This window comes from Myotis myotis, unplaced genomic scaffold (genome assembly GCF_014108235.1).
Source record: "Myotis myotis isolate mMyoMyo1 unplaced genomic scaffold, mMyoMyo1.p scaffold_m19_p_1, whole genome shotgun sequence".
NCBI lineage: Eukaryota > Metazoa > Chordata > Mammalia > Chiroptera > Vespertilionidae > Myotis > Myotis myotis.
Genome location: NW_023416313.1, coordinates 76,136,361 through 76,424,718, shown reverse-complemented (window position 1 = coordinate 76,424,718; position 288,358 = coordinate 76,136,361). Strand labels below are relative to the sequence as shown.

Genomic DNA, 288,358 nt, shown 5'->3' with positions numbered 1-288,358 from the left:
TTATATTAACACTCAGAAGAGAGGTCATAAAACAATGCAGCATATTTATTAGGGAAAAAGATGGAAGGGAGGCAGATGAATGTACTGGGGAAGAACCATTAGCAAAGTGATGAATTAAGGTTCTGTTTGCATTTCCATGGTGATGGATCATCATTTCTTAGCTAAGTAATCCCCAAGCCTTGATTATAGCTATCAGCATATAAAAATATCATGTGAGCCTCAAAGGTGTAATGTTCAATGTGCTTATGGAAACTCAAGCATATTATCATTCACTGAAGTACTGAGGTCTCCAAAAGAACGAAGAAGAGGTTAGTTTAAACAAATAGAGTTCTCAAGAAAGGTAATATTTTATGAATAGGCCCCTTCTTATTTTCTACTCCCACAGATCTGCTTCTCTTATTCAAGTTTGTAAATCAGGCGAGCTCCCCTCTGGCAGTTTTAAAAGTGCAGAAAGAAGTACAGAGAGTTGAGTTAAGCATAAATGATGATGACAAGGCAACCGATAATAATGACAACCACCAGGAGTCTATGTGATGGTAATCTTAGGGTCATCTTTACTGGCCACAGGATACCCAGATATAACAGTATTCTGGGTGTGTGTTTGTGAGGGTCTTTCTGGATGAGATTAGGATTTGAATGATGAATTCAGTAGATTGGTCTCACCAATGTGGGCGGGCTTCATCCCATCTATTGAGGACCTGAATAGAAGAAAAAGCAAAGGAAAATGGAATTTGTCCTTTTCTTCCCACTTCACTGAGTGGGACATCTCATCTCACTTAACGTCTCAGCTCATCTTCTCCAGCCCTTGGACCAAGGGCTCTTTCGGAATCAGACTGAACTGCACCACCAGCTTTCCTGGGTCTCCGTTTGCAGGCGGCAGATGTTCGGACTTCTCTGCCTCCATAGTTGTGTGATCCACTTCCTCATAATAAATCTCCTGTCAGCAGCCGAGAAAGATGCGCTGAGCCTGAGGACACGAGCAAGCCACTGAACCACTGAACCAACATAAGAAATGCCTTCCTAGAATTTACGTCTTGTTAGAAATAAGTATCCTAAAACTTTAGGTCACTTTGAGAAGAATATTCTTTACCTATATTTGAAAACATCCTAACACATATATATAACAGGTATGTGGCTTTTTCTAAAACTCAGGTTTATAGATTGGAGTAAATTTGTGTACAGTTTCTCTATAGTTGAAAATTACAGAATCATTAGACATGAAAGTTTAGAGCTGAATGGACCTCAGAGCTCATTTTATACATGAGACAACTAAGGAGGCGAGGAGAAATTACTTACTATTTCTCGTTTTTGCATCTGTCTCACTGACCCAGGTAATCAGGACTACCCCAGGCGGATCGCAAATGCTGAACCAAAAGGGGTCAGACAAGTCCCCACAATTTGGTGAATATCACTGAGCAGAGTTCCATAGCAGCCATTCTGTGCTGTTCTTTCTCTCCTTTCCTTCTCTGCTGACAATGTGCCTGCACACACACACACGCACGCACGCACGCACACACACATACTTTCTAGACATTAGCCACATCTGTAATTCAGGTCATTCTTCAAGCTTCTGTGGGAATTGAGGAAATAAGAAAACACCAACTGTGCCTTTTACTGGCCTAAGGCTGTACATATGAAAAGTTATTTGGCCTAATTCTCTGCTACATGAGCTAAAAGGAGTCATGGCCCGGGAACTGCAGGAATAATTACAGTAATCACAATATTGATGTGACATTTTTAAATCACAAATATACATATACATTTTTAAAATTTTTCACTCAAAAAACACCTTACAATGCAAGCAAAAATATATTACTTTTGGCAATTCAGACATTTAAAAACAAAACAAAACTGGGGCTCAAATTGCTGAGGACCCAGACGAACTCACACCAAGCCTGGTCTTCCAGTTTGCAGGTGGCCGCCTCTCCACTCCCTCACAAGAGTATAACTACTTATTTTTTAAAAAGCCTAACAACACTCTTCAGCTGGAACTAAATAATGCTGGAAGCAATCTCAGCTTTCTCCCTGGAAGCCAATCAAGGGAAACTCCAGTCTCTTTCCACGCCTGGAAGGTGATGCTATTCAGGGTCCCCAGCTACCATCACTAGTGAGCAACAAAGCCAGCTAGGAGTCAATATAATTTGTCTCCCTTTAACCTAAATGCTCCCATAAACAATACATATTAATGTTCTACTCCAGGGATCCTCAAACTATGGCCCACGGGCCACATGCAAATACAAATATTGTATTTGTTCCCGTTTTGTTTTTTTACTTCAAAATAAGATATGTGTAGTGTGCATAGGAATTTGTTCATAGGTTTTTTTTAAACTATAGCCTGGCCCTCCAACGGTCTGAGGGACAGTGAACTGGCCCCCTGTTTAAAAAGTTTGAGGACTCCTGATCTACTCCCTAAGCTAGATGCCTGTGAAGTGGCTCATTATCATGGAAATGCTTCATGTGTTTCAATCAGCCACATCAAAGTCTGAGCGATGAGGCTCCAGAGAAGGAATCTTGGATGCAGGAAGAAGATGGAATGAATGCTTTAGGAAAGGAATGTTATTTCTTTGAGTTTAATTTTGTTTATTAGGCAAGTGCACTTAAGGCACAAGAGAGATGTTTATTGCCAGTAACAATAATAAAAAATGGCTACACATTGTATTATTATACTTACATTAAGTGTCTAGAATAGACAAAGCCATAGAGGTAGAAAGTAGGTTAGTGGTTGCCAGGGCATGAGAGGAGGGAAGAATTGGAAGTGACTGCTAATGGACGTGGGTTTCTTTCTGGGAGATGGAAATTTTCCGGAATTAGATAGTGGTGGTGATTGTACAACACGGTGAACACACTAAAACACACTTTAGTGTACACTTAAAATGTGAAAATATAAAAACTGTACGCTTTAAAATGGTGAATTTTATGTTATATAATTTTATATCAATAAAGAGGATAGCAAATAAAAAAAAGAAAGATCTTCCTCATTATCACCAAATAGCCTTCATATCCATCTAAACTAAGCCAAGAAGGGATTCAGCCTTAAGCAGACAGCTATTCAGAAGTTGCAGGTTTTAGCCTCTCATCTTTCTGAAATAACAATTACCCAACAGGGGTCCATATCCTTCTTATTTATTTACTTTATTATTTCTACAATGCTGCCCCATGTAGCATCTTCTCTCCCATTTTTTTCCTGAGGATAATTCTTATGCGTTATAAGCGTAGAGGACAGCACATGGTGGGTATTCAATAAATGTCACCAATCAGGAATAAATGTCACTAGTCAAGAATAATTATGAAGGAAAAACGAGAGAACAGAAACCTTGACTTCTGGACAAGATAGGAGAAAAGAGATGTTTGCTTCTTTTTGTTGTGCATTCATATCTTTTAAAGATGCAAATGAACCATCACCTGTTTGTTAAGAGTCCTCTATTCATGTTCAAAACTCTCCTCAAGTGTTATTGTCCCCCTCACAGGTTTGGCTTATTGGATAGAGCATTGGCCTGCAGACTGAAGGGCCCCGGGTTCAATTCAAGCCAAGGGCACATGCCCTGGTTGCATGCTCCATCCCCAGTAGGGGGCATGCAAGAAGCAGCCAAACAATAATTCTCTCTCATCATTGATGTTTCTATCTCTTTCTCCCTCTCCCTTCATCTCTAAAATCAATAAAGAAATATATTTAAAAGAAAAGAGTAATTATTTAACTAGAGGCCTGGTGCACAAAATTCATGCACAGGTAGGGTCCCCAGGCCTGGCTGGCAATCAGGGCTGATCGGGGCCTTCCTTCATTCTGTGCTGCTCCCTGGTTGTCAGCACATGCCATAGTGAGCAGTCGAACTCCCGTGAGGACAATTTGCATATTAGCCTTTTATTATATAGGATGGGTATAGACCAGCCGTGGGCAAACTACTGCCTGCAGGCTGGATCTGGCCCGTTTGAAATGAATAAAACTATTGAAAAAAAAAGACCGTACCCTTTTATGTAATAATGTTTACTTTGAATTTATATTAGTTCACACAAACACTCCATCCATGCTTTTGTTCCGGCCCTCCGGTCCAGTTTAAGAACCCATTGTGGCCCTTGAGTCAAAAAGTTTGCCCACCCCTGGTGTAGACTGTGAGTTTTACAAGATGAAAGGCTTATAGAGATGGATGGTGGTGATGGTTCCACAATATTACAAAAGTGTTTCATACCACTAAACTCTGCACTTAAAAATGACTAAGATAGTAAATTTTATGTTATGTGTATTTTGCCACAATAAGAAAAAATTTATAAGAAAAAACTGCCTCCCAAACTTTCAGTTACACAAGATAAATAAGATCCATAAATCTGATATCTAACATTATGACAATACAATATTGTACTGTGTACTTGAAATATGTCAAGAGAGTAGACCTTAAGTGTTCTTACCACACAGCCACAAATGGTAACTACGTGAGGTAATGGGTATATTAATTTGCTTGACAGTGGTGACTGTTTCATCATGTGTACACATATTAAAATATCACTTTGTACACTTTAAATATATACAATTTTTAATTGTCAGCTATACCTCAATTAGGTTAGAAAAATAATTTTTAAAAATGTTGCTGCCCTGGCCAGTGTGTCTTAGTTGGTTGGAGTGTCATCCTGTACACCAAAAGGTGGCATGTTCAATTCCCAGTCAGGCCACATACTCAGGTTTTGGGTTTAATACCAGCTTGGGGCACATTTGAGAAGCACCCAATTGATATCTCTCTCTCTCTTTCTCTCTCTCTCTCTCTCTCTCTCTCTCTCTTTCTCCCCCCTCCCCGTCTCTCTCTGTTCCTCTCTCTAAAATCAATTAAAAAAATAAAGTAAATTTAAAAAGTTACCTTAGACCAAGGCTGATGCTGGGAAAGTGTCAGGACCTCCTCACCCCACATTCCCCAATTCCTGACTGCAGATATTCTCTCTTCAGTCAGGGCTATTCTGCTGGGAGTGGCCCTGAAGGAGGTGAGGGAGGAGTAGATGTCAGGGAAGGAGCCTGGGGCTCTAAAGAGAGCTGTGCCACCAGGGGCCTGACCTGCTGCCAGGCGGTTCAGAGCCCAGAAGACAGAACTATCCATGTGGCCCACTATCTGCCTGAGGCTGTGTAGTAAGTGTTTCCCTCCACGTCCTGCGTGGTTCAGGGTTCGGGTCTGGAAGAGGAGTCGCACAACAAATGAAAAAGAAAAGACAGGAGATAATTTGGGAATATTGGGGGACCAGAAGGCAAGTCCAACTCAAGAGGAAGGACTTCCACTGTGCTCAGGCCTCACCAAGCTTTTTATAGTGAGAGGTAACCAAGGTAGTGGTTACCAAAGTTACACTTTTCTTGTGAGTTTCACTTGTTTTTGTTCTCGTGAGTTTCACTTGTTTACACCATGGTTATACTTCCTGCACTTCCTCAGCCCATTAGATTCCCAGATTAAGATCTAGGGAGTGTTATAAGGTCAAGCCTAATTATGCTAAGAGGACTGTGCCCTCTAAGCTAGGACTTGTTTGTGACTTTGCCAGCAGGTCAGTCCGAGGCTTAACCCTATATCAGTTTCCCACAAGGCTGGTCCTACCCACCACCTCAGAAGAAGAGGTGGTTTCAGGTTCTGGAAGGCACATCCCTGTCACTCCCTGCTCCCAGCACCCACTGCAGCCACGGAAGACGGTCTCTGTCTCTCTTTCCCGCGCAGGCAACATGACTCATCTCTACTTCCATGTTTGCATGACCTGAACAAACCATTTTAAATTTCCTAACCTTAGTTTCTTGTTCTACCAAATGGGTCTAACCATATTATCTCAGAAGACCACGTATCAGATAAATGACATGCACCCTCCTACGCATTCCTGCAAAGTGCAGTATCCTCCTGGAAGGCAAACATAGCTCCTGGCTCAAAATTGGAAAGGAGATGGGAGTCAAGCCTGAACGGGAGTTTGGGAATAGTTAGGCTTGCTCCCATGTTTATGCCCCCTTAAGACTGTGCTTTCCTTAACATGCAGTAAGTTGGCAAATATTCATTTACTGTTCATATTCCCCAGTAGACTGTAAAACTTATTTGGTGCCATGGCATTCCTTGTCACTATTCCATTCCTGGGACAAAGTGCTCAGTAAATGTTTCCTAGTTGGTTGACTGGCTCATCTTATGGAAATCTGGTACATTTCCATAGTTCCCAACAGGCTCCTGTACAGCCTCAACCAGCACTTTGTGTAGAAACCTCTAAATAAGGAGTCAGATCATCTAAGTCCTGCTTCTCTGGGAAGCTGCACTATATTTCCTGTCTCAGTTTCCTAATTTGTAAAATGAAAGAGTTAAACTAGGTGGCCTGGGACAACTCTTTCAGGTCCACCTTTGAAAGCCATACACTTCTGATTCTTTGCTGGGTTCTGCAATCCTTTCAAAACTGCTCATTTCTCCTTAGTTAATCTGGAGCATTTTCATAGGCTGCACTTGCCTAACTGCGGTAAAACTCAAGACAACAGGACAGAGTTTTAGTAAAGAAAGGGTGATTTAGATATTCCCACAGAAAAAAACAAACTGAGCTAGCAAATTTACTAGAGTTTTCTGTTGGCAGAAAGAAGCAATAATGACAGTGATTTCTCATATTCCCAAAATAAAGAGATGAGGGAATGTGGACACATAAAATTAACTATCACAGATTGCATGTTTGTGTCCCCCCACGGGGCCTTTGGGAGGTGACCAGGTCATGAAGGCGGAGCCTTCATGATGAGATCAGTGCCCTTATAAAAAGATACTTGAGAAAACTGGCTTCTTGTTCTGCCATCTGCAATATGAGGACATGAAGACAACCATTTGTAAATGAGGAAGAGAGCCTTCACCAAGAACTCAGCCCCATTGGCACTCTGGTCCCAGACTTTCCAGCCTCCAGAACTGTAAGAAATAAATGTTTGTTGTTTGAGCCACCAGTCAATGGTACTTGTTATAACCTGAGCTGACTAAGACAATGAGTAAGGTTTTTATAACTGTTAGAGTTGGCACAGTAAACTCTCCGTCACAGAAAGTAATTAATAAAGTTAAGATAATGCTATTGCTTCAACAAATAACCCCCTACATTTCAGTGGCTCAGCATAAAGGAAGTTTCTTTTTTGCCTGATGCTGGTGTGCCTGGTCAGCTAGTCCTTTCTTCCATGTGGTGACTAGGATGCCAGGCTTCTGCATCTTGCTGCACTGGCCTCTAGAGCTCTACCTATATTCCAACAGAGAGAAGGGAAAGGTGGAGAAAATGCAAGTGCTTTTTAAAGGTATTAGTTCCGTGCACATCCACTAACAAGAGCTTGACATGGCTACATATGTCTGGATGCAAGAGAGGCTGGGAAATGTAGGGAACATAGTCCTGGCTGGGAGGCCCCCTGCCAATGGCATCTCCAAGGAAGAGAAGAACAGCTTACCATCTCTGCCTCCTCAGATGCCATAGAGGTCCTTCCACATTGAGTAAGAAGCTGAGCTACATGAACTCTATGTTTCCTTCCAACTCTGAGATTTCATCTCACTAATCCATAGATAGATGATTAGTACCAAATGAAAACACTGTTTTTCTCTACCAACCGAGCACTTCTGACACCGAATGTCACACCAACCAGTTCTCCAACTCTTCAAACACCAACTGGGTGTCCTACCATTTAATTAGGACACTAACTACCCAGGTTAAGGGTAGTCCCACAAGAATACCCCCCGACTTAAGATGCCAGTTTTAAGTCCCAGTCTCCTGTACTTGTGTTTGAATAAGTTAGGAGTTCCCATGACTCCCTCCTTGTGCTTGATAATTTGATAGAAAGGCTCACAGAGCTCAGGGAAATGCTTACTTATGTCTCCTAGTTTATTACAAAAGATACAACTCAGGAGCAACTAAATGGAAGAGATGCAGAGGGCAATGTATGGGGGAGAGGATGGATTTTCCATGCCCTCTCTTATGTGCCAGCACCTCCATGCATTCACCAACTTGGAAGCTCTCTGACCCCATAATTTATGGATTTTTATGGGACTTCACCTGTAGACATGATCAGTTATTAACTTAACCTCCAGCTCCTCTCCCCTTCTTGGAGGATAGGGGATAGATCTGACATTCCAGTTTCTAATCATGGCTTCCTTTTTCTGGTGGCCCATCCCTATTCTTACACTATCCAGGAGCCCACCCAGTATCTTCTCATTAAAACAAAACACACTCACCTGGCCAACATGGCTCAGTGGTTAAACATCAACCTGTGAATTAGGAGGTCATGATTTGATCCTAGTCAGGGCACATGCCTGGGATCCGGGCTCAATCCCCAGTAGGTTGCTACCTAGAAAATTCCAAGAGATTTAGAAGCTCTCTTTCAGGAACCAGGGGCAGAGGCCAAATACATATTTCTTATTATGGCACAAATACTTTATCTATGACTCCTTTTGTCAAGAAATAAAAAAAAAAACAAAGAACGTATATGCATATATGCATAACCCATGGACACAGACAGTATGGTGAAGGCCTACAGGAAGTTGGGTGCAGGATGTGGGGGGAGGGTGGGTCAGTGGGGGAAAAGGAGGACATCTGTAATACTTTCAACAATAAAGATGAATTATAAATAAATAAATAAACTTGAGAGCTATTACATGGAAGCTTACTTTCTAGAAGGGAAAGCTAGATAAATACAAGCAAGTGAAGTGGGAGGTATAAAATGCAATGGGAATTCTGGGAATAATGAGGTCATTTGAAAAGTTTTCACTGGAGTAAAATTTTCAGGGATGGGCCTTGAAAGAAGGGTGATAGTTCAACAGATGGAGATGAGGGGAAGGTCTTCAGGGCAAAATAACCAGCAAGCATATGGCACCAAAGAATCCTACTTGCAATTACTTTTTTTATGAGCCTGTAATAAGATATTTTCTTAGTATAAGTGAATAAATGTGTTAATCAATATCACTATAGAAAACACTCAATGAATGGAAGCTACTAGTAGCTATAGGTGTAGAGATATTTAAAATAAAGGATATTATGGATCTGCTTGTTTATTTTACAATGTAATTGTAGTTTGGGGTCGTCAAGCTCTCTTAAATTCCCTTGATATTCAGAGAGACCACATTCAGAGATCTTGCAGTTTTGATATGTTAACAAGAAAATAAAAAAGTAAATTTTCTCCAAAATAATATTAACAGAGCCACTGCCTAACTTGAATTACTGAGAGAATCACCTCAATTCTTGGGCTAGTTTTGCTACGGTAGACTGGACACCATGTCTTAGCACAGGTCACTTGGCCTTTATATACCTCGTTTATCCCCTTGATAAATGGAAATAATATCCAACACTGTCCATGACAGAATGAGATAATGTCTGGAAAGTATATTGTACTCCTTGCCAGAGCCAGCCCATCCCCAGCCCCAGAAAGTCACAAGTATCAGTCCTGTCTGAGTTCATTGGTACAGGTTAGATCTGAAAGAAAGCTTCTCAGAGATTTTCTTACTGAATTTGCCTTGTGTGAGCCCAAAGTTTCCACCTGAATTTTATAAATTGATTCACCCTATAAAGTGGTGCGAATTCGGAGTCCTTGGTTCATACTTATCTCATTTTGGTCTTCCCATAATAGCTCAGGGGCTTTAAATCATCAGCTGATCTTGACAATTAAGGATGAGCAACAAATTTCAGAACAAAATAGGTCCAGAGACATGGAAGCATGGAACAGACTGACATATCTCCGAGGGGAGGGGAGGAGGAGATAAGAAGAGATTAACCAAAACTCATAACATATATGTATAACCAATGGACACAGGCAATAATGTGCTGAAGGTCTGGGATAGGGAAGGGGCAGGAAGGAGGGGGATAAAGGGAGGAAAGAATTGGGGGACATTTGTAATACTGTCAACAATAAAATAAAATTATTTTTAAAAGCCTTGGAAAGTCTACTCTAAAAGATGCCACTAGGAGTTAGAATTAATGTTCATTTTCAGGTGAAACCAGGATATTCAGTGTCACTCAAAGAATTGACAAGAATTAAATCTGACAGAGTTGAAACTCATTATATGAAAATAATTTTAATATGAAGAGGCTAGAATATTTTTTAATTGAATCGGACCTCGAAATTTCTAGAATCTAACCGGTTCAGTGTTCCTCTGATTTTTAGAGGGTGGGGGAAGGAACATAGGGCCTCATTTTCTGTTTCAATCCATGATTATTTGAAATATGGAATGAACTAAAAAGATATGTGGTCTAAAGAGTGAAGGAGAAAATAAAAGCCGAAATAGAGTCTATTTCATAATTAAGTAATAAAGGGCCTTAGCTGATTTGGCTCAGTGGATAGAGCATCAGCCTGCAGACTGCAGGGTCCCAGGTATGATTCTGGTCAAGGGCATGTACCTCAGTTACAGGCTCCTCCCTGGCCCAGGCCCTGGTCAGGGCACATGCAGGAAGCAACCAATCAATATGTTTCTCTCACACTGACGTTTCTCTCTGTTTTTCCCTTTCTCTTCCACTTTCTAAAAGACCAATAGAAAATATCCTTGGGTGAGGATTAACAAAACAAAGCAAAACAAAACAAAACAAAACAAATAAAATAAGTATAAGTGAGGTGGTGGACCCCAGGTGAAAATTAGGAGTAAGAGACGGAGATATTCCCTGAAGAATTAGTAAGGGAGAATGTGTAAACATAGTACCTACTGTTGTGCCCAGATTTCAAGATTCCCAAGAACCCCCACAGGGAGCCAGCGAGTCCGATGCAAAAGCAAAGAGTCATTCATTTCAAACCTAGGTTTGGCTCCCCTGCCACACTCACCGATGCAACGGTAAGCTCCAGTGGCCGAGAGAGAGAGAGAGAGAGAGAGAGAGAGAGAGAGAGAGAGAGGCCTGATGGGATTGTGGGTTTTATAGTAAGGGCAGGGGAGGGGACTGTGGGCCCCGCCGATTGGCCAGGCACGAGTCGGGTCTTGTTACACAGGATGTGGTCATCTCTCTGGCGTGCACGTCCCTTGATTGTCATTGGTTAGTTTAAAGAAATCCTGGGCGTGGCCAGCAGGGGCCTGGGCTTCCGGGAAGAAGGCACTCTCCTGAGCACATGGTGGCCGCCCCCAAAATGGAGGACCCAGGGCAAGATGGAGGGCACAGTCCTCGCCCCCCCAAGGGCGAGCTGAGCCCAGGCTCCAGGGGCCAGTCCGGTTGCTGGGGGTCCAGCAGATTGACCAGTTCCAGCCCAGACAGGAAGTCCACGTCCTCCGTCTCGTTCCCGGGGGCACTGGCGATCGCCTCCTCCTCCATCTCCTCGAGCGAGGGCACGCGCCCCACCCCGCCGCCACTGCTGCTGCTGCGTGGGTCCGGTCCGGGGGCGGCAGGCGGGTGGCAGCCTGCGCCGGGCTCCCACCGTGGGCTGGGGAGTCGGTGCCCGAGGCCGCCAGCAGCGTGGTCAGGCCCCGCGATGACTCGCCCTTTCACCTACTCCACAGTTCTGTTTGTGAAGATAAAAGAAGAGTATGTGTGTGAAACTCTTAGCACAGTACACAGTTAGCCCTCAGTAAATTCCAGGCTTTATTAATATTGCCAATATCCAGAGAAAAGCACTTACGCTTACTCTTCTCTCTGCCCCTAAAAGCTCACACGTGTGTGATGTAAGGAAGGTGAAGGGGCAGGAGGGGCATATTGGAAAAGAAGTTAATTATATATGTACATGCATGCACATATGTATGCACACACATACAGATCTGTGTGTGTTTAAAAGGAAAATAAATGTATCAAAAGAAGTATGTGAAGACCTGCTTACAGAAATATTGCTGTCAGCTCTCTTCAGTCCAGGTCAATACCAGATGGCAAAATTCTAACTCATTTCACCCACCTTAATTTTCTTCAAACTTTGAACTGTATGGAATTACCTTTCATTCCCAATCCCCAAAACTGCATGTGGATGCTGCCCAACTGTTTACTTCTAAATTAGATCTGGTCACATTACATGGTAGAAAGCGTCATTGGTCTCAATGACCATGTGAGACTAGGGGCTGGTCCATAAATGGGTCTTTCCTAGTGATTGCTGTCAAGGCTAGGGGGATGCTGGGAAGAGTTCCTCAAGCCCTAAAGCAAGGGACAGAAAGGAGAATGCATTCATCTGTGTTCACCTGTCTATTGATGTGTCATACATACGGACCTCTGTAGTTAGAATAAGACAGTAAATACAGATTGTTAACGGATAATAAAATTGAATGAATGCATGCATGCGTGCATGAATGAATGAATAAATCCTCGTAGTAAGGTTTAGTTGTGTGGTGGGAGTGGGAGTAGTGGTAATGGTTGCTATTGGCCTAGGAGTTAGAATATCTAGATTTTAGACCTCTCTCTGATATAGACAATGCATTTTCCAGCCATGTGTAACTGAGTTTGGGGCTCAGTTTCTTTATTTGGAAAATATAGGGGTTAGATGAGCTCATATTTCTTTGAGCTCCATCATCCTGTCTCTCCCTTCCTTGCAGAGTGATTCGGTTCTCAGTTACCATCAGTACAATAAGAACAGCTCTTCTGTAAGGAAATTTAGGAGTCTTTCAGGATTCAAGCATTCTCCCACATAGTTTGGATGTCCCATAAATACAGAAAATGACCTCCATTCTTGCAAAAAGATACTTTGAGGAAGCTGCCTCTGAAAACAAAGATGAATTCAAATGCCTTAGGCAACAACATAAATTTCAACCTTAAAAGGAAGAGTCTACAACTAAGAATGATAATAATACACTGTTCATAGACTTGTGTACACATCTGCTCTTCCTGATGGGCCCCACATGTCTCCTCAGAGGATGCCATCCTCCACCTAGTCAGTATGATTCTTTCTCAGGAACTACATACATCAGGGGAAAGTCTACAAAGGGTTCATTGTGGGAGTCTTTTCCAGAGTATGCTTTCATAGAAACCATCTAAGATCTACCAGTGGAGTGTGTGTGTCCAAAGTTCATCGCCTCTTATCTCTTCTATGAAGGTTGAGTTGAAAGTTGCATGGTGAGGCGGTTGGGAAGACCTATACTACTCTTTCAACACAAACCAGCCTACTTAAGTGTCTTACCCTCTGCATGTGTCAAACCCAGAGCAGGAAGGAAATGGAGGGAAATGATGGAGACACCAAGTAACAGGCAAGAGTTTCTAATGGGCACTGGTGGGGTTGCCATGTTAGCAAGACAGTAGTTTCTAGAAGGAGAAAGATATGATTTGCAAGAGAGAAGAAGAAAAGAATCTCTTAAATTCAGGAACTAAAAATAATAAAAGAGATGATAAACTACCCAAGTCCCTGTAGAAAGACAGTTTGGTGAAGTGGTTAAAATCCAGGACTCTGAAGTTTCTATTAAGGTTCAAACATGGTTTAGCTGTGTGACCTTGGGCAAGGGACTTAACATATCCAGGTTACATCTTCTTATCTGTAAAGCAGAGGAAATAACAGTACCAATGGTATAGGGATGCCTTAAGGATCACAGGAGATAAAATGGTCACAGCATTTATCACAATTACTAACACCCATAAATCCTCAATCAATGTAAGGGATTATACTTTATATAAATCAGTCAAGGGCATAGTACAGAACCATCTTTAACATGATAGCCTTATTTTTTGTGGGAAACTACATATTTTCTTGATTATTGACTGTGATTGTTATACTTTCGAAACCCAAGATCAGGACAAGTGGTTTCTGAAGTTCAGAGCACTTTTGGGACAATGGAACAGAGTATTTTAAATTAACACTACTCAAAAAATTCAGAACATATGGCACTGTAATGTTTATTCTTGTTGAATTCTCCCTGTAAAGAACATCGAGCACTAAGGATTTAACAGCAAATGAATTATTCACAATCACATGAAAATATATAGACTGAGAAACTGTCTTGCATTGAACGCCATCAATGCCTTAAATTTAACAAGCAGAGTCAACCTCCTCTGAACAGATTTGAATTTTATTTGTGTTACCTGCTCAATAAAGGGCAAAGATCCCAGGAGTGTAACTTGAGTCAGGGGTTTATTGTGACTAAATTAATAATGTAATCACTCCAGAATGGGTGGCCCATGATAACGCAACTCCCAGAACTCCAGGCCATGTCTAGTGTTTGGAGAGGTGGCAGACCTTACTGCACCTTGCCTTCTAACTCTGATGATGATGGTTCTGATTCTCACATGTTCTAACTACATGGGAAACAGTCTTTCAAGAGAAACATAACCATCCACACCTTACAAATGTACAAAGTTTTCACTGAGGTTTAATATTATTCTAAAAATATATATGTATTTTTAACTGTCGGTTTGGGAAGTTTTCTTTGCAGTGACATAAAGAGACTGAGCTCCTTCCCCACATAAGTACACTTTGCAGATTTCTGAACACAATAATTGAGTGTCAAGTTCTAAATAAATACTGAAACTAATTTCCACACAGGGAAATCTACTTGAAATAAGTAACCAGGATAGAGAAGGGAGTGAAGGGACCCCATTTCTCAATGTCAATACAATGCATACAAATGGACCACATTGCTTGGTTGTTAGCATTGCTGACAGAAAGAGCTATTTCCAAAGAATATGTACAGCTTCTGTAGCCCAAATCAAGTGGAATAAAATCTGAATAAAAAGCAAATAATAGCAAGGACAAGTCATTGAAGACTTCTTAAAGAAGAACCAAGTGGTGGATACTACGTAAAGAACATTTTTTTAATTAAAGTTTTACATATGTCTCCTTTTTCCCTGATTGACCTCCCCCTGGCCATTCCCACCCCGGAGGACAAGGCCCCACAACTTCAGTGTCCCTGCACAACGGTTATGCTAATATGCATGTATACAAGTCCTTTGGTTGTTCTCTAAAAGGTCCCCTCCACCTCCCCTGCCATTTGTCTCTGGATCTACTATTGTTCCTCGGTTTATATTGTTCATTATATTCCACATATGAGTGAGATCATGTGATATTTATCTTTCTCTAACTGGCTTATTTCGCTTAGCATAATGGTCTGCATGTCCAACCATGCTGTTACAAATGGTAAGAGTTCCTTCTTTCTTACAGCAGCATAGTATTCCATTGTGTAGATGTACCACAGTTATCTAATCCACTCATCTGTTGATGGGCACTTAGGCTGTTTCCAAATCTTAGCTATGGTGAATTGTGCTGCTATGAACATAGGGATGCATATATCCTTTCTGATTGGTGTTTCTGGTTTCTTGGGATATATTCCTAGAAGTGAGATCACTGGGTCAAATGGGAGTTCCATTTTTAACTTTTTGAGGAAACTCCATAGTATATTCCATAGTGGCTGCACCAGTCTGCATTCCCACCAACAGTGCACGAGGGTTCCCTTTTCTCCACGACCTTGCCAGCACTTGTCGTTTATTGATTTGTTGATGATAGCCATTCTGACAGGTGTGAGATGGTATCTCATTGTTGTTTTGATTTGTATCTCTTGGAAGATTAGTGACTTTGAGCATGTTTTCACATGTTTCTTGGCCTTCTGTATGTCCTCTTTTGAAAAGTGTCTATTTAGGTCCTTTGCATCTATTTCTGACACAGTCCCTGGGTGGTGATGTTTCTGTATTAGTTTCTGGGGCCAAATGGCCTCTCAACCCAGTCCCTCAGGCCTCCCTGGGGGTGTTTAGACTCTTCCTTTCCCTGCCACACTCAAGACTGGGTTGGAGGAACGGACTGTCCCAGAGCTGGTTTCCTACTCATCTCTTCCTATTCTGCTCCCCAGTTTCCACATAAACCACCTTCCCCTGCAGTCTCGGTGAGTGTTTTTGATTGAAAGATCCTATGCACTGGGTTTAGCAAGTAAAAGCAAGGAAGTTATAAAGACAAAGCAACTGTGCCGCATTGCATCTTTCTCCTCCCGGCACTGTGCGGCCAGTATAGAACTTCAGGCTGTCTTTCTGGACACAGCCTCCCATAGCTGTGGGTTTAGATCTAGAGTCCCCCACTGCCAGCAGTCCTGTGGACCCTCTTCCACTTTCCAGGGCTGCACTGAACCCAAGGGGTGCAGATTTGGTGCAGCGCAGTTTCCCTCTGAGATTCTAGTCCTGGCTGCGCATGTTTCTCCCTCCAGCCCAGATCCCAGATCCCACCTCTCTCCAGGCAATCTCTGACCTTTCCATCCATGGATAGCTGTGTTTAATTCACCAATTCCAGATGGATGTTATTTGATTCAGCTGTTCCTTCTATCTGCCCTGTGAGAAGGCATAGGACTCATTCGTGTATTCGGCCGCCGCCTTGTTTATCCCTGGACAAACTTTTTAGGCGCCCATGGCCAGGGAGGCTGGAGTGGGTTCACAGCTGAAGCAGCTGATCCCTGGGTGTTGTGGCTATTGGGTCCTGGGAGGTATTGAGGTCTCCCCCGGTGAAAGTAAGGCTGGGCTTCCTATCACAACCGCTCTCCCCTTCAGGATGGTGCGATCTCTGCGGCAGAGATGGCCGCTACGGGAGAGATTTCAGCAGTAGTAGAGGCTGCCCGGCCAGGGGAGCCTGGTCCACCAATCCCCTACAGTCCCGTGGAATATAACTGTCCCTCATTCACAAATATGCACTCCCCACACGTCCTCACACTCTCCTTTCGCTATTTCATTCACTCTCACTGTCTTGCTGACTGCAGTCCCGTCGGCCTTCATCTTGGATCTCTCTGTAAAGCACATTTTATCATGCTTACATCCTATATGTTGCATTCTAGTCATCAGCTGTGGCATTTGATTCCACACTAGTGTCAGTCAGATAATTGGTACTAGAACACAGTAGGACACAGGAACTTCAGCGTTCTACAACTCCATGCTTCTGTGTCCTCCTATGGAAGATGAGAATCTTATTAGCAGGCCCCTTCAGAGGATTTTTGTTGGAACTAAATGAGCTGATCTAGAACAGTGCCTGTCACACCATGAGTTCTCCCAACACTGTTAGCTGTTGTTTGGTGATCATGGTTCTGGTTCCCATCTTTGTTGTTATTCTCTACCCATTCAGACCAGTGTCTTCAGGGAGCTTGTGAGAACCACAACCAGAGAGGTTCCCAAACTTTAGGATTTCACTAAAAATTTACATTTTGAATGTTATCATAGGATTGACTACTTTATATTTTGGTCAAATAAAGACATTTAAAACAAAACCCCATTACCTAACAGGACAGAAGAACTTCATCTGGGAATAAAGAGCATTGCCTTAGACTGAATGGATTTAGCTTTATGGAAACCATGTATTTCCTTTTCTTGTTTTGCTGAAGATCAGTGAAAATTCATTGTGAGCTGCCAGAGACTCACAGTCCAATACTTAGGAACTACTGTCCTATATACTAGAATCCCACACAAACAGGCACTGAGGTGACACAAATTAGGCAGATTTGAAAATAAGCATAGATTAAGCCTAATGTTGCCTATTTGTGTGTTTTTCTAAAAAAATGTTTCATATTATAAAATAATTTTATGTTCTAGGGTCATTAACCTCAGAATTTTCACTATTTGCTAACATTGAGAAAGTAGTCCCAAAGACATTCATAAAGATGAGAAAAGATAAGAGCTAGGAGTGACCCGGCAGCTAACCAGAATCTAAGTCATCTCTGGTTTTTATTTTTCTGGTAACTGCCTATTTGTATTATTTGTTGTTGCTTCTCTTAAATGAGTCAAGTCGTATAGGGCTTCAGGGAACATTCTTGGGCCACCTCATCAATGCAACTGTTAATCCGTCTGCCCTACTTAAGCCACATGCAGCCCTTGAGGTGCTATGCCCAAAGCAAAACCATCACAACTACAACAAAGAAAAATATGCATGAGACAAAAAAAAGGGAAGGAAATAGAAAGAAATGTTGCTGGTGGGACTAGGAATGATTTTTCTTTTTCTTTATAAAAACAAAACACATCAACTTCCAAATTGTTTCTAAATGCATGGGTCAGTCAGGATGGGTTTGCAATGAGGCAGTCTGGGTTTGTCACTTCTCACTTTTCAACCTTGAAGAGCTCATTTAGACTTTCTGAGTCTCAGATTCCTTATGTAAAAAATTGAGAAGAATAATGATACCTATATTGCCAAGTATATACATAAAATGTTTAGACCAGCATCTAGCACCTAGTGTCTATTTAGTAAATTATACCTCTCATTGGACACACAATTTCATTTTGTATAATAGCTAAGGCTCTTTCATTTCTTCAAGGCCAACTTGATGTAGACTGTACTAGCACATTTAAGTAAATTAAAACCACATTGATGAATTAGGGTTATCATGATAATAAATTGCAACATGACACAGGAATGCCTCCTAAGAACTACATCCTTGACAGCATGCATTCAGCACACACAGGTTGATAAAGAAACCCTGCTACTATCAGGGAGTCACAGAGTTTAGTTAGGAATTCACACTGGTTTAGCTGGACTCTGATGTTGGTAGCCTCTCCAAAATGGCTTTGAAAGTCTCCTTGATTTACCTTCAGGATCTCTACTGTGAAAATTATTGCTTCCCACCATTGGAAAACAGTAATCCAGATTGTCAGATACTATCATTTCTGAAATGAGCCCACATTTTTCTTGGTTGAGCTTGAGAAATTTCTGGGTTGGAAACTTATCATAAGTGTCACCAATATCCCTTATTGCCTTCAAGCAAAATTGGTAGGCTGAAAAGGTGGGGTATATTACCAAGGATCCCTAGAGTGGAGTGTTAGAGGAGACTGGCCAAGAGTCTTGCTAAGTCTTACCATGAACTTTGTTTGTTGCTAGAAATCAGCCCTGTTGAAATACTATGGCTCACCTCAACAGCTTCATCCAGACTTAGAAATACACTTGCACAAAGTGCTGGCAGGAATCCTGAACTCTGCTCTGGCTATGCCTACTTCTTGTTTGTATATACCATGAGTCTTTCCTAACTGTGGATTTGCATTTGTGACTGAGCAAAAGTACTCATGCCCAACAACTTCCCATGTGCAAATAGGGCCTATAGAGCTTTGCCCCTGGGATCTAGGAAAAGGCAGCAGAAATAGTACCATTAGAAATAACTCTTTTAGAACCATCTGACACTGTTCAGCTGCCTCCCACGAGGACACCATCAAGGACATGAAACAAACAAGGATTATTTTTTCTCTGGCCACTGCCACTGCTGAGGTAGAAGAACCTGACATGTGTATACCCACTTGAAAACACTTCATAATTTGTGTAATTAAAGAATCTGCTTCTTAAATTGTTACGGTGTCTCCAGCCAAGCCACTTCCTCTGACAATATTGTTATGATTTTACATAACCTTCCCCTGTCACAGAAGAGTTGTTGGAATTTCAGTACAAGCACCAGTGGGTGTAAAACAGAAAAAGAATTACCGAGCTCCATCTCCACTCCAAGCTTCAGCACCTTGAGAAAAGAGCTCATTAGCAAGCGGAGAGGAAAATCCAGTTTCCAACATGCAGCCTATCTGCTGCAAAAGTTGACAGCATTTCACAAATGCTGAAATCCTGATGGTAACAAAATGGCCAAGAGACACCTTGGTCTCATGCTCATCCTGAATTTCTGAAGCTGCTACATGAGTATTGGCCTTTCAAAATAATGACAGGAGCAGCCACTTTCTACACGAGAGACGGTTGTGTCTAATAAACTCAGTCTTTACCCTGTCCTAGGGAAGAGTTTAGTTGTATTACTATTTTTTTCTGGCAGGATAAAGGAATATAGCTTTTCCTTGTTTCTATAACATAAAGTCCCCATTGGATTTTAGGAGAATTATTTGTTCACAAAGAGAAAGGACAGATTGGAAACAATTTTTTATTTTTCCTTTTTGGTCAACAGTATCTTCTACCAGTTTTGCAAGCAAAAGCAAAAGCTGATACAGTGTGGTGGTGAAGACAGGGGTTTTACAGAAATAGTCTAGGTTTGAAGCTCTACCTCAATAATTGCATCTCATATGGCAAATGTTTAACTATTCTGTACCTCCCTTTTCAAAAGTATAAAATTAGTACGTAGTGAACCTGACTGATGAAGTTGTTGTGAAGATTCAATGAGTATGTACAGCACCTAAGACATGACAAGCACTCCATAAATAGTAGCTTTTATTACTGCCCTATATAATAAAAGGGTAATATACAAATTGACCCTAACAGTGGAATGACCGGTCTCTATGACGTGCACTGACCACCAGGGGGCAGACGCTTAATGCAGGAGCTGATCTCTGGTGGTCAGTGCACTTCCATAGGGGGAGCTCCACTCAGTCAGAAGTTAGCTCATGGCTGGCTAGTGCAGTGGCCGTAGCGGAATCCTCTCCTGCCTCTGAGACAGCGCTAAGGATGTCTGACTAACGGGCCTAAGCTGACAGTTGGACATCCCCTGAGGGCTCCCAGGCTGCCAGAGGGATGTCTGAATGCCAGCTTAGGCCTAATCCCCAGGGAGCAGGCCTAAGCCAGCAGGTAGGCATCCCCCGAGGGGTCCAGGACTGCGAGAGGGTGCAGGACAGGCTGAGGGACACCACCCTCAGTGCACTATTTTTTGTGTACCAGGCCTCTAGTTATATTTATAATAGCTTCCATTTTCCGTGGTGCAACAGTGGCTTCTTGAAGAAATCTCTATTGTTGTTTTTTGGTTTTTTTAAATATATTTTATTGATTTTTTACAGAGAGGAAGGGAGACGGATAGAGAGTTAGAAACATTGGTGAGAGAGAAACATCAATCAGCTGTCTCCTGCACACTCCCTACTGGGTATGTGCCCGCAACCAAGGTACATGCCCTTGACCAGAATTGAACCTGGGACCCCTGAGTCCGTAGGCTGACGCTCTATCCACTGAGCCAAACCAGTCAGGGCGAAATCTCTGGTTTTTCTAATTTCTATGGTGGGTCTTCTCACCCAGCACCTACCTCTAATAGAGCAGCAACCTGGGGTGTCCTATGGAGCCTCCTAACAAAACTGCAAGTCTAGGATGTTCTGCAGGAAGCACTTCTCCAGAAATTTTTCTGGGACTTTCATTTGTCTTGGTTGAGATACCTAGAGAAGCAAATCTTTGTGATGCAATTAGTGTCAAATCGTTGGGGAAATAGGTAGTGTTTCAACAAAAAAAAAAGTAACACTAACAATAATGATAATTAGAGCTCCCATCATGGAAAACCTTCTCTATAGCAGGTTCTTCCCTACAGGAGGTATTGTGCCTATACTGTCACTAATCCTTACAATAATATTGCAACATTCATATGCTAATCCTCATTGTACAAATGTGGAAACAGATTCACAGAGGTAAAGGAATTTTCTTTTGTAGGGACATTATGGGATACAAACAAGATTTGAATGTGCCTAATTTGAAAGCCGTGTTCTTCTGTTCTACCACATTGGTGGGAGTCAATCAGGCATCTCATGTTGAATTGCACTGCAGTAGCAAACAACACTCATATCTCAGTGGCTTGCAGTCACCAAGGCTTATTTCTCACTCACATTGTGTCAGCTGTGGGTTGGCTCTGGCTCTGCTCTGTGTCCTCTTTATTCCAGAACCCAGTTGGAATAGTCGATGTGCCACTCTCTTGGCAGAGAGAAAATACCAGTGGTGGAATCCCATGATAAACCTTAAGGCTTTTGTTCTATCACGCTCACGTTATTAGCCAAAGCAAATCATATGGACAAACTGATGTGAATGGATGTGAGCAATATCAAAGAAGGCCTTGCAGGAATGGGCTTGGTAGAGAGGGTAGTGAGTGATTTTAACAAATAATATAGTCTCACACAAAGAGTCTTTCAGGAGGAAAGATCTATGTGTACAACTTCAGGAAGATGCATAGAGTTGTCAGGAACAATGAGAAGCCCAATCTGTCAGGTTTAAAATGTACATACAAAAGTTAGATAGCATTTGAAACTTTATGCTAAACCCACATTGTGAAGACCTCGGAATGCTAAGCCAAGGAGGGCGCCCTTTATTCAACAGCAGGGAGAAACAGCCAACCAGCAATTCAACATAAAAGGTGATTTCAGGTGCCAATGGCACAGCCAGGACACACTTTGACATATTTCAAAGAACTGTGTTTCATTTTGAGAAGAGACAAAGGTAGGTGTTATGCACAATAGCAATAAAACATATGTTTTAACTCATTCACAGGCTTCCCATTTGATCCTCCTACACATGTGTAGAGTTCTGTGGTAGATTAGATTGCTTTCAATGCCTCGCTTCCTCCCTGTTTCAAAATTAAATGTATGTGAGCTTTTCCATGTGACTCTGTAGCAACTCCCATTGTGGGAGATACAAACTTCCCTCATCTTTGATGTTGGCCTTGGCTCTAGGAATGGCTTTGACTGTTGGAATGTGGGCATAAATGGCTGTGTGCTGCTTCCAAGCTGAGGCCATAAGAAGCAGTGTGTGATTTCCTCTGCTCTCTTACATTCCTATTATCCATCAAGAGGAAAGCACGTCAAATAGCTTCTGCGCCTTCACTGGTACCCCAATATGAGGCACATGCTAAAGATCTGGACTCAACATACAACCCAGGGCCAAACCCAGCTGAGATTTGTCTAACCCTAGCCCACCCACAGACTGTGATGGAGAAAAATATTTGTTTCTGGGTTGTTTGTTATGTAGCATTATTGCACTGATAGCTATCTATAAAGAGGTCCATTTTACAGATGAAGATAAACAAATACAGAGGACCTAGGTCTTCTTTTCTCAAGGTTATGTTCTTCTCAATAGACCATCGTATTCTCGGTTAGATAGTAGAGATCTGAAGATATGAGGTACATTATTCATGTAGAATGAGGGGCCCAAAGTCTAAAATGAAGAAGAAATGCAGTCAGCCTGGGAAAAAGTGGGGCTAACCTGGATCAAGATGAACAAAAGCCACAAACATGATGGGGAAGATGTCATTTTGAGGGCACATTTATTCTTTCTTCATTCATTCATTCTTTTGACAAATATTTATGAAGCAATTATGTACTAAGTAACCCCTTCTCTTATATAATTTACAGTCTAGTGCAATAATCAAACTCTTCAACCAATCAAGGTATAATTATAAATTAAGTATTTTAAAAGAAAATGACACTGTGTAATGAAAATATATCATAGAGGAATCTGATCTGATCTTGGTGGGCTGGGAAGTGGCATCAAGGAAGGCCTCTCTGGGGGAGTGCCCTTTGAGCTAAGATCTGAAGGATGCATATAGACTAACTATGTAAAGAAAGCTGAAGCCCTAACCGGTTTGGCTCAGTGGATAGAGTATCGGCCTGTGGCCTGAAAAGTCCCAGGTTCGATTCCGGTCAAGGGCATGTACCTTGGTTGCGGGCACATCCCCAGTAGGGGGAGCACAGGAGGCATTTGATCAATGTTTCTCTCTCATTGATGTTTCTGACTCTCTATCCTTCTCCCTTCCTCTCTGTAAAAATAATCAATAAAATATGTTTTAAGAAAGAAAGAAAGAAAGGAAGGAAGGAAGGAAGGAAGGAAGGAAGGAAGGAAGGAAGGAAGAAAGAAAGAAAGAAAGAAAGAAAGAAAGAAAGAAAGAAAGAAAGAAAGAAAGAAAGAAAGAAAGGAAGGAAGGAAGGAAGGAAGAAAGCTGAAGGTAAATGTCCCACACAGTAAGGATAGCATATGCAAAGACCCTGTGGCAGCAGGAGCTTGGGACATTCAGGAAAGTGAAAATAAAGTCAGCTAGAATGTAATAAACCATGGGAACTGGGGCTGGGGAGGCCTTATTGGCCAAGGCTCTTGGCCTCTTCCTTCATTCATTAGAAAACATTGGAAGATTTTCAGTGGGGCAAGAAGTCTTTTATCAATATTTAATTTCCTAGGTGGAGAAAAGTATTACCTTCTAGGTCAGCCAACTTTGTAAGAACTGGTGAATTTATTATTAAAAATAGGCCGCAAGGATAATGTCTGGTGAAAACAGCCAGGCAGGTAGTATTGAAATTGTCAAAGTGGCCATCACCAACATGAGGTAACAAGTTGGTGTAGTAGGCTGTATTCCTCACATAGCTTTGTGGACAAGCAAGGATTTAAAAGATCTTTTTGAATGAGGCCACAATTTAGATGATTTCATTACTTGCCTGATGGAACTCCACGCCTTCCTTTGCCCAGTGGATCACACTGTGCCTCAAATAGTGCCCCTGTGAGGAGTTAATTTTTGTAATGGGATCACACACCTGCTGTCCCTTCTGGTCATCCATTTAGCTCCCTGAGAATACAGAAAAGAATCTCTGCTACCAGTCTGATATTGAAAATTCCTTGATGGCTAGTCTAAAATTAGGCTTCTATTCCTCCCTCACTCCAAACACACCCCTTCTCTGATCCTTGATTTGCTATAACAAAGGTTGGAAAGTTACAGAAGAAGATACTCTCATTCTTTCAGCACCAACAGCTGGACTCTTTCATGAATTTATGTATTTGTAGGATAAGATAATCACTTTCCGTAACCTTCAAAGTAGCTATTCCAGGACATTAATTGCTACCATTTTATATGCCTCAAAATGGTACAATTGACAGTGACACGCATTAATTTTATTGCTGTGTCAGATTTTATTCCATTTGATCCTATGCAGCAGGCTTCACATATGGCTATCATGTGTCTGTAACACGTTAGCGTCCTCATTACTAACACCATCTCCATTAGCACATCATCCTCAGCATGTACAGAAGAATTGAGAATTTACACTAACTTAAAGTCCCTGCTCCCAAGGCTCAGTCTTGCCATAAGCAGAGAAACAAGTGTACATGCACACATCTTTTTTTTAAATTAAAAATGAAATGATGAATAATTACAAGGGTGAGTTTAAAATTAACTTATTTCCTGCTCAAACCATCATGTTTTTACTCAGCTTAGTTGGCTGCTGATATAGCAGTTTTGAGGGTTTTAAGCTGTTGGCTGACAGTACCCCAGACAGACTACATAGCCATGCAAAGTTTACAAATAAGCCAGCAGACTCTTCTTTAAATGGGTTTTTCACGTTTATTTCTTCCTTTGGATTTGGCACTAGAATGACTTTGCCATGAGAGGTAGTTCATATCAGACTTTCTCCAGCAACAATAGTTCACTCCTATAGAGTTATCACACCCAAACTTCAGTTGAAGGTGAGGGACTGAAAGAAAACTTTGCTGACTAATAAGTAAAATTTCGATCTGTGTCAGGGTAGCAGATGGTGTCACTGTAGGCAAAACCTCCTCTCTCTGATCAGTCATCTGTGTAAACATACAGAAAGTGGTGACAGACAGTTATGCACAATTTGCAGATGGAGAAAATCAAGGAGAGAGTTCAGTAGTATGTTTAAAGTCTCACATTGACAGAGGTAATGATAGGCTTGCAATCTAGGAGTCTGGGCACAAAATGCATTTCTTAATGGATTAAATTCTCTGAGCTTTAATTTCTTCATCTCTAAAATAAAAGCAGTAACATTGAACCTAATAGTAACTGTACAAGAAATAATGATGTGATTTGATAAAGGACTCATCACAGTGTAAGCAATGAATACATGTTAAATCTCTCCCTTTAGTGATAGAAAACATTCAATACCACATGTCTCCCAGAACAGGTGTACTCTGAAGAGATGTTGCTTGCTTCAATTACACCAACTTTGAAAAAGAAGTCAAATTGCCAGATTTCAAGGAAGAAGTATTTTTGAAGAGTCATCAAGCTTGCAAAAAGGAGAAATAAAGTAGTAACAATGTTTATGTGAGCACGACATTCTTTCAGAAACGCTTGGCCAGGTGTTGTTGGGATTAAATAATCCAAGTAGAAAATAAGAACATGAACATAATTAAAACACATTTGATTTCACACCAAATATTCCAAATCAAATTAAAGGAGAGAGCGGTATGAATGAGTATTTCTAAATTCCATGGAAGGAATTACTCCCATAGGTATTTATAAATGTACAGTGTTAGGATTGCATGATTTCCTAGAATATTATGTAAAATATAAAAAACACACACATTTTTGTATGCATTTTCTAGAGACACGATCCTTGTACATACATTTCATCAGAATCTCAGGACAAAGACCCCCCAAAGTTCAGAATCACTGACTTAAACCAATCCTATCCTTTAGCCCTAGTTCATTCCTATTAGTGATTCACATATCACTCTCTTCCTAGCTGTAATACTCTCCACAGACTGACAGAAATTTGGTGGTCCCACCCTTTGTTCTTCTGGTCCTTCTAGGATGCTCTTGACGTGAAGAATCAACGGCAGTGGGAAAAAGAAATTAAAATCAAGAAATGTTAAGCTGGTAGAATTTTAATAAATAAAGCACTGAGACTGGAACTATTTTTTTTAATTTAAATTCTTTATTATTTACAGTGTTACTTATGTCTCCATTCTCCCCTATTGACCTCTCCCTGGATGCTCCCACCCCCCAGCACATGCCCTCACTCCCCTACTGTTTGTATCCATTGGTTATGCTTATATGCATGCATACAAGTCCTTTAGTTGATCTCTTACCCTCTCCCGCCCTCCTCTGCCTTCCCTCTGAAGTTTGGTGGTCTGTTTGATGCTTCTCTGTCTCTAAATCTATTTTTGTTCATTAGTTTATGTTGTTCATTATATTCCAAAAATTAGTAAAATCATGTGATATTTATCTTTCTCTGACTGGCTTATTTTGCTTAGCATAATGCTCTCTAGGTCCATCAATGCTGTTGTAAATGGTAAGAGTTCCTTCTTTCTTACAGCAACATAGTATTCCATTGTGTAGATGTACCACAGTTTTTTAATCCACTCATCTGCTGATGGGCACTTAGGCTGTTTCCAAATCTTAGCTATGGTAAATTGTGCTGCTATAAGCATAGCGGTGCATATATCCTTCCTGTTTGTTGTTTCTGATTTCTTGGGATATATCCTAGAAAAGGGATTACTGGGTCAAGTGGGAATTCCATTTTTTATTTCTTTATTGATTAAGGTATTACATATGTATCCTTATCTACCCATTGCTCCCTCACCCCCCCCCCCTCCCTGCCTCATGCTCTCACCCCTCTGTGTCTGTGTCCATTGATTATGATTATATACATGCATATAAGTCATTTGGTTGATCTCTCCACCTTACCCACACTCTCCCCTACCTTCCCTCTGAGGTTTGACGGTCTGTTCAATGCTTCACTGTCTCTGGATCTGTTTTTGTTCATCAATTTATGTTGTTCATTATATTCCACAAATGAGTGAGATCATGTGATATTTATCTTTCTCTGACTGGCTTATTTCACCTAGCATAATGCTCTTCAGGTACATCCATGCTGTTGCAAATGGTAGGAGTTCCTTCCTTTTTACAGCAGTGTAGTATTCCATTGTGTAGATGTACCACAGTTTTCTAATCCACTCATCTGCTGATGGGCACTTAGGCTGTTTCCAAATATTAGCTATTGTAAATTGTGCTGCTATAAACATAGGGGTGCATATATCCTTTCTGATTGGTGATTCTAGTTTCTTCGGATATATACCTGGGTCAAATGGGAGTTCCATTTTTAATTTTTTGAGGAAACTCCATACTGCTTTCCACAGTGCCTGCACCAGTCTGCATTTCCACCAGCAGTGAAGGATGGTTCCTTTTTCTCCACATCCTCTCCAGTACTTGTGGTTTGTTGATTTGTTGATGATAGCCATTCTGACAGATGTGAGATGGTACCTCATTGTTGTTTTGATTTGCATCTCTTGGATGATTAGTGACTTCGAGCATGTTTTCATATGTTTCTTGGCCTTCTGTATGTCCTCTTTTGAAAAGTGTCTATTTAGGCCCTTTGCCCATTTTTTTATTGGATTGTTTATCGTCTTTTTGTTAAGTTGTATGAGTTCCCTGTACATTTTTGAAATTAAACACTTATCGGATATAACACTGACAAATATGTTCTCTCATGCAGTGGGCTCTCTTGTTTTGTTGGTGGTTTCTTTTGCTGTTCAGAATCTTTTTATTTTGATGTAGTCCCATTTGTTTATTTTCTCTTTAGTTTCCATTGTCCTAAGAGCTGTATCGATAAAGATATTGCTACAACAGATGTCTGATATTTTGCTGCCTATGGATTCTTCTAAGATTTTTATGGTTTCCTATCTTTAAGTCTTTTATCCATTTTGAGTTTATTTTTGTGGATGGTTTAAGTTGGTGATATAGTTTCAATTTTTTTTGCATGTATCTGTCCAATTTTCCCAACACCATTTATTGAAGAGACTGGCTTAACTCAATTGTATGCTCCTGCCTCCTTTGTCAAATATTAATTGAGCATAATGGCTTGGGTTGATTTCTGGGTTCTCTGTTTTTTTTTCCATTGGTCTATATGTCTGTTCTTGTGCCAGCACCAGTCAGTTTTGAGAACAGTGGCTTTGTAATATAGCTTGATATCTGGTATTGTGATCCCTCCAACTTTGTTCTTCTTTCTAGGATTGCTGCAACTATTTGGGGTCTTTTTTTATTCCAGATGAATTGGTATGTTAATGAAGATTGCATTGAATCTATAGATTCCTTTGGGTGGTATGGACATGAGACAGGAACTATTTGTATAGATAGTCAGTTTTCACACAGATTTTATGGCCCTTCTCTGTAATACACTAGAATGTGACCTGCCAGGGCTGACTGACAGACCCTGAACGACGGATGAACAGATTCCTCTGACACACATTTCTGTGAAAGAGAAGGCTAAGGGACTCTTTTACTTTAGAATTAAAAAGAAGTCCTGTTCACCTGCCTTCTTAGACTTTTACTGTCACAACAGCTTGAACTTATAATTTTTATAACCATTGACATGTATCACCCTTTGCATCTTCTGTCACTGAAAGTTAAAGTTGGAGCAAATCTAGGGGGTGGGGAATGTTGCTGTATCATGTGGGAATCCTTTACTCAGATTTCAATAAACACATGCCTGGAACAAAAAAAAAAAAAAAAAAAAAAGATTGTCACAACAGCTTGAACTAAAATGAACTATTAGATATAAGCAGTAGGGTAAGTATCTGTGATAAAGTACATGCTTCTACAAGTTCAGGTCTAAAAGACTAAACAGAGATTTTAGCAAAAACCCCAGGGGTTCGGACATGTTTGGAAAAGTCAGGTAGGGGTTGCCACCTTTGGTAAGGTCCCCCCAGAGGCCCCTGGCCTTTCAGAGACTCCTCCTTACAGATCTTCCAACCAAGTCCCATGCTTCCCAACAGTGACCCTTGGAAGAAATGTTATTATAAAAACTAACCATCAGAAGTTATCAAACTAATATGACCTCAAAAGAGCTCACAATTGGAGTTCAGCAGTGACTCTTCCATAACTTATCTTAACAGATGGACCAAGTCCAGCCTTGCCTCCATTTCCTCCCCCAGATAGTCAAGTGATGGGCCATGTGGTCTCTAGTGGCCCTATAATGGCCACCACAACTTATTGAGGGTCTATTTTGCTATATGCCAGACACGTAATCATATTGTCCCCAATCCTCACAGAGACTTTGCAAGTGGCATTGCTTTCCCACTCTTCAGTTATGGAATTCTATTAAATGATTTGTGTAGGGTACCATGTCCTAAATGCAGAACTTGGACTAGGACTTTAATCTGACCACTGCTTAAACATTTTATCCTCTATACCCACTGACTCTAAACTTAGAAAAAAATGATCTGAACAAGTACTCTCAAAGTGTGGTTATATACAGTATATATCTATATATATCTATATCTATATATCAATCTATATATATCTACATATATATCTATGTAGATAGATATAAACATATATATATATATCTATATAGAGATATATAGATATAGATATAGATATAGATATAGATATAGATATAGATATAGATATAGATATAGATATAGATATAGATATAGATATAGATATAGATATATATTGAGTGGCCAGATTATTATGACCACCTGACGTTTGTAGGCAAATTAGCTATAATTTCACGCTGAAGTTGCTAGTGGGCTAGACCATTATAAATAGGGAAGCAGGTTGTTTACCACAACAATGTAAGTGATTTTTTTCTGAAGATATGGGTAAACAACATGATTTAACAGCCTTTGAATGTGGGAGGTATATATTTATATATATTTATATATATACTAGAGGCCCGGTGCATGGAATTTGTGCACTGGAGGGGGGGAGGGTCCCTCAGCCCAGCCTGCACCCTCTCCCATCTGAGATCCCTTGGGGGATGTCCAACTGCTGGCCCACAGGGATTGGGCCTAAGCCAGCAGTTGGACATTCCTCTCACAAGCTGGGACTGCTGGCTCCTAACAGCTCGCCTGCCTGCCAGCCTGATCGCCCCTTAACCACTCCTCTGCCAGCCTGATCGATACCTAACTGCTCCTCTGCTGGCCCAATTGTCCCCAACTGCCCTCCCCTGCCAGCCCAATGGCCCCCAACTGCCCTCCCCTGCAGGCCCAGTCACCCCTAATTGTCCTCCCCTGCCGGTCACCCCTAATTGTCCTCCCCTGCCGGTCACCCCCACTGGCCTCCCCTGCTGACCCGGTCACCCCCAACTACCCTCCCTGCCAGCCTGATTGCCCTCCCCTGCTGGCCCATTTGCCCCCAAATGCCTTCCCCTGCAGGCCTGATCTTGCCCCCAACTGCCCTCCTCTGCCTGCCAATTTGGTTCTGATTGGTTGGTTTCTACGCCAGTCAGCATCAAAAGCTCCACCTCCTAGGCAGCCATTAGCTCCTCACCATTGACCCAGATTTGGTTCTGATTGGTCAGTTTCTATGCCAGTCAGAGTCAAAAGCTCTGCCTCCTAGGCAGCCATTGGCTCCTCACACTTCACCCAGATTTGGTTCTGATTGGTCAATTTCTATGCCAGTCAGCATCTCTGGGCCTATCAGCAGGGCCTGATCAGAAAGATGGGGCTGATTAGCAGTCCTGGTGGAGGCCTGGAGACAAATGGAGGTGTGGCTGCTGGCCAGGCCCGAAGCAAGAGAGGCAAGTCCTGATCAACAGCTGCCACAGAGGCTACAGATCAGACCCTGTTTCTCTCTTCAGGCCTCTCTCCGTACCTGATTCGCAGCCCCCTCAGCTGTCTGTGCTGGTTCACCGGCACCTGCAGCCACAGTAGTCAGCCTGGGTTGCCATGGCAACCCAGTGCTGACAGCAGGACTGACTTCTGGTTGGTGGAGCCTCTGGTCTTGTGGATGTGAAGGGCCCAGGATTTTTATATATTAGGATACTAGAGACCCAGCTCATGAAATCGTGTGGGTGGGGTCCCTAGGCCTAGCCTGAGATCAGGGCCATCTTCTACCCGTTCACTAGTCCCCAGGCTGAACACTGCCTCTGCCACTGCCAAGGTGAGTAGGTTGCAGGCGTGCCCCGCAGCTTCTGTCAGCGCCACAAGCCCCAGGAGCAGCGGCAGCAGCAGTGGCAGTGGCAGCAGTGGCGGTGGTGGCACCCACATGAGTGGTCCTGAGCGGGCAACGTGTTCCATCAGCGACCAGCCTGGTGCACTCTCATGGAGGTGAAGTCGCTGGCGCTCGCTTTCCCACTGGCCTGAGCCCCAGAGCAGCTGGGGATGAGCTGGGGATCCCAAGAGCCTGACAGCCAACCCAGTCCTACCACCACCCACCCTGGTTTCCCCATTCACTATTGCTGATCCATCGGAGCCTAAAGGCCTGGGGGAAAGGAGCAAGAGGTCAGCCGTTCAGCCCACTCGCCAATCCCCAGTCCTACCCAGCTGCTACCCACCCACTTCCCAGTCGCTTCCCATTCTCCTGTGCGGTGGAGATGAGGGAGAGACCAAGAAGTGGTCAATGCACCTCATGGCGACTGGCCAAGCGTCGTTCCGGTCATTGTGCTTATGGTCCCTGCCCTTTTATTATATAAGATATATATATATATATATATGGTCCCATGTAAATATATGTATTGGCATATAAATATCACGTATATCCCAAAATATATACAAATAGAAATTTGAAATTAATGAACTAAAATTTGAATAATGTGTTATATGTTGAAGGCATAAAAACAGTTATTGCTAATATATTAGAGAGCATAATGTGATTGAATAGATATCATTTTTTTTAAAGAATTTCATTGTGACTTAAGTTTGCATCTAAATTCAGACAGTTTCTCAACATGGTATTATTAATGGCTGTTGTAACTCAGGTGAAAGAAGCCATTGCTTGTGCCCGAAATAGTTGGTCTTCAGTCCCTTCCATCAAGCATACAAATCTTTGTTAACATTCAGCTAACAAATTTCTCTCTTTCCAGATGTTTTCACTTAATAATCAGAAGGTGTTACATTTTTGTATTTTTAACAAATGCATTCAAAATGTCCTGAAATTCTTTTGTTTACAATTTTGAACTGGCTAAATATTGTTTCTAAGTTTTTTAAGTATGAAAGTCTCTATAAGTGATTCATTTAAATCACTTTTCTCAAAAAAGTCACATAATAATAAAAACATTTCTGGGATTACTGGGATTTCCAAGTTCCGTTTTCAAAATGCTCTCTCCATAGCATGAGATTCTTTCAAAAAGCCCTTTTTTTTTCCCTACTGTGAAGTTAAGTTTACCACAACAGGATGGATTAAGTGCATTTATTACTGCTAGGTAGCATATTCTGACAGCCATTGTCATCATAGGAAAAGTCAATAATTTGGAGTTCTTGTCATTTTGCCAAAGGAAAAAAGGTGCAATTCATCTTTCTGTTTGTAGCTGCTTTAACACCTTACCACAAAATATGCAGCAAACATCATTCACCCCTTCTTTTTTTTCTTTATTGATTAAGGTATTACATATATGTCCTTATTCCCCCATTACCCCCACTCCCTCCACTCATCATTCCCTCACCCCCCTGGTGTCTATGTCTATTGCTTAGGCTTATATGCATGTGTACAAGTGCTTTGGTTGATCTCTCCCCTTTACTCCTATCCTCCCCTACTTTCCCTCTGAGGTTTGGCAGTCTGATCAATACTTCTCTGTCTCTGGATATATTTTTGTTCATCAGTTTATGTTGTTCATTATATTCCACAAATGAGTGAGATCATGTGATATTTATCTTTCAGTGACTGGCTTATTTCATGTAGCATAATGCTCTCCAGTTCCATCCATGCTGTTGCAAATGGTAAGAATTCCTTCTTTTTTATAGCAGCATTATTCCATTGTGTAGATGTACCACTGTTTTTTAATCCACTCATCTGCTGATGGACACCTAGGTTGTTTCCAAATCTTAGCTATTGTAAATTGTGCTGATATGAACATAGGGGTGCACATATTCTTTCTGATTGGTGTTTCTAGTTTCTTGGGATATATGCCTAGAAGTTGTCACCCCTTCTCTTTTCACAAATTATGTTAAATATTCTACTATTTAAGATGATGAAATGCATTAAAACCACTTACTGAGACACAGATAACTAATTATTACCCAGTATACGGAAAGCAAGCAAAGGAGGGACTGGACCCAGTAGAACTCTGAATTCAGGAGCAATAACTCAGAAACCATGACACCACATGACCATCTGACTTGAAGAGTAAATGTAAATTTGTACATTAAATATTAACCGGTTAATTTCTTTCCTATCTCATTTATAGAAATGGCATTAGAAATATTTTCTTTGCATGCGTTACTTTCTTATGCTCCCTATCTGTTTTGCCCACTGCCTTGGGAGAGCTCTCCTCTTCATAGTTGCTTTTCTGAGCCAGTAACCCGAGCCCTGCTGGCAGCTTCTGGCTCCTGTATGAAATTTTAGGTGCAAATCTAACTTAGAGAGCCTAACAAAATGGCACATAAAGATGTCTTTTAGATGAGGAGCACTTGGGGTACTATTAACTCCTAGTTAACCTGGGGTGCCCATGGGAAAGACAATAGCATTGCTTGGGTCACTCTGTCTCCTCTTCCTTCTTTACTGGTCTTTAATGTCACTACAAGTCCCCTGCCCCCATCTCAAGAACTCCAGTCAACACTGATCTCACCCTTTCTCTGGGCATCACATCTGTACCTTAGAGTTGGCATTTGATGATAGTATTCTCTCCTTACACCCTGAGACCTCTCTAGAGTCCAAGGATCATCACTCATGTGCTTAAAATTATAGCCAATAACATTCTGTGTAGAGGGGGTCTGACTCTGGCTTGCCACCCACTATGGTAATACTCTCCTCTGGATAAAGACCCTCTGGGTCCTTTTGTAGGCATGATGTCATCGCTGAGGGTTCCATTGTGCCTTCCCTTGAATGTATCAAGTGTGCAGTGATTATTTACAGCCAATCTCCTTTTAAAATGTACCTAATCCTATATAATAAAAGGTCAGAGGCGTCACAACCAGAACAACCAGAGACCAGACCACCATGGTCCCTCGCAGGGCTGGCCCCGCCCCCTGGCAAGCAGTTAAGGGTAATCAGGCAGGCAGGCAGGCAGAGTGGGTAGAGGTGATAAGGTAGGCAGACCAGCAGTTAGGGGTGATCAGGTAGGCAGGCAGGTGGTTAGGGGAGATCAGGTAGGCAGATAGCTCCTTGCCGGGCTGGCCCCACCTCCATGCAAGCAGTTACGGGCAATCAGGCAGGCAGGAAGAGTGGTTAGGGGTGATCAGGTAGGCACATAGCCCCTCACAGGGCTGGCTCTGTCCCCCAGCAAAGAAAGAGGGAAGCCCAGGCCAGCCAAGCCATCACACCCCAGCTTATTGCAGGCAGAGGGAGGCCACCAGTGGCGGGGGGGGGGGGGGCGGGGGACAGCACTGAATAGATGGCAAGCAGTAGCAGCAGCAGGGGTGGGGCCAGCTGCCTGCAGCCGGGGAAAGGATAACCTGATAAGCCCTGATCTCAAGCCAGGCCTAGGGACCCTACCCAAGGGGAACCAGATTGTGAGAGGGTGCAGGCTGGGCTGTGGGACCCCTCACCCCTGAAGTGCATGAATTTTCATGCACTGGGCCTCTAGTATTATAATAAGGATCATTTTATAAATCAAGAAGCAAAAACACCATGACAGCTTCTCAGAGGATGTCCAATAAAATTTTTGAAATTTCTGTCCCATTTTCAAAAGGTCAGAGTATAATATATAAGAATACAAGTGTTCCAATAAAGCACCAGCTGTGTAGAATGAATGCCTTTTTCTATACCCACTAAACTGTGATTCAGATAAAAGCAAAGGTCTCTTGAACTAATGAGTAGCTGTAAAAGTTAAAGATCCATGCAAGAATAATACATAGGTGCAGTTCAGAGAGTTCTGGAATTAAAGCTACACTAAACTGAACTTATGGCTTGCAAAAAGAGCTTTGAAGACTGATTTTCGCTGTTTACTCATAGAACAATAAGTGTTTATAAAAGCCTATTTCTAATCTTTCACTTTTTCCACTAAACTAAAATTCCTTCCATAAGGACAGCCCAGGATGCCCAGTGCAGAGAGCCTTTCAGCCCAGTACATGGACCCACAGAGCAACCAGTTCAGATCTGACAAGGGTTTTGATGTTTTAGAGCTTAAGATCAGATTTGAGAGAAATCGTAATCTTTCCCCCACCCCATTAATTCATCCTATATAATAAAAGCATAATACGCAAATCGACCTGACAAAGGAACAACCAGTCAGTGGGGGGCAGGGCTGGCGAGCAGGTGGCATGTACCAAGGTACATGCCAGCAGGCAGAGGGAAGGAATGGTGATTGGGGGGCAGCAACCAGCAGTGGCAGAGGGGTGATGCGGGGGGCTGGCACCATCCTCTGATCCCCTGTACTTGCCTCCCACAGAGGGAGACCAGGTGGTGGCAGTGGCGAGGTGATGGGCATGGTGCCGTCCCCTGATCGGCTGGTCTGGTTGTCTCCTACAGAGGGAGTCCAGACTGCAACTTAGGTCCACTCCCAATGGAAAGTGGGCCTAAGCCATCAGTAGGACATCCCCTGAGGACTCCTGGACTGTGAGCGGGTGCAGGCCTGGCTGAGGGACTTCCTCCCCCAGTGCACAAATTTTCGTGCACCAGGCCTCTAGTTTTGTAATAAAATACGTCCTTTTTATCCATTTTCTCACCTATAAAATGTAGTTATGTGCTGCCCCCATTTTTCCACACTTTTTCTTTTAATAATGACAAATAAATCTCTATGCTTCTTACTGACTATGCCCACTCATTCAACTACTTCCAATCTGTGGTCAGAAATATGTCCAAATGCATAAAAGACAGAGCGAAAAAGCAGTGTACTTTACACGTCTCATGTCTTCACGATTGCCAAGAATACAGACTCCTGTTTTACAGAAAACAACAAACAAACCAGGAACCATTTGTGTCAATGGTATGTTGCTTACAGTGTTTTCAAATCTAAAAATCAAAATAAATGAACAAGCAGAACAGAAACAGACTCATAGATACAGAGAGCATTTTGACAGTTGTCAGATGGAGGGGGTTGGGGGAATGGGTGAAAAAGGTGAAGGTATTTAGAAGTACAAATTAGTAGTTACAGTGTAGTCATGGGGATGTAAAGTACAACACAGGGAATATAGTCAATGATCCTATTTAATAAAAGGCTAACAAGCAAATTGTCCCCTCGACTGGGAGTTAGACCAGGAGTTCGACCAGGGGGCAGGGCTGGCTGGCCAACTACCCACGGTCCTTCCCCTCAGCCCGCCTACCCCTGATTGCCCCCACCCACCCTGATTGGGGTAGGCCAGCTAGAACCCACCCATGCATGAATTTGTGTACTGGCCTCTAGTATTCTAATAACTATGTATGCTGTCAGATGGGTATGAGATTTTTGGGGATGATTATTTAGTAAGTTTTATAATGTCTAACCATGGGAGTATATACCTGAAACTAATATAATATTCTATGTTAACATATAATTAAAAAATAAATAATAATTTTTAAAAAAGAAAGAAAAGAAATGGAGTGGAAAATTAGCTTCCAAATGCCAGTACAGTACAATTCTGGGGGAAGAAGGTAGTGGTTCCAGTGCCCTAGGGGCTGTACTTCCTGAAAATTCCCTATGGAAGATTTTTCTCAGGGTACAGATTATCGGGTGAGTTAAGCTATCATTGTTTTTAAAGTCACACATAGCACAATGAGCATTGGGAGCACTTCATTTAATGTTCATTCTCTTTCCATTATTTCTTTATCGAACTAATTACATGTAAATACATCTAGGGTAGAAATCTCACTTCCTAAAACTTAGAATTAAAAGTTAGGACCTTACTATTTGTTTAGCAGCTACACTTTTATAATATGTATAATAAGTGACCAGAATGACCAGAACAACCAGAACAACTGAATGACTGGTCGCTATGATACACACTGTAGCTGGCCAACCTCCTATGGCCCCTCCCCCCGGACAGCCGGCCCTGATCAGCCTCCATCGGGGCAGGCCGGCTGAACCCCATCTGTGCACAAATTTGTGCACCAGGCCTCTAGTATATATAATAAGAGAATTCTTGGAGGGTAAAACCCAAATGCTCTGTAACAGAACTAGGGACACTAAGAATAGTTATTGTATTGCAGGATTTTAGAGCTGAAAAGTAATCATCTAACTTAAACTCCTCATCCTGCAGAAGAGAGAACTGAAGTCCGGAAAGGTGATGAGTCATCCCCAAAGTCAACCACCAGCAATGGTCCCAAGACAGGGGCCCAATGTGACTGGGCCTGTGCCCTGCTCCCCTTGCTACCACGCTTTCTGGTAGGCTATGCACATAGACCTAAGTGATCTAAATTATGTCCGAAAGGCTTCCCATTACAAAGTGAATTCATAAATAAAAAATGATACTGAGGCTTTAGAAAAACTATTTTGTTGAACTCCTACACACACACACACACACACACACTATAGAAAGCAAATAGCGTCTTCTGCTTTTTATACTCATGAGTTTACTCTTCTATTTCACAATCCCACAGAACAATTTCTGGCTCCGGGCACATTTGACATAAATCCTGGAGCATGTAATTGACTCGGCGTGCTGCAGGGATCAGAGAACTCATGAGATAATGGACAGCTAGCCCACTAAGGGCATGTGACTCATGCATTTAATCTGCTGAGGAGGCTGTGGCACTGCGCAATCCGGGCTGCTAAATGAGATTCTTCTCCTCTTTCAAAGCCCTGCTCAGTGATGGTCCTTCCTTGGCGGTGATTTTTCCAACCACATTGTCATTTCACTATTATCCACTTCATGTCATATTAACATGAAGTGGGAGGTGAGGATGGATCTTTCTTAGTTACACCAAATTTCTTCTTATTTTGTACTTTGGGAAGACAGACTATTTCTGATCAGCATTCATCCACCCTCTAGTAATATACTTTAAAGTGACTTGCAGGTTTCTGACTGATATGCCGAGTTGTGCCATGGGAACTCAGGTCAATAATTAAAGAGTTCCCATGACTGGGGAACTTTGTTTGTCAAGTATGTGTGCTGGGTTGTGTGGTTACAGAAAGTAAGGCATCTTCCCTGATCTCTAGCACACACTCCTCATTGGGAGGGAAGCTGAATAGGCAGTTCTGGTGTGACAAGGGAGACACGAAGGTACTAGAGAAGCAGAGGGAGGGTGTCCAAGCCAGCTGGAGAAGTCCTTGAATCCTACCTGGGGGAGGTGACGTTGGAACTGTTATCTAATAGCTGGGCGGAGAGGAAGGCGGGGGGAACAGCTCATGCAGAGACACCGCCTGGATGCTTTTAACCTAGTGGTGGTCGACAAACTCATTAGTCAACAGAGCCAAGTATCAACAGGACAACGATTGAAATTTCTTTTGAGAGCCAAATTTTTTAAACTTAAACTATATAGGTAGGTACATTGTTATTAACTTAATTAGGGTACTCCTAAGGCTTAGGAAGAGCCACACTCAAGGGGCCAAAGAACCGCATGTGTCTCACGAGCCGCAGTTTGCCTACCACTGACTAGGGGATTACAAGTAGCTCTAATGGTGCTAGAGGGCAGGTAAGGGCTGGAAGTCCCAGGAAATGAGGCATGTCAGGTAAAAGGGGTGAACTACCCCTTTCTCCTCTGTAGTTTTCCTTCCTCAGCGCTCTTAGCTTCCAAATGCCAGAGACCACCCAATATGTGTAGTTTGGTTGCTGAATATAGATTCAGAATTTCTAGACATCTGTGCAATTCAGCTCCCATTCATTTAAGCTTTAGCCTCTCTAAGGATTGTGGGCAACTGTGACTGGTTTTCTGAATATGGGCCTCGGGCTCAAAGCTGGGAAATTCTTACAGTACAATCAGCTAAGCACAGAAGAGAACAGGAGAAGCATCCTTTTCCCATTAAATGAAGAAATTCGGGGGGGGGGGAGGTCTTATCCAATGTTTTTTAATAAAAAGTGATTTCCCATATCAAAGAAAGGGGAAAGGAAGAAAAGCTTTATATTTTTAATTGTTATTTCTTAAAACAGCTGAGCAAGTCAACATTATTTATGGGCTCATTTATGTGTTTTGTTTTTGGAACTCTAAATTCCAAAAAATAGAGCCTGTGTTAAACAGTTAAATGGGGAGAGAATTAAGCGAATAGTTTTCTGAGACTACTGGAATTTTTATATCCTTGGCTAGGGCCTGTCTGAAATGAACGGAAAATCCGGATGTCCTTTCTCTCTTTCTTCCTCCCTTCCTCCCTCCCTTCCTCCCTTTCTTTCTTCCTTTCTTTCTTTCTTTCTTTCTTTCTTTCTTTCTTTCTTTCTTTCTTTCTTTCTTGTAGTAAGTAATAGTCTTAGACCTTCTGAATAGAATATTTTAGTTAGATTAAAATGGATTAAGTCTCTGTATGGCTAATATAGGCCATAGAAAGAATAGATAATACTAGTCATAGGAATAACAGTGAATTATTTAGGTCGGTGTCTTTCCAGAACATACAACAAAAAATAACACAATATCTTAAAAATCTCTTTTTTTTTTTTTTTTTTGCTATGTGATTATGCCTCTTTTTTTTTTTTTTTTTTCTCCTCCGCTGGGTACTGCTCAGTGCCTAAATCTTGCTTACATTTTAGAGGCAGTAATTAAACCCTGGAAATTTCTGGAGCTGTTTTGCAGCGCTCTGAGTATGCTGTAAATCACCACTCTCGCCCCTGGGGGCTCCTTCCCAGAAGCTGTCAGAGGCAGCAACTCCATGTTTATGGGAGAGTCTCTCGACGCTTTATACTCATTGAGATAAAATTAAGTCAAAGAGCATTCAGTTAAAATGGCAGGGTAATTAAATGAGCTGTTCTCCGTCCCTCCATCTAAATGGCATCAAGACTTCGAACTGGGGCGATGAAAATGTGGGATCGTGTTCTTGCTGAGCAATTCCGGGGGATTGCAGGCATGAGTTTTCTAGCGAGGTCATGGCAGACTGGAGATTTACAATCTCTTCTGTATATACTCAAGAAATACACATGGGTTTAGAGGTTCCTACTTCAACCCCCAAAGTGGGTGGCACTCATGGAGCACCGGAGGGTTAACATGCAGCTCTGATACCTGACTGTAGCTGCAAGGCCGAGAGAGCAGATGTGGTTTGTGGCCTCTGGGAGTTTATGGACTAATAGGGAAACCAGTTCAACAAACAAGGGTACACTGAATAAAAGAGATATGTACAATAGGGGTAACGCTGGATACCTGGCTGTGTTATTAATTAGAAAACATCTGACACTGAAGTTGTGATGGCCAAGAGAGAGCATAGGAACTGTCTAGTCCAGAGGTCTGAGGTTTGTCATTGGGGCTCTGCTAGGAGTTTCCAACCATGTCCCTTCTGTGAGGTTGCCAAGAGAGGTTAATGCAACAGGTGGTAGCAAACCCTTCTCAGAGCACACTGGAACTATTTTATTTTTTTTAATATATTTTATTGATTTTTTACAGAGAGGAAGGGAGAGGGATAGAGAGCTAGAAACATTGGTGAGAGAGAAACATCAATCAGCTGCCTCTTGCACACCCCCTACTGGGGTTGTGCCCGCAACCAAGGTACATGCCCTTGACCGGAATCGAACCTGGGGCCCTTCAGTCCGCAGGCGGACACTCTATCCACTGAGCCAAACCAGTCAGGGCTGGAACTACTTTATTTTAATCAGTCAGTCCCCATTGTCAGCCCCAATTCCATCCCCACACATCTCTGTATATACCTATGCGGAGATTTCATCCATGTACTTGCCCAGTTGTATTACTCTGTGAGTGCATACATCATCCTCCGCTGATAGTTTTGCTGAAACTTAACAGGTGAACTGGCCTCCTTGCTCCTTGCACCTGCACTCACTCTTCTTCCATCAGTTCTCAGTATGAGCCACCCCATCTCTTGCATCCTAACCTTCTGCCTGGAGTCTGACTTCTCCCCCTGAATTATTCTGACCAGCAGCCTCCATGCCCTAAAGTGACCACATTCAGCATTCTTACCTGGGCAATTGTTCTGCTTTTCACTGACTTTGTTGTTAAAACATGGTGGTCGTTGAAAACCAGTATTTTTCATATTTTACACAATGTACAGTATAAGAGCATCATGGGTAGTAGATGTTTACAGAGTTAAATTTAAGAAATTAGTCCCTGATAAATTTCAGAATTGCCCTTTTTAGCATATTTCAGAAGTCTGTGCTTTACTATCATTTAATTTGTTTCTTCTATTCTTTTTTATAAGTTTTAATTCTGAACAATCAGCCAAAAATTTACCAAAGGCTCCCCCTCCGATTAATTTTCATGTACTTTGCATCCATTTAAGGTGAGTTTCCTGCTTTCATGCATTTTAAGCATTGCAAAGATTGAGAAGCAAGTAGACATCTATGGGATATCCTGACCGAATCCACTCTAGTTTGGTTGTTTTCTTATGAAACTCCCATCATTCTGCTCTCAATTGGTCTTTGCTTGGTAACTGGGTCTGCATTGATTGGAAGGCACAGGAAGTCTCCTTGGTTAAGTTCAAGTATTGATTTACTATCTGGGGTCTCCCTGATTCCAGTGCCTTTGTAACTGTTGCCTAGAACTACTTTAGAGGGAATATAAGAGAAACACATTTACTATCTCCTGGCATTTAATACTTCCCTGAGCTTTCGAAACTTGCTTCGAAAGGACAGCACCACCAGCTTGCCCTGGTCCTGTAAGTGCTGCCTCTGCTACAGTATTTCAGTCTCAGCGTCTTGCCTGTCTCCATCGTCCAAAAGCTTGGGCTGACATGCCTTCTCTGTAAAGGTTACGTGACTCGTTTTCATTAGAAAATAGGTAGCTGAAAAACAAAGGGTTCCAACTTCATATGAGGAGAAAATAAAAGTTCCACGAAGCTTCGTAGGAAACAGTCATGAGGATGGAATTGGCAACCCCAAGGCAAAACTAAACAAAGAAAGCCCACACCCAGTGCCTGATAAACCCAGGACACGCACACTTGCCATGCACATGGCGATTCTAGGTTACTCATGTGAATGAAATGAGATTTAGACATTTCCCTACAGATCTCTAATCAGACTTCCCACATTCATATTGATGTGAGTTTTCTCTCCTGTGTCCTCCTCTCTGTGTGGGAGAAGTTGATGACCAGTGAAATTGATAAGGTAAGGTCTTAGGAGACAGGGAGATGAGTAAGCTTTTAGAATAATCAGGAGTTGGCTAAAGACCTTGATCTTGCACTGAAAGTTGTTTTGTGAGAACTAATGTTAAACATTGAGATTCCAACTGCTCTTTAAAGCTGTAAACCCCCAAAGGGCAGCTCTGTGTGTTGTACTTACTACACCCCTCAAAATCCTGAGCTCCGGGTCTCATATGTAGAGATCACTCACCAAAGTATTGTTGAATAAAGAATGAATTAAATTATCATCACCATCAGTATTGGGTATCCATATCATATTCCACAGATAAATGCAAGACACGATCTTATTAAGATAACATCAAGATTGTAAAAATTTTTCTGGCAGAGCTACATTTTTCTATATCTTTAGGACTGAGATTACTATGTATAGTAATAAGCTGAAAGCAGATTAGAAAAATTCTCTGACATAAAGAAGTGTTAGCATTACAGCAAAAATGCAGGGTGTTCGGGAAAGTGCACAGACATTTTAAGCGATTTATGCCATTGGTTGCCAGAGCATTTTTATGATATTTCCTGATGGCACTTTATGCAAAAACTGAACTTTAAAGGAATTTTATAATTCACTGTAAACTTAATTTTGTGCATCGTTATTAACTGAGAAGTATGCAACTGTGATAACGTAGCTTGCAAACAGTAGCTATTGAGAGATTACACCAACTCTATTGTATTATGCAGTAGTTCTTTTGCATACTTCATTTCCTCAAGGGAAAAATATTGTAATTTGTAATTTCCATATTACCAGATTATCATGCACTCTCCCGTGATTACTCTTTCTATTTGCTTGGAATTTGTCAATTTCTGCACAATTTAATAAGACAATTTGACTTTCCAAACACCAGGAAAATCTTGGAGGGCTGCATTTCAATGGAAAATGGAAAAGCCTACAGTTCTTTCTCAGGATCACAAGCTTAGAATTTCCATTTGTTAAACCACCTTCCCATTCCATCTCCCTCCCCTCCAGTGAAGCTTAACTATTTGATTTCATCTTACAACAACACAATTTCTAAGGATATGATCTTAATACTATTTTAATGATGAAATAAGAAATGCTGGAGGTGCAGTTATTATAGGTTTGCTATATATTGTGACTGCGTTACAAATACACACAGACTTACATGGAGAGAAAATGCAGCAACTCTGTCACGAAGATTCAAAAACAATTTCCACAGCATTTAATATACAAACTGTATAAACAGTTTCAGAAATCACCAAGGTGAATAAATTCTCTTTGGCCTTTGCCTGCACATTGTCCACACTTAACAGTGTTCTCCCAGCTGCTTTGTAGCCCTGAAACCAAGATGGTCTAATACCATTACACTGCTCTCACATCAGCCCACTTAATTGTGCTCATCAAGTTGTTCCTCAAATAGGTTTTGCAATTATCTCATGTTGTGTCAATCATGGAAATCTGTTGGTTTAATTCTATCCAGTCAGCAAGTAGTTATTGAATGCCTACTTGGAGTTGGGTGCTGAAAATACCCTTTTCTGCCATATTCTGAGCTGCTGGCTTGTTGACTCCACTGAAGATTTTTTTTCCAGGCTCCTTCTTTAAAGTCTCAGTTTTTCAAACCAGAGAGCACAGGTCGATGGGGCTTTTGTTAGCTTTAATTTTTGCACCCATTAGGGTTGGCATTGAGCAATTTTCATGTGTTCATTACTATGTCTAGGCACTGTTCAGTTATAGCATATAATAAAAATTATAAATATACTAGAGGCCCGGTGCATGAAAATTCATGCACTGGAGGGGGGGGGTCCCTCAGCCTGGCCTGCCCCCTCTCACAGACTGGGAGCCCTCAGGGATGGAAGGCGACCTGGCATTCAGGGGAAGGCAACGCCTCCGTCACACCTCTGCTGCTGCCACTGGTTACCTGAGCCTCGGGTGGCCCTGGGTGGCTGGGGGGCTGAGGGGACTGGGGCACTCCAGAAGCAGGCGTGCCAGAGGGGCTGAGGGGACTGGGCACCGCCATCTTGTGGCTGTGGGCATCGCCATCTTTGAGGGTGTGGCAGCAATTAGCATATTCCCTCCTTATTGACTGTGGGCACCACCATCTTTGTGATGGTGTGAGGGTTAATTAGCATATTCCCTCTTTATTAGATAGGTTACACATTTAGAAGCAATCTATTTGATAGACTATATATACCAAAAGCATGATTTACTAAAATCCAGTGTTTTAAGAAGCACTTGGAAAACTCAAACATATTCAATTATGCTGGGTGTTGATTAAATGAAATTATAAATTATTTTTGGCAAAACAAATTATCAGTAAAGGTGATCATTGTAAAGTGAAAATGACACCCTACGTTTTTATTAGAATTACTAGTATATTGGGATAGAAGTCAGGAGATAATCCTCCATCTGATTTTCCATTAGAACGTGCATGCCTTCAGGACAAAGATTATGCCTTTTAATGTTTTAACCAAGAGAGCTCATGATATATTGTAAGCAGTTATAATATATTGAATAAATGATTAACATGTAAGTGGGGCTTTTTCAATCTAATTGGCCCTTCATATTCATGGGTTTTGCATCTGAGAATTCAACCAATCACAGATAGAAAACAGTATTTTTGCATTTCCAAATGCAGATTCTCAATTGAGGATCAAAAGTACTGTTTTCCATCTGCAGTTGGTTGAATCCACAGATGTAAAAGGTGACTGCAGAGTCAAAAGCTATACCGAGCTTTAGACTGCAGGAGGGGTGGATGCCCCTGGCCCCTGCATTGTGCAAGGGTCCCCTGTAGTGAGCATGAAGCTAAGCCCCGGGCTCTGGGTGGACGTGGAAGGACACATCCCTCAGACTTCATGCTTTATAGAGTCTTTGTCAGGACCGGATGATATACTAAATGTAAAGAATCTAGCACATGAGACCTGCTCCATAAATGTTAGTCCAATAACCCTCACCCTCCTTTACACCAGTCCTTGCTGCAAAGGACTCTATTGGTAGAACATGAGTTAAGCTGTTTTCTTAAGAGCTGCTGTTTTTAAGAACACTGATAAATGTGACTGTTGTAATATTTTTAGGCTAGAAAAGGCCACCTTGTATTGACTTCACCATATGCCTCCCAACAAGGTTGGATCATCCTAAAAATGGGGTAAAACATTGCTCTACAAAAGTGCCCCTCATCCATAGCTCTTGGAAGAGTGAGAACATTCTGGACATAGAGGAACTCCAGTTCTAATCCTGACTGATACTTAATATTTCTGTTTGTGGTAAGTTCCTTTTGAAACCTCATTTTCCACAGTTGTAAGAGTAAAAATAGTCCCACCTCAAAGAATTGTGATAATTCAATACTATAATTCATGTAAAGATCTCAGCTCATTTATTTCTTCATCAAATACTAATTCAGTAATACTTACTCTGTATCAGATTCTAAAGATAGAGCAGAAGAGAACAAGCAGCAAACTTACCTGTACTCGGGGAGCTTAGATTCTAGTGGGGGAGACAGAAAATAAATAAGTACAGTTTATAGTGGTACGAGTTCGGAAGGAAAGCAGAGAAGGGAAAGATGAAAAGTGAGAAAGGAAAATGAGATCAGACAGTGACTATCAAAGACCTGAGGGGGTAATGCCAGGCACAAGTAAATACATATTGATATTTTATTAGTACACGTTTTTGTTCCACTGCTCTGGGATTGGATACTGTGGCCAACACATCTTGGAGAAAACTGACATTAGACGATAACTTGGAGCAGGCATACCCTGCTCTTGTGATTAGATGTAATTGTTGTGTTTTTTTAATCCTCACCCAAGGATATGTTTTTGTTGATTTTTAGAGAGAGGAAGAGGGAGAGAGAGAGAGACATTGATTGCCTCCCAAACTCACTCTGACTGGGAATAGAGGCTTTCTGGTGTATGGAGCGACGCTCCAACCTATGGAGCCACCCTGCCAGAGTGACTTAATTGTTTCACATTAATTATTTAATGTGTTACTGGCTGCTGCTACTCCCTCCCCGTCTTTCCTTAGGCCCTTCTGATAATCACTTCAGAAGGCTCTTTTCTCAAAAACAACAAAACAAAACAAAACCAGAAAACCCCAAACATTATCCCCTCTGGGATGATCTTGAGCCACCAGAGGACCAACATTTGCTTTTGCATCTTTCGTAGGACCTGTCCCTGTGAAAGGACTACCTTGTTCTCACAATTGTTTCTCTTCAGATGCTAAGTGACATAAGAGGGTAGAATGTTCAGAGTGAAACACAGGAGCCCTTTGATCAAATGTGATTAGTATTGCTAATGGGATTTGCACAGCTTGCTCTGAGGAGAGAATGTTAGCTTGTCATAGAAGAGGACGTTCTAAATGACAGATTCCAGATAGAAATATTCAGCGTCAACATAGTTGGTTACTGAGTTAACACTACACCACTATCTGAGGGGTTGGGGGCACAGTTGAGTTGGTTGTCTTCAGTGGCCCAGTGGTTAAGACAAGAACAAGGATTCTCTCCCATCTCTCCCAGCCAAACAAAATACTGTAATTCCTGAGGCAAGAAATGATTTGATCTGAACTTTCTTTTTGCATCCTTTTCTCTCTTAAAGAAAAAATACTTTCCAAGCTTTTGATCACATCTCTCCCAGCTTTAGTCAATAACTGCTAACTGTCCACACTGTGGTCCCTTCATGAGGGTGAGATCAAGCTGTGTGTTCTTGGGCAAGTCCCTCAACTTGTTAAGGCCTCAGTTGCTTCTTCTGTGAAATGGGAACGAGGACTCCTAACCTGATAGGATGTGGGATTCTGTAATTGAGGATATTGTGACCTGAGGAAAGATTCAGTGGCACCAAGAACCAGTTCCCAAAGGGTTTCTTATATTTCTGTAGAGATGATGCTAACACATGGATGAAGAAAATACATGATGCAACCAGTTGCTAAGGGATGGGTGATTCTAATAAAATAGTTTAATATTATCTGAAACTCCGGGCAAGGTCTTTAACTTGTCTCTCCCCCCACCCCCAACCCCGCTACTCCACTCTAATTTTCCCGTGTTTCTTTCACTACTCTGCACTTCAGCAAGGCTCTTTACTGCCCTGGCCTGTGGTTCCTCTGTTCTTTCTAACCCTAACCCTAACCCTAACCCTAACCCTAACCCTAACCTTCAGTGCAGATCCCATCCAAATACCTAGAAATCTCCCCAAGAACTCTTGGCAACTTTGCTCTTCCTTTCTTGGTAACTTCCACCCCTTCTCAACCATCATATACTGATTTTTATGGTATTGATTCCTTTGCTCTTATTTAATGGCCTTAATTATGCATCCGGGAAAATATACGATTTAATTTCTATGATTTTTCCTGTTTCTGAATTTTTATAGAAGCAGAACATAAGGCATCTATTATTTGAGTGTAGCTTCTTTCACTCAATAGTATTATTCTTTTTTAATCCTCACCTGAGGATAGTTTTTCCATTGCTTTTTCAGAGAGAGTGGAAGAGAAGAAGAAAGGAGGAGAGAGAGAGAGAGAAACATCGATGTGAGAGAGACACATTGATTGGTTGCTCCCGCATGCACCCCAACAGGGAGTGAGGCACTAATGGCAACCCAGGTACGTGCTCTTGACCATGAAAGGAACCCAGGACCCTTTGGTGCATGAGCCAATGCTCTAACCATTGAGAAACACCAGGCGAGGCATCAATATTATTATTTTTAAATATTCATTCATACTTTTGCATATAGCTGTAGATATAATTGACCCATTTTCCTTATTCTATGGTATTCTTTTGTAGGAATATGCTCCGATTGATTGATCTGGTCTACTAATTAATGATGGGCTAGTTGGGCTATTATGAACAATGCTTCTATGAACATTCGTGTATGTGTATACTGGTGTCCATAACCATGCATTTCTGAGGACATATTTCTAACAGAGGGTTATCTTGTTCACTCTTTATAACAATCAAATGACATAGGTGCTAGTATCCCAAGTTTTCAAACAATGAAGCAGGAACCACAGATGTTAAGTCACTTGCCCGAGTTACACAATAGGTATTCAAATAGTCAGCCTGACTCCAGAGACCCCACCCATTGTGCAGGCACCGCCTCCCCCCACCATGTCACATGTCCATTCCCCACTAGACCAAGTCTCAGAATGAACAATTGTACTGAAGGAATCTTTTTATAGCTGGCACTAGCACAGTGCATTGCACAGAGTAGGATGCTTAACATGCTAATTGAATGAGTAACTGTTGTTTCATACACATAAGAAAATGTAGCAACGGCTATTTTCTTGTACTTTAGCTTTACAGAAAATCCACATTTTAAGGAGAATAGAAACAATACAGAACTAAATTATTTGCTATTTGTAAGCCCCCAAATGCCATGTTTTTAGAATTTATTACCAGATACTGTGGTCCAGACATCTTAGCTTTAGAAAAAAATAAACATTTTAAATACCAGAAAAACACTTAAGAAATAAGAGAACAAACAACACATGTAGTCACGAGCCACGGAATGCTGGAGCCTAAAGTTTATGTCTAAATTCTCCAAGGATCTGATCCAAAGTGAAGATCTCTAAAACTTATCACTCACATTTCTTCTATTTGATTGTAAATTCCTTGAACACAAGCAAGACTCATGTATTATTCTATCTCATTACACCTAATGAATAGTAGATGCTCAATTAATAAGCGAATCCCATCTCCAGCTCACAACATTTCTGTATTGGTACCTTTGTAGAAACTGGCACATCATATCAACTTAGTTTTGAATAGCACTTTAGATTTTGTCCTAATGTATTCACACTCTTTATGTGGAAGTTTCAAATCTGAGATTTATCTTTTGAAAGTGAACTGTTTAATCTCTTTGAGCCTTAGTGTTGTCTATCAAATGGGATCTAATGCTTAGTCATAGTGAAACTGTAAGGTAATTTATGTAAATTCTCACCACAGAACTTAGCACATCCTAGGTGTAAATCATTATAAGGTTTTATTCCCATTTTACAGGTGAAGAAATGGGGAAGTAGACCGGTTAATTTACCTGATGGAAGTCATAAAATTAGGAGCAGAACAAGTCTGAAAACTAGACTTCTATATCCTGATACGCAGCCTCTTCTTTCTGTTGGACTGAAATGATGAAACCAAGCTGTACCTGAGCCAGGGACCCTGGCCCCAAAGCAAACACATGCGTGCACAGACACATCCTTACATAGTGGCGTAATAGTGTGAGCACTCTCATTTTGACTTTGAACAGTTATGAGTAAGCCTTCGATTGAGTAAGAATTGACTCTGATGTGTTTTAGCTACTGTCAAAATTGATCAAAATTTGACTGTCTCAAAAAAAAGTGATCACAAATCTCCTCGGTAAATGTCTCACATTTGTGATCGAATGTGGCTGCCTCGCCACTAAGACGTTTGCAGAATGAGCAAGGCAGAGGTCCTGAACTCGTGTGTGGAATCTAGCTGTAGACATTTGCCTTAGCCATCATCCTCTTGAAAATGTTGTAATTTCTTGACAGTATTTAATAACTTGGAGATCTCACCTAAATATTTAGATTTCCGGTTCACCTTGGAAAATGAAAAGATGAAGCAATGCTTGGCCCCAGGGTTACTGACAGCCACTTGGAAGATAAGCCCTTCTCAGGAAGGTGAGCCCTCTCCTGTTCCCCTCCACCACCCCCACCAGCTCACTGCACCCATTAATGTTTCCTGGGTGACCCTGGAGGCATTTACATTTTCAGCCCCACTGTAAGGCCAGTAACAAGGTCTGGGAGCTGGTACAGCCATCTGAGAAGCATAAACCTCACTTCTCTGCTAGGTTCAGCCTGAACCCGTGTTGTACACGCACCAGCTCTGTTTTCAGTGCCTGGCCTCCCTCCCTCCTCGGGGCTTCTGCTCTCGTAAGAGCAGCTAGCACGGTGCTCTTCTTTTTCCTAATGGGCTCAACGTGGTGCATCTGCTTAGCAGGTCTGAAACGTTTTTTGGAGATGAATTAATGTTGTCTTAGGTTTCTCATAAGAAGAATTAGCTTGACATAAGCTTAAGTGTCTCATAAAATGTTTCCATTTCAGTGCATTCATATGGATTATTGGGACGGCACAGGTTAGCCTATTTTCATAGTAAGGATGCCCAGTCTGAAGTGAGTCAGTTGAAAGGTGCCACGTAGCACAAGTGTCAGTATTTCGACAGTGTGAGTACTTAATTATCTGTGCCAACAGAGGGGAGAGAATAGATCGCCGGTCAAATCCTGGCAGGTATGAGAGTTGTTAGTGTGCGGTATTGACCAAAACAGGCCCATTCTCACACTTACACCACTCCAGCCCCACACCTCTCAGCGAGGGATTTATGACAAGTCAGAGGGGATAATACGCAAAGCAGTTTTTTTCAATCCATGAGGTTTTACTAAGCGTTAAACTATGCAGAAGAGACATTTAGAAATGTCAACTATCTCAGCATTTTGGGAATTGTACCTAAAATGAACCCCATACCAATATGAATTTTCACATGGGCTAGAAATCTTATTTCTAAATAGCCCGAATAATGCAAACGTTAGCCTCATTTTCAGGACATACTCTAATACCACCTGCAGCTTAGAAGAAATTTTCTAGAAGAAAGGTAATATCTGAGACACTCTTAGTCAAGATGGCTCTGTAAGTTTAAACACAGTCATAACTCTGTTCTAAAACACAGACAATGACAGATAAAATAAGAAAATTGATGAGGCATGGCTGAACTAAAAAATAAAGTGAACACTGCTAGTAACCAGAAAAGGTACAGGAACACAAAGTGGTGAGTAGGCTGCAAACTTGCTGGGTCCTGAAGCAGGATCCAAACACCAGTCCTTGGTTGCTCTGTTATTGTGGAGTGAAGTGCTCCATGAGAGATGGGGCGGGAGTTAGGCTGAGAGCTTGAAGCTAAGGTCTGTGGAGGCCTTCTCCAACTGCGAAACAAGGCTGACCCCAGGAGGAACACATAGCTCAAACATGGGAAAGTGAAACAAGCTGACCATTGGCTCAGGGTGTGGGTGAGCAATAGCCCCAACATTGCCATGGGCTGGGAATGCTCCCTCCCTAACAGTATGAGACCTGGTTCTGTTCGTTGGTCTATGGATAGAAGATGCAAAACCAGTAATTGGATAAGCAGAAGAAGATAAATAAAGTACATACTTCCCATTCAAAATAAACCAAAATTCCAAAACCATAAAAATAATGTAATGCTAAAAATAAAAGGAGCAAAAGATTCAGGATGGAAATTCCTTTTGCTGAGTTCACTAGAGATTCTGGATAGAATATTGGCATATACAAATCAATAGAGTTCACAGGAATAGTGGACAAAATATACTAGAAAAAAGGGTAGCCAAAAATTATAAATTGTATAGGAAATATATTTAACAAAATATGTATAAGGCTTCCATGGAGAAAGATATCACAACTTTATTGAAGAAATTATAAAAGACATGAATAAAGAAAGATAATATCTTCTGGTTCGAAAAGTTCAACAGGACAAAAGAAGTCAATGCTCTCCAAATTTTCCCATAAATTTGATGTATTTCCAATCAATATCCTAATTGAGTTTTCTATGGAATTCAACAAGTTATGCCTAAAATGCATAATGAAGAACAATAGGTCAAAAATAGCCAAGACAATTTTGAAGAATAACATGGGGAGATTTCCCTTTCCAAATATCAAGGATTATTATGAAGCCACTAGAGGCCCAATGCATGAATTCATGCACCAGTAGGGTTCCCCGGCCTGGCCTGTGGGATCAGGCTGAAATTGGCTCTCCGACATCCCCGAGGGGTCCCAGATTGCAAGAGGGCACAGGCCAGGCCAAGAGACACCACCAGTGCACAATTGGAGAAGGGGAGGGATGTGGGACGTTGGCCAGTCGGGGCGGGGTTGAGGTGGCGGGAGGGCTCCAAGGCCTGTCTGGCCCATCTTGCTCAGTCCCAATTGGCCAGACCCCAGCAGCAAGCTATCTATCAGTCGGAGAGTCTGCCCCCTTGTAGTCAGTGCACGTCATAGCAACTGGTCAACCAGTTGACTGTCTGCCCCCTGGTGGTCAGTGTACGTCACAGTGAGTGGTTGAGAGGCCTTAGCATATCGTTAGCATATTATGCTTTGATTGGTTGAATGGCTGACCGGACACTTAGCATATCAGGTTTTTATTATATAGGATAATACTTAGTGTGGTAATGGTATAGGGATAGACAAACAGACCAATGAAACAGACTATGTAGCCAAACACAAACCCACACATATAGGCAAATGTGAAATGTGGCACAGGTGGGCTGAATGGCAGGTCACTGGGGAAAGGATAGATTCCTGGCAGTCAGAATAGGACAACTTAGCGGTCTCCTGCCATCCATTTCCATACTATTTCCATACCCATCCAGTTGGCGGTAATTAAAAACACTGGGGAGGATGTGAAGCAGGGGTGACTCCCATGGCAGGAGTGTAGCATTGAAAATACTGACCAAAAAATAGGTGTCCCCCCAAAAAATGTATACACACTTTGAATGATTATAAACTCAGTGTTTATTAACATAGAGTTCATTTGAAAAATGTAAAAGAATCTACAGAAATATTTTTTTATTTTTATTTTTTATATATTTTTATTGATTAAGATATTACATATGTGTCCTTATCCCCACGTTACCCCCCTACACCCCCCGCTCATGCCCTCACCCCCCCCCCCCCCGTTGTCTGTGTCCATTGGTTAGGCCTATATGCTTGCATATAAGTCCTTTCGTTGATCTTTCCCCCTTACCCCCACCCTCCCTACCTTCCCTCCAAGGCCCGACAGTCCAATCAATGCCTCTTTGTCTCTGGATCAGTCCTTGTTCATCAGTTTATGTTGTTCATTATATTCCACAAATGAGTGAGATCATGTGGTATTTATCCGCTCCAGTTCCATCCATGCTGTGGCAAATGGTAAGAGTTCCTTTTTCTTCTTCCTCTTCTTAAAGAATACCTTTCAGCATTTCATATAATACTGGTTTGGTGGTGATGAACTTCTTTAGCTTTTTCTTATCTGTGAAGCTCTTTATCTGACCTTCTATTCTGAATGATAGCTTTGCTGGATAAAGTAATCTTGGTTGTAGGTTCTTGGCATTCACCACTTTGAATATTTCTTGCCACTCTCTTCTGGCTTGCATGGTTTCTGTTGAGAAATCAGCTGACAGTCATATGGGTACTCCCTTGTAGGTAACTGACTGTCTTTCTCTTGCTGCTTTTAAGATTCTCTCTTTGTCTTTTGCCCTTGGCATTTTAATTATGATGTGTCTTGGTGTGGTCCTCTTTGGGTTCCTTTTGTTTGGGGTTCTCTGCACTTCCTGGACTTTTAAGTCTATTTCTTTGACCAGGTAGGGGAAGTTTTCTGTCATTATTTCTTCAAATAGGTTTTCAATATCTTGCCCTCTCTCTCCTTCTGGTACCCTTATAATTCTGATGTTGGTACGCTTGAAGCTGTCCCAGGGGCTCCTTACACTGTCTTCGTATTTTCGGAATCTTTTTTCTTTTTTCCTTTTCAGTTGGGTATTTTTTGTTTCTTTGTATTTCAAATCTTTGACTTGATTCTTGGGGTCCTCTTGTCTGCTGTTGGAGCTCTGTATATTATTCTTTATTTCAGTCAGTGTATGCTTAATTTCTAGTTGGTCTTTTTTCATATCCTCCAGGGTCTCACTAAATTTATCGGCGGTTTCCATAAAATTCTTGAAAAACCTTATAAATGTGGCCTTGAACTCTATATCCAGTCATTTGCTTTCCTCCATTTCTGTCATTTGTGACCTTTTTCTTTGTCTCCCCATTTTTTATCCTTCCCTGTGTTGGTAGAGTGGTTTTGTGTGCTAGGTGTCCTGTAGGGCCCAGTGGCTCAGCCTCCCCAGTTACCTGAGGTGGACACTCTTGGTGTACCCCCTTGTGGGCTTTGTGCACAGTCTTGTTGTAGTTATGCCTTGATTGTTGTAGGATCACTGGGAGGAATTGACCTCCAGGCCAATTGGCAGTGAGAATCAGCTGTGTCTGCAGTGGAAGAACTTCTGTGCTGATGACACCCTTCTGGGGCAAGACTTGCTTCAGTGGGGCTTTGGTGCTCACTGAGTCTGCACCCTGAGTGTGTCCCTTATGGATCTGAGGAGTTGTAATCTGGATGGTCCCCCTCTGACCACTGGGTACACTGGCTCTTGGATCTAAGGAGGTGCTAATTTAGCCTCTTCCTGAGGTTACCCAGCAGGAGCTACAAAGAGAACTGCAGATTCCCCTTCCTTTTTTGGAGTTTGGAGGTGCCCTGATGAGGCCCAGCTGTGAAGCAATGCAAGCTGCTGTGGGGCCTTGGGCCTTCTCTTGGAAGTTCTGGGTCTGTCTGGCCCAGCTGCAATTTGTTAGGTAATTTTCAGGTTGCAAAGGCCAGGGCATTCATATGCAAAATTCTCTGCCACAACCTGGGTGGGACGGGGTCTCAGGGAATCAAAGGGCGGAGCAAGCATCTATGGCTGGTCCTCAGCCCTGCCCTAAGGGGCCACGCGTCTCAGTGTCCGAATAATTGCTGCAAGCACCTCTGAGGGAAAGCCGCCATCAAGTTCAGAGTTCTGCCTGCTGCCAGGCAGTCCAGTTTCTCCCCGTATGAGTCCTGGGTCCCCAGAGACTTCCCGGAACCGGAGTTCAGAGCAGTCGGGAGCTTGTGACTCCCTCCTGATTCAAAAAGACAGCCACATCCTCAGGTGCCAGCCCCTTTCCTTGTGCACACGCGCGCAAGAGAGCCTTCGTACCTCTGCACTTTACTTCCGCAGCTCCTCTGGCTCTCAGTGTGTTTTTCTCTTTCCTTCTAGTTGTAGAATTTCCACTCAGCCAGCCTTCCTGTAGTTCTGGATGATGTCGGTTTTGTCTTTTTGTTGTATTTTTGAAGTGGTTGTGGGAGGCAGCAATTTCCCGGTGTTTACCTATGCCGCCATCTTAGTTTCTCTTCCTACAGAAATATTTTTTTTGTTAATGCTTATTTCAAACTGATGACCAGTCTGGTCCAGGCACTGCTGATAATGCAAAGCAATGGAATTGCAAACATCAGGAATCATTTTGTTTGTTATTTGTGTGCCTTCAATGTGATTGCTGCTGGTTTTGTACCATAAATTTTATCTTTTATGTATCCCCATAAAAAATGTTTGGTGTCACTTCAGGATACATTTTCTTTGTTCATAGTCTGACTTCACCCATTATTTCAAATCAGTGAAAATTAAGTGCTTTATCAGCTGTTAAAGTGTATATACACTTTTTGGGACATCCTATATATGTACATTCTAGAGAGATTGGAAAAAGTCAAACTGACTAACTTTTTAAAGAAAATATAAGAAATCATCTTATGTTTTCAGAGAAGAATTTTCTTAAACAAGAGAATAAAAGCAATAATCATAAAGATAGAGAATAATATATTGAAATAAATTAAAATTAAAACCTTTCTGAATTAAAAAGGACAAAATAAAGTAACAAGTCAAGAACAATGTAGAGCAGCGGTTCTCAACCTGTGGGTCGCGACCCCTTTGGGTGTCAAACGACCCTTTCACAGAAGCCGACAAGACCATCGGAAAACACATATATAATTAAATATTGTTTTGTGATTAATCACTATGCTTTAATTATGCTCAATTTGTAACAATGAAATTGGGGGTCACCACAGCATGAGGAACTGTATTAAAAGGTCATGGCATTAGGAAGGTTGAGAACCACTGATGTAGAGAAACACATTTGTAACACAAGCAATCGGGATTAATGTTAAGAAGTTACCTTTAAAAACCCTTCTAAATCAGAAAGAAAGATGGAAAAGAGGGAGAAAGAATCAGGATCTGTTCAGATTATGAGCAGGCAATTCACAAAGAAAACACAAATGGCCAATAAGCATGCAAAAAGATGGTAAACTTTACTAATGATTAGAGAAATGTAAATCAAAACTCTAGAGTTACTATTTCCACACTCATCAGACTGACAATAATGAAAAACTCTGCCAACTGTGGGCAAGGATGCGGAGCAGGGTCACTCCCACACACGCCTGGCAGGAGTGCAAACTGGAACCGCTGCCTAGGATGTCCCTGGCACAGCCAGGGCAACCCTCCTCAGGGACACTGCTTCCTGTGTGCATAAGAAGAACTAACTGCATGAAAATCTTCACGGCAACATTCTTTGAAATAGCGGAGAACTTAAAGATCTAACGGTATGAGAATGGACAAGTAAATCATGATGCACTCCATCAAATTTATGCAGCAGTAAAAATAATGAGGAACAAATACTAACATGCAAAAGTCTCATAAAAATAATATTAAGCAAAAACATAAGCAAATTGCAATATGGTGCAAGTAGCACAACACCTCACTAATATGTAGAAAACCCATAGAACAGTGTGTACATTATTATGATTATATGATGCCTAGAAATGGAACACATTCTAATCAGAATTGCTGTTATACCTGGGACAAGAGGGGAAGGAAGGAAAATCAGATCATAGATAAAGGGGGTTTCAGTGCTGTCTGTAAGATTTTATAAAATATATAAATCCAAAGTAAATATGGCAAAACAATATTTTCCAAAGCTGGGTGTAACATTTGTTATGCTGAATTACTTTAAAAATTGTTGAAACATTTAAAATAAAAACATTAGATATATAAAAACATGAACTCTGCCCCAGAGAACATTACAAAATAAGTTAGTGAAAAACTTTTACATGGTTTAAACAGCTTGACTTCAATATCGTGTTATAAATACATATGGAAATATGATAAAGTGGTAGTTGGTCATCATGAGTCAATTTAATAACTGTCTTTTATTTTTCCAAATTGTCTACAATGCACCAACATTATTTCAATAACCAGAAAGAATATTTGAAACTTGAATTTCCAACCCATGCCTTAAATTCTAAGAGGATTCCATGAGCAGCCCCAATGTCACCAGGCTGGTAGGTCTACAAGGCTCCAGGTGACGGCTGGATTTCACTGGAATATTTTGTCATTATTATGTATATGAAGCACAATAATGGCTGCCCCCTTGTCTCAGGCTAGTTCCCTGGAAAACAAGGTTACAAGCTGATTCTTTGGTGGTGGAATCCCAGGCTGAGGGAAGTTAGGCCTGGAAGGGGCAAGTCAATACAAAGCAGTTCATTAGAGAGCTGGCCGTGATCCACAAGAGCACAGGTAGCTGCTCAGACCAGGGGATGTCTCTGGACAGACTGTCCACTCCACCACACGGGGAAAGTCCATCTAGGCGAGATGGCCGAGGAGTTTATTTGCTGGCCACATCCTTGATCAGAGTTTGTCCAGGGGACATGAACTCCCTGGCACCTCCAAGTTCTGTCACCTGAAGCAGCCACATTCCACAGCCCAGCGCTTCATCAGAGTTCAGAAAGGATGGGAGGAATTGAAGCTTTGATGAGCCCAGTGCAATGGCTCTGAGTGCCAGGGTGCTCGTGGCTGCCTCCAGGGCAGGCATGAGATGGTGTGCGGGAGCCGGCCCTCACCTTAGGGGAGGCAAGACAGCGGAGGCGGTGGGAGATGAAGCAGCAGCCGCAGTGGCTAGGATATCCACAGAGGAGCTGCACAGCGGGGAAGGCCATGGATGCTGAGCCAATCTGGGGTGCGTTCATCGTCTCAACACTGAGTCCCTGTGTCACTCAGATGCACTCACACTCTCTGTGACATCCTGTCCTCACACGCTGAGAACAGATGCCCTCACCTTTTTCCCCAAGAGGGGAAGGAAGCACAAGTCAATGTCCCTGCAAACTGTATTCTGGGGGGAAGGGGTGCAGGGGGAAGCAGCCCTGATTTACATATGTATCCATTACATTTCCAACCGTCTGACTTCTTCAATGCCAGGACAAGGACATTCTGGAATTTCCGACTTGTTCACTGTGAGCCAACATCAGGGAACCATCCCAGGTAACCCGTAGACTGGCTCCAAGTTGTCCGGTACAAGAATATTGAATCCCAAGTCGTGGGTAAATGCCCAACTTCTCGAATTTCCCACATCGTCTTATATGCTGTCCGTTTGGTCTAAAAGCCTCAGCTACTCCCATGTAAGTTCCCCAGCTTCTGCAGGGGACATTAGCCACATCCTGTAATTCCCTCAGCGTGTGGACTGTCCTCCCAAGATTGGGGGTTGTAATTCCCAGCCCAGGCAGCCCTGAGACCAGTCTGGATGTTGTGGAAGCAATGAGGGGTGGGGACACACCTTGAAAATAATGTCATTTTGCAAAACATTTGCATCTGGTGAAGTGGTTCTATGGTGTTCAGACAAGGAAAGTTCTGGAAAAGTGTTTTACTGTTGTTATTTTGCTTTATTATACAGCCTTTAAAAGTCTTTGTTATCAAAAATCTTCATTACAAATAGAAATACAATAGTCATACGTACTCATGCATATAACCCTTGCCTGATTTGCTTCTAATGTATTTTGAGAAAATGAACAATTTGCTTCCCATTTTTGTCTGTCCTCTGAGGCTTTCTTTTTGTTGTTAAGGTTTTACTAAGAGAAATAGCTCCCATGGTTAAAAATGAAACAAAGATTCCTATATGCAGAACTTGTCAGCAGGGTCAAAGTATATTAAGAGGCTTGAGAGTGTCTGCAGTTGGGAGGAGAAGTTGTGCAGGATCCCTCTGCCTCCTTTCCCTAAGTGCCTCCTGCCCCCGTTCACCTTCCCGCTGTCTCTAGGCAGTTACCTGAGTCAGTATGGCAGAGTGGACAGGAGCACGACCCGCCTCCGAGAGCCCCCGCGACAGGGCGATGACAAAGGGACCTCTTCCCCTTCCAACGGAGACACCTGAGACTCACTCGCGACACTTAAGGGCAGTGATAAGTACAAATGTGGTTATTATCCTTCTCAGAGACATAAAGTAGCACTTGCACTAATGCACCAGGTAATCATAGAGCAACTGCAATCACTGAAAGCGGGGAAGCTAGAGGTGAGCATGCAGGATATAGAGTAATGTTTCAATGAAAAGAGCAAACACAGGCTCTTTGAGTAAAATGCTGCAGAGCTAGCAGGTGACCCTGAAAGTTTACATAGGATTTTGAGAGCCATGTTTATTAAAACTCTGTAACATATGTTTTAGCACAGAGCAAGAAAAAAAATTAATTCTAACACACACCTTAAAAATAATTAATAACCTTCAACGCAAAGACACAAACACCACCATAGAATTTATTTTCACTTTATTAACAATGTGGCTTACATTTTTTTTCAAGTAAAAAGGGCTTTTTTCATTAAGAATAAAAATTAAAATATAACTCTGATATAGATTTTCATTTATTTACATGAAAACATATATACAGAATACAATCTTACAACAAACCAACAACATGCTCTTTTGTCCTGCAAATCTCAAAAGCAAAAACCCCCAATTTTCCCTTTTATGCACTGAAACATACACAAGATAGATGACTCAAATTTCAACACAAACTCTTCAAACTGGAATGCAAAACAGGAAAAGGGCTTTCAACATTCACGACTAGGGACCATTTACGCTTCCAGATATCATGCTAGCTTTCATTTTGAACAACAAATGAGATCATTATTTTTTCTGCCACTTAAAAAATGTTGCCTCCAATTTCCCAATATAAGGTGATTTTCAGCCTGCCCCCAAACTTTCCTTTTTCCTCAATGCTGCTCTTTGGCGCATAGGAAACACCACTCTGCTTGGTTATGTGACAAGACTACGTATTTACCGGTACCAAATCCTGGCCATTTAAAACAAAAGCAGTAAGATAGAGAGTCTGCAGCTCAGGACACTGTAACTATTTATCATATAAACTAGAGGTGCTTTTAACCAAACCCCAGGTGTCAGCAATTACAATTTTTACATAAACGAAGTGGGAGAAAATAATCCAATTCGATTTTATCACATCATGTTTTGGATACTTGTAAACCAACTTTAGTGATAAGAGCTACAAAAATCAATGAACTGAAAGATTCAACCAAGTTAAAGGGATTCTAGAAATCCCTTAAAAAGAAAAGTAAAGTGAATAAATAAGAGAATCATTAAATTGTAACAGTTGCTAGTTAGTTATTGCACCAAAGAGACATGGGCAGTGTGCATCTCTCTCCAATGATCTCATCCTTAAAAACAACAGACACCTTCAGTTACTATTTTTCCCTTCAAATCATTGCACACGCGATCACAGCTTTCTAAAGACAGAATAGAGTACTTGGAACCTAGGTTTACCATCTTAACCAAAAAAAGCAACAACGATGTTCAAACCACAACAAAGATTTTAACACTCCTGTATTTATAGTTCTATATACAGAAATAAATATAAATGGGTGTTCTACAAAAGAAGTATGAAAACACCTAGTACTCCCAAAACGAAGGGAGAACAGCTCTTAGAAAGAGGTGTTTGGTATGAGATAAAAGGAAAAGCTCAGAACTTGCTTGATACAACACTCAAAATCCTAGGAGACAAATTAGGAAACGGAGACCAGTCTTCAAAGGCTGATCAACATCAACCTGCTGAAGATTGTAGTCAGGGTCAGAGGGGGCAGTGTTCAACGTCTGAGTCACTTTAATTTATCGAGAAACAAATCAAAGCAAACACAGGAAATCATCTTTCAAATATGATCAAATAAGGTAAAGCCACCTAACCAATAGCTGTACTGCTCAACCACCGTGAGTCAAACTTTGATCAAATGAACCTAATTTTAAAAGGAATGGATGAGTTCTTCAAGCTACACAACTCCATGGTGAAGGAAACTGGTCTTTGCCTGTTTTTTGTTTTGTTGTTTGTTTGTTTGTTTGTTTTTTGAAAAGCACAGTAAGTTCTGTTATGCCAGTCATACCCTGCTCTTGTTAGGTTTTTACGCCTATATTTTTGTGGAGAGTATTTTCCCAACACAGTACAAATGAAGTCAAGAAGTTAGAGGCTGAAACAAGCTCCCTTCGATTTCGAGTGGGATCGAGTGATGATGGACCTTTACCATTAAAGATGAGGTGGCATTTCTGCTTCTCAAGGTATACGCCTGCCCAGATTGGCAGTGTCTGCTGGCCCAGGGCACGGGAAACACGCGTCCCAGCCATTCCAAGAGGTAATGAGCGGCATGGTGTGTGCGGGGTCCGGAGACACAGAGGACAGGACTTTGGTCCCTCAGAGAGACAGAGGCGAGATCACAGTATCTGGAACGGACAAGGGAGGAGCATCGCTTGTAGGAGCGTTTTGAGTTAGGGGCTGTGGTGGTATTTGGGGGAGGAGGCGGTAACAGGTGTAACATCAGTATTTCCTGCCCTAACAGACACAGTTAACAGCACAGTAAAAGGCTCCTGGCAGTTGGCCCTGTTTCTAAGACAGAAGCTGGTGAGAGGTGGCTCGTACAGAGAAACCAACACCACCTTACGGTTCTGTAGCCCGGTTGCTACTGGCGTGAAGTTATACCCACCACCACGGAAATTCCCAGAGAACCCAAGTTCAGGAGGACATAACAACACTCGGAGCAAAAGCATCTTCTTGATCCTAAAACATTATCTTGGCTCCCAGAAGGGCCAGGAGGTGGCATGAGATCGCTTCAGGGTGATCACTCAGGGCTGGCCTTCTGCCTGTGGTGGCAGGCGTGTCCTCCTCACACACAAAGCAGAGTACAGAGGGAGACAGGGAGAGGAGAGTCTTGGGCACCGGGCCCTGCGGGGAGCAGGAAGCCCCCCCAGCAGTGGTGGCCAGCTCTTGTCCGGGCTGCCTGGCGGGAGCCTTCCAGCTCCTCTGGGTGGGTGGCTCCAGATACTCCCCCAGGAGATCTGCTTCAGTGCCCCGCCTCCTCCTGTGTGTCATCCTGGAGAGGGCATGAGAAGGCGACGTCCGTGCTGCAAGCACCTTGCTGGGTTTCGGCTGCTACATCCTTCCTTCCAGTTTCAAATGCAACAGAAAGAGCTGAGCTTGGAAAGGCCACAGTGAGAGACCATCAATGAGTCAGCACAGGGAGAATGCCAAGATCTTGAAATGGATACCCTTCCCAATTGTTGGACAGAGTTTAACTCCACAAGACCGAGCATTTAAGGCCAAAAGCAAGCGGCTGAGAAGGCAGGGGCGGGACATCGAGAGGGGGTCGGAACTTTCGCTTAGAAGAGAGAATGGACTGCAAGCCAAGCAAGAATCACCGCGGACACTTCCATCCTCACAACGGTGCTTAAGACAGGGGTCCTTCCGTCAGTGTTCCCCAGGCAAATGCATCTGCCACATGTTTGAACTGGACTGTAGAAATCGGCTACAGGGAGATGAAAATGTCTCAACTGCAAAATATTTGTTTTCCATTTTCATCTGGAACAGTGGCAGAATGTTAGTACAGTTTGGCATTAGTAATCAAACGTTCCCAAATCTGACAATCCCGCCTTAAAATGTAGCAGAAGTATGAGCAGCTAATAAGCCCCCTAACCCCCAGGCCCCTGCCATAGTATTCGTGGGATTGTTGAGACTCTGATCAAAGCGAAAAGATCAAGGTGATTACAGTGAAAAAGTAACTGAAGGTGTGCAGCCTCTGCCTTTGGTGTTCACTCCTGCACAACGTGAAGTTTAAAAAGGTATTTGGGCAACTACCGTAACAGAATAGAATAGTCCATCTGGGTTTGAATATATACATATTGGATCACTCAGGGGCATACACACATGAAGTGTTTGGTACAAACAACCAGCCATTCTCAGAGTCGAAGATCTTTCTTTACCAATTTAATAAACATTGCCCAAGGAATGTCCTAAGAACCTAAAGCCAGAGTGAGCTGCAGGATTGACAGAGTTAAAAGCTATGGGGACCTCCCCTTGTCCCCATTTACTCTGTTTCTCATTTTGGCCAGCCTGGACTCTTCCCTTAGCAGGAGCAGAATGGAGACAGGAGAACGTGTGCTCACTGCTCCAGTCCTAAGTGTCCCAACCTGTCACTTGGCAGGAATGAGGTGCAGAGTGATCACCACCCAAGATCACAGTTAGTAATTAGCCGCGCCAGGTAAAGACCAGGCCTGACTCAGGTCCAGTGCTCGCTCTGCCACAGGCGTTGGCCTATTGTAAACGAGTGGCCAGGGCCGAGCCTTGAGAATGGCCTTCAAAGAGATTCTGCTCAGGGCATGTAGCTGGTGTGTAAAAAGCTCCTCTCAAATCTCTCCCCACTCCTGCTGTCCGAAATTAATCTTTTTCTTCAATAAACAACTCAACATTTCCCAAGAGACTAAAGGAGTCCCTCCCAGATAGAGTCACACTTCCATTAGAACATGAGAGAGATCTGAGATCCCATAAAAGAACCTGCAAGTAGAGGTGTCCATTACTCAAGGAAAATGGTCTCATCGCCATGACACACCGCCTTCCTTCACCCCCCGAACTTCCTAAAAGGCACCTCTGACGGGCGAGCAGGTTAAGCCCATCTCTTTATAGCTATGTCCTGAAACATTGCCTACAGCTGTGTTTGAGAAATTAGTTGCCACCAAGATCCAACTTTGGTGACAGTCACATGTGTATCGGTACAAAAAAGCATCTATGAATGTGCCTGAGAATGAGTAGAGCAAAAAATACCAGCCAGGCAGCCTCCTCGGTCACATTGAAAAGACATCAACTGCACCATCAGGTGTTTTCAAAGAAACATGGGCCCTGGTTTAGGACCTTGTTCGAAGGCAGCCGCCTGCTTTGGGGTGGGAGAAAGGCGAGATGTGGCTATACAAAGAAGCTCTTCATATCCCGCAAGGTCTGACACAGAACTTTAATGTACACCCTCCAACGGCCACTTCCGTGGTCCTGGTGTGTGCTGTGAACACATGGAACTATGAAACAGGCTGGGGGGTGAAGGAGGTCCTTCGTGCTTCGCGCTTCCCGGTGACTACATGAACCATCTCACGTATCCAGGGAAAAATAAAAGTTCCAGTCCTGGACCCCGTCCCGAGACACTGTATCACCAAGACAACGGGCCACCTCCCCAGAGGGTGGAGTCAGTTGGCATACTGGGCGTAGAAAGCCACTTTAACTCTCTCGATCTGATGGCACAACTTGATGGCGGGCCCCAGCTTCAGCTCCATGCACTCCTGCACGGTAGGGAGAGTCAGCAGCAGCAGCGCCTGGCCGTCAATGTCCTGTTGGGAAATAAAGCCGGGTTAGAGCCCAGACACTGAGCACCGAGGGGACGAGGAGACGCCTTAGTCCCAGCAGCCTTCACCCCGGGGTTCAGGGCGGGAGGGGCTGCTCTCCTCTCCTCTCTTTCTGGAGAGCGAGGGCAGAGAGAGCAACTTGGCTGGATGGTTGTCTCATCTCTTGGTTACCACATCCTTTTTGCTAAAAGATAATCTGGCTATTCTGAAAGTCACATCTAGGCGGGCGGGGATGAAGCACTGTAACAAGTGAGCTGCTGCAGGAATTCTTCTCCCAAGCTCACTGCCCCTTGCAGGGGGAGACCCCGCACCCCCAGGCCCCGTCCTTCCTATGCTCTGCTGTGATGCAATCTGAGCACTAGAAAAGGGTTCTGTACTAAAGGTAAAAGCTCTTCACTAAGAGAAAAGGTCTTCCATTTCACCATCAGAATGGTGAGAAGATGCTAGAAAAATACACCAGCTACACAGCACAATTTTCCATTCAGGAAAACACAGGTGTTCACACACACACACACACACACACACACACCTACATCCACATACCTACATCACCCAGAAGGAAGGGCTACCTGTATTTTTTATCTTAATTAGTCCTTCTCCGCCTACACACAGGGGCCCCACAGTGACGATACTCATTAAATGTCGGTGATACTGCACCGGCTGCAGAAGGAAGGCTCACTGCAAAGCTTTAGGATCACACCACTGGATATTCCTGCCCCTTCCCCCAATTGGTTCTATAAGTAATCAGGTTGATTTATGTAGATGTTGTTTGACTGAGTAAGTGAGTGTAACTACCATCCCTCTTTCCATTCACCGGTACACTCTTCATACTCCAGAGGGAATACTGAGGCTCCAGGAGACTGTGGGCCCAAGGTCACAACAAAGGTCAGGGATGGAACGAGAGCATAAACCGACACTTAGCACACCAGACTTTCTGCCACAGGGGGAGCAGTGTGCCCAGGGCTGCCATAGCCACGGAGACTTAACTGTCATGCAACTGCATGCGTGAACTCAGACATCACCTGTCAGTGAATGTCACATAGGTGCTCATTTCTTAAACTAATGGTTTATTTAGCGGTCTTGAAAATATCTACAACAAAAAACCAAAATGAGTATGAATGTTAGCCTTAGGAAGACTAATGTTATAAAACTATGAGCAGGAGGCTTAACCATTAGCTTCAATGAAATTGACAGAACAGGATAGAACAGACCTGAACTTATATTAGAAAATGGAAGCTTTTCTTAAAGATGGAAATTGATGCCAAAAAGCTACCTAGTTAGAGACAGCATTGAAACTAGACTCACATTTTTGTGGTGTTAAACTTTGTAAGGAAATAGCTCAGCTGTTAACATCCACACTTAGTAATGATGGCCATCCTTGGGCATAGAAAAACAATTACAATTGAAAATCAGCCTTAACATGTAAATATAACTCTCTGTAGACAATTTCAGTAATGGTGGCTGCCACAGGCATGTAACACAGGTAAGTAGAGGATGTCATTCACTCAACAAGCATCTACTGAGAATCTACTAAGTGTGAGGCACACTCTGATAATCTCTGGGGGTATCACACTGATTGACCGCCCCCTTCCAGGAGACTCTACGCATCTCAAGGGAGGCAGACAAACAAGCCATTATGATGTAGAAAGATTAATGTATAGGCACAGAGCTACAGGTTCAAACTGAATGGACAACGGAACTGATCTTACAGGAGTCAGGGAGGCTACAGAGAGTAGGTGTTACGTAAGCTGAAACCTGAGGGAACAATGGGAATTATTAAGGAATCAAGGAATTAGTAAGAGATAATAATTCCCTCACTCAGAAACAGGGAAATACAAATTAGGCCCACAATGCAATTTAATTTTATAGCCACAAAAACCAAGGCCTAACAGTACTAAGTGTTGACACAGAAGTGTACTGGAAAGGGGACCCCTACACTACTAGCAGAAAGGCACACTGTGTATAAGAAAAAAATCAACTAAGAGCACAGGAAACACAAAATTCAGAGTAGCATTTATGGCCAGTGGAAATTAAGGGGACTGTGCCTGAAGTTTCTAAGAGGTCTCCGTTTTGAGGCCACAATTGGGGGTGGGGTAGTGGGGAAAGTCCATTCCCTGTGGCCTGAATTTTAAATGTGGGCAACCTGGATGGTTGGAATCAAGTGCACATTTTTGAACTTCCTTCTTCAGAGCAGTTAAACGCTTCTCGTGAATCTTGCGGTACCCACATGGCAGCCCCTGCACATCTGGGACTAACAGAACTGGGAGAAACCCAGTTGAATGTCATCTGCAGAGACGTTCACGTTCCTATTTGCAGGAAGATAGAGATTATGGGGCGAGGGTGGATTAAGGCTAAACCATCTGATTCATTACAGCGATCCTGCACACCAGCTTTTTATCTGGGCAAAACTGACAACTGGGCCTATACCTCAAGTGGGAGGAGTGGTTAAAGCGCAGGCTGTCTGCATTGAGCCTCAGGGCCTCTGCTGTCCTCAGGATTCTCACCTCATTCGCCATCTTCCATGATGATGTAAAACAGAACTCTAGGATGTTCTTATTTTGAGAAGAATACACTACCAAGAATAAAATCAGACCTCTGATTTCCAAACACCAAAGTGTCGTGCTGCCTGTTGAAAGCACTAGATTTAGCGACCTGACCATCGGGTTGTCACGGGTATGGGAGAGCAATGGTGGTAGCCACTGTGATCCAATGTGGTTGACCAACATGTCTAGCTCATGCTGCAGGCTGCGCATCACCAACATCCACTGCAGGGTCCCCACAGAGGAGAGGGAGGGGGAGGGAGGGGAATGGAGGCAAAGCTGGCAAAACTCACATGACCCTGCAAGGAGTCAAGGAATGCCGGGAGGAACCCCACCTGGCAGTTCCTCTCATATGCAGCTGTTGTTCTGGTTTGAAAAAAGGTTTTTTTCTTTCCGCTGATTTTGTAGTAACAGACCTCACAGTTAATTTAATTTTTACAAATGTACTTTCATATAATTCAGAACTGCTGGCAAATCACTTGTCATGTTCAACACAGAATTAGCACAAATGGACTACTAATTTTTAGAAAATGAAATGTAATAGAATTCACAACGTGAAAGTTATGCTTAGCACATGACAAAATTAACTTTATTTTTGTTTGATATAGAGGTCAGTATAGGACATGGCAGTTTCTTAATGGGAACATTCAAGTCTATTGAAGTAGAAAGAGGAGGGAATAGTCTAAAAGTGAACCTGTAAATTATCCTGAAAATTTTTATTAAAATAAATCACTAATTTGGTTCTTTGATTATTCTATGTCTCTCATTCATAAAAAGTGAATGAATAGGCAAAACTTTTTTGAGAGTTTGGTGTTTGTTTAGTTATAGATGTATAGGGTTTTACTGGTTAATATGCATTGTACAGCATGAAATTACAGCATATAGATTTTTTAAGCAGTTGCCATAATGTTTCAAAATTATAAGGCATGTACTCCAGTAATGGGAAGTTTATAATTTCTATAAATACTCCTGGTGATTACGATAGTCTCTGAGTTTACAAAATTCAGAGGAGCGAGCTGGCATAGCGATTACCATTCCATGCCCTGTGATTTTTTTCACATGCTGGTGAATAAAGACACTGGGCTCCTTCCAGTTCATCTAAAAATTCACACGGCACCTGGAGTGTTCCACTGGAGACCTCACCAATCACAGCCATGGCCTTTGGGCTCAAAGATGATAGAACAAATTAGTAAAAATTAGTCGTTAAAGGTCTGACTGAACAGGAAAGGACTCAAGTGCCCCTGTGCTTCAGGTAGCACAGCGGGGTAACAGCCTTCTATCGCGACAGGCAAAATGGCCTATAGTGAAATTTAACATTACAGCAATGAGGCTATTATCAATTAAAGTCCACCTATTTTTCTCTCTACACGAGAAATAAGCAGGTATGCAGGATCAAGCTTATAACTGGTGTGAGAAGAGCAACTGAAGGGAGGGCCCTGCCCATTGTTTGGCTCTAGAAGTGGCAACCTGCCGGGAATACTTCACGTCTTAGAAGCCTTAGCCTGGGAAGGCGAGGAACTTTCTGAGATGCTGTTATAAACAGGCCTTAGAAGCACTAAAGTAAAAAAGACTCATCATACGTAGCACTTGAATCTTTTTCCCAAATCAGCTTTGTTTTCACTTGCTTATTACTAGAAACTTGTAAAAGGAATCAACGCATGAGCCTGTTAACCTTTCACAGTGCAAATGGTCTCAAGCTCCACGGATAACCTGGTGTCTAAGGAAGCTTTTTCCTCCCTGTCTGCTTTTCAGTGTCACCCAGAAAGGAAATGCAGTCAGATAGCCAGGAGGCAACCATGCCCTCTCACCACCGATCATTCATTCATTCATTCATTCATTCAGGGTGCACTTATGGTTGTCTATACAAGATTCTTGTGGTCAATCGGAGACCTTTGAACATTAAAGCACTGCTCTCCCCTGGGAGAAGCTGGGAACCACAGTTATTTGCTTTGCACAATTCATTACCGCATTATGGTGAACTTGGGGGAAAAGCTGAGAAATTCACTGGGAGCATGGGAAATCAGAGGCCTTTCTTTTTTCTTCCTGATTTATTGCTTGAATTGCCCCTTTTCTGGACTATTGGTTTGTGTGATCTAAAAAAAGACTGGATAGACATATTTTTAATTTATTTTATGGGAAACTTTAAGAAAAATAGGCAGGGTCTTGAGAGACAGATATTTACATTGTGACACAATGCAAGACATTTTAGCAAATTAAGCAAACCCAGCAGAGCACGCACCACAGGCTTAAACTTGAACTTTTTGTATGAGGCCAGTGAGAAGTCTGCAAAGTGGCATGGGTTTACAGAGTACCAATTTGCTTGCATATTAATTTGAGGGAAAATATAAATAAAAACCATCCTTTCCTATGGCTCATCATGGCATATCTTACATTTTAACACGCTACAGTCACCTCATCTGCTAAATTTAAAACTCCTGTAAGGTATAGATTGCATCAATTGCTTGTGTATTTATCCATCATTAGCACAATACCCACCTAACATACTAGTACCATGGGCTTTAAAATACTTTCCCAAGCCAAAGGGAAGCAAGAAAGAAAACAGCGTTGAAAGCAGCATGAAGAAAAACAAAATGTATACAAAATTACTTCTGGGAAAATTGACTTGGCATATTTTTCCCTATTTCTCCCACTATACATAACGAAAAGCCCTGGATGTTATAAATAAACAAACTTAAGAGGAATTTGAAGGTGGAGAGAGGCAGACCAGCTAGGACTGTGGGGCCCAAGATATGACATGGTGGTGAGTGCTCTGGGCTTTCTTTGTTTGGCTCCTACGCCCAAGGCTTATTGCTAAAGAAGCTGGGAACCCAGAAATGCCAATGGGCACAGATGACCAGAGGCCCAACCGAGACCTGCTCCCTCTAGCCAGAGGACTGGGGAAGGGGTGGTCTAGGGAGACAAAGCCTTTCAGGCAACAACTGCTCCCCTGCAGGACAAAGCGGCCCCGCCACCATCACCAGCAGAGGTGGCACCAGGTCCCCAGAAGTGGGGTATCTAAGAAGGTCAAGTGGAGAGCCGAGACTCCCATGTCCACTTGGCCACAAAGAGTCCTCCAAGGAGGTGTTGGTGAAGACCATATGTGGATCTCAGACTTCTGCCTCCCCCCAACACAGAAGTAATGAAGAAGTGCCCCCTCCCCTACCAAAGCTGTGTCTCAGGAAGCCAGTTAAAACAGAGAGTTTAAATGAGACCCAGAGTCTCATGATAAAAACAGCAAATACACCACAGAACCACCGTACCTGTTCCTGAAAAATTTTGGCCAAGGGGGCGCAGTCTGTCAGTTTAATGAACCTCACCACGTCAGTCACTGTCCACTCTAATGGGTTGCTCTCCAGAATGAGCCTCTCCTCCTCCTCTTGCTTTGTTTCCTGCAGAGACGAGGGAAGCAGGAGGTCAGCTTATCCCTGCATGGTGGTTGGGGTCCCCTCTAACCCTTCCTGGACCCTGAGGGGACTCCCCCTAAAGTCTCTCGTAACTCTCAGGACAAGCCACAGACACTTTCTAGGGACTTTCTTAGCAACTCAGCTGGGTTGTGACTGCCTCCGATGATGTGTGTGCCTCTAGACTAGAGGGAAAATATCTTTTAAAGGCAGTGATAGTAGCTGCTGAATCCCACGTTCAGGAAAACTTGGGGCAGCTGATTGAATAGGAGAAATGAATGATAAGGGGCATCTGCAAATGTACACAAGACAGTGAGCTATTCCCCCATTTGTCTGGGGGACAATGGTGTCAGTGACCTGCTGGCTGACCATCTGGCACCCGTGGGCTTAGGGGAGACCCACCCGGCTGATTTACTATTTTATGGCAACACAGAGTACCCTATAAAGGGAAAGTCTAGTGTTCAATAGGACCTTGAGGACTTCTGTCTGTGCTCCTGAAAGAATTCTTGGTGGTTTTAAAGCCTTCCTTCAGAACTCCAATCTGATGTTCACTGACCCACTTGGTCAAGATATGAAATCACCAAGCCTTTTGCCCTAACTTAGAATTAGGCTGGAGCAGTGCTGGTGTCTTTAGCATTTTAAACAGGTGTCCCAAAGTCTAGGCCAGAAACTATGATGCATTTTCTTCTTCAACACTCTGCCCAGGCAAGCCAGGTCCAGGGCCCATGTGCTTTACCTGTGCTGTGTCCTTGTCCTGGCTGGATGCCGGGCCCTTGTCGCCGCCCTCGGCACAGGAGGCGGCCTGCACTTTTCGGCCCCGTCTCGTCCTTTCCACGGGCAGCCGGCGCTCGGGCTCGGAGCTGCTCCTCAGGGTGACGGCCCTTCGGGGCCTGGCAGAGGGGACCTCGGCCGAAGAGGTGTCTGTCTGGTCGTCCCGCAGCTCAGAGCCGGTTTCCTCGCTCCCTGTGTCATCGTCCACGGCATCCGCATCCTCCTCCTCGCTTTCCTGGGAAGGAGGGAAACACGGGAATGGAGTTACGTGAGAGGAGCCTTCGTGAACATGCGAGGCTGGGCTCTAACCCGAGCTCTTTCCCGTCCAGGTGGCTCCGTGCAAAGCACCTGGCGAAGCCTCTGAGGACTGATCTGCAGGTCCCAACCAGGGTCCCAGCGGCTGCCCTTCCCCAGCTGGAGCAGCTGACAGCCTAAATCTGTTTTCAGCAAATGAGGGGGAGGGTGCTGGTATCTCCTGTTTCCAACCATTCGGATCAGACTTCCACTGCGGCCATCGACTTGCCCGCCAGGCCCTGCGTCCCCGTGCAGGGCTGGAGGTGCTCCGGGTGAACATACCTCCCCCGAGCCTGCCGCAAAGTCCACGGTAGAAGACCTCCGTTTCTTCTGCACGAAAATGGATTTTCGCCGTTTCCTACGCCTGGCTGGCTTAGGGTGTCCACTTTCAATGCTGCTTTCCCCAATTGGGGGCTTAATGATCTTCTTTCTCTTTCCATAATAATAGGCTACAAGGAGAGAGAAAAGACAGAGAATTTAAAGTTTTTTTTAAAGGTTACACACATGTTCATACATGGACATAGAGTACAGGGGCAAAAAGGGGGTGGGGAGAGGATTCTTATGGTTTGTCCATGAGTGACTGTGTATGCAGAATGAAATGGGGAGATATGTATCATATAGGAAATTCACACTCTGAATCGTGTTTCAAGCATGTTCAGGTTCCTGACACACGAGTTGACAAATCTCATCTGGGCAGGGGTCCGCAGAGCACCGACAGCGCTTGTGGGTCCTGGTGACACCCTAGCAGCGGGCTGGAACCTGGGCCGGCAGAACAAACTCCCAGGTCACTGTGACGAGGGTGAGACACCCCTTGGGCTAGACATAACTGAGGGAGACACAGAGGAGCAGAAGCCAGGATCAGAGAGTTCTCAGAGCTCGCACTGTCCGCGGTGCAGAGTGAGACCAGAGCAGAGGCAGGACAGGGCCCAGGGAGCAACTCCAGAAGGCAGAGGTCACCAACTGACGGGGAGATGGAAGAGGCAAATGCCGAGGGAGGGGACATCTGGAGAGGACTTCCGGCCTGGGCCGTGGTAGCAACTCTCCCAGGCCGGGTGGAGAAGCAGAGTCAGGAACAGAGAAAGCGAAGAGTGCTCTGCACCCTCCAACTACTCCACTCAAGGGTCTGAAGAAAGTAGCATCAACAGGGGAGAAACAGATTGTGACAAGGATGTTGCCCGTGTAAAAAAGGGCGATGAAAGACTCGTTCTAATTGCTCAGTTAAAAACCAAGAAGTAGTTCTGGTGACTAGCCATTACCAATAACGTGTTTTATTGTGCCCTTCTTTCAGCCATACAGTTTTCCAAATCAACCAATGCCCTGACATGCATGTCAGTGTATACACCCTCGACTCTTCATCGCCAATGCCAACCAGTGACGTGCGTCCTGATTTTAATCACCCACCCCTTCCTTAGACCAAGCTGGAAAACACAGAAGCATTGGCCACAGCAGATCATAGAGAATTCTTCCATAGCAGTTCCTATGAAAAATAATTCAAAAGGTTATTTACTAGTAAGCCCAACCAGTGTGACTCAATGGTTGAGTGTTGACCTATGAACCAGGAGTTCATGGTTCAATTCCAAGTCAGGGCACATCCCCAGTGTGGGGTGTGCAGGAGGCAGACGATCAATGATTCTCTCTCATCGTTGATGTTTCTATCTCTCTCCTTCCCCCTTCCTCTCTGAAATTAATAAAAATATATGTTTTTTTAAAAAGGTTATTTAAAAAACCACACACATTAACTACTTGACCTCATATTTCAGGCCCAGGGACCAATGTTCTGTTCATTATTTGTACTCACTGTATTTGGTTTTGGTATGAATGGAGCAGTTTTCTGGGCAGTTTTCAGAAACCAGCACAGGACTGAACAAATTTGGACAGCACTCTAGCTTGGCACAGACCCGTCTGCAGAAGTCCGCTACTTGGTCAGAAGTTCGTACAATCTTGGCCACGGCCCTGTATGTTTTGCCTCTGTACCTAGAAGGAAGGAAGAAAAAGTTTTGGCAAGACTACAGAATTACTCAGACCTAGTTTGTACAGTGTCTCCTAAAGTACCCTTTTATTTTGTGACAATAAAGCAGGTTCTGTGTGATTTCCATGTCATTTGTTTTTATCATTCTTTATGTTCTCACACAAATATTTATAAGAAATGCCAGTGCTGACAGTGCTAAGAGAATCACCGCAGTAAAGATTTCCACTTAGCATATTCTCACTGTGGCTGGCATACGTTATTCACACCAATTCCAGATGCTTCCAGAATCTAGATACTGTAATTTGTTGCTCATCAATTTTGAGAAGAAAATGTTCTCCTGCCCAAGAAAAACCATATACAGTGAAATCACCAACATAAAACGAGGAACTAGATCTTCTGGAAAGCAGGTTGGGTTCTGCTTTAAAATAAGTCCTTCAGGCTTCCTCCAAACATAGGTGCCCCCCAAAACGTATACACACACTTTGAATGATTATAAAGGCAGCATTTATTAAAATACATTTCATTTTCAAAATTGAGCTGTCAGCTGTTTGGGGGGACACCCTGTTTTTATGGTAATTAATGATGTAAATAATGCCTGCTTGAAAGGATGAGCATTTGGAAATAGGTCTGAATCAGCTTTCAATATATTTTTTAAACTATCATTGGTATAAAATAATTATAAACTTTCCAGTTGGCAGCAGATCATAGGTCCTTACTTTTAGTTCACATTCACTGAACTTAGAGCCCACTGAAATGAGAACGCATCAAATTGAAATCTTGAACAAGAAATTATTTTCCAGAAAACTAGCAGGTGGGGGTGGCTCTGGCAGAGAGCAGGCATGGTTCTTGGAAAGCTAAGCGAATGCAGATTCGCTGCCCACTAGTGAGGTGACGGTGTGAGAGAACTCTTTGCCACCTGCTCTTTCACACACACACAGGTTCAGGTCCCCGACAACCCACCACACACCACAGGGACATGAGGCAACTCGTGCAATCGGGAGTGTAACATAAGGAGATCATTACCTTTGCAATTTGTGAATAAAACACTGAAGTTCAAAACATTAGGTCTGGTTCACTGAGAATACGGTGATGGAAATAAATGGATTTTGGTTTTTTTCTGTCCTTTTGAAGTCTAAATATTGTTCCCCTGAAATTCATTTTTTTAAAGTATCAACAACTAAAAAATTAAATTCTAAATTGGAAAAACTGTATGTTCATTCACTGGTCTTTCCTGCCCCAGTCCCTCTGTCCTTCTTGTCCTTCTGTCTTTGAAAGCCAAGCTGCACTTTCTGGGTATTAAGAACTTTGTGGACAAGATCATGCTTTAAGACCACAGCCTTGTCCGACTGCTGACTTTTCTAGGACCGCTATGGACCCTCGATATAGAAGCAAGTGTGCCCCGCCCTGAGGAGGGGTTTCCTGACCCACTCTGGGTGGTTCTTGCTCCTGCTTCCTTTGTGTTTCATAAACACAGCACAACTCTGAACACAGCATATCCTAATGATGGTGGAAATGGAGAATTAAAATACGGTTTTACTCGACATTTTCTCTTGTGATTTTTTTTCCACCACAATTTTAGTGTTCCTGGGGCTCTCTCTTCGAAAGAGCTCAATATAAAGATTCTTAAAGTCCCTATAAAATAGTAAAGTAACAGAAGGTAAGAAAGTGGAACTGTAAAATCAGGTCAAAATTCAAACTGTGGAAGTAGGGGACACAGACAGCTATTTCTGTTCCCAGACCGCGGATTCGCAAGCGGACACTTCCAAAAGCTCAGGAGAGGGTGTAGGAGAAAGGGAACAAGCGCCTGAGACACAGACAAAGGGTGGCCTTTTCTTCCTCTTCTGAAGGAGGATGATTCAGTGGAAGAGTGTCTCAGTACAACCCTTCATCGTTAGGAAAAAAACAATCTAAATTTATGAAAATAAAATTAGTCATTTTTAACTATATTTTTATTGTTGACACTATTGCAGATGTCCCCATTTTTCCCTCCTTTACCCACTTCCTTCCCCACCTTTCCTCCCACCCCCCTCACTCTGGCCATCAATACACAATTGTCTGCGTCTATGGATTACACATATACGAGTAGCCCTGCACATGAATCCATGCGCAAGTAGCTCTCTGCCACTTGCCTCACCTGGCCATCCGCCCACCGCCACTGGTAGCTCTCAGCTGCTTGTAGCCCACTGCCCTGCCCGCCTGGAGCTCTCCCCGCTGCGAGCTGGCTGCTATGCCTTCCTGTAGCTCTCTACCACTTGCAGATTGGTTGTGATATTATGGAGTAACAGATAATTAGCATATTTCTCTCTTATTATATAGGATGTTCTTTGGCTAATCCTTTACCTTATTTCATCTAGTCCACCCCTCCCATGTCCTCTCTGACAGTTGTCAGTCTGTTCCATGTATCCATGCTTCGGTTTCTATTTTGCTCATCAGCTTAGTTTGTTCATTAGATTCCACATATAAGTGAGATCATAAGGTATTTGTTTTTTACCTCCTAGCTTCTTCACTTAGTATGGTTTAAAGGTGAGGGACTCTTTCACACACACACCTCTTTCCTGTCCTTTGGAACAATTCTGTCTAAAAGCCATGGCAGTGGTGGTAAGGGTGGGGGGACTGGGCAAGGAAAGTGCCAGCTGGGGAAGGCAGGGTGGGATCCGCAGCGTCCTGGCCAGGGTGTGGACACTTGAGTGCTGCTGGGACCTCCCTTCCCTGAAGGATGTGCTGTCCTGGTTCGAGCAGTGCTGCTGGCCGGGAACCTCCAGATGTCGCCCCTTTCGGTTTGCCCCAGCTGCAAAGTTGCCTTCCCCCGGACAGCCTCCATGCAATGACTAATTGTGGCAGGAGCTAAAAGGCCTGGCCACCTGGGCCAGCTCTGGACAACCATGGAGGGCCATTCTAACACCACAGCTGCCCACAGGCTACAGATGGTCCCTCCCTCTGCCCAATCTGGTTTTTCTTCCTCTGCTTCCACAGGTGTTGGTCCCCAGGGTCCTCCTTAATTAAACCCAGCTGGAAGGATCTGCACCTGAGGCAGGTGAGGAGAGGGTATAGGGCAGCATTCCTAGCAGGCTGCTGTGTTCTGTGCAGGCTGCTGTGTTCTGAGGACATTTGCATCTGGGGGATAGCTGGCGTGCATTGGTGTGAAGGCCTGGCATTGAGAGTTGGCCCCTGAGTGGGGTGAGGGAAGAATGAAGTGAAAAGAGACTGGCACTACACCAGAGCCTGATCAAATAAACATAGAGAAGGTGGTGTGAGCCAGGTTGCCCATGTATATTGGGGAGACTGGGGCATCAGGCCAATGATTTACTACCAAATCGATCTGGAGAAAGAATAGTCCATTTGTATCTTGTAGTTGCAATATTTCTGTAATTCTGAGGTTTTTCAAAATAAACATTAAAAAAAACATAAAAATAAAATTTGTCTTATACAATGATTCAAACAACATTAAGCTTAATGTATATTTCCCACCAAATGCATATTTTTGAGCACTATTAGTACTGGGAGCATTTTCAGTTATGATCACAAATGTGGAAGAAAAACTGTTTGAAACATCCGAATCCAGACTGAAGCAATAATCGGGTTTTGAAATTGGTCGACAAATCAGGACAATTGTTCAAACAACTGTTTTATTAACAAAGCCTGTGAAACTTAGAGAGGTGCCGGCCTGGCCTACCAAGACATACAAGCAAACAGCAGCTCTAAGATTCTGCCCAATGGTTGAAGGAGACAGCTGCGTGTATACAATACTGTCATTTCTATTTTCTCAAGGACATTACACCACGTGATCATTATACAACCTTCCAGACAGAACGAATGGACAGGTGTCAGCAGCCCCACCTGACAGACGTAGATGTGGGAGGGCAGCTGGCACCTTCAGCAGCACTCAAGGCATCCAGGTGAAGCTGAAAGCTACAGTCCTCAGCTGCACTGCCTTTATTTTACCACAGGTGAAAATCAGAATCTGCTCTGTAGCTTTCCATTCCACTAAAGGTTTAAAAGCGGTATCCCAATGACATAACCTTGTAGGCAGGAACTGAACAGCTCAAAAGCCTGGGATAATGCCTTTCCCTTTAGCCTCTCATTGTGAACCTGGAGAGGAGAACACTGAGCCATGTAATGTATTAAATGGCCCAGCCAGGCTATTGTAAACACGTAAAGATAAGATTTTTTTCAAGTATTCAAGTTTTTTTGTTGTTTGTTTTTTGGTGGGTTTTTTCGGGGGGGGGGGGGGGGCGGATATTTAAAGAGACAAACAAGCTAGTACACAGCAGAAAACTCCCGGGCATTGTAAACAATTCCAGAGAGAAGGAGGGAAGGACAGAAGTAACAGGCTGCTGGGCTGGAACACAGGAGATGCTGAGGCGACACCCATCTCAGACGCACACTCTGAAACAGTCCAGGGAGCAGAGAACAACAGACGGACAGACGAGGGATAGCCTCCCTGGCTGCCAATGTGGGGACCCACTCAGAAGCCCAGGGCTGATATAAAGATTATTGTAAGACAAAGGCATGTGAGATTCCCCAGATGCAGAGAGCAGCTTTTTTGGAGCTTCCATTATCTGACTAAAAGCAGAAACTTTCGAGCAATGAAGACTGCCATAAATTCCCTCTGCGAGGCAGCTTCTAATCGCAGGAGAGAGACCAAGAGTAAACCTACCATAAATCCCCTCTCAGGAGTTTCATGGCCAAGACAGAAAGAAGGCTCGCACCGCATAAACACACATTATCACAAACTTCCTTATCGCCCATTTGCTCTTCTAAAAAAAACATCTGTCTTTCCTAAAGAAACCCACCTCTTCTTCCCCTAGAGGCCTCTTCTCCACCCTCCCTTTCCCCCACTAAGTTAGGGCCCATGCAGATATACATTGTGCCAAATCCTAAGTAGCACCCTGGGTTACTCAGCATGGGGCACTCCTGCCTGCATACATGCTGCACCTGTAAGTAAACTGTCTTTTCTCTGGCTAACCTGTCTTCTGTCAGTTTAATTTGCAGACTCCCAAGTACTGAATGTAAGAGGTAGAGAAAAGGTTTCTCCTCCATGACATCAATAAGGAAGCGTGAGTGGCCTTCCGATATCTTTGCACCAACCCAAGTAGGGACTTATTTCCACGTGTGCATGCACAAGGCAGGGTGGAGAAAGACAGTGAAGATGGAGGAAGAAGAGTGCTGGGAAAAATGGTCTCTTCTCCTTCAGTAAAGAGCTGAGAAAAACCACAGTGGATTTTGAGCCAAAAGAAATAGAGCAAAAAGACTGACGCTGGCCTGACAATCCCCAGAACCATCAGCACGGCCCACGTGGGATGCCCTCCAGTTGGCCTAAGTCATGTCATTCATCTTCAAATGACTCACATCAGGACCTTCTCACAAAATTTGGGTAGGCAGTGAGAGGGGTGTGGGAATGGTGAGCAAGGTTCCAGCTGTCCAGCGGAAACCACATCCTTGTTTATTAAAGAAAGAACTAAAGGGGGGAAAGGGGTAACCCCAATAACTCTGCAGAAATAGGGAAGCTTCACAACCTGTCAACAATGAGATTTGGCTCTGATTTCCTTCCAAACTTCAGGGGGCACACCACCCACACCAGGGTCAATACGCTGGCTCCCTCACTGGTTCTCAGACTTCTATACTCAACTCCTCAGAAACGTCTCTCTTCCTTCTTGATCCCTGCATTGCAAGTGCTGAGAGCTCTGTGCAATACATGGGGGAGGGGGGGGCATGGGGGTGAGAGAGGTGTTTATTTTAGGAAGACAACATCTGTGTTTGAACCAGCAACACCACACCCGTAATCAGATGAACTGGAGCCCACACACAGAAATTCAGCCTTCCTTCCACATACTGGTTCACCTGCCTGCTTCGTGTAATGTGTACAGTATACATTTTCAGAACAAGTTGCATACAACTAAGCAAGGTAAAAATTAACAAATGAGGAAACAAAATGTTTTTCAGCAAAAAGTCTCTGGGAATCCTTTTTCACATAATCTCCTTATAGGCAAATATTACATTTTACTGGTTCATAAAATATGGGCATGAATAAAAAGGCCCCGAAAAGTAAAATAAAAACACATACAAAATTAGTCACTGCTTATGAAAAACAAGAAACCAAAATCTTTTCAGTGAATCCGAGAATGACTCACCTAAAAAGTACAGATTTGACTAACTCCTCGCTTCTGCCTAGCTGATAATGAAGACTAATTCACTTGAAATTATATCAGGATATCTCCTCTTTAAGTTCTGAATAACTGTAAGAAATAACTGGGAAAACCTACTAAGCCTCCACCTGGCTTTTGTAAAGACGATCACAAACGCCATCCAAAGAAAAGCCCCCGCCCCCAAGCTTCTGTAACATATTGGAAAAAATATTTAAATGTCTCTAGATGCATAGAATTGGAAGTTTTTTTTATCCCCACTAAGGAAGAGCCTAAATTCCTCCTCCTGAAATTCAAAATAACGTAGGTCAATTAGTACACTTCAGTATCACCCAAAAGAATTTTCTCTGCCAGAACAGCTGGAACAAACTGCATCCGAGTCCACTGTTCCCTTGGCACTACCGCACCATACCAGTAGTTTGCCTTTCATATTAAAGACTCATAATATCATAGACTCCTTACACAGTGATCAAATGTTACCTTGATTTGTTTTACTATTAGGGTACGGTTATTGGACAAACAGAAAAATAAACACTGAGGAACAACCGCAGGTGACAGTGTTAGCTTTCCTTCTATGTACAAGTCAAACCTTTTCAACGGCACCTCCACCCTCTCAAGTAAATGGGTCTTTATTTACTCTTAGAACAGGGGTGAGGGGTGTCCGGCCCAAGGGCTGTATAAGGCCTGAGAAATCATTTGCTCTGGCCCTGCCAAAGCATTAAGGAGTTAATTAAATGTTTGGCCAAATATAACAGGCTAATTTTTAGGTTGATAATTGTGTATGGCCCAAGAATGATGTTATAGATAGCTAAATGGCCCTGGCAGAACAAAGGTTCCCACCCCTGCTTTAGAAGTAAAGCCCATTAGAAGCCCAGATGCTCAGTGACAGCATGCAGAAAGCCCTGTGGAGGGTCTGATGCCCGTTCTTCCCAAAAACATTCTTAGTGATGTTATAGTTTCCCGGACCACAACCAAGGTGGCTGGATGCCCTAATGCAGGTCTCTGGGCTGAGTTAATTTACTCATGACAGAGACCACATCAGCCTTTCAGCTCCCAGGGCAGAAGCCAGCTCTCTCTTCCCATTTGAACTAAAGAAATAACAAAGTTGTCAGGATCTAAAAAGTTATCATTTTACATCAGGAGGAAAGAGGTGGCTTGATACCCAGTGTGAGACAAAATGTTCCCGCTCCCTGAAAGTCTGTCATCATTAGCAGCTGCTGGGAGAGGCTGCTGTGATCCTGCACACTCGAACCCAGTTCACAGCCCTGCTCCCCAGCGCTGCTGTGTGAGATCTTGCTGAGGAACCCCCTGTCACATCAGATATAGCAGGCACTTCACCGCCTTTACACTATAGCCATGCCGTGTCTGTATTGATTGAATCAGGCTGGATTTAATAAAGGCTCTGATAGACGTGGTGATGGGAAAATGAGCGCAGATACTGCAAAATGAGTGCTCCTTTGTCACTTTGGTTTCTAGAGCAAGTTTCTGGCTTACTTAGGAGCAGGGAGATTTTAATAGAATGTAAGGGTTTTTAATTTTTATTTCTACTATTTGCATATCCATTAAGTGTATTTTGGATGTATTGAATGTTATAGGAAAGTTTAAAAATAAGAATTAACAAGGGTTTCTGTATAAATACTTACTCAGGTTTTCTGCCATCACTACTATGATGAACTGCCCTTGATTTTACTATTGCTGATGGTCATCCCCTTAAGTAAAGTAGGAATATATGGAATATTACATTGGGAAGAAACTTGTTTTCGTTTTTCCTTGGTTACACGTGAAGTTCATTTAAATATTTCTTGGGAAAGAAATGAAGGATGAGCTATGGTGCCACCTTTCATTCACATGCCACTTCATAGAAATAGTCTCCTATTTGCATATATATTCCCTTTAACTTTTGTGACTTGGCGGAGTATCTGTAGACCATGAGTAACTTTTGCTAAATCTAAAATTACAGAGATGTTCAAAACAGACACTAGAAAGTGCTGAGTGGGTAAATGACAAAAAGTGTTGAAGAACAATGCAGTATGTCAACATCTCTACTTAGTACCAGTGTAAGATAACTACAGGGGAAATAATTACTACTCATACACGTTATTTAATATCCCTCAACTTTCACTTTGGATAAGGTATGTGCTCTCTTTAAAGGAGGGCTTGTATACATGCTGGCCTTTGAAAAGTGGTTCACTCTTTCAAACAGCATCATTTCCCACATGTTACATCCAAACAATGTTAGTTCAGCTACACAAGAAGCTGACGAGTCAGATCTATTCTATTTGAAAAGTGTAACTGAATATTAAAAGGCCTCCCAGGACACCAAAGCAATTATTAAACAAAAATGTATCTGGAGAAAGGGATCTAAACAATTGAGATCAACCCTGTTGATCCATAGGTGCTCTCAGCTTCAGAACTCAAGAAACTGAAAGCAAAAACAGCACCTTTCCAATGAGCCTATTTCCAAATAAAGAAACAAATTGAGCAACTACATGTCAACCCGCAGCGCATTCACCAACACCAAACAGAGGTACTGGTTCTTTTTATCTTTTAAAACTATCAACTCTCAGCGTTAAAGAATGTTTGGATCTGGCTTAATGAAACTTTTTACAGTACTGAGTATTAAGAACTGCTAATGAATATGCATATTGATAAGGGATACTCTCTCTTTTATAAAAGTTTCCCCTTTTGGTCAAGTGATCTATTCGACCTGAGCACAGCATGTTTTAATTGTGAATGTTTAGCATACTAAGTATTAGTTAAGCAACTCTCCAGTTCAGCGGTGGTCCACAGACCACTGGTGGTCCGTGAGGTTTGAAAGGTTGGCGACCACTGCTCTAGTTCACTCGAGGAATCCTCAGGCTCAAGACAACTCCGTGCAGCAAATGCCAACAATCAGTGTCCAGCACACAGAACTGCAGAGCAACATTCCTTCTGCTGCCATTTCCCTGGGCTGTGTCCAAAAGAGGGATGGCAAGTTTCTGGCTCTGGCTGGGTAGCTCAGTTGGTGAGAGAATTGTCCCAATACACAGGTTTGTGGGTTCACTCTCTGGTCAGAGCACATACAAGAAGCAACCAATGAATGCGTAAATAAGTGGAACAAAAAAATGATGTCTCTTTCTTCTCTCTCTCCTATTCTTTCCTTTCCCTCTCTATAAATCAATAAATTAAAAAAAATTTAAAAAGAGGAACAAGTTTCAAAGGAGCAGGCCAAGTATTATTACAAAAACCCTTGTTTCCCAGAATTAAAAACACTTACTTTGCCTTCAGTGTCTCCTCCTGAAAATTCCAGTGTGGATCTTCCACCAGTTGTAATTCCCTCAATACCCTCCCAGGCTTGTAAGCTGCATTGATTATCATGCTAAGGACCTGTTGGGGAGAAAAATAAACAAAATGAACTTCAATTGTAGCCATTCTCACTGACACCAGGAGGCTCTGAAAACCCCCTGCTGACACCAGAAGCATTTGCTCTGCATCTCCATTCAATGAGGGGCTGGGGAGAAGGTCCATGGGGCATTCTGCAGGCTGATCTGTGGGATAAAAGGGTGGTAAACTCTAATCTCTCTGCTGACGAGAGGGGGTGGCACACTCTCACTAACATTCCTGGTTGCAGAAAAATTGAACTATTTCTTCCAATGTGTGTGTGTGTTCTGTGCTGTGGAGGCGGCTCTAGCTCCTGGTGACCCTATGAATGAGTGATGGCCACAATGTCTTGTCTCAGCTCGTGCAGACCCAAGCCTACAGCTTCCAAAGAGCCAATGGTTGTTATTCAGCAGTCACTCTTCAGTAGGACTGGCTACTGACAATTTCATTTTATTCTTAAAATAAATTTCAAAAGGCACCAATCAGAGGGGGACAACAGGTTCATGCCAACACTTCTGGATAGACTTCAGATGCAACAATTATGTGAAACTCACCTGATGCTGCCCCAATGTATGGATATTTCATACTAGGCCAATTCTCGCAGAGGGGGAGGTGTTTCAAAAGGAAGTTTGGAACACCCAAACACCATCTAACATCTTATTTCCTCAAATGACCCCTTCACTTCCAAGTCCCAAGTCAATAAAATGAGCATATTGTCACTGTCTACTATGACACCCCCAGACAGACCATACCCAGCCCTTCTAAACTCTCAACTGCATGCTCTGGGGAAATGGCATATCCCTGTTCATCTTGATGTGTTTTTCAAATGAAAAGACAAGGAATTTAGATCCCTTGGGGCCCTCACCTTTCCATAAGCAAATCTTCATTAACAATGAACATTTATAAGTTCTGGCATGTTTATGAGTTGCTGAAAGAACATGAAGGTGCAACGCTGTGTACAAAGACATGAGACCTATGGTTCAGTTCCATGCAATGCCCACCGTCAGGATCTGCCATGGACCAGGCCTGGGAGCACACGCAAGAACAGGCTACAGCACCTGCTGCTTCTGGAGTCTCCCCGAGTCCAGAAGAGCACAGGCCAGGCACTGAGCTCATTCTTCATGTTTCAGAGCAAAACAGCATCAGAAAAGTGATAAACATATCTGATCGAGATGGGACACTGGCATCACTGCCGAAGCACCTACTATGTGTTGGAGGAGCCCAGCCCAATACCAACGGGAAGGAAGGAGATGCAAGTATGTTAGAAGAATTTTCACGTTTCAGTTTTCATGTATCTGATGTGTTTCAGAATGTAACTGGCATGGTTTGTACCCTGATTTAATTCCAAAAGACAATAAAGCTTTCTCATATTAAAACTGGGGATTTGACCCTAAAACATTTTATACCATGCAGTCAGCATGGCAACTGTCTTTTCTTTCCTGGATTAGCATTTTCCAGGGCCCTGCGACTCCCCATAAAGAAAACGGGGTTCAGCCAAGGCACTACGAGGCCAGGACAAGGCAGAACAAGCAGCTTTGGTGTATTTATGTTTTCTCTATTAGAATACTTATCTGATTTTATTGTTTACTGTCAGTACAATTTACAGAGACATGGTTTAAAAATAAATCCAATTAGAACTGGCTGAAATAATGTGCAAAGTGTTTATCAATGGACAAGAAAATTTCAACTGATTCTTTTCATCGTGTTTTACTGAGGAACCCCCGCAGCTACATGTTATTTGCTGCATATCAAAACACATTTTGTGGCTGTGAAAAGAAAATGCCTTCCAGAGTTCAGTTCAGCCTGGAGACAGGCAGCAGTTAAATCGTAAAAAGCATCTGATATTGAATAACTGTCCCATGACTTTTCCCAATGCCAAATCATTCGTCTCTGAATTCAACCCTATGAAACTTTGGAATTACGAGCTGAGCAACTTCTGTGTACATGGCATCTTGGTGTATTGTTGTTACATCCATGCCAGTGACCAAGTTGACAGCTGTTATCATTACCCAGAGTTAGACTGCATGACTGCACCCCGCGAAACATCGGAATGCAGCTCATGATGAGGAAAGGGGAGCATGGACCCTGTCTCCAATGAACAAGCAGGACATAATTCACGCAGGAGCAATGCCTCGCTCGACTTCTTGGAGTTCACGAATTGTTTGTTGAGAACATACTTCTATGCAGAAGCCCCACACTGTGTTATACAGCAGGAAGGCAATAACCTTCGTATTGGATCGATCCCAGATCAAATCCCAGTTCCATCCCTTAGAAGCTGTGAGTCCTTAGGCAAGACGCCTGATTACATTTCCCCCCGTGTAAAATGGGGGCACTGCCCTTTATCTGGTTCATAAAGAAGGGGGTCAGAATACGCCACCTCAAAATATGCCACTTGGACATTGGGTTACTTTGCAGTGAAGGCAAGTGAGAAACAGCAGACGCTGCCCTCCGCGTTCAGCCAGGAGTAGGGCTTCAACTTCCCTGTGAAGGCGTCGGTCTCCTCTCTGCCATACCAGAAAGAGAACAACCCTCCTCACTGGGGAAAGAGAGATGGCACAGAGATGACTCTGCACAAACAAACCTTAGGAGAAGAGCCCTTATCTTCCAACTGTTTACCCTGCAAGTCCACCTTCCCGCAATACCACCCCTAGAAGCCCCAACCCCTTTTCCTGTGCTGATCACCTCTCCATAATTTACTGCCTTTTGTTAAAACGGTATGGAGAAATCTTTTCCTTCTTTTTTGTGAGGCCTGTGTGCATTCAAAATAAACCCTTACTCTGTCTTTTGTCAGTTTCATTTGCAGGCCCCAACTACTGAATTTAAGAGGAAAAGATTTTCCTTTTCTACAACAGGGGTATTTTGAGAAATAAAGGAGGGAGTAATTTTGCGTAGCAAAATATTTAAAGGTAGCCCTCTTCCTAACAGCAATGCAGCCCTCGCATCAACATCAACCCATAAACTAAACTCTCCTGTGCTCTTGGCCTCTCTCTCCCCATTGGCCCATACTGGTATTTGCCTTGCACCTTTGCAAAATACAGTGGGGCCTTGACTTACGAGTTTAATTCATTCCAAGACTGAGCTCGTTAACTCAAATTACTCTATCAACTCAATGCAAAAAATCGGTGGAGAGACAGCTGGTATCTCAAAAAACTCGTTAGTCGGGACACTCATAAGTCAAGGCCCCACTGTAACTTGCCTTAGAAGCTCCTTGACTTTCTTTTTACTGCTTCCTTTTCAGAACCAAACATCTCATAAAAATAATTTATACTTCAAATTATTCACCTTCAATTCAATTCTCAACCTACCCAAATACAGTTTCCTCTCTAGCCACTACACAGAAACGCTTTGCGAAAGGGCCCCAGTGACCTAACACAGTGATCAGCAAACTGTGGCCCCTTAAGTGTGGCTCTTCCACAAAATACTACGTGCGGGCGCATACGTACAGTGCGATTGAAACTTCGTGGCCACACTCAAGGGGCCAAAGAGCCACATGTGGCTCGCGAGCCGCCATTTGCCGACCACTGACCTAACGTTAAATCCAGTGAGCGCTTCCACCTTTCTGGAGCTGGCAGCAGGCTCACAGTGCACCCCACTCTCGGTCCTACAAGGCCGCTTTGCTCTCCTCTTTCTGCTCCATCAGCCTCAGGGTTTGTTCAGAAAATAGTGAGTGGGTCAGGGTACGGGGAAGAGGCGAGGAATAACTAGAGGGAGGACTAGACAAAGAGGAGGAAAGAGCGTAAATGCTCTTAGCAGGGGAAGGAGCAAGCTGCAGCAGTGTTTGGTACACAGGCCCCACTCAGTGAGCATCAGCTTCCTTCTCCCGCTCCTCCCCATTCATGTATTATGTCAGCACTCAAAATACTGTGAACATCGATGGGATTTTTTTCCTGTTCACCTCATGAAATTAGGCTAACCCATGATTTCCTTTCATATTCGCTCTTGTGAAAACTCCCCCCCCCCCCCGCAAACAAAAATTACTCAGATAATTTCCAACCTCAACTGTATCCCATACTTAAATTATAACTATGTTGAAAGTGCAGGGAATCCCTTAATATAGACAAATTATATCTTTAAGTGTCAAAATTAGAAAATACTTCAGAATGCAAGTATGGCTCCTACAACCTGGGTTCAGCTGGTTTAGTGGGAAGATGACAGATTGAAGGTTTGCAGTGTGTTGAATTCTAGTGGCCGGGGGAGAGGTGTGCCTGGGGTAGACTTTTGGAGACAGACGGTCCACAGGACACATGGAGGAGACTATCTGCTCTGATGAAAAGGAGTTCGGCCCCCCATTCCATGCTCACCATTTCAACAGACCTTTCTGTCCAAGGACCATGGTTATAATAATTACCTGTTTACAAACTCAGGACCATCAAAAGCCCTCAAGGCCTAAAACAGCGGTTCTCAACCTGTGGGTCGCGACCCCTTTGGCGGTCAAACGACCCTTTCACAGAGGTCGCCTAAGACCATCCTGCATATCAGATATTTACATTGCGATTAATAACAGTAGCAACATTACAGCTATGAAGTAGCAACGAAAATAATTTTATGGTTGGGTCACAACATGAGGAATTGTATTTAAAGGGCCAGAAGGCTGAGAACCACTGGCCTACAAGGTTTCTTCTTTTCAACCTCAAAATCAGATGGAACAGAGCTAACTTGATGAATACATTTTTAAAGTCAAATGATAATTTTTTTTTTTTTTTACTTAATAAGCACCACTTACCAATAGGGTTTGGCTCATGAATGAGATCTTAGGTGGAAAATTCAAAAGGAATAAAATGAGTTAGGATTCAGACTTCAACAGCTGGCTTTGTCCACACAACGGGAGGCCCAGTGAGCACAGAGCAGACAAGCCGAGTTTTTAGTGTTGGGACCAGGATGTTATTTAAGACCTGCCTCCTTGGCTACGGAGTTCAAGGGTCAGAAGGATTCCAGCAGCTGTACTTCTTTTCACAGAGTTCTGTCCAGCCTACCCTCCGTTCCTGAGGCCTACACTGCATCCACCATGGTAAAGGCCATCAAACACTGGAAATCAGGAAGACGCGCTCTGAGAGAAGACAGGACCCAGACAGTCTTCTCTTTTCTTTAGCCCAAACATAACCTTCTAACAAAGCCAGAGAAAAGCAGGAAAAGAACTTTGGCAAGAAGACAAGGCAAGGAACTCTTTCAAGTTATTGACTTTTGAAAGTGGGTGTTTTCACTCTGTCTCCACTACATCTAATAGACTCATAACAAATTATGTAATGATAACTGTTATGCTCATCTCTCCTTTTGTTATTAGTTGCAAAAACTCTAATAATACCAGTAACAATCTGACATTTTACCAGGGGGAGAACTGCTTTGGCCAAACCGGCCTCCACCTTTATTTAGATTCGTAAACATTTGTGCTTTGCCAGCCTTCCCAAACACTCTCTAGGGCAGTGGTTCTCAACCTTCTGGCCCTTTAAATACAGTTCCTCATGTTGTGACCCAACCATAAAATTATTTTCGTTGCTACTTCATAACTGTAATGTTGCTACTGTTATGAATCGCAATGTAAATATCTGATATGCAGGATGGTCTTAGGCGACCCCTGTGAAAGGGTCGTTCGACCGACAAAGGGGTCGCAACCCATAGGTTGAGAACCACTGCTCTAGAGCCTGCTGGTGCTGCTAGTGTGTGTGTTAGAGCTTATCCCTCCCTGAGAGCTGGGTACATGGTTTTTAATGGGTTTATGTGCAGCATACACTTAAGACAGCAGCGGCAACAACACAGAATTCAGGAGGCACGTCCACATCTTCGCTTTTGTTGACTGACAACCAGATGTCACCTGGGTGAGATGTTTCCTCTGCCATCAGAACCTGAAAAGTGTAAGTCCTTTCTCTGAGGCCGTATTTCCTGCTGCCTCAACACCACCTTCCCTCAATTACACCAGTAAATACATAGATGCTTTGAAAAATAAAAGCTATCTTCATTTTCAGTACATTATCATTTACACATAGTTAAGGTGACTTTGGATTTCTTACTTTCTGGGTTCCCACACAAAGCTCTAGTTTTTAAAAGCTGTGACAGGCAGCCCAGGACAAATGCTCACAGATACATAGTAAAGGAGAAAGTCAAACAAGTCATGGCAAACTCCCCAAATGTGGGAAATAAACACTTTAATCAAAACCAAGAGATGGAGGGAAATAGCTTAATGTGCTGGAAAAATTATCTACAAGCAACAACTGAAGCCAAATTTCACACTGCCAGGTCCCAATGAAAGCTTCCGAGTCTGGCGGCTTTGCGGGTGGGCGGCGGTCACTTGCCCTCTCTGGGGCGCTCCCTCACTATTTGCAGTTCAGCATCTTTGGCTGAGGGTGGGGAGGGAAGGAAGGCCATGAGTTCCAAGGGTTCTGAGCAAATAGGGCCCCGGCCTTGTGCAACCACAGGGTTTCTTTGGAACTTCCTGCTCCAAACACCTAGTTCACACGTCAGTGGAGCAGAGCAGAGTCAGTGCAGGGCCCCGGACGCTCACTAACGGCGGGTCTGTACCCTCGCTTTCTGCTTCAGATTCGTTCAGTCTCCTGTGATGTTGGAAATCATACTTCACCTGACTGGCTTCTATGTAGTCATACTTCATGGAAGAATCCCAAAGTCAGAGATTAGCAGATGCCTGTGTTAGGCAAATTTCCTCCATCCTTGTGAGCCAGTAAAAAAAAAAAAAAGGCTCTGGGCCCTGAACCCTACAGAGCACACAAAACCCACTGACACAGCAACTGGAAATGAGACTGAGGGTACACAGAGAGGGGGACCCCTGTAAGGGTCATCTTTTCTATACTCCATCTTATTGTCAAGGCAACAAACAGCACTGGGCTCCAGGTTTAAAAGCCACCACGTCTACTGCTCCCACTGACCCGAGATAACACAGAACTGGGTGTTATTCTAATACAGCCGGGACAGGTTCTGCTGGTGTGTTTGTGTTCATGTGGGCTTGTCACCAGGAGGCAGGCTTAGAGGCAAGGAGAGAAGATGGGGCCCCCTCCTGTCTTCAGGGGTTCTGTCTACTCTCCAAGGAAGGGCCCACATCTCTGGCTCACATAACCCCTCAGCTTCTAGCACAGTGCCTGCCCGGTACATGGTTGTGACTCATGAGTTTCTCAGGACACGAAGGAACAGATGGATAGATGGAGGATGGCTGATTCACTGCTGTGTTCCCAGGGCTCAGGGAACCTGAGATGGGCTGTGGCTGAACACCTCGGGATTCAAAAGATTCTACAAAGATTGCGGGTAGACAAAAAGAACTATACATGGACCACAGTGGCACCATGCAGTCCCCACCTCATTATTCCTGCACTTTCTGAAGCCACAGAAGCAGATTGAGAAGACCAGTGCTCAAGGTTCTCCTTATTTCTGCAGCCACTTTTCCGCCAAGTTAGACTTATCAAAACCTGTCCTCTTTATCAGTCATGTCTAAACCATTGCAACCCTTAACTGGGCTGTGTTGAAGAGTACCAAAGTGACTCTTCTAGATACGACAGCTAGAAAGACAGAAAGATAGAATAAATGATACCAAGATGATGGATGGATGGACATATGATAGAATAAAAGAACGACAGAAAGATAGATCAACAGATATGGTTGGATGGATGGTTGGATGGATGGATGGATGGATGGATGGATGGATGGATGGATGGTAGAAAGATAGCTGGATGGATAGGGAGGCAGATGACCTGAGTTGGGATTGTGTGGGTGCACACATGTTACCTGAATTTCACTCATCAGGAACAGCATTCCCACCTTGGCAGAGCAGAAGCCCCGCCCATCTCACTTACTGTATCGTGTCGCTCTGATACCATCATACGCAGACTGACCCTGATGTTAGGTGGAGCGCACAGGTCTCCAGTCAGCGTCTCTGGCCCTCTCAACCAGGGGGGCAGAAGTTATGTTGGAGGAAAGAATAAACCACGGAGGGTCAGCCCTTCAGAAGTTTCCCTGAGTGTTTGGGACTCTAGTCGCTTTCTCCGAAGCCTTCTTTAAGCAGCAGAAAGAGGAGGAAAGCGAGCAGAACACCGGGTGCTCTATTTTTATCTTTTCGTGGAGTGCACAACTTGTTGATTTTCCCGTGATAAACGTTCATCCCTTGCATGACTGACCCACGCTGCCAAAAAGCAGCGCATAAAACACAGGCCATTTCTGCTGCCGAGCTAGCACGTCCCACAGCGATAGCCGGCTTCACACATCAAAGGGCAATGGGCAAAATGTGACAAAGGACTCTCAGAGATTCCCCTCTGGAAATGACAGGTTCCTCGTTTTTGCTAAAAACAGGTGACACGCTGGCTTTAAATATCTTAAACCAAATAACGTTTAGGAAAACCACGGTGTTCCCTAGTCTCTGAACCTACCAGGGGCCTTTCCGGCTGTGCCGCCTTGACATCCACGGCCTTTAGAGACCACACAATCCTTCCCAAACTGGTGTTTTCAGTCATTTCTACCAGTAGGACTGGGTCGTTGTTCTCCCGTTTCATCACGTGTCTACCAGAAGATGGCCTTTTCATGGAGGACACAGTGACATGAGTAAACACGTCACTCCATGTTCCACTCTCCCCTGTTCTGCCGCACTCAGGCTGGCTCACTCACATATGCTCTTTCACACACGGACACGGCACCCGCCTCATCTCTCTGTACATGACGGAAGGACCACAGACCTGGTGACTGCATAGAAAGCAAATTCCCCAACACCTTTGTGAATGGCCAACAAGAATGAGGCTAACAATCTCTGAGGGGGGGCAGGCTTGGGATACTAAAACCTCGTGAGTCTGCCCAGGGCCACATAGGTCTGTTGTCTCTGTGTGTATTTGGGAGACCTTGGCATCCCTGGGGACAGGACAGTCCTGGCTGGCGATGATGAGGCTGAGCATACAGGTTTAATTTATGACACTGACCACCACTTACTGTCTGTACTCACAGGTCCCACCCTCCATGCAACAAGGTCCAGGGTCCCATAAAAACACCCCCGCCCCCGAGGGAGCATCAGCAGGCTCATGCCCTGTCCCGGGCCCCAGGCCTGCTTGTTCTGAGTCTCCTCATATGGGATGACCGGACGTGACTGGGCCACCTGCCGGCTCTGGCACCAGCTCCTTAGCGTCACCTACCTGCCTGGGCAGCACCCTTGCTGGAACTGAGCCAGACACAGCTCTTAGCCCCTCAAACCCTCACTCAAGTCGAATGCTCAGCACGTTCACTGACCAGAGGTGAACAGAGACACACATTAATAATCACTTTTGCCAGAAACATCCTCCTCTCCGGGATACCGCCCTCTGAGTTCAGGACCTCTCTTCACAGCTCTCCACAGGCCGGCTCTGCATCTAGACCCACAGACATTATCTGCTTTTAGCAGAGCAAACGGAGAGAAGGCACTATCACTTCACGTTTCCAAAGATATGAAAGAAGCCTGTAACTGCTAGCACCACCAATGACCTGAAAAAAGCAAATGCACTCTGTCTTTCTCCAATTACCTCATTCTCTGGGAATAAAATGAAATTTGAAACCACACAGAGGTCCTGGTGCTGAAGGGAGAGCATTAGCATAAATATTGGCTTGGCGGAACTTACATTTTTCTTGCGCTCCCAGAACTGAAGTGCTGGCTTTTATTTTTTCTTCCCCTCCCTGCCTCATGCATTTTCTGAACATCAGCAGAAAACTAGTTTTGTCATCAGAAAACTACTCTGGCCTGGCTTTTAAATCTGGCTGCTGGCACCTATCGGAGAATTGATCAGGGATAACTACTTTTGACTTAAAAATCATGTAGTAAAAGTAAAATAACCAACTGCTAAAGAGAGATGGAACCAAAGGTCATCTTGTTTGCTAACAGAGCCGGCAGGTGACCTGAGTGCTCATTTTAATAACTGGGATGTGTGGTGTAAAGGGTGTTGCACCCGTCGGTTCACTGCATTGTCATCAGCTCCCGTGTTCTGTTCTGATCACTCACAGTGGAAACAGGCAGACAAACCGCTGTAGCAAGAATGCACGCAGCCCAAAAGCACTGGCAAACTGAAGAGTCAATTCTCGGTCCCGGAGTCTTACTTTCTATCCTTACAGGTAATCCTGGTTTGAGTTCTTTGATTGAATCTAACATCTGTAGGGATCTACAGTCTGGGCCAATTGGAGTAAACCAGTGGTCCCACCTCCCATTTACCCACATACCTTTCAGAGGTATCCCTGAAAGATGAGATATTTTTTTCTTTTTTAAATATAATATTCTTTTAACCTACGAATTATCCCCAGTCTTAAGACCTACCCTATTCTCCAGCCACACATGACCACCTTCATTACCCAGACACACCTTGAACTGCTACCTGTGGAGTATCCCATGCTGTGCGTTCAAGGTTCTATTTACTTCACCTGAGCCAGAGCAAGCGTCCCCTGGCATGTACTGTCACTTCCTCCCTGTGCTCCTGGAGTCTCTGTTATGTATATCAAGCTCAGAGTCATGTCATCTCCTCAACAGGAGCTTGAGACCCAAACAAGCAGAGGGCAGATGATTGTCTGACCAACGACTTCATGCAGTGCCTGGCTCCTCAGAGTTGCCTATCCAACATTTGTTCAATGGATAAGGAATTGTTGTGCCCAAGGGATTAAAACACATTCATCACGGTATAGTAGCAATAAAGAAGATATATGTGGTGTCCTTTTTCTTCAGAGAAAGCACTGATGTGTGTGAAAAATGCAGACAGTTCAAGAGCCGTTCGGAAATGGTTCCAAATTCCAGTCTGTGTCCAAACATTGTCCGGGGCTAAGCTATAAAAATGTAACCGAGGGAAACCTCCACCGGCGTAATTAGGCTTCACCTCCACCTGCAGGTTCCTTCCCAGAGGCAGGAAGAGAAATGGGAAATAATACCATCTAAGTCAGCGGTTCTCAACCTGGGGGTCGAACGACCCCTTCACAGGGATCGCCTAAGACCATTGGAAAACACATATATAATTACATATTGTTTTTGTGATTAATCACTATGCTTTAATTATGTTCAATTTGTAACAATGAAAATACATCCTGCATATCAGATATTTACATTACGATTCATAACAGTAGCAAAATTGCAGTGATGAAGTAGCAACGAAAATAATTTTATGGTTGGGGGTCACCACAACATGAGGAACTGTATGAAAGGGTCGCGGCATTAGGAAGGTTGAGAACCACTGATCTAAGTGATGCTCGCCCTGGGCTCTGTCTGGATGCAGCCGCAGCACAAACCTGATACAAGTGCCCAGAGCCCATGGAAGCTTTCTTCACGCACCTCCTCCTCCCTTGTACTGTGAGGGAGGGAAAAAGCCGCCACTCCCGACCCAACTTAGGAGTGTCCATTCTTAACCACACCCTCCACCATCACAGGAAGCCCTTTCTTTTGCTCTTCTGGGCTACTTACCTCTTCGGGGAAACCTTCATTCTCCAGCTCTGAACCCTCACACCACACACAACTGATCTTTCCTCTGTCTTCCCAAAGCTCTATTCTGGCCTAGTGCAATGTTTCCCCTGACTCAGAGGATGATATGTACACCTCTCCCACTAGACTGTGGGTCTTTCCTGGGCAGAAACACTGTTTTCCATCTTCGTACGACCAGCTTCCAGCCCGCAGGATTGAGAAAGGGTGTGCTTCGTCAGTGTCACCCGAATTGGTCCACGTTTCCATTATCTCCTGCAGAAACTGCACCTACACCTTAAACACCCTGTGGAGATAAGCCAAATGCAACTGTGAAAGCACTTTACCTCTTTCAAAACCAGCACGCATTTGCCTGGTCCCACCGACTGAGGTAGCTCTGCGATCCTCCCCTTGTTTAGGTAAGGGCCTGAGAAGCACCTGTGATTGATGAAGAGCTGAGGACAGCAGTATTTCCCATTGACAGGACCTGTGGGAAGAGCAACACAGCTGAGGCTTTAGGAAGCAACAAAAAACTTGCTTAGTCCACTTGGTTGGCAAAATTACCCAGAGGCACACTGTGACTTAAGATCAGAACGTTTTATAGACACAATACTGTCTTAGAAATCCCGATTGTTTTTCTAGCATATAAAATAAATTTTCTGTTTACCATGCAGTATTCAAGACACACATGAAATGCAAAAATTGAGACAATGATAACTAAGGGGGGAAAAATCACATTGCATAGCTAAGTTCCCCTGTGTGTCCTACCCCAGAAATTCCTCTTAGAGGTAGCCACTACCTTGCATTGGTAGTTTGGTAGTTATCATTCCCATGCAAGTCTATAAATTCTACCACACACATATAGCACATATAGGTATGTGTGTAACAACAAGCCATATATATATATATATGTATATATATATATATATATATATATATTAAAATACTTCATAAATGGTTTTCAGTAAAATTTGGTGGTTCAACATGAAGTTTTTGAGATCCACCCAAGTTGGCAAATAATTATCCAGAACATGTATTCATTGTTTTCACTTCATTTTTCATTATTCCATTGTAAGAATATATTACAATTGAGTTTTCCATTCTTTTATTGATGGACATTACGTTGCTTCCACTTTCTCAATGTCACCAACAGTGCTTTACTGAATACACTGTAAAAATCATCTGCGTATCTTTAGTTTTACTAGATATGGCCAAACTGTTCTCCCAGTGACTGCCCAAACGGATCCTCGAATAAGCAGTGTGAGAGGGCCTGGTCGCCCACCCAGGCCAGCAGAGGCATTGCAGGGCTTCATTCTGCCGTTCTGATGGATGTGAAATGTTCCTTACAGGGGCTTTGATTTCCATTTCCCTCACTGTTCTTTCAACTTAGAAAGTGAACCAGGCAACTGATTGGTCTAGTTCAGTGGTCGGCAAACTCATTAGTCACAGAGCCAAATATCAACAGTACTTCTTCAAAATAGACTCGCCCAGGCCGAAAACCGACTTCTGCGCATGGGCCACGAAGTCTCTTTTTAAAAAAAAAATATATTTCATTGATTTTTTACAGAGACGAAGGGAGAGGGATAGAGAGTCAGAAACATCGATGAGAGAGAAACATCGATCAGCTGCCTCTTGCACACTCCCTACTGGGGAAGTGCCTGCAACCAAGGTACATGCCCTTGACCAGAATCGAACCTGGGACCCTTTAGTCCGCAGGCCGACGCTCTATCCACTGAGCCAAACCGGTCAGGGCTGGGCCACGAAGTTTCAATCGCACTGTACATGCGCCCGCATGTGGTATTTTGTGGAAGAGCCACACTCAAGGGGCCAAAGAGCCGCATGTGGCTCGCGAGCCGCAATTTGCCGACCATGGGTCTAGTTGTAGCTGGAGCTGCCACGGGGAAAAGGAGAATTACTACACGGTAAGATGTCACTCTGAACTTCTTGATGCCTAAAAACACAGACTGAGGCTTCATTTTCAGCCAAGGTACTCAGGCTCTGCCACTGCTGCTCCAAGCTAAGCTACACTCACAGTGGCATTTCTGTAGAACAACTGTTATAATTAAGATGGTAATTTAACAATCAGGAAGTTTTGTTCTCATGGGACTTCAAATAAAAACCAACAGGTAACAAGAGGGAGTAAAACAACAATTACAGACTCTGAATGAGTAGCAGACACGGTACTTTTAAAACCATTCTAAGTTTGAATGCTATACAACAGGCTAAAAACTTTAGTCTACAACTGCATTACACAAGAATTTTTTGGTAGGATTACTCTGCCCAGACCTTTAGGAAAAAACCATTTTAGTAAGTCTACTCATAAAACTGCTCTCTTTATGATAAAGATAACTTTAACTAATAGGGTTTTTCCACAGCATAAAGCGTTTAAACCTGGAATTCAGAGCAGGTTTCACTTTGACTAGAAAATAGAATTCTTAATCAAATATATTACTGAGTGTACCAACGTGTCTATAATCAGATTTGTGGTCAAAGGCTAATTCACATTTGCATTTCCAAAGATCACTGTAAGATATAGGACTTTACATATTAAAAACATATTATTCACAACCAGTTATTCAAACACAGGGGGTTTTAAAAAAACGATTCAAAAGCCCACAGGGATTTAAGTATAAACCACTACGGTAAAAATGCAAGTGAAACTGACATAAAATGTAAAAAGGGAATGTCCGATAATTATTACTTTCAACTCCTTCTTTTTCTGCATGATTTTTCATGATACAGTCTTAAATGGGCTCATAATTTCTTATTAGCACATGGACCCTTTTCCTGTAGACCAAGGGAACTGTCTAGAGCTACTGACCAAAAAGCAGAAAAGAAGAGGCACAAAGAATTTAACTTAGAAAAAAACACACAGTTTTATAACGTTATCCATTAATAAGCAGCAACAGAGTACAAGAGAATAGGCTCAAAGCTGAAATATTCACATATTGACCTAAAAATATATTCATGTCTCCACTCATAACAACAAATTGGGAAGTGACAGAGCGCCCTAAAATGGGTTCATTTACCTGTGGTTTCCAGGTGAGGGAATAGACAATGGTCATGAGGTATTTTCTCAACAGGCACTGTGGATGTCAATCTGTTGATAAAGAAAACAAAACTCTCATGGGTTCACACTGTATGGAAAACCATTGCATTCCAAAGTCTTTTGACAACTTAAAGCGACTATTAGAGAAATCCAAGCTAGGAGTCTAGTAAGATAGGATGTGTGCATCTAGGAGCAACCTCACTAAGAATATATAAAAAGATGATTTAGATTGTGCTCAAATTCTTGTAATAACCCTAAGACACCTCACCCTTGAGTGGTCATCACTGATTAATGAGGTTCTTCTGGGTCACTCCTGGGCTGGTCTTTTGTTATAGAATTATAATAATGTCCTTAATGATATTTTAGACATGAAGAAACATCAACTTACACTGACTTTAATGAAAGTCAGATTTCTCTCTAATGTCTAATTGAAAACCACTTCTGCTGACCTTTGGTTTTGGGTGACTGTGTTTGTGTAGGTCATGGCCACACTGAGAACAAGACTTTCAAAGAAAACCCATCAATGATGGTTCTTAAAATGTGCAGTAGGCTTATTCTAAGATAAAAGTCTACATTCTAGTTCAGTAAAAAGTTGCTGAATAAATACAAAGCGATGTAGCCTTAGGGGAAAAAAGAACGGGTTTCACAGGGCATCTAGGTTGGCTGGGTAGAAAACACACTTGAAAAGCTACATAAAGTTGAAGTAAACCAATAGGAGAGATATAAGTTGGGTCGTCTATGGCACTGGTTCTCAAAGTGGGGGCCTCCAAACTGGCAGATCAGTGTGACCTGGGAACTTGTTAGACATGCTGAGTGGGTGTTTTGGAGATGGGCGCCTAGCTGCCTGTGTTTGACGAACAGTCTGGTGACTGATGCAAAGAAAGGGTGAAACCCGCCGATCCACGGACTGCACATTTAGGAGTTGGGTATTCAAATATGGATTCAATGATGAAACCATTATTTTATTATTTATTCTCTATTTCAATGTTGGAGTCACATTATTAACTTGATACACTGTTTAGAAATGAATGTGCAAGAAATTCTGTTATCCACATTTCAATAACAATGCAGCTATTATTCAATTTCATTTTATTTAAATTTAAACATGAAAAACGCGGTTTTTAATTTCATTTCCATCTGTAGATTAAAAAAACAGAAAGGCTTGGCAAGGGATATGTATGTTAGTATATTTTAGATATTTTCCAATATATAAAACTGTTACCCCCAGTTACAAGTTTCCAAAAACATACTGCTGGCATCTGCACAGGATGCCCAAATACCCTTTTTCCTCATAAAATTTCAACTGAAATGTGAGATAATCTATACTTATTCAATAATATAGGACCTATGAATTTTATACACTGAATCCAATTTAACTGTCCTAAAAACGCTGAGAAATAGGTATTTTTACAATTGAGATGAAAAAAAAATTAAAGCAACTTGCAAAAGTACACCCAGTTGGGAGGTGGCCAAGCTGGGCAGCAGCCCTGAAGTCTCTCTCAGCAGGCTCAGCCATAACTAGTGGCGGGGAGCATAGTAGGTGGGGCTTTGTGGCCTCTAGGGCATTAAGAACCACTATCACAGAGAGCCATCTATATATATAAAGAGCCAGGGGCTGTCACATCCAAAACAACAGAACAGATGACTGAACAGACTGAGTGGGGCAACCAGGCCAGCAAGGGGGTTAGTGAGGGACAACCAAAGGACTGAACAAGCAGGCTGCGTGGGGCAACCAGGCCAGCAGAGGGGGGTAGTGAGGGGCAACCAGGCTGGCAGGGGGGCAGTGAGGGGCAACCAGGCTGGTGGGGGGGGGGGGGGGCAGTTGGGGGCAACCAAGTCTGTGGAAGGGGGGGCAGTTAGGGGAGATCAGGTCAGCAGAGGGGGGCAGTGAGGGGCAACCAGGCTGGCAGGGGGAGCAGTTGGGAGTGACCATGCTGGCAGGGGAGGCAGTTAGGGGCGACCAGGCTGGCGGGGGGGGGGGGGGGGGGGGTTGGGGGCAACCAGATTGGTGAGGGGTGGGAGCAGTTGGGGGTGTCCAGGCCAGCAGGGGGGATAGTTAAGGGAGATCAGGTCAGCAGGCAGAGGCATTTAGGGGTGATCAGGCTGGCAGAGGGGCCAGTTAGGGGCAATCGGGCAGGCAGGCAGGTGAGCAGTTAGGAGCCAGTGGTCCTGGATTGTGAGAGGCAGTCGGACATCCCCCGAAGGGTCCCGGATTGGAAAGAGTGCAGGCTCGGCTGAGGGGAACCCCGCCCCCCATGCATGAATTTCATGCACCAGGCCTCTAGTCACTAATAGTGAGAGAGACTAGGGCAGCCGTGGGCAAACTACGACCCACGGGCCAGATCCGGCCCGTTTGAAATGAATAAAACTAAAAAAAAAAAAAAAAAAAAAAAAAAGACCGCACCCTTTTATGTAATGATGTTTACTTTGAATTTGTATTAGTTCACACAAACACTCCATCCATGCTTTTGTTCGGGCCCTCCGGTCCAGTTTAAGAACCCATTGTGGCCCTCGAATCAAAAAGTTTGCCCACCCCTGGACTAGGGTGTCCTTCCGGTATACTAAAGTGGAATCAAAGTGAGAATTACAATTTGGAGTAGAAGTTCCTTCAGAAGCACGCCCTGTGCCTTGCACAAAATAGGTGCACAGTAAATCACAGATATATTTTACTGTCATCTTTACTACTGTGCTATGTGTTAGACTAACTCTAATAACAACAGCCATGCTTCCCATCCTCTATAAAGATACTCCATAGTTTATCAGTTCATTTTTGAAAACTAAACAAGCAGAAAAACAAAAAAGAAAAACTTACTGTTTTTCTGGTTGCACAACTGCAATCTTTCTCTTCTGTTGTGCTGTAAAACAGGCAAAAAAAAATCAGCTTGGTTAACTAGTTGGGTAAAAGCATTTCAAAAAATGGCTTTAAAGCTGTTAGTTTTAAAGTAACAATTTAAATACTGAAAAGTTATTTCATTCATGCCACAATTTTATCTTAATTGCTTCAAGCATAAAATAGACTTTGACTTATCAGAAATGAGGTCTAAATAGAATTTAGTACATTTAATCTTATCACTACACACTGTCTATTTCACTTTAAAATGTGATTTAATAAGAAAGAAAAATAGCACACATATCATACCTCACATGAACACACCTGGTAAGATGAATTGTTGCAAGTACGATTATCCAGATGACTTTTTTCCCCAAAGAAAGTGTGATAAGTCAAATAATGTTACCATAACGGCTACTCCCAAATTAGGATTAGAGGCATGTTCTTAAACTAAAACATTTTATTATTGAAAGAAGGGTTGGTATCTACCAAATGTGTCTATGAAATAGTAACATAAAGCAGTCAATAATAATTTTTTTGAAAAGAACATTTCCCTTTCATATTTATAATTGATTAGAACCACCTTAACAAAGACAGATCAGAGCTTTTGGCATCTATTTTGGTACAAATATTCCTGAAATTTCCAACATAAGCATAAATTAATCCCAACAAAACCTCTGAAGCTGTTGAGAGTTGGTGGGTTTAGGCTTAGAGGGAAAAATAAAAAACAATGACTTGAGATTGAAATAATTATCCTGGGCTCAAAATTTTAGAAATATTTTAAAGTGAGGGTAATATATTACTCTCATTAGCTCAGTCTCACTGAACAGTATGATATCTGAGAGATAAGAATCCTTTAAAATTCATTTTGCCTACAATCAGAGCTACGTTCTTTATTTCACATAGTGTCCTACCCTAGTCTTGATGAATATCGATTAGGAGGACTCTAGCTAAGTTCCCTTCAAAATCTGTTGACATCAGGAAACATCAGGAAATAAAAGGCCAACTGTGAGATGGAACTTTCTCTGTAGCAATGCTCTGAAATTCTACATAAGTGATCCGCATGTACATTTAGTGTACATGTAATATACACTCAAGTGTACTGCTAGAAAGAAGTAAAGCTATCGTATAAATTACATTTTAAATACAAGAAATATAATCTGTGTCATAAAAATTAAAACCCCTTAGCTTAAAGAACCAAAATTTTAAATAATATTTTTGATACACCTATTGTAGAATATTTAATGCCAAGGGTTTATTAGGTTTGAAGATTTTCAAATGGTACCTTTTCAATATAATGACCTATTATTATAAAAATGTACCTTAAAACACACTGTTGTACATGCAGGATGTCCCCAAAGAAAGTATGCACACTTTAGCAGGTGACAGCTCAATTTTCAAAATCAAATGTTATTTTAATAAACACTGCCTTTATAATTATTTGCAATGTGTGTATACATTTTTTGGAACACCCTATATTTAAGCGTGTGTATTGTGGGATTGGTTAACCACTAATATTGTTTTTCCCCCCACTAGTATTGTTTTAAGTTGGTACTGGATGTAATGTAATGCTCTTTTCAAAGTACAGTTGAAATCTCACTGGTCAATTAGTGCTAATAGTAGTTAAGAGTTTATATCTATGTCACTAAATTATTGGGACCAATTATGTATGGCTCCTTTGGGATAAACCTCATGAGAAAATGTAGTCCTTTCTCAGATATGCTAATATAAAAATATAGTAGTTAGTCTAATTTTTTTTAATAAACATAATGAGCTGTATACAAAACAGAGAGAAGATTCCAGATATTTATTTTTGCCTCTCTGTGACCTTCAATTATCCCGTCATTGTGACTTAGTTTATCAATCTGTGAAATGTTCATCTCATGCACTTAAAGAATAAATGAGATTTAAAAAATCGGTGCTTTGTGGGAAATTTAAAACCTTTTCTTTGTTTACAACTTGGCTATACTATCTTAACAAAATTGCCTATTTATTCATGCCAACCCTGGAGGTTATCCATCTGGGCTCCAAACTAGGCCATACTTACGGACTATTTTGTGAGGTGTAGTCAAAGGGTAAGAATTCGCTTCACACCAGCCCACTGGGAAGATGTCCATGGATTCAACATCAACAATAAACTCTGGAGCAGGAGTCTGCAGACCTGCATTGAAAAGTTAAGACAATAGGTACAAACAGGTTCTACCAAAAAAGACACTGAAGAAGAAAGGAAAATACTGAGCATCCCTGAGACTGAGGAAAATATACTCCTGGATATTAAACACAAAACTGACAATAGCCTTACGACAGACACAAATGCCTGAAATATAAAACAGCAAGAGCACAAGGGGTTCAAATAGGGTGGGGGAGAGGGTGGAAAGGAGAGATCTTCGGACTGAAAATGGGAGGAGGAAGTAACCCAGAAACAATGGCATCAAAGCCAGAAAAGCTAGAAAAGGGAACAAGTCTCTTCCTTTCCTAAGAACAGCTTTGAAATTAAAGAAATGTGGCTGAGCTTCAGGTTTGTGGCCACAGGGCACACCTTTAAGCCACCAAGACATTCTTCACCCAGCACCAAGCAAAGATCAGCCTTTAGCTAATGAAAGTTAAACATGACTTTCTCTATAACACCAATTATGAGCAGTGAAAACAGATGACACAATTTCTCTAGGGAACATGTTCCTTTATAAGTTTGTTTGGAGTTGATTATTTTGAACTCAGTTTGCGGTTTGCAGACTTTGGCCATGTCACACCACAGTCTGTATGTAGTATTGTCTTTTTAGTGGGGATCTGCCTACTTCCTGTTTCATAATAATAATAACGCCCTGTGATAAATCAGCATCATAGTGGAGCCTCTGAAAAGGAGGAGAGATCTGGATGCAATGCCTGCATTAGATAAAGTTTCAAGGAGCTCTAGCTACTGAGAGAATAAAATTAGAATCCAGAAAACTAGTGAAAAGAAGAAAATTCTACTCTGAATCAGTAGTCCTTTAAAAAAAAAAAAACACTCTGAGAGAAGATACTCTTGAACCAAGAATCAAAAGATAAGGGATCTATAAATAGAGAGTGACTAATGGGCTCTGACCACTTAAATCTTACTTTGCTTTGGTTTCTTCACTGAGAACCAAGATGAAAATAACACAGTAGAGCCTCACACACATCCAGGTCATCACACGACATCTGATGATTTTTTAATCATATCACCTCAAAAACTTAACTTCCTAAAGCTAAATACCAGCAAACACAAAATGTGAGCTACAGTTATAATGATTCCCAACTTCTCAAATCTCATTCTAGAGTAGACATTGTGAAAACAGAGTATGTTATTTGATCAGTGGAGGTTCCCAATTAAGTGTCAAATCAAGATAGTGATGCATATAGTGCAATCTGAATGCAGATTCTGGTATATGTGAGCACTGAAAACAGATTCGTAGACACACATATTATCATTGCTATTAGTCACTTTAAACTTTTGATTTGTTCTCAAAGAAAGCAATTACTGTTATTATCAATCTTAACCTACTTTTTGCTTAATTCTCCTATAATTTAAAAGATATATGCTAAATAAATGCAATCATGTTTTAGGGATTACTTTGGAATAGAAATCATTTGTCTCATACAACTCAACTGTGAAAATTAATAAACAGAAACCTCATTTAAATTTTGTAATTAATTTGAGAGAGAGAAAGAAAGAGAAGCGTGTATTTGTTGTTCCACTTGTTTATGCATTCGTTGGTTGATTCTCGTATGTGCCCTGACCAGGACGAACCTGAAAACTTGGCATATCCAGATGACACTGTAACCAACTGAGCTACCTGGTGAGGGCAAACAGAAACCTCATTTAGAATGGAGGTTAGAAGAGAGAACTCTCACCCAAGTGTCACTCAATATGCACTCACTGCTGATCCCAAAGGAAGAGAGCTACCTGCATCTGACAGTAAGTGGTACTACTGTACCACCTCACAGGAAGAAGCGTCTTCCTTGCCCAGTAACAGCTCAGCCCATGAGAGACCACCGCAACTCAGTCAATGAGAAGTCACTATACTTGAATTTTCAGTTGCCTCCAATGGACTCTTCCTTTACAACAGCCCCTCCCAACTCCATAAATATTTCTCTCCTTTGTTTCTGAACTTCCATGGTGTGCCATTAGGCCACATATCCAGAATTACAATTTTTTGTTGTTCCCAAATAAGCCCATTTTGATGAAGAAATATCTGTCTATTTGTTCAAGGTCAACACAATCAATATTTAACCTATTTGTCAAATAAGTAACAAGACATCCCAAACAAACAAAAGGTAAAGAAACTCTCCAAGTAGCTCAAAGGTGGAAGTGATTTTTCTTGTCCCCAAGGGCACACAATTCTCCAGAGGTTGCAATGAAGAGGGTTGTTGGGTTATTTCCCCGTTACACAGGGGATGAAGATGTTCTAGTCTTCAAACTCACAAAAATAGTGTGTGTTTCTCAGTTACTCAACAATTTTGCTCACAAATTGAATTCAGCTGCTAGATATGTTTCTATTTCCATATTTACGTTTAGGTACAAATGACATTTTCAAGGTCAAAGTGGCATAAACTGAACTTTATAGCTTATTCCTTCCTGAATTATGACTTTTGTCTTCCAATGTTCTGCTAATTCAAACATCACATCATATTAATGCTTTAATATATACACTCTGTAACAATGTATACATTAATACATTTCTAAGGCTGTCTTTACAGTACTTTAAAATTCTTTGATCATGCTTTCCATTCAATTAAGCAAATATTTATGAGCTGCAATGTGTCAGCTACCATATCCTCAAGAAAGTTATAGTCCTGTCTTCCTTCCACCCCCAAATCTAGCCCATTAAGGCAAAAATTAATGGAAAAGTGGGTTCTTTGTCATCCAGGGAAGATTTCCAATCCTGTTCTGAATGATGGTACCAATTCTTTATTTCTCTTTATCAACCTTGTGAATCTGGATACATCTGGCTGGACTCGGAATAGTTTTTTAGAACATAATTTCTTATAATCCATTAAAAATGTATACGGTGCTCTTTTCTTGATTATTCTAGGATTGCCAAAACCACGTATGCAAAGCAAGATGCTCCAGTAAGGACCGCTGTAACATATTTATCATTTCACAGGAAAATCTCGTATAAATGACACAAGACCATGGCTCAATCTCTGAGTTTATTTCTGCGGCATCAAGTCAGTATGGACTATACTTATTTGTTCTTATCCAGATCCTTCATTTAAAAAAAACTTCAGGAAGCCTAAACCTCCATCTATGGAGAAGAAATTAACTATCACACATCCATAAGATGGAATACCCTGCCGCTATGAAAACGTATAAGAAACCTCTTTATATACTTATATGTAAAATCATGTATGGATAGTTGAATACACAGTGTTTCGCAGGGTGCAGAATACTCTGTATACACAGTAGGCTACCATCTGTTTAAAAAAGAAAAATAACATATTTTTATATGTGCATGAAATAAATCTGGAAGGAAAAGCAAAATACTAATCCAGTGGGTGTCTGCTCAAAAAAGAACTGAGTGGCTGTAGGCTGAGGAGACAGGAGAGGTAGAGAGAATCTGACTAAAGATAGTTTCACTTATTTGGGGCCTTTGTGAATGAATTACTGATTTTACAATGACAACCTCACTATCATCACAATAACAACAACACAACACAAGATATTCAGAGAAGGAGGAGTATGGATACACCCTAGCATACATGAATACAGTATTGCCATATAGGTCAGATTAATGAAGGACAAACCTGTCCTTAAAAGGGAACAAAGCTAAACTAGGAATTATTTCACTGCTAAGAGGAGAAGGACTTTCCATACTCACAAAGCAATTGTACAAGCACCTAAATTTGTAAGAATCACTTTGGAACCTTAAAAACATATTGCAATTTGCTGTATCCAGAGACTGTGTCCTCAGACCAGAGGCTACCCTCCACTTCTACAAAACCCCACTTGCCCTTCTAATTACAGGGACTGTATCAGGGTTCAATCCAGCAGATGACTCCGGCCCTTGCCATTGACTGTGACCTATTCTACTCAGAACATCGGATGAAAGAAAGAGACGGTTTGTGATGACTCTGAAATCTTGGAAACACAGCCCTGTCACATTACATAATTGCTTCATTCCCAGCAAACTATGAAAGAGAACAAACATGGCGAGCACAGCAATAGCAGATGCTACTGGGGGACTGGAGACAAGAGGGATGTGAGGGAAGAGACTAAGAGCCAACTGTGAGAAAGATAATGTATTTTCATTGACTCCAGTATTAGAACTGGAACGACCCCTCCATCTCAGTTAAAAAGGAAACAAGTTCACCTTGTTCAGTGCCCTCATTAATAGTTAAAGGTCACACCAAATTGTGATGGGCTCAGCATGTGAGTAAGAGGTACAGCACTAGAAGGATGAAGAGCTGGTTGATTATGGTGAGCAAGCAAGAACTGGATGCTGGAAACCCCATGGGCCATCTGTCATGCTTCTTCCATTGTCAGATGCCCATCCAGGAGTAGGATTTTAGAGTATCCCTTTGTCAGCTCCGGAACTAAATTCCCAAGGAATAAAGAGAGGAGTGAGACTGTGGCTGGCAAGATCCAGATGTGATAGAATACAGACAACCTAAAGGAAAACAGCAGAAATAGAACTCAATGTGTGTGTGGCAAGAGAGACATATACACTCACAGGATTGCAAGTACAGCACTTTCTCAAGTATTTAATCCTCACCACAACCCTAAAAGATAGGGACAATTTTCATCCCCATTTTATAGATCAGTAAACTGAGGTGCAGAGAAAGATCAAACAGCCAGCAAGTGGCACACTCAGGTTTCCAATCCAAGTAGTCTAGTTCCAGAGCCTCAGAAAGCATATAAGGTGGGCAGCTTTCTCTTCCTCTCCCTTCTCTCCCCTCCCCTCCCCTCATCTCCCCTCTCCTCATCTTTCCTTTCCTCCCCTTCCCTCTCCTCTCCTCTCCTCCTGCGCTTATTGTTTCTGATTTATCTAGCAAGCCATATTCCTCTTAGGGCCCCATATCCCTTCTGCAGAATTCCATTACGAGGTAACCATTGCCACCTACCACAAAGGTGAAAAGCCAGATCTACCCTCTCTCTACAGGCAGATGATGTCAGGCTCAGACCTTTTGAACTAGAATGTGGTCAGTCAGAAGTCACAATCATCACAACGGCAGCTTGAAAGCCCAAACTTTGCTTTGGTTCCTGCTGCAAAGCCTCCTGGAACCTCCATCCAAAGGTCTTCCTCCCAGATTCCCATTTTGTTGCGATAGCCAGAGCCAGTTCTGTTGATGGCTACCAAGTACCTGTCTAACTGCTCCATAGCTTGGGGGACAAAGCAGATTTGTTGTGACGAAGGCCTGCTCCCAGGGACAGCTCCTACTGCAGGGCCACCCTCTCTGACTGCAGGAAATTCTGCCCCATACCCTGATCTGCTGAAGCAGCTCCCCGCAACAGTGCCTCCTGCAGGCCATACCTCTTTAAAGGTTTTAACCCACCCACATTGACTAGAATGTGTAATTCTAGTGTAATTAGAATTGTGTAATTCTTTTCACATTTGCATTTCCCTTTGTTTCATTTTAGCAAGTCTCGCGAAATGCTTTTTAACCACCTGACTTTTTCACAAATCATGGGAAGGCTTAAGGGGCAGTTTTCTGCACCTGGTCTCCTAAAGAGAAGAGGTTGACTCACAAACGTTTTCTTTGAAACCTGCCACACTCTGCCCATTTGACCTCTTAGAGTCCATTACAAACTCCAGTGTGCGTGTGAATCACCTGGGGAGGGGACTTTAAAAGGCAGACCCCCAGGAATTACATTTTAGTAGGACTCCCGTTGATTGGTGGTTATAATATGGAAGGTAGTTTCCTGGTACTGAACCAAGCATATGGAAAAACTGACCAAGAAGCCTTCGGATTTTAGCTGACAAGTATAAAATACCTCTTGTCGTTTCAAAATTTGGTTCGCAAAACAACACTTCTTAAGGGGCTGCTGTATCTTACATCACTTTCTCATTAGGGACCACAGATTTTATTTATTTCTCATGTCGATTCAGCAAACACTGCATGAGCGCATGAACTCGTGTACAAACACTATGCTATGTGATAGGCTATAGGCGAGGATGGGAGCACAGCCCTGTGCAATGGCTCACAGAACCAATCACAGTACATTTCAGCATTTAATACCAAGAAGAAATGAGGTTTTAGGACCCACAGAACTTAAAAACTGGAGGTACAGAAACTGGAGGTAGAGTCCATTCTTGACTGACATCGCGGGCAAGAAAGCATAATCGGTATCTCAAGCAGAAAGGGACTGTAGGAGGAAACTAGGTGACTATAAGATCCTTGGGAGGGATGGATGACAGAGGTCCTGAGCCCCACAATGGACTATTTTAAGGCCACTGTGGCGTCCCATGGGCAGGAAGCCGTGATCTGTGGCCTGCCACTGGTTCCAGTCCCTCTCACAACTCCAGTTTGTGAGGAAACACTGGAACTGCTGCAGCACCCCCAGAGACCCTTGGAGCTTAGGAATAGAAATGGACGCACCAAGTCCAGCCGCTAACACTCCAGGGCCTTGCTTGCCAGCAGGAGCAGCAGCAGGGAGGTCGCCTCTGCTTCATTCTGCCCTTCGAAGCTCACATGAGTAGATACCAGCGGTGGAGCCTGTTTTGAACTCAGTGCGCTATCGTGTATGGGCATCTGGGAGTTAATTTTAAGGTCCCCAGCCCCTGCAGGCAGAGAGGAAAGTGGGCTGTGGTGCTGAGAGCCAATCAGCCATCCCAGCACCCCCTCTTTCCACTTAATTGTAAAAGAATCTGTGTTGTGTGGAAATCAAACATACAAGATCTTCGGTTCCATAATGAAATGTTGGAGGCTTATTCTCTTCAGCAAGTTAGCCAAGAAACAGTAAGTTTCATTTTTAACATTAAGTAACAAAGCAAGACATGCATTGTTAGCTCCGCTCACGTGTCGAGCATGTCAGTGGATAAACGGGAGGCATGTTCAGTAATGACTCACACACCTGATATGGCGGTGTCATGCCCCTTCCCCTTAGTAATTTCCTTTCCTATCTCCACTTTCCCCTCACATTCAGTCTTCCTCTTGTGAAGAAGTGTAATATACATTTCTATCCCTTGCTTTGGTTGTTTTTGTTTTAATGAAGATGTTTTCTTTATGTGTAAGTTCCTCCGCAGTCATGTGCAATTCCCCTAACCACTCCCCTGCCAGCCCAGTTGCCCCCAACTGCCCTCCCCTGCTGGTCCGGTCACCCCCAACTGCCCTCCCCTGCAGGCCTGGTCGCCCCAAACTGCCTTGCCCTCCTGGCCTGATCGCCCACAACTGCCCTCCCCTGCCAGCCATCTTGTGGCTGTGGGTGCCGCCATCTTTGAGGGCGTGGCAGTCAGTTAACATACTCCCTCCTTATTGGCTGTGGGCGCCACCATCTTTGAGGGTATGGCAATCAATTAGCATAGTCCTTCCTTATTGGCTGTGGGCGCCGCCATCTTTGAGGGAGTGACAGTCAATTAGCATATTCCCTCCTTATTGGCTGTGGGCGCCACCATCTTTGTGATGGTGTGAGGGTCAATTAGCATATCTTCTATTTATTAGATAGGATGCTCAGGCTGGTACACACGATTACCTAGAGCAGAGTATTACCATAGAGAAAGCACGACAATGTCCTTCTCAAAACACAAAGCCCCTTCATCAGAAACTGCCCTTGCTCACTATCAGCAGCTTGTGAGAGCTTGAGATTCTTTCCAAATATGCACCTAAAATAATATTACACAAATTTCATATATTTTATTCATTGCTCCCCCTTCAACATCGGCTCCTTTATAGACACTTAAAGAATGATCTGACTCCAAGAGAAGTGAAATATTAAATAAAAATCACCCTTTCAATGACCTACAAGTGGTCAATTAGCCATGTGTTGAAAATACTTCAAATCAATTTAATGCACAAATATAACTGATAAATTGTTATGAAGTACTTTATAAATTCAAAGTGTCGAATAAATGGTCTATAATCAGCATCACCATCATCATAAAAGTACTCAACAGGCACAAAGTGACCGTAGTGAATCGCTAACATTTTGTCCCCAGGACTGAGGAAAGAAAACACTATTACATAAAACTGAAATAATGAGAAATAAGTACCAGCAAGCTTGCTATTATATCAAACGGTAAATCTTCAGTAAGGGCCCAAACCAAAACCTAACAAAAACCCCACAAAATTTAAGACCATTCAAGGAGATTGAGTGGAATTTAATTTATCTGATGAGACAAATGCATAATTTTGACCAATAATTCCAGGTAGATGATAGTCAACAGATTGTTTAAATATTTTTCTTTAAATGTGCAAGGCCTGGAAAAATGGATAACTTACTTTCTGACCTGCTTCAGAAGACTAACTCATTACTACAGAATGGAAGCACTCTGAAGAATAAGCAAAAGAGCTGCCATGAACTGACTTGTATTTTTTTTGTTATAAATCCACAAATTTATATCCAAAGAAAAACAGCAATCTGAATATAAATAAATTATGACTGCCAAATAATTTTAACCACAATGTGCTAAATAATAATGATGATACATGGGCTCTGAACATTTCCATTTTTGTTTTCAAATTAACAATGTAAACAAGACTCCAATCTAGTGATATAGCTTAGCATAGTATTAGGTAGCATGTTCGATTAAGGATTCAAAATCATCCAAGAGCTCCTATTTTTCCAAGAGCAGTTGAATCAACTTTACATGTAGTAATGAAAATAAGGTCACACTATTCCTGTGGCTGCAGAAATATCACTATTATGCCTGTGTCTACCTTTTGGCTACTTCTACTAGAGGCCATTTTATTTGAAAAATAAAGCAATCAACTTTTTGAGAATTTCCTCTTATTTCAAACTAGAGGCCGAGTGCATGAATTCGTGCATGGTTGGGGTCCGGCTGGCCGGCCCAATTGGGATCGGGCTGGTGGGGGCAGGGAGGGGTCATGGGCAGTTGGCCGGCCGACCCCACCCCCAATCGAGGGCAGGGCCAGCCAGTGGGAGGGGCCACAGGTGGCCACACCCTGGGCGAACTCCTGGTTGAGGGGACAATTTGCATATTAGCCTTTTATTATATAGGATTGGAAATCTTAGACCATGGTAATGTTTTAAACTATTTTATGGGAATTAATGACACCTATGATGTTTAGCTAAAATCACTGCTCTCTACCCTTCCCACTCTCTTGAACTGTAATGTTGATGAGATGGTAGGCCTATCTAAAAACTTTCAATGCTTGTTAGACCTGCTTACTGATGAAATAAGGATGAAGATATTAGCAGCAATTCTATGACCTTCCAAACTTTCTAGTCCAATGGTAATACAAGCATGTTATAAGATCTAAAATATAGACCAGGAAAGCTAACATAACTTCATTATTCATATCTAGTCTTATTGTTTTTTCATAAACACTTTAAATAACTATTGAGTGCTGTGAAACTGAAAAACAAACAAACAAACAAACAAAAAACTCAAAGTATTTTAAATCACAGAAAGATGGGAAAAACTTGGAGATCAAATTCATTTCAACTCTTTCTCATTGAAAATATAACATCTATAAAATATAGTCTTTTATCTAAATTCAAAATCTGATCAAGGTTTGTTTACAAAGTATATTATTCTGTGAATTATCTGTATAATTGTAAATAAAATGTAGCTATAAAAAACAGTTTAAACACCAACAGGGATGGGCAAAAGTAGGTTTATAGTTGTGACTATACAGAACAGTTTATTCTTGTATTATTATTTATTAATTATTTTATTATTTATTTGTATTACAAGTATAAACCTACTTTTGCCCATGCCTGTATATTTGGGGAGAAAGTTGTCTCCATTTATTATTTTAAGGAAAAATTAAACAACTATGGAAGAAACCAAAATAAGGGTATTATTCACATTAAAATATACAATTCTATCCTCATAATAACCAAGACTTCATAATAACCAAGACCTCAAATACCAGTCTCAGCGACTCATATTAATTTAATTGTGACATTAGCTTTTATAATCATAGATGTAAAAAAGCCCACTGTGTTCCAAACATAATTATCACTCCAGCATCTCATTTCATGAAATTATTAAATTAAAATGAGAGCCTCTGTACAAATTTGTATTTGATTAGTATCACTTACTTGAGAACACTGAATAATGTAAGAGCTATTTAAGTAAAAGGAACACAAAAAGGACACTTCTGAGACATGCTGGATGGATCCTAAATTCTCCAGAATGGTTACAAAGCGGGCATACCTTCCAGGTGAAGCCACAGCAACCGCCCCTTCACCCTCACGACAGAGGCCACACAGAGCTCTCCTGGATTCCTGGGGTTTACGGCTTCAAGCTTCATGTTCTTTGTGAAACCCCGGCTGAATGATGTCTGAAAGAGAGAAATGACACTGAGCCATTGGTACCACAGCAAGACAGCGCGCAGCAACAAAGCTGGCCAACTGAGGAAGCAGACATGCACACGGGCACACGCACACGCACACGCACACGCACAGACCTTATTTATCAGACGAGCAGGCTGTTCCCATGTTTGTCTTTCCCACCTCTCATGGAGAAAGAACCATGCCTTCTTCATTTGTATCCTAGAAATTAGAGCTCTGCTTGGCACATAGCAGGTGCCTAATAATATGTGTTGAATGAGTGAGAGGATGAACACATGATCTCTTTCCAGCCACATATGCATCCTTACTTCTACAGATTCACTGAGATGCTAATCATTTCTTCTACTTCCCTAGATGCCTCACCAAGATCAGATCCTGGCACATTTGAGGTGTTAAGGACAGAGATCAAGTCTCTACCTTGAAGAGTGTCCTTTCGCGTGTCTCTCAGTGCAGGTGTACTGGTGATGAATTCCCAGAGTTTTCCTTTATCTGAAATTATCTTAATTTTTCCTTTCTGCTTTTTGCTTATTTTTATTTACTTTCTATATTCACATTTCAAAAATTTACATATAGAAAAATTCACTCTTTTTGGTGCAGTGCTCTACGAGGGCAAGGCTGTTAGGAGAACACATACAGTCGTATGGCCACAACCACAGTGGAGATACTGAGCAGTCCCTTCACCCCCAAAACCCCTTGCACTGGCCTTTCGGTAATCATTTCCTCCCAAGCTCCTGATTCGTGGACCACTGATCTGTTTTCTGCTCCTATAATGCCACCTTTTCCATAATGTCATATAAGTGAAATCATATACTACGTAGCCTTTGAGTCTGGCTTCTTTCACTAAGCAAACGGTATTTGAGCACCACTCACGCTATTGCATGAATCAGTAATTTATTCTGTGCTACTGCTGAGTAGTTTATGTAGATGTACCACAGTTTGTCCATCATTTACCAGTTGCAAGACATTTGAGTGGTTTACAATTTTTGGTGATTGTGAATAAAGCCACTATAAACATTTAAGCACATGTTGTTGTGTGAACACTAATATATTAGTCAGCTCCGGCTGCCATAAAATACCACAGACCTGGTAGCTTAAATAACAGAAATCTATTTTCTCACACTTCTGGGGACTGGAAGTCTGAGAACAGAGTGTCAGTGGAGTCAGTGGCATGCAAATGGCAGTCTTCTCCTTGTGTCTCCACCTGTTCTTTCCTCCAAGCTTGTGGTGTGTGCTCTTCTTATCGGGACACTGGATTAAGTCCCACCATATGACCTAATTTTACCTTAATTACCTCTTTAAAGACTCTAACTCCAAATACAGTCACATTCTGAGGTCCTGGGGTTAGGCCTTTAAAGCATGAATTTTGGAGGGACATAATGCAGCCTATAACACTGTTTTCATTTCTCTAGACACAGGATTGCTGGACCATATGGTAAATCTATAATAATAAAAGCATAATATGTTAATTAGACTGGACAGCCAAAGGACCTTCTGGACATCTTTCCAGACGATCTTCCAGATGAAGCCGGGGCTGCGAGGGCCAAGCCCCTTGCACGAATTTCATGCATCGGGCCTCTAGTGTACATATGTTTCTAAAAAACTGCCCCCCAAAACTGCCCAATTATTTTTGAATATATCATTTTGCATTCCCATCAGCAGTGTATACAGTTCCAGTTGCTAAACATCCTCCCAACTGATACTGCCAGTTTTTCAAATTTTAGCCATTCTTATAGGTAAGTCTAGTGGCATCTCACTGTGGCTTTAACATGTGTTTTCCCTATGACTAATGACATTGAGAAGTTTTCACTTTTGTCATTAGTATATCTTCTTTGTTGAAGTGTATTATTATTTTTTAAAATATATTCTTATTGATTTCAAAGAGGAAGGGAGAAGGAGAGAGAGAGAAACATCAATGCTGAGAGAGAATCACTGATCAGCTGCACACCCCCTACTGGGGATGGAGCCCGCAACCCAGGCATGTGCCCTTGACCAGAATCGAACCTGGACCCTTCATCCTCAGGCCGATGCTCTATCCACTGAGCCAAACAGGCTAGGGTGAAGAGTGTTGTTTTTACCTTCATTCTTGAAGTATATTTTTACTGGATATAGAATTGTAATTATTTTTTCTTGCAGCACTCTAAGGAAGTTGGTTCACACTCTTTTGGCCTCTGTTGTTTCTGATGAAAAGTTTGTTATTATTCAAACTGCCTTCCTCTATTTGAAATGTATTATTTTTCTCTGGACACTTTCAAGAGTTTTTTCTCAATGTTTATTGGTTATCAGCAATTTGACTATGTTGGGTTTCTTTGTATTTATGCTGCTTGGGGCTCATTAAGATTCCTGAAGCTGTAAATTTAGATCTTTCAGCTGCTTTGTTAATTAGGGATCACTATTTCTTCATATATTTTTTCCTTCCACTTCTGGGTCTCCAGTTCACATGAGATTTTCCCTCAGATCCTCGAGATTCTCTTCATCTTCCTCCCAACCCCATGCCAACTTTTTTCTCTGTTCTTCAGATAGAATAATTTCTGTTTTCAATATCATAAACTCTTTCCTTGCTCATATCTATTCTGCTATTAAGCCCTTTCAATGAATTTGCTTATTTCAGATATTGTATTTGTCAGTTTTAGAGTTTCCTTTTTTTATACTTCTACTTCTGTTTTGGCACTTCTTATCTTTTCATTCATTAGAAGAATATTTTCCTTAACATCAATGCTTCTAAAACTTTAGAGGGTATCAAAATCACTTGGAAAGCCTTTAAAAACATAGGACTGCTGGGCCTCATCCTAAAGTCTGTGATTCAGTTTATTTGAAGTAAGACAATTTGTATTTCCAACACAGTGATGCTGAAGGAGCCTTCGGACCACACTTTGGGATCCAATGCTTTCCACTACTGAGCTTAGTTATAATAGGGACTTTAAAATACTTGACTGCTACCAACATCTGAGTCATTTTGAATTTGGTCTCTGTTCATTGTCTTTTCTACTGAAAATGAGTCAGATTTTCCTATTTCTTCATGTGTTGAGCAAGTTTGGATTGAAACAGGGGTGGGCAAACTTTTTGACTTGAGGGCCACAATGGGTTCTTAAACTGGACCAGAGGGCCGGAACAAAAGCATGGATGGAGTGTTTGTGTGAACTAATATAAATTCAAAGTAAACATCATTACATAAAAGGGTACGGTCTTTTTTTTTTTTTTTTTTTTTTTTTTTTTTTTTTTTTTTTTTAGTTTTATTCATTTCAAACGGGCCAGATCTGGCCCGTGGGCCGTAGTTTGCCCACGGCTGGATTGAAATCTGGATGTTTTAAATGTTATGTCATAGGAACCCTGGATTGTGGCATATTACTCCCAAGAGTGCTGATTTTTCTGTTATAGCAAGCAATTAACTTGGTTGGTCTCAAACTACACACTTGTCTCTTGAGAAGCAGCTCAGATCTTAACTCACTTCTTTCATCCTTAACCCACTAGGCTGCTTGGAGTTTTCCTGGCAAATACATGGTTCAAGGATTTATACCCAGAATTTGTGGTTCCTCCTCCTGGCTCTCCCCTGTTTCTGATGCCTCTTACTTTCCAGTAGCTGTGGTTTCCTAAATTCTGTTATTGTGTTCTTATAATCACTTATAATCACTGTTTTAGTCATCTCATATGTTGTCACCTGTGGCTGACCTCAGGCCACTCATCTGAAAATTTGGGAATGATCACCCCACGGTCTTCTTTTTACTAAACACCTGCCTCCCTACCCCCAGTATCTGCCTGCTTTTGTTCCTGTTCCACATCCTGCAGTAGCTATTTTCATTCTGCCCAGTGTTTAGTTGCTCTCTGTAAGAGGATGGATTCAGTATGAGCTTAGCCATTACTGGAAGCAAAATTCACTTTTAAATAAATGTGATATACAAATTTCCAATCATCCACTTCTATAAATTTTAACCAGATATGACAATACCACATAAATATATATGTTTCAAAATATACAAACTGAGATAAACAAGTTCCTGTAAGTAACAGATTACATCTCTTTGTTACTGATGGAAGGAAACCAAGGTAACTCACATTTACATGTCTTTTTATATAAGTTAAGTTGTAATGAAAGTCTATCTCTGTGTAAACAGAACAAAATTATCCAATGTATGTTAAGAGACCAATTTGCTCTTTTCCTTTATATTTCCTTGGAAATAAGAATCAAAACTACTCTATCTGGGCTATTTTCCTACAAACCATCCTAACTTATCCACACATATTATGTATTGAGCTTCTTTCTGATAATACAACTTGATAGGCTGGCTGCCTGTAAAGTCTCTAAATAAGTTAAAATGCCATTTATCCTACTTAATAAGGGAAAGCTACAACCATATAACCTCCGTTTGAGGGTAATTTATAAAGGATCAATGGCAAAACCGTTACCTGTGAGTTTATTTTATGAAGCATTTGTCAATCCATTTCAGAACTGCCTGTGATTGTTAAACATCCTCAGGGAAATGTCATCCATGTATCCACTTCTAAACTACCTCTCCTCTGCTATACATGAGATGTATGATTAAAAAATGAACTCATAATAAGCATACTGAAGAGCACTGTAGCAAGCAACTAAAATTCAGCAAAGTACCAGTAATGCAACTCATATGTCAACAGGCAGATAACAATCCTGTCGATTAAATAAATGAGGAGGCAGAAAAAAGGGGTCATATTTGTAACAAGTGCATCCCTAATAAATACACCAATGTATTTCCTAGAACAGATGTAATCTGGGTGGCTAAATCCTAAAAGCTCAGAGGCCACCTGGGGATGTGGCTACTTGCTCCACTATTAAAATGCATTTGGACAACAGCTGCCTGAATGGGGGCAGAGGACAGATAAAAAGAAGCCTTGGTCTCGCAGAAAAAACTCCTCCTTAAATACAGGACTAGGGGACATGGGAGGATTTCCTTCCCAAAGCTGAAGAATCAAGGAAGGATTTTTATTCTTTTCAGGCAGAAAGCACAAAGTTAAGGGGTTTGAGGATAAGATGAAGTGTTTCCATGATCCTGAATGAAAGGCCAGAAGGCCAGTAGATTTGTCACAAGTGACGTCAACGTGGTAAAAAGGTTACTAAAACCGCATTGGACTACATAAGCCTTGAGTGATAACCGGCTGCTATCCTCAGGGTGGCATGATTACACAGCTGCCCCCTTCAAACCACCTAAACACTCACCATGCAGTTCTTTCAACTACAGAAGAACTGCCTTTGTGCAAAGGCTATGGTCACCCAAGTAGAAAGTCCATTTAATCATTTATAAAGCTTTGATTTCCACTCTGCCACTGATTTGTTTCTGTATTTAGGAGTACAAGTTGACCCAGTAATCAACCTACTTAATTCTCCAAAATCTGTTTTTGACTTATGCTCAGTATTGAATTTCTCTCTATTAAGTCAACCCTTTCCTCCTCTAAATTTTCATATTCTGTTACCTTGCAGAACAAATTATAGGGAGGGCGGCAATGAATCAGCAGCAATAGAAGCTCGTGTCTAGAAAACAAGTCTGTGATTCTGGAGCACTCTGCACTTAGTATCTGCAGTCCTCAGCTGGTAGACCGCGTCTTTTCTCAGCACAAGGAATTAGCTTCATCATGAAATATGTGTTCAACACGCTAAACTATACATTTATGCCTCATTCTTAAATCAGAGATACTAATCTATGTCTCTTTTCATAGTTCCCCAGGGTTGATGAAATACAAATGAATAATTTATAAACTACTCAATACAACCAACTCTGATAACTAAGCAAATACATACATGTATGAGCACAAACACACACACACACACACACACACAGCTATTTTATTTGTCACAAAAATCCTATTACTATGCCAATAAGTTCTATTTGAACAAGGTAGGGGCTTAAAGTAAGCACAGCAAAGTACAAAATTGTTGGACTAGCATCCTAGCAAAATAATCTAATGCAAAAAAATTAAGATCATATTTTAAGAATATTCCTCAGGTACAGAGAATCTCCTATTGATGGCTTATCAATGTTACACCCCACAGTCACCAATAGCTATGCATAGCAGGTGCACAGCTATTGGTGGCACAGTTTGTCCTCCCTCTTCTACAGTATGGAGTCATGGCTGAGGAACTAGCCAGGCATCTCCTAGCCTCATTCATGGTGCAGATGAATGGCTGGTTCTCACTGAGTGAAAGGGAACAGAGTACCATGTGTCAGTATCGGCTACACTGCTTAGAGCTAGGGCTATCTTCTCCTGGACTTCTCTCCCTATCTGCTCTCCAGATTCAGGGGCTGAAACAAAAACATATCTAGCTCAAGGCTGACCACAATGAGAAGAATCAGCTAGAAATCCAGTACATCCAGGACCCTTCCCTCAGTGAGAACTAAATTTATAACATGTTTCAGCCACTATACATTCAGTAATCAATTTGTTACTACCTACCAGAATTACTCTAATAGACAAGCAAGCTGAAAGGAGGACTTTTCAAAATTGTGAAAGTTTTAGGATTCCATAGAACACAGCAGCACTCTACTTGCTCAATAAATAGAAAACAATTGATGGCATTTATGGTGAGCAACAGCTATGGTAAAAGGAGTAGCAAGAAGCAAGCGTCTTACATTTTTGAAGCAGAAAGGAGGTGCTTCTTCCGTTCCATGCTGCTTGTGATAATCGGCCCAGTCGAAGTCCTGGCCGGAATAACCTGTGCAGGACAGAACGTGGGCAACATTAATCAGGCTAAACACTGACAGTGAACAGCTTTACAGTCTCATTAATTAAAATAATGAGGGGTGCAAGGATAGGCTCCCCAAAGGTGAAGCCTTTTCTTAAGCCTGACAGCACATTGGATTTTATGAGGGTCGAATGAAATATTTTGAAAAATGTGAAGTACTACATACAGGTAAGGTGCACCATTATTATCAGAATGCGGTGCCCAAAACCAGGTAAAGATACGGTGGAATTGACACACACCAGCGCATGACAATGGGTAGATCTGTTCTGGAGAAAAATAGATGATATTGAGGGAGGGGTTTGAGAAACAACTATTCATATATACTAAATTTAATGAGATACAGATCTTACCAAAGTGGTTTTTTCTTTCTTTATTCATTTGATTTTGGGGGGAGGGTACACTTATAAAATATATATCCATCATAGCTACCACAACAAGATGTGGGAAAAGGTGAGAGAGGAAAACAGTTCTAAATTATAAAATAAGAACAGCACTGAGTGCATGGCTTAATCTAGATGGGAAAATACATCTTAATGTGTATACCAGTGATGGCGAACCTATGACACATGTGTCAGAGGTGACACATGAACTCATTTTTTTGGTTGATTTTTCTTTGTTAAATGGCATTTAAATATATAAAATAAATATCAAAAATATATGTCTTTGTTTTACTATGGTTGCAAATATCAAAACATTTTTATATGTGACACGGCACCAGAGTTAAGTTAGGGTTTTTCAAAATGCTGACACACGGAGCTCAAAAGGTTCGCCATCACTGCACTATACTCTTCATTTAGTGTTCTCCCTTTATTGGTTTAAGTGAATGTAAAATACATTTAAGTATATTTTTCATGCAAAAGAGATTGGAAATAGTTCTTTTCCCACATATTGTCATAAATTTATAGCTGTAAATTCACTTAACATGGGGACTTTAGTTCCTAAATCCCACAGTTGCAGAGTAATGACAGGAATTCTTTACTAAAGAAACTCAAGATACCGGTTGCCTCCTACCTCCGTCTGTACTCACAAGTACAAAATAATGTTCTTTTCATTAAGTCAGCACAATTTACCCAACTTTTCCTAAAATGGAGGGATTAACCAAGAAGGCAGCTGTCCTCCTCTGGCCCAGGGACTGGCCCTTGACCCTCCCATGCGCTGCTCCCCATCAGTGGCAGAGGTACCCCCTTCCTTGTAAGACATCCCTCTTATTCAATGAAGATGGACAAGTCCTCACTTCTTTCCCATAAGGAGATAAGAAGTCTCAGAGTTTTGAGGTGCTATGTACTCTTTCTAGCTGGTTCTGAACAGGGCCAGCACATCTTCCAGCTGCCTTTCCCCCACCGCTTTCCAGAACCACCCCTCCCGCCAGAGGCTCTTGCAGCAGACGTTTCTGGAAGGGATCAAACCAACTTTCTTCTGAATATTCATAAGCAAAATAAAACGTGTGCTAAACAAGGTAATGCAAGTTCTTGTGCAATTACTATAACCTGCCACTTGAAGAGTAGTAGTCTGTCTGGAACTGTTTTGGGTCAAACACTCACATTAATGTATAAGAAAAGGAGAATTCCAACTGGCGAGAAGTTACCTAACAGTACGAAGGGTACTGAACCAGAAGGGAGACTGATTTTAGATCCAGTTCTTCCAGGAACTAGATGGATCAAGGTAAAAGCAAATTAAACTTTCTATGCAACAAACTTTATCTACTACTTCAAAAAATAAGGAGACAATCTTATAAAGTTCCCTCTAGCTGCTGCATTCCACGACTCAGAACCACCACTAATAGTTCACTGTTGCTGCTTTGGATTTTTTTCCTTTCCTCTGTGTTTAATGTCCTTTTATTCTCCCAGGAGAAACGTGTGGCAGGGCTGACAAACAGAGGTTATGTGACAAGGCATTCCCTAGCTGAGCTCTCAATTGAACAGCTGAAGACAAGATGATCCCCTGCAACAGGACCCGATTTGTTTCGTGGTGTGGCCAGTCGACTGTTACAAAGTCAAGATCTCCTCTGTTCCATCTCTTCCCTACACTTCTGCTGCTTCCTTACTTAATTTTGTGAATGAGGAAACCTCATCAAGATCATAGGGGAAGAGAAAAATTAGGAAAAATGTATATAAATCGTAAACTATGTTCTGAGATAACATGAAATCTAGGTATTTTTTAAAATACATTTTTATTGATTTCAGAGAAGAAGGGAGAGGGAGAGAGAGAGATAGAAACATCAATGATGAGAGAGAATCACTGATTGGCCGCCTCCTGCACACCCCACACTGGGGATCAAGCCTACAACCCAGGCATGTGCCCTGACTGGGAATCGAACCATGACCTACTGGTTCATAGGTCAATGCTCAACCCCTGAGGCACGCCAGTTGGGTGAAATGTAGGTATTCTTTATGGTCAATGTCTGTTCAGATAAAATTTTCCACTTAGAAATCGCCTCTACTTCCACAGACAGACATTTAGCAGGGTTCTCTAGAATTCGGTTCCTAATCGCCAAACTCCAGTGGACTTCAACCCCCTCCATAAAATGCTATGCCCCATGGTTTCTTGGACCAACATTCAATCCTCTACAACCAGTCTTCACGACTCTATGGGGAGCCATTTTTAATCTAATAATTTCAAGGGATAACCAAGTCTTGCTGAGTACATAAGCCTACCGCTAGAACTCTCTCCTTTCCCTGAACATTTGAACAGCCAAGACTTCTCCTCCTCCTCCTCCTCTTAGAGACCTTTATTCACTTCATCACTTAAAATTCGTTTCCTTCGGGTTGATAATGAGCTCTCTTTGTAAGGCGGTTTTGTGACAGCTCAGAAAATAACTGCTACATAAAAACAAATTGCTGTGGCTTGTATAATAGAGACAACAGGGGTCAATTATACTCATTAATCAACAAAGACAGAACAAGAAGTACTAGGGCTTAACTGCAGCCAGGAAAACATGTTTTAAACCCGGGAGAGAGGGTAATAGCAGAGGGGAAAAGAAAATGAAGGCAAATCAAAACCCCTTAGGCTATTAAAATTTGCAGCAAGTTGCCATAGGAGACTGTTGAACCGCAACCACTAGAGTTATTTCAGCTTTTATTAGTGTTTATTCTGAATGAAGTTCCAACTGTTTCAGGTCCGAAAGGGAACAGGTCGATGACCCATTTCCATATGACACAAATTAATTGACATAAAGCAGCTCCACTTGCAAACATTGCTATTGGCAGTGCAAGTAGACAATGCTTTTAAAAAAACAATTTGGCAGTAAAAATGTTCATGGACTTTGACACACTTTCATTTCTAGGAATTTATCCCATAAAAACAAAGCTAAAAATATAAAAAAATGTTATACATTAAGATATAATGGCATTAATATTGATAATACTAGCTGGGGGGGAGGGGGGGTGACTTTGTATCCAAATAGAGAAAATGATTTGAAACTTATCCAAGTCCATGGGAAGTCATGCAGACATGAAACTGCACAGAGTCTATTTTTTTAAAAAAGTCATGATAAATGATTGTTATAGTTTTATTTTATTTTTTATTACATATATTTTTATTGATTTCAGAGAGGAAGGGAGAGGGAGAGAGAGATAGAAACATCAATGATGAGAGAGAATCATTGATCGGCTGCCTCCTACACACTTCTTACTGGAGATTGAGCCTGCAACTCGCCCACGTGCCCTTGACCTTCCGGAATTGAACCCAGGACCCTTCAGTCCACAGGCCGACGCTCTATCCACTGAGCCAAACTGGCTAGGGCGATTGCTATGATTTTAAATGAAAATATTGGTATAAGCATACACAGAATTATTTAATTTATATTAAAAATGTGCAAAAAAGAAAAGCCTAGTGGTAAATATCAAAATAATTAACTGGGTGGTGGGATTCCTGGATACTTTTTTCTTCTAGCTCTTTGCACTTTACAAGCTTTCACTAACGATCATGAGCTACTTCAATAATAAAAATTATTTGAAAGGGTAACATCTTTGCTCTATTTTAAAAGCTCATCAAGGCGCTGGTCGGTCAATCAAGGGTTGATTCAGTTCGTGACTGCCTCCCCACAGATGTCCTCTCACTTCTGGTGTGCTAACAGATTCCTGATGGTTCGAGTTCCCACAGGAAGTCAGATCTCTCCCCAGTACCAGCAATCGAATCGGGACAACCCTGAGACAATCATGGTGGTCAGACCTGTAGCCAGTGATTTGGGATGAAGGAGAGGGGAGGGTTACAAAAATATTTCCCTTTAATAAAAGACACAACAGGAATAAGGGCTGCTTTTCTATGCTCGGTGGATATGAAAAAAACTTAATAAAAAACTTAATAAAAAATAAAAACAGCAAAAGAATATCATGTTTGCCATCTCCCTGATTGGCAAAATGAAAAAACAGTAATCCCACACTATAATGACTGTTGGGAAGCAGATACTTTTTATTCTGGTTGGTATCTAGCTTGATTAACTATTGCAGGTGTCAATTTGGCAACAAGTGCCAAATTTTTAAGAAGGTGTCTACTTCTCCACTCTAGCCATTTGTTAATTTACATATTCATTCATTTAGAAATATTTAGTAAGTGTATGCTATATGCCAGGCAGGGTGTTAATACTAGGAATACAGAAATGAAAAAAACCCTTACTTCACAAGCTTACATTTCAGTGAGAGGAGACAGATTATACACAAGTATAAAAAGTCAGGTGATCACAAGTGCTAGAGAGAGAAAGTGGACAAGAGGCGTAGGAAGGGCTGCATCAAGGGAGGCCTTAAGGAGAAGCTGAAACGTAGAGGAACAGTGGAAGCGAACCATGTGCCAGGCGGCAGGACGGGCAAAAGCAAAATTCTAGCAAAAGATTGCAAGTTATAAAAAGATAATGTAATAAAATGTCAATTTTCCTAAGTTAATCTAGAAATCCAGTGCAATTGTGATTGATATTAAAGAGGGCAGCCAAACAGACCACCTCAAAATGCACCACCTGAGTCAGGGCTGAGGAAGGGGAAGAGTGTGACCAGCAGAGGGCACAGTGAGCGCCTACGTCCTTTGGAGGGATGTGCCTGCCCCATGGTCCAGGAAGGGCAAGGTGGCCACAGTGAGGGAGCTGACTGGGCAACATCTTAGGAGATGAGGCCTTGCAGGCTGTTGCCAGGACCAGGACTCGACCACTGAGTGAGGTCTGAGCAGACAGAGGAGGAACAAGTGTGATTTACAGTTTAATAAGATCAGGGTGACTACTGTGTTGAGAGTAAGCTGAGGGAAGCAGGAGGCCACTGCAAGTAACCCAGGTGAGATTTAAAGGAGCCCTGAACCCAGGAGGTGCTGATGAGGTGTGATCAGATCCCAAAAATGTCAACAGGATTCACAATGGATGGATTAGACATGGGGTGTCAGAAATAGAGAGGCCAGGATGCCTCGGTTCTCAGTTCTATCTGTAATGCTCTATTTCACTTTTTAAAAATCTGAATCAAATATGGCAAAATGTTACAGCTCAGTCATGGTGGCAGGTCCATGCGAGTGGGTTTATTTCCTGTCCTTTCGGTATGTAGGAAATATGATAGATTACAAAATGGACTGCATTCACCAGTCGGTGTCCAGAAAAAGAGAATACCAGAGAGGGTTCACTCTTTGTCCCGATAATAATTAGAATACACCCTTACTTCCTAAATTGTGCCCACAGTTTATGTGTCTATTAAGATGGCCAGCCAGTAGACATGAAGTGCTAAAATAAGCGAGTTACTTCAGCCTTCACTCCGACGTTTTACAACAGAAATCAAAGGCTAAGCATTTCCTACAAAGATCTCCAAGGGGGATGTTTTCTCCACTAATTCTACCACGAGTCTTTGATGCTCCATGCCATGGAGGTTAGTGAAATCATTTTGAAATAGCAATCATGGTTGATACTCTAAGTGCATTTTTGCTTAGATGATTTATTAACTTGTTGGATCACTTTTAGGGCCTGTAATATTGAATTGTTGTTCACAGGGCTTAAAGGAATGGGGTAAAACCTCCAGGGCTCTGTCCCTGGCTTTCCAGGAAAGGATCTGCTCACGCAGAGAGAGCACCGAAAAAGTCCCACCCACTCCAGCTTAGATGGCTTGTCTCTAAAGCCTGGGAACAGACTTTACTAAAAAAAATAGGAATGGAGTTAAAACAATGTAAGTAAGGACCTATGTTTCTGCACATCTCCTAGACCACTGGATTCTTTTATTTCATCATCAGCTGCTTCCCACTGACTGGGGAATGAATGGGGTATCCTTTTGCTACTGGGCAACACGAAATTATAAGCAGTGTGTATGGTTGGAAAGGAAACCAAAACAATATATTACACTTGTGGAAATCATACACACACCACATCTACACACCTCTCAGCATGTAGGATAAATCGGACATTCGCTCTTTATAAAGTTCAGAATTTAAGTTAAAAATAACAAATTAGTTCAAAGACGGTGTATACTTTCACATATTAATAAAGCAAAGAACGGTGTTTTAAAAGAATTCTACAGCATAACTCCCAGCCCTGGTGTGACTACAAAAGACATGTTAACAAATTACCTCAAAAGAAAACCATCAAATCACCACTAGGGAAATCACCACCACCTCCTCTAAACTGAATTTCATTTTAATTACAAAAATAAACATATTCCCCTCTCACAAAATGGTAAGGGGGCTCAAAAAATAAAGCTGTGACTTTGTTATATCTGCAAGTACTTGGAAAATTATACCTGAGAACTGAAATTCTCCAAATGCTCTGACATAGAGACAATTTCAGTCACGGAAGAGTCATGGTCGACTGACATCAGCTAATCCCTTCTAAGGCCACCCAAAGCCCCAAATTCCTGAGGATGGCTTTTATGAAGATACCAATGACAGACAACAGGAGTAAAGGGTGGATTTGGTTATTTTTTAAAAAAATCACTAGATTTGGGATCTTAAGGCTAGAGTTTTAAGCCAGTACTTCTGCCCCAGTACTTGAAAAATTTAACACCACTGCGCTTCAATTTCCCCACAAGTAAAATGATTAGAGCTGATGAGATCATCTTTAAGATCCCTTTTAGTTATAAAAACCCTCTACTCTTAATAATATATGTTTATTTTTAATAGATAATACATTACTTTAGATCAAAAATAAAAATATTTTTAAAGTATTCTGCTCGGAGTCTCACTCGTACCCCCACTTCCATCTGTCCTGCTCGCCACCTCCATACTCGGAACCTCCATTCAGAATTCTCATTTTTATTAGTTCCTTTTTGTGTTAAGCTTCATAAACTATATTTTTAAAATGTATCTTTATTATTGAAAGTATTACAGATGTTCCCTTTCCCCTCACCCCCCACTGATTCCCTCCTCCCTGCTTCCACCCCCTCCCCAGGCCTTCATTGCACTATTGTCTGTCCATAGGTATAAATTCTTTGGTTAATCTCTTCCCACCCTCTCCCTTTCCTCTGAGATTCCTCAGTCTGTTAGATGTTTCCATGTTTCTGGATCATTTTGTTTTGTCAGTTTATTTTGTTCTTTAGATTCCATAAGTGACCACGTGGGATTTATTCCGGGGATGCAAGGCTGGTACAATATTCACAAATCAATAAATGTAATACATCACAAAAACAAATTGAAAGACAAAAATCACATCATATCAACAGACAAAGAAAAAGCATTTCACAAAATCCAACACCCAGGTTTAATAAAAACTCTCAGCAAAGTAGGAAGAGAGGGATCATGCTTCAAAATAATAAAGGCTGTATATGACAAACCTACAGCCAACTTCATAATCAATGGGCAAAAACTAAAATCACTTCCCTAAGAAGAGGAACAAGACAGGATGTCAGCTTTCACCATTCTTATTCAACATAATACTAGAAGTCCTAGCCACAGTGATCAGACAAGAAGAAAATAAAAAGCATCCAAATTGGAAAGGATGAAGTAAAATTGTCATTACTAGTTTCTTACGTAACCTGACAGTTTCTTTACAGAAATACGAGCAAACAAATACATATTCTCATTTACCTCTTTCCTAACAAAAAAAAGTATCATGCCATAATCTACAGATCTTTATCACTTTCAGCATATCTTGGAGCATTTCTCTTATCAGTACACAGAGATTTCCTCATTCTTTTTAACAATTGCATAGTTTTCAATATATGGATATCTGAAATCTATTTAGCCCATACAGACAAGCACTTGGACTTTTTCCAGTGTTCGCTATTACATATCATGCTGCAAAGAACAAACTTTTATGCATATTATCTGCACAGTACATCTTCAAGAGAGATTTCCAAGAACAAAACTTCTGAGTGAAAGGGTAAAATGCATTTATAATTTTAGTAAAATTTGACAAAATGTCTTGGACACAGTTTGCACCTACCTGCACTATCACCAGCAAATCTGGGCATTCTTGTTCCTCCACATGCTCATCAAAACAAAATTTATTTTCTTTCTCTTTTGATTTTCCACTTCATCTTATAAATGCATGCCATCTCAATATGATTTTCACTCGCATTTCTCTTATTGTGATGTGTTTGAATAAGAGACCTTGTGTTTCTTTTAACTGTGAGCTATCTGTTGATATTCTGAAACCCTTTTCTGTAAGTTGCTGGTCTTTTTCTTACTGGCTTATCAGTAAAATCTCTACTATTTCAAGATAATAGTCCTGTAGCCAAAACACAACCCCTATAAATTACCAGTGGATCCTTGACTAATGATATTGATCACTTCTTAAATGCTTTAAGTGGTTTTCTTTTTTTTCTTTTTTTAAAGGCTTACCACTGATAGTTTCTTATTGGAAAATACTAACCACTACACTCAATATTCCACAACAATATTCATGAAGAAACTTGCTTTTTTGTGTGTGATTTTTCAAAAGGCATCCTTCATTTTCAATAGGGGAAGAAATAATTTGGAAAACTACATGAAGACAGTTTCATTTCACCATATATCACAAATACCTGGGTGACAGAGAAGAAATAATAAATGCAGCTAAATGTTAGGTATATAAAAAAGCTTAACATATGAAAATACTTAATATTCTGGTGATAGTGCAGGTAGGTGCAAACTGTATCCAAGGCATTTTGTCAAATTTTACTAAAATTATAAATGCATTTTACCCTTTGACTCAGCAGTTTTATTCTTGGAAATACATTTGTATAGCAATTTCATTACACATTAGTTCAGTACACTAATCTAAAACAACTTCCTTAATATCGTGAAATGCAATCATCCAAATAAGCACATACATTTTCCTAGTAAATATGGCTACAATCGCTTTTCTAAACAACACTTTTTAAGAGTTCTGGTAAACATTAAACCTCTGCCATCATGAAATATCAAGCAGCCAAAATGCATGTATTAATACTTCCCTTTTTTTCATTACGTAAGGAAATACCCAACGAATGTTTTTAAAATTCTTAAATAGATCTTATTACTAACTAAACATTTGCAAAGTCCAACTAAGAAGCATTTTAGATATCTAGAAAAAGACTTCCTTCAACGACATGAAACCCATCCGCACACATGGTGTGATTAGAGCGGTTAGATTCAGTGGTTCTCAACCTGTGGGTCGCGACCCCTTTGGGGGTCGAACAGCCCTTTCACAGGGGTTGCCTAAGACCATCCTGAATATCAGATATTTACATTACGATTCATAACAGTAGCAACATTACAGTTATGAAGTAGTAACGAAAATAATTTTGTGGTTGAGTCACAACATGAGGAACTGTAAAGGGCCAGAAGGTTGAGAACCACGGGGTTAGAAGGAAACAACGGTGGCCCAAGAGGCTTTCAAACTCCACAATTGACCCAATGCTAACATTTCACAGCAGGAAAGGCCTTGTCTTATCTACCACCAACACAGATTCTATCCTATAAACACCTGGACAGCCATTTAAGGGACTATAAAAATACTTAGACTTTTGTCATTTCTTTGATTCTACGCAGTGCCTGTGGAATACCAGGCGTGTCCCCCTTTGACAGCCTGAAAGCTGAGGCACAGGGATGTGGCCAGTCTTTGGTGAATACCCAAATGCAAGCAAGAACCTGGGCCTTGTGAACTGGAGTTCTCAGCGCTACAGGGAGCGGGATCCGGAGCCAGACCTCCTGCCCTGTGGCTGTTTATGTGTGACTAATTTTCCTAATAAGACAATCCTCATTTTGAGGATTCAATAAGTTAAGCACTTAAAATAGTATAAACAGTGTTACACAGAAGTTCATGGTACTCTCTAATTAGGCCACATTCCATTACTGCAGAACCTAAATATGAAGAATCAACAGCTGAAATGGAAATACTCAAAAGCAAGTCCTCTGTGGGAATGAGCAGGGATGAACAATGAGGATAAAAACTTAAAAATATCAAAGTATATTCATGCCAGTGGAGTACAGGCACGTCATGGATGAGCTGGGCGTACACAATTAAAGGTGGTACGTGGTATATGATGGCCCCAGGAAAACTGTAACTCAACCTGTGGCCAATATGGTTAAAATTGCATCTAAACCAGTGCCTGGTGAGCTGGAAAGGTTAGCATTCATTATAATCCCTCCATAAGTTTACTTTTCTTCTCTCTTCTGATTTTCTCTTCTATTATTCCACTCATTTCCTCCCTATCTTCTCTCCTTTTGCCTTACTGCTTTGTTCCTTGAATAAACATTAGACCTATAAGGGATAACACATCACGTTACTAAACTTACAGCGTGGTGCATGAATCCCAATGTAAACATTATTTTAGTGCAATGCAGTTCCCAATTTTATTATTTTAATACTAGAGGCCCAGTGCGGTTCCTCAGCCTGGCCTGCGCCCTCTCACAATCTGAGACCCCTTGATGTCGGAGGTCCAGTGCATGGATTTGGCCTGATCCTTGCAGGCCAGGCCAAGGGACCCCACCGGTGCATGAATCTGTGCTCCGGGCCTCTAGTATGCATATAAGATCTTTGGTTAATCTCTTTCCACCCTCTCCCCTCCCCCCTTCCCTCTGAGATTCATCAATCTGTTCCATGTTTCCATGCCTGATGGTCAGTGTGCGTATAGCTACTGGTTGAATGGTCCCTTAGGTTTTTATATCTATTCTAGGGGCCCAGTGCATGAATTCGTGCACCTTGAAAGGAACTGTGGGCCGCGAGGTGGCAGTGGGCACAGGGGTGAGTCTCGTCTCATCCTCCGCGCCCCCACCTGGCCCCTCCCGCTGTGGCCCTTGGCCCCCTGTCTGCTGGCAGTCCCGCTCCTGCTGCAGCCGCTCCCACACACTGACGGCACCAGACCCACTCGCACCCACTGACAGCGTGGAATGATTGGGGCCAGCGCCAGCAGCGGGTGCAAGTGGCAGCTGCTGCCTCGGTTGCCCCTCAGGAGCAGGAGGAGGTAAAGAACCCTCAGGGGAGATCAGGGTTAGAAGCTGCCACTCACACCCACTGATGGTGCTGAGTGATTGGGACCGGGTGCAAGTGCAAGGTGGGACTACGGTGTGCGGGAGCAAAGAATTTTCAGTAACCACCAGAGGCTCGCCCCAATGACAGCAACCGGTACCCCACCTTGGTCTGGCGCCCCCGCTCACCTGCTCCACCATCCCACCATGGCCAACGCCCGCCATGTTCTGCACACACCCCCTGGTGGTCAGAGCACGTCATAGAGACTGGTTGTTCAATTTTTCCGGTTGTTCCACCATTTGGTCTATTTGCATATTAGCCTTTTATTATATAGGATAAATATTATAGCATCAAATTGTTGGATATCTGGGAACAACTGGGCTCTGGGGAAAATCTGATTTATTTTAAATAAAATGTAAAAAAAAAAATGCTTCAATAGCATTTATTGTCTTTTCAAAGCCACTTCATAGACACTCTGCAGTTTTTAACCTCAATCGCTTAGCAACACTTACCCTCTATCATTACACAAGAGCAGCAGAACCACCGATCATTCAATCGCTAACCTGGAACTTCGCTTTACAGAAGTGGATTGAGAAGCCCAAGGTTACACTGCCCACCAGGGAAGCAATCTGTACAGACCCCTATGTCAAGCTAACCATGAAAGACATTCTTTTTCCACTACTTCTAAATTGTTTACAACATAAATTTCTCTAGATAAACAATGACACCCTCCTGAATCACTCAAACCCTGCACATTTTCACAAAACACAAACCTTTGGGAGGTGTGAGATTGACTCCATTTTTAAGGCACCACTGTACTGGTAAAATCCCCAAAGAATCTGCATGGCACAGCATTGAGAGTTTACTAGGTTCTGGTCTTAGGTCGTCAATAGTCACTTGAAAAAAATGACTGTTAAAAACCTGAAAGAGAAAACCAATACAGCCAATGGTTAGTTCCTTGGGATTACATATAAGACTAGTAATGAAATATTGGCACAGCTTCCAAATGCAATCAATGTATTTCATCAAAATGGTTTGACCACAAACTGGCATGTCAACGTATATTACTAAATTGATCCAGTTGCTAAGAAGTTAGAGTTGATCACTGTGGTCATATTAATGAAAAGTAAGCGAGACAGAGAATAAAACGTAAACCAATAGTCATAGCTGAAAGATAAACAAACTGCTCAAGTAAGACAGACAAACCCTGGCCAGGGGGAAAGCCAGGCGGGCACTGAAAGGTCTAATTGGTTTCTCCATGTCCACAGCAGGGACACACGTTCTCATACCAGGTCATTCAAGAACACTCCAAGGTCTGGCCTGAAGGTTTCTAGTCTCATCTAAGTCTCATGTATCGCTCATCTAGTATCCGCCCAAATGCCCCACCCTCTAGCCCAGTGGTTCTCAGCCTTCCTAATGCCGCGACCCTTTAAAACAGTTCCTCATGTTGTGGTGACCCCCAATTTCATTGTTACAAACTGAACATAATTAAAGCATAGTGATTAATCACAAAAACAATATGTAATTATATATGTGTTTTCCGATGGTCTTAGGTGACCCCTGTGAAAGGGTCATTCGACCCCCAAAGGGGTCGCGACCCACAGGTTGAGAACCGCTGCTCTAGCCCAAGAGGAAATCATTCGCACCAGGCCTGTCCTTAGTGTTCTCGCAGTCTAACAGCACACTCCCTTGTCGGTCTATCAAATCACAGAACATTTTCAAAGGTCCAACCTGAAAGTCAACACAGCTGGGACATTTTCCCAAACACTCAGTTGGAATAAAGGACCCCTGCTCTGTGCCCCCAAATCATCAGGCTTGTATCTCTATACTGAACAACCTCTTTTACCCCCGAGGACTGATATCACATCTGTCTACCTTAGCAGGTCGTAATGCTTTGAGGACTGTGGCCTCTTCGTTCCTCATGGAGGTATTCCCACCATGCAGAGAAAATGCTTTGTGCACAGAAACTGGCTAATCACCCACTGGATATAAGGGGAAAAAGAAGTCCATGAAAAAATAGAAACAAAGCATGATGATGAAAAAAGAAGGGTGCAAAAAGCAGGTGAACCCCCACAGTCAAGAACATGATGGATCTAGAGAACCAAGTATGTAAAGCAGACCAGAGGGAAAAAACAGCACTTTCCCAACTCAACAGAAAAGCAGCCAGTCTTTCTTGGGAAACCATGACACTCTCCCTAAGCTATGATTCCTGGCTCCTTCATTTAAAAAATATTTTCTGGACGCAATCTAGTTCAAAGATAAGCAGGAGGGGAAATTCACTTCAGTTCTTCTTGATGTTAATTCCAGTAAATAGAATTCTGCTGCCCAAGTTTTGCAAAGGATCAAACATCACCTTCCCAGGGGGGTCTCCCCTGACATCCCTACTTAAAATCACATCTTCCCTTCCTCCACCAACACTCTATTAGTTCCTTCCCTGATGCATCTTCCTCCTTTTCATGTAGCCTTTCACATACTACATTTGCTTACTTATTATTTAGAGAGAAGCTAAATGGTTCAGAAACACTGGGCCTTCTGGTCAACACACAGGTCTCGAACTAAAGCCTGGAGCAGTGAACCAACTTGCCCAAGACTGTGCAGTTCAGAGCTAGCAAATAGAAACAGAGCCCAAGACTTTAATTCCAGTATCTTTAGCTCTGAATAGTGCAATATATTTTACATTATAGATGATATCGTCATCACCACCATCATCTGTCACTAACTCACTGTTTTGGAACACCAAAAACAGAATCCTACTGTACTGCTAAAGGTTGGGCATTTAATACTGCATCTGCTACATGCTTATCCATCTATTTGCTTTAACATTACTTATTTCTTCAACAGTTGTGTCATCAAGAAAAGCCCCAAGGAAATAAAAAGGGAAATTTCATTATGATGACTAATAACGGCACAATGCATTATATTCTCAAACTCAATATTCTAAAACATTATCCAGTGTTAATAGAAACGTATTTATTTATAAATACCTTCTGCGTGGAGATTATTCTGATACTTTGTTACATGTACAAGAATCTTGAACCTGGGGAGGTGCTCATCCAAGTCCATGCATTACACAACACATGGCCAATAAGGAAGGAGGGGTCTATAAGAATGAATGACTTAAGTATTTTATCTTTGGTACAAAAAGCAGGAAATATAAAAATGAAAATGTATCTTAAAAAATCAGAGAAAATACCCTCCCACTCCCAAACTCCATAAGATTTGTTTAGGGAGTAAACTGTTTTACTGTGGAAACCAAACTACTGCCACTGGAAGTCCTCACAACAAAATACAGATATTCAGGCTGGACCTAATTATAATTAGTATGTCACATCCCAACGTCACATGTACAACTATATAAAGGCATAAAAATGTAAATGTCTACCCCTGGCAGGCTAAGCACATTTGCATCTCTGTTTGGCTTAAAAAAAAAAATTTCCAAGTGAAGCTGATACCACAGCCTCTTAGAATGAGGACAAGGCGATATATATCAAGATAAATGAGCAGCTGGCATCACTAAATCACCCGCTGCTTGAACAAAGGGAAATTCTGGTTGGGTTTCAACAAGATATCACTCTTTAGTTTTCTACAAATGTGCAACAACCAGAATACACAGTAAAGAACCCCGAAGGTCATTTCAAATAACATGGTTTTTAATGGATGGTGTATAAACATGATAGCACGCATTTCAATCTCGAGATTATCACTCAAAGTGTAAGTCAATATTTTTCTCATATGTAGTTATTCTTTAGATAAATTACTTTAACAGTTACAAAAAATAATTTATAGTCATTAAAGGAAAATATTTCAAGGGGGAGAAAAAGACATTTCATTATCATAACAATTTTCCACATTCTGTAATACACTGCCACCACTCTATTTCTCGAATTTTACCAAATCATACATTTAAAAAAGCACGGCTCAAGTAACATTAAAACACTTGTTACTGCATTAAGAAATCCAGTCTCTTTCAGAAAAAAGAAATTGAAATGGAATTAACCATTTTTTAGTGTCTTCAACTTTATAAAATTCAGAAATCAATCTGTGACACCAAAAGGATCATATCCTAGGACTATGCATCTGGGTGTCATACATTTCATATGTTTGTTTACTGGTTGTAAAGTCCTGCTCCAACTTGCTTATGGGTCCTCAGGCATGTGGCCGTTACAGGAGTATTGTGTGAGCTATTGGAGACGCATCTGATTGTACCTCAAATACAATTGAGACATTCTGCCAACGTGAAGTAACATCAAAGAAACTTCTTTGTTTTTATTTCTAAAGTCAAATGTTTTCTTGTAATAAGAAGAGAAAGAATAAATAGACCCAATTGATTTCTTCATATTAATTATGAAACTATTTATTTGGAAAAGTACTGCAGGGATCAAGACTCTCAGTGAAAAAAAAATGCACACAAAGAAATCCTTCTTTGCACTGCCTACAATAAAAAATACAAAGGCCCATAGTAGATAAACGATCAAGTTTTTCAAATACTTTAAAATCAAAATACAAATTTCTTTCTCTTCCTCTTGGATCACAAATTTCAAGATAGACCATTTCTCCACAGGCACAGTCTGATCAGCAGTTGGTAATGTTTCCAAAAAAGGAGAGCAAATGAAAGATGACAGTAAATGTAAAATTAGAGGCGTTCTGTTGGATCATGAAAGAGTTCATTTTAGCTTAAGAATGACTGACATCCCAACCCACTGCGGTGACAATCAGCTGTGGTCTACCTTGATCATCCTCTTCACACAGTAGTATTTTCATTTCAAAAGTTATGTATGCACAGCGAGCCGATGGAAAACTCAGCAATATGCATGGCTTTAAAGGGGACATGAAAGGCTTCAATTAATCTTCAGTGGGCATGTTGAAAATAAAGTGTGCTGAAGATTCACTGGGCTTCTGACTCCAGTTGTAGGGTTGGCCCTTGCTGAAACTGGTGATGTGTATCTTGCATTAACCCCACAGCACTTTGTAATAAACAAACTTAAAATTCAGTTCTAAAACAATCAGGCTTATATTTCACCAGCTAACAAGGGTAAGATAACAAGGGTAAGATAGACCATTTCTCCACAGGAACCAAACACAGTCTGATCAGCAGTTGGATGCCCAGATGCCTGTGGCATGCTTTTTTCTTGGGAGATAACTGCGATAACATGGTACCCATAAATGGGACCAAAGGTTTGGGTGAACATAGCTAATATTTTACTGAGCATTCACATGTGCCAAGTACTGTGCCAGGCACTTCATGCATGATTCCTCACTTCTCTCAATGACATGAAGTGGACGGTATAATATCTATAGTATAGCTATAAAAACTAAGGTTTTTAAAATATAAGTAATTTATTCAGCTAGTGATTAGCAAAGCTGGTTGGGATTTATCTGCAAAGCCATTTGTGGGGACTAAAACATTATGCCCCCAAGGAATTAAAACATTAAATATTATGTTAGTGGGCATCAAGAGACCTGGGTTTGAATCCATGAAATTGACTTTTGAACCATTAATTACCTTCCCTAGAAAATGCATGAAAGGTATGGCTCACTGGTTGAATGTTGACCCATAAACCAGGAGGTCACAGTGTGATTCCTGGTGAGGGCACATGCCCAGGTTGCAGACTGGATCCCCTGTAGGGAATATGCAGGAGGCAGCCAACTGATGATTCTCTCTCATCATTGATGTTTCTATCTTTCTCTCTCTCTCCCTTCCTCTCTCTGAAACCAATTTAAAAAAAAGCTTACAAAAAAAAGTTCTAAGTTTGTTGGTTTCTTCCATCATTTATAAGAGATACTTAAGGTAGAAACACATACTTTAGTTGTTATCATAGCTGATTTCATTGAGATGTCTTTGATGGAGAAGGAAAATTATAATCTTAAAAGCCTATCAGACCATAATTAAAATGCTTTTACATGAAAAAGCAATTTCATTTTAAATTTGCACATCTCAGAAGCATGACTTTGCCTTTATCAATGAAAGCAGGTGATTACAAGGAAGTAGAAGTGCAATGGGAATTTGTTTTTCACCATTTGCAAGTATTTTCGAAATATAATCAGATCAATCATATTAAATACTATCTGTTCAGGAGGAACAAGTTCACAGTCATGCATCTTTAACCTTCCTCCAAGTCACTCAAGGGCGCAAGTGTCCACATACTGTACTATCAGAAGACAAGTGAAACTCACCCCAACCATTACATGAGGGGACATCTGATCAGACTCGCTCTATGCTACCAGTGATAAAGAGAGAGCTTCAAATAGCACTGGATGGGAAAGAAGGCAATCTGACTTAGGTTCCCTTGGAACTGTAGCATATCCTTATGCAAACACATTTCATCTGGTTGTCTTTGAGTAGAAAGACTTATTTGATCCACTCTGGAGGTTGAGATACAGAGTAAGGGTAGGGAAACTCACCTTGGTCACTGATGCAGGACAGATATGAAAGGGCTCACTCATATTCACTGTTTCTAGCTTCATCCCAACTGTGAAGAAATGGCTTCGCAAATCTGCATGATCCTGCAGGGAAAAAGGGTACAAAAATTAAACGAGCTGGGATTGTAAATTAATTGGGTAACTGTCTGGATGCTATCCTTGAACATTTTATTGGGCAACTGAAATAAGATTGAAATAATTAACTCCCCCCCACCCCCCATTTCAAATGTCTAATTATTGCAAGATACTGCGGATTTAATTATTTTCTGCAAGCTCAATTTGCTTTTCCAAGAGAGAGGAAACAAGCCTTTGTGGCCATGCTTAAATTTACACGAAGCAAAAAATTCACATTGCACTGCTTTGATCTTCTTTGTCACCATAAATGGAGCACAGCAGAGTAGTAGAGGCGATCAGTCATCTAAGACACAGCTGAAACATCATCTTCAGAAAATGTGGCCCCTTGCCACCGGGGGCTTCAGTGAGTACCTTGTGGGTGATACAGCTTGTCTCTATGTCCATGTCTAAGAGCACACACACAGCTTATCAGTTATTGGTGGCAAGCCTATGATATTGGAGATGTGTGCACACAAGGGTCCAAAATAGCCCTGCAGACCATCAGAACCTGACTCCTGCTCAATAAAGTTGAGCAACACCTCCAGTTTAATAGATGTCTGGCAGTTTTATAACTTGCTTACAGCAACCTAAGTGTGTGAGGTGGGACTTTCCTGTCTTCTCAAGAAAACAAATTTCAATAGCCATTTCAGCTACACAGCCATAGATGAAGCTGGCTGGACTCTGGGTACCAGGATTTATCTTGCTGAGATGGAGGTCACCTCATAACTCAAAGTCTGTATAAAGAGTAGTGGCTAAATAAAAATATTTGCAGGCTACCTTTGAGGAAATTATACCTGCAAATAAATCCCTCTATTTCTAAATACATCAACAGGGTGCAAAGTACAAAAACACCTGGGGACTCACTACTTTCTTTTATCTGCAAATCTAAAGTGGCTCTTTAATTCAATTATGCATTCTACATCCAATTCTGATGACCTTACAGATTCCCACAGGGCTAGGCCTGCTCCCCTGGCAAAAGTTGGTCAATGTGGTAGTTGTACAACACAAGACTAGAAAAAAAGAATTGCTTATACAATTCTCTACCATTTCACTGCTTACCAAAGAAGTTGCAGAATGTAACCACCTATAGACCACAAGGCCTCTCTCATTTCTCATGTCACCACAGCAGCCTACAGAGGTCTCTGTACCAATAGATTCAAAGTAAGCATTGGGTGTGGCTGAAACAAACAGCTCGACCTCCAGAACGAGAAGGGATGTGGTCAGTGTGCAATATGACAAAAACTCACTGAAAGAACTGGCCCGTTCTAAACCTTTATCAATTCCTTAAGAATTTATAGTCATCACTTTATAAAAATTATATATATAAGGAAAAGCACACAGAATTATTTTTGGGTTCAGGAGATTATTTTATACTGAAAATAGAGCATTTATTTTTAAAGGTAGTTGGGGAAGCTGGGTCCAGAAAAGAAATTTAAAAAGAAACAGTATAGAGAATTTAATGCATATTAATACTCATCAACCATAATGCCAAGGCAAAGCCAGAAAGCACAGGTGTTGAGATAAAAGTAGTAAATTGAAAATGACTAACTGACATCTGAATTAGCCTGTTCCTATCAGACATCATGACTCCCAGTATCTTACTATCAACAGGGATTGAGGCACATTAGTGGATTTTGTAGATAAATATTTTTTTCTTGTAACCTTTTGAAAAGAGAAATTATTCTAAAATTATAACATCATAAAAGTTTGCCTGAATATACTCAACAAATTTAAGCAGTCATCATTATACTTTTTGACAAATCAGAAATGCACTCATGCACTAATGACACATTTCTAATTCTAATAAAATGCCCAGATGAATGTAATATTTTCACAGAAGTTCTCCTGTTTCTCTCTCTGCTACAGCAGAAGTTCCCTCTCATTACTCACAGCTATAAAGCTAACCATTCTTGAGATGTGGTTCACCAACAATAGAAAACTTGTAACTTCTTCCTGGCTGTCTCCACCACCAGAGTTGTCCTTGCAATTTCCATCTCTCGCCTGTTCTTCTGCTGGATTCTCCTTTGCATTTCCCTTGTAAAGATGTCCTGACAGTATTCTGGGCTTCTGGTCTACCTGCCTGCAATCTTAATCTTCTATTGATTTCAGCTTGTGTGCCCCTTTTTTTGTCCCATATACTGTTCCTACCTTTGTTCTCTAAGTAGAGCAAGCTTTCTAAGAAGAGTTGACCCATGACCGCCAGACACTCTCTATATTCCAGGCTCTCAGGTTGACCTTGACCACTGACTGGAAGCCAAATCTACACCTATCTTATAACTATGCTCCAAGCCCTACAGAAAAGACTCTATCACAGCTTCCACTGCTGTGTTGAAAACTCTGTGGCCCCCCGGAACCCTACACGAATAGTTGTCATTTAGCTGTTGCCTTATTTTATTCAAAGTTGTCTAGCGTGACCAGGTATTGGTTGCCTTTCCTTAGAAATAACACAAAGAGGCTTAAGATGGCAATGTGCTCCTTAGGTAAGCTTAACCTTTCAGGGTTGCAGACTATATTATAAATGTTTATTATTAATGATGATTATGATGTATTGTGCATCAAGCGGTATCTCTAAGTTATGAGGGGATCACTTTGTGCAGATATCACACACTCTCTTTCTTCTTTCCTGGAGTCTGTGCACTTATTTTGTCAACTACTGGTTGACTCTCCCTCTCTGCTCATACACAGAAAATACCATTAATCATTAATGTCAAAATCATACATGTCCATATATGGGATAAAAAAAAAATATTAACAACATTAATATTTTTAAATAGTGAAGATATTGTTGACAATATTTTGCTCTGATGACATTAAAAGATTTTTAAACAATTTAAAAATAATGCTTAATTAGCAAAGGTTTGAACTTTCCCTGTGTCAATCATGGCTCAGATTTTCAACATCCTAAATTATTTCTACTAGATTTCAACTGCAAGCACACAAACTTCTTCCTTGTGGAAATACATCCAAACTATGTGAAAACTCTTAAACCTACTTGTTCAATATACTGGAAAAAGGAGCCAGATATTTTGAGAGGTAGCTGCATCCAAACATAGGAATTTATACTCTGGTCTCAAATATTCATATCTGTCTATAATATCTTGTTAAATTTGAACTCCAGATTTCAGAAATTACTTTGGAAACTATAAAATACATTTCTGTATTCCCAGCCTTAACTTTCTTAAGACCATTTTTTAAATTAACATTTAAAAAGAAAAAGAAAAAAATCCTACAATTACCATGTAGAAATCCCACCAGTTTCAAAGGTAAGTCAACATAATGGAATTTTTTTTTAATTTAGGAGCAAAGCCACATAATGATGATGAGTTTTACTATATCTGCTACTTTCATTCTTAGGTTTTTCATGAACAATGATGTCAGAAATATTTTATTACAGACACAAAATAATATTTTCAAAAAGAACTTGTAATTGAATCCTCTGGCCATTGGAGACTTTTAGAAAACATGACAGGTAGTACATGCAATACTGTCTAGTCAATGTTGAACTCTCTCATTTATATTGTAGAGTTCATCCAAGAAATATCCCAATAAATATTTACTGCATTGAGCTGAAGAAACATAAAAAACTGGATCATTGACATTCACTCCAGTTCTATGTTCTATCATTCAGTCAGTAAGCATTCATTAGAAACCACTGAGGTACCACACAGCAGGCTGCTAGATCATGCACAGAACACACACACACACAGAAAATACTACATTTATCAAAGAAAGAAGGAAAAGAAAAAGAACAGTTATGAAAGATCCAGGCTTAGAAGAAACTTCAGAATATTTTTACTTGTTGCAGATAAAAATTATTACCACTCTGATGATGGTAGTCCAAGGGTTTATAGGAGTAAATCTTAATTCTAACTATGAAAAGCATATGTAGAATGATAAAAACTCGGGCACAGTAAGTTTGGTTGGAGAGGCTGGATCATAAATACTGATTGAGGGATTTGAGCCTGATATTGATATAAAAGGCAAGCGAAGTCCTTTAGACACTCATGAAAAATACAGTTTTTTATGATAAGCAAAGAATTCAAAACCAGTGAATTTCAATATAGGCCAATACACAGACCTCTGAGCTCTGTGTGGGTATATATGTACATTCATATTAGTGTATGAGAGAAAAGGCACAGATATTCTCAATGAAACACAAATGTAATCACCTGTAGACCATTTACTTCGGGCTGTTAATGAAGTCAGAGTATATGCATTCATTTATAAAAACACAGCTAATCATTTTCTATGTTAAGCAGAGAGAGTTCCTGGCCCCTGAAGATGATTCACAGAACCAATTATCTACTGAGAGATAATGGAAAACTCACTGTGGTTTAAAAGATACATTCTGGCCTTTGCAAAAGCTCTAGAGAATCATTCACACCTCACAATGACTGGATCAAGAATGATGTTATTCCTGAAATCAGGAGGGATTACTAAATCCTTAGTACATTTACAAATATGCCTGTCATATTCAAGAAATACTATTTATTTAATTATTTTGGAGTCCAGTTAAATTGTTTACAAAAAACTCCTTTCGTTTAAGAAATGCTGTTCATTTAAGCAATGTCGTTCCCGTCTACATTCATCACTACACATTTTATTTTTGTCCTAAAGTAGTTTTATATTGATCAGAAGTAAAAATACCATTTATTTTATGGAAGGATGGTCTTATCACCCTACCTTAAAAATCACTTTTCAGGGAACCTTTTTTTCAGTGGAATGACAATTTAAAAGAGATTATGGGTACATCAACTTCTGTTTTCCACTTAGGTTTCATCAGCTTTATTATCTGCTGAACCCCAGTAACTCTCACACTCTCTTACCAAGATCCAGTGACAGCATTGAGAATAACTTGATTGGGTATATGATATCAAGCAGGAAGAAACGATAATAATTAACATATTATAAAAACTTGTACAGTCCATCTTTATAGTATTATTTACTTCTCACAACAGCAGTACCCATCTTACAGTGAAGAAATTCAGACACAGAGAGGTTAAGTTACCTAAGCAAGGACACAGCTAACAAGAGGTGCCAGGACTCAAATCTGAGTGGTGTGACTCTAAGTCCATGGTTAGCTAGCAGGTTAGAGAACACACTAGGAGGCAACGACCCAAAAGCATCTTTTATTTTTTTTATTACTAACTAGGAAAACAAACAAATAAAATGCTTACAACCTACGGGATCCAAGTATTTTATTTCAAAGACATGTATCGGCAAGCTAAAAGTAATGGCTACTAATATGATCATTTACTAACACTTCCAATATTTGCTGTTAATTCATAACTTTTCAATAGCTATGGAAAAGATGTGTCAGAACTTTGACACTAAAAATTGCCGCCAAAATGTTTATATATGTCAGTCACAACTTTATCAGCAACGGATAAATATTGTTATTAACTGCTTTCATGTGTCCCTTAAGCAATGAAGACTGAAAACATGTGTGCAGCATTAAGCCTATGGTGCTTTTTCAATTATTCTTCATTGATATCTATGCTCTTATATTGTTATCAGTGTTAACCCAGATGGGTTAATCTGATCTAGTAAAATGTTCCTGGCCGTATAGTACACACAAATCTCAATTTGTCCATGGTATTGAAAATACTATAGGTTAAGCACTAATGTATGTGAATGAAGAGAAGAGTGGACCATGTGGTTCTTGACATGAAATTGAGTTAGAAAATGACTAAGGAGTGATAAATGCAAAGCATAATGCTAGGAAAGAAGTTTGGACAAACTGCAGTGTATTTGGTTGCTGGGGCTCACATCTCATGTTATTTCACCTATGAAACAGAGGTCAAGAAGATGAAACCACCTCAGAGCATTCCTGGGTACACACTAGTCACCTACTGCTCTAAACATTAGCCTCTGACAAAGTCTCTGCATTTGAAGGGATTACCATGCCTGGGAAAAGGCTCTTGCTGGTTCTGGAAGAATCCAACATAGCTGTTAAAGAAACACTACTGCACAGAACTGCTTTAATGTTAGTCATCATGCATAAGCACCCACCACATCTCTGGCAGAGTGACAAAGCTTCGGGGTGAACACTGAAGTTCTTATAAGAGACTAGAGGCCTGATGCACAAAAATTTGTGCAAGAATGGGCCTTCCTTCCCCTGGCTGCCGGCCCCACCTTTGCTCCACCTTCCCCCACTGCCCAGAGGCCCTGAGTGGCTGGGGCAGTGCAGAACACCTGCGTTGTCACCATGGCAACAATGCAAGCATCCCACCCCGCCCCACCCACTTGGCACCTGCGCGTGCAAATTTACTCGCCATCTTTGAGTTAATTTGCATACTCGCTCCTGATTGGCTTGTGAGCGTCATGAAGGTACAATCAATTTGCATATTTCTCTTTTATTAGTGTAGATAAGGACTATGAGCATTAATCTACAGGAGATGAAGAGTATTGCTAATTGAAAAGACAGGAAAAAATGAAAGAACATTCAGTCATTTTAGGTTCCACTACCTCCCACATGCCTTGAATGTAGCTCCCCTCTCCACATTCACTTTCAGGGCTTGCAGAACTGTAGGTTATGCTGTTATAATGTGATGTGGCCATCAGAGACTCCCACCCTGGCTTCATTAGATAAATACGCCTCATACGATATAAAAATATGAAGAATGTGGCAGAGGGGAGAATGAGTGCAATCTAATGAACACCACACAATTAAAATGCATTTGGTGAGGATTTTAATGTTAGGAAGAGCAGTGAATCATTCACTGTGCAGAAACCAAACTTTTAACCTGAGTCCCACAATCCACAGCTGCAGAAAATTGCCTTCAGTGGTGACAATCCAAGCGCCAACCTTTATTTCTCTGGTTCTTCCTTCCTGCTTATGTTGTTACAAAATAAAATGAACAGCAAATACATATGTAATTCAGCCCCCCTCCACATATTTTAAGTACCAAACTCATTTACCATGTCATACTTATGAGAAAATACTGCAAAGTATATAATTTTGTCTGTTCCAACATGCCAGTTTTTGGTCCACAGGGAACTCAAACATTGCATATGCATCTTTTAGGCCTCAATTAATTTGCACAATTTCTAAGAATAGGCTTCAGTGAAGTTAAAGGTTTTAATTAGTATTACATTCAAATTGATATATAATGGACTACGCTTTAATTCCTTTACTTATATCAACATATGCCATGCTAAAAATAGACCCAGTGCAATTCATCATATTGTTCCTTTTTATTTCACCAGTGATTTAGTGCTCATATGTTCATTAGAAAATTACTCTCATATTCATTTCATCTAATCCTGGACATTAGGATGCCAGCATTTATTAAGTCAACAGCATTATTACATTTCAATTCTACTGCACTGAATTAAATTTAGCCAATGAAATATTTATAATAAAAATGTTAATAAAAACCCTATAAGCTGAACACTCGTACACTTCCCAATTTTTACTTCATCTGTAAATAGCAATTTTATCTATGAGTCATACATTAAATCAAGTTAAAAAATAGTAATGAGGAAATGTAGTACTAAATACTTCGACCTGAACCACAAGATTTATAATAGGTGATTATAGCGGGCCTACTTCACGGGAAGTCCAAAAACTGGTACACTAAGTTCTTTTAAAATTAAAAAAAAAAAATAGGGGCAATGAGAATGCTTTTCATTGATTACCATTTAGCGCCATAAAAGCATTTGTAAGTGGCAAGAAATTCCACCTTATTTACGGCACCACTATGAAAAAAGCAAGGCTGATTTTGTGTGTAGGTACACAGTGATTACACTGTCTTTTTTCACGCTTAGTTAACTTTCCCAATAAGTGAGGGCACCCTCTTATGTTTCCACAGCAATGCTCTCAGCGGTCTGAGTGCTGCTGGCTGAAGAGAGTGTGGTGGACACCGTGTGGGTCAATTCCCCTCCCAGCCCCACACCCACTGACAGGCTGTGGTTGACAAAATTATTGCTGGGGGCCCCTTCTGCTGAGAGCCCTAAATGCAGCTAAACTGTTGTAGTAGAAAAATGACCAACAGCCCTGTATGGTCTCCTCAGGTAGATACCACCCTTCAGAGAAAAGGAAGAGCTGGTGATGAGCACACTTCCCCACAAAGCAGACTGACTGTGTTCCCACCTTGCCAGGAACAGACAGCAGCTGCTGGAACCTAGGGAGCTGACATCCCTCTCTACTGTGTTCTGTCACAGGTGGGGAACACTCCAAGCTGGAAAGTGCCCAGGTGCCAGCCAGGCTGGCACAGATCAAAGAATTGGTAAGGTAAGGTCTCAGGTGCCTCCCTCAAAATTTGGCTGCCCTCAATTCCCCTGGCCTATCTCTTTCTAGGTGAGTGAAGTATTCATCCTCTAGACCAGCGGTTCTCAACCTGTGGGCCGCGACCCCTTTGGGGGTTGAACGACCCTTTCTGATGGTTGCCTAAGACCATCAGAAAACACATATATAATTACATATTGTTTTTGTGATTAATCACTATGCTTTAATTATGATCAATTTGTAACAATGAAACTGGGGGTCACCACAATTAAAGGGTCGCGGCATTAGGCAGGTTGAGAACCACTGCTCTAGACCATGGTTTCTCCATCTTGGCACTGTTGACATTTGGAAGCCAGATCAGTCTATGTTGGGGGTTTGTCCTGTGCACTGTAGTATGTTTAGCCAATAGATACCAATAACGTTCTACCCACTAGATGCCAATAATGCTCCATTCATTAAATGCCAATAATGCTCTCAAGTTCTGACCATCAAAATGCCTCAAGACATTGCCCAATGTCTTCTAAAGGGAGAATCCAACCCTGTTGAGAACCTCAAGCTCAAAACGTCAACAGAGCCTCTACCAAAGGCAACTGAACTATAAGTCACTCAACATCTTCCAGTTCACACGTGGTAGGCAACACATTACTCTTCCAGTAAGATTCATTTTCTGGTTCTTTGTTACCATGATATTTGGATTAAATATTCTATCAAGTTTACATCTAAAAACAGTACAAAAGCAACAGGGGAAAACACCTTAATCTTGGGATTGAGAAAGATTGGGCCCTGGGCCCTGGTTCTACCTCAGACTCTCTATGAGGTAGGGCAACAGGCTAATTCCTCTAAGCCTGGAGTTCTTCAAGTACACAGTAAGACTAGCAATGCCCACTGTGCCAGGTTATTGCAAGGATAGTGAGGCTACGTATGGAGAGTGCCTAGTACAACTTATTCTGCTGGCGCTCAAGAACTGGAAGCTATTGTCAGTACAACTAAAACTCGGTCCACTGGAGAATGATGTGCAAGTTCACATGAAGTACCCATAGCTTCATTTTCATTTTTCTACTCTGTGCCTCTGTCCACTATCCTGGAGGGTCTTCAAGGATTAATCTAGATCCCATTACACGAGACCAAGGACTTATACAATCAACCAGCCTTGCTCCTATCCATCATTGATGAACCTATACTCTCTCAGGATCAACAGAAACTCAGAAACAATTGAGGGCGAGTGGACTAATTTGAACAAAATCACAGGTGAAGTGACTAAATTTCCCAAATTCATTTGCAAACTGGACACATGTGTGCCATGTATGCATGTGTTTGCTTTTAGGGAAATCAAGATGCTGCACTGAGTAGGGGAGGGGGGTTATTTATCCTTTTGGGATCTGGACATCTCACCAGCAACTACAAGATTGGTATCTTTTAAAATATTAACTAGCTTTAAGTCAGGTTTCTACTATTCTAAACTTATACATTCCTCTTATAATGTAAAACTCAGAACATTATCTAGTCATGTAAGGGTTTTTATGGTTTGTTGATGTTGGTCCTTTTGGTTATAAATGGGGCTGGAGACAAATAGAGGCAAATTTTAATCATACCCTTGACTTTTATGCCCAGCAACACAAGGAGACTCAGAGTAGGATGGTCGTCGGAAGACATGAAGAAAGAAGACAGGGGACTGAAGGACTCCCGCACTTTCATTTTCATCCACAACACACACATCCCCTCAGGGTGCCTTTCTCAGGGCAGGAGGGAGTGTAATGAAGGTCGGGGTTCAGTAACACAGCCTTGGTGTGCCCGGACCCTATCACATGTGGTCCTCATTTTCCATTCGATCTTAAACCTCTGAAGACCTAAAGGACTTAAAGTTCTCTTCCCATCAGTTTCCCTACGTGAGATGCTGCAATTTGCAACTGCCAGTTCCTGAAAGGCACCGTGGAGATTAGAGTATGACCTAACTCACAAGAGACCCGTGCATGTTCCTAGAGGGGAAAAAAAAACAAAACTGCCTCCATACAATTTATGTTTACGATCACATTCTCCCTAGAAGAATGAACTATAATCCATTTTAATTATTCTCATTAATAGACAGTAGTATGGACAATCTGAAAATATTTAAAACATGACGCCACAATCACTTTGAAATGTTTCTGTTTTATAAATAAGAGATGTATGGCCCCTCCCTACATCCCACCACCAATTACATTAAGTTCACGCTAGTATTATCTTGCCTTCCCTGAAACTGCAGGAACTGGCGAGAGCCAGAATAATCAGTGGCAAACAGAACCACTCGGGAATGATAACTCGCAGAGTAGATAACCAAAAGTTGACTACATTCTTACATGCTCAGTGTTTAGAATTACAAGCAAGTCACTATCTGGCAGGCTGCAGGCGGCCGCGCTCAGGCTCCTGCGATCAAGCAACTGTTAGAGCGAACTCTGTGTATCTGGGGTTTGTGATTTTTACGGTTACATTTATTGTTTGACCGAAGCTGCCCTCTTTATATGTCTCTTATAAGATTTTCTCCGATACTTATAAAAACGAGACGGCCCCCGCGGTGCTTTTTCAGTTACGTAATTCATGAGCTTCGATTCAAGAACCCAGAATAGAGCGGCATAACCACACACACGCTCTCCCTCGGCTTTCTTTCAGCCGCGCAGGACGGACATTGCATAAACTCAACTTCCCTGTGATTTACCACCCCAGAGGGGCTGTTTCACAAACCTCTCCAAGTCTTTAAAGCAGTGGTTCTCAACCTTCCTAATGCCGCGACCCTTTAATACAGTTCCTCATGTTGTGGTGACCCCCAATTTCATTGTTACAAATTGAGTATAATTAAAGCATAGTGACTAATCACAAAAACAATATGTAATTATATATGTGTTTTCCGATGGTCTTAGGCGACCCCTGTGAAAGGGCCGTTCGACCCCCAAAGGGGTCGCGGCCCACAGGTTGAGAACCGCTGCTTTAAAGCAAGAACAGCAAAGGAGGGAATGGGGCACAAGCCTGGCACAGCCTGTGCTGAGGGGAGGGGCCCCGAATAAGACAGACTAGTACTGGCCACTGGGTCGAAAACTCAGACGTTAGGTCAACAACACCAATAGGTTCACAGGGGGCAAGCCAGCATTTTGGCAACAAAATGACCCACACCCTAAGACAGCCTTTCTTTAAAGGAACCATTTGAGTCTAACTCCATGGGAAGAAAATAGCAACCACGTGCCACACAAGAATGTTTTGCTTTATTATTTGGTATTAGGCACTCTGCCAGGTGGGACAGGGAATGTCAGGCCAAAAAATTAAGTTACGTTCCTACAAATCTGAGAGAATCGAAGTATCCCACCTGAAGGCCAAACTTAGCTACGGGTTTTTTATTGTTGCTGTATTTAGCTGCTGAACGAGAGAAAAAGAAATCAGTCACCATGGAAACCGCTACATCACAATCTATCCTGACAGAACAGCTCACATCCTTTCTTACCCCTTTGGCTGCACCAGCTGGAATAAGACAGGAAAGCTTTTCTCTCCTTGCCACACTTGATATTCTCTTTCTGGCCTTTCACAGAGGTCTCAGATGTTAAACTACAGAAAAGAGTGCCTCCTAAGAGTTAACTCTACAATCACACTGACAGGTACATAATTCAAAGCGGAAAAGAACCAAGGAAATAACAAGAGGCGGAATCTTTATTATTACCAACACTGCCTGACACTTAACAGAGGAGAAATACGTACATGGAATGCCCTTCTTCCAATAAGCTTGTTTGCTTCTGTTAATAATAATAATAATAATAATGATAATAATAATAATAATAATAATAAACTTCTTTTTTTTTTTAAGTCAATTAGCCTTTTCTTAAGCTGCCCCTTCCGTTTATTACAGCATTCAGCTATGGGGATAAAGTGTGATAGGCATAGCTTGAGACCTGTTTCACTTACTATTTCACTTACTGTTTCACTTACTGTTTTGCCATTACTGAAAACCCTTTATTTACAGATTTCAAGGACACCTTTTAACTAGTATTTGGTGTGTATACATAATTCTGGATCTGCTTAACAACTACATATGCCAGAGACAACAGAAACTGAGCTTGGATTAAACACAAAGAGCTGGGTGTTTCACGCAAGTTCAAGGTCCAGAACACGTGTAATCTCCTATGAATCCTGACGAAGTATAAAAACTGTTACCATTACTTGGCTCCCTTTTAACATCCATCGTGGCCACAGATAGTGATTTGGAATTGATCAGAGAGACAATAACAGAATGGATGAAAGCAAGCATCCTGGATGTACACATCCCGCCAAAAAACACACCTCTCCTTAGCTTCCAATAAGACGGAAATAACCCGGGAAGGCAATGCAATAGAGTGGAAAATCAGACTGACCAGAAAGAGAACCAGTCACTTAGTGCCAGCTCGATGGCTGAACTAAAGCATTCTCATTCCTCAAGCTCAATATACCTACATTATATAAAGGAAATAATATATAACATTGACACCGCAAGTTCATGAGCAATGGGATTTCAGAGAACCTGGGATTTATTAATGCTGAGAGGTTCTTTGGTGTGTTTTTTATTTGTTTGTTTAAATATATTTGTATAGATTTCAGTGAGTAAAATAGAGGGAGAGAGAGCTAGAAACATCAATGATGAGAGAATCATTGATCAGCTGCCTCCTGCATGCCCCACACTGGGGATGGAGCCTGTAACCTGGGCATGTGCCCTGATCAGGAAAGAAACCTTGACCTCCTGGTTCATATGTCAACATTCAACTGCTGAGCCACGCTGGCTGGGCTGAAATGTTTGTTTGTGTGGTTTTTTTTTAATTTCAATTCATCCCTAATATTATTTTCAATGATCTCAACGAACTGATCTGGGTGATTTTTTGCTGATCATGAAAACGCCATCTTAGTAGTGAATTCACGGCATGGTAACAATCGAGCCCTCTCTTTGTTGTCTATACGTAGTCATCCAACTATGCACAATGGAGGTTATACCGATGACCTCTCTAGAATTTTTATTCTTCTGAGTTGATCGCTATACGTAGTCATCCAACTATGCACAATGGAGGTTATACCGATGACCTCTCTAGAATTTTTATTCTTCTGAGTTGATCGCTATAGTTATTTCTTCACTAATCCATTCAAGAATGTTTACTGAGTGCTTACTGTGCGCCAGACACTGTGAATGAAGCAGTCATAGAAATAAACTATCTGTTCTTTTAGGGCTTATACCCCAGCTAGGGAAAGAGATCAGATGAAAAAAAAAAAAAAAAAGCTAATTAATACAAAACACACCTGGGGATAAATGTGATTGAGAAAAATACAGCAGGGGTGACAATAGGGAGATGGAGGGAGAGCCTTATGTTTTATTTTAAGAAGAGACCTGAAGAAAGGGAGGGAAGAAGCCATGGAGGAATTGGGGAATCACTGTCCAGGCCGACAGCACTACTGCAAGGCCTGAGAGGAGCACCTGAGTGCCGGTGGGCTAACAGGAAGCCAGGGGGAAGCAGAGCATGCAGGCCGGCTCAGAGGGCAGGCAGCGAGCTGGGCCTTGCTGGGCCCGGGATGCCAAAGCCTGAGTGGGTGAGAGGCCACCGGAGAGTTACATGGAAAAGAACAACATGATCTGAATTTTGTTTCAAAAGAATCACTCCGGCTGCTCTGAAGAACACACTGTAGGGAAGCAATAATTAGAAGCTGGGGGAAAAAATTCTAAAACGAATGCAACTGTACAGGACAGGGTGAGGGCAGCCTGGACGAGGGTCATCGTGATGGGGGAAGAAGAGAGTGATGTCTGGGATAGATGCTGAAGGTAGAGCCCACAGGTTTTGTTGATGGACTGAATGAGGTGTGCACAAAGGGTTAACAAAGCAGGTCTGCAGCCGCAGTCCTCAGGAAGAGCCCACTGCAAGGTTGGCCCTGGGCTGACATCTGGGAATATGGCTGGCAAACAGTACCCTACAGTGCTATGAATGTTTCCTAAATATGAGTGCCTCACAGTGCCGAGACTGTGTGCACAACAATATGGTTCATACTAGTTTTCCCTCTGGAAGTCTGGAATGTGGGTATGCGCTAGGCAGAGGGTGCCTACATGGCCAGCCCCCAGTAGAAACCCTGGGTGCTGAGTCTCTAGTGAGTTTCCCTGGCAGACAACAGTTAGCATGTGTTGTCATAGGAAATGAAGGAAAGAATTAAGAGTCTACAGTGGGACACCCCAGGAGAGGAGTCAGGGAAACTTGTGCATGGATTTCCAGAGACCTCCATGTGGCTTTCCCCTCTGCGGATTTTGCTTTATGTCCTTTTGCTGTGATAAACTGTCACTGTGAGTTTAACAACATCTGAACCCTGTGAATCCTGCTGAATTACCCAACCTGGGGCAGCTCTGGGGACCCCTGAGTGGAGTCTTGTGCCAGAGAAAGAAAGAGGCTTCAAGGAGAAGGCCCAGGTTTCTGGCCTCCAGTCTCCGTTTTTATACTTCCCTTCACTCCTCTGCCAATCGCTAAATGGCTTATTTGGAATTCCAAACACATGGAGATTTTAAACTTTTTTAAAATGACAAATGAAAGTTCAAACAATAGGAGGGACAGAAGATGAATAGGTGAAGCAGAGCAGATTTATAGGGAGTGAAGCTACTCTATATGATTCTGTGATGGTGGATACATGTCATTCATTATACAGTTGTCCAAACCCATAGGACGAACATCACCAAGAGTGAGTTCATGTAAACTGTGGACTCCGGGTGAAAATGTGTCAATGGGGGCATCAATTCTAACAAAGGTTCAGCTCTAGGGGGGATGTTGATGGTGGGACAGCATGTGTGGGGGCGGGGGGTGTGCGGGAAATCTCCACCTTCCCCTCAGTTTTGCTGTGAACCTAACATTGCTCTAAAAAATAAAGTCTATTTTTTTAAAAGTCGCAACAATTTCACCTCTTTAATGGATAATGGATTTTAGTGGCTTTTCAATTAATGTTCATTCCTTGAAATTCAAGGTGTGGTCATGAATGAAGTAAGCTGGAGAGCATGTTTTCTCCAGGCCACATATCTGTGATCCTCTAAGGGAGAAATGCTTTATTGGAATTAACTGGCAAACTGGGAACTGCTGTTTCATATTTGTAGATCTTTTAGATGTATATATGAGCTGTCAGTGAAACTTCCAAATGTGACATTTGCAAACAAGTGAGATCACAAATGTGGATTACAACTTACAAGAACTGCAGAGAATGGAAAGTAACAGTAATTACAGCAGGCTTAGAAATGTCTGTCTCGTGAAATACCACATTAATTATAGTTAGACTCTTAATGTTGAGTCTCCCTTGGCCCTATTTTTAAAACTTAAACTAAATTCTCCCAAAACCCATGCATTGCATCTTAGTGAATACTTAGTGAATTAGAAATCTGGAACAGTACAAGAGTCACTGGCCAAAAAAAATGAATTAGCCCTATAATCACTTCTTTTTTTTGGTGATAGAAACAAACTTGGAGAGAAACCCATCCTAGCAGTTCTTTATGAAGATAAACATAAAAAGCTTTTATTGGCACTGGGGTATTTCACTTTGACAATGGGACATGTGTGTCATAAGTCAATCAAATGATGTCTTGCAAAAGTCACATAATAAATAAAAAAGCCAGGGAGAGACCATGCTGACATGCGATGTAGTCACTCCTATATGCTTTTTTTTCTAGAGTTAATTAGTATTAATATATGAATTGTTTTAGCAGTTTATTAGGTATCTTAATAATAAAGCAGGCTTTCAAGGGAAAAACTGATTTCATTATTTTTCAATAAAATGTATTTTTTTTATCTGCTTCATTCTTTTTGATCCCCATTTCTTTAATTACATATCTTTCAACTAAATGTATAATGTGGAGATTATCTGCATTTTCCTAATAAGAGAAGTCAGAATCTCCCATAAAATATGGTATTCAAAGTCATGAGTAAGAACAGCAGAAATACTAATAATTATGGGTTTGCTTTGGCATCATTATTTGTGTTCATGACATGTTGCATTTACAGACATAGATACACAGATCCCAATGCAGAGGTGAGCACATTCCACAAGATCACAAACACTGCAATATAATGAGATTCATTCCATCAAAACACCATCTTATCTAAAGTGTCAAAATAATGAAAAAGAATTGCTTTGAAGTACAGCTCATCTCTATCCATAAATGTGCTTACATTAGCTTTTACTTGTGTTTCGGGGTTGCTGAACACTGGCAATTTCCTATAACAACATGCATCTAGGACAGCAATTTTCAACCTTTTACATCTCATGACACACATCAAGTAATTACTAAATTCTGCCATATGTCAAAAAATATATTTTTGGCTTATTGGACAAAAAAAAAATAGGTATGATTTTGATTCATCCACACCAAACAGCTATTGTGTTGGCTGCTATCATTTTTTATTTGACAATCTAAGGAAAAAGAAGTCAGAGCTCCTGACTAAATAGTCAGGTATTGCGTGTTTTAAAAATTCTTTCGAGCCTGACCAGTGTGGATCCATGGTTAAGTGTCCACCCATGAACTAGGAGGTCAAGGTTTGATTCCTGGTCAGGACACATGCCCAAGTTTCTGGGCTCTGTTCCTAGTAGGGGCATGCAGGAAGCAGCAGATCAGTGATTCTCTCTCATCATTGATGTTTTTATCTTTTTCTCCCTTTTCCTTCCACTTTAAAAATCAATAAACTATTAAAAAATAAATGTGTAAATATTTGGTCCATACAAAATAAGGTTAAGAAAATAAAAGTACCCATTTCTTTTGAATCAAATGAAAAGTAAGAGAAAACATTTATAAAAGTACTGAACAAGCTATAAAAACACAATTTTCAATGCAACCAATTGTTATTTATTAGGTGACTATTCCATATGTCCTCCTTGTGGTAGGTTCTGTGAAAAATAAAAAATACATTGAGTATCTACTCTTACAGCAACTATCAATTATGAACAAAAATATTGAATATGATGAGAATTCTCAGATACGCCATCAAAATAATAGTCTAAATTCTAATAAAAAGACATCAAAGTAAGAAAAGAGAGTAATTGTACTTTTGAATATGTAAACAAATTATTAAACTGTGGAACCCAGTCAACAGTCCTTTACAGAGAATGGCTGTTCAATAACTGTTTAATGAATAAGTACATTTTTAATTAAAAATATTAGGATTATTAATTTTTATACCTTTTGAGTCTTAGTATTCATAATTCTAAATAAGTCTGTACAGCCAATTAATCTACATTAGCTCAACATTTTTAATTCAAGGAGTTAAATACCTATGTCCATTCAAAACTTAGTTCATTTACTTGACAAATATTTGCTGAATACTACTACAGTCAAGCAGTTATGTTTGACTGAATGATTCAACAATAAACAAAAAAGAGTGGTCTTTGCCTTCTTGGAGCTTTAAAGTTGGGCAGAGGAGATGGATATCACACAAAGGATTAAGCACAACTGTGACCTGGTGATGAGGCAGAGCAGAGGGCACCCAGTGGAGCCAATCTCAACTGGGATAGGGACTGAGGCTTGGGGTCCAGGGAAGAACTCTTAGAGAATTTATATCTGTGGTTGCAGGATGAGTAGGAATTTAATAGGAAGAACATAACAGGTACAAAGGGCATCTGAAGAACAGAGAAAAGGTCAGTGTGTGGGCAGCTCAGCCCACCAAGGAGGGCACAGAACAACCTAACAACAGAAGACTGTGGAGGGCAGCAGGGCGAGGCCACACCAGTCTTGGTGCTCCTTGGGAGGATGTGGAAGCTTTACCCTCAGTTTGAACTACAAGAAATTTTATTTTTTAATATATTTTATTGATTTTTTACAGATTGGAAGGGAGAGAGATAGAGTGTTAGAAACATCGATGAGAGAGAAACATCGATCAGCTGCCTCCTGCACACCTCCTACTGTGGATGTGCCTGCAACCAAGGTACATGCCCTTGACCGGAATCGAACCTGGGACCTTTCAGTCTGAAGGCTGATGCTCTATCCACTGAGACAAACCAGTCAGGGCGAACTACAAGATATTTTAAATGGGAGTACCAGATTAAGATGGCCAGCTGCAATTCCACACTAATTTTCCCTTTTCCTAAACTCTAATCGAAACTACAGTAAAGAGATTTTTAAAAAAGACACAAACCCACCCAACAGCGACAAAGGTATAGAAGCTAAAATGCAAATGAACAAGAAGTAACTAACTTAAGGTGTGCAACAGAGCCAAATCCCAAGCCATCAGCAGGAAAACTGAGAACCGGCCCAGCGAAGACTGCAGAATCCTCAGAAGCTGTAACACCAAATACGTCTGTTAACTGGGAATGGCTGGGAGTAAATAAAATAATAAGTCTGGGGAGTTCTTTGGCAAGCAGTTGGGCTCCTGGGTACCCTCCCCTACCCCTCTCTGTAAGGCTACTGACCACCCTCCCCCTCCCCCGAAGAGATGAAACAGACGGTCGCTGGCCTGTGGGTTGGGCACTATGCACTCAGTGTAGAAACTCCGGGCCCTCTTCTCACCACTCAGGACACTGGCAGCTGGACCCTGAACCCCAGGCAGGAAATTGAAAAGACCCCCTGGAAAACCAGCTAAAGAAGAAAAACCACCATACAAAGAAGCAGCCCTCCAAAGTGACCTTCAGTGACCAGCCCTGCCCATAGCTCTCTAATCCCTGCTCTTACCCAAGAGCAGACAGTCAAGGATTTCCAGGTGACTGAGGACAGCCTCTATCAAGAACAACAGAAATCCAAAGCACGGTGGAGGAAACACATCAGTCGGGGAGGAAAAAAAACTAATCCAATCATTCTGACAACACCCTCATGCTTCCATGTCATGGGAACAGCGGGCTATAGCAGAGCATTCAGAGAAAAAACCCAAACATGTGCTCCTGAAACATACCAGCACAAATAAGTTGAGAAAACTTCTGACAGTGGAGCAAACAGACAAAGAAATAAAAAATAGATCTGAGGAAAAAAGATTAAAGCCCATTTAGAAGTACCATATCCACAGAGTCACAGATCAAGAAGGGAAAAGAGAGAAAAGAGGTGGAAGACATTGTATTAAAAGAAATATCCCAAAATTAAAGGCATGAGTTGCAAATGGCAGAACTAACCAGTGTTACAGAGGAAAATAGATGCCCACCAAAGCATGCCACTGTGAAATCTCAGAACAGTGGAGAAAAAGGAATATAAGTTCCCAGAGCAGGAGAGAAAAAAAATGGAAGGAATGCCTCCCAACTCTAACTGAGAATTCTGTTCCCAAACAGACCATCAGTGAAGCAGGAGGGGAGAACAAAGACATTTTCACTCACTTGAAGTGAGAAGAAATGCTGTGGGCCGACGTCACTAATGGCTTGTCACGTTTTATCGACTGTGTAATCTGAGGACCACATGCCAGACCCCGTCTGTTAACAGCTGGCTCATTCTGACCACATACTAAACAGGTTCCCGGTCCCTGCTCTAGGCCCAGCTTCCTGGAGCAGATGAGAACGATCCATCTCCTGCATAGAAATGCTGGGCTTGGGCCTGTTCCTGAGCTGGGGTAAGACAGAAGCAGAAAATATAAACCCACTGACTCCTATCCACATTCCCGTTCACTACCTGGAGTTCACGCTACAACTCTGGCAGATGCCCTGGCTAGGATACCTGCTTTTCTTAAAATCAGCTCATGACTTTACCTACTCAGTTTTCTTGTGAACGGAGGAAAGGGAAAGCCAGCTGATGACCCACACACAGTCCAGCCATCTTCCCTGAAACAATTAGGATTGTGCTTGCTTCCTATGTTGTCAAAAGTAAGTAATATCACACTTAGGAGAACATACACAGGTGGTAACACTACAAGAGAAGCAAGGAAATGATTAACACAAAGGCAGGGTGCCTGTGACCTGGCAGAGTCAGCAGAGAGGGTGAGGGGTGAGGGAGGGGCAATGGAGGCTTCTATGCTGGGCCACCTCTGGTGCCTACACTGGAGGGCGGGCATTTGTATTTTCATTCTATTACTCTTTAAACTCCTCACATGTGTATAGTATGTTATTAAATAAAATTTATTTTTCCAGGATAAAGGGCAGGATCAGATCTGTACATTTAAAATATCCCTAAGGCTGCTGTAAAGGAAGTGAATGTGAGTTGTGGAGGTCACAGGAGTCCTGAGGGTCAGCTGGATTGAGAAAACGCAGTGGAGCCAGACAGATTACAAATGAGTAAAATGCTATTTTTCTTTATTATTATTATTATTATTATTATTATTATTATTTTCTGCAGGAGAGGATATTATCAGAAGAGAGAGGGAGGGAGGGACACAGGGAGGAAAGGAGGGGAGAGAGAAATAAGAGTTATTTGGTCAATTAGAAAAAAAAAAAAAAAAAGAAGCCCAAGATAATGCTCATTGTCAGTGATCACTATTGCTAACAACATATTATCTTTAGACTATTCCTCTAGTATAGTAGGCTCAAAATACTGTAAAGGTCATCATTCAATTAAACCTCAGAACACAATTCTATGACTAGTTTCAAAAGAGGTCTTTATAAGTCCAATGATACAAGCATGAAAAGTGCTGATCAAGAAGGTTCAGGATTTGCTGTGACAGGATAAAATGCTGGGTGAAGACTTCAGTATAAGTAACATTCAGGATGCCAATGGCCCAGCCCAGCCTTAAACTCTTGCTGCATGTGGTACCTACACACCATTTTAATTTCATTTTCCAGATGAAACTTCCATGGCACTGCAGAAATATGCCCTCGGAACTGAAAGCCTGCCTATGTAAGCCTTCTGCAACCACACTGAGTGTTCGAGGGACACTCGAGGGAAAGCTGGAAATACAGCTTTCCCACATGTTCAAGTTCCGAATAAGAAGAGGTTGTTTTATGGCTTCCTCTGACCTGAGTAGATCATTCCAGCCCATAACTTAATATTCTACTTCACATAAGTTTTAGGCATGATTTTAAAAGTGTTGAGAATCTGACTATACGTTTCTGTCGGGGTATCTTCCTTTCATATTCTATCACTCCTAGAAGTAGGAGTGCCTAACACCAATAGGTACTCACACACTATTTCCTGAGCCATTAAGGAAATTGAACCATCAAGACAAGCATCAGTTTCTATTATTTTTATTAAACAAATACCAAAAAGAGACTTGCTCTATTTTCTTTGTTTCTTTGGTAAGAAGAAGTGAAAATGAGATACATTATGGAATAAAACAGTAAACCTAAAAAATTTTTCAAATCCTATCTTGTAATATGAGTCTTTGTGAAGATTACAAAGCATAGCAAAACATTTAAAATGGAAACTGGCCAAGAAGGTAGCTTTTTAAATAGTGGGAAATGATTTGATATAGGAAGCTCCCTCTCCCCCCCCCCCCCCCCGCCCCGTTTATTCTTGAACAAGAGTAGATAAATTGCAATGAATTCCCATCTTACCTTAAATACTTCCATTGGAAGAGGAAACTTTGCAGCATCAATAAGGGATTTTTCCAGAGCATATTTCCATTCAGAGGCCATCTTCAAAGGATAGATTTCTGTATCAACAGCAAACCACGTAAGAGTTAAAGGACTAAAATGTTCTACTGGGTGGTTCTTTCTTGAATTTAATCTTCCCAGGATTTCATAATAAGCCAGTATGCTCAGCAACCACAAGTATTCACACCCTGTCCGCCATAAAAGGCCACCTGCTAAAGGGATTTTCTGAAGTTAAATAGCAACTTGGGATTCTGCTTTCAGAAATGAAGAATAAACTTAATAGGGCTCTTCTTCAGGAAACATTTGTATGCATTCTGTTGGCATTCTGTAAGTAATTTAATGGTATAAATCACATTAGCAACATCTTCAGCCTTCCACTGCCCCAAATTCCGTATATTACCTGGGAAGTAATATCCACTGATGAAGAACTTATTATCTGATAAATGGCTAAACTAGAAATGACTCTTGCCTGGCATTTTCAGTTATTACAGCATATTTTTCACTAAGTCCCTAAGCTCTCATATACTAAAAATAGTCCGTGTAAGTCAGAAAATTATTAAAAGGTAAATTAAAATTTACCAACCAAGTTTAATATTTACACTTGATATGTTGCAAATGCACCACATGTCGCCCACAGTTTTCCCCAGGCAGTAGGGGGAGAGAGATTTACAAATGGAGGTTACACTGTCTGAATGTAAAATTAAAAGAAAAAATTGGTTGCGCACTGTTTGTTGTTCACCGATGGCTGAAACTGCAGGGGAATTTTATGATCTGATCTCAACAGATTTAAGACCTTATCAAAACAAGATTTGCAGAAGCACTCACTTGAAGTAGATATGTTTATATCTTCCTTATATCAACCCCAGCTACCTCAGGCAGACAGTTAGGATGTGAATATGAATCTAAGTACAGTTAAAAGGCAACATTAAACCTTTGGGGCTATATTTTTAATTTCTTGCATGTCTGCTTTTTAGCATGGTGCCATATATTTTGATTCTCACCACTTCTGACCTCACCTTGAGCTTGAAGCCCCTGTGTTTTAGCAGTTTATTTAGTCTTCTCAGACTACCCTAATTATGGTAGGTAAAGGATGCTGCCAGAACTAGCGAAGTCATCAACGCTCTGCCCACATCACTCACTGTCAGTTACACAAAGGCACAGAAAGGGGCATTAATGACTAAATAGGTTCCATTGTGTACAGTGTCTAGAATCCTTTCTAGCATTTCATTCATCATCTTCTACCGGGAATTTTTTTCCCCCCAATTTAGCATTTCTATATCGGAACAAAAATAGAATGTGATTCTCCTTAGGAGTGCCTAGAATATTTGGGAGAACACAGTGGGGCCCCATGATACCTCTGCAAGGAGAATAAATGATTCTTCTAACCTCCCAGGTGAGAAGCGGGTACTGTGTGAGAAATGGCTTACCACAGGGTCCCACAAGGAGAAAAAGAGAGGAGTTCACACAAATCCATAAATACTCCCAGGATAGGTGGAAGGATTGTTTGGAGTGCCCCAGTGGTTCGGCTCAGGGGCCTGGCATCAAAATCTCAGTGAAGGGGATGGCAATTCTGAGGTCTCCAGTGGACAAAGCCCAGAGGACACCCACTGTAGCCATTCAATAGGGCATGGAGGTTAGCAACAAGCAAGAGACTGCACTCCTGAGGAGACAACACATTCACTCTCCCAGGGGCCTGGAAGAAAGTTGGTAGGGAGTTCCACCTTAGCAAGGTAGTAAAAGGAGAACTGAGTCACAAGAACGGATGGCGATTTCCAAAGACAAGACCAAAGGAAAGGTCTGCAGGCATAAAGGGTGGGGGGAAAAGAGAGAGAAAAGTCAACCCTGTTGATGCCCTGAGCTTTAAAGAGGGGTGGGGGAGAGATAAGAGGGTAAAAAAATGACTCAGTGTTGGGAACAATGAAAACCCAAATGGCCAGAGTTAGATCCAAACTACCAGAACTAAGGGAAGTGATGTGCAGACCCCAAGTCATCCCAGATGCTCACCAAGTCACCCAGAAAGCTGAGCCCTCAGTCACCAGATGCCATCTCTCTCCCACCAAACCAAAGACAAATGTAACAAGAAGCCCTGTGTAACGAACGGAATGTTTGCATCCCTGCTCCCAGATCCCTATGTTGAAATCCTGACCCCCAATGTGGTATTCAGAGGTGGAGCCTTTGGGAGGTATCAGGTCATGAGGGTGGAGCCCTCAGGTTGGCATTAGTGCCCTTATAAACAAACACGCACACACACACACACACCCCCTAACCCCTTGTACCATGTGAGGACACATAAGACAGCCATCTATGAACCAAGGAACAGGGCCTCACCAGACACCAAATCTGCCCTTGACTTGATCTTGGACTTCCAGCCTCCAGCACTGGCAGACGTGTTGTTTATAAGCCCCCTCATCTGTAGAGTTCTGTTATAGCACACAAAATGGACTGAAAAACCCGGGTTCCACGTGATTTTTGCCTCTGTCCTACAATCTTATTCTTTGTCTTCTTTCTGAGGATAATAAATCCTAACATGGAATTTAACCCTATGGCAAGGCACACTTCTTCTCTTAAAAGGTGAAAATCAACTTCAGTTTGTCAGTATGCTCAACACCTGCAAAAGCTAAACACCTAGTGGTTCCAATAAGCAGAAAACCATATTCCATGTGTGCGTTTCATTAGACGAGAGGCACATGGTTATATTGGCCAGTTTATGGACAATAAATAGCACTCTTAAAAGAACATAAAACCTTTTATTAAAATGATCGTGTTGCAGGTAATTTAATAGAGTGTATCATGTCAATTTCTATTGGTGGGGAAGTCATAAAGCAATTAAAATCTGTCCTGATTCATCTTTAACTAGAAGCTAAGTGAATATGAGGTGATTTCCCTTTGTGCAAGTGTTTGGCAGGCTAACTCGCAGTAAGTGCTGTAGGAAGCGGAGTGCACAAAATCATCTTGAGGACAGATGCCTTTCTCCCACACACCCCGAAACCTCCACTCCTTCCTTCTCCACCAGGTTCGGACCAGTGAGGGAAGACTAATCTAGGGTTGTTATCAGACACTGGAAAGTGTTATGGGCTGAATGTTTGTGTCCTCTCAAAATTGATGTGTTGAAATCCTAACCCCCCATGTGACAGTATTTGGAGATGGCGCCTTTGGGAGGAAACTGGGTTAGGTGAGGTCATGAGGGTGGAGTCCCATGATGAAATTAGAGCCCTTTAAAAGAGGAGACCATAAGCATTTTCTCTACCACCTCCTATACACACACACACACACACACACACACACACACACACACACACACAGGAAGCCATGTGAGGAAAGAGCAAGAAGGAGGCCGTCTACAAGCCAGAAAGAGAATCCTGACCAGACCCAACCATGCTGACACCCTAATCTTTGAATTCCATTCTCCAGAACCGGGAGAAAATAATTTGTGTTGCTTAAGCCACCAGTTTATGGCACTTTGTTTTGGCAGCCTGAGGACTAATACTGAATGCAACAGTTCTTTTGGGACTAAGAAGAGGTTCAGACAAGAAGTTAAGTTAGATGCAAAAACTTGCTGACTCCAGGATCTATCTAAAATAATTAAGAAAAAAAATTGTAAAGGTTCACATAAAGATTTTGAAGGGAAAAAATTTTAGAAGTAGAGATTTAAAGAAAACTAAATATTTTATCTCCTTAGCTTCTGCAAGAACACATGTAACTCTATCTTGCTTTCTAAATATCCAGAAATATGAAAGCCGGCGGGGCCTCCAAATGACCTGACCTCAATGACTTAAATTTCTTAGAGAACCATATATAACCATAATACCCTGACCACAGATTGAATACCAATAGTAAATGACAATCACCTGAGATGCCTATAACACTCAGCAGGTAGTAGACATATAACTATCCCCGTTATACAGATGAGGAAACTGAGGTTCAAAAGGTAAAGTCACTTGCCCAGGGGCACTGTAGCTAGTGACAGAAACAAAAGGAAAAGCTAACAAACCCTGACTCTAAGTCCATGTTCTTCCTATTTTGCCAGGTTTTTCCATCTGAGTCATTCATGGGCCCTTTTAAAAGAACAAAAACTTTCAAGGACTTCACAGACCATATTCCTGCACATCTCATATGTCCTAGAGCACCAGTACTTGCTCTGACCCTGTTTTCAAAAGCTCTCCTAACATATCAAGAGCAAAGAGGACACTATAGTCATCATCATCATTTTGGGGGTGTCTTTACCCTGAGCCCTTCCCTACAAATTCCTTCCCCAAACCCTGCCAATTATCCTGGCCCCTAGAAGGTGGACTTGGCTAGTTCCTTTCTTCTCTATAGACATATTTGACTTTTTATTCAGTCAATTCATATCACCCAAATATTTCCTGAGCACCTACTATGTGCCAGACGCTGAGCCAGATACTGGGGAGTTAGCAGTGTATAAGGCACCAACTTGCAGTTAAGTGGGTGGCAAAACCCTCTCATGATGGGAATGAAGTGAAAACTGGGCCACACCAACAGCATTCTCAAAGGGGACGTGCTTGTAAACCCCGGGAAGAGAGGACCAATTGCTGGAAAATAAATGAGTGGCGTGTGTTGGGGATATGAGGCTGGAGAAGCTCTACAGTTTCCCTACAGTTCAGCACAGAAGTCAAGGTACTGCCCGGGCTGCCAGTCCTCTCATCATAAAGGCTGACGCACTTGGACCTTAGGAAGCCTCTGCCCCTTCCATGAATAGTCACATCTTACCATTTCCTCTTCCTTTTACCCTTTGTTCACTGAGGCTAGATTCAGCCCGCTCTGTTCGCACCTGCGTGACACCTTGACAGTGTGTGTGTGTGTGTGTGTGTGTGTGTGTGTGTGTGTGTGTGTGTGTGAGACAGCTGTGTGTGTGAGTGAAGTGGGGTGGCTTCTTTCCCTCTTTCTATCCTCCCCACCCCAAACCATTTCCTCTGATTCTCGGCAGAAAAAAAAAAAAGGTGCACTGGCTATAGGTTTCTCACTGGGGACAGTGTAAAACCCAGCACCTCTTCCTTCAGTTTTGGGGGCTACCTTCCTAGCTAAGTCTCTTACCTCTATTTGCACTGAACAGTTGAGAAATATTGTGCCCTTTAAAAAGTAGAAAGCAAAATAAAACTAAAAGAAGACCTGTGATTACTTTTAGCAATGGTGGTGGGCTTAGTGGGGCATAGCACAGAGGGCACTGAGAGCAGGGAGAACTCACCAGGGCTTATCTCAAAGTATACCTTCTCCCCACCTCTCCCAATTCTGCTTCTCACCGCCAGTTAATGCAGAACACTTTTTATTTATTTAAGGGTATTGGGAATAAAAAATAAAAGCCTAATATTTTCTATGCAAGTCTGAAATTTTATTCCCACCTGTATTTCAGTTAAGGAAATAGCACTACCATGTAAGTTTTACAAGTCGCACTGGGACTTGAAATCAATTTCCCCAAACCCAGAGCCCTGGGTTCTGATGCCGTGTGTAAGAAGCGGTAACAACTGCCTTCCTGGGAGGTTGCTCTGCTGAATAAGGTAACGGAATCAGTTTTCATCTTGTAGCCACTGCATTTGAAAAACGAAAAGCCACAAGTTTGAGTGTCCTTTTGGCTTTTATTTCTGTCTTCTCATACATAACCTTTCTTGTTGACAATTTAAATGTTGGGAAAATAACTTCTTGCTGAGACATGCCTTTCTCAAAGTCTTTAAAGACTCACACAAACTCTTCAATGAAATGGACAACTCCTGTCCAGAAAATTCCTAAGACAAATAAACACACTTGGTTCTTATAAAAACATCAAATTATGTAAAAGAGAAGAGCTCTCATATGCAAATGTTTCCTAAGTTTCTACCTTGACACTTTCCATTCTTGCTTTGAGTCCCAGGATTTCACAGGAAAGGGACACTTCAGAGAACCTAAGAAGCTACTAGTAATCCTTTGCTTTGCTATAAATTTTTACACTGGCAAATACATGTTGCCCCTAAAATTTATAAAACAATTAGATACTAAGCTAAGATTTATACACCCAGCTCTCCACACAAAGTAAGTTTCTCCTACAGCGTTATGACTCCAGAGGCAAACAGGAGCTTAGATCTCTCCTCAGAAGCCGGCAAGCCCTGTTTGTCATCAAAGTCCAAAATTACTCAGGGTATAAATGGATTTCTTGGCTGCTTCTCAAAACATTGACAACAATAACACTCATAAAATACCGTGTTACATGTCTCTACGCCTGTCAAATTCAACACAAATGCAAGCTCATGAGATACAGAACCAGGAAGTTTTTTTTTCAATTAAAGCCCCTGAGTGTCAGAAATAGGAAATGTAATGCCTCAACTTCATTTACTCACGACCAACAATGACAACTAATACAAGAGGAAAAACTCTGGCAATTTTAATAAAGCAAAGAGCCAAGTCTTTCTTCCTGTATACCTGCAAAATTCACCAGAATGAAAGTCAGCATTTCTAGAAGAAATACATATTTCTTCCTTGGCATCCTTAATTTTGTAAGAATCCAACAATTTGTTCTGAGGCTGCCCATCCAAAGTTTGGCGAGGCCAGCAAGGGGCAGCAGGAGGAATGGAATGGGCAAAAGACCTGGGATTTAATTACAGTGCATCCCCCTACAAGTAGCTTGGACAAGTAGCTTAAACCCAGTCTGAATTTTTTCTGCTGTAAAAGGAAATATTCACAACAAGCATGCAGTACTTTTTTTTTGGAATAAAAATAAAAAGCATAGCAGATGTAAAATCACCTGGCACACAGTAAACATTCAAGAATTATTATTTGTAAACACTAAGATTACTGCCCAGTTAGGTGTGTCAGAAAGCATAATGCACTATTCCGTCCAGTTAAGTCTAGAGAAAGTCACTTGGCAGTGCATTTGAAGCTAATTAAAATATCTGATATGTCAAGAGGAAAAGCATGGTGATTTTTTTTCTCTTTGCTATTTCCAGGTCAGAACAGATTATATAATGATAAGCATTTGTTTTGGATATGGATGAATGGGTGGATGGATGCATGGATAGATGGAAAACATATGGATGAATGTATGGATGGATGGATGGATGGATGGACAGACGCATGCATGAATGGATGGATGGACAGATGGAGATTTGGGAATCTCCTTGCAAGACTATCAAAACCCCCAAAGAAAGAGGGAGAATATAACAAATTGTAATCTATTGTCTTTCATTTTTGAACCAGTGATTCCAAAGGAACTAGATGAACTTCTTCACAGCCTCCAACACAACTTTCTCCTTTTGAACACTACTAATTGGGGTCTTGGGTTTCATTCTCTATAGAAAATACTCGAGTTAAAATGCTTAACATTCACATACTCAGATATACAAGATACCAAAGAGCTCAAAAATTTCCAGAGACACATCCAAAAAGATAGCACATCTTTTTCTCATATAATTCACAACAGCAAAATCTTTGGCCCTTACCTGAAGGTGGGTCCATTCTGTATTTATTCTCTTGACACCAACCAACTGGTCGAAGTCTGTAATCCAAGTAAAACAACCACTGGTCATAGGATTCAGTGTCCTCCAATCCCACATAGCGAAGGCGTAATCTTCCTCCAACATTTTCAATCACACTAACTATCCAGTACTGAAAAGGGTTCTGAGAATCCTGAAGTTCTATTAAGGAATCAACTGTAATGAGGTCTATAGGGCCTTTCCCTCGCAGAGGCTGTTTAAACAGAAGCAAAACTCCTTATTTTAAACTTTATTTTAAGGTTCTCATGGAAACAGATGACAGCAGAAGATAATATTTTTTCACACCATCATCCAAGCTATTGGCAAACAGTCTGGTGTTTCCCTCCACCCCCATCCTTTCCACAGCCCTCGCCCCCTCCCCTTCCCTCTCCTCCCACACACACTTCCATTTACCCAACTCTGTCCAACAACAAAAATCACAAGTCAACAGGAAATAACAGTTTGTGCTATGTTCTCACCAAACAAATACCCTTCCCAGATAAAATTGCATTTGTTAGAAATGAGTACACTTTTAAGAAGAGTTATACCGAAATTTGCCTTGAGCTAGAAAACGTGTGGTAGCAGAATGTCTACTTTTCTAATAGACAGATATATCAAACATGAGACTGTAAGTTTATACTGGGACTCAACAGACATGTATCTTACAATGGCCACTGCTATAGTAATCAAGACCCTCTCATACTTTGAATATGTGCATAAAGCATGAACATGTGTAGATAACATGTTTGATACATAATGATATATACTAAATTAGAATATTATGTAAAGTTGTGTCTACATCTAACCTGATAGCTGGTTTAGAGAATAAATGCATTTACTGCCCTATATAAGCAACCTTCTTAGCATATGTTAGCATAAGAAAAGGGTGTTTGTTCAGTCAGGCTTGTAGGCAAATGTGTTTTTTTAAAAAAACCTGAAAGAGTAATATAATCTGTCCTTTCGAAAGGGTCAACAACCATCATTTTGATTTGTTAACCAAAAAATTAAATTAGTAGCCATTAAGATAAACAAATACACTAGGCAAAATCTTCACAGAACCAAACCCTATAACTCAATATGTCAGACAATGGTGTTCCAAAGTATCAATATCTTTTATGACAGGAGGGAAACTTATTGTTAAGGTTAAGAGAATAATGATATTGTCAACATCCACATTGTATTCCTTGTTATTCATTGTGTTTTCCCCTTTTTCAAGGGCATTCTTGAAACAAATATGGTAACACAATAATTATCTACAACACACCTTTTACTATATATAATAGAACAGGAATATAAAAATAAAATGTTTCATCAAAAAATTATTTACAAATGAACCATCAAGATTTCAGATTTAACTATTTTTTTCAGTACCATAAATTACCTTAATCATATTTAAATATGGTTAGTCATTTGTCCTCTTGTTTTTATAAGAGAGGAGGTTAATTCAATTATTACTTATCATGTGCATATAAATCTTTGGGTTATGCTTCCAGAATGGAATAGTTAATGAAACCATTTATCAATATGCTCCCAGATTATACTAGTTTCACCTGTACAAAACAGTTATTCTTCGGGATTTTATTTACATACACTAATAAAGGGTAGAGGCTTAAACATATAAGATAGTGAGATGTTCTAACATAGTATTATTTTAAAATGTGTTCACATATTTTAAAGCAAATTTAAAGCAAATTCCCCATTTATTGATTGTAGCACAGATGAAGATTTTTCAATGCCATTAGAATCAGAAACCTAAGTAACTTAGGAAAAAACAATGTTAGGCTTTTTGAATATAGATACCTGTGTGTACGCATGTACCTGTGGAAGGATATATGCAAAGGTGCCATTAGGTTTGAGTTCATGTAACTGATGCTTCAGACATAGAATAGCTGTAAACAATAATACATACACCTTCCAGAAGGTTAGCAGGTGCTGTCCGGGAACCAGTCAAGTCACGAATGAGAAATTCTGTCCAGTCTGTGTACTTTTCTTTGATTGCTGGTGAAACAAAGGAGAGAAAACACTTCAACGCCACTCAATTATCAAATAAACTTAAAAGGACAGCATTTTGCTGTTTATGAGTGTTACTTCAATATTTCTCTTAATTTTAAGCACCAATCTTAAGTACTAAAATCATAACAGCAAATCTATCAACAATGGGTGTTCATACCCACCAGGTGCTTAGATTTTGCTGGGCCTGAGGAGATTAAATAGGAGGTTCTAAAGTCTTGAAAACTATTTAGAAACTTCTGAGAACAACAAAGATATTATAAAGTATGTAATTCAGTTGGTTCCAAGAAGAAAGAGATCAATGAGGGCTGGCAGAATCAGAGAAAGTTTCCCAGGTGAGAAAATAAATCCAGGCTCTGAATTACACAAAAGGGTTATAGAGGCAGAGAAGAGGAAGATGGGACTTTCATATTGACAGGAACAGCACAGGCTAAGGAAAAAAAAAGGAAGCAGTGAATCTTAAATTATAAATGGAAGCACTTACTATTAAGAATAAAAGACTACAGTATTCCTTCCCTTGGAGATTTTTTAAAGACAACCTACATTAATTTTTCAGAGGTTTTGAATTAAATTGTTCCCATAAACAGGAGGATATATCCTGAAAGGATTCAACAGGACTGATAAGCTCCTACTATGTGCAATGAACCCTGTAACATACTACTGGGGCTCAAGCACATAGATATAAGTATTCCTCTTCTTAATAATAAATACAGCCCAGATAAAGACGAAACTTGTGAATAATTTTATAAAAATTATACATACACAGAGACACACACATTCCTTAGTACTTAGGAAATTCTATTTCAACTTTAGCACTTTTTCCGTTGTACAAATATACTTGTATAATTACAAAAGGCAATATCATTATTTTGCTCTGAAGTACAGGCTTTAACAAAGACATTACCTAAGAATTGGTGGAAGCAAAGGACAGACTTTTCACAGTGGTAACATTAGGTTAAGATAGGAAAGACAAGAACCTCAGAATATTCTCCATAATTAGACCACTTAATATTTATGTCATTAAAACCTCGGACAGTATATATGCAAACCCTTATGACAAAGGCCTTTGCTATTTAACATTCTACACATTGTTATGGCATCATACGTGACTTTTAATGGAGACTCCTTCATTGGGCGGTTGTAAGCATTAAATGAGAAAATAAATATAAGCTCCCCAGTAATTATCACACATTTACAGTATTAATCAAGCCTTGTAAAAGTGTTCTTTGAATCCAGAGACATAGAAGCATAGAACAACACACTGTGGAATCTCAGAGGAAAGGGTGGGGGGAAGAGATCAACCAAAGAACTTGTATGCATATATGCATAATCCATGGAAACAGACAATAGGGTGGTGAAGGCCTGGGACGGGCTATAAAGGGTCAATGGGAGAAAAAAGGGACATATGCAATACTTTCAACAATAAAGATTTTTTTAAAAGGGTTCTTTGGTAATGCAACTAACCATTCCTTCTTTAATGCACTCAAATAATTAATAACATGCTAACTTTTTTAAAAAAAATCTCAAACTGATGTAATTGAACTAATAATTTATTGCAATCCAAATTAAACTTTTAATAAACTTGTACATCAGATCATGAATACAAAATGATGACCACGGGAATAAAAATCACAGTATTTTATTAATTTGAAACATTGTAATTAGAATAAAAATTCCTTCCAGCATATGATGGAACTTTTTAGCCTTCTAATCTTTTAATTTCCCTTCCCTAATGTGGGTATTAATGCTAATTTCACCATTATGATCACAGCATGAAACACTGACAAACTGGTAGCCCACACACAAAAATCTACCTTATGGAAAAGAAGTCCTAATGTAAACTGTTACGGGAATCCAATGCATTTTTAGCTTCTATTCCAGTTTCTTCATATTATTATAAAATTGATTACCCATTATATAGTAGTAAAATACCATCTCTCTGTCTAAGCATACTAGTAGCAATAATATTTTAACACAACAGGATACATGGTGCACAAAGATCATTATTCCACAGTCACTTATTCATGTTTTTATGAGAACAAGATCAATAGTGAATAGATGATACACAATGCTTACATCAATATGAATGTTTACGCACACAGCTATTTATACTTTTTTTTAATTGACACTACAGAGCACAGAATAGTTCCTGTAGTCTACATTTCTTCCTCATCCAAATCAAACTTCTGTTCTTGCTGTTACACACAAAGCACCCCGAAACAAGAAATGCAGCACTGTTGAGACAGTAATCATAAAGCTCAGAATTCAAACCAGATTTCTTCGTACTTATATTCCAATCTGGCTTAAGCAGTTACTTTATAACTTTACTTTCATCAGTAAGTTATTCCTACAATTCACACAAGTCACATCTTACTGAAAAGTGAATTTATTCTAATAAGCTCTTATGGTATTTTATTATGCCTGTTTAAATAAGGCAAATACCTCAGTAAATACCAGTTAGCAGTAATGTATTACTGAGAGGATTTTGGGAAATTGCGTAATATTTTTTGCCAGCTCCTTAGAATGCATCCAATGCCATCTAGGGGAATAGCAGCAAGGAGTGCCCCCATCAGGGACACATAAGAGGTGCAGTGGTGCTTGCCTGAAGGTGCCATCCTGCCTCCATGTCTATTCTCCGTCCCTAAAAACCAGCACTCCCAATCTTGTTGCCCAGATCCAGCGACTTTCCCATCCTCTGCTATCCACCATCCCCATCTTTGCCCTATTCTACCTCCCCATCTGTGCCTTTGGGAAACTAGAGTAACTATAACTGCAGCATAAAGGAAAAACCTGAGCCACGCCATCACCCACAAGTTCTAGAACCACCCTTCCTTTTTAACAAATCAATTTGAACATTCTTTTCTGACAAGTCAATACCCCATTTCTTTGCTCCCCTCCAAAACCAAACTTACACTAAGATTTCTCTCCACCCACCATTCAACCCAGTCAACTTCCTCCCCCACAAACTACCAAACCAATGAACTGCATTTTTCTCCAAAGACCTGCGCATCCCCACACCAACGCCTTCTCAAGCCTTACTTGGATATTGGACACAAATGACCACTTCCTCCCTCACAGTGTCCTCTAGGGGTCTCCTCTACTCAACTTCCGATGATTCGGTGCGTTACTTAGAAACTGGTCCTGGGCCGGCTCTCCTTTCTTCTCGCTGTGTGGTCTTCCATGGACAATCTTATACATTCGCCTGACTTCAATCACATCAATACCATCAACTGCCAATTTCTCTCTACAAACCAGACCTCTTTTCTGAGCCTCAGAATCACAGATTCAATTGCCTGATTATCAGTGAGGTTTAGAATCATGACATTATGTTAATTCAGATTTCTTTTCTGGGAACTTACTATTTACATCCCTTGATCATTTTTCTATATACGTATCTTTTTTAAAAAAAAAATGTTGACTTTTAGGAGCTCTGTCTATATTAGATATTAATTCTTTGTTAAAAATAGCAAAGCTCTAACTTAGTAAATGATATGCAACATGAGCCTTTAAAAAGAAGGCATGAGATCATTTTGCTCAGCCCTTGAATCTTAGAATAGATTTCAAGCTCTTCAGCCTGGCTCGATGTCCTGCATGACTGGGTCCCTCTGCACTAATCTTCCTGTGCTGTCCACACTGGATTTCTCTAAACTCTCCTTATACTGGGCCCCATTAGGGTTTTGCACACGCCCTTCCTTCTGCGAGGAAACACTTTCTCCCTGTCTCCTCATCATCTCACCCATCACTTCCTCCTTGACCTCTGCTAACTTCTAAAATCAACTGTATTCTCTCCTGGAAGCTCAAATTCTTTCCCTTCATAAATTTAATGCACTTTATGATTATATGTTTGTACATTTGTCTGATGACAGTTCCCACCTGACTGTTCACTCCAGGAGGCTAGGAACCATCCACATACATTGTGTTACTTCTGTATACCCAATACCTATAACAACTGCACATAGTAGGTGTTTAATAAAATTTTGGCACTGGAAGGAAGGACTAACAGATTAGATGGTTCTATAAATTGTATCTGCTTCACTAATATTTTGTTGAAACAGAACTTACTGAATTCAGGTGAAGAAAAACTGTTACCATGGATATTACACGGTCCTTTCAATAAAATATGATTTAACTCAATAGCACATTACCAGCATTCACAAATGAACTGCCATTTTTTTTGTTTTTTTCTCTTATTTGCCTTGTTTCATTTGTTTGTGTGATATTAGTTATCATTTAAGACTTTAGTTTCCGCATACATAACCCAAAAAGCCAGAGACCTGCCCATTTAATTGAGATAGCAATAATGTCTTATATGCTAGGGCAGACACATAATACTTCTCTAGAGTTCTCCTTATGAGTTAGTACACAATATGAGTCCATTAGGCAACACGGATACTGTTCATTTCAGACAAAGACATCATCCAGAAATTAAAGAAACACAAGGTACTACATACACCGCCATACTTTATCCTTAAGGGACCATCTACTTTCTCTGAAGCACCCCAGAACCTCTTAGCACTAGAAACACCCAAGACTTACAAAACAAAAGCCATACAAATATCAACTATATATAGCATTCTCTAGACACAACTCACATTACTCTACATCCTATTTCTAAGAGCCCAGAAGATAAAAAGCCTCTAAAACTATTAGAAGAAATTTAAAACCTTATCATTGTTCTCTGGTAAAAGATTTTTGCCCATTAGAGTATGGACTTTGTCTCATTCTCGCAAATTTTCACCAATTCTTTTCTAGCTACTAATATCTCACTTTATAGACATTTCTGCTGTTGCTTTAAATATTTTCCTGCGTTAAAAAATAACCTTCCAAAGAATCTGCCACTTTTTATTCTCCACTAGGAAAAACTTGCTACAGGTCTTTTATTGGTTTGCACTACGGCAAAACTGTCAAGACTGAATTGACATATCACAAAGGTCCAGGGCTGTAGTTCAATGGAATAAGACACACACACACATATGCTTGACTTATTTCTTTTTGTAAAGTTACTTTCTTTTTTTTAAAGAAGGCTGTTCTTTTTTTTTTTTTTTTTAATATATTTTATGGATTTTTTACAGAGAGAAAGGGAGAGAGATAGAGAGTTAGAAACATCGATGAGAGAGAAACATTGATCAGCTGCCTCCTGCACATCTCCCGCTGGGGATATGCCCGCAACCCAGGTACATGCCCTTGACCGGAATCGAACCTGGGACCCTTCAGTCCGCAGGCCGACGCTCTATCCACTGAGCCAAACCGGTTTCGGCTGTAAAGTTACTTTCATTGCTGCTGCAAAATGACTTCCATTCAAATTTTCCCCAATGCTCCCCTTAGGTGTATGTCTTAAAAAGACAGAAACAAGTTTGCATAAAATTAACATTAACATGCTCTTTGTATATGTCTAATTACATGAATCAGCTTATATTTCAAAATTTTTCACATTATTGTCTATGATGGTTTATTTGATGTGTCAACTTGACTAGGCCACAGGGCCCATATATTTAGTCAAACATTATCCTGGACGAGGATGTTTGTGGATGACATTGACATTTATGTTGGTAGATGTGACAAAGCAGATTGTCAGGCAGATTGTCGTCCCAACGTGGGTGGGCCTTATCCAGTCAGTTGAAAGACACAAAAACAAAAGACTGAGAGCAAGAGGTAATCATGACAACATCAAAGAAAAATTAAATAAATAGACATTCCATGCTCATGGATAGAAAGACTCAATATTATCACAATGTCATTTCTTTCTATCTCAGTGATGGCGAACCTATGACATGCGTGTCAGAGGTGACACGCGAACTCATTTTTATGGTTGATTTTTCTTTGTTAAATGGCATTTAAATATATAAAATAAATATCAAAAATGTAAGTCTTTGTTTTACTATGGTTGCAAATATCAAAACATTTCTATATGTGACACGGCACCAGAGTTAAGTTAGGGTTTTTCAAAATGCTGACACGCCGAGCTCAAAAGGTTCACCATCACTGTATCTTGATCTATAGGTTCAATGCAATCCCAATCAAAATCCCAGCAAGTTATTTGGTGGATACTGACAAGCTGAGTCTAAAGTTTATATGGAGAAGATAAAGATCCAGAATAGCCAATACAGTACTGAAGGAGAAGAACAAAGTAGGAGAACTGACACTACCTGACTTCAAGAATTACTATAAAGATACAGTAGTCAAGGCAGTGTGGTGTTGGCAAAGGAATAGACAAACAGATCAGTGGAACAGAACAGACACCCCAGAGACAGCCTACATGTATACTGTCAACTGATCTTTACAAAGGTGCACAATGACACAAAGACAGTCTTTTCAACAAATGGTCCTGGGAACTGGACATTAATGTACAAAAAAATGAACCTACATGCAGATTTTACACAAAAATTAGCCTTCTGAAAAATAACTAAAAATAGATCACAGACCTAAATGCAAAGCCTAGAAGATAACACAGGAGAAAACATAGATGACCTTGTATATGGTGATGCCTTTTAAACTACAATGCCCAAGGCATGATCTATGAAAAAAAAATTGATAAGTTGAACTTCATTAAAATTAAACACTTCTGCTCCGTGAAAGACAATGTAAAAAGAATGAGAAAAAAATATTTGCAAAAGACACACCTGATAAAGGACTGTTATTCAAAATATATAAAACACTTAAAACTCAACAAAAAGAAAAAAAAAAACTAATGTGATTTTAAAGAGGGCCAAACCCCTTAACAGACTTCTCACCAAAAAAAAAAAGGTATACAGTTGGCAAATACTACATGACAAAATGCTTCACATCGTGTCATCAGAGAAAAGCAAAGTAAAACAATGAGATACCAGTTCATGCCTATTAGAATGGCCGAAATCCAGAAAATCGACACCACCAAATTTTGGCAGGGATGTGGAGCAACAAGAACTCTCATTCACAGCTGGTGAGAATGAAAAATGGTACAGCCACTTTGTGGAAGACAGTTTGGTAGTTTCTTACAAAACCAAACATACTCTTACCATACAATCAGCAATTGTATTCCTTGGTGTTCACACAAAGGAGTTGAAAACTTATGTCTACACAAAAACCTGCACACGTGTTTAGAGCACAGCTTTACTCCTAATTGGCAAATCTTGAAGCAAGCAAGATGTCCTTCAGTAGAATGGATAAACAAATAGTCGCACATCCAGACAGTGAAAGATTCAGCACTAAAAGTAAATGAACTATCAAAGCACAAAAGGATATAGAAGGACATTAAATGCATGTTACAAGTAAAAGAAGTCAATCTAAAAAAGGCTACATACTGTATGATTCCATCTATATGATGTTCTAGAAAAGCCAAAACTATGGAACAGTAAAAAGTGGTTGCCAGGGGTTAGTTGGGAAGGAGGGATGAATAGCGGGAACACAGAGCATTATTAGGGCTATGAAACTACTCTGTACGATACTATAATGCTGAATACATGTCATTATACATTTGTCCAAGCCCACAGAATGTATTACATCAAGAGTGAAACCGAATATATAAACTATGGACTCTATGTGATGAGGATGCATCAATGGAGGTTCATCAATTGTAACAAATGTACCACTCTGTGGGGGAGGTTGATAATGTGGGAGGCTTGACTGTGTTAGGGCAGGGTGTGTACAGGAACTCTCTGTACCTTCCTCTTAATCTTGCTGTGAACCTAAACCCTAGTCTGTAAATTCCTTAAGGACAACACGCTCTATCTTATCATCATTGTTTATCCTAGTGCCTAGCACAGAGAACCCAACAAATGTTCCCACATAGCTTTCAAAAGTGAAGCAATTTATCATCCTCCCCTTAACCCAACATATATTAGACACCACAATTCTGATTAGAAGGAAAAAAATTGAGTGTTTCTAATGTGCCAAACAGAGCCAAGCACTTCCACACACAGCAACTCAGTTAGTGCTTCCCAAAACCAAGGAACTATTTATTCTCTTCCTCATTCAACAAATAAGATTCAAAGAGACAGACAGTTGGTAACAGATATATTAAAGAGTATATTTGCAAACATGTATAATTAAGGGAATAAAACAGACAAATAAAACAAAATAATAAAACAAATAAAACAAAACACAAATTATTTCATAAATATAGGACATAAACACAATTACTCAGCAAAACCTTAGCTTAGACTCTATGTCAGATTTCTCAAAGCTACTTCTTGTCTACTTTTAAAGATTTATATGGCTAGGTAAGCAAATTTTGAAAAATTTAAAATAAAAACTCCTGTTTGTCCCAAGAGCTACACCTCATGAAATGTTACTTCCTTTAGAATGAAACTAAGAGTAATACTTTGCAAAAATACATAACTGATGAGTACTTTCTTAATAGATACAAATCTGATTAACATGCTAATCACAACAATTAAAGGTATCTTTAAATATACCTCATTGAAGAGGGTTTACACTAAATATGAACAATATCATGAGAAAAGAAATGGAATGATTACCTGTAAACATCTCACTTGAGAGTTGACATATTTATGAAATGCCATGAAATCCTTCTTATTAAAGTTAAGTTCAAGAAAATTCGAAGCATGTTCTTCGAGATAATCAGCCAGGTCCAACTGCAAGCACCAGTATCTTGCAGTCGTCATGGACAAACTCACTGACCTAACAGTTACGCCGGAACACAACACATGGCCCAGCTGTGGTTAAATACTTTAAATCCGCCATGTCTGTAAGTACTAATGAAACACAAGCTCTCTTCCACCAAATAGCCCTATAAGAACTCTGAGATTCTGTTTCTGAATTACCCAAAAACAGATCTTGGAAAAATGGAGACCCCAGAAAATATTCTCCTGACAATAGGATTTATTATCCAGTTATTGTGGATTTAAATCTTTTCCAACACTACGCTCCATTAGGACCCTTTTATTGACCTTTAAATTTTTTAAACATTTTACTGGAAATTTGTTAGTGACTTGTGTGTTTTTTTAAAGAAGGATCAAAACACATTTTGCATATCTAAATTATAGTGGTCACTAGCAACTCAAAATTACAGAGAGCGGGAGGACGATATCTAAATTATAGGCCTGCAACCTGGAGAATAATCCGAACCTATAACCTCACTCCTTCACACATGTCTTCCCTGAGGAACTTTCCGCTCTGAGAACTCCATAAGGCAAAATGAACAGATCAAATTTTCTGTCAAATCCAAGGGCAAGAGCTACCACAGATGTCATGGTACAATTATTTGGAAGCAAGCTGGGCAAGCACCATGAACCAGGTGGGGCCAGACTTGCAGAGTACAAGACAGAGTAGAAAAGATCACTAATGACGTCTACATCGCCAAATCCAATAGTCACTTCCCAATGGTATACCTATTCGACATGATAAACAGCATTTGATATGTTGGCTCACTCTCTCCTTCTTCAAACAGTCTTCACTTAGTGTTAAGGATTAAATGTTTGCCTCCCCAAAGACCTTATGTTGAAATCCTACCCCCAATGTGATGGGATATAGACGTGGGTCTCTTGGAAAGCGCTTAGGTCATGAAGGAGTAGCCCTCGTGATGGAACTAGTGCCCTTAGAAACGAGAGCCCGGGAGCTGTCTCACTCTTTGACCTGTGAGGACACAGCAGGGAGTCGGTAGTCGGCAAGCCAGAAAAGGGCCTTCACCAGAACCCAACCATGCTGGCACCCTGATCTCAGACTTCTAGCCTCTAGAACTGTGAGGAATGAATTTTTGCTGTTTATAAGCCACCCAGTCTATGATATTGTTACAGCAGCCCGTGCTGGCTCAGACAGCTTCTGGGCCATCAATCTCTCTTAGCTTATCCCACTGGGCGTCACTTACCTCAATGGACATCACCGCTCAGTCTCCTTTGCTGTTCCTTCTCTTCTTTTCAACTTCTAAACATTGGAGGGCCCCAGAACACAGCCCTAGAATCCTCTCTATCTACACTCATCCCCTAATTGACTGCAACCAGTCTCATGGCTTCAAATACTATATGCTGACAATTTCTAATCATGTCTCTAGTCAGGAAAGTCTTTCTGAACTCTAAACTCATAGATGACTTCCACCTTGACATTTCCACTAACATTTCAACTTGCCACGTCTACACACAAACGTGCTCCTCCCACAGAACTCCCCAACTCAGTAATAACTGTGCTTCTTCAGTTGCTCAGGCTGTGGTCACTCCTGGCTCTGACTTGTTCTATCCTATCCAACCCACAACCACAACACATTCATATTCTCTCCCTCTCTCTCTCTCTCTCTCTCTCTCTCTCTCTCTCTCTCTCTCTCTCTCTCTCTCCCTCTCTCTCTCCATCAGCAAACCCTGTCAACTCTACCTTTGTATATATCCAAAATCCAGCCACTGTATTTTTTAAGCCAAATCCACAACCACCACCCAGATCTATGCCACCATTATTTCTTTCCTGGATTACTGCTACAACCTTCTCATAGACTTTGCAGCCAGAATGATCCATTAAGATCATAGGTCATGGCTGAATTACTCTGCTGCTCAAAACTCTCTGATGAGAAAAAGTCAAAGTCTTCACCATGGCCTACAGGGTCCTATTGGCCACAGCCCTGACCTCTTCTACTCTTCCCCTCAGCACTCAATCCTGGTGGTATGCATGGTGTCCCCCTAGCACCATGGTCAGCAAACTCATTAGTCAACAGAGCCAAATATCAACAGTACAACGACTGAAATTTCTTTTGAGAGCCAAATTTTTTAAACTTAAACTATATAGGTAGGTACCTTGTTATTAACTTAATTAGGGTACTCCTAAGCTGGCCTTCGCTAAAAACATCCTCAATCTGAGGGGTCGACCTCAGCGAACGTACCCCCACTTCTTCTAATGCCACTTCTTCAAAATAGACTCGCCCAGGCCCAAAACCGACTTCTGCGCATGGGCCATGAAGTTTCAATCGCACTGTACGTGCTTACCCGCACGTGGTATTTTGTGGAAGAGCCACACTCAAGGGGCCAAAGAGCCGCATGTGGCTCACAAGCCACGGTTTGTCGACCACTGCCCTAGCACATCAAGCATGTTCTGACCTAAGGACATTTGCACTTATTATTTCCTCTGCTCAGAACACTCTTCCCCTAGTTATATCTGAGGCCTGGCTCTTCCCTTCATTCAGGCCTCTGCTCAGATGTCACTTAGTCAAGGCAATCCCTACCTCCCCACACATACCACATAAAATAATATATCTTGTGCAGCCAACCAATGTCATTCCCTAGTCCGTTTACCTAGCCTTCTTTTTCTCCAGAGCACTTATTTCCTTGGTCAGCTAAATACTTACATGTTTACTGTCTATCCCCCCCTCCCTCTAGCAGAACTTCAGGCACAGGAGAGCAAGGATTCTTTTTCTTTCACTGTTATATCTCAAACACCTAGCATTACTATATGGTATTTCTTGAACTAGGCTTCCCAAAAGTTAACTAGCATCTCAGCCATGCCTCCCTCTTTCCCATTAAGAATCCTCACCCAGCTTCCTTCTAAAGCAGCCTAATGAGAGGGGAAATATAACTAAGGGGCACTATAGTATCAAATGGAAAAATGTAGTGGGTTAGAATTATTTCAAAAATCGGGCCAAGAGTAAGGGACTTCACGAGTCAACCTAGCAGAGATATGTGAACTAGAACCCCCACTAACCACAAAAAACTGGGGAGAGAAGGGGTGAGGGAGCACTAGAGATTTTCATGGGCTTCAACAGGGTCCCAGGGAGAGAGCTCCAGGTGGGAGAATATATGATCTTTCCAAAACAAAATAAGATTGCTGGCAAGGTAATCTCGTGCTTACCTTTGTGACTTACTTCAATTTCTCTGTGTCAGGAAGTACCTTCTTACTAGTATTTCTAACCTAAATAATCTTGACTGCAGCTTCAGGCTATCTCCTTCTTCTCCAAAGCTCTATAACCTCCGTCCAGATAGTTCTTGTCCACTAATAAGGACTCCAAACACCCTCCCCCTCCTCCTCATGCAGTTGAAATATCTCAATAATTAACTCGGCTCATATAGTTTGAATCCACCTTCAGTGTTTAATATGACCCCAGTCACAGTATTCCCATCGCCAAGAATGCTGTGCGAATTAAATTATGGTTCATTAGTTAACCGCAGGCTAAGTAGCTGAGTAGGAGCTCACAGCCCTGAAGTTGACCAGGACACTGACCCTTGATGTAACCCAGGTGAAGTTTCTAAACAAAACAAACTGGAATTTCAATGACTTTCCAAATACAGAGATCCACAGGCAATTAGCTGGCTTGATTCTTGTTGATATGTACAAGTCTAAGGAGAGCGATTAATTATAAGGAACATTCCAAAGTGCAGGAATCATGATTCAAAGCCATAACTCAGTTTGTGATTAAAGGAAGACTGTTCGGAAAGAACAAAAATCAGCCATGCCTTTCCCTCCCCAGTGAAGGAAAAGCTGAGCAGTCAGAGTGCCTACAATAGAGGCATTTGGTTTGCAGGCAACCGTAGTAAAGGAAGAAGGCATATTTTAGTGTGTATCTGACTCTCTCTCTCCCTCCCTTCCTGCCTTATGATCCTTAGTAACTGAACAGAAAATTTCAAATAAGTGAAGTCCTTATGGTTTTGTCTTCTGTGATTCTTAAAACAAACCAACCAACTAAAAATGCTTCAACAGTACATCACACAATATACCAAGAAAAATTTTCAAAAGGGTCAGAATATGTAAAAGAATATGCTGCTTCAGTAGCCGTAATTCATTTTGAGTGCTTACTATAAATTCTGCCTGCTTTGTTACATACACAGATTTCATTTGGATTATTGCATGTGGCAGTTGTTTTTTAAGAACTCCTCTGTAAACCCAGCCTGAATTTTCTCCTGTCAATTACATGAGATCAAATTATGTTTGGAAAAAATGGAACTTTGCTAGTAACAATTATTTCTAAGCAATGAAATGTAACAGATATTAACTTACAGTTTTCTTCCTATTATCACTATGATCATGTTAAATGAGATTTATAGCTGTTCAATAAAACAACAACTATTATGTCGCCTTAGAAGCAGCAATTCATCAACTAATGTGGGGCAAACAATGTATGCCAGGTGAGCAGAAAGGAATAAATATCCTGCTCATTTTGAAACCAGTTTTTCTTCCAACAGCGGAAGATAGGGTAATTTGAGATTTTAAAAGAGGAGAGTGTATAATAAAACAGTAACTTATTTAGATGTTAACTCTCACCACAACCTGGGATTGACTTGTCAAAAAATCATAAGCTCTTGGTGATAAGCTCTTGGTGATTTTTGTCATTTTATCTAGTATTTCAATTACCTCAACACAATAAACTACTGAGATTTAAAACCAGACACAAATGGAATTAATCTGGAAATAACTCTCTGTGCAATCATTCTGAGTTAATAATTCTTAATTTAAGAATTGTTCTACATGGCCCTGGCCTGTGTGCTCAGTGGTTAGAGTGTCAGCCTGTCACAGAGGAGTCTCACGTTTAATTCCCAGTCAAGGGTACGTAGCCCTTTTGATCCCTGGCCTCCGGGATCAAAGTGTATAACAGGTACTCATCTAGTTAACTCTCACAATAATATTAAAAGCAGCACCAACACTGCCTCAACTGACCTATCAGGAAAGAAGCAAAATATACAAGGAAGACACAAGATATACAAGGACCATTAGCAAAAGACAGAACAGACAGAAAAAAATCAGACCTTAAAGGTTTCAGTTATTGGTATGATAAAATATACTTAATATGTTTATGGAAATAAAAGAACAAATTTAAATTCTGTAAGGAACACTAGCAATAACAAAATGATCATGAAAAGAAGAAAAAAATAGAAATTTTGTACGTTAAAATATAATGATTTTATTAAAATATCCAATCTCCCTGAACAGCAGATAAGGAAGCTGTAGAGAAAGTGTGCACTGGAAGATGGATGCAAAGAAATTATACAAAAGGTAGGGTAGACAAAAAGATGAAAATAGAAAAAAATTAAGAAACATGGTGGAGAGAACCAAGATGGCAGCATAGGTAAACACCTGTACTTGCTGCCTCCCACAACCACATCAAAATTACAGCTAAAATACAGAACAACTATCATCCAGAACTGCAGGAGAGCTGGCTGAATGGAAGTCCTACAACTAGAGAAGTAAAGAAGAAAGCACACTGAGACTGGTAGGAGGTACGGAGGCGCAGAACGGGCTGGTCTGGCACCCAAGTGTGCTGCTTTTTTATTTGGGAGGGAGATCGCCTCTGCAGAGGCCACCCAGAGGAGCAAGGGGTCCCAGCCCCACACCAGACCCCCAGCCCAAGGATCCAGAGCTGGGGAAAGAAGTCTCTATGGGCCGTAAGAATTACGAACTCTACAAACCAACGCAGATTGGAGCTGAGTGACACACCGGCTGCTGGAGACCCAGCTGCTCCTCTTAAAAGGCTGGCACCACAAAGTGAATTTACAAGCTCCCACTTCCTCTGAACTCCAGTGCCAGGCGAGGCTCTGGGGGACCCAGACACATTCAGGGAGAAACTAGACTGTCTGGCATCAGGGCAGGAACCCGGGGTGGCTTTCTTCCAGACAGAGGTGCTCGAAGAGGTCATTGTTCCCATGCTGGGACCTCCCCAGTGCAGGGCTGACTGGCAGCCATTGCTGTTTGCTCTGCCCTGGTGTTCGTTGAGACCCCGCTCCACCCAACTTATAACCCCACCCAACCTATGTGCAGTGGCTTTTGCATAGGAATGGTCTGTCTTTTCTCAGGCTAAAAATCTGTCAAACAAGCTGCAGCTGGGTTAGGGAGCCCCAAACCTATCAATAAAAGGCCCAAACCTGGCACCAGCACCAACCTGCCTTGCTTCACAGCTGGGCTTTGTCTGGGTACTTCTAAACCCAATACAAAGAGGAGGAATCTGCAGATCTCTCTGTAGCTCCTGCTGGATGGCCCCAAGCAGTGGCTGACTTTGTACCTCTTTGGAGATCCAAGAGCCAGTGTACCCAGTGGTCAGTGTGAGACCATACCAGATTACAACTCTTCACAACCATAAATGACACACTCAAGGGGAAGACTCAGTGAGCACCAAAATCCCACTGAAGCAAGTCCTGCTCCATAAGGGTGTATCCTGCACAGCAGCTCTCCCTCTAAAGTTGCAGCTTATCCCCACAGCCAATTGGCCTGGAGGTCAATTCCTCCCAGTAACACCAACAGCAATCAAGGCACAACTACAACAAAACTGTGCACAGAGCCCACAAAGGGATGCACCAAGAGTGTCCACCTCTGGTAATTGGGGAGGCTGAGCCACTGGGCCCTATAGGACACCTACTACACAAGGCCACTCTATTAGCTCAGGGAGACTTAGCAGCTACTCAATACATAGATACAAACAGAGGGAAGCAGCCAAAATTTGGCAACAAAGAAAAATGTCACAAATGAAAGAAATTGAAGAAAGCAAACTACTGGATATAGAGTTCAAAACCACAGTTATAAGGTTACTCAAGAATATTCTAGAAACCTCTGAGGAACTTAGTGAGACTTTCAAAAATCTTAGTGAGAATGCCAAAAAAAAAAAAAAAAAAAAAAAAGGAAAAGGACCAGTCAGAAATTAAGCATACACTGACTGAAATAAAGAATAATATACAGGGTTTCAACAGTAGACTAGAGGATCCTGAGAATCAAATCAATGATTTGAAATATGAGGAAGCAAAAAACACCCAACCAGAAGAGCAAAAAGAAATAAGAATCCAAAAATATAAAGATAGTATAAGGAACCTTTGGGACAACTTCAAGTATACCAACCTCTGAATTATAGGGGTACCAGAAGAAGAGAGAGAGCAAGATACTAAAAACCTATTTGAAGAAATAATAACAGAAAACTTCCCTTACCTGGTGAAAGAAATAGACTTACAAGTCCAGGAAGCATAGAGAACCCCAAACAAAAGGAACCCAAAGAGGACCACACCAAGACACATCATAATTAAAATGCCAAGGGTAAAAGACAAAGACAGAATCTTAAAAGCAGCAAGAGAAAAAACATTTAGTTACCTACAAGAGAATGCCCATACGATTGTCAGCTGATTTCTCAACAGAAACTATGCAGGCCAGAAGGGCATGGCAAGAAATATTCAAAGTGATGAATAGCAAGAACTTACAACCAAGATTGCTCTACTATCATTTAGAATTGAAGGTCAGATAAAGAGTTTCACAGACAAGAAAAAGCTAAGAGAGTTCATCACCACCAAGCCAGTATTATATGAAATGATGAGGGGTATTCTTTAAGAAAAGAAAGAGCCCTAACCGGTTTGGCTCAGTGGATGGAGTGTCAGCCTGCGGACTCAAGGGTCCCAGGTTCGATTCCGGTCAAGGGCATGTACCTTGGTTGCGGGCACATCCCCAGTAGGGGGTGTGCAGGAGGCAGGTGATTGATGTTTCTCTCTCATCGATGTTTCTAACTCTCTATCCCTCCCCCTTCCTCTCTGTAAAAAAATCAATAAAATATGTTTAAAAAAAAGAGAAAGAAAGAAGGTAAAGATAAAAAATATGAACAACAAAGTGACAACACATACATATATATCAAGTGAATCTAAAAATCAAATGAATAAAAAATCTGATGAGCAGAATAAACTGGTGAATGGAATAGAATCAGGGGAATGGAAATGGAACAGACTGATGATTCTCAGAGGGAAGAAAGTGTGTGTGGGGGGGGGGGGGGGGCGGGTGCAGGAAGAGATTAGACAAAGATCATATATGCATGTATGCATTACCTATGGACACAGACAATAGGGTGACGTCAGCCTGGAGTGGGTTGGAAACTGTGTGGAGGAGAGCTATGGGTGGAAAAACGAGGGACATCTGTAACAATCTCAACAATAAAGATTAATTTAAAAAAAAGAAACATGGTGGATAAGGTCTCAAGGAAGTCTGCCTGGACTGCTAAAAAGAGAAGAAAGAGCCGAAACCGGTTTGGCTCAGTGGATAGAGCGTCGGCCTGCGGACTGAAGGGTCCCAGGTTCGATTCCGGTCAAGGGCATGTACCTGGGTTGCGGGCACATCCCCAGTGGGGAATGTGCAAGAGGCGGCTGATCTATGTTTCTCTCTCATCGATGTTTCTGACTTTCTATCTCTCTCCCTTCCTCTCTGTAAAAAATCAGAGAGAAGAAAGAGAAAAAATCAGAGAGAAGAAAGAACAGGAAAGAGGGTAAGATAACAAAAATGTTCAGAACTGATAATAGTCAATAACCCACAATAACCTCAATAAACCCAAAAGAATTCAATCAGAATAAATATATTTAAACACATTATAGTGAAACCACAGGACACCCAAAGCAAAGAGAATCTTATGAGGAGTCAGAGGGAAAAAGAACTAATAATCTTTCAAAGGAATAACAATTGTCTGACAAGTGATTTTCAGCAACAATTAAAGCCAAAGAGAATGGATTATATTGTCAGTATGCTGCTATAAAATACCTGTCCATCCAGCATTATGCACACAGCAGAAATACTTTTCAATCCTACGAAAGAATGAAGACATTTGAGACAAAGAAAAAATGAGTTTATCCACAATAGTCCCCCACTATAGGAAATTCCGAAGGATATGCTTCACGAAAGGAAAGTAATCCCAGAAGGAAAATATAAGATGTAAGAATGACTTACAAGAAAATAAAGTGGCCTGGCCAGTTTAGCTCAGTGGCTAGAGCGTCAGCCTGTGGACCGAAAGGTCCCAGGTTCGATTCTGGTCAGGGCCACATGCCCAGGTTGCGGGCTCAGTCCTCAGTGATGGGTGTGCAGGAGGCAGCCGACCAGTGATTCTCTCATCATTGATGTTTCTATCTCTTCCTCTCCCTCTCTGAAATCGATAAAAATATATTAAAAAAAAAAAGAAAGAAAATAAAGTGGTAAGTATAAGAAAAAATATAAATGAACACTGGCATGGCTTTATGAAGCTGGCAGAGTTTCCCTGGTGTGGTCAGGGGGGCGGAAACAATATTCCACTCTAATAAAAAAAAAAAATCCCATGACACTATCGATGTAATTATACATGGATGAAGCTCTTCCTCCTAGTCTACCAAATACCTGAATTACTAAAAATATAATTGCCTTATTTGCATTTAACTCAATGAATCTTGCACTAGCACTTCTAGTGGCTATTTCTTGCTAGTTTATCTTTTACTGTGACATCCAGTTGGCTGCACTCTACCTTGCAAAGTAACAGATTCTTCCATTGATGGCAACTCATAATTTTTCTATTTACAAATCCACCTGCTAAGAATGTAAAGTGATTTTTAAAAGAGAATTTGGCTAATAAATCTATCACATCATCCAAGAGTGACTAACCCACCTGGGTTTATCTTGATTGACTCACAGCTCTACCAGCAGTCACTCAGCTACACAGGGCAATAAACCATCTCCCTGCAAGCTGCGATGATTAATCACCACCCTTCAGTTAAAGTCAATATCCCACTCACATCATGTTGACAACAAGAAAAATCTGGTAAGAAGAAATGGCTTTGCTTTATCTAGGCTGAGGATATATAAATTACAATCAGATTATGTAGATAAAATACATGAGCTAAATTTGTCCGTGGTAACTACACTTGTCACAGCACTTTTTAATGCCTCTAAAAAAGGATTTATGTAGGTGCTAGAGTGAGCGGACAGTTGAAGAAATGCTGTACGACAACTTCTGAAGGGCTCATTTGTAACTCATTCCAATTATTTCTTTTTCACTGTAGAAATCATTAGCTAGAATCTTTTCATTTCCCTGGCCCAGAGTATGTTTATTAAAAACCACTTACAAAAGTTGGACTATCCTTAAGGCATAAGCCATATCCTTAAGGCATGGACCATCCTTAAGGCAAACTACACTATTTCTTTCAGTCCACTGATGTCTTAACCGCAAAAGTGGGGCTCCGATGGTCCAAAGGAGCCCCGGCCACTGTCCAAAACAGCTGAGCTCCCCAGGAGAAGGTACAAAAAGTCCTTGAGGAATCCAGGAGACCACCATTATGAGTGTTTTCGTAAGATATAAAAGACAATGCAGCAGAAAAGAGTATGATGAACAGAATTGTTGATGCTGAAAGTAAAATAGATTAAATGAAGGAAAGAAGAATATGGGAACCCAAACATTTTGTCCTGAGATCCTACATGTCCTGAACAACAAGCCAAAATAAACTTCATATGCATGGCCAGTGTGACTCAGTGATTGAGTCTTGACCCAGGAGATCTTGGTTAGATTCCTGATCAGGGAACATGCCCAGGGTTGTAGGCGATCCCCAGTAGCAGGTGTGCAGGAGGCAGCAGATCATGATTCTCTCTCATCAATGATGTTTCTATCTCCCTTCCTCTACCTTCCTCTCTGAAATCAATAAAAATATTTTTTAAAAACAGCCTCATGTTTCACAGACGCAGGGGCTTTAGCTACATATACATAAACCCACTGGTAATTAGTGAGTAGACTGGAACTGCTTGATGCTCCTGTTCTCAGTTTAATGGTCTGTTGCGTTTATAGCTGGTAACTGTCTCCATAAGGGGCTGTCAACATATCAAAATGATATTTACTGAACCTCACAGAGTAGAAAGTGAGTCTGGGGTTATTTTTTCCCCATGGTTAATTATAAAGCCCTGAGATGGGGATTTTAATTACTTGCCAGGTAAACGTGCTATCTAACCTAACTTCAGAAAAAGAGAGACAGCACTGACATGACAGGATGGAAAGCTGCCTAGAGTTTCTGAAATTTGAGGGATGTTCCCAAGTTTGACCATGTCCAGTGGCTAAAGTGGGAAAATGTAGAGTGCTCTGCCCACCTTCGGAGAAATAAACTAAATATAACACTGAATTCTGTTCTCAAACAAAACTGAAGCCAATCCACCCAAAACAATTACCCTCTTTGGAACCATTCACACCACCTCCCTTCTAAGCGGAACTGCACAGCTTAGAAATCATTAAGATGGGAGGGGTGAGGTGCAGGACGGAGGGGGTCCATGGGAGAAAATTTTCAACTATAAAGATAAATTTTAAAAAAGAAAATGAATTTTAAGTGCAGTGAGTTTGATACAACTATTCTCATTTCAACATCACGGGTAATCGAGAAAAACAGCAAATATGAACGTTGTCTAAACAAAGGATGAGACCCACCCATCCTGCCCAAGGAACTCTGTCTGGTGTGTGGTGCTAAGACGGCCATGGTTCGCTTGAGTGAACCAAAGTCTCAGGATAACGTGTAATGGAAAGGCCACAGTTTCCTTATGTAAGCGTCTAAGTTAAAATATCTTCATGAGACTATCTTTATAAAATTAAAGCAGGTCATTCTGAGAAGTTCGATGTAGAAGAGGAAGGCTGCCTTTCACTTTTTACATTATACACTTAGTTTTCATTTTTATTACTTTTGTCATCTTTTAAAGTAATGAAAAATTCAGTTGAACCAACTGAGATTATTACATAGATTCAAATATGCGTGTGTCAGAACATCTAGTAAAAATCTAATGTGGAATTACTGTCTGTTCGTTAGGTTTTATTCTTAATTCCTAACTAATTAACCTTCAACAGAAAATATAAGGACAAGTCCTTAAATGAAAGGCCAATCATATAGGTCTAATCAAAATATAGTTAACATTGAACAGTTTTACCAGTTTCCACTTCCTCAGTTGCAAATTAACTTCATCTCCTAACCCATTTACTTACGGTGAAAGTAAATCCACAAACATTAACAGCAACAAGCCTGCAGTTGCATTATTGTTACCGTATGACAAAGGCATAGTGCTGACCCTTCAGGCAATTATACAAACCACGTAAGATAACCTCCTTCAGAATGAACAAAAGCTGCCCACTCCAGCCTTCAGGGACACTAATGTGGGTTAAGACATTGCTTCTCCTGGTGAACTCTGTTAAACTCTGTTCAGCTCACCTATTAGTGCTCATTAAGTTGCAGTTTCCCATTGGAATCAATCGCAATGATGGAAACATATGAGATCATTTATTAGAGGCTTATTTTTCTATGATCAGTGTATTTATTCCTTTTAAGATATGTTAAAAAAAAACAGTTACAACATTAAACTTTTGATTTCATGGGTGATCTGAGGTTAAAGTATTTACATTAAAAAAAAAGAATGAACAAATACTGCCCCTAATGATTACTTCATCTCTGGGATTTACATCTCAAGCACTCTGGTGTAAACTGTGAGTCTGTTATCCTAGCCTGGCTATAACCAGAGCTCTTTGAAAAGGGAAAGGCCTTTTACCTAACAATGCATAAGAATCAGACCCAGACCTGGCTGGTGTTGCTCAATGGTTAGAGTGTCGGCCTACACACTGAAAGGTCGCTGGTTGGATTCCCAGTCAAGGGCAGGTGCTGGAAGCCGGTCCATCCTTGCTGCTTGACACAGTCGCTGCAGGATAGAAACATCTGCACAGCATATGTTTCAAGGGACCTGGCGTATATAGCATACTGTTCTTAATATGTTTGCTCCCCTTACTGCTGTGTGTTTTAACCAAGGTCACCTCTCAGAGAAAGGTTGTTTCCCCAGGTAGGGATTTTTCCCTGAAGTTAGGGAGGGGATGAAACTCCTTAACTAAGTGCCAGGCGAGTAGTTAATCACTTTAACTACATACAATCACGCTTAAACTACATAATCTTTACTCCCTGGAATGGAGATAAGAAACGCCCTAACCTTTGTAATAGAAATTGACAGGATTAAAATCAACTGGTATAAATACGGATGTAACAAGACAATAAACAGCAGAACCTCTCTGGAGATCCAGACCAGAACTTGGCTGGAGATCCTGGCTGGAGATCCTGGCTAGGCTGCTGATCAACTTAACACTGTCTCCGTGTCCTTCCTTCTTCGCCGACTCCGGCTACGCCTTTGGGAACCCCTGGACCTGCTGGGTGGGGTTGGACCCCGGCAGGCAGGTACCTGGGTTGCAGGTTTGGCCCCCAGCCCCAGTCGGGGCATGTTTACCAACACAGAGAGGTAAAGTGTCATGATGCACTGTGACGGTTCATTGTATGTGCCAACTGAACGGGGGCCCAGGGCGTTTGTCAAACATGTGTCTGTGTGAGGTCCTGGACTTCGACATAGGAATTTTGAGGGGACACAAATCAGCTCATAGCAGAATGTAAGGATCCTTCTATGGATAAATACTGTTTTGTAAAATGTTTGTGTTGTGAGCATATGTGTGTGTGTGTGCTGAGTCATAGTAAAAAAAAAGTCTACAAGTCAATCTACCAGATTGACTACCATTTCATGTTTACATCTGATGATCCAACCCCCACATCAACAAAGTTAACTGGAAATTACTTTTTTTTTTAAATTTCCTGTTAACCACTAAAAAGTTCTTCCTTATATTACCTGCAAATTTGACTCCCAGTAACTTCTACCTATTAGTCTTTGATGTCAAACAAAACTTTTACTTTTCCTTTGAAAAGAAAAAACAAACAAACAGTTACTATGCCCTCCCCTAATGTTATCCATTTTCACATTATTAAACATCTATATTCTAATGATTATGACATAGTTATATGTATTTGTATGTGGAATATTTGTTGTTTTGGGAACATTTGAAGACTGGCTCTCTGGAAGGGAGTAAGTCTCATATATGATCCTAAAACCCTCCCACTCGTTCCTTGAAAACTACAGCTCTAAAAGATATCATTCCTAATGCTAAGAATATACAATTTTTAAATCTTCATCCTAATATACAGCCATTTAGCAGAGTACTGCCAATTCTTATGAGTAAAGATGTTGCTGTTCCAAAACAGTTAACCATTTCAAAATCAAAGATGAGAAACTGATGCAAAGAAACAGCTATTATGAGAATTTGGAAATGAGAAATTCCACAGCCCCCTTACTGCGACTGTGCTGAGCTGGTGAGCTGCTGCTGATGGAGCCAGGCAGTCTCAGAGCAGGGCTGCCGCACACACAATTGGGAAGTTTAAACCAACAAGAGTTTATGAGCATAGTCAGGAGCCCCCATCGCTAGCAACCAAATCAAAAATGTACATTATAAGCAGCATCAGATTTTAATGGCCACGCTGATGCTATCCATAGAGGAGAATATAAAAGACAGTCAGATCTTTGCGGAAAAGAACCGGTATAAGAAAAATACTCAAGGACCTGCGTATATCAAAAGTACATCAAATATTCGGTTTCAAGTTCTATTAAATTAACATGAAAAAGCATGAAGGGCCATGTTGAAAATAAGGTAACAGGTAAAATGCATCTCTGGATGAAAAAGACATTTGGTTTTGGTATAAATTCCTAAGGCTCAACAAGTAAGTCACAGAAAGCGGTACTGGCTTAACCACACTGGGAGAAAATCCAAAAGATTAGCGTAACATTACAAAAATATGCACCATTCTCAAAAAAGAGTTTTTTTATGAGACTTACAATGATTATAGAACAGGTAAGAATTCGTTCAACATAACTGTATACTGGTCCTTTGACAGGTAGGTCTGAGCATCAAATTCTGGGAATTTTAGCAAGTTCATGGGGACAGAGCAGCTTCCTGTCAGAAAGATCTGGCCAGTCTCAATGACGGACCTACTCTGCCTGGAGAAGTTTCTCAACCTCTTTTCTTCATTATTATCCCCTGAAAAAGCCCTTTCAGACATTTTTTTTTTTCAAATCACCCCCTCATGTATTTCAAAATCACAGGTACAGTATATATCTCTTTATGTATTATATGTGTATCTGTACTTTGCACAATTAAAAAATGTGATTTTTTCACCCACTTAAAAATGCCTAAATTCCCAGGACATCCAATGGCCAAGTTCTCAGGTTTTAAGCTGACACTCTGGCTCAGTCATGAATTTTATGGCTTGAGGGAGCTAAATAACATTTACTTTTTATTAGCAGAGCTTTAACACAATGACTCTGTTAAATGTGTATTGAGCCATAATATGACATATCGATCCAAGAATATCTAGTCCATCTTTCCTTGAGTAAATACATAGCCTAGATGCTGAGGGAACTGCGGTGGCCAAAACTATGAACGTTCTTATATTCGTGCTCTTACATTTTAGGTAGGGGGAGAGGAACAGTCAGTTGGCAAATACACTGAATGTCAGACAATGGTAAATGCTAAAAGAATAAATCTGCCAGGGTGGGCCAGATTATACCTATACACTAGGAGGAAGATGACATTATACAGAGACTTAAAGGAAGTGAGAGTAAATAGTGCAATTATCTGGGAGAAGGGTGTTCCAGGCAAAAAGCACAGCCTGTACAAAGGCCCTGGGGTGTAAAGGAACTCGGCGTGTCTTCAGAATGGTGAAGAAGCTGAACCCACTGAAGCAGAGTCAGAAAGATGAATCTTACAAGACAAATCAGAGGGGAGGCTGGAGGCAGAGTACCCATGGTGGGTTCCTTTGATAATGTGCACAGAAAAACATTTTTACACTATGTGTCTCTTTAATCGAGAGATGGCTTTGGGAAATATGGACATTTAAAAATATCAATTCTTCCAATCCGTGAACCTGAGATATCTTTTCATTTGTGTCTTCTTCAATTTCTTTCATCAGAGTCTCATAGTATTCAATGTACAGTGCACCTCCTTGGTTAAATTTATTCTTAAGTATTTTATTGTTTTTGATGCTATTGTGAATGGGATTGTTTTTACTTCTTTCTTTTTCAGATGTTTTGCTATTGTATAGACACATACCTGACTTCTGTATGTTGAATTTGTATATTGCAACTTTACTGCATGTGTTGATTAGTTCTGGCAGATTTTTGGTGAAGTCTTTAAGATTTTCTCTACACAAGATCATGTAATCTACAAAGACAATGTAACTCTTTCCTTTCCTACTTGGATGTTTTTTACTTCTTTTTCTTGCCTGATTGCTCTGGTTAGGATTTCCAGTACTAGGCTGAATAGGAGTGGTGAGAGTAAGTACCCTTGTCTTGTTCTGGATCTTAGAGGAAAAGCTTTCAGTTTTTTACCATTGAGTATGATGTTGGCTGTGGGTTTGTGATGTGGCCTTTAATAAGGTGAGGTAGGTTCCTTCTATACCCAATTTGTTGGGCATTATTTTTTATCATGAAAGAATGTTATATTTTGTCAAATGCTTTTTCTGCATCTATTGAGATGAGCATATGATTTTTACCTTTGGGTCTATTAATGTGGCATATCACATTTGTTGACTTTTCTATATCGAACCATCCAAGAAACTATGTGCCACAGAATCTTGAGGCAAAGAAATCAACATGTGAATAAAAAACGTAAGTCTGCTTATAAAGATCTTACTAAACCCAAATCATCAAGGTCACCCACAGTAGTTCTAGGGTAAGAATGCAGAGCTAGGAACTGTACAAAATCTAGCAGCCAATATTTCTACTGTGTCTGCAAAAGCATTATTTTTTTCTCATTCAGGTGAGATAAACGCAAAGTATAAAACTGAAGGGCTGTTACACAACGCTGTCAGCAAGGCCCTGGAGAGAACTCAAATCTGTTCTGTATTTGACCTTGACTCATGAAAAACATTCTTCATGAAGGGAAACTTGTTTCTGGGTATCTTAAGAAATCCCAAGAGTCACAAGTATTTGGTTATAATATGCCCTGAAGTTTTGGTTTTGTTCAATGTTGTTGTTTTATTTTTTGTAATATATAAACTACAGGAATTAAACTAGGTGCTGAGAGAGAAAGAGACAGAAATCAAAGCTTGACAACTCCAAGTTGGCAAGATGAATTGCCCTCATTACTTTAATATGCTGTCATACATGCCAGGCAATTTAAATTCACTGAACTTGTTTTCCTTTCCTATCAAACTAGATGCCTAAGTGTGCAGCTGCTGACTCTTAACAATTAATTAATGACTCATTTTTTTCTTTAGTTCTTCCTCAAAAGACTTCAAATAGTTTTTGTAAGTATTCTGGAACATCTTGCCCTGTGGTATCAGTGAAACAGACTGATGAGCCAGAGAGCTGCAGCCACTTCTTCCTCGGTTCAGACAATAAGGTATCAAGATTCTGGAAATGAGAACTGCCTTATTATTAAAGTCAGCAACTCCCATTGCCAGCATAGCAGACCTTCCAAGCACCTAGTTCATCTGTTTATCATCATCAACAACAAAAACTAAATAAATTGTCTAAAAGATACTCATATTCAAAATTTTGCTGAATGCTTGTCTCAATAACTGATTTCCCTGAGGACTCAGCATGTGTTCTTTTTAATTAATAATATGACAAGTTCTATTTCAGGATTACTCATATATAAAACAAATTAACAATCTTTCTGGGAGGGAAGAGAAGGGAAGCTCTCATTTAAATAAGAGCATGTGTATCTCTCATTTTAAGAAAAGGGAGTTACCCAAAGTTTCACTGAAGCATTTGTGAGCGTCGTAATAGCAATGAGGGTAAAACAATGTCAGGGATAAAATGTCCAATCTAAAGGTGCACAATGGAGGAGTTATTTGAGAAATCTTGAAGTTAACTGGTGCATATATATGATCTTTTTTCCCTCTGAGTTCTCTGTTCAACATGGGAATCTGTGTATTTCTTAGGGTAATCACAATATTCTACTTTCAAGACTTTGTGACCTGACTTGTCCATTTCCAGAGATGTGACGCGACTACTCAGGGTAGGACTTGATGACTTATCTGGATATTTGTAACACTTGGGACTGTATTTTGGACAATTAATACAGAAGTTATTACATTTGCAAGGCTTTTTTAAATGCAAACTGAATTCAATATCATAATGATTTCAACTCCATAATTAATAATGAATTCTATGCAACCCCAGTCAAAATTCCAGGGGGTATTTCAGGAAATTTGACAAACCTGGCCTCTAAATTTCTGTGGAATGTCAAAGGATCATGACTAGCTAGGACTAGTACCTCCCAAACCTTTTCATACTATGGCTCACATGGAAAATGACCACATTTGGGCTCACACTGTACTACATACAGGAGGAAGCTTCCAGGTGAAGCCGTCAGCCCTGAGCACTAACTGCCTTCTATCCCCCTCAGCAGTCCCCAGAGCTGACCAGATCATCAGAAGGCCTGGCAAGCCTGTAACCCAGTGTGACACATCACTAAGAATATGCTGCCGGACAAATGTGACAGGGGAAAGACAGGAGCCTGAGATGAAGGACTTCATATATAAAGCAGCAGTACTTAAAACACGTGATCGTGAAGGGACACGGAAAATAGACCACTGGAACAGAAGAGGCAGCCTGAAGCCACCCCAGGCATAGAGCAAAACTAGGTATGACAGAGAAGGCACTGCTTATAACTGGGGAAAAGAAGAAATACTCAATGTATAGTCACTAGAAAACTGGTTATTACCACAAAGATGACAGAACAACCTCCCACCCTACACAGGCATCAATTCCAGATGGATTAAAGACCTTACTACTTTAGAAATTCTAGAAGAAATATACCAGAACAATTTAGAATAAAGATACTGAATGCATGAACAACAAAGAAAAGATCTGATAAGCAGCCTATGTTAAAATGGCGGAGAGGAAAATGCTCTACAGAAACCCTAATGGCCAATGGCCAATAAACATATAAAGAGAAATAAATATATATATATATATATATATATACACTAATCAGGGAAAAACAGATAAAAAGTACAAAAAGATAGCATTTCACATCTATCTCAGGGGCAAAAGTTCAGTGTTGACAAGGACACATGCTACTGGTTACAGTGTAACAAAACAACAGCCTTCCCCCAATTTACCGGGTAGTTACATTCCTGAAAAATTCAGACTATTTTACAACTACACAAACTATACAAAAATGACTTATAGTTGAAATTCGTTTCAGGCTCTATTAATTACATACAGATGTCTCACCTTCATGTCTAGCAGGACATTCCAAGATCATGGGTACAAGTCTTCATTGTACGTGACTGTCCTGCGCGCTGCAGGACATGTGGCATCCTTGCTCCCACCCATGAAATGCCGGAAGCACTTCCCCATCAATAATGCCCACTAATTGCCAAATGCTCCCAAGCTGCCAACAGGCACCCTTCAGAGAAGCACTGAGAACTCTTGTTCAACAGCTTTGCCTCTGAATTCGTATCTGTGACTAGTTCAGGCAGCTACACTTTGGAAGACCCAGAATGCTTCTGACATCCCATGTAAATATGATTAGTAGTGTGGATACCAATGATAACCAAATGCATTGTTGCAAAATAAATATTTCTCCAAATCATACAGACTATCGAGTTTACCCTTTAATTTTCTAAGCAAGGCATGGTAATTTAATTGTATGATACTAATTAGCCTCAATTTTGAATCGTGCACTTAAATCTCTACCAAGTGCACTGAAAAATAAAAATTTCAAATCTCTGGTTCTTCAGAATCACTTGAAGTCAAGCTTTGGCTTCCTGATGCCAAAGCAATCTCTCTTTCTCTTCCAATTTTGCCCTTAAAATCAACTCAAATTCACTTTTTTTGTGAATTTGATAGAAGGTGGGAGGTAGAAGGTGGGGGCATTCTAATTTCTCCATGCAATTCTTTGGGTAATATTTCAGGAAATCAACATTACAAAGAAGACAGGCTTAGAGATGTCACTCTGCCCTGGTAACTACCATGAAAAGAAGCATCATTTCCCTGCAATCTTTCTATCAAGGAGTTTTGCCAACCAGTGCTCTTCTTCACCTCTCATTTATCTGCAGCTGCCAGGGAGAAACCAAGTTGGCTTGCAAAGAACTGTACTTATGCCTCTCTTACATCAATAAAATAAGTTTTAAGGTTTGCTTCTTAATTTTCTTCCTATTGTAATATTGACCTTTTTAGGGTACACAGTTCTCTGAGTGTTAACACAGATATAGATTCACGTTACTACCACCACAATCAGGATACAGAACAATTACATCATCCCCTAAAAGTCCATTCCTTTACCCCTTTATAGGCACAACTTCCCTGGACCCCTAGCATATAGTCATGTTCTCCATCATTACAGTTTTATTTTATAAATAACATTACATAAATGCAACCGAACAGTACATAACTTATGAGACTAGTATTTTTTCACCAAGCCTCTGAAGGTCTTCCAGATGACTGCATGTGTCATTTTTACAGTCTATTCTATTCTATCTCTGAACAACATTCCATTATGTGGATGGAGCAGTTTGTTTATCCACTCCTTGAAAGACACCTGAGCTGTTTCCAGTTTGGAGCAATTATGAGCTATTAACATTTGTACACAGATTTAATGTGAACATAGTTTTCATTTCTCTAGGAATTTGATTGCTAGGTCAAAGGAAGTATTTTTTTAAATTTATAAGAAATTGCCATACTGTTTTCCACAACAGCTTTCCCATTTTGCATTCCCACCAGCAATGTATGAGAGTTCCAGTTGCTCCACATCCTTGACAATACTTTGTATTGAAAGTATTTTTTATTTTATTTTAGTAATTCTAAATGAATGTAGGACTACCTCACTGTGGCTTTAATTTGCATTTCTCTAATGGCTAATTTGATACTGAACAGCTTCTCAGATGCTTACCTGCCATCTAATGGCCCATTTTCTAATTTGTTTTCTCCCTGTTGAATTTTGAGAGTCTTTCTGATTCTGGATACAAGTTCTTTGTCAGAAATGTAATTTTAAATATTTTGTAAAAGTCTGTAGCTTGTCTTTTTATTCTTTTAACAGTGTCATTCTCACAATAAGTTTTTTACTTTGTTCAGTCTGTTTTTGGTTTTATGTCTACAAACTGCAGGTCATGAATATTTTCTCTTGTGTTCTCTTCTAAAAGTTTTATACTTGCACTGTTTACATTTAGGCTTTTGTTTTGAGTCAATTCTTGTATAATTCTGTGTGTGGTTTACACTAAAATTTACATTTCAATTCAATGTACATGGCTCTTCTATTGGAGGATTCAGAACAAAATAATTTCCACTTTGATAAAGTAAATGCTGAAGTCCTAATTGTCGCAGACAGAACTCACATTCTCAGGTTGTCCCTTCTTTAAAACTTAAAAGACAAAAGCATTTGTATCTAAACAAAAACATTTCATTGATAAGAACAAGGTAACTACAAGGAGCTCACACTTGCTGCCCTCAAAGCTCCTATCCATTTCTCCCAAACAAGAAAACAGGGCTGCCTTCTCTCATGATGTGAACCCAGCTCAACTATGTCTACAGTCATGTACATTTACCGTGAAAGATCTAAATGGTCAGAGGCCTTGGAAAACTTGACAGCTTGCCTCATCGTTCATTTCTCCCCACACTCACCCTTCTCCTGAATGTACATTAGGCTCACAGGCATCTACCCTTCACCCGTATTATTCCCGGTGAAGGCACAGGCACAGAGGGCTGCTTGTCTCTGCTCCACAATAACTGGGGCCCTGGCTGGGAGACTCTAAGGCTGGGGCTGACTTCATGGCAAGCTGGGGCTGGAGTCATCCGAAGGTTCATTCATTCTCATTCCAGTGCTCAACCAAGAAAAATGGAAGATTAGGAGTGCAGACCAGAGCACATAGATGTGGCCTCTACGTGTGGCCAGGTGTCCTCACAGCATAGGAGTCATACTTATTCCATTGTGGCAGGAGGTCCCAAGGATTGGTGTTTGCCTTTCATCAATCAGCCTTAGAAGCCCCATGTTGTCCTTGTGGCTGTACTTTATTGGTCCAGATTCCAGGAAAGGGGACACAGACACCCCTTCTTGGGAGGAATATCTAAGAAATCTAGAGTCATAATTTAGAATAGTGTAGCTACCAGCCTGTTAAGAGTATGAGAACCCCCTGAAGACGTGCCTCTCAAAGTTTCAGGGAAGTGACTCTCTATGGCTCCCAGGACTGCACACAGCATCTAGAATCTCTTCTTTTTCTGCCTTAAGAAAGCTTTGTGAAGGCTTTTTAGCCAGGGGCACTCTCTCTGTTATCTCTCTTACAATTGTGCAGCAGCCTATTTCTCAGGATTCTGCTTTTGAACAACCTGAAAGATAAATCGATGCCTTCAGCTAACTTTATAACATTTCTCATTATTTTTAAAAAATAACTAGCCCAGCGATTTCCAAGACTGCTATTTGGAGACTCCCTTTGAAAGGTACACTCTCTCTTCAGCACAACCCCACCATTAATTTGCATCGAATCACTTCTCATCTTATGATTAAACATTAATTAATCCCTTTTGTCCCACATGGAGAGAACATGTAAGCAGAGTACATCAGCACCCAGTGGCCTTACTGAACACACATCACACATCTTTTCATCCATTAGTCACACAAACAAAGCCCAGGGTCACCCCAGGAGGTCCTTCACTCTGTAAATAGGACCAGTTAATTGCTAATCACCATAATTACTTAATCAAGAAAAACTGCAGCCTGAGGCTCAACCCCATGCTCCAATGGGCCAATAGCAATCAAGACTCAATTACAATAAGAGGGCCCACTTAACCCACCTGAGGAACATTCCTGGAGCACCAAGCTCAGATGACAAAGGAGACTGTGCCACTGGGTCCCACAGGACATTGACTACATGTGGCCAGTTACCAAGACTGGGAGTCATAGCAGATCTATCTAATACATAAAAAGAAAAACAAAGAGATAGAAAAAAAAGGGGAGGAAAAAAAAAACATGCCCTGAATAAAAAAATAGGAGAAATCTCTAGAAAAAAAACTAAATTAAATAGAGGTACACAATTTATCAGACACAGAGTTAAAAAAATTATTAAACGGATGTTCAAAGATCTTAGAGAAAGTGACAACAGCATAAAAAGGACATAGAAACCATAACAAAGAATCAGTCAGAAATGAAGAATATAGAATCTAACATCAAGAATAATACACTGTTAGAAATAAACAATAGGTTGGATGAAGCAGAGGACTGAATCAGCAATTTGGAAGACAAAGTAGCAGAAAACACCCAATCACACCAGCAAAAACAAAATAGGATTTTAAAACAATTTGGATAGTTTAAGACACCTGTGAGAAAACATGAAGCTTGAAAACATCCACATCATAGGAGTAATCAGAAGGACAAAAGAGAGAGCAAGAGATTGAGAATCTATTTGAAGAAATAAAGACAGAAAAATTCCTTTACCTGAAGGAAAAAAGAAACACAAGTCCAGGAAGCACAGACAGTCCCAAACAAGATAAACCCAAAGAGGCACACACCAAGACACATCATAAATAAAATGGCAAAAGTTATAGACAAAGAGAGAATCTTATAAGTAGCAAGAGAAAGACAGTTAGTTACCTACAAGGGAGCTCCCATAAGACTGTCTGCTGATTTCTCAACCAAAACATTTCAGGCCAGAAGGAATTTGAATGAAATACCCCAAGTGATGAAAAGAAAGAACTTACAAGCAAGACTACTTTACCCAACAAGGTTATGATTTAAAATTGAAGGAAAAATAAAGAGCTTCCCAGATAAGAAAAAGCTAAAGAAGTTACCACCAAACAATTATTACAAGAAATGTTAAAGGGTCTTCTTGAAGAAGAAGGAGGAGGAGGAAGAGGAGGAAGAAGACAAGGAGGAAAAAACAATAACAGAGGAACATACTTGAAAGAATAAAATGACAATAAAAATGTACCTATCAATAATCACTTTAAATGTAAATGGATTAAATGCTCCAATCAAAAGAAAGGATAACCCAATGGATAAAAAAGCAAGACCCACCTCAGAACAAATACACAAACAGACTTAAAGTAAATGGAATAGAAAAAAAAAATATTTCATGCAAATGGAAATTTAAAGTACTGTGATAGCAATACTTATATTTCACAAAATAGACTTTAAAACAAAGGCTATAATAAGGGACAAAGAAGGTCACTACATAATGATAAAGGGATCAATCCAACAAGGGGATGTAATCCTTGTAAACATTTATGTACCCAACATAAGAGCACCTAAATATAAAAAGCAAATCTTGATGGACATATCAGAGAGATTGTTAGTAAAAACAGTCATAATAGGGGGTTGTAACACATCATTGACATTAATGGATAGATCTTCCAGAGAGAAAATCAACAAGGAAACAGTGGCCTTAAATGACACAATAGATAAGATAAATTTAATTGATATCATCAGAGTATTGCACACCAGACTGGCAGAATATACATTCTTTTCAAGTGCACATGGAACATTCTCAAAGATAGATCATATGTTAGATGATAAATCAATCTCAATAAATTTAAGAAGATTGAAATCATATCAAACATCTCTGACCATAATGGCATGAAACTAGAAATCAATCATAAGAAAAAAACTGAAAAACATACGGACATGGAGGGTAAATAACCTGATGAAGGATAAAGAAACACAAGTCCAGGAAGCACAGACAGTCCCAAACAAGACAACACCCATTTATGATATATTGTTAAACAATATATGGGTTAACATTGAGTTCAAAGAAGAGATCAAAAGACACCTTGAAACAAACAAATAAAAACAAGAATACAACAACCCAAAATCTATGTGACACAGCAAAAGCAGTCATAAAAAGGAAATTCATAGCATTGCAGGCCTACCTCAAGGAACAAAATAAATCTCAAACAAACAAGTAAAACTTTAAACTTTAAAGGAACTAGGAAAAACCAACAAGCCCAAAGTAGAATAAAGGAAATAATAAAGATCAGAGCAGAAATAAATGACATAGAAACTAAAGAAGCAATACAAAATATCAACAAAACCAAGAGTTGGTTCTTTGATGCGATAAACAAGATTGACAAATCTTTAACCAGGGTCATCAAAATAAATAACTAAATAAAAGAGAAGACCCAAATAAATAAAATCAGAAATGAAAGAGGAGAAGTAAAAACTGACACCAAAGACATACAAAGGGTCTTAAGAAAATATTATGAACAACTAACTATATATCAGCAAATTGGACAATCTGGACGAAATGGATAAATTCCTAAAAACATACAATTTCACAAAACTAAAATAAGGAAGAATCAGAAAATCACAGATTAAAGCTAGTGAAACTGAAGCACTATGAATCTATGGGACATAGTAAAAGCTCCCCAACAACAAAAGTTCTAATCTAGACAGAATGGCTTCACAGGTGAATTTTACCAAATATTCAAAAAAGAACTAACACTTATTCTCCTCAATCTACTCCAAAAAATTCAAGAGGAGGGAAGACTCCCAAGCTCATTTTGCACAGCTAGCATTATCCTAATTCCAAAACCAGATAAAGACACTTCAAAGAAAGAAAATTGCAGGCCAATATCCTTGATGGACATAGAAGCTAAAATCCTCAATAAAATGATCATGTGGGATTTATTCTGGTGATGCAAGATTGGTAAAATATCTGAAAATCTATAAATGTGATACACTATATAGACACCATAAAAAAGAATTATTCAGAAATGAAGAATACAATAACATCAGAGCCAATTGGCCTGGGGGTCAATTCCTCCCAGTGACACCAAGAGCAATCAAGACTCAAGTACACCAGGATGGTGCACACAGCTCACACAGGGGCGCACCTACAGTGCCCAGCTCAGGTGACTGGGGAGGCTAAGCCACCAGGCCCTATAGGACACCTACTACACAAGGCCATTCTACCAATTCCAAGAGACATAATAGCTCTGCCTAATACATAGAAGAAAACCCAGAGAAGCAGCCAAAATGCAGAGTCTGGAAGTGGGTTCGTTTTTCTTTGTCTTTTTGTTGTTGTTGTTTGTTTTTTAAATCCTCACCCGAGGATATTTTTCCATTGATTTTTAGAGAGAGTAGAAGGGAGAGGGAGAGACACAGAGAGAAACATTAACCTGAGAGAAATACATCACTTGGTTGCCTCCTGCAAGGCCCCGACTAGGGCTGAGGATTGAGCCTGAACTGAGGTACCTGCCCTTGACCAGAATCAAACCTGAAACCCTTCAGTCCACAGGCTGATGCTCTAATTACTGAGCCAAACTGGCTAGGGCTGGAAATGGGTTAGTTTTTAAACAGGAAGATAATCTTCACTACCCATTTGGACAGGAAAACCAGATGAAAACTGTGACCACCATGATCATCGAGAAAAAAAACCTTTAAATGTATGTTTCCAAAGTGAGTTGTTTAGAAGATCCCTGGGATTAAAATGTACTTAGAGGTCTGCTGTATCACATTCTGCACATCTCTGCCAAGAGGAACATGGCCAACTAGATGTTGTTTGAGTATCGAATACAGCCCTTGCCACTTCTAGAAACTTCTCCACAGTATCTAATATCCCCTTCAGTGCAGGAGAAAAAGATAAGTCCTCTCCCCACCTTCTATTCCTTCCTCCCTTCCTCCCTCCCTCCCTCCCTTGTTTCCTTCCTTCCTTCCTTCCTTCCTTCCTTCCTTCCTTCCTTCCTTCCTTCCTCCCTCCCTCCCTCCCTTCCTTCCTTCCTTCCTCCCTTCCTCCTTCCCTCCCTCCCTCCCTTGTTTCCTTCCTTCCTTCCTTCCTTCCTTCCTTCCTTCCTTCCTTCCTCCCTTCCTTCCCTCCCCTCTTCTCTTTCTCTCTTTCTCATCTTTCTTTAAGACTTTCTTTGACAGCGTGAAGCCCTAAGGCTGGGGAAACACCTGAAGGAGCGAGATGAGGTGTGGAACAAATAATCTATATCATAAAAGGGCTGTGGTCGTGATGCTGTACCAGCGGAATGACCAAACAACCGGTCACCAGGAGATGCACAGAGCACCTCTCCCAGGCCGAGACTCATGGCTCCCACAGTGAGGCGAGGTGAGGCTCACGCAGAGCCGGCAGGGCCCGCACCTCACACAGGGCGGGTCTGGGCTCCCATCAGCGCGGCAGGTCTGGGTCTCACATGATTTCTCAAGCTGGGCCTCTAGTTAAATATAATCTGGGAAAAGCACTGATCTAAATGGCTCTTTACACTTCATGGCTTATTTGGGGAAACCTCATATTTAGAAATGTACTTTGTTTAGTGGTTCCGACAAAGGGGAGAGCAGAAACTTTTGGTGTATTATATTACTATTTTACCCACAGATCCTGAAAGCATATGGTTTACTTCAGGCCACAAAACTTTAATTGGTGACTATGGGATCAACATAATGATGTATAATGAGAAAAAAAACAAGTATATTTCACAGCTGGCCCTGGTACCCACTGTCACATACACCTGGCAAGGATAACTAGGATCAGACATTCATCTAAAAAGCTCAGGGGGCTCCCCTCTTCCCCCTTCCCCCTGCCCTCCACAATAACAAAATCAAACCACAGCCAGAAACCTGACCCTTAAGACACACAATAAGTCTTGCACTGTGCTGCCTCACATTTTCAAAGTAGCTGCGTTTTTCATTAGGTCCCTCTCACAGCTAATAAAACTTCTGTTTGGAATTACTTTCCTGCTTTTACTGTACCAAAATGAAATCGTAGAGTAACGCGGAAGCACCGCTGAAATCCCATAACTAGGACTAGACCAGCATCTTCCTAAGGGTTCCCAGTCATTCGCAGGCCATAAAATGGAGCTGCTAATGAAAAGCATGCCCGTAACCAATAATGACTTTAAAGTATTATTCTATCAGGGGTAGGATAAGAGGATTTCCAGGGCTCTTCATAAATGCAATTACACCGATTCAACTTAGCTTAAAAGGTGCTGTCCTCTTCTCTCCCCATTTTCCATCGTCTGAAATTGTAACTCAAGGGCTTCTGGGTCGCCTTGTGGAGTTCAGATCGATCTGTTCACCGCCCTCCTGTGCCCTGCACCACATCACAGACACTCTGTGAAATGCCAGGAATACAAGAAGCAAAACCTAGAACCTGCTGTCAGGAAGATTACCAGGGAAATAAACACACAGATAAAAAACTGGACTAGAATGGGTGTTCCTCTAACCAGACCAAAGCGATTCATTCACCGAGTTACTTTACTATGTTCAAAAGTAAAGAAAAAGAGAATCTATTTGGGGGTTTAGGCAAAGTTTAGGAGGAAGTGATTCTTACCTGGAGTCATCAAATTCATAGAGACAGAAAGCAGGGTGGTGGCTGCAGGGTTGGGGAGAATGAGGAGTTAGTGTTTATGGGGACAGAACTCCAGTGTGGGAAGGTGAAAAAGTTCTAGTGATACATGGCGGTTGTTAATGCCAATGAACTGTGCACTTAAAAATGAGTAAAATGCTAAATTTTATGTTATGTATGTTTTACATTTTTTTTAAGTCAGTAAATAAAACCGAGACGCAACTTGCAATCCAACTATGTCACACTGCCTTAAGGGGCACAGAACATACGCACAGCTGAGATAAAATCTTGAGAACGTCATTACTGGTGACTCCAACTGCCACCAGCTTTTGGAGTAAGCACACACTCCCTGGGTGCTGTGAAGAATCAGCAGCCCACCACAATCAGAAATTCAAATATGTCTCTTCTGTGTCTCAAAACAGTAACAGTCATGAAAGCATATTCAGGAATAAACACGCATACATATACACACACTGTACAGAACATTTCACATTAACTTGGAAAAGGAATCCAACCAGCTCTATGGTGCAGAACTTTTGCTTATAAATGAACTAAAATCTGATCCAAATTGGAAATGACACTTTTTTTTATATCATGCAAAAGACACTACCTTTTTTGTACGATATAAAGCATCAAAGGATTAAACCTAAAAGCAACTAGCAGGTGATTCTATGCCGTAATCCTCTAACCCGATTGCTTGAGTCACTCCATCTGTACTCAAAACATTCTTGGTTATAATGCCTTACGGTGTGGTGCCAAACCAAGGCTTTTCCAATAGACTGACTCTCAGTCACTAACAAGAAAATACATAAAAGGGAGGACACACACTTCTTAAAGAGTTTCACCTGCTAGTAAAAATATCAAGCAAACATTTATGTACAAAGTGAAGTACTTTATAATGCAACCCATTTTAGCTCACTCAGTTCCAACAGCTATAAAAAAATCCTAAATCACTTGTAAATGAAATATTGCCTCAAAAATCATAAAACAGTGTAAAATACATTCGTGGAGTCATAAAAGCCTGCATATAATTATGTTCTACTTTTCTCCTCACTAATTTCTTTATACTACAATTGGCTAGAATTCTATTTGAATACAATCCTAATTCTTGGCTCCTTACAGGAGTTTTACAAGCTAGGAAAAGCACTAGCCTGGATGAGCTAGTGGTCATAGTGGAAGGGCCATATCCCCACACTTCAGAGCTACTTTGGGGACTGTTATAATTTATTTTGCCTTGTGTTATATTAGCAAATTAAAATGGTGGTGTCACTAAGGCAGGAAGGGGAGGGACAGCTGAAACCTGATGTCAAGAACTGCCAGGAGGGTAAGGATCAGGGAACTGGAAAAGTTAAGTGGGGAAAAGGAGGAAGCAACCAAATGACAAAGGCGGTAGATTTATGAGCAGGTTCAGAGAAAAGTCCACTAGATTTGGCGGTAAGAGAGTTGCTGGTGACCTGCAAGTGCAATTTTAGCAAATGATGGACAGAAGCTTGAGCTCTTAGGATAAAGTGGGTAAAGAGGAAATGGAGCTGAAACCGGTTTGGCTCAGTGGATAGAGCGTCGGCCTGCGGACTGAAAGGTCCCAGGTTCGATTCCGGTCAAGGGCATGTACCTGGGTTGCGGGCATATCCCCAGTAGGAGATGTGCAGGAGGCAGCTGATCGATGTTTCTCTCTCATCGATGTTTCTAACTCTCGATCTCTCTCCCTTCCTCTCTGTAAAAAATCAATAAAATATATTTAAAAAAAAAAAAGAGGAAATGGAAACAGAGGCGGTTAGATAAGAAAAATTCAAGGAACCGAGACAGACAACACTATTACATCCAACTATTTACAGTATTAATTTCTAGAGTATTTCCATTTCCGGTATCTAATTGGATTTAACCCAATGAAAAAGATAAAACAGTCCATTTTTTTCCATTGATAACATGTGCCATGATTTCACAGGTACATTGACATAATATGTGCACTGGTTTAGCGATTAAGCTTTTCTGTTTCTCATTAAAATTCTAATTTAAAGCAAAGCTTGTAAATATGCAAATAGACATGTTTACTCAAGTGTCCTTCCAATTGTATGGATATCTGTTTACAGCTGCCTTGCAAAGTAGGCTCTTCCCTTTCTTGAGAAGGAGTTTCTCTGCCAGGGCATCACTTTATTCTATTTCAAGGCCCAGCCTCCAGGCCCTCAGAGCCCCACTGCCCCTTCAGCCCTGCGTTGGGTCCCTGTGTGTACCTGTCCTGAGGAAAACTCAAGAACAAAAGATGGCAGGTTTCAGCCAAGGATCACAATCACTCCTGTTTTCAATTCAAGTCCCATCTTGCAAAACTTTCTGGACTACAAACTCTTGCCAGCCTGGACCTCCAACATCTCACAGATTTCAGACCACGGCAAACTCCAATGCACTGTCCATTGACTCAAGAGTTTTCCACTGAAGTTTTTCATACTTTCATGATTCCTTATGCACGCTAACCCGAGTCCTCCACACACATGCTGTCCTAAACCAATTTCTCCCATTGCCTCCCAAGGTCAGCAATGACAACAGCTCATAAATAATAATGGTAATGAAAATAAAGTATATCAAAAAAATTTAAAACCTGGCTTATCCTGCTCAGGGCTAACCAGGGAGGAAATCTACCAAGTGGGAAAAATACTTCATCACAAAGATGGCATTTATTCCAAGAGAATCATTTTTGCAGTACTTCCAAAATAATTGAGGTGTGCAGGAACTTGAATGGAATTACTAATTTTTAAATGTTAACATCTAACTTTCTGCTCTATTTGACTGCCCAACTGACCCATCCTGCCTGAAACCCTTTTCCAGGTCTTCTTCACCAATTGTTTTTACCCTCAGGCAGACAAGCAACAGGATATTCAAGGAATTGTTTGATTTATGCTGTTCAAGTGTAGGGACATTTGCATAATTTTAAATTTTCTGTAAAGATTGAATTGACTTTTTCCTTCATACTTATTCAAATCAATTCCACGCAAAGGAGTTTGATCCTTTGTTAAATCTCTTCAGGATAAATAAAGAAATTACCATGTTCTTAACTTCATAAAACTATTTAAGAGTTCAGTGAGACACTTATTTTCTCCTATTTCAAAGCAACCACAATTTGAGTTTGGTATAAAATTTTTTCCAATCAAAAATTTTACTTTTTGATAGGCACAAAGGGTAGGATCCTCTCTATAGCTCTAAAACCTGCTTTAATTTCAAGTTGTTGGGCTCATTATCCTTACCCCTTTTCTCTTATTCTCCACCAATTAGACCAAATCCTTACCAGATATCAGAGATTTTACAGAAACTGATGTTGGTTAGGGAATTGCATGCCAAGGTACCCAAGTTGCCCTTAAGCAGGAAAACTTCATCATTCAGAATGAGCACGGAATAATTCTCCAATTTACATTAACGTAAAAGGCTTCGTGGTGGCTGTTTGCAGCCAGAAATGAGCCTTTCAGGTGAACTCTCTGTACTTGCAGAGATCCTTTCATAATTATGTCTGGGTTCGCTTCCCCTCTTCCCCATAGCAGGGGCTCAATGTACAAGTGCTCAGCATTGACTCAGAAAGGCCCAGTGGCGTGATGAGTAGTGTGCCTAAGGTAAGGCTCCCATTACTCAGGTGGCTTGGATATTAACAATAATGGCAGTTGTGCCCCGTAATTTACCACACATCCAGACAGGATATGGAGTTTACAGGTTAATGCAGTGGTCCTCAACCTTCTGGCCCTTTAAATACAGTTCCTCATGTTGTGACCCAACCATAAAATTATTTTCGTTGCTACTTCATAACTGCAATGTTGTTACTATTATGAATCGTAATGTAAATATCTGATATGCAGGATGGTCTTAGGCGACCCCTGTGAAAGGGTCGTTCCACCGCCAAAGGGGTCGCAACCCACAGGTTGAGAACCGCCGGGTTAAAGTAAAGTGAGCTCCTTACAGATGCAGGAGAGCTGGTATGAGGCGTAGTGCAGGCCCCAAAGTTATTTAAAACTAATAATAAAAATAATATTTTTACAAAGTGATGGAACGGAATCACAAGGATTCTTTCACAATTGTTCTAGGAGAAAATCAAAACTCATGCAGATAACTGGGGGCCCTCCACGTTTCAAAGCCTGTACGATGAAATAAACTCATCTTCTTCAAAGCTAACTTCTAAGCACGGGAGGCATCTCCATGCTTTCCACTCCTACAAGTTCTCTAAAGAAAAACCAAGTAAAATAGTAACCCCATAATCAGTTCACTCTGGGATTTAGAAACTCATCCCAAGACAATGAATGGACTTCAGGGCTCACTGGTACCCTAGCTCCCTCCATCATCAGAGCTAAGATGTTCCCACTGTGTATACTATAGGTTAGTGCTAACATGAGTGGACATTTGAAAATACAAAGCATGGATGTTCAACAGCTCTTCAGTAACACAAAGCCACTTTCATCACAACACTTCAACTCAAACCTACTATTTAAATCTAATATTCATTCTAGGTCCAACAAGAACAGAAAAAAATGCAAATTCTCATAATGAAAACAGCATTTGTGTGTGTAGGGTTTTTTTTGGGGGGTGCTGATATTTTAGCTTTTATTCACTGAAATTTTGGGTGAAGTAGACAATATACTGCATTTTACAGCTACTAGAAAAGTATTTTTAAAATAAATTTTCAGTTCTACTTTTTAAACACCAACCAACACAAAATCTTCCCTTTACCACGGCTTCTCAATTATTCTATATAAGTATGTGCAGAATTGTCCTTTAGAGACACATTGAAATATTTACAGGTGAAATTATATGAGATGTCTAGGATCTGCTACAAAACAATACAGGCCAAGAAAATGGGTCAGAACATTGATTAAATACGGCCTCCCTTGAATTGATCATGATTGAAGTTGGGTAATGAGCAGATGAAGGTTCTCTCTATATCCTATCTACTTTTGGGATATAAATGAATTTCCTCTAATAAGAGAGTTTTAGAAGCAGAATGGGATGGGCATTTTAAAAAGGGGAGCTGCCAACTACAGCAAATAACTACTAGAGCTCCAGGGTAGAGGTGAGAGTGGAAGAGTTTGGGCATTAATTCTGTTTTTGTTCTTAAACCAATCTTCTTATATATATTATTGATTTTTTTACAGAGAGGAAGGGAGAGAGATAGAGAGTCAGAAACATCGATGAGAGAGAAACATCGATCAGCCGCCTCCTGCACATCCCCCACCGGGGATGTGCCCGCAACCCAGGTACATGCCCTTGCCCGGAATCGAACCCGGGACCCCTCAGTCCGCAGGCCGATGCTCCATCCACTGAGCCAAACCGGCTTCAGCAACCTATCTTCTTAAACAGCTCACTGCCTCATTAAATGGACTCACCCCGTGTTCACTGTGGAGGTGCCAAGGTCTCCAAGTGAAAGAACCTCAACCAACTAACAAACTGGTACTAACCTAAAGGGAACTGCCATAGACATCAGTTTATGACAAGGCCGCTGTGATATCTGGTGTTTAGACCACATGTATCAGACGACTACCAATATGTCAGGCACATGTATGTGCCTGAGCAAGTTTCATTTGTGTATAGAATGGAATGGGGAAACCAGACTCTCCTTCGATAGTGTCCTGAAATGGGAGTAGGAGACTACAAGATTAACTTGTCATATAGAAATGAGCCCCTAATCAGTGGTTCTCAACCTTCCTAATGCCACGACCCTTTAATCCAATTCCTCATGTTGTGGTGACCCCCAATTTCATTGTTACAAATTGAACATAACTAAAGCATAGTGATTAATCACAAAAACAATATGTAATTATATATGTGTTTTCCGATGATCTTAAGTGACCCCTGTGAAAGGGTCGTTCAACCCCCAAAGGGGTCGTGACCCACAGGTTGAGAACCACTGCCTAGATTAAAAAAAAATACGTTTATTTATATAACTCCAATTTTTAAAAAGCAATCACTAATGTCCCTATTTCCTTTGTTTTATCCATAACTACCATGAAACAATTGCTTAAAAGACCCAAAACATAAGTTACTGTGACACAAATTAAAAACAAAAACAATAGTACTAACAATAAAATGCCTTGTGAAGAATTGTATTAGCCTTTTTTTGGGGGGGAAAGAGACATATATATCAGGAGTCAGAAGGGTAAAAAACAAAACATTGTGCCAGGACTTTTCTCTACAAGAAAACCAATATCGATTTAGGTAGAATGAGTTCATAAATCTAACTCAGAAACATACCATTAAGGTCATGGGGACTTTCAGGTGAAGGAGGCAGAAAATAGGACTCTATCACCACAACTTCTACAATTCTTGGCAGGTTTGTTGGGTAATGTGTCCTGAGAGGTCAGTGAGGTGAGAGGAGAAAATATGCACCCTTTAGATTATTCTCATCCACTGACCCAAATATCCACCAATTCATGATTATTCATATGCTTTTGATGTGTGTTTCAATTTGACTAAATTAGTCAAGGGCTCCTTCAGGCCTGTTGGTGTAACTCCTTGTAGTGTTTGTGTGTACACTGATCTGCCTGCACAAACACTACGTTTTACCTCCCTAATACGCATGTCTTGGGAATTTTTGCATTTCATGGATCAGGCGCAAGAGTTCAATATGTGAATGTGCCATCGTGAAAGAAAAGAGAGAACAAAGAAAGTTTTCACTGCAGTGTTGTATCTGTAATTCATAATTAATTTTAGGAGATATGATACATAAGGACAATTTTTAAAAGTTGTGAAGTGATGTCAGGCAATTCGTAGAAAAATGGGATCCACAGAGAAAGTGAAGGAACAGAGGAGAAGGCTGGACAGACAGGTGGAGCCAGGAGACTGAGAGGGGACAGAACTGCCAAGGTGAGAACTGAAAGCTGAGACTCCCTCCCATGAAAACTGGTAAACTCACAAAAGACAAATTCCAGATTCCAGAGCTTGCAGATTCAAAAGACCTTTCTAAAAGTCATCCAGCCCCTTTAAGACCACTCTAAATAGATAATCATCTCCTATAAAAATAAGAAAAATGTAACATAAATTAGTAATTCCAAAAATTTTTTTGCCATCCTTTATTCCAGGGCCAAGCATGCAACTACAAAGCAGTCTAAGTACCAACAAGGAACCAAAGGCATGGAAGTGTCTGGGCTTCCCTCTCTCCCCACACTCATCAGATTTACCATCTAAACATGGGGTTCGATCATTTGCATAAATGGCATACATCCTTCATCAGTGTCTCAAGGGAACACATAATAACTAGGACATAAATCTTGTGGGAGTGGAGAAGTCATTTATGTAGCTCACCATACTTCTAGTGCCAAAAAATGGCCCTGATACTGCTTAATACGGAATGAATCTCCACTGCACTAAACTCCTACCATGTTCAAGTCAAAAATAAAGGCACTGAACACCTGACCTTGGTTGTCTTCGCATCCCCAGCTTCCCTCATTGCGCCCGACTTCAAGATTACAGTCCAAAATGGCAGGAGCCGCTGGCCTAATTTTGAGCCTAACACTTGCTTACAAACACCATAGAAAACACATCCTACACCTTTTGCTTTTATCCCTTTGTGCAAAGTAACTGAATAAAAAATTTTTAATCAACAGCCTTAGGTATAGTCTGTTTTATTTTCTTTCTAGACACCCATGGGGTCTTTCTGTCCCCAGCATTCTAAAGTTGTACAATGCTGTGTCTTGGTGAGGAGCTCTTTTGGTCCCATATTTTCATCTTAAACAGTTAAAAACATTTACCTTCAGAAAGGGGTATTTTACAAATGTGAGCACAACACTGCTTATTTTTAAAACAAGCCTTTTAGACTATTTGTCTTTTGAAAATATTGCATGCATATTAACTTATAAACTCGTGGGTTGTTTTTTTAAAAAAATTACCCGAGGCCCAATATGATATGCTTACACACACAAAAACCCAGAAGCAATAAATGACTTTCTATGTACTGTTTTCCATATGTGCTGCAACTCAAAGCACAGTGAAAAGTGTGGCTGGTGAATCCCACCTATTAGAAGGCAATCCTATGGGGGCCATTAATCTCTTTGAAAGTTAATAGAGGGGAAAGTATCTATCCTATTAAATCAATAGCAAACACTGCAAGTTAGAAATCTAAGGTACGCTATCGACTATAGAAAATATGAAAAAAAAAACACATCATTTGTTTGGTTTTATATTTCAAGCATTTTTACATTTTCCTTGGTATGTTTCCCAAGATGAAAGAGCTATTCTAAAAATGTTTTTCTTTGCTGAGTTAAGGTAGACACTGCTAAGTGTTCCCAAGGACCTGTTCCCCCCCCCCCCCCTTCTTTCTTTGAGTAAAAGAAGCCTCTGCACCCTGGGAGTTTTGGATGAAGTTGGGACATGTTGCTACAGTATTTTCTTTCCCCCAGCTCCACCCCTCCAACCCCCTTCCCCCCCTTCGCCCTGGCAAGGAATGGCCAGGTGCTAAGCTCTGAGTGACGGAAGGTGAGCAGGTGGCCCTGCACTCACTCTCTCTCTTTCCCTCTTTCTTGCTGGGCATGAAAAGGAAAATCAAGGTTGTCCCATGGTGTAGAAAACGCCCAATGGCACAGAGCAAAATGGAGAGAACCCAGTGCACCTACAGGACCTAACAGAATAGAGGTGCCACCATCCCTGAACCACAAATATCTGCCTGTTGCAGGAATGAGCAATAAACTTCTGATTTCATGTCAGCCGGAATCTCTTAGGGGTTTTTTTGTAATAGTAGCTTACATTGGATCCTAATACATAAACCACGCAATCAAGGCCCTCCGATGAGCTATAAGCTACAAACCCTCAGGAAAGAAAATATTGAAACAGAGAAATAGAAAGAGGGTCCAGGAAGAAAGAAGAAAGGGTACCATGAAATTTAGAAATAAAAACTCAAAAAATGACCAAATATCTTTGTTTCTAAAAATCACTTAAAAATCCTTATAACAATTTAACACACAATATTTCTAGGTAGTCAGAGGAGATCTATACTCTAAATGTAAGATTTCTTTTGATTGGAGAAAGATGAGTTGAATTGGGAAACTGAGCAGACAGCCATTTCAAAAAAATTAATGTAATATGAACACACTATACTTAAATATTTGTTAAAGGACTGCTGCCAGCTATGTTAGTAGAATTTGTAACTGACATTTATTTCCTGTTTGGTTATTTATGTGAACATCCTCCCTACAGAAATGCTTCGTAGAAATCCAGCCCAGAAGGGCACATCCATAAATACATATGCTTAACTGAAAGAACCATTAACCAGGCGTATAAATCTAAAGCTCTGTGTACATTAGGGATCTAAAATTAATTTTGATGGACTGACAAATTATGCATTAGATGTACAGATGAAGGATGTAAAAGGAATGTTGCTTTCTTCATTTCACAAAACAAATCTGTGATTAAATATTACTCCAATTAACACTAAATAAGGCCTACCATTCATCCCTTGATTGCTATAGGACAATAAAATATTCAAACCAGAGAGTAAGCCTTAAATAGATTTTATTTTCTTTGTTGATTATTGAAGAGTTTGTTGTGTTCATGTTTAAACTGACTATATAAAACTATGACCCCCAGAGTTAAATCCCAGAAATCAGCTGCAGGTTTGGTTCTAGTTAGGGCTGGAAATTGTTTTGGTTTTGACGATCTCAAAAGATATTCATCAGATCTTTTTCTAAGAAATAAGCTGAACAGATGCTAATGACTTGACATAACTGCCTAGTGTAAAAAAATAATAATAATTACAAATTATTTCGATGGCTATAGCTTGTTTTCCTAATCCACAACGGGCTTTGGGGAGTTATTAGTCACCATTGTGTAAATATGCCATTATGAGCTTTTTAAAACTTTTTCATTGTTTAATCAACTATGCCTAACATCTCTGTCAATTGGTAAGAGATAGTCAGAAAAATAATTATGAAAATCCTTAAAATTATATTTCCATAGTGCTTCCCTCTGATAAAACCTCTTTAGAAATATAAAGTTGGTTACTGTAATTTCTCACAGCATAGCCTAAGAACACTTAAAAATAAAAACAGTTGGGCCTCATCTACACTAATAAAAGAGAAACATGGTAATTGGCATATGACCGCTACCCTTCCCATTGGCTAATCCCCCTGTCACTCACAGAGTAGGGCCGAGATATGCAAATTAACTGGCAGCCAAGATGGCGGCCGGCAGCCAGACAGCTGAGGCGAACAGGGAGGCTTGCTTGCTTCAGTGACGGAGAACTCCAATGTTCCCCGCCTGACTTGCCGGCCTCTCAGCTGCAACTCTAAGCAACTATGTTGTGAATAAAGAAGCTAAAAAAACCCCAGAAACCTGCTTTATTCAGCGGAGCTTCAGCCAGCGGGACCGCAACATTGTATCAAATACAGACTGTAAACAAAGGCCAGAAACCTGTTTTCAGCAGCCGAGGCCTCAGAGCTAAAGCTGGCCCAGAATAAAAAAAAAAAAAAGAAAGAAAAAAAGGAGCGGTTGGGAGCTTCAGTCCCAGCCTGAAAACAGCCCTCAGCCCCTCACCCAGACTGGCCAGGCACCCCAGTGGGGACCCCCACCCTGAAGGGTGTGTGACCAGCTGCAAACAGCCATCAATCCCCTCATCCAGGCTGGCCAGGCACCCCAGTGGGGACCCCCACCCTGATCCAGGACACCATTCAGGGCAAACCAGCCAGCCCCACCCATGCACCAGGCCTCTACCCTATATAGTAAAAGGGTAATATGCCTCCCAGCACGGGGATCAGCGTGACAGGGGGCAGCGCCCAAACCCCCTGATCGCCCTGCGGCTCTATGTGTGACAGGGGGCGGGGCCCCAATCCCCCCCACCCCCCATGGGCCCTGCTCTGTGTGTGACGGGGTAGAGCCATAACCTCCCCATCTGCCCTGCCCTGAGTGTGAGAGTGGCGGCGCCCCAACCCCCTGATCGGCCCTGCCCTGAGTGTGACAGGGGCGGTGCCCCAACTCCCCTATCGGCCCTACTCTGTGAGTGACAGGGGGGAGATCCTCAACCCCCTGATGGGCCCTGCTCTGTGCGTGACAGGGGGGAGCTCCCCAACCCCCCTGATGGGCCCTGCTCTGTGCGTGACAGAGGGTGGCGCCGCAACCTCCCCATCGACCCTGCCTTGAGTGTGACAGGGGGCGGTGCCCCAACCCCCCAATCGGCCCTATCTTGAGTGTGACTGAGGGTGGCATCGCAACCTCCCGATCCGTCCTGCTCTGTGCATGACAGGGGGCAGCACCCCAACTCCCCAATCGGCCCTGCTCTGAGCCCAACCAGGGGCTGCACCTAGGGATTGGGCCTGCCCTCTGCCACCTGGCAGCAGACCTAAGCCAGCAGGGCGTTATCTCCCGAGGGGTCCCAGACTGCGAGAGGGCACAGGCCGGGCTGAGGGACCCCCCCTCCCCCCGAGTGCACAAATTTTTGTGCACCGGGCCTGTAGTTTTGTATAATCATTCAATCTTCAAAACTTTTGTTACAAGATTGGTGCTAACCTTTGGAAAGTAGGCAACATTTTTAAATGCTTGACATAAATTTCTTTCAAAGGAAAGGCAACTTGTACAATCTACAAGCTATTTTGGCCGTTCTACCTGTTAGCTCCATGGTACATTCAAGTTCTCATGCATGGCAGTACAGAATAGCTTGTTATTTCTCTAGCATCTCTAAGTGTGTGAAGCGATAAGCAACATGATTAAGATGAGATACCCACAAAGATCACCGAAGTGAAGTGAAGTGAAGTGAAGTGAAGTGAGGTGGAAAAAGCACTAGATGGCCATGAAAAGAAATGGAGGAAAGTTAAATGCATTTTACTAAGTGAGAGAAGCCAGTTTGTAAAGGCAGCATACTGTATGATTCCAACTACGTGACACTCTGGAAAAGGCAAAACTTTAGAGACAATAAACAGAACTTTGGAGACAATAAACAGAACAGTGGTTCCCATCTATCTTAGGTGATTATGTGTCAATGCAGGTTCATCGCTGTAACAAATGTACCACTCTGGGAAGGAATGTTGATAGTGGGGTAAGCTATGCATGTGTGGGGGCAGGGAGTATATGGGAAGTCTCTGTGCTTTCCTCTCACTTTTGCTTTGAATCTAAAACTGCTCTAAAAATAAAATATTTTTAAAAGCACTGGACACTTGAGATACCTGGTCCAGGGTGCTCACTAGCCCATTCCCTACCTTCCTGATCGCCCCTCCCATTCCATCTCTAAATCACCTGCATGAAATCAACAGAATCACAGACCTCTTCCCTAACACATCATCTAAAACCATGGTTCTCAACCTTCTGGCCCTTTAAATACAGTTCCTCATGTTGTGACCCAACCATAAAATTATTTTCATTGCTACTTCATAACTATAATGTTGCTACTGTTATGAATCGTAATGTAAATATCTGATATGCAGGATGGTCTTAGGTGACCCCTGTGAAAGGGTCGTTTGACCGCCAAAGGGGTTGTGACCCACAGGTTGAGAACCGCTGATCTAAAACAAGGTGACACTGGTCTATAAGTGCTGTTGCTACTCAATTTCCAAATGTTACGGGATGGCAAGTGTGATGGAAACCCCTACCCCCTTAACTGACCATAGAACACTATGACCCCCAGAGTTAAATCTCAGAAATCAGCCGCAGGTTTGGTTCCAGGCCCATCACCCAGGGTCCAAAGCAGGTAGAACAACTCGCTGGCCCCACAGAGTGCTGCTGGGAATGTCATGACTTTTGGTCTCTTCCTCCTTTACTCGCCTTGTGCTTTCCTCAGACCCTCAGGCTGATGCACTGATTCCCATCCCCTGCCAGTCGTCCATCTGGAACAGCTGTATCCCAAGGACTGCTGCCGCCAAAGCAGACATCGCACAGTTTCTAGGATGCCCCGTGTGGAAGTCACTTCGCAAGGAGGTAAAAAGACCGTATCACCAGCTCAGAAGCCACCCAGCCCCGGGACCCAGGGAGCCACAGGTAACCCCTGGGACACACGCACCTGCTCGGGTCCAAACTTGTTTCATTCAGGTCATCTGTTCAAGGTCCCAGAGGCATCACGTGGCCCCATTTCACAGCTTCCTCTTCCTGCCTCAGTCTACCTTGTTGGGGAGGTCAGGTCATACCCTGATCCATAATGCTAAATTTTCCAACCCAGTGCTCAATCCTGCTATAGGGCCCATCCCACTGATGGGGTCTTGCTTTGTTCTGGCCAGTCCCGTAGAGCCCCCATGCCTGGGACATGGGACCTGGACTTCCCATCTGGTTACACCCACCACCAGACAGGACATCAATACGTCATCTTAGAAAATCTATCTTAACAGACAGCTAAACTATACAGAATTTTCCTCAACTTTGGACCTACTCAGCTACACTCCTGGTCAGGCAGATTCTCAGCCATGACCATTACCCCATCATGGGTCCCCACCACAGGCTCTATCTCGGCACTGTCCTGGCTCCTCATCGAGTACATGCCCATCCCACGTGTCCATCAGCTGACCAACCTAGCACAGTTCATCTCGAAATACAAAAATCATTAAAATCGATTATTTGTGTACCAGGCCAGTACCTCGAGGCTGTGTTGGCTTAGGGTTTTACCATGTTTAAAGAGCTAGAATAAGAACTATTTGATACTCGAAGTCTGGGTATAGAAGAGTTCCACCATAGTTACAGTAATAGTTCATTGCACTGGCCAATGTGGCTCAGTTGGTTGAGTATCATCCCATGCACCAGGAGGTTGCCAGTTCCATTCCCGGTCAGGGCACATGCCAGGGTTTCCGGATAGATCCCCGGTACAGGATGTGCAGGAGGCAGCCAATCAATGTTTCTCTTTCACAATGCTGTTTCTCTCTCTCCCTCCTTTCCTCCCTTTCACTAAAATCAATAAAAACATATTTTTTAAAAAAGAAATGCTTTGAATTTAAAAATATATACAAAATAAAATAAAAATAATAGTTCATTAATACATTCGACTCATAGAGCACCTGCCTGTCAGAGTCCCAGTTCTCTACAGTCTGGATTTCTCCACACCACGTCCCTCCGAGCTTAACCCTTTCTGTTGCCACCGGCTTAGTAGATAGAAAATAAATGTGAAAGCTTTTTGAGGATTGAGAATGGTATAAATCAATTATTCAGCACTCTCCTATCAGAGCTGACACCTCACTGTGTAATAACCCCACACTCTCCTGACCTACTGACAGGATCATTTGCTCCTACAGGAAAAGGCATTAGATTGCTCTTGCGTTGCTATCAACTCTTCCCAGTTGCGCCACCCCCTCCCTTGCAGTTGGGCTGTCAGCGATCATTTATCTGTGAAACAAGTGTGTATGACTAACAGCCCCCTCCCCTGCTCTAACCGCCGCTTCCAGCAAAGCCTCAGAATCCAAGCCTGGTTGTTGTGCATCAGTGCGGTCAGACTTAAAAGGATCTTGAGTAAATAATACACATGCACTACGACCAATTAGCCTTCGCTTGCCGTTATTTTTTTAATTAGCTCAGAGGCTTTGTTCTTCACCACTTAACAACTACTGAGCTTAACTAAATGCAAGACATGATTGCAACTATATAACATCCTGCAAAAAAAGGCAAAACTATGGAGACAGTGAACAGATCAGTGGATCCCAGGGGGTGGGGGGGAGGGAAGGGTGAAAGGTGAAGCAGAGAGTTTTTAGGGAGGGAAACTACACTGGAACCGTAATGGTGGGGTACACGTCCAAACCCACAGAATGCGCACCACCAAGAGCGAGGCCTCACGTAAACTGTGGACTCTGGGTGATGAGGACCTGTCAATGTAGGATCCTAAGTTGTAACAAATGCACTGTCTGTGGGGCATGCTGAGAGTGTGGGAGGCTGTGCGTGCGCAGAGGCAGGGGTATATGGGAAACCTCTGCCCCTTCCCCTCACTCTTGCTCTGAGCCTAAAACTGCTCTAAAACAGAATGAAAGTTTTTGCCCTGGCCGGTGCGACTCAGTTGGTTGGAGCATCCTCCTATATACTGAAGGGTTGAGGGTTCTATTCCCAGTCAGGGCACATACCTAGGTTGCAGGTTTGGTCCCAGTATACAGAAGGCAACCAACTGATCAATGTTTCTCTCTCACCCACCCCTTTTGATGTTTCTTTTTCTACCCACCCCTTTTCTCCTTTCTCTCTCTCTCTCTATAAAATCAATAAAAATATACTTGGGTGAGGAGAGAGGGAAGGAAGGAAGGAAGGAAGGAAGGAAGGAAGGAAGGAAGGAAGGAAGGAAGGAAGGAAGGAAGTTTAAAAAATAATAAATAAGTAAAATTAAAAAGTGAGTAAAAACCATTCTTAGCCAGAAAAAAAATTAAGGAAGAAAAAAACAGCATTTCTCCATTTCCTCCAACATCTTAGACATTGCTCTGAAGAGTTGGTACGGATCACATTTAATACATAAAACAGTCCTATCAGGCAGCTGTCATTATCCCAGGTCACAGGTGGGAATACCGAAGGTCACACACAAAGTTTAAAAATGAGGTACTTAATCCAAGTTCACACATGTAATTAAATTGTATTAGGATCGAAAATACATATTTCTGATTAGACATGTTCACAAAGCCTTAGTTTTTTAATCAATGGGTGTGATTATGTATCCATAAACAATGATAACACAAGGCAAAAACAACTACTACAAAAAGGTATAAGCCAGTGGTTCTCAACCTTGGCTGCACATTAGAATCACCTGGGAATCTTTTTCAAATCCCGATTTCTGGGCCCCATCCTCCGGAAATTCTGTTTCTTTGTTACTAATGTTGTGGCCCCACCCCATAACAAAGAAACAGAATTTCCGGAGGATGAGGCCCAGAAATCAGGATTTTAAAAAGATTCCCAGGTGATTCTGATGTGCAGCCAAGGTTGCGCACCACTGGTATAAGCAAAATTCTCTGAGATCAGCGGGGGGGTGGGGGTGGGGGGGCGTGGCGGGGCAGCCTTCCAGCTGAGCCAGCCTCTGCTGCACCTCTGAGTTGCATTTCTGGGCTTCAGTCCTAGATGCAGGCACTTGCTCACTCACACCTCCCTTGTCCCGCCTAGGGAGCAAGCACCAGTAGGCCTCTTACAGTTAAAAAAAAAAAGAGAAGAATGAGGGAAAGCGATGCTGAGCATTCCTCCCCCTTGCAGTGCTCTACAGGCTCCAGAGAGCTTTTGCATTTGCCATCAAAGTTGGTGCTGACAATACCGCAGAGAGAGCAAGGTCAGGTAATAATTAGCCATTTTAAAGATGCGGAGAGTGTGAAATGCAGAGAGGTTAAGTGACTTTTTCCCAAGGTCACACCAAGCGAGAGGTACAGATGAGCTACTAGCCAAGCCACCTGACACAGGTCAATGCCCTCCACTCCTCGTTAGGGCCTGAAGAGCACTCTTACCACACAGGAGCCAGCTGTGGATGCTCTAATTTATTTTACTTAAATACCAGCAGAATACGGAGCAGAGGGACCTTTCCATTTAGCCGCCAGCGGATCCCCACAGAAGTTAGGGGTCAGGCTTCCATTACCAATCACATCAGCCTCCAGCTCTTGTAAATTTTCACCCTTGAAAAATGCTTAGCATAAAAAAGTCAAATTTCAAAATACACCAAAAAAGTGCTATCTCAGAGCAGTTCCCACCTGGACAAGAAAAAGGTATTATCCATTCCAGAGATTAGAATTTCAAATTAACTTCTGATACTTCTTAGCAAGACAAGAGTGAGATGAGATCTTCAAGAGTGAACGGCCAAAGTAGATATGACCGACAAATAAGAAAGTACATTAGCAGCTGCCACATAAAACGTCCATTTCCAAAAAATAGGTCTTCATCTGAGTGCCATGGGCCAAAAGCTGATTGCATTACAAATGTGCTTCATATAAATGCTTAGTAACAATTATTTAGGGTGTCCCCAAAAATGTATACACACACTTTGAGTAATTATAAAGGCAGTGTTTATTAAAATACATTTCATTTTCAAAATTGAGCTATCAGCTGTTAAAGTGTATGCACATCTTTTTGGAACACCCTATATGTATAATCCCACCAAAAGAAATCAGACACATAGTAAAACCTCAATAAATAATCCTTCATAGATTGACATAACATTTTTTTTCCATCTCTATGGCAACAGTAGTGTTGTTTAAGGACCAAACCAGCTGCTGGTATCTATGAGTGGGTTCTACTCCATCATCCCCAAATCTCCCTTCTTCTGGATCTAGGTTTCCTGTCAGCAAGAACCTGGAGGAAGCCCTAACTGGTTCGGCTCAGTGGACAGAGCGTCGGCCTGTGGACTGAAAGGTCCCGGGTTCGATTCCGGTCTAAGGCATGTACCTTGGTTGCGGGCACATCCCCAGTAGGGGGTGTGCAGGAGGCAGCTGATCGATTTCTCTCTCATTGATGTTTCTGATTCTCTATCCCTCTCCTTTCCTCTCTGTAAAAAATCAATAAAATATATTTTTTTTAAAAACCTGGAGGAAGACTCGCACATTTATTACCAAGGGAATCCAATAACTAAATATAAACTTTGTAAAAGCCCAATCGTGATAAATCCTGTCAAAGCCTGAGAACGTCTAAACACCTACATTGTAAGAAACACTGTCTTATTGAGTGAACAAGAAGGGCTGTGGGAAAGCACCATCCTTAAAAATCCAGTCAGGGAGAGCGAGGGACCAGAGATAGGTTCAGGGCGGGTCACAGCTCATCCCATCCTGACTCCAGGATGGACATGGAGCATATTCAAAATATTTACAGACCCACAGGCTCAGGTAACCATGGCTCTGGCCAAATGTACACCTTCCAGATTGTCACGGCCAAATATTTGCCTAGGAAAGGAAGGATTCATCAGGTTTTCAGAACGGCCTTTCATGTAACATAGCTGTCTACACCACCATTCTTCAAATTTTCCTGCTCGCGTACCCTCTTCAAACAATTCTGAAAATCTGTTTCTTCCTCACGTGTTTTCAAGTTGGCGTTCTAAAAGTTTTCATTTGTTCAAATAGTTGCAAAGGATGTCACACTTCGATGGACTGTACATATGACATTCTGAATGAAACCGCTATATCGCTCCCATAAATACTAGAATGATCTGATCTCTTCCACATGCATTTTTATTATTTCTTTATTGTTATTGTTAAAAGTATTACACATATCCCTCTTTTTCCGCCACTGACCCCCTTCACTCCACTCCCTTCTCCTCCCCAGGCCTATTGTCTATCCATGGGCTATGCATATCTGCATAAAAGTTTACTGGTTAAACTCTTCCCACTTCCCCCACCTTCCCTCTGAAATATATCAGTCTATTGTGTGCTTCAATGTCTCTGGATCTTTTTTGTTCATCAGTTTATTTTGTTCATCAGATTCCACATATAAGTGAGATCATGTGATACTTGTTTTTCTCTGACTGACTTATTCACTTAGCATAATACTCTCCAGGTCCTTCTGTGCTGTCTCACAGGGTAAGAGATGCTTCTTTTTTCCAGCTGCATAATATTCAATTGTATAAATGTACCACAGTTTCTTAATCCGTTCATCTACTGATGGGCACTTGGGCTGTATTTTTAAATAGGCATAAACAGGAACTACTTTAGAGTCAGTTGGTGTACTGTTCTTTTTTCTCCTTGAAATCAGAGGTCCATCCCACACCCCTCAGACTTGTATTCTAAGGTTAGCACCTTTCTATTTCCAACAGTCTTTTATTGCTCATTCATACTACTTATCTGTAGCAACAAGTCATAATGTTATGTTTGGAAGATGACCACATTGTACGGTATATAAATGTCAAATCACTATTGTGTACACCTCAAATTAATATAATATTGTACAACAGCTACATGCAAATAAAAATATAATATATAGTCAAACTTTTAAAAAGTCTCTGACTATTAAATAAAAATGTTCTTTTGGCTTAGATTATTAAAATCATTTTTAGTCCTGACCAAAATAGCTAAAATAACATGATATGGTCTGAGGAGTAAACATAAAAGGTACAGTAGTCCCCCTACCTGAGGAGGATGCGTCCTGAGAACACCACACACAGTACTGAACCCTATATATACTTATACTATGTTTTTCCTTTGCATACATTCCTATGATAAAGTTTAATTTATAAATCAAGCATAGTAGGAGATTAACAATAATAACTGATAATAAAACAGGACTGTAACAATATACCGTAATAAAAGTTCTGTGAAATGCTGTCTGTCTCCCTCTGCTTCTCTCTCGCTGATAACCGACCAGATCACTGAGACACCTACTGAGTGACTAACAGGCAGGGAGTGTATTCAGCATGGAGACGAGACGCTGGAAGCAGGGGTGATTCAAGCGAGACAGCTGGAGGCGGGGGACAGATTTCATCACAATACTCAGAGCAGCGTACCATTTAAAATTTACACATTGTTTATTTCTGCAATTTTCCATCTAATATTTTCGGGCCCTGGTTGGCTGTGGATAACTGAAACCATAGAAAGTGAAACTGGCTAAGGGAGGACCACAGTAAATTGTGGTTTCGTAATGTTATGTTTGGAAGGTTGGTGTGATGCCTCGAGTAAATGAGGCTTCACTTCGGACACAGCTATCCCGTGTGCACCACAGTGACAGTCTTCTCTCAAGTGGAGAAGGAGGCCGGGGTGGGTGGGGCAGGAAAGGACACCCATGGTCAGTTTCAGGGTGGATCTGGAAACTAACTCCTTAAACAGACCCAGCCACTAACCCTTGGAAAGATGTCCAGTTCGAGGGAACATGAGAAATCCACTGTGGAAACCTTGAACAGGCCCACCCATTACAGGGACCGGCAAGAATATAAACGTAGGTGCACATAGCACAGGTGGAAATATTTTAAAGTCATTTATCAAGTGAACAGGTTGTGGAATAAAGTATGGCCTATCCTCCTATGTTATACTGACAAATGTAGCTTCATCATGACAGAATCAAAAAGTTTATAAAGGGTTCTCTAGTTTATATATGACTGCAAGTTGGCAAAATGCCAAAGATTACTAAATTTAATGTGTCTGGGTATTTTGTTGATGGGCTAGCAATGTTTGGATAAGTAATAAAATAAAGACTTACATACATTTTTATACCTTTATTCCATAACATTTCTTTTCCTTGCCCTCATTTCAGAGAAATTATTAACTATCTAGTTTTAAGGAATTCAAAATTTTCACATAATTTGTATTCTATTCACAGAAATCATCTAAGGGATTAAAACATAAAATATAATTATAGCCAGTCTATATAATTTTAATATTTTTAATCAAAAAAATGTAAAGTGCAAAAATCAAACTTGAATGTTTTGTCTTCAGAAAAGCTACTTTTCATTTAAATGTTCTAAATTATCTACTAAAATTAATAAGAAAATTACAAATTATAACTAGTAAATGTCAAATTTTTAATCTAGAAATATTTAAATAAAATTAAACACTTCATTTAGTTTTTTGATATGTTAATTTTACTACGTGTGTTTATAATAATAAAACTACCCACAGTTCTAGCATTTAACATCTATCTGTCCAGGGCCAATGTAAAAAGTCAATGTCACACTTCCTGTGTGATGTCATGTCTAAAGCTATGTATTATGTGTGAGACTGAATTTATATTGTAAAATGTTTTAATTTTGTAAAACAAAGTAAGTTTTGTTTAATATTGTAAACTATTCCTCAGCCACTATTAATAACTGTTGAAAATTCTGCAGGGAACAGAAGCACAGCCCTAGAAGGTCCGTATGACTTTAGAAAGAAGGCATGACCCTGGACAGTCAACATGGCCTTGAGAGAAGGCTCAGCCCTGGATGGGGCGCAGCCCTGGAGCAGAGGCGTGGCCTGAAGGAAAGCCTGGGCCTGGAAGGTCAGCCTGGCCCTGAAACCTGGAGCCACGTTGGGAGCCTGAATAAGAAGCAGCAGGAAGTCAGAGGCTTGTTCAAGAGCCCAGAGCAGGAAGAGAATTGGGAGAAGCTCACCAGCACAACAGGCTAGAGGACAGTCAAAGGCAGGATGGAGAGCGGACTGACAGCACCAAGGGCTCCTGACTCGAGGTGGGGAAACAAGAGAGGTCCATGGGGCAGGGGCAGGGCTGGAAGCAGCAGAGGTCCCAGAGGGCCAGCTGTGCCAAGGCAGACCAGTCTGTGCAAAAGTGAGTCCAGGCTTCTCTCGCAGGCTCTACCCTGGTACACTAATCATTCATTCTGGGTATTAAAGGAACCGGGATGGATGGGAGCTTACCCTGGTGTATGGAAGCCTTCCTTTGAGTCAGTGGTTCTCAACCTTCTGGCCCTTTAAATTCAGTTCCTCATGTTGTGTCCCAACCATAAAATTATTTTCATTGCTACTTCAGAACTGTAATGTTGCTACTGTTATGAATCGCCATGTAAATATCTGATATGCAGGATGGTCTTAGGCGACCCCTGTGAAAGGGTTGTTCAACTACCAAAGGGGTCACAACCCACAGGTTGAGAACTGCAGCTTTGAGCTGAGTCGGGGCAGCCCAGGCCAGGATCTCTAGCCGGGAAGGTGGGGGCCGAAGGGAGGAGGGCAGACAGGTGATACTAGGGCTCTGACAGTTAAGAAGATGAAGAATTAACAGAGTTAGACAAGAGGCCAAGAACCCACAGAACTGACTAACCCCCACATGTCACACAGAACTAAACACACGCTTGATTTAAAGTACACATGCTGCTGGATTAAGAAGCAAGAGAAAATAAATTCATTTATGACTAACACCAAAAAGGAAAATCTTCTAGTGCCGCTTTGTGCTCACAGTTTTCATGTAGTGCAAAAAACCCAAATAGCATCTGATACAATTTACATAACTTTACATAATCTCATGATTACCATTTGTCAAGGAAGTTGCAGCCCAAATCTTTTCCATTTATTTGCCTCCAAAACTGACAAAACATTCTGGACAAGAAGCTTTCCACCCTCCTCCTAAAAATCACAAGGAGTCAATTCTACAAATTTCCTTAATAGTATGTTTCCAATACTTCAAGTCTGAACATTCTGAAGTCATATTGACACACGAAATCAATAAACAAATGTTTACTGACCCTGGTATTTTCAAAGCATTGATTTCAAAACTAAGGGGAAAATTCTACCCTTAGCTTAAAATCTACTTCAAGCTGTCTGGCCTGGAGACAAGTTATTTACCCTTCCCAAGGCACATTTTTTTAAAAATGAAATACAAGAACAATGCCAGCCAATTTATATGGCTTTTCTAGGGTTCAATTTAGTTACTTGGTGCACAGTAGGCACACAACAAAATGATTTGGCGGGTGATAAAAACTGTTTTTAATTGGAGATCCAGGATACAAACATGCTAAAATTCATGATTCATTCATACACTGGGCAAGAAAATGATAAAGGGATATGAAATATATCATAAGTTTCAAAAAATACAAATGCCAATCAGGGATTCATAGGAGAAAAGATTATAATTTTTACCCATAAACAAATAGTTGTACATCACCACCTGTACAAAGGTTTCTGATTTATATGAGGACCATTTAGTCTGCCTTCACTTGTTTGGTCTTTGTGTTCCTTCTTTCCACAAACTAAAAAAAATCCTCACATTTTCTTAGGGTTCTATTCATAAGAAATCTATTTCAGAGCCCTTTCATAAGTTTCATTCATTGCTCTTTGAGTTCTTACATTCAGAACATTTTTGAGCTGAAGAAAACCTTAACAATATCTGGTCCAACTGATGTTGTAAGACAGAGCCTCGGAAACTTGAGGTCACACTCTCAGAGGCTGTACGAGACCCTGTGTGGCTCTCCTGTTTCTAGGTGTCAGTTCAGATGCCCAGGGGCCCAAGCAAATTAGAAACCCATGCAGGGAACAGAAGGTCTGGAGAGCAAAGAGCAAACCAACGGCCACCTGCAGTGGCAGGCGCTCCAGTAAGGGATGCCCTGTGGAATGCAGGTCCAACAGGTCTGCATCATCTAAGTTTTCAAGAGATGACCACAAACCAGATTTTTAAAGGAAGTGATTTATAAATGGTAAATACCGAAATTATTTCAAAATACTACTTAGATCAACACACACACACACAAAGTCTCATGCAAACACAAACACACACATATCCTCATCTATGTATACAAATGCACACGCATACAAACACACTCATGCATGTATGCCAACACATGCATGCTCACACATGCTCATGAACACATAAACACATATTTGGTCATCACACATAAAACACACCCACACATTGGCAAACCAAGTCCCCTCTGGTCTACACCATGATGAATCTGTACACAGGCTCTCCACCTGACCAGATAGGACACAAAACCACATGTTTTGTTTTTAAAAGGCCATTAAGTACCTAGAGAGAAAGGATTACTCTTTTCCTACCCAAATATTCCTTCTTTCACACAACATTGTCAAAAATGGCTTTTTCACAATAGGATACTAACTCGCTTTTTAAAATATATACCTATGACTTTTAGTTTACTAACTGTCATACTTATCAAATACATCCTACCTTTTCTTATAACAATATGTTTTTTCTCTTTATTTTAACGATCTAATGATTAATGAGTTTAATCCCTGTGCCTCTCTCAACTTTGCTTAAAATTAATTTTGCTCTTTAAGATTTTAGCATATATACTTAATTTTCTTATTTTCTTATTTTTTTATTGCTTTATTACAAAGGGTATTACATATGTGTCCTTTTTTTTCCCCCCGCCCTTGACAATCCCCCGGCCTCCCCTACCCCCCAGTGTCTTATGTCCATTGGTTATGCTTATATGCATGCATACAAATCCTTCGGTTGATCTCTTACCCACCTCCCTCCTGCCCCTGAACCCTCCCTGGCCTTCCCGCTGCAGTTTGACGATCAGTTTGAGGCAGCTCTGCCTCTGTATCTATTATTGTTCATAAGTTTATAATGGTCTTTATTATCCATGAATGAGTGAGATCATGTGGTATTTTTCCTTCATTGACTGGCTTATTTCACTTAGCATAATGCTCTCCAGTTCCATCCATGCCATTGCAAATGGTAAGAAGGAACTCTTACCTTAATTTTCTTATTAATACACAAATGAAACCATATATTTGTGACTGAGTAGGTTTCATTAGTATTACTAATATGTCACTTAAATGATAAAATATGAATGGCAAACTCTGATAATTTTGCATAACAATCAAATTGTACTTCTCAGTCCTCTGTTAGACAATGGTTATGGATTGGTAAGGATTTACCATCTGATCACTTTACAGTCCTGTGCACCCCTACCAGCATCTCTTACTTTGCAATCAACTACAGTAAAAACAGCAGTCCCTAAAACAGCCCTCGGGCCACACTTCAGAACCTGGCAGAATCTACCCTCATAACATAAGGCCATATTCACACTTTCTCCTAATGCTTCATGAATAAACATCCCTTTATTCAAATAAGTTATATAATAACTAACTCCAGTAATTTTGATTCAAGTTTGAATGGTAAATAGAGTCATTCTGGCAAGACTGCAGAGTTTGCAATTCAAATTATAGGAATTTTCATAATGGGGAAAATAAAAACTAGTGATATGATTCCTACGGCACCTAATGCCAATACTTTTCCTGCAACCGTAGAAAGCATACATAAATACTTCTCAGTGTAGAAGTGGAGAAGTGTTCTGTGGACGGACATCATCACATGCATTTACGTGCAATTTAATAGTATTCCTTTCAGGGCCTCAGGGGGTACCTACCTGCTAGAACTCCAGAGCTACCCCACACCCGACATCAAAAGGTATTGCTGCTCCTTCTCAATAAATAGCAGTGCAACGATCACTGGATTAAATGACTTCCTTACATTATCACTGTAAACAATAATTATTTGTCAGCTGCCCTATGTGAGCTTTGCATGTGCTTATGAATAAATCAAGCCTTATTGATTTACTAAGCCAAAACGTTTTACATCTTGCAGCTCTAATAAGAGCTAATCCTCCGCTGCACTTAGTGGTGTACTTTAATGTAGCAGTTTCTTAACACTTTTAATAGGAAAGATTAATACTGATTAGCTCAGGAGCAGGAACACTGCTCTTTGAATGGCCAATTGGCCACGAAACCCAGGTCTCTTTAAACACGTCCTTGTTAGTGGCATTCTGTCTGCTGCTGTGCTGTTTCCTTCCTCATAACATCCTATCTAATAAAGAGGGAATATGCTCATTGACCCTCACACTGCCACAAAGATGGTGGCTCCAACAGCCAATAAGGAGGAAATATGCTAATTGACTGCCATGCCCTCAAAGATGGCGGCACCCACAGCCAATAAGAAGGAAATATGCTAATTGACTGCCATGCCCTAAAAGATGGCAGCACTCAGTCCCCTCAGCCCCGCCGGGGCGGCAGGAGCATGGCAAGGCCAGGCCTACACTCAGGCGGGCCCGGCCACTCCACGTGCCTGCCTCCGGAGTTCCCCAGTCCCCTCAGCCCCCGAGTCACCCAGGGTCTCCTGAGGCTCAGGTAACCAGGGCCGGCCAAGGCTTGCACTGCCGGCAATGGCAGCAGCAGAGGTGTGATGGGGCGTCACCTTCCCCTGATCGCCGGGTTGCCTCCTGCTCCTGAGGGGTCCTGGACTGTGAGAGGGGGCAGGCTGGGCTGAGGGACCCCCCTCCAGTGCATGAATTTTCATGCACCAGGCCTCTAGTTTAAAATAATAATGATGGCTCATGTTAATTCAAAGGCTAAGTTCAGTTCAAGGAGTAAGACAGGAAAATATGGGACTGTAGGAAGGTTACATGTTTGGTAAAACTATCATCAAAAATAATAAAACAAGTCTCTTTCAATGCAATGATTTCAGAAGGGTAAGACAACTTTGAACAATCCCAAACATCTTGAAAGATCTCAAGTGCTGCAACCTCAGTCTGACCATGCAAGGCAACCCCCTCCCCCTCTGTCCCAAATCACCCCAAGTTCCCATCGTTTTTCCTGGTCCAACCATATTTTGAAGCTGTCCTCCATATACTGAATGACTCAATTCTACTTGTGCTGATCTTTCTCAGTCTACAATCGTCAGTGAGCAAAAAGCTATCCATTGTCAGCGATCATGGACCCAGGCACTCACAGTAATTTCCCAACCTAGTTTGGCCCTCAACCCATTGAAACTTCATCATCTCCAACAGTAACCTAGGAGCTGTACTTCCGTGCTTCGTATCGATGCCTGGGCTAGATTTCCATAGACCCTGATTCCAAAACAAATGCCACTGCTCGTGCATACAGTAGGAAAAGTAGCACCTTCTCCCTCCTCCTTTCTTTGACAAGGATCACAAACCAGGGCATGTCAGACTAGAAAGCTCTTGAGAGATTATATTTATACTTTAACTTCATTTTAAAGATACGAAAATTAAGAGGGGACTCACCCATGTAGCTAAGCTAATGGCATAAGCAAGATAAGCATCTCAGGTCCTGGCTCCAACGGCAATGTTCCTCTCTTCATACAACCCACTCTCCCACCCCGATTCCTGGGATCAGTAAGAAACCTATCACCATAGAACATTCCAAACAAGACTATTATGTGTCATGGACTGCTTGAACTCATGTTAATATTCTGAGATGCCTTTCAAGTTTAACCACCAGAAAGATCAACCAGGTACATTTGCGGAATTCACAATGATATTAGCTCTCTAAGACAGAAAACCACAGAAACAAGAATCCTTCAAAAATAGTCTGCAATTCCCAGTGGAACAAGTGCCGTCTAGCCACGAAGCAATAATTATCCTGTACTGCAGCAATCAATAAAACCTTTTGCCTCGTGAACCTATTTCCTGACTTTGTTCTCTGCACTAAAGATTTCCAAGGCATATTGATTACCTACTAAATTTTTTTAAGTTCTTTAAAACGAGCAATAGAGAAATTCTCAAAATTAGCATAACTTGTTACCTTGTGAAAAGCCTTCCAATCTTCCAGTCACATTAGTGGTTTCCCTTTTTACAGGCTTTTCCCCATTTTTCATTTTGAATTTGTCATGTTAAGTATGTCTGTGTCTTGCCTAATAGCAGGAAGTCAGTAGGATACAAATTTGACAGTGTTTCTGAAACTGTGACTGCTGCCACATTTTTCATCCAAGTGAGAAAGAAGAATCAATTAATAAACTACGCCTCTTTCTCAAGCAACAGCATGGATGTTTACCGAGTGAACCCATTAGCTCTTTAGAGTCTTAAAATTCAGTGCCGTGGAACTTCTCTCTAAAACTATTCACTAAATGATCTATAACGTGACGCCATCTCACATCCTTTCCAAGGACATTTAGCTACTACATTGTCAAACTTTCAGAGTGAGTCACGCATGAATGAGACCAGCAAGGACAGAGAAAGGCTGCAGCTAGGAGTGGGGCTTGCCCCTTGGTTCCCTCCTGCGTTCCCCTCTCCCGGTGCCCCCAAGTGTGTATCAACTCCCTGCAATTAATGCATGTCTGTCTGTACCCTCCTGAGAGTGTAGGGGCATGTCTACGTGGCCTTTGCGTGCAGAGCTGGGCAAATGAGAATTATTAGTCTAATTTTCTAACTACAACTGCTATTTTCCCAATACTCCATCCATACAATTCATCCATCGAGACTGGTTTACTCTATGACAGATCAGAAATCACAGGTAAGTTAAATTATTGCATGTTATATCTTCTCACCTTAGTGGCTGTTTGCAGTCAAAGCCAAATGGAATATTATTCAGCCTTTAAAAAGGAAATCCTGTCACATGCTACCACATGGATGAACCTTAAGGACATTATGTTAAGTGAAATACACCAGTCACAAAAGGACAAGCACTGCATGATTCTGCTTATTTGAGGCATCTAAAGCCTTCAAACTCACACACAGAGTAGAATGGTGGTGACCTGAGGCTAGGAAAGGGGAAATGGGGAGTTACTGTTCAATGGGTATAAAGTTTCAGTCATGCAGAATGAAAAAGTTCTAGAGATCTGCTGTACAGCATTCTGCTTATAGTTACCAATAATGTACTGTACACTTAAAATTTTGTAAAAAGAGTAACAATAAATTAATTGTCCCATTAATGGCACAATTTAGGCTGAGTCTGGGACTAAGAGAAGCAAGCATTACCAAAGGCATTACAGATAGTGTTCAGCCAACTATTTGCTCTTGCAGAACTAGAACAGGTGTGAAAAATAAAGCCTCATGCATTAACACCATTCTCCAGCAATCACCTGAGAAGTAACCCTCAACAGAGGTGAGAAATAAAGACTCACACTTCTGTATACAAAGACACAACTAATACGGAAAGGGGCAGGGTGGGGGGAAAGGAGTTTTCTATTTAGAGAACCACACAATTCAAAAAACAGTTGCACCCACATGCGCACCAATTAACAAATGGTTAAACAAAATGTGGTCAATCCATATGATGGAATATGATTCAGCTATAAAAGGAATGAAGTCCTGATACGTGCTAAGCATGGATGAGCTTTGAATACAAAATGCTGAGTAAAAGAAGCCGAACACAAAAGGCCACACACGATACGATTCCGTATATGGGAAATGTCCAGAATAAACAAGTCTACAGAAACAGAAAGTAGATTAGGGCCAGGGCCTGGGTGGAGGGGTGAGTGAGAGTGACTGTAAATGGGTACAGGGCTTATTTAGGGGATGATGGGAATGCTTTGGAATTAGACAGTGATAATGGCTGCACACCCTGGTGACTATATTAAAAACCACTGAGCTTTATAGAGATGAATTGATAGTATGTGAATTATATCTCTTTTTTAAATCAATGGGAGGCACAGTTCCAAATATGATCAACACTAAGGGCACAGGAGTCCTTGACCACAGTTGCCTGAGGAAGTGGTAAGATAAGCTGCCAGCTGGAAGAGGAAGAGGTGTAGGCACAGGAGAGAGCAGGTGCAAAGACCCAAAGCAAGAAGGGCCTTTCTCTCTTTCTCCTGAGACAACAAAAGGTCACGGTGTTAGCTATGGCCAAGGCAACAACTTTAATCCTGACATATATCCATTAACGCAAGTCAAACTCCTTGCATTTATTATGACCCCCACTATTTATCAGGCTCTCGATTATGCATAAAAAGGGGGAGTAAGAAACCATTGACCATTCCCACCTATCAAAAAATAATATATCAGAATGTAAGAAGATAAAATTCAAATGCTCTGAATGGTGAAAGCAACTAAATATGGTGGACACAATGAACTTGGAATTCAGCTCTAAAACTTAAGATGTCACTTTGAAATAAAAATATCCATTCAAAGCTAAAAGTGGCAGACAAGTACTAAGAAGACATTACACTTGAGAAATAGCATCAGAAGTCTTCAAATATAACTGCTGCCGTCATCATATAATGAAACATCGAGGATAGGTTGTTCAAATATTGGCTGACTCAGTTTTTCTCACTGACAGGACCATATGAGCTCCTTTAATGCATTTGTAATATGCTGCCCACTCTAAAGCAGGGTTTCTCAACTATTGGAGTTTGAATTCAATAATTCTTCGTTGGGGTGCTGTCCACTACATTGTAGGATATTTTAGCAGCATCCTAGCTTCCTCCCACCAGATGCCAAGAGCTCCTTCCTCCTCCCCCTCTCACAGACAAAAATGCTTCCTGACGTTGCCATATGTCCCACCGGGGGTAAAATTGCCACTGTTTTATTGCATGTCTACTCTTTGGTTTCTGCGTGCATCCACCCTGAGAGACTCCCTACAACAAGAAAGATGAAAACTTAGAGAGAGCCTACAGATGCTCTACAACACTGTTCAAAATGTGAAATCTCTAAAGCAAAAGAAATGCAACATAATCCATCGGCAATGGAAACCAAAACCTCAGTCTCAGCCTCCTCTCCTACCTCCAAAATCAGGCTCCAGACCCTTTGTCTCCTAAAGGCCATGATCGGCTCAGCTGTCAGGAACAGCTCTAACATCCAAGAACGCACCCAAGTTCCCTCTCACTCGGGCACCCTCAAACTAATGAAACCCAGGAGGCAATCTTTAAAGTGCTAGACCTTCCCGCTAAATCCACTATGGAATCTCTGCAAGGTTATACCTGCAAACACCATGAATAAGGACAGCCTGTAAACCCAAAGGCTCTGAATCCTGGGCCAGCTGGGAGCTTACCATCCGGGGGCATCAGGGTCTTGTTGTTCTGCGTGCACCACCCCACGGGGTGCAGATCTGCTATCACCACATCACACCAGAAGTCAGCCCGGCGGTCCTCCCCATAACCACAGTAGCGCAGAAGCAGCAGCTGCCCGCAGGTGGTGATCACAGTGGCCACCCAGTACGTGTCTGGGTTGTTCTTATTGGCCACTTCCAATTTCATCCCAGGCTGGAAGTTGCTCTGAATGCTGATTTCAACCTTAAGGAACCAAAAACACAGGAAACCTGTTATTATACTGGATACATACACCCAGAACATTACGAGAACTGTTAAAATCACGGCACTTAAATATGGTATTTCTGTTGCCGTTAGGACATCACTCTCTAAGAGCAATACAATGTGAGCCTGAATTTCCTAGCAGCCACATTAAAAAAAAAAAAGAAAAAGATAAAACAGATGAGATTTATTTTAATAATGTATGTTATTTAACCCAACATATCTCAAATGTCATCATTTCAAGATGTCATCAATATAAAATAGATTAATGAGATTTTTACATTTTTCTTTTCCAATGAAGCCTCCAAAACCGCGTGTGCCTTCTACACTTAAAGCACATCCCAATTTGGACGACAGTCTTCCCAGGTGGCTGGTGGCCACTTCATGAGCTGTATAGCCGTGGATGGATTTTCATTTTTATTAATGAAGGATTATAGTCTATTAATATTTATCAGCCCTCCTCCCCAAAAGAAAGCTTCCCAGCCTTGTGGGAATTCCAATGATAAAGCATCTGATGTGTCTGAGTAGCAGCTGCTTAAGAGACGATGGAATTACGAATGGCTCATTCCTGGGGTCCTTGCTGCTTTTCCTTAATAGGCCTGGGGACACTCTGCTTCCTGAACTGTTGTGATTAAAAGGGAGGTGGGAGAACTGACTGGATTAAAGAGAACAGGAGCTAGTCCACGTGGAGAGGCACTGATAACTTATCCGTAAAGAAGAAAAGGAAAGTTGTCAGTATCTTTCTCCTGAACTGCCTCAGGCAACCGAATCAAGTCATCCCAGAATCATAAGAAGCTATGCAGGATCATACCCAAACCGGAAGTCAGGTGAGTTGTACCTCTGTTATGTTTTAATATTTACCTCTTGGTTTCACTGAATAACCACAACTACATTTATAATAAACTAGTAATTATAACATTACGAGTGTCAGTATAAAAGAGAATTAGGAATGTAATCTACTTTTATAAGGTCATGCGAATTAAATAAGGTCTTAAATTCCTTTTCAAAAGAACACTTCACCTCCAAAAAGGATAAAATGTTGCGTTAAAATAATGAATCAAAGTTCTGGCTTCCTAATTCAGCATGAGAGCCAAAGGCAAGAGCAGGTTGAGAAAATGCCCCAATTTGCTAATGACACTCAGGCTGGATCTTTGCTCTGGGTAGGCCAGTGAAAAAGATGTTTCTCAGAATTAAATTTTCTTTTCCAGTAAAACAACAACAATGCCAAAAAAATGTAGGTCCTGGAAATTGAGTATTTTCCTTGCTCACAACATATTGCTAAAATCTTCTGTAGAAGCAAAAACCTGATAAAAGCTCAATTTTTTATTTCCTGGGACTTTTACACTGCTGAGCAAGCTATCTGCATTGTTCAAAGGAATCACTATTAAGAATGATTTTTGGGGGGGGCTTGATCTAAATGTTTTCTGAATATTTATGATATTTTCTCTTATTTGACTAATCTGCCCACAGAAGACTATAAAACTTTTATGTGTCCTTTCAAAATAAAAACATCAATGCGGCCCTGGCCAGTGTGGTTCAGTTGGTTGAGCATCATCCCATGCACCAAAAGGTCGCCAGTTAGGTCTTAGGTTGCCAGTTCAGCCCCGGGTCAGGGCACATGCCTGGGCTGTGGGCTTGAGCCCTAGTAGGGGGCATGCAGGAGGCAGCTGATTGATATTTCTCTCCCTCTATCCCTCTCCCTTGCTCTCTAAAATCAATAAAAGAATTGTTTTAATTTAAATTCTTTATTGTTTAAAGTATTATATAAGTCTCCTTTTTCCCCCATTGACCTCTCCCTGGACGACACCCCCAGCCCCCTGTCTGTGTCCATTGGTTATGCTCATATGTATGCATACAGGTCCTTTAGTTTATCTCTTACTCCCTCCCCCTGCCCCCCAACCCTTTCCCCCCCCCTCCCGCCCTGGCCACCCCACCCCTCCGCCTTCCCTCATAGGTTGGACAGTCTGTTCGATGCTTCTATGACTCTGGTTCGATTTTTGTTCATCAGCTTATGTTGTTCATTATATTCCACAAATGAGTGTGATCATGTGATATTATCTTTCTCTGACTGTCTTAATTAAAAAGATTTTTAAATTAAATTTAAAAAACCATCACTCCAAAATAAACTATCACAGCCATTACACCTCCTGAGAAGATATTATACTTACCTAGTTTGCTGGCTTTTATTTATTCTAACCAATCTTACCCATCTCAGGCCCTGTGCAAGGGCCACGTCTGTCAAATCTGACATTCTGAGGTACAGACAAGGTTAAGATCACACATCGTTTCTCACCCACCCTGAGCCCAGCCCTGTGTTAGATAAGATAAGCCACAAGAGCCAGGCCAACCCTACCTGCAGCTAAGCAAACGAACTTCCCCATTTCTTCTGTATTTCTAAGAAATCTTGACTGGATTTCCCTTCTTTCCTCATTCCCTTTCTTCCAATCGGTTTGGCATCTTCCTGCAGGTTCCCCTCCCACCCTCCAATGCAGGCCAGAAAGAGAAGGGAGGATACGTACGTGTTTGAACGATGTGTGAGGAGCTGCACTGGCACCCGTTTCTTCCAAGTACTCGCCCCAGTTAAAGCCAATTTCCTCCAAGCTTGAACCTTCTTCTATTGAAAGACAAAAACCAAACAAACAAAAAAAACACAAAAATATCAATAGTAGAGTGAAGAATGGAAAGGTACTGGCCCCCAATGAAGACTAGAAAATCCCTAATTCAGTGGTTTTGGAACATATTATCAAATTATTTTCAAAGCTTCAATTTGCTGACTTTATAAACTAAGGACACCCGGAAGAAATTCTGCTTGGATACCCTGACAAAATCGAGGATAACATTAAGTGCTCTTAGGCAAATGAAATGAGATTTGTTTCACGGCATACTTGTTTCATATTAGTGTATCATCCTGGCCACTGTGGACACTCCATTCTTTGGGGAGATTGGAGGACAAGGTGAAGAAAACCATGGGGTGCTAAGTAAGTACTACGATGTACTTACAGTACTGGCACCCTTGTCCCCCGCTACGTACTACAGCTGGGGATTATGGAATAATAGCATCGACTGTTAGTGCCATACGGGACTTCAGAAAGCATTGATGTCATTTCAAGGGGAAAACAACTGAGCCCAGAAGGATTGTTCAAGTGTGTGAGGCCACTGGATAAGTTAGGGACAGAAACAGACCAACTGTGAGACCCAGTTCAGGGTCCGCTGTCCTGCCAGCTGCTGTGACAGGGCTTTCAGGGCCAGGTGCGCCAGTAGAACCAATAGGACATGGATTTCCCATTACAAGGATCAAGGAGAAATACAATCAAATGCACATGACTCTTAAAGCGATCCCTATTTTGGCTCTGAAGGAAATCAAGTAATTCTCCAAACATTCAAGACTCTATATGTAAGATATTATCTGTATAGCTGAAAAACACCAGATCATTCATTTTAAAGTATGTATAGGCCCTGGACGGGTATCTCACTTGGTTAGGGCAGTGGTTGGCAAACTGCGGCTCACGAGCCACATGCGGCTCTTTGTCCCCTTGAGTGTGGCTCTTCCACAAAATACCAACTTCTGCGCATGGGCCACGAAGTTTCAATCGCACTGTACGTGCGCACCCACACGTGGTATTTTGTGGAAGAGCCACGCTCACGGGGCCAAAGGGCTGCATGTGGCTCGTGAGCCACAGTTTGCCGACCACTGGGTTAGGGTGTCATCCTAATACGCCAAGATTGCAGGCTCAATCCCCGGTCAGGGCTCATGCAAAAAATCAACCAATGAATGCATAAATAAGTGGAATGACAAATGGATGTTTCTCTCCCTCTCTCTCTCTCTCTCTCTCTCTCTCTCTCTCACAACTCATTCAAAAATTTTTAAAGTGAAATACAGATAACATAAATGTCATGTCACAATTTCAAATGGAAAGAACTAATCAGCTGTCACCATTACTTTAACTGATTTGTAAGACAATCCTAAGGAAAGAACAACAGCAGTCAGGGCTGTCCATACATGCAGCTAAGTAAGAGCTTCAAACGTTTAGATTCTCTCTTCTTGCAATAATGTTCAACCGTGTATCTTCTACTAGCAGGAGGCTACCTCACTGGACCAAGAACAAATACTGGCAGGTGGGCCAGGGGGATGCGGCAAAGGGAGAGTCTAAGAAAGAAAAGCCTTGTTCTTGAGGCTATCTATCACTACTTGTTCCTACTAAAGACTTTTAAATTAAAAGTTGGAAGAAAAGTAATTTTCTTGTGATACAGTGCATAATCTCAGAAAATGATAAAAGGGGATAATTTTTTTTAAAGTCAGAACATGCTAAGTTGAAAGGCAGTTACCTTCAATTTTGTCTACTGAATCAAAGTTCCTTAAAACTATTTTCTCAAATTTCACTCCCATCAAGTGGTTTATAATCAAATGTCCAAGAAAATAAAAAGCCATCTGAAAAGAAAACCCTCCCCTTGTATCTCTCCCAAAAGTCTGCTTCACCCAGGGACTTGCTGTCTTTTTATCAGGAGTGTGTTTCCTGAAAAAGCCAGAAGGTCCTGCAGCCACCAGCTAACAAGGATACCAGGTGGTTTCCGGCTACTTCGACACAGTAAGGCAAACCCAAAGGGAAAGCAGTCACATTCAGAAAACACATGTGGGTGCCACCCAACAGCTCTGCCCGCAATTATTTTGCCCCAGGCAGCACTGGACATTGATTATCAGGATTGCTTTTGACCCACTAGCCAGAGCATCACAGCAGCACGATGTATCTGTCCAGGTGGTCTGGTGCTGTACCTGATGATAGCTAACTTGTCCTACTTTATTCTTTGCACCCTGTCCAGCCTCAGCTCAACCTTCCAGCTCCACAAAGTGACTACACATAAGAGCCATGCCGTATTGGGACATCAGCTCTCTGCTGATTGCTTTACATCTCAAGAATCCTGACAGATGGATACTACAGCCTCATTGCACAGAAAGGATGGCGGAGGCCCTGACGGGGCCCAGAAAGGCTGGAGCCACCACTATCACACAGCTGTCCAGCCAAGGAGGCATGAGTCCAAGGTAGGCTATCTGATTTCGAGGATGGAACTCTTACAAGGCACCTTCCTGTGTCATTCTTCTGTCCATATCACAAATTAGACACCTCCTTTCACCACCACCACCACCACCCTCTTCTCCACATGGAGACTCTAAGGCTGACTTCTCTCTGTCTTTCTGCACTGATGAGCCTTTGAACATTCCAGAGCCAAATCAGACAACAGAAAGACACAGGGCTAGAGGCAGCAGCTACCTTCAGAGAGGTGAACCATATGGGCACAGCCCCTGAGACCTGCTTGTAAAGAAGGAGAGAACCAGGGTGCAGCCATGGGCATAAAACTCGGTCCTGGGCAAGAGCATTCTCTCTTTCGTTGTCTAAGAGACACTTTTTGACATATTGAGGTATTAGCATGAAAGGGTTGTCAGGTCGAAAAGTTTGAGACATTTTTTCTGTGAACAACTAACTTGGTCGAGCACCAGATGGGAGATGTTCGAGAACCAAGATTTGACTGTAGATGCTTTCGTGTTCACCCAGATATTCATTCATTCATTCAAGTTAACCAAGAGAGGAAGAGGTACCATCGTGACTCCCAAGTGTGCGTCATTAATAACAGGGCTGAAGAAAGGTGTCACTCTCTGCTGTCTAAAAAAACAATACTTTTTACCCTGTTTGAGGAAAGCATCTAGGAGGTGGTTTGGAAAAGAGGGTTTAAGGAGTGACATAACCATTCTGCCTCTAGAGTCTAGACTTTCCCAGCCCGCTATCCTGCGCTAGATCCTGAGCTGCAGCCACCAGCCAGGTTTCCAGCCTCCAGTCACCCCTGCGATCCACTGCCTAGATTGGCACATGCCAATGATTTCACCTATCCTGTTGCTGCTATTTCTCCTGATTAATAAAGGCAGTAATCTCAGTTCAGTCCTCAATGGGTTTTTCCAACAAGTGCAACTGAGTTTTACTTCAGTCCCTAGTTTACTTGTGCCCCTAAATGTGTAGACAAATCGTAACTGCTTAATGTATAACTCATATCCTTATTGCTCCTACATCCCAAAACTCTGGGCATAAAGAGGCCAGCATCAGGTGATTTTTAAAGTACAGTAAATAAAGTATAAAATTATGCATGCAAAAAGAACTTTAATAAGCACCCCAAAAGTCAGACTTAGAATGGAATTAAAAATATTTTTAAAAACCTTTATGCCCAGCACTGGTAACTTTAAGTGTGTTGTTTTAACAATAAAATCTGATACAAAATGCAGGGCTCCTCACAATACAGCCTTTTCAAATCTGTCATTTAGTAACACTTCCTCCCCGGCATGTGCCTAAGAGGCTGATTCTCTAAAGACATTTCAATGAGCAATAGATAAACATACACGATGTTTATGAGTGGAGGTCTCATAAACCCAGAGCAAATATTTACCGCTGATTCATGAACCTCTTAAACCCATAAACATTTTATCAAGGAAACTGACAATCTCCCTCCGTGGCAAATGATCTAGTTGGAGGCACTGCCCCATGATGTAATGAAAACAGACTATGAAAAGCTACTAAGAAAATGTCACAATGTAAAAGAAAACAGCCTCGTTCATTAGTGGCACTCCGGCTTTAGAAAACAGAAACCTATTTATGTGACCAGAATATTTCATAATAAACAGAGAAAGAATACCTTACTAAAAGTCGGACTGCAAGCTGCTTTACCGTGAAAAATGGAATGCGCGAACGGCTCACACACCTTTAAGTAATCAAACCTTGGGTTGTACAATTTTACAATACGAAATAAGGCTAACTTTGCAAAGCTGGATATGAAAGCCCATAACCACTACCTCGTAAAAAAACAACACAAAATGGAGAATTGGCACGTTTGAAATGAACAGAATCTTACAGAGCACCTTCTTGTGTGCTAGGTATTTTTTTTTTAATGTGGAAAGAGAAAGAAAGACATTACATCTTTGTTATTTTAGCTGCTGATAGTCCATTCAGACCATCAGAACACATAGAAAAGAGGTGCATTGTGAACATATTAAGCAGACACTGCATTCGGATGAAAGTCAGATAGGACTGGCCAACGCAATCCTAGATCGGAGTTCTCAGCTACAGGACTAAACCAGGGAGGAGGGGACCGCCATCACCTGAACACAGAGGTCCCCGTGCTATCTCAGCTACCCAGACTTCCAGAGAGACTTTCCAGAAAAAAGAAAACGTGTAAAACTGACCCAATCTCCCCTCTTAGGGGAGGCAACAACTATTTTAAAGAGAGTTGTTATTTTTTTTAAAGGGAATACAATGGAGTCACATGAAACTAGTTCCTCTCCAGCATGGAGAGTCAGAGATCTGAATGTCTCTCTTCAGAATGTTGGTTCATTTCCTCCCTGAATGCAAGAGCTTATGGGACTCCAGTTGATATAACCTAACACCCTCCCCCCCAAAAAAATCAAGCCCACATTTCCAGAGTAATGCTTTTGACGCAGACTTGCCCAGTGTAAATGCACACCACCACTTTATCTGTGGACTTATCAGGAAACTACATTTAGCCATCCTGGAAAAATTATGCCTGGGAACCTATTTATCACTATGTCAGCGAGTGTTCTGTTTGTTTTTATCACAGCCATTGGAGAAGCCTAGAGTTCCAGAAATCCAGTTCTAGTCCTCATCCTTCTGTGTGTTTCTGTCCATTCTGTCCTCATCCCTGCTTATCCCAGTGGTGTCCCAGAAGGGGGAGTCATTTTACATTAAGCTATTTCAGCCCTGGGACTCAAGCGTCAGTTATTGACCCCAACTATCTGAGCTTTCCTTAGGAAAAAAGGCAAAACTATGCATGAGAAAACTGCCAATGAAATTCAGAGTCCTGCGTTAAGCTGATGGTTTTCATTTCAGAGGAACTGAGCATCAATGCAAGGATCGCAGCAGCTGGGCGTGGGGACAGAGCAACCGAAGACACAGGATCAAAACATGGGAAGCAACCAGGTTGGACTCCCATCCTTTGGCCCCGTAATTTGGTCCAAGAAGAGCTGTAGGGACTTACATGTCAGGGAGTTGCAGTCGGGTGTCATATAACACATGGGGAGAGGGGATGAGAGACAACTGGTGGAGAGGACAAGAAAGACTGAGCCGTGGCACATCTGGCTCAGTTGATTTGAGTGTTGTCCCATGCGCCAAAAGGTTGCCGGTTTGATTCCTGGTCAGGGCACATGCCTAGGTTGTGGGTTCAATCCCTGGTCAGGGTGGTGCAGGAGGCAACTGATCGATGTTTCTCTCTCCCATTGATGTTTCCCTCTCTCTCTCCCTCCCCCACACCCTTCCTCTTTCTCTAAGATCAATAAAAACATGTGTGTTTTTTTAAAGAAAGAATCTGAGTTGTTGCTGTGTCCCATAAAGTGCATGTGTGTGTGTGTGTGTGTGTGTGTGTGTGTGTGTGTGTGCTGAAGGGCAGGCTGAAGGGCAGGCACAGCTCAATGTTTCAGAGTACAAGGTTCCAAGCCCTCAGGATGAAATCTCAGGCTTGAACACAACAGCCAAGTGATTCTGCCTAGTTGTCTAATTTCATCTGCTACTTCACTGGGTTATGGAAGACTTAATGCAACATGCATGAAGCACTTAAGAGAGTGCTGCCATGAGCACAGGGTCACGTACTTGTTTTATCTCATTTGAGAGTCAACTGACAGGCAGGTGAAGAGAGTTCAGTTTGCTTTCTGTTCATCTGACATGGAAATCTCATCTGAAACACTTCCAGGAAAAAGACCAAGACATCATCCAGCCCTAAGCATGTCACAGTTGGTCCCAGAACCAACATCCACACAACTGATGGCAGACAGCAAGATATTTTTATGTAGTAACAGGTGAAAAGGGAAAATAAATTACTTGGGAAAATAAATCACTTGACAGCTTCTACTTGGGTATGTTCTTAAGAGTCTAAATGTTCAAAACTAGATCCGAGTTTCTAAAAGTTAGCCTCTGCTCTCTACAAAGGTTTAGATCCTGCTTTAAATTGGTTTTCTCTTAAAAAAAAAAATGGTTTCTTCTTTAGGAAAGTCTGTCTTTTGGGCACCATCTAAAAGTCTCCTCACCACACCAGTATAAATGGAAATTTCAAGGAGAAAGAACAGATTAGCCATATTAGGAGGGGAAGAGGGAGTCAGAGCCAATATCTGGAAAATGTGAAGATCATTTAGAGCTATTTAGGACTATTAGTTCTAGTGAAGATCTTAACCTCGTAGATGATTCAGGCCCCCCACCACACAAGAGCAAGGAACTAACCAAGAAGTGGGCATTTGGTGTGGCACAGCCCAGCCAATGACAGGATTCTGGTGCTCACACCTCCCCATTAATGGGATGACCCACAAGAAAATTCAGTACGAATAATTTTCCTGACACTGTATTTTTAATAAGTTTCAGAATCTACTGCAGGTGCCTAAAAATGAAAAGTCAACACACAGTTGCCGTTTAGACAGTTTTGAAAACATACCAGTAAAAATGATGCAGTCATAGGTGTCAGATGTGTGTACAACAAAAATATGGTGAAAATCAGGGACTCTAAAGTGGAAAAATAACCTCACTCAGCAAGCATAACAAAGACTTTTTGAAAGGCATGTTTGTACTTAAATAAAAGTAGAATAACTAGGGTGAACATTCAGTCTATGGGACTGTGCTCTCTCAGAAAAAGAATTTCCATGTTTCCACTGGGAGAAAAAGATTTGACTCTGCTTTTAGGCTTTTTCCCGCTCCTGCTTTATGTAGAAAGAAACCGAAAGGTGAAGAATGAGCTAATTTTGAAACAGATACTAACATCTTTCAGGCAATTATTTTAGGGGTTTCCAGATTTTCTCCAGATAAAGATATAATTTGAGAAACATAATCTAGTAAATTCAATGGGACCTGTCTCTTCTGAACTAGAGCATTTAATCACTTATTCAAGACCCTGCTGCTCTGCTTCCCATTAACATCACACAGCCTGTAATTACATCATTGACTGGTCTCACCAAAATGTGAAAACAAATTTCATACCTTCTTGGGGCAATGGTCAAATCTCCCACTGAATTAATGATCAACATTTTTGCCCATGAATCCACCATAGCATTGACTATGATTCTGAGAGCTAAGTTGTCCTTATCTAATTTGCTGTTATGTAATACCAGAGGCTTGGTGCATGGAATTTGTGGACGGGGTGGGGAGGCCTCAGCCCAGCCTGCACCCTCTCCAATCCGGGACCCCTTGGGGGATGTCCGACTGCCGGTTTAGGCCCGATCCCCACGATCGGGCCTTAACCGGCAGTCGGACATCCCTCTCACAAGCCTGGACTGCTGGCTCCTAATTGCTCACCTGCCTGCCTGCCTGCCTGGTCGCACCTAACTGCCCTTCTCTGCCAGCCTGATCACCTCTCACTGCCTCTGCATACTGGCATGATCAACCCTAACTGCCCCCCCTGCTGGCCTGGTCACTCCTAACTGCCCACCCCCCGCCAGCCTGGTCACCCCTTACTGCCCCCCCTGCTGGTCTGGTTGCCCCAAACTACCCCCCTCTGCTGGCCTAATTGACCCCAACTGCACACCCCCCTGCTGGCCTGGTTGCCCCTAACTGCCACCCCACCAGCCTGGTCACCACCAACTGCACCCCCTCCCTGCAGGCCTGGTTGCCCCTAACTGCCCTCCCCCCCGCCGCCGGTGTGGTCATCTCTTACTGCCCCTCCTGCTAGCCTAGTCGCCCCCAACTGCCCCTCTCTGCTGGCCTGGTCACCCCTCATGGCCCCCTCCCTGGCGGCCTGGTCACCCCACACAGCCTGCTGTTCAGTCGTTTGGTTGTCCCTCACTAACCCCACTGCCAGCCTGGTCATAAGCAGCCATCTTGTGAGGGCCTGAGGGTTAATTTGCATATTACCTCTTTATTATATAGGATTAAAGTCCTTTTTAAAAAAATTAATAAACTCTTTATTATGCCAGTATTTAGAAAAAGATGCATTTACAAAGTCATTGGGTAAATATCAAAATTCAACCAAAGGCTGGTTTCATTTTGTTTGTTTTGTGATTTCTTTACTAAATTCACATCACCCAAATTTCTTTCACATTATACACTATTCTGAAAGCTATGCTGGAGGTTTTGAGAGGGTCTTGGGAAGCAGCATCTAGTGCTTGGGCACATCCTGCTGTCTTCTCTTTCTGGGCACATGCTGGAGAATTCGATTTCCACACCTCCCTAGACTGGTTCTGTCAACAAGTTCTGAGCATGGGGGTAAGGGGGGGAGGGGGGTGTAAAGGTGAAGGGATTAAGAACTACAAAGTGGTAGTTATGAAATAGTCATGGGGATATAAACTATAGCATTGGAAATACAGTCCATAATACTTGAGTATGTATGGTGCCAGGTGGGTAAAAATATTGGGGGGAACACTTTGTAAAGCATATGAATGTCGAATAGATATGCTGTACACCTGAAACTACTACAAAATAATATTGAATGTGAAATGTGATTGAAAAATAAAAATTAAAAAAGAGGTTCTGAGCAAACCTGTCTCTTCTGAGCTAGAGCATTTAATCACTGGCTCAAGACCCTGCAGCTCTGCTTCCCGTTAGGACCAAGCCCGAAGCAGCAGAGGAGATGGCACTGCCAGGCTCTGTGCAGAGACTCCGTGCAACAGAGCACCATCAACTGTCTGAACTACAGACTGTGAGTAATTGTGAACATTTATTTGCTAGGCCATTGAGATTTTGAAGTGATTTGGCGCCTCACTATCACCCTAGCCTGCCTGTCTCGTATATAGCTAATATTAATTTTGAAGCAAATTTTGCCTGACTTTCAAGCTGCTATATGCTTATAAATATGACAGCAAAGCCTAGGAACAGACCACATGTGAGATCGAGAAACCCTGCCCCACTGTTTCCTGAACATTTTCAGAAAGACACTTGTTAATACATCCAAAGGCCAAATGGCTTTAGAAAACAGAATCTTACCTGAATCAAAATCTCCATTCCCATTGGCTGAGCTGGGATGTTTCTCCAAGGGAGAAGATGAGGGGTCTGGCATATTGGTAGCTGGCAAACTGCTCTCCATTGCTAGGGAAGAAGGATCTTCTCTTAATTCATCCTGCAGAAAGAATTACCTAAGGGCAACTGACAAAGAAAAAAAGAGTCAGATTCACGTATTTTTAAACTTTCCAAAACTAACAGCATGCTGTCAGAGCTGCTACTATTTCATTATAACGTGCAGGATGCAAAGTAGTAATAATACAAGGTACCAAGAGTCAAGACTAATGGGGACACGTCTGCACAAGGTCAACAACAAAGGTCACAGCTGAGCAAAACCATCAATTTTCTACAAGCTCTTATCACCTCACCACTAAAATGGGCACATTTTTCATCAACAAACAGAATCTACGTTTCAACCCCCAGTCAACCCTGGAAATGTTGGCAAGACACTTCTCCACCCAACTGCTTCCTCCTCCCTCACTCAATGCTATGAAGTGCCAAGCCCGCCTCAGCCTCAGCACACACACACACACACACACACACACACACACACACACGCACGCACACACGCCCGCGCACACAAGAGGTCTGGTGTCTCCCAGGCAATGGTTACCAAAGCCAGTTAAAGTGTCAACGCTTGTACATGTGAGCTTTGTGACCAATTGGAATTTTCCTATAACAGTATGACTATTCCACACTTGCCTGGGAGTTCTGACAGGACTGGTAGTAAAATAGGTGAAACTACGGTCGGTACGCACAGAATCCTATAATCTAACTCACTTATGTCACATCCCATAAAACACCCAGGTGCAGTCATTACTAAGGGTCAGCCATTCACAGCTCTGGTGGTTAGACAAAGCCAGATGTGGGGTTTTTAATCTTTCATTTACTCAGTGTTCACTTTTATTTCACATGTAGACAAAAGTTGAAATTGGCAAAGGGACAAAAATAGATGAAGGAAAAGAATAGTACATCGATAGCTACATAAACAGGATATTTTGTCACACACATACTGGTAAAGTATCTTTTAAGAATACCATGCCCGATACACCTGATAAGCGGTTAATTTCCAAAATATATAAAGAACTTATATAACTCAACAAAAGGAAGACATACAATCCAATAAAAAAAAGGGGGGGGGGGCTGAGGACATAGACACTTCTCCAAAGAGGACATACAAATGGCCAATAGACATATGAAAAAATGCTCAATGTCACTAATCATCAAAAAATGCAAATTAAAATTACAATGAGATATCACCTCACACTTGTCCAACTGACTATCACCAATAAGTCAACAAACAAGTGCTGGCGAGGATGTGGAGAAAAGGGAACCCTTGTACACTGCTGGTGGGAATGCAGACTGGTGCAGCCATTATGGAAAACAGCATGGAGTTTCCCCAAAAAATGAAAAATGAAACTGTCATTTGATCCAGTGATCCCACTTCTGGAAATATACCCTAACAATCTTGGAACACCAATCACAAAGAATATATGCACTCCTATATTCATAGCAGTATTATTTACAATAGCTAAGATTTGGAAACAGCCCAAGTGCCCGTCAGTAGATGAATGGATAAAAAAGCTGTGGAATATATTGTGTGAATACATTCACACAGTGGAATACTATGCAGCCATAAAAAAGATGGATCTCTTACCCTTTGAGACAGCATGGAAGGACCTGGAGATTATTATGCTAAGTGAAATAAGCCAGTCAGAGAAAGACATGTATCACATGACCTTACATCTGCAATACTGTCAACAATAAAAATATATCTATATCTGTAAAAGGCCAAGTGATTGACCATACGTCCGTCTGATCATCCGACTGACCGACTAGCTGGTACATATGACACGCACTGGCAATTTAAAAATAAACATTGACTAGTGCATGTGAGCTACATATAAAGCTCTCGCTGGCACCAATCGCACACAATGCCAGAATGTATCTGAAGTCCAACTATTGGCACTTTGTTGTCGTCATATCATGTTGTTGTTGTTTATTTATTAATCAATTTATCAACCATTGTTTTTATCAATGTTGTTTTTATGTCATGTTTTTGTTATTTTTATATCATGCCTTTGTTGTTTTTATATCATGTTATTATTGTTTATTTATAAATCAATGTATATATTATTTTCATATACATTTTACTAATTTTCTTTCATCTCTGACACTTCTATTATAAAGAAATGGAGAATAGCGATATTAAAATATTTTGTATTTTAATTTTATAATACTATATTATATATACTATTTTGACATGTAATGTTTTGCAGTAATGTAATTACCACACAAATCTTTCTTCTAATTAATTTCCTTTCCATGTGCATGAATCCGTGCACTGGGCCACTAACATATATATATATATACACATATATGTTTAAAATTTTTTTAAAAGGTAAAAGTAAATACACCATGTTGCACATTTTCTGCAATAATCGACCATGCCCTTTTTAAAAGATGGCGGCATAGGTAAACACCGGGAAATTGTCGCCTCCCACAACAATTGAAAATTACTGCAAAGGACTGAGCAAACATCATCCAGATCAACAGAAAGGCTGGCTGAGTGTAAATTCTACAACTAGAAGGAAAGAAAAGCACGCTGAGAGCCAGAGGCGCTGCGGAGGTGAAGTGCAGAGGTACGGCGGCTCGCGCCCGCGAGGAAAGGGGGTGGCACCTGAGGACGCGGCTGTCTTTTTGAATCACAAACTCCCGACTGCTCTGAACTCCGGTTCCGGGAAGTCTCTGGGGACCCAGGTCTCATACGGGGAGAAGCTGGTCTGTCCGGCAGCGGGCAAACTTGAAGGCGGCTTTCCCTCAGAGGTGCTTGCAGCAATTAGCGGGTCACTGAGACCCGCGACTCCAGGCGGAGAATCAGCCATAGCTCCCTGATCCGCCCTTTGATTCCCTGAGACCCCGCCCCACCCAGGCTGCGGCAGAGGCTTTTCCATGTGAATGTACCTAACTGCAGCCCAGCCAGGCAGACCCGGAACTTCCAAGAGAAGGCCCAAGGCCCCGCAGCGGCTTGCATTGCTTCACAGCTGAGCCTCTTCGTGGCTCCTGCTGTGTGGCCTCAGGCAGAGGCTGAATTAGCACCTCCTTAGATCCAGGAGCCACCGTACCCAGTGGTCGGAGGGTACCAGACTGCAACTCCTCAGATCCATAAGGGACACACTCAGGGAGCAGACTCAGTGAGCACCAAAGCCCCACTGAAGCAAGTCTTGCCCCAGAAGGGTGTCTTCAGCACAGAAGTTCTCCCACTTTAGACACAGCTGATTCTCACAGCCAATTGGCCTGGAGGTCAATTCCTCCCAGTGATTCTACAACAACCAAGGCACCAAGAGTGCACCAAGAGTGTCCACCCCAGGTAACTGGGGAGACTGAGCTACTGGGCCCTACAGGACACCTGGCGCGCAGGGCCACTCTATCAACACAGGAAAGCTGCCAAAATGCGGAGACAAAGAAACAGGTCACAAATGGCAGAAATAGAGGAAAGCAAACGATTGGATATAGAGTTCAAGGCCACGTTTATAAGGTTTTTCAAGAATTTTATGGAAACCGCCGATAAATTTAATGAATCCCTCAATAAGTATAGTGAGACCATGGAGGACATGAAAAAGGACCAACTAGAAATTAAGCATACACTGACTGAAATAAAGAATAATTTACAGAGATCCAGCAGCAGACAAGAGGATCCCAAGAATCAAGTCAAAGATTTGAAATACAAAGAAACAAAAAATACCCAACCGAAAAAGAAAAAAGAAAAGAGATTCCAAAAATATGAAGATAGTGTAAGGAACCTCTGGGACAACTTCAAGCGTACCAACATCAGAATTATAGGGGTACCAGAAGGAGAGAGAGGGCAAGATATTGAAAACCTTTTTGAAGAAATAATGACAGAAAAGTTCCCCTACCTGGTCAAAGAAATAGACTTACAAGTCCAGGAAGCGCAGAGAACCCCAAACAAAAGGAATCCAAAGAGGACCACACCAAGACACATCATAATTAAAATGCCAAGAGCAAAAGATAAAGAGAGAATCTTAAAAGCAGCAAGAGAAAGACAGTCAGTTACCTACAAGGGAGTACCCATACGACTGTCAGCTGATTTCTCAACAGAAACCATGCAGGCCAGAAGAGAGTGGCAAGAAATATTCAAAGTGATGAATAGCAAGAACCTGCAACCAAGATTACTTTATCCAGCAAAGCTATCATTCAGAATAGAAGGTCAGAGAAAGAGCTTCACGGATAAGAAAAAGCTAAAGGAGTTCATCACCACCAAACCAGCATTATATGAAATGCTGAAAGGTATTCTTTAAGAAGAGGAAGAAGAAAAAGGAACTCTTACCATTTGCCACAGCATGGATGGAACTGGAGAGCGGATAAATACCACATGATCTCACTCATTTGTGGAATATAATGAACAACATAAGCTGATGAACAAGGACTGATCCAGAGACAGAGAGGCATTGATTGGACTGTCGGGACTTGGAGGGAAGGTAGGGGAGGGTGGGGGTAAGGGGGAAAGATCAACCAAAGGACTTATATGCAAGCATATAGGCCTAATCAATGGACATGGACAACGGGGGGGAGAGGGCATGAGCGGGGGGGGGGGGGGGGTAGAGGGTAACGTGGGGACAAGGACACATATGTAATATCTTAATCAATAAAAAATATATTAAAAAAATAATAAAAATAAAAATAAAACACACACACACTCACACACACTGCACATTTTGGTGCTCTTTGGATTACTTCCCTGAAAAATATTTTGAGGTTTTGGCAAAATTAAAAGAATGATGTAAGCCAAAATAGAAACTGGGTTTGTTTTTTTTAATAATTCAAAGTTAGCTCATATCACTAGTGAATCATTCGATAACTTTCATTTCTGACCGTCCCCCCCCCGTCTACCCACTTAATGAACAGACGGGTTCTAAAACTATTTACAATGGAGGACAGTGGCAAACCCAGCGTTCGAATATTGTGGCTGGTTAATTTTACCCCACAGACATCAGTTTGCTAAAACAACCCACAGGATAATGGACAGAACTGCATGCTCCTAAGAGCATTTCTTCACCATTCCTATTACGATATAGACACACAAATTTATAGACAGCTCTGCTTTGGGCGATTTCCTCCCCAAGGGGCCGCACACAGTGGCAGGAGAGGCTGCCAGGCGACTGGAGAGTGTCCTGTCCCATGCTGGGATTTCGCCAGTTTGTCACTATGGCCCCTGGTACCTGAGGAGCATCGCCAATGCGCTCTGCAGAGAAACCACTTGATGATGAGCAAGTGGCCATCCAACCAAATACCCAACAACCCACAAGCATCCACTGAGAGAATGCTCGCAGGGAGCACTGAGATGTCATTAACACCCACACCCCACCTAATGACACCAACTGTGATGGTGAGTTTCCGGATCACTCCATCACTAGGCAGGGATACCACATCCGCTGACCCCAGGGGCTAACAAGATGGCCTGGACAAAGAAGGAGATAGAGGAAGGCATGCTCAGGAAAACTCTGCCTTCCACAGCTGTCCACGGGGTTATGCAGAAATCACCAAGAACTTGGAGGGGAGAAGGACAGGTAACTGAAGAGAAAGAGTAGGAAGTGGAACACTCGACACAAACAAGATACCATAGACTGCCCTGATGGAGAGTAAGTACATCCTACTGGGAGAAAGCTCCAATACATCAGAAAATTGATAAAGTATACAGTATGTTAGAAGGTGATAAGTGCTGGAGGGAAAACTAAAGATGGAGAGAAGGTACAGGTGAGCATGGGATTATGATCATTTAGATGGTGGCCAGGTAAGACCTGAGAGTAATATTTGAACAAAGACTTGAGGGAGAGTAGGGAGGTAGGAGGAACCCAGATGAGAGTGGACAGTTTGCCAAAACAAGGGCCTGACCCCGCATTTCACTCTACAGACAGGACTAGACACCATGGGATTTCATTCCAGAAGTGAAATGATCAGATTTGTTCTAGAAATAGCACTCTGGCAGCTGCATGCCAGACAGGTGACAGACAGGGGCAAAACCAAATGGAAACAGAGACTAAAAACAACATGCAGATGAAGGTCTAGACTAAGACAGTAAAAGAGAAAAGGAGGAAGTAAGGTCATTATGCTTTTGAAAGGTAAAATCCACAGGACATGGTAGAAACAACCCAAGAATCTCCCAATATTAACAAAATGCAATCTTTTTGTAGCATGCAGTCAGATTCCCAGAATAAACTACTTCACTTGCCACAGTTAGCACTCAGCAGCTAATAGAAGCTATGCAGTCCCTATGGAAATAAACAATTCTGGATGAAAATATATTAAATATAAGAATTACAAACTACTTCACAGAAATTTACTTTTGATGGAATTGCAGGGGGAGGGAGACAAATCTTATTAGTGACAACTGATCTATAAGCTTTGCAAAATAAAAACAGGATTTTAAAAAGCAAATCCTTTTCCTAACTACAGTACCCTAATTCCAAAAAAAAAAAAAGGGCTATTTTTAAAAGGAAGCAAATTTCCTTTTGATTTTTAAAATATATGTAATTTCAAGTAATTTCAAGACTGAAGGTAAAAATATATATTCTTGAAAGCAGCACTTTTCCCAAAGACATGAAAAGAAGGCTGGGAGGGCTGGATTTTTAAAGGGTCATTTCCTGTTTTGTACAATACACTTTGTGACCTTGTGTTAAGTTAATTCTACTATAATTGACTCCTCTTGTCTCTAAAGTTGTTGAACCACAGAATTATAGGTCTAAACCGCCTTTCAAAAAGTTGTCTTGGCTCAGTGGCAAGAACAGTGTACTTGGGAGAATAAGAAGTAACAAGGCCACTAGCTGTGTGACTTAAGCAAATTACTTAACCTCTCTGTTCCTCAAACTTCTCATCAGTTAAATAAGAAGGCTTAATTAGATGCAATCAATGGCCTTTTCAAATCTAAAATTCTATGAATCTACCAGGGTTTTTAGTATTAATTGCATATTTTCTGCATTCAGATTATCTGTTTATCTGAACCAAATACAATAAGTACTGGCAGCCTATCATTTGAGTATTCAGAGAAGAAAACTAGTTTAGCATAGGCTAGACAAGCCTCGTTAAGAAGGAAATGGATAAGAAAGAACACTCATTTGATATTCTAAAGTGAATCAAAAGTTACTGGGGGCTTAATTTCTATTTAGAATTGTCTCTAGACTAACAAGGTCCAAAAGAATTTTCTATACCTGCACAGTCTAATTTGATAACCATTAGGGACACTTGGGCCCTTGGAATGTAGACAGTGTGAATGGGATCTCAATTTTAATTTTAATTAATTTTAATTTAAAAGCCCTATGTGGCCAGTGGCTGCCTATTGAACAGCACAGCTAGACCACTGCATAGGAAAACCAGAATTTACTATATTTGAATTTGGAGCACGTCCTAAATAACCATCAATTCTTGGCTCTCTTAAAAGATTTAATAACAGCAAGCTAATTAAAAAGAACATAGGAATTTTTAAACCTAAGAAATTTCACAGTTTCCCCATAATACCCTACAAATCTTTCATAACAAACTTCCTAAGTAGTAGGTTTTTATTGAATGTGTGCTGCTTTCTTGTATCAATACTTCAAAGAGGAACTCTCAGAAAAATTAGATTATGTATGTCATATATGATAATTTCCTTTTTCATTCATCTGTAAAGTCAAGAAAATCATTCCACCTCAAAAATGTAATCATGCAGCCCAGCCGGTGTGGCTCAGTGGTTGAGCGTTGACCCATGAACCAGAACATCACAGTTCAATTCCTGATCAGGGTACATGCCTGTGATACAGGCTCAATCAATGGTAAGGGGCGTGCAATAGGCAGCCGATTAATGATTCTCTCTCATCATTGATGTTTCTATCTCTCCTTCCTCTCTCTGAAAGCAATAAAAAACATTTTAAAAATGTAATCAGGCATTATATTTTTCTGTAAAGGGGGGGGGGGGGAGGACCTCCATGAATTTTATTAATGCCAAGTATCAATGGCTTATCTGACACTATTAAAGGGGAAAAGTTTGCTAAAATTTTTATGATTCAGCTCTCTCCATTTGCCTCTAACCAGACACTATAAAAAGGTAACCAGGGACTGTAAAATAAGACATCAATTTAAATGCACCAAATCAATCATTTTAAGTAGAACTCAGGGATAATATAAAAAAAAAAAAAAAGAAGAAGAAAAGAAAACACCTGAATGAGTGTCAGAGTTAAACCTCACATTATTCGATACAAGGACAAATGACAAGGCACTGTCCCAGGCGGCTACAAAATCTATTTTGGCAAATGACGGGTCACATTTTCACTTTTTAAACAGTGTTTACTTGTTCCCTCTCCATAAAAGGTATATATACTCTCTTAAGAATTCTTAAGGAATAAAATTATAAAGGAACAAATTTAAATCACTAGAAATTCTAACACCCAGAGAAAATCACTTTTATGTCTATAGTAACTCCTCCTAATAGCTTCCCTGTGGGTTTTTTCGAGTTCATGTTGAATTTAGAATTTTAATTATTTTTTCATTTAACATTATATAGAAAGCATTTCCCTACATCATTAAAATTCTTTGAAAACATGACTTGAAATGGTTGGGTAATTTTTATTATAATATGAATAAGGTAATTTATTTGCCATTCTGCTACTGGTGACTATTAAGTTGGTGTGTGTGTTTTTCATCATCATAAACAGTACTGTAGTGATAATCCTCAGCCATAAATTCTATTACATCTGGGATGTTTCCTTTGTGTAGAATCCCAGAAGTTAGAATATGGGGCCAAACACAGGAACATGTGTAAGCCTCATAATACATATTGCTAAAATGCTACCCAGCCTGCTGTCCTCACCGAGTGGGTGACCAGCAGTGGACGACATAATCTGTCTGAACCCAATCTCCTCCTGGACCATAAATAATGTTTATTTTCACCCTTTTCAATATGATATTTAAAAAATAATATCCTGCCCTGGCCAGTGTGGCTTAGCTGGTTGGAGCGTTGCCCTGTACACCCAAAGCTGGTGAGTTTAATTCCCAGTGCAGGTGGCAACCAATAGATGTTTCTCTCTCTCTTCCTCTCTCCCTTTCTCTCTCTAAAACCAATTTTTTAAAAGATTAATAATAATGAATTTTAGAACAACTGTATCATGCCACTGCAATACACAATCTTCATGTGATACTACCTCTGTTCACATCCTTATCACATTTTAACTCTATTGGTATTTTGTATAATTTTTAAGAGCTCTGCTATTTTACCTCATAGAACTATTAAAAGATATTTACCCCAGTTTGCCCTTCAGTGGTTCCTTTTCATATGTGGAATGTTAGTTGTTTTGCTTTTTTTTTTTTAACTTAGTCTAAACTATCAATTTCTTAATTTCTTTTAAAACTTATATTCCTAAAATGTCCTCCCCCATCCTAGGATACCAGAAGTCTAACTTCCCTGGGGTTTCAAGTTTTACATTTAACACACAAGGGATTTATGCTCAAATATTTGTGAGGTGCAACTCTGAGCTGATCCCCACTCCCACAGTCAATAATTCAGTCTTGTACTATTGGGTTTACATCCTGTCTATCATACATTTAAATTCTTACATATACAAGACTATGTCTCAATGCACCAAACTTTGATGGTAAGAAGAGAGTGAAATTGGACTAGGACCAATGTTCACATATCCCTCTTAATTGGGCAATCATTAAACTTGAGGTCATTTAAGGTAGGTCTATAAAGGGATGACAATGGATTTGCATGGCTTGAACAGAATATATCTGAAAGTGAACACAGGCAGCAATTACTATGCATCAGAAACTGTTAAATGTCCCCCTCCCACCCCCAATATCCATTTTCTCCAGGGAAGAGCAACTGGTTAACTAAAATAAACACTGCTCGGCTGTCCTTGTGGTTGGATGTGGCTGCACCTCTACATTCTGTCCAGTGGGAAGTCTGCGAAATGAATGTGTTCAACTACAACGTCACCCTTTAGTGGGAGGGACATACCTTTGCATTTACCCCCAGAGCCGCCACCGGGGATCACATAAGCCCCCCAAATATTGAAACAAAAGCAAAGGGAGTGTGGTTCTGCAGTCAGCTCCAGACTAGGACACATAAGAGAGAAATCAGCATCTATCTTGTTTACAGTGTAAACTTTACACCATCCTACATAGGGTCCCTGATACACACCCAATCCCAAATCCTCAAAGATACACCCTAGCCTAGAAGGACTGTGCTCTTTTCTAATGAGCTTGTAATTATGATGCTTAAGATTGCTACTGTTCAACTCGGTTTTTATCCAGAAGACTACCAATAATGCCAAATGCTGTCTTTGGTTTGTTTGAAAAAAAAAAAAAGTCACAGTTCACATTAATGCTGACCAATGTGCTTAAACCTGGAGAGTGAAGGCCACAGGGAAATGAAAGAGACCCCCTTCTCTGTGGGGAGTCCAGACTGAGCTTAACCCAGCCGTGGGCAAACTACGGCCCGCGGGCCGGATCCGGCCCGTTTGAAATGAATAAAACTAAAAAAAAAAAAAGACCGTACCCTTTTATGTAATGATGTTTACTTTAAATTTATATTAGTTCACACAAACACTCCATCCATGCTTTTGTTCCGGCCCTCCGGTCCAGTTTAAGAACCCATTGTGGCCCTCGAGTCAAAAAGTTTGCCCACCCCTGGCTTAACCCCTAAAGAACTGAGGGGGAAGCATGCCTATCATGTCATCAGCTATTTTGGCAGTTGCCCAGCTTTAAGGTACAGCAGGATTACGTGCAGGCCTTGTCAAAACTCAGCCTCCTGGGCTCTAGCCCCGAGTTTCTGAGTCAGTAGATCTGGTGATGCCTACTCTGGGGTAATCATTTTCATTTCTAACAAGTTTCCAGGTGATGTGGATGCTGCTGATCCAAGGACTGCACTCTGAGACCAACTGCTTTATGAAAAAGAGGTTTTTGTCTGGGTTGTTTAGAAAGGTAAAAGTTGTTCTTTATCAAAAGAAGTCTATTATAGGTATACTAAAAAGCACAGAATTTCTGCAAAATCGCTTAAGTGTGGAGAACGGTTGGTCTTTCTAGAAATAGTTTTGCATTAAATAGTATTTATTAAACAGCTGTACATTCTAGCCTTCCTTAGAGAATGCCAATTATCTCAATTCCATTGTTGTACCAAGTCAAACTTCACTTCGTACCCTCTGCCTAAAGTCAGGCCAGCGTGCTCGCCATAAAAGTAGGAGTTACAGTACAAGAGGGCTTCCTGATGTCTTCCGTGGTGGAGCCATGCTCTCAGTGGCCCTACACCCTGTAGGAACTATTTTTTCTGAGCCTTGGTGTTCTCAAACATCAAGAGGAGAAAGGATTACCTAATCTCTAGGAATTAGGCTCCTCATTCCTGGTGGATAATTTTTTCCTTTAGCTTCACTGAGATAAGAGACTAGCAGATGATTTTTTATATTTATCTGATTATAATTTTAAAAGCCAAATATTCTCTAAGGCTTGTAGAGACTCCACATACCCCCCCCCCAAAAAAAAAAAACAACACAACACAATCTCCTGCCCTTGTCCTCCTTCTCCATGTCCTGCTCCCCAGGCAATCAATTTCATCTATTTTAGCTGACTGTTTTGGCATTCATCTCCATATCTCTAAATAACACCTTACTTCTTAATTTTTGGGTTTGTGTCATTATGAGGTATGCCCTACTAGTCACACCACCATCTCTCTCTCTCTCTCTCTCTCTCTCTCTCTCTCTCTCTCTCTCTCTCTCTCTCTCTCCTCCCGCCCTCCCTCTCTTATATCCTTATCCCCCTAATGGATATGATTGCACGGTTATGTCACAGCAGAACCATACAGCATGCTGGAATTACTTTTCCTTTTCTCACACAACTTTTCCTTGGCGTTAATGATGGTCTCATTTTCCCCACATCTTTATTTTTCTACATAATTATCACCTATTCAAATCCAATTTTTCCATCAACTGCCTGACTCTCCTCTAGATAAACTGAGATATATTGGCATTTTATTAATGTCATCTTGAAGTAATTTCTACCAGGGCCTTCTGTTCTGCTCTAGTCTAGACTAACTGCCTCTGTGCCTGGTACGCAGATGCTATCCTGAGACCTCGCTTCACCTCTTTCTTTATAAGAGCTGCCCTTCCCTGTGTCCCAGGCCTGCCTAGATCTTGTTTTCTCCCTCCTTTTGATGGAGCACATTCCCCAATAGGTCCCTAAGAGAAGGTTTAGATGGAAAGCGTGTGAAACCTTATATGGTTAAAAAAGGCTTTAACCTACTCTCACATTTTAACTAATAGTTTAGGAGGGTTAAAAAATTCTAGCCCTAACCGGTTTGGCTCAGTGGATAGAGCATCGGCCTGCAGACTGAAGGGGGTCCTAGGTTCGATTCTGGTCGGAGGCATGTACCTTGGTTGCAGGCACACCCCGTACTGGGAGGCAGCTGATCGATGTTTCCCTCTCATCAGTGTTCCTAACTCTCTATCCCTCTCCCTTCCTCTCTGTAAAAAAATCAATAAAATATTTTTTTTTTTAATTCTAAATTGGAAAAACATCCTCTCTAAGAATTTTGACGGTTTTGCTCCACTGTCTTCTGGCTTCCCCTGTGGAGAAGTCTTTTGATATTCTGAAATGCCACAATGATGTGTCCAGTGGCCATCTACTTGGGGCTTGGGAGCCCTGAGTGACTTCTTTCAAGATTCACATTCTTTTGACACTGAAAACTGTCCTTCAGTTCTAGGATATTTTCTTGAATCATTGCTAACATTTCCTCATCCCTGTTTTCTGTTGTTTCATTCTAATATTCACTCAATAGTTGGACTTCCTTAATCTCCTTAATTTTCCCTTTTGTTTTCTACCATTTTTTATTTTTATTTTTTTAAATATATTTTATTGATTTTTTACAGAGAGGAAGGGAGAGGGATAGAGAGTTAGAAACATTGATGAGAAAGAAGCATCAATCAGCTGCCTCCTGCACACCCCCTACTGGGGATGTGCCTGCAACCAAGGTACATGCCCTTGACCGGAATCGAACCCGGGACTCTTCAGTCCCCAGGCCGACGCTCTATCCAGTGAGCCAAACCGGTGAGGGCTCTACCATTTTTTAAATCTACCATTTAGGACAGTGGCCGGCAAACTCATTAGTCAACAGAGCCAAATATCAACAGTACAACGATTGAAATTTCTTTTGAGAGACAAATTTTTTAAACTTAAACTATATAGGTAGGTACATTGTTATTAACTTAATTAGGGTACTCCTAAGGCTTAGGAAGAGTCACACTCAAGGGGCCAAAGAGCCGCATGTGGCTCGTGAGCCGCAGTTTGCCGACCACGGACCTAGGCTATTGCTCAACTTCTTCTTCTAACTCTTTCATAGAATTTCATAATTTAATTTCAAAAACCTCTTCCTAAGCACTTCAAAGATGGCAAAGTAGGTAAACACTGAGCTCCCTTCCTCCCACAACTACATCAAAATTATAGCTAAACTAGAGAACAACCATCACTCAGAACCACCTGAAATCTAGCTGAACAGAACTGCTGTAACTACGGAAATACAGAGGAGGCCATCTAGAGACTAGTAGGAGCGGCAGAGATGGGAAACGGGGTGTCCCACACCCGCCTGTGGTGGTTAAGAATCGGGAGAGATATACTGGTGCAGAGGTCCCCCGGAGGAACCACAGGTCCCGGCCCCACACCAGGCTCCCAGCCAGGAGCAGGAGATCCCAGAAGAGGATCCCTCAAAACAACTGGCTGTGAAAATCAGCAGGGACGCAGTCCAGGTGAGAATGAGGGCTGCTGGCATCCCAGGCATCCTCTTAAAAGAGCCAAGGCACAGACTACTGGCTCACAAACACTTACTCTAAGCTCCAGAGAAGGGGCAGTGGCTCAAAGAGCGACTGGGGCATACTGGGAGGAACTGAATTGTCTGGCTTCAGAGTGAGGGCTGGAGGGACAGCTCTCTCCCAGACATAAGCGCAAAATTGTTCCTTTGTTGAGCCCACCCCATCACAGTCAGGAAGTGCTGGTGGGCAGAAGTGCCAGGCCCAGAGGCCATAGTTCCTTTGTTGAGCCAGCCTCCCTCCCAAGTCTCCACACCGCTCACACCACCCTGAGACACTGCCCCACCCAACTTAGGAAGCAGCCAGATCCTCTTTCAGCAGCTATTCCACACAAGCAGCCAGCTCCCATCTGCACTAGACTTTCCTAAAACCTCTCAAAGGTGTACAAATGCCAAACAAGCGATGTCTGGCCTTGGCATGGCCTATACCTCTTTCTAAGCAGCCCCATGCCTGGCACTAGTGTCAACTCAGTTGGCAGCATAGCCTATCCCAGGTGCCTCCAAAACTGGCACAGGCAGCTACCAACTACATCCTCTTAAAGAGCCAAGGCACAAACTTTGTAGCTCTTACCAGGTGGCCCCGGGACACAAAAAAGGAATAACTGACCTAGGTCTGCACCAGAGCCCCCTAAGAAACCCTGTAATCAGCACACCTGGTGGCTGACTTCAGATCACATCAGAGCACCACTCAACTAGCTCCACAAACAGCGCACTCAAAGGGTGGACTGGGCAGGCAGTAGAGCCCTACTGAAGCGAATCCCTCTCAGTGGGGTCAGGCCCACACAACAGCTGTCTGCTGTATCATGACCAGTCCTCACATCCAGTCAGCCGGAGGGTCAATCCCAAAAGCCTGCCAACAGCAATCAAGGCTCAACTACAATAGGAATGCACATACATCCAAAGGATACCTTGGAGCACTGGCTCAGGCATCAGGGAGACAACACAACTGGGCCTCACAGAACACCTACTACTCAAGGCCACCCTGTCCATGCGGAAGACACTGCAGATCTACATAATGCATAGAAACAAACACAGGGAGGCAGCCAAAATGAGGAGACAAAGAAACATGTCTCAAATGAAAGAGTAGGACAAAACATCACCAAAAGAACTAAATGGCCCAGCTAGTGTGGCTCAGTGGTTGAGTATCGACCTAGGAACCAGGAGCTCCTGGTTCAATTCCAGGCCAGGGCACATGCCCAGGTTGTGGGTCGATCCCCAGTAGGAGGCAACCTATTGATGATTCTCTCTCATCATTGATGGTTCTATCTCTCTCTCCCTCTCCCTTCCTCTCTGAAATCAATAAAAATAAATTTTTTTTAAAGAACTAAATGAAATGAAGGAAGCAAGCTACCAGATACAGAATTCAAGACACTGGTGATAAGGATGCTCAATGAACTTAGGGAAAGACTAGATGAAATTAGTGAGAACTTACATAAAAAGATAGAAACCATTAAAAAGAACCAGTGATAAATAAGAATACAAGAACTGGACTGAAGAATACATTAGATAACTCAACATTAGATGAAATCAACATCAGATTAGATGAAGCAGATATTGAATCTGTAACCTGAAATACAAAGTAATGAAAAACATCCAATTGGAATAGCAAAAAGAAAAAAAGACATTTTAAAAAAATGAGTATAGTTTAAGGGACGTCTGGGACAACATTAGGTGTAACATTTCCATCAGAGGAGTACAAGAAAGAGAAGTAAGAGAGCAAAGGATTGAAACCCTATTTGAAGAAATAATGACAGAAAACTTCCCTAACCTGATGAAGAAAATAGATATATAAGTCTAAGAAGCACAAAGACTCCCAATACATCATAATTAAAATGCCCAAAGTTAATGACAAAGAAAGAATCTTAGCAGCAAGAGTAAAGCAGTTAGTTACCAACAAGGAAGCTCCCATAAGACTGTCAGCTGATTTCTCAACAGAAACTCTGTAGGCCAAAAGGGACTGGCACGAAATATTCAAGTGATGAAAAGCAAGGAAGTACAAACAAGATTACATACTCTACCCATCAAGGCTATCATTAAGAATTGAAGGACAGATAAAGAGCTCGCCCAACCAGAAAAAGCTAAAGGAGTTGATCACCACTAAATTAGTATTATAAGAAATGTTAAAGGGACTTTTTAATGTTGAAGAATAAAAAAGATCAAGACTATAAATAAGCCCTAGCTGGTTTGGTTCAGTGAATAGAGCATCCACCTGGGAACTGAAGGGTCCCAAGTTCAATTCCAGTCAAGGACACAGGCTTAGGTTGTGAGCTCAATCCCCAGGAATGGACGTGCAGGAGGCAGCCAATCAATGATTCTCTCCATCACTGATGTTTTTATCTCTCTCCCTTTCCCTTCCTTTCTGAAATCAATAAAAATATATTTTTTAAAAAGACTATAAATAAAATAGCAATAACTACATGCCTATCAATAATTTCTTTAAATGTAAATGGATTAAATGCTCCAAGACATAGAGTGGCTGAATAGACAAAAAACAAGATCCATACATATGCTTTCAGATTAAAAAAAAATAGACCGAAAGTAAGGGGATGGACAAGATGGTTTATGCAAATGCAAATAAAAACTAAGCTGGGGTAGCAATAGTTATATCAGGCAAAATGAACTTTAAAACAAATGCTATAGCTAGAGATAAAAATGAGTATTTCACAATGATGAAGGGATTAATCCAACAATGGGATATAATCCTTGTACACACACACTCAACATAAGAGCACCTAAATATATAAAGCAAACATTAATAGCACTATTTACAATAGCCAAGATACAGAAATAACTTAAGTGTCCATCAGTAAAGGACTGGATAAAGAGCATGTGGTACATACATAAAGTGGAATATTACTCGGCCATAAAAAAGAATAAATCTTATCATTTGCAATAGCATGAATGGACCTACAGGCTATTATGATAGGTAAATTAAGTCAGACAGAAAAAAAACAAATACCATGTACAGTGACTTCACTTACATGTGGACTCTAAAGAATAAAATAAATGAACAAACAAAACAGAAACATACTCATTAATAGATGCAGAGAACTGATGTTTGCCAGACAGGAGGAGGGTATGGAAGCTGAGTGGAAAACGTAAAGGGATTAAGAAGTACAGATAAACAGTTAGAGAATAGTCATGGGGAGGTAAATAAAGCACTTGGAATATCGTCAATAATATGTACGGTGCCGGGTGGGTACTTAAAAGTGTCAGGGGATCACTTCGTATGTAATTTAAATTTCTAACCACGATGTTGTACACCTGAAACTAATATAATATTGTCAACTGTAATTGAAAAGAATTTTCATTTTTTATTTATTTACTTATTTATTTTTTATCTTTAATTTCTTTATTGGTTAAGGTATTACATATATATCCTCAGCAAAATGTTCAATTTTTTAAAAAAGCTCTTTCTAATTCTCATAATATTCCCTTTCCTGCTCTATTCTATTCCAGTTACATGAATGCAAAATCTTCTATTATATGCTGGAGACAACTGACTTTTTCTTTTTTTACACTTTTTTTTTCTCTCCCTGATAAGAAAAGTTATTTTTCTCTCTTTATAATTTTGGTCTCTACTTTTCATATTAGCTGCTTTCCTCATAAGTCTGATTTATCATATTTAAGAGTGGGGAATTAAAAGGCTGATTGGCATCTCTGAGCACAGGGGTGGAGGCTGTTGATCTTAGAGATCAGTGTACAAAGACCTGCTGGGTCAATCCGAGAGGAAGCCCCAATTTGAGTGTCTTTAAGTCTTTGCTCTAAGGTTGCTCAAAGTGCACGAAAAGGATTTTCCAATATTCCAACATATAAGGGCTGGAGGTATCTGCCTACTGTTCACTCGATCAGAATTGAGCATGCTAAAAAGACAGTCAGTTTCTTCCCTGAGATTAGGCAAGTGAGACTAAAAGAGAGAAAATCTCCCCCTTAAACCCAAAGCAACAAAGTTGTGTCCAGTTCCAACTTCAGATTTCCACTTAGGAATCAATGAATACTCTTCCTCCCTTAAGCCAGTACTTACTAATATGCCCTGTTTTCATCTTTAAACATAATCAATGTTAAACTCTCATTGTGCAACCGGAGTTTGAAACAAATTATCCAAACTCAGGAGAAAAAGCAAAACTTCAGACGATAATAAAAAGCTACCTTAGCATTAGAAATCATGCCTAGCTCCCAAATGCTTACTGCTTAGAGCAGGGCGGGCAAACTTTCTGACTCGAGGGCCACATGGGTTCCTAAACTGGACCGGAGGGCCGGAACAAAAGCATGGATGGAGTGTCTGTGTGAACTAATATAAATTCAAAGTAAACATCATTACATAAAAGGGTACGGTCTTTTTTTTTTTTTTTTTTTTTTTTAGTTTTATTCATTTCAAACGGGCCAGCCCGAGGGCCGTAGTTTGCCCACGGCTGGCTTAGAAGGTCTTACTCTAGTAAGCCTTAAGTATTAGTGATAAAAGAAATACTGCATTTATTTCAAAGTTACCCAATAGACCTTTCCAACGGATCTGCCTTAAAGGCGCTTAAGACGCATACTTTTACCAACTAGTAACAAACTTGCTACTCTGAAAGCGGGAAAGGTTTGCTGTTGTTCATTGTTCTTTTAACATGACTCAAAAAAAAAAAAAAAAAAAAAAGGAATATTCTCCCAACAGAAAATAAAATGTGATGGTCGAAACTAAAAGCTTCTGAAATTCCAGACATGCTCTAGCTGCCTTTGGAAATCTAGCCTGTCTAAACCACGGAGAAAACTGCCTCATTTCACACTCCAGGAATTTCAAAATGAGCACAGGACCCATAATCTAAGCTAACACGGTTCACAATATTTCACTCAAAATGGAAAATCTCAGAGCATCCTGAAGGATGCACAACCACATTTTTTTACCAAAACCTGATCTTTGACAAATCATTTCTTCCTTCTTCCTAAAAAGCAGCATGCAAATGACAGCCTCAGATCACAAGAGTACCTGTACGAACCAAATCTGTAAATGGCTTTGAAGATGACACTGCAGTGTTAACTGCCAGCCTCTGTTATCAAGGAGAGCTTCCCTCTAGTTCTATTCACCCCGCCAGCCAGATCACTCTGCTAATGATGCCTGACAAGTCATCTCCTCCCCACTCTCACCAGTCAACTCTCAGCCTGTCTAAGAGACAGGCCCCATTCCCTCACCAAGAAGAGGAACTGATTCTTTGGGGCAACAAGTTCATGGAATTTTGCCATCCTCCATATGCTCGGAGCTTGATTTACCTTGATTAGGACAGCAATTTACAGGCCATTTTTCAACCAAACTTCATTGGTTTTCACTCTAGATAGATTGAAATCTGACACAAATTGCCACCCCAGCATAAAAAAAAAAAAAAAAAAAGCTAACTTTTTACAATCAGGTTCCTATCTCAGTACTGGGAAATAAGATATGCTGTGGATAATAACCAGTCAAGGAGTACATTCCAGGGCTGGTGGCAGCCTACTGTTCGCACAGTAACAAACTGTGTCTTCTAATTCATGGCTTTGACTGTCATCTCTTAACCTCCCAATCAAATGGCATGTATTTCTCCAGAACAGAAGGTGAGCTAAGTCAGTCTTTCCAATGGGCATAGGGAAAAATAAGAGCTTTCCGTGTTCCATGCCCAAAACAGAAAACCCAATCCACGTGTAGGTTAGCTGTGCACCATCTTGGAAGTTCATTTATGTATTTACTATTTACCTACACATTATTTAGGTATGTGTTAACTACTTATTTACTATGAAGTAGGATAAAGCCTTGAGATTCCCATCTGAACCCTTTTAGGTGTTTGGATAATAGACATACCCATAAAATTAGGCATAAGTCAAATTTTATCAATTCTATCATTTAACTGCATGAAAGAAATTTACTCTGGTGGAATCTAACTGACAGTCATGCAAAATCAATTAAAAGCACCCTAATTTACTATGGTTGGTAAAGAGCATGGGACATGTAACAAACCCAGCAGGGGGTGGCAGAAGACCTGCATTTATATTATAATATAACTAGCACTTACAGAATATGCTCTTGGCCTTTTAGCCACCACAAGCAACATTGCTCTCACCTGAAAACCACATGAACTTCGCTGGAAGCCTTGTGAAGTCTCACCTCCCACTCAGACATTGCTGGGGACCTGGGTTTTCACTGACTTTCTTTGTTAAAACTAAGTGTGTCTAGAAGGGAAGAATAATATGGCATCCACTCAAATGGTAGAGTTGAGAAAGGAAATATTCACATGGTCTGAGCTGAATCCCAACAGCTTTCATGAAGGAGGTGAGTTGGGCCCAAAATGCCTGGCTGGCTACTCAAAGACTTAATCGAATAAAGTACAGAGAGCCACTCTGGTTCATAGCAGAGGAGGACTGAAAAGGGGAAGAGGGTGCCCTGTACTTTACAGCTAGCTGGGAGGAAGAAGGCATATTTAAGTTAGTTTTAAAGACAATGAATGACAAGGGCCAAAACTCCAGGCTCCAAGTACCCCGTTAAGCCCTAGAGGCATTCTCCTGACTGCAAACAGAACATCAGCTGGGAGAACCATGACTGGTGTGTTTGATTCAGCATGTTTGAATAGTGCCATAGAGAAGGGACCAGAGAAGAGACCAGCAGAGAAATACTGAAGTTGCTCCACATCCATCAGTTTTTATTTAAATGACAGCATCCCACTATTGACATCTCCTTCAGAGGAGCACACTCGGCAGGGATTGGCTACGCTAGTTGTGAGGCCCTGAATCATCTCAGAAACATCAGCTTCACAAGGAAGCATCCACAGCTGCAATCAGCCTAACTTTGTTTCTATTCAATTAGCACATGGTTGTTACTGCTTCTCAGAACACTCTGGGCCTGACTTAGAGCCTCCTCTCGCCTCTCTATTCATCTAGAAAGCTCTCCCTTATGAAATGCCTGAATAAAGCACCAATCCCTGTAGAATGTCACCTGCCATCAAATAAGTATCTGAAAAATCATCCACAAATAAACAAAAACCTGGGAGGGAAGTTTCTCAAGCACACATCTTTTACACTCGGAACTTTAAAATCCTCTTAATTGGACCAAGTGGAAAATTAAAGCTGTGAATTGCAAAGGAGATGAACCAAGACAAAATGTGCAAGGATGAGGGCTGCAGGGTTCAACGATACACGTCAGGTTGACATGTTGGTGGAAATCTTAGCAAATCAACCTTTGGCCAAAGGAGCTACAAGGGATGCATCCTATAGCCTTCAACAACATACAGCTAGAAGTTAGAGTAGTGATTTTACATCTGTTGCATGCTCATCTACATATATAAAAAGCCAGCAACCAGAACACCATAACAACCGGAACGACCCATCACTATGATGCCCACTGCGGCCAGCAAATGGGCTGGATTGGGGGGGGGGGGGGGGCAGCCGGCCAACCTCCTGCGGCCCTTCCCCCAGCTGGCCCCGCCTCAATCGCCTGCAGCCCCTCCCCCCAGCCGACCCTGCTCCTGATAACCCCACCCCCACCCCAATAGGGGCAGGGCCAACCAGCCAACCTCCTGCAGCCCCTCCACCTTGCCGGGCCCTACCCCAGATCAGCCCCCCCACCCCAATCAGAGGCAGGGCTGATGGCCCACTGCCCACAGCCCCTCCCCACAGCCAGCCCCACCCCCAATCGGTCCTCCCACCCCAACTTGGGAAAGGGCCCACTGGCCAATTGCCCGCGGCTCCTCCCCTCAGCCAGCTTCACCCCTGATCAGCCCCCCTCACACCAATCAGGGGTGGGGCTGACTGGCTAAACTCCCATGGCCCCTCCCCCAGCCTCTGACCCCTCAGTAGGCCCCCCACTCCATTCAGGGGCAGGGCTGGCCTGCCCACTGTCCACAGCCTCTCCCCACAGCTGGCCCAACCCTGATTGGGCCCCATCAGGGCAGGCCAGCCAGCCAACCTCCCACTGGACCCCACCCATGCACGAATTCATGCACTGGGCCTCTAGTCCTATATAGTAAAAGGCTAATATGCAAATTGGCCAAACAGCAGAACAACCAGTCACTATGACACACACAGACCACCAGGGGGCAGGCGCTCAATGCAGGAGTTGCCCCCTGGTGGTCAGTGCGCTCTCACAGGGGAAGCACCACTCAGCCAGAAGCCAGACTCACAGCTGGAGAGTGCAGCGGCAGTGGCAGGAGCCCCTCCCGCCTCTGCAGCAGTGCTAAGGATGTCCGACTGCCCAGGCCTAAGCTATCAGTCAGACATCCCTAGGGCTCCTGGACTGCAAGAGGGCACAGGCCAGGCTGAGGACCCCCTCCCCCCAGTGCACAAATTTCATGCGCCAGGCCTCTAGTTGACAAATAAGAGACTATGTATTACAGAAGAATAAGTATGATTGAAAGAAGGTGAAGTTTAACTAAGCGAGATAATATCAACAATGATATTAATGCCCAGTCAGCATGGCTCAGTGGTTGAGCGCCGACCATGAACTAGGAGGTCAGGGTCCGATTCCAGGTCAGGGCACACGCCCGGGTTGTAAGCTCGATCCCCAGTGTGGGGCATGCAGGAGGCAGCCAGATCAATGACTCTCTCTCATCATTGATGTTTCTATCTCTCTGTCCCTCTCCATTCCTCCCTGAAACCAATAAAAAAAATATGTTTAAAAAAACACAATGATATTAATTAATAAATATCTGGAATAGTAAACATTTGCCCTCAGGAGTTATCATGGTCCTCATGATCTCTGGCCTCCTGTTCACATGTGTGCAGGTGAATTATTATCTCCAGATAAGTCTCTCCTTCCTCTCAGGTATCTCCACTCCAAGATGCCGCTTTCCCACTTCTCTGCCCTCAGAGAGGCAAATCCAGTTTCTTCCCTACAGAAATGCATGCAAACCCTTCAGTAATCCAACCTAAGTTTTGTGAGTATGCCTTTCCCTCCATCCCCCTGGACGTTTCCTGTCCTTACCTCCACTCATTTTATGAGCATTCTCCAAGCTCTCCGCAATGCTTGAGAAGCAATGCATCTCTTTCAGACAGAGCTCCAACCGGAGGCTGTTTGAGCATTCTTTTATGAATCTCTGTCTTTTTTAATTGAAGAACTGCAACCTACGCCACGCACCAAGAGGCGTCCATTTATATCAAATGACAGATCCCCTTTTCTGAAGCATGCCCGGTGAGTATTTTTGCTTAGTACATAGACAAAATGACTACTACTGAGTGTATAACATTAAAAAGAGAAAGCACCCAGAGGGAAACATCCTTTCCCATGTGGAGATGGGGAAAAAGGAAAACGGCTGCAAGTGCAAATGCTTCTCTGCAACTGTTAAGCATGTACCACCTTACACAAGTCAGAGAGACGTTTTTTCTCTCTAACAAAAAGGTAGCATATTTGTCACAAAGCTGCATGTCTTTTACCTTTTAAAGCAGGTTGTTAGGAGACATTTGTACCCAGCAAGGATTCTATCCTGCCAGATTAACCACAGGAAAAATTGAAACGGGAGGTTGAAGACTGAAGGAGAGTGACTTAGCCAAGGTCAGAGGAAACGGAAGAGCCACCATCAGACTGTAGTTTATCTACCCCATACTTAGTGCACTTTCTAAAATAATGCCAAAGCCAATTTCTATAAAAAGTCAGTACTTCTATTTGACAAAACTTGACTTTTTCTGCTGTGTTTTAAAGGAAGTGAAATTAATTTTTCTTCATATAGACTGAAGATCTGCCTTGCCAGCGTCAAGCTTAACTGGGGGAGGAGTCTACAACCAGCTGATGAGCCCAAAAGGGGCACAAGACAGACAGTGCTTAGTTAGGTCTCCCACTGAGGGCAGCTTCAAGGGTCTGTCTGCAGTTTTCTACAAGAGAATAAAATAATCTAATAAAAGGCCCAAATCTTAAGGTGAATCTAAAAGACTGTGCTCATCAGTGGCCAAAACTATTTAGAAAGGGAAATCCTAGCTCTCCTCCCCAGCTTTCTGTAGTATCTTTTTGTTGTTTTTCTACTCTCCACCTCTTCTACACTTGAGAACATTTAAAACTTATTCTCTGTTACATTAGTGTGGTTGCCTCTCTCTCACAGAGGAGGGGGGAAAAGGTAACTGATTTATATGAAAACCAATTATTCTTTTTAATTAAGGTGAAATTTCAGAAATTCAACCTTTTCCAAAATTTTAATGGTCAATTTGCATGACTGTGAACAGCTTTCTATCCCAACACCGAATATTTCCACTTCTCCATTTAAAAACAGTAATTTAAGCTTCCTTTAAAAGTTCTGCTCTCCCATGGCCATCTGAACTAAATGCAAAAAAAAAAAAAAAAAAAGTGCTCTAGTCTTACTTAATTTCAAATTACAAAGAAAAAAGAAAACCTTTTTGTATGATCCAGTATAACCTCTCCAAAGACTCAATCTCCTTATCAATAAAATAAAGATAACGGCACTCAACTGCAAAGTATAAGTAAGAGAATGCAGTTATAGCAACAGGCACAGTGTCCACTACATAACCACTACACCGTAGCTATAGTTTCATGACAGTATATGGCTAGGAGTTACTCAGGCCCTCTAAAGTCTCATTATCCTCAATATCCTTTATCCTTATCTCATTATCCTTTTCAGGATAATGAAATGAAATTCAAAGCAATAAGAGTGACTAGCAAACAGTAGATATTTAAATAAACAATTATTTTTACTTTAACATTATTTGAAGTAAATAGGTAATTCCAAAATCCAATTAATTCCACAATCCTTTTACCCTTAATCCCTAGACCTACAGATCCAAGAATCCAGTTTTTAAATGAGCACCTATTTAAGTTATATTGAAAATGAAACTTTGTAGAAACTTGCATTTAGAATTTCAGACTCTTGTATTATACCTTAAAGTGCTGCCATTCACACTTCAGTTTTTACTGAAAAGGAAAACAGCAGGAATTTGTCAAATAAAACTTCAGGAGGGGAAAAAAACCACAGAATAAAAATCTGTTCCATCTTTCCCTTTCCATGTCCCACCAACTCCAAATCTCTCTTCCATAGTCACAACTGATGACATCATTTGCCTTACTTTGCAGATTTCACCAAATGCTTTAACAAGCACTGTATCTACCAAAATGTGTCATTTTTGTTTTTAATTAAATCAAAAAGAATGAAACTGAAAAGCACAATGGATTCTTTCTTTCATCACTGTCAAAGACATCTATCTTAGCACAAGAATGGAAACCTAAGTGACAAGAAAATAAAACTTTTTTATTAGTGAGTGTCACCTTATCAACACAAGGGATCCTAACTTCAACACAGCCAACACTTGTGTTAGCCAACAAGATCATTTTTCTTATGAACTGTCCCAGGACATTTCTAGTCTTACAAAGAGAGGAAATACTGCTTAGTGGCCCAACATAAAGAGGGGAAATGGAAAATGGAAGGTCAGCCCCGATTCTCTCACTCACTGGGTAACCAGGAGACCGTAGTCATCCATCCACACTACAAATATTAGAGAATGAGGTCCACTTACTCACCCTGTTGGGGAGGCTGGGGTACAGAGGGCTGTATGGAAAGGTCCTTCTAGTCCTAGCCATGAATAGAGCAAACTCAATGAGGTATTCTTCATGGCTTGTATTCAAAGACATGCTGACCTAACCGGGTCCATGCCATTACTGGGGTTATTTGTGAAGTTCACATTTTGTATGTCTCAATCTTCTCTATGCCTCTCCTTTTACAGCGCAGGAAAGAAATGACCCCACGTGGAGCTTACGTCATTTAACAACAACAGCGCTTCTGCATAGTGAACTACAACCCGCTATTTCACAGGTATCATCTCCAGCCACTGTCAACCAACATCATAGTGTTTTCACTATACTTTGCAGACAGGAGTCCAAAAGGTGAATCATTTGGCCATGCCTGCAGAGATGCTGAATCACAGAATTTTCCCCCAAGAGAAGCACGGAGATCTCTGAGTGAGATTCCAGTCCAATGCATTCCTTTTGTAGATAAGGAAGATGAGGCTCAGAAAGCTGACATATTGGTCCTATGTCACACAGCTACACAGAAACATCTCTGAAGCCAGAAGCCACGCCTGCTGATTCTGTCTTCTCCTCTGTGAGAAATCTTCCTTACAAAATAGAGTTGTTAGATCCTGGATCACCACACTGAATGCACAGGTTGACTTTCTGGTTTATTGTGACAAGCATAATTTTCTTAATGTGGTTTTTTTTTTATTGGCAAAATGGGGACAGTTAAGTTGTGTGGACCCCCAGAAAGAAGATACCTACTAAGAATGGCTCCTGGTGGCTAAATGGACTTAAATTTTTAAAAAGAGAGCCCAGCAGCCATTTCTACACAGGAGCCCCTCACACGAACTGCAGTTCAGGGAGAAGCCTGCATTGAACTGCCTGCCTACTGTTTCTGCCTTCTGAGCCAACCCTTATAAAAGAGTTCCTGGAATCCTATTTCAACCAGTAGGACTGATGCTTTTCCCATCCAATCTTAGCTGCACAGCTATATTCCCCATCAGCTTTGATATGGACCAATCAGAGCAGCTCTGTTCTGACCAATCAGGACAGTGCTTTTTGTACCAATCAAACGTTGAAGATTTGCAGCCCTCATTTGCATTAGGATGGACCAGGGGCCTGGGGATTTTTTTTCTTTGTAAGTCAACTCTCCTCTGGCTCTGGGAGTGCAAGTTCCCTTTCCACATAAGACTGTTTTCCTGCTGAGCTGAAACACCAAAGATGGCTTACTGACCTCAGCAAAGCAGACCAGATCAGCAAGGAGCAGGGCCGAGCAGGGCCGAGCAGAGCTGTCTAACCGGAGGGGCCTGGCCCAGGATTGCCTCCTACCCCTGATGTTTTCACAGCCAACTGTATCACAACTCAACTGTTTGGCACTGAATAAAGTTTCCTTCTTCACTGCACCTCAGATTGGGGATTCCTACTGTCACCAACGACATGACATCAGTTGACACTGACAGATGCTACCAGAGTGATATAGATGTTAAGAACAGTTATAAAACACACACACAAAATGTGTCTTGAATTATGGATTCTAATTTCATTTTGGCACAAGGAACTCTTACAAATTCTTTATGATCACTACACTGCTAAGTGAACTCCAAATATTCCAAATATTGAAATACTAAGAAAGAGAGATGTCCAAACGTATACTACTATAACTGGAAGTAATTCAAACCCCACTGTAGACCATTTTTTGTTTAAATTACTGAAAAAAATAATTATTTCACTTTGATATCCTGACAAAAACGTTAAGGCTTAAGAACAGACCCTGCAGAGTCTGCATCTTCATGGCACATGCTTCTTAAATCCCAAAAGCACTGTATCAATGAAATGGAACCTTCATTCACTTACTGCTCAGAGAAGCATCACCAGCGTTTCTTTTCAGGTTGGGCAAGTCCTTGGGGACACTGGCATATAGAGAAAGGTGGAGAATGCCACTGAAGCCAGAGTGGCAGAAATGGGATTTGATGAAATGGTTCCATACCCCCGGGGCAGCAAAGGAAGGTCTTGTGATAAAAGGGAATAGAGAGGATAGGCCAATCCTAAAATCACTAAGGCTTTTTCTACTTTCTTCAGGAACTTATGCTGACTTCTTTTTATTAAGTCAAGAATCATGAAGCTAGTTGTTTATACCTAAAACATTTAAAAATAATTCATCTATAATTTCTGCAAGAAAACATGAAGAGGAAAAGCTCTCTCACAAATGACCCATCATTATTGAAATTCATGTTCCAACAGAATAGCCTGTTTGAGGTTCATGGTGCAGGTATACTAATGAGAAATGAGAAATTCATCAGGTCTCATCCCAGCAGGTCTCTGCCTTCACTACTAGACCAACAGGCTTCAAAAGTGGGTGGTTGGTGGCACTCTTCTCTAGAGTGGGGGCCACTGAATCGCCCTGCCACTGACAAGTACGTGGTTTATACTGGCCCAGGAAGTTCTGCACACAGTGCAAACTTTGGTGGGGGAATAGGAGGGTCCTTGGTGTGGATGGGGGTGTACATGCCCGTGTCTCCTCACCTCTTTCAGGCAGGCAGCTTGGTCCCAGCACTAGCTGAGGTCAAGATTTGAGACAGTATTTACGGAAGAGAGGAAGTAATGTGTGCAAATATAATGCTTAGCAGGGAAAAAGTGGCAGACCTCCTATCTCAAAGGATAGACTGGCCAACAATTCCTTCTGATCATCAAGGCTTCTTTCCTACCCCACCCCCACCCCCACCCCACCCCTTAATCCGCTCAATCTCTCCCCACCCCTGACTGCCTCCCCAAGAAATGAGGCCGAATTTAAGCCTGCTTTCTGCGTGTTCTCCGACCTGGTAAAACATGGGTCCATTTGCTCTGTGTAGTCACACCAATTGATCCCCCAGGTCCCTCGACAATGGCGCAAGATCGGAGAGATGAGAGAAAGTGGAGGGCAGTGGCGATGGACCCGGATTCAGATAAGGTTTCCCTTCCTTGAATCCTGTTTCCCACCGGATCCGCCCCAAGAGCGCCGCTGGAGCCGACAAAACGTAGCAGAGAACAGCGGTCTCCGGGCCTGGGCCGGGAGCCCGAGACCCTCCAACGCACCCGCGGGGTGCAAGGAGGCAAAGCAGAGGACGCTCTGGGTGAGAAGACTGACTACTGCACCGAAAGGGGAACGAGTCTCCGAATGGCCAGTCCCCGGCGCTCTGCCTTTCCCGAATCCCACCCAACTCTGGAAACCCACAGATCTCATAAATTCCGAAAGCGAAACTGTAAGCAGGTCTCTATAAGTTTGGGAACCGCCTCCCAGGCTTCTTGGCATCGTCTCTGCACTCCCCACACCACAAATGCCACCAAAGACAGGCGACCCTGGGGGTGGCGACCGCTCCCGCAAGGCCACTCTCCATGTCCCCGAGCAGCTCCCTCGGCTTTTTACTGTAAAGGTCCCCCAGCCCCAGGCCGCCTGTGTCCCGAGTCTCCCTGCCCGCCGCGGGGTACAGGGCGGTGGTCCGCCGGGCTCCTCCTGCTCCTCCCCCACAATAAAGGGAAACTTGGGCCCTTCGAAATCCTGTGGAATGTTCTTTGTAATCGGTCGTACATTCGCCCTTCCACGGCAAAGCTCGGTGCAAAACCGCAGGTTTCGAGGCGCTGGGGGGAATCGTGCGCTTGTCAGCGGCGACGTCAGGAGGAGGAGGGGAAGGGTTCCCGGCTGAAGAACCCCCCCACCTTCCTTAGCTGCAGTTTACAGGCACAGAGCCATTTCCACTTCATCGGAGCCCACGGGAGAGCTGTCCCCGAGAGGACGCACCAGCAGCGCAGGCTGGAAGCCCTGGGGGCGCGCAGCGCGCTCGGCCCCGGCCCCGGGAGGCGGAAGGCGGCTTGCCGAAGTGCCGCCCGTCGCTTATCCTGGCTTCCCACGTGAGAGGGGAAATCTGCCGCAGGGTCTCCAAACCTAGTGACGCTTAACCCTGACCCTCCCACACACACACGCCGGACACCGCGAGAGACAGGACGCTCCACGCGGTGTCTAAGTGGGGAGGACGAGATGATCCTAGGATTCCCTCCCCCCACCCCCACCCCAGGCCCCTGCAAATGCCCAAAGACCACGTTACTGCATTAACTACAAACCTAGCCAACACTATGATTTAAAAGCGTCTCAGTGCACTTGGCAGATGTGACATCAGGCTCACCGGTCCAGAGAAGGGCACCTGGACATGCCATCGCCAGGCTCCGGGGACCGTGCGCGGCAGCCGCGTGGCCCGGGTCCCACGGGTCCCTCTCGCAGCCACTGCCGCGAAACCTCTGCTCGGCGGCTGCGTCCAGGCCACTGGCGACCCCTGTTGGGGACCTCTGTTTACAGCCAAGCGAGCTCGGGTTTGCTTGCTTTCCCTTGGGCTCCCCTTACAGGCTCCAACTTTGACCCCAAACTCCAGTTCCAGACCCTCCCCGGCCCCTGATGCCAGCCTTTCTCAGGCACCTCGCCACCTACTCAAACCGCAAGGCGACAGCCCCGCCCGCTAGCTGGGAGGACGCCTCTCTCCAATCGAGCCCTCCAGGAGCCGGACCTGGGCTGAGAGACACTTTCTTCAGAGAACCTTTTCCCCACCCCCCACCTACCTTAGAGCGCAACACCAAAGCAACTCCTTGCCACGACCGCCTCGACCCTACACGCTTTATGGCGGAGGTCCCAGTGCCCCGGCTTTTCTGCCGCTCCACGTTCACCCTCCCCACGCCGCGGGCGCGGACGCGGGCGCGGGTCCCTCACCTCCCCACCCCACCGCGGCGCGAAGCGTAGCAGGAGCCACTGCTAAGGGCAGCGCGCCCCCGTGCATGCACACACAAAACCCCACCGACTTCTGCAGCCTACTTGCACCCAATACCCTGGACCTTTTACTAAGTGCTCTTCAATAGCACCTTCTCGCTCCACCTACTCCGAAGCTTTACTGCACAAGATCCAGCATACAGAGAGAAAGCGAGCGCGAGGGCTCGTCTCATAAAAAGCCGAAATAAATCATTCCTTCTTCCCTCCTGTATTTTGCACCACGTGTCAGCAGTTTGTCACGTCAAATCATGGCAGGATCTGGTTCCAAGATGCACGCACACACACATTCGGGGCGGGTCTCTTTGACATCGCCACGGAGCCCCCCACCCCCCACCTCCGCAACTGCACACACAGGTATGCGCGCAGACCCAGAAGCACACCGCCCTTGTGCTTGAAGGCCCCAGTCCCCGCCAGCGACGCCCCTTTCCCCTCTAGCAATGGACTAGACACGCAGACTTTGACCACGGAAAAAACGAGGGCAGCTCATTTCCTCTCCCTTTCCCTACTTAATTCGCTAAAGCAGCTCCGGGAGTAGCCAAAGAAAGTAGAAACTAAGGGAAGGCAACTCCAGTGGCGTTTTTTCCCACTTCAAAACCTTTATTTTCAGTTTTTAAAAGCCACCTTAGCCCGCCATATTGGAACTGGCACGGTTTCTAAATACTCCTTCCCCGCAGTTGTAGCGCTTCCAAGAAAACACAAGTACCGATCGGGCTCTGGACGCAAGTCCGGCCACTGCGAATCAAACACTTCCCACTTCCAAGGCTCTCCCTCCCCCGGCTTAATCCCCTCCTGCCACCCGGGGTCAAAATCAATAAATATATGTAGCAGTTCCTACAGCTGTTGTTTTTGGCGGATTTTACACACACACACACACACACACACACTAAAAAAATAACTCCAAAGCCAGATCAGGTTAGTAATTTTGAAAGGAGATCATATGAAAGTAGACAACAGGAAAGCCCCAAGTGACAGGATATTACTTTAAAGAGAGAAAAAAAAAAAAAAGAACAAAAAGATCATCCACGCCGGAACACGCTCCAAAACTACTACTGACAATTTCATTTCAGCTGCACAGGCAAATATTTCCAAGGGGGCGATTCCGAATGTGTACCGATTTTTCACCCCCTGGATGGTTTGTCTCCAGTCCTCACCCCACCATCCTTCCCCCCAACACACCAACACACACACACACACACACCAAAAAAGAGAGAGAGACCCCAGCTAGGAGCTCAGGGGAACAAGGGCGGGCGGCTGCGTCGCTAAAAGGAGCGCAAATGAGGAAGGTGGGCGGCGGGAGGGGACAGCCAGCACCCGGGGAGGAGGGTACTTTGCAACTACGGACTGCCGCCCGGAAGGCCGGGGTTTCAAAGCCGAGGGACGAGGGGAAAGGGGACAGAGGAAGCAAAAATGACAACCCGGAGCGCAGAGCGGAGTTTGGGGCTCTGCTCAAGTGCTGTCGCTTTCTCCTCCAGCCTTTCTCTTTCGCTCCTCTCGCTCAGCCGCCCCCCCGCTCCAGCCCCCCTATCCCAGGCTGGATGGAGCTTCCCTTTTTTCCTAAGCTAAAAAAAAAAAAAAAAGGAAAGAAAAGAAAAAAAAAGAAAAAAAAAAATGACCGGCGCACTCAACCTGCGGGCCGGAGGTTTGCTGGCGGGGCGAGCTGGGCGCGGGGACAGCGGCCGGCGCGGCGTCCTACCTGGTGAAGTTCGTCCTCCCCTCGGCGTGGACCAAGGCCCCGGGCGCCGCCGGCGAGGACACCGGCCTCGCTCGCAGGCTCTGCCTGGCTCCCGCTCGCTCAGCCCCGCTTGCTCCCAGCCCGCCGCCTCCCTCGCGCGCCCGCTTCGGTCCTCCGACTCCCACTACAGCCTCATTCCAATATGGCATCCTCTCTGTGCGCATGCCCGGCACTCTTTTTTAAGATTATGATTTTGTGTGTATGCAGCGAACTCCTTCAACGACCTTTCCCAGCGCTCGCAGATTGTCTTAAACCAATTAGCCTGCGGGGCATGCTCGACTCCTTCCTCGGCCCCCCCGCCCGGCACACCACGCACAGCACACTGGCACCTTTCACGCTCACGCGGCCCCCTCTCCAGCCCGCTCCCCTTCCTCCTTTCCTGGAGCTCCCTCCGTACACATTCTGCAGAAAGTTACATTACAGGCTTTTCCGCAGATCCATGTGCAGGGAAATCTGGGCACACTCCGCGTCTCACTGGACACTTTGTTTTCTCGGTTTGCAATCCCGCGGTCGACCGAGGGCACACGCCAACTTGCGCTTTATCCGCCACCGACTCTGTAGGACCTGAGTGAAATTCAATGCGCTCTAAGCCACCTTTGCCCCGCCCACTGCGCCCCACCCTGCAATTAAATTGAGCCTTTTCTATGGAAATTAAAATATTTCCTAGACCCTAAGGGTTGGTTGGAGGCGGCCCGGGAGGGGTTTTCCAGTTGGGGCTGCTCTGGTGAGCTTGCTGCTGTGATCTGCCGGGGCTGGGCAGGACGCAGGTAACCAGGGTCGCCACGGCTTCTCCTGGGGCAATGCCCAGGCCCGGGTCCCCGAAGAAGGCACCCTGGCCTGGGGTGGCTATTGTGGGGCGGGAAGGAATCCTGCCAGAGTTCTCGTGGCCCTTGGCGACTCTTGGAGTGAATAGGAGGCAGCGCAGCCGAGAGCAAGGCAGGGTGTCCAGCCGGCGAGTGCGGGTCCGCCGGCTCCTTGCCCGGGGCATGGGAAGAGGACAAAGAGGATCTTCCAGTAACTAAGGCTCAATGGCTGGGCAAAGAATGAACGAAATATTCCCAAATTCGGAAAAGCTGGTGACGCCGAATGGGCAAGAACGAGAACTTCCGAAGGTGGGCTTCGCTGTGCTGACTAGTGAGAAGATGCTGGTTGGGGGCTGTAATTTATTTCCCTGAGAAATAGAAAACGGATGTTTCTTGGAGGGAGGAGGGGTTGCTCTATTGCCGCAGGGGATAAAACTACCCCAGTCTCCCAATCCTGTGTCCACCTCTTTCCTACGAACCCCTCATGCAGGCCCCAAAGGTTCAAGAGGACCCCACGCCCCCGGCTCCTTGGTTGTTCACAGCTCCTCCCACCCTCCAGCGCCCCGCCACCCTAGCAAGTCCTGGAAGACCAGGAAGCTCCAGCAGGTGACTTCTTTGGAGGAGAGGATGCTCGGAAGGGCAAGGGGCAGGGGCGGGACCCTGAAATGGATTCGGCCAGGCAGTCTGACCGTGCACAGGACCCGCGGGAGTCCTGCCACGTGGCTTCTTTCCCCGACATCGCGGCCCCACATGATCTAGAAGAGCCACGGGAGGAACATGCCTGGAAGCGGCTCTCGTCAAGCCACAAAGTCTGGGGCTCCTCTGCTCAGACAAGAACCCCCAAGCTACGGAGATCCTGGGTGCGAGTCCGAGGCAGGGAGACTCCGCGCACTTACGTCGTGGAGAGCACCCCACGATGTATGAAACGCCTTCCTATAACACGTACCTCTGAGGTGGCACCTTGAGTCAAGCAACTCACACAGTTTACACTCTAGCCCAAGTCTGCATCTCCTGTAGCTTCTCGGCCCCCTTCTCTCGGAGACACCATGCAGGTGCCCGGAGATCTCTAAAGGCCAGTGAAGGCAAACTCCTCAAACCAACTGCATCCCGCCCGGCACCCCTAGCCCCGAGTTGCCTCCCTCTAGGTCGTGGGGCCGCTCCCAGGTGAGTCCGACGGAGGAAGCCAGAATGTTGACTCCAGCGTCTTCTTGGTTCTACCGTGCCATCTCTTCTCACACCTTCCACGTACAGTCTGGCCGGGAGGGAAGGAGGGGAGGGAAGGGACAGTCGCTTCCCACGAGCACTTACCCAGCCTGAGACCCAGTCTGTGCACTCTTACCCTCCAAGGGGTCACCAGCGCAAACACTGCGGAGCGCGAGGCGGCCCGAGGGCTCTGAGTGCGGGTTCTGCTCCAGCCTGGCTCCCCGCCCGCGCTGCGCACCCGGCGGTCTGCACTCCTCCCACGTGCGATCCAGCCCTCGAGGCCGCTCTCAATACCCCTTGAAGGGACCGAGGATCGCTCCTCGCTCCTGGAATTCCCTAATCCCGCGGCTCTTTTTTAGAGAAAGAACCTATATTCCCTCTCCACCAGCTGTGGCTATGAGAGAGGCAGCCAGCTACTGCGCCGACTCCAGGCTTGTTTACTGGTTTTAAGTCATTATTATGCACGGAATGTTATTTCATCAAAATAAAAAACAAATGCAAAGGAACTCTAATCCCTAACTTGGTGATGGTGTACACATTATGTTCCGGTTCCTCCAAGGTAATTGAGTCTCTGTTTTTGGTACTCAGACCCTTATATTACTTTGTATGTCTACAAAAGTGTGGAGGAGTTGGAATTTTTTTGTACTACGACAAAGAAAGAAAATCATGAAGCCAGAGCACACAATTATTGCATTGTTATCACAAAGAATCTCAAATTGTCTATGGTGAAACTTCTCAAAGGTTGTCAGCCTTCTGCTTTTGTATTGCTTTTTCCACGTGACTTCTTAAAAGTTTCTTAGCTTTTTTGTATTCTCTCTCCATTCTCCTTTATTCAAGGACACCAAAGAGGCAAATGAAAATTGGTTAGAAGACTCCCCAAGGCAATTAAAGCAGCCCCTTCATCCCACTCCAATACCTTACAACTCTCATTTTTATTTCAGAACCAGACACTTTAGGGATATGGATATCCAGGTGTAGAATCCACACTAAATCAATTAAACATAAAGAAAAAATAATCCAATATTGTTAGCCAAGGATAAAGCCACGTAAAAAAAAACTGAATGTTTCAAAGAAAAGAAGGCATAATGCATTCCAACTCAGAGAAATTTAACCATGTACATCTTATGACTTTACAAGATTTCTCTATATATTGTTAACATTTACTAAAAATCTTGGTAAAAATAAGCCTTGATCACACCAACTGACTGTAACTGTTATGTTGTTTCTAAACTATGGCTAAGCCACGAATTTCATCACTTTAAAATCCTACACACCTAAGTTATGCATTCAAAGGAACTTTGGAATTCTTTCAAATGACTGAGACTAAATTCTATAAAATATTAAAGTTATATTTCTTAATTGGAAAATATTTATATGATTTTTTATTTGTCTGATGATACAGCACAAATTAGGAATTTTTTTAAACTTGAAGTTTTTCTCTCATATTCTGTGTGTTTCTAAGCATTACTTCACAAAAATTATTACAAGATGAGTCAAAATTATATGCACATTATTTATTTTACTTATTTTAAAGATATATGTCTACTTAAATCTTGGTACAACAATCGTCAAACAACTTGCTCATAATTAACCCATGTTTAACCTGTTATTTCCCACTAAGAAAAGGAAACGCCCTAAAGAAGAGTGTTTTTTTCATATAGGAAATCTCTAATGGGATATTAGACATATCTTGCTTAACACAAAAGCAGAAGGGGGAAAACCTCCCCAAGAGCCCCCCCCCCCCCCCCCCCGCAAATAACCAAATGTTTGAAGAATTTTTGCAGTCTTCTTTTTATTAGAGCAGCAATTGTCAACTGGTGTGCCACAAGAATTTTTTAAATGTGCAATACCAGGGACACTGAACTCTTTTTCTTAGATTGTCAAATAAAAAAAAATGACAACAACCAACACAACAATGACCATCGGGTGTGGATGACTTATCTTGAACCAAGAATATATAGGTCAAATAATACAGTTGCCTCTTACTGGTCATTCAGCATAATAAGGTTGCATTTGATTGGTTAATTCTTGGTACCAGAAATCCTTACATATGAGTATAGGCACCAGGTTTTTTTAGTTTTTATTTATTATTATTTTTTAAACCTGAGAAAATACTTATTGATCTGAAAGAGAGGAGAAGGGAAAGGGAGAGAGAGAAACATCAATGTGAGAGAACATCATTTGGTTGCCTGCTGTACGTGCCCCCACCGAGGATTGAACCCACAACCTAGGTATATGCCCTGACAGGGAATCCAACCCACAACCTTTTGGTATATGGGACAATGTTCCAACCAACTGAGCCAAATGGGCCAGGACAACACCTGAATTGTTTTAAGTCATTTGAGAGCAAGAAGTGTAGAATCACTATTTTTTTTTTTAATCAATCAAAATTATACCTATTTTTTGTCAGGCTGGGAAAAAACACAATATATTTTTTGGTGTGCCACAGAATTTTAGGAATTAAAATAAATAGTTTATGTGTGCAATGAGATGAAAAATGCTGAAAATCGCTGTACTAAGAGGCTTGAAACCTAAAGGTGTTGTCTCTTAAGCTATGTAAGGTAGTGTTTTCACTTTGTAAGGTCATTACGAATAAAATCTAAAGACCCTACCTTATTTTTTTTCACCTTTTTCCCTATTGCCAGTTCAAGCACTTGGCCTGTATATTGGGAGTCAAAAGACCTCATCTTTCCTTCATCACTAATTTCTGTGGGACCTGTGTAAGTCAACTGACCTCTCTGACCCCGTCTTTTCTCTTGGATAAAATGCAGAGACTGGACTAGATGTTGTGTAAGGTCCTTTCAAACACTGAAGAGTGCTTCTCAGTCTACCTCAGCCCAAAGGCGCAAATTGCTTTCCATCCTATTCTAATGCATCTCTGCCAATTTGAAATGGCGAGGCTGTGAGCTCCGGGGTTGCAACAGATGTGCACGAGAAGAGCACAAGGACCTTCTCTGTCCTACCATTCAAGTCATGTTTCTGCCGCATTTAGATGACTGTTGTGTTTTTGCATTTACTGTATGGATTTGAGTTGCCCATAGAAGTGTCTGGGGCTGAGGTGAGAGCACCTATGACAGTCAATCTGAGAAAAGCCTGGGGTAATCGAAGTCGCTGTTCAAGAGCACTGACTGAGCGTAGTGAAGAGTAGTCCTCTGCAAAGATGTCACCTATCATTTCCAAGACATTTCTAGACATTTCAGGAACCCACTATTGCTTCTTGTACATTTGGAGTTTCAGGCTTCCTTGACAACAGGAGAGAAAAATAACTGTGCCCAGGGCATGTAAAAAAATTCATGATGTCTGGCCTCCACGACATTTATTTAAAGAATGGAGATGAGTTACTTATGGAAGTGCCAGTTGTGACTGATGGGTTGTTGTTTTTTTCTCTGCACAGAGGAAGATAAACACCCTGCCAAGTCACACCCACCTCAGAGGGTGCCTGGAATCACGTATGTCATTTGTGAATCTTATTTTATATTAGGCAGAGTCTTTTAGATCTTTCAGCCTCACTTTCAGCCCCTTTGAAAGGCAAGGAAGTTGGAGTCCAGGAGGTGAAATGACAGAGATCTTAAGTAACTTTCAGAGGGAGCAAGGCCTGGCCCTCAAGAATTGGCCCCTTATCCAGGCACTCTGTTAGAGAGAGGAGAAAGGGGGTTGGGGGTTACTTAGTACCTTTTTTGTGCCAGAGACTCTTTTAGGTGTTTTTACATTTAATATGTTCTAGTCTATAGCATGTGTAACCTTTTTAGATCATTTTAAAATGTTTTAAACAAAAATTCCTTTATGTACAAAGCTGGATCCAAATCCATTATCTCTAGAAAATACGCATATATCGTGTTTGTTGTGGAGCTGACGTTGTCTGGAATCATTTATATTTTCTATGACCAAGGATATCTATTGACCAACACACACACACACACACACACACACACACACACACACACACACCAAAAAAAACCAGCACAGGTCAAGGATGTGCTTTATGACCTGGAACAGTTTTGCCTCTGTACATTAATGAGCCTAAATGAGAATGAATTTGGCACTGTGCATAGATGTAGAGAGTCCCATTGGACTTTATAAAATGGACTAAACAAATTAAAACTGGCAACCCCAATCCAATATCAAAAAGTGGCTTTCATGTAGAAGGGAGCAAACAATTTTTGCTATACCCATCCACCCAGTCTATTCATAAATATGCAACTATGATATGAAGAAAAGAAAAACCAGTACTGGGATGATGTACAATCCAATTTTATTGTAGCTTCAAAACCCCAATCTTTTTGTTTCTATTGTGTAAGTCGTTTTAAATGTTATTACTACAGAACAAATAACTTACTGTGATCAAAGAAGTAATAGTAGACTTATAAAGACTTGATTTGCAGTGCCATCTGCTGGAAACAAATATTGACTTGTTTTCAGATTTTGTACATAGAGTTTTGGGGTTTTGGGTTTTATTTTGAGAGAGAGAGAGAGAGAGAGAGAGAGAGAGAGAGAGAGAGAGAGAGAGCTGGGAATACAGATATCAGAGTAAGGAAAGAATTAGGTCCTTGCCTTATTTGATTACAGATAATGACTTAAAACTTCTAGTTTTAAATAAGTTGAAATATATAACTATCAAATCATTCAACCTTCCAATAACATAGAGTACTGTCATGTTTCTTTGAAAAATTAAATCTCTTCTATTTTTTAAAATAGGTCATTACAACTAGCTTTTTAACGGAGCACTATGATTTTTTTTTCTTATACCTTTAAAAGTTGACTTTTACACTCATATGTGCCTCTGAAATAGATCCAGTTGATAAATTCTTGGAGGATTTCATTTTAATTTCATACCTTGTAGGGAAGGGACTCAAGGATTTTTCAAGGTTTCCCAAACCAATCTGGAAGATGTAAATGCTTTAACAGTTAGATTTAGAAAGTGAATTAACCAATGATAAATAAAAGCAAACCGCTGCTTACATTTATTCATTCAGCCAATATTTATTGAGTACATATCACTATATGCTCTGTTCATAGATCTGAAAACACAGCGAACCAAACAAAGCTTTACTCCATGGTACTTATTGTCATCAAGGAGAGCTCAAAAATAAATACATGAAAATATCACATGTCTTGTGGAGGTTGGTAAGAAGGAAAAGAGCACAGCAGGGGAAGGTACAAAAAGTAACACCAAGAAGGTCAAAGGAGGGTGACATTTTACGTGGGAGAGACAAGGAAAACCTCTCAGATAAGGTGACATTTGAGCACAATCTTAAATGAGGGCAGTGGAGTACCCGAGGCTTAGAGAACAGTAAGTACAAAGGTCCTGAGGTTGTCTTGGCTCCATTTCAAAGGAAGAATAAGTTATGCAAAAGTTTGATGATAGTTAATAGCATAAGCATGAGCTATTAATTTGTAATCTATACATTAAGCCAGGAGTCCTAGTGGTCCCAGATGAAAAGCTCTCTTCCTCACTATCTTCTCTTACCTTTATCCTTGCTCCATTACTCGATAGTTTCATATTCCTGAACATGTGAATAAAATATTTCAAAACAAGAATGTGGCTAGCAACCGATGTATATGATAGTAAAAGGCTTTAATTATATTTTTCTCATTGGAAACAAAGCCTTCATACATGACAGTGCAATATTACTTTTGTGAAATTCCGTCATTCTCTAAAAGTCTAACAAATATTAATTTGAAAAGCAGACAATGGTACTGACAAATCGCTTTAAATTGGCATAAGATGGGTAGTCACAGAATAACACCGCAGCTCAAAGTAGTGAAAAAAGGGTATAAGGAATGAAGAGACTTGGATTCAAATCCCAATGGTGTCCCTTAATGATTCTTTACAAGTCAATGAGTTTATCTGAACCTCAGCTTTATCACCTGTGAAATGGACATCTTAACTTCTTAATCTCATAGGACTGAGAGAATTTAGGGAGATATAATATACCCGGTGACTGGTGGAAAGCTTCGACTCAGTGCCAAAAAAATATTTCCTTCAATCGTCTTTTTTTCTTTTTTGCTTAATAATAAACTGTTTTCTAGCCCAAACCATGAGGCAAAGGAAACCATAGAAGCAGGCATATTGTAAAGCAATGCTATAATCCAATCATTGTGAGCTATTGTCTGTTTTATGCCGGCATTGTGGTAGGAACTATTTTTCTTCACATTTTTATTCTTATTTCAAACTGCTTTGAGCTCTTAGAAATAAAAAAGGTAAAAAATTTTATGTATGGCTGGTATTTCTTGGGAGTCTTCTAGGTGTGCCTTTAGCTGCTAAAAAATAAAGGAAATATGTAAAACCAGGAAACCCTTCAAGACAGAAATATATCCATCTTTTTCTCTTGACTCCAAGTAGCATAAATCAAGTTGAAAGAGCCATTATTCCCTAGTTTTAAAAAATACCAGGTTTTTTTTGTCTTCATTCCACTTGTCAACTAAAGAAAGCTTTTGACCAAATTTTAGTAGTGAAAAAATACATATTTGAAGATCAGAGCCTGAATCTGACACTTACCAGGACAATTTATACACAGAAGAAACTCAGTGAGTGAGTGTGGAATTAGGTCTTGGCTTTGGCATTGAACTGAATGTAAACCATGGGGTAAAGGGCCTCCCTTCCCCCGTCTTTAAAATGAATGTGATAGTGTCATGCCTACCCTTTTGGAAAGTTTGAAAGTCATTATGGGTCTTTCTGTTTTTTAGCTTCTTAGAGGAAAGGGGACAATAAGAATTTTGGTTTTTTTAAAAAGCAAAGGTCGTTTACACAGCTTCTGAGGGACTGACATGTTCAACAAACCCACTGTTGGCTTTCTGTGGCTTTATTTACTTGGTGTTATGTCATTCTGGAACAGGAGGAGACATCCTGCTGGGGAGATGCCCCAGAAACGAGTTGTGGGTGCTTTTTATGAGAAAGCTCTTTTTCTAAACTGAATGTTAGTGACATAACAATTCGGGGATGCTGGAGCCTGCAGTGTGGCCTGTACTTTCTAAAGGCTATTCATAACCTGACTCTCAAACTAAAGAGACTCAGTGAAACTAAGCACCTTTAAATATGTCTCAGAGCCAGGCTGCTGAAGCACTTGGCCTGCTTCAAAGAGTGATGCAAATTTGAACTATTAATAATGTTGGTGTTCTTCTATCTTGACTCTCAGTCCTGGGCTCTTGGGAGAGGACTTGCTAGTGTCCTGGCTAACGCACCTCAATGCAGCCCTAATTGTGCAGCTTTTAAAAGCAAGGTGTCCACCTTGACTGGCGCTCTTAACAACAGCAAATAATCCAGGAACGGGCCTTCCTACCGACCAAAAACATAAAATGGATTTCTGTGTTTTCCCCAGAGGAGGCAATGAGAAGTAAAGTTGCATTTACCTGTTTATGTTTTTTCTGGTGTCATTCTTTAACTTGCACTGGACATTCAGTGTAATGGCCCTAGGCTAGGAATTGTAAAGGTAAAAGGGTCATATGGAGTCATGGTGGGGAGAAGGAGGAGAGTTGAATTTTACAGTTTATCGTGGGAGAAGTACAC

At 41.7% G+C, this 288,358-nt stretch overlaps 1 protein-coding gene across 4 annotated transcripts; it reads right to left on the bottom strand.

Annotated features, from left to right (window-relative positions):
* Positions 1 to 63,824: 63,824 nt before the first annotated feature.
* SFMBT2 (Scm like with four mbt domains 2) lies at positions 63,825 to 278,939 on the bottom strand. 4 transcript variants are annotated; one of them, XM_036341672.1, is made up of 22 exons: positions 278,807 to 278,939; positions 247,021 to 247,179; positions 237,592 to 237,683; positions 234,814 to 235,054; positions 167,986 to 168,074; positions 167,877 to 167,894; positions 166,044 to 166,290; positions 158,581 to 158,678; positions 136,830 to 136,931; positions 131,201 to 131,348; positions 118,995 to 119,077; positions 112,262 to 112,388; positions 102,010 to 102,123; positions 99,945 to 99,987; positions 97,113 to 97,183; positions 94,431 to 94,570; positions 82,600 to 82,709; positions 73,030 to 73,205; positions 71,514 to 71,680; positions 70,903 to 71,172; positions 70,026 to 70,154; positions 63,825 to 64,210 (listed from the first exon to the last, which is right to left on the bottom strand). In XM_036341672.1, exons 2-22 carry the CDS (start codon positions 247,118 to 247,120, stop codon positions 64,070 to 64,072), a joined length of 2,706 nt encoding a protein of 901 aa, XP_036197565.1. In that variant the 5' UTR covers positions 247,121 to 247,179; positions 278,807 to 278,939; the 3' UTR covers positions 63,825 to 64,069. The 4 variants fall into 4 exon arrangements, with proteins under 4 accessions (XP_036197565.1, XP_036197547.1, XP_036197556.1 ...); XM_036341654.1 differs by having other exon boundaries at positions 237,592 to 237,686; positions 278,807 to 278,931; XM_036341663.1 differs by lacking the exon at positions 278,807 to 278,939 and adding an exon at positions 278,727 to 278,748 and having other exon boundaries at positions 237,592 to 237,686.
* Positions 278,940 to 288,358: the final 9,419 nt, after the last annotated feature.

Bases quoted from the DNA above. Each gene is read 5' to 3' on its own strand.
- SFMBT2 (XM_036341654.1), bottom strand. From the start codon at position 247,120: ATGGAGAGCAGTTTGCCAGCTACCAATATGCCAGACCCCTCATCTTCT. The intron at 99,988-102,009 runs GTAAGTATGGCC...CCTGTTTTACAG, and splicing joins TACACCTCACAAAATAGTCC to CACAACAGAAGAGAAAGATT. The intron at 71,681-73,029 runs GTGAGTACAAAT...CTCTCCTTGTAG, and splicing joins TCATACCAAAACCAAATACA to CCTATTATTATGGAAAGAGA.